At 41.9% G+C, this 288,358-nt stretch overlaps 2 protein-coding genes across 5 annotated transcripts; both read left to right on the top strand.

Annotated features, from left to right (window-relative positions):
* Nucleotides 1-13,561: 13,561 nt before the first annotated feature.
* LOC149975172 (general transcription factor II-I repeat domain-containing protein 2-like) lies at nt 13,562-77,101 on the top strand. Of its 4 annotated transcripts, none has more exons than XM_090210787.1 (4): nt 13,562-14,262; nt 14,631-14,692; nt 31,712-32,001; nt 36,134-45,209. In XM_090210787.1, exon 4 carries the CDS (start codon nt 40,223-40,225, stop codon nt 42,041-42,043), a length of 1,821 nt encoding a protein of 606 aa, XP_090066913.1. In that variant the 5' UTR covers nt 13,562-14,262; nt 14,631-14,692; nt 31,712-32,001; nt 36,134-40,222; the 3' UTR covers nt 42,044-45,209. The 4 variants fall into 4 exon arrangements, 2 of the variants coding, with proteins under 2 accessions (XP_090066913.1, XP_090066914.1); XR_016488889.1 differs by lacking the exon at nt 36,134-45,209 and adding an exon at nt 33,838-34,948 and having other exon boundaries at nt 13,829-14,262; XM_090210788.1 differs by lacking the exon at nt 31,712-32,001.
* Nucleotides 77,102-86,322: 9,221 nt separating this feature from the next.
* On the top strand, nt 86,323-256,622 carry LOC110498671 (BRISC and BRCA1-A complex member 2). The gene is made up of 9 exons (XM_090209695.1): nt 86,323-86,511; nt 86,695-86,750; nt 90,865-90,901; nt 91,124-91,211; nt 115,544-115,638; nt 159,001-159,195; nt 164,852-164,926; nt 250,746-250,855; nt 256,185-256,622. The coding sequence occupies exons 1-9, from the start codon at nt 86,323-86,325 to the stop codon at nt 256,216-256,218; spliced, it is 879 nt and encodes a 292-aa protein (XP_090065821.1). The 3' UTR covers nt 256,219-256,622.
* The last annotated feature ends 31,736 nt before the right edge of the window (nt 256,623-288,358 follow it).

Genomic DNA, 288,358 nt, shown 5'->3' with positions numbered 1-288,358 from the left:
AAAAGATGGTCCCACATTCAAGTTGCCAGAACAGTCGCAATAATTTTGTACATATAAACCAAACTCCTTTCAAATTGTGATTATCCCCCTCGTAAAGAGTGGAACTGGATAACAACTGAAGTCTTCTGATCCTCTCTGTTCACCATGCTCCAGTGCGACCAATACCGAGTCACTGTCCTCTCGTCTTGTGTTTAAACAATGCCTTGCTCCCTGAGACTGGCATGTGACAGCGTCGGATCCCCGCGTGACGCTCACTGTAGCTGACAACCACTGCTCCCCTCAGCCCCGCTGCATCTGCCCCCAACACACTTTGGTGAAGGTTAGATTGGGAAGCCTGTCAGTCAAACGACAGAAGCGGTAGCCGCGGATGAGTGCTGATGCTCTCCATGGTTAACTCCATCCGCTACGCCGCAACCTCTGCTGGTTCTCTGCTTTGTTAGAGACTGGAGTCATAGAGGTTTGTCATTAAGGTGGCAGCATGCGCAATCAATCTAACATCAGCATAACCAACTGTGGTCTACGAGTGTAAATGCATGTTGTGGCTGTACCTGGCCTTCCCTTTTTTCATTAATTTTTTTGTCTACTGAATCAAATCTCACTTTGAGATCAAAACAGGTCTGCAAATCCAAATTCCTTGTTGGCCAATTTCATCTGTCTTCTCTTCCTTTCAAAACTGACCCCTGCCCTAACCTTTATCTAATTAAGTGATACAAGGAACCTGACATTGTGCCTAGGAGTCTATTTTTGACGCTTGACACGTTAGAAACTAACTAGGTTTACCCTTTTATCTGTAGATGAATTGTCAGAGTAGAATACCTTGTGCATTTCAGGTAAAATAACAACACAATGTTTATATCCCAGGAAAGAATTTGCTAGCAACAAGAAGCTAGCTAGGGTAAATTTCCATGAATATTTAATGCGTTTTGACCCGTCCCCAAATTAATATAGTTGGTTCAGAGTTCGTTTTGATATTTCAACCAGTGTGTCCTGATCGCATCTGGTGTGGAAGGACAAAATCAACATGCGTGGGATGGCCCACTCAAGCGCGCATGCCCGGTCTAATCACCATGTCACAGCGCAAGTCTGTGAAAGATGGAAAGCCTGCACTCAATTTAAGACCGAAGGAAAACTTCAGGGAAAGAGGAAAAGGGGCCTTAAATGTTGAGTGGATTTAACTTTGTTACCAGTCCAGCTTTGCTGCTGACCCTGACTCAGATTCTAATGTTGTTTTGCCATGTAAAATGTATTGCTCATGGAAGAGCAGGGGGGGAGGGTGTTGTGAATCAGAGGATGATGGGGTAGCAACAGTGAGAAGCTTGAGTGTTATGCTGCTTTGAACTTAGCACTGACTGGAAAGGAGACTGGCACTATAATAATACAATATAAATGTGTATTTTGGGGTAAAAACTTTTTTTTTTCTATTCTCCCATATTCAAACCTGATCATAAATCTTTAAGAAAGCCTGCTTTCTCTAATTTTCCAGAAGCTCTGTGACATGCTTCCAATGATATCACATGTGTTTGTGATCCCACTTTTGACACCAATATCAAAAGAGTAGCCTATTTTTGGAAATGTGAACACTCAAAGTCCCCCGATGTCACTACTAATAATATGATACAGCACGTCTACAATACTACTGTGTATTATAAGAGACATAGCAAAAAGTAGCTTGAAAAATTATTACGTCCAAGTGAATAGAGTGGGGTTTCCAAATGCGCAGAAGAGGAGGCTGGTGACGCTTGGTAACACACTGAAGTGAACCACTGAGAAACACCAAGTGACTAACTGTATTGATGCTGCAAGATCATGACTTCAGACCCAGCCTCCTTTTTCAGTTTGCCAACTCAGTATTACATCGACACTGCCAAATACACACAGAGCAAACTTGCTAATGGTGAAAACAATGACAATTACAGCACTACTACCGTGTTCATCTCAGCGAAAGAAATTCCAATGAACAAAACCAAATGAATGTTTTGAAGAGGCAATCACCTGACAGGCCTAACAATGCATGGATAAAAAGAAAAAATAAATAAAAGGCTGTTTAGCCATTTGGACAACAATCCGTTTTTTTCCTCTTTGCCAGTAAAAAAAAACTGGTTTACTGGAAGAGGGATTAGGGCATCCAAAAGAGTTAAACACTCCAGAATTTATGGGGCCATCAAAGTGTAGTGGGGGATAAGCACCACCCTGTGCTGTGTTGTGTTCTTGTGACTGGTGCAGGGCTGAGAGGTGAGTCACAGGGAGATAGGAGGGGGGTTTGGGTGAAGGACGCTAAAGCCAGGTTCCCCTCAGTGCTATGGTTAATTTCATTTGCACCGCCAGGGAATGGGGGAGTTGCTGTGTTTGCGTGTTGTGCTAGGGACAGTAAAAGTAAAGGATTATTTCCTTCTATACATATCGAGGCAGATTGCAGTATGAATAGCTTAACATTGATGGTACAGTAAAGGCTAACTTGTGGACTGCTGGGCACATGCAGTCGGGACACTCCAGCAAATGTATTATCTATGCATAGCCACTTTACCTACATGTACAGTACCAGTCAAAAGTTTGGACACGCCAACTCATTCAAGGGTTTTTCTTTATTTTTACTCTACATTGTAGATTAATAGTGAAAACAAACTATTAAATTACAAAAACCCCGAAAATTCAGTCATTACAACGCCAAACTTTTTTCCAAATTAACTCCATAATATCGGCAGAAACATGGCAAACGTTGTTTAGAATCAATCCTCAAGGTTTTTTTCACATATCTATTCGATGATAAGTCATTCCTGGCAGTTGGGTTTCTCCTCTGAAGAAAATGGAAAAATACACACAGGTGGAGATTACGCAATAATTGCAACGGAGGACACCAAGCGAGCACCTGGTAAATGTAGTCTCTTATGGTCAATCTTCCAATGATATGCCTACAAATACGTCACAATGCTGAAGACACCTTGGGGAAACGACAGAAAGTGTAAGCTCATTCCTTGTGCATTCACAGCCATATAAGGAGACATTGGAAAACAGCGCCTTCAAAATCAGGGGCATTTCCGGTTTGAAATTTCACCTTGGTTTCGCCTGTAGCATCAGTTCTGTGGCACTCACAGATAATATCTTTGCAGATTTGGAAACGTCAGAGTGTTTTCTTTCCAAAACTGTCAATTATATGCATAGTCGAGCATCTTTTCGTGACAAAATATCGCGCTTAAAACGGGAACGTTTTTTATCCAAAAATTAAAAGAGCGCCCCCTATATCAAAGAAGTTAAGCACATTGGACTGCTGACTTAAGAGGCCCTTCGGACATATTTCTTCGGCCACTATACATACAGTGCCTTGCGAAAGTATTCGGCCCCCTTGAACTTTGCGACCTTTTGCCACATTTCAGGCTTCAAACATAAAGATATAAAACTGTATTTTTTTGTGAATAATCAACAACAAGTGGGACACAATCATGAAGTGGAACGACATTTATTGGATATTTCAAACTTTTTTAACAAATCAAAAACTGAAAAATTGGGCGTGCAAAATGATTCAGCCCCCTTAAGTTAATACTTTGTAGCGCCACCTTTTGCTGCGATTACAGCTGTAAGTCACCTGGGGTATGTCTCTATCAGTTTTGCACATCGAGAGACTGAAATTTTTTCCCATTCCTCCTTGCAAAACAGCTCGAGCTCAGTGAGGTTGGATGGAGAGCATTTGTGAACAGCAGTTTTCAGTTCTTTCCACAGATTCTCGATTGGATTCAGGTCTGGACGTTGACTTGGCCATTCTAACACCTGGATATGTTTATTTTTGAACCATTCCATTGTAGATTTTGCTTCATGTTTTGGATCATTGTCTTGTTGGAAGACAAATCTCCGTCCCAGTCACAGGTCTTTTGCAGACTCCATCAGGTTTTCTTCCAGAATGGTCCTGTATTTGGCTCCATCCATCTTTCCATCAATTTTAACCATCTTCCCTGTCCCTGCTGAAGAAAAGCAGGCCCAAACCATGATGCTGCCACCACCATGTTTGACAGTGGGGATGGTATGTTCAGCTGTGTTGCTTTTACGCCAAACATAACATTTTGCATTGTTGCCAAAAAGTTCAATTTTGGTTTCATCTGACCAGAGCACCTTCTTCCACATGTTTGGTGTGTCTCCCAGGTGGCTTGTGGCAAACTTTAAACGACACTTTTTATGGATATCTTTAAGAAATGGCTTTCTTCTTGCCACTCTTCCATAAAGGCCAGATTTGTGCAATATACGACTGATTGTTGTCCTATGGACAGAGTCTCCCACCTCAGCTGTAGATCTCTGCAGTTCATCCAGAGTGATCATGGGCCTCTTGGCTGCATCTCTGATCAGTCTTCTCCTTGTATGAGCTGAAAGTTTAGAGGGACGGCCAGGTCTTGGTAGATTTGCAGTGGTCTGATACTCCTTTCATTTCAATATTATCGCTTGCACAGTGCCTCTTGGGATGTTTAAAGCTTGGGAAATCTTTTTGTATCCAAATCCGGCTTTAAACTTCTTCACAACAGTATCTCAGACCTGCCTGGTGTGTTCCTTGTTCTTCATGATGCTCTCTGCACTTTTAACGGACCTCTGAGACTATCACAGTGCAGGTGCATTTATACGGAGACTTGATTACACACAGGTGGATTGTATTTATCATCATTAGTCATTTAGGTCAACATTGGATCATTCAGAGATCCTCACTGAACTTCTGGAGTGAGTTTGCTGCACTGAAAGTAAAGGGGCTGAATAATTTTGCACGCCCAATTTTTCAGTTTTGATTTGTTAAAAAAGTTTGAAATATCCAATAAATGTTGTTCCACTTCATGATTGTGTCCCACTTGTTGTTGATTCTTCACAAAAAATACAGTTTTATATCTTTATGTTTGAAGCCTGAAATGTGGCAAAAGGTCGCAAAGTTCAAGGGGGCCGAATACTTTCGCAAGGCACTGTACTTTGTCAATTGGCCTGGTTTACCAAACGGAGCCCTGCTGATCCGTCCGCTGATGTAACTGCACGAGGGGGGCACAACAGACTTCCCTCCGTCGCGTCATCCCTCTAAGGCCTTTCTGTTAGCCTGCTAGCCGTGTTAGTCGTTCCGCTAGCTGCTTGAAGCCACGCACTGGACTTGTATGATCACCCAGCTACGCATGCCTTTCCCTAACGTCATCATGCCGTGTCGATTGCTGTTCTGGTTTGTAACTATTGTTTTATTTCACTTTAGAGCCTCTAGCACTGCTCAACACGCCTCGGCTAACAATTTAGTTCCACCTCCCACACACACAGTGACATCACCTGGTTTAAATGCTATTTCTAGAGACAATATCTTTCATTATCACTATATGCACATGTTTACCCCCACTGTATTCACATCCTAATATACCTTTGTCTGTACATTATGCCTTGAATATATTCTACTGTGCCCAGAAATCTGCTCCTTTTACTCTCTGTTCTGAACGTACTAGGCATCCAGTTCTGTTAGCCTTTAGCAGTACCCTTATCCTACTCCTCCTCTGTTCCTCCGGTGATGTAGAGGTTAATCCAGGCCCTGCAGTGTCTACCTCCACTCCCATCCCCAGGCTCTCTCATTTGTTGACTACTGGAACCGTAAAAGCCTTGGTTTCATGCATGTTAACAATAGAATCCTCCTCCCTAAGTTTGTTTTATTCACTGCCCTAGCACACTCCACCAATCTGGATGTCCTAGCTGTGTCTGAATCCTGGCTTAGGAAGACCACCCAAAAACCTTGACATTTCCATTCCTAACTGTAAAATTTTCCTACAAGATAGAACTGCCAAAGGGGGCGGTGTTGCAATTTACTGCAAAGATAACCTGCAGAGTTATGTCTTTACTGTCCAGGTCTGTACCCAAACAATTTGAGCTTCTACTTCTAAAAATGAACCTTTCCAGAAACAAGTCTCTCACAGTTGCCGTTTGCTATAGACCACCCTCTGCCCCCAGCTGTGCCCTCGACACCATATGTGATTTGATTGCCCCCCATCTATCTTCTGAGCTCGTGCTGTTAGGAGATCTAAACTGGGACATGTTTATCACCGCTGCCATCGTACAGTCTTAGCTTGATGCCCTCAATCTCACACAAATTATCAATGATATACCAGATATAACCCCAAATCCGTAAACACGGGCACCCTCATAGATATCATCCTAACTAACTCACCCTCCAAATACACCTCTGCTGTTTTCAACCAAGATCTCAGCGATCACTGCCTCATTGCCTGCATCTGTAATGGATCTGCGAGCAAACGACCACCCCTCATCACTGTCAAACCCTCCCTAAAACACTTCTGCGAGCAGGCCTTTCTAATCGACCTGGCAGGGGTATCTTGGAACGACATTGACCTCATCCCGACAGTACAGGATGCCTAGTTATTCTTTAAACGTGCCTTCCTCACCATCTTAAATAGGCATGCCCCATTCAAAAAATGTAGAACCAGGAATAGATATAGCCCTTGGTTCACTCCAGACCTGTCTGCCCTTGACCAGCACACAAACATCCTGTGGCGTTCTGCATTAGCATGGAATAACCCCCGTGATATGCAATTTTTCAGGGAAGTTAGAAACCAATATACACAGGCAGTTAGGAAAGCTAAGGCTAGCTTTTTTAAACAGAAATTTGCATCCTGCATTACAAACTCAAAAAAGTTCTGGGACACTGTAAAGTCCATGGAGAATAAGAGCACCTCATCCCAGCTACCCACTGCTCTGAGGCTAGGAAACACTGTTACAATAAGCATTTCTCTACGGCTGGCCATGCTTTCCACCTGGCTACCCCTACCCCGGTCAACTGCCCGGCACCCTCCTCAGCAACCCGCCCAAGTCCCCACCATTTCTCCTTACCCATATCCAGATAGCTGATGTTCTGAAATAGCTGCAAAATCTGGAGCCCTAAAAATCAGCCAGGCTAGACAATCTGGACCCTCTCTTTCTTAAATGATCTGCCTAAATTGTTGCAACCCCTATTACTAGCCTGTTCAACCTCTCTTTTGTATTGTCTGAGATCCCCAAAGATTGGAAAGCTGCCGCTGTCATCCCCCTCTTCAAAGGGGGAGGCACTCTAGACCCAAACTGCTGCAGACCTATATCTATCCTACCCTGCATCTCTAAGGTCTTCGAAAGCCAAGTTAACAAACAGATTACTGACCATTTTGAATCACATCGTACCTTCTCAGCTATGCAATCTGGTTTCCGAGCTGGTCATGGGTGCACCTCAGCCACGCTCAAGGTCCTAAACGATATCATAACCGCCATCGATAAGAGACATTACTGTGCAGCTTTATTCATCTACCTGGCCAAGGCTTTCGACTCTGTCAATCACAACATTCTTATTGGCAAACTCAACAGCCTTGTTTTCTCAAATGATTGCCTCGCCTGGTTCACCAACTACTTCTCTGATAGAGCTCAGTGTGTCAAATCGGAGGGCCTGTTGTCCGGACCTCTGGCAGTCTATGGGGGTGCCACAGGGTTCAATTCTCGGGCAGACTCTCTTCTCTGTATACATCAATGATGTCGCTCTTGCTGCTGGTGATTCTCTAATCCACCTCTATGCAGACGACACCATTCTGTATACTTCTGGCCCTTCTTTGGACACTGTGTTAACTAACCTCCAGATGAGCATCAATGCCATACAACTGTCCTTCCGTGGCCTCCAACTGCTCCTAAACGCAAATAAAACTAAATGCATGCTTTTCAACCGATCATTGCCCGCACATGCCCGCCCATCCAGCATCACTACTCTGGACGGCTCTGACTTAGAATACGTGGATAACTACAAATACCTAGGTGTCTGGCTAGACTGTAAACTCTCCTTCCAGACTCACATTAAACATATCCAATCAAAAATTAAATCTAGAATCTACCATTCCAGTGTTTAATTGCCATATTGTAATTACTTCGCCACCATGGCCTATTTATTGTCTTAACTCCCTTATTTGACCTTATTTGCACTCACTGTATATAGACTTTGTTTTCTTTTTTTCTACTGTATTATTGACTGTATGTTTTGTTCATTCCACGTGTAACTCTGTGTTGTTGTATGTGTCGAACTGCGGTCTCAGTTGCAAATGAGAACTTGTTCTCAACTAGCCTACCTGGTCAAATAAAGGTGAAATAAAAAATAAAATAAAAAAACGAACGTCAACACTTTGAGGGATGCGAACCCAACCCTGAGGGCCCTGGACATCACGGTACAGATATAAGAAATAGACAGTCTTGAGAGTGTCTGATGGCAGTTGCAGGAGGAGGGACAGAATGGCGCTGTCGGACGCAGATCTGAAGGCATTCACCAAGGAAGACGTTTGAGAGTTATGTGCCACATCACAATGATTTTGCACTAGGTAATGAACATATTGACTTTGATGTAGCCCACTTTATTTAGTTTTATAATTAGATCAGTTTGTCGACAGATGGTATACATGTTATCCGCTTTAAAATCAACGTTTTAGACTTGCTAAGTTCATTGGGTCAGGTGAGGGGTGGGCGTCAAATTTTTTTTTGTTGTGCTTTTGTATACTCAACCAGGTTTGGACAGCAACGTCCAAAGATGAGGATTTGGATCGTTGCATCAACACTGAGTGTGTTTACCCCAGAGAGACTGAGAAGTCACAGCTCTCTGTCCATATGTCAATAGGGGTTGGTTTATTTTAGATAATCAACATAACTGGTCATCTCAAATAAAATTATTATTTGGGGGAGACGACACTGATTTAGTTTGTTTGATAATGTTCTGTGTTTTCATGTTCCTTTATCCTTGACGATCATTTTGAGCCTAGGAGTGAGTTTCTCCACTTCACAAACATCCAACATAATCATCATAATTCTATGATGAGAGGGAGGAGTTATGTATCAACGCAAAACAACAGATTAAACATGACTCGTTTGAATTGTATTAGTTATAATATAAGTGGTATAAACCATCCTATAAAGAGGAAAAAATTGCTTAACCCACTTTAAGAAAATGCATTGTTCAGTAGCACTGATCCAAGAGACACATTTGGCAGAGAATGAACATAAAATGTTAAAAAAAGAATGGGTAGATTAGCTTAATAATTAAACTTTTCAAGGTGGGAAAAAGAGGTTGCAGTCTTCTTTAATGGATTGGTGTGCTTTGCCAAGGATAAAGTGTTGCGGGATGGTCAGGGTAGATATGTGATGGTAGTGGGGTCAATAGGGGGTACAGCAATTACTATTCTGAATCTGTATGTACCAAATGATGACAACCCAGTTATTTAAAAGATATCGCAATCATAATCGCAGACAATGCTAAAGGGATGGTTATTGTTGGCGTGGACTTTAATTGCATACAGACTTATAAGCTTGACCAACTTCCTGCTGTGCAAGTTTAGTTTTTATCAAAGGGTCATGGCATCTACTTCAGAATAGACGTTTTTTGTATCTCTAAGCAGTATTTACATAAAGTAGTGGAATGCATGCTATATATACAAAAGTATGTGGACATCCCTTCAAATGAGTGGATTAGGCTCTTTCAGCCACATCCGTTGCTGACAGGTGTATAAAATTGAGCACACAGCCATGCAATCTCCATAGACAAACATTGGTAGTGGAATGGCTTTACTGAAGCGGTCAGTGACTTTCAACGTGGCACCGTCATAGGATGCCTCTTTTCCAACAGGTCAGTTCGTAAAATGTCTGCACTGCTAGAGCTGCCCCGGTCAACTGTAAGTGCTGTTATTAGGAAGTGGAAACGTCTAGGGGCAACAACGGCTCAGCCACGAAGTGGTAGGCCACACAAGCTCACAGAACGGGACCATCGAGTGCTGAAGCGAGTAGCACATGAAAAGCGTCTGTTCTTGGTTGCAACACTCACTACCGAGTTCCAAACTGCCTCTGGAAGCAACGTCAAGACATTAACACAACTCTACCTGCTACAATGCATAGTGCCAACTGTAAAGTTTGGTGGAGGAGTGATAATGGTCTGGGGCTGTTTTTCATGGTTAGGGCTAGGCCCCTTAGTTCCAGTGAAGGGAAATCTTACCGCTACAGCAGACAATGACATTCCAGAAAATTCTTTGCTTACAACTTTGTGGTAACAGTTTGGGGAAGGCCCTTTCCTGTTGCCGCATGACAATGCCCCTGTGCACAAAGCGAGATCCATACAGTAATGGTTTGTCGAGATCGGTGTGGAAGAACTTGACTGGCCTGCACAGAGCCCTGACTGCGAGCCAGGCCTAATCGCCGAACATCAGTGCCCAACCTCATTAATGCTTTTGTGGCTGAATGGAAGCAATGTTCCAACACCTAGTGGAATGCCTTCCCATAAGAGTGGAGGCTTTTAGAGCAGCAAAGGGGGGACCAACTCTATATTAATACCATGATTTTAGAATGAGATGTTTGACTAGCAGGTGTCCACATACTTTTGGTCATGTAGGGTATATCAGACCACAGTCCAATATGTCTCAAGATAAATCTAGGAATGGAGAAGCACTTTAAATATTGGAGGCTTAATGTCTCTATATTGACAGACCTTACTGTAAAGCAATAGTTACAATTGAATGATGACCACTACAAATGATAATGATGATGTATCTATTTTTTTGGGAAGGAGCAAAGACAGCATTAAGAGGGAAGCAGCGTATTGAAAAACAGCAGGGTTAGGAGGATTCATCAGAATAAAAAATATAACCCCTTTGTCTAACTTGAATCTCACTAAATGATCAGAGGAAGAGGGGGCCGAAATGACGCGGCGAGTTACAGAGAACGAGATTGAGGAAGCCATTAATGGATTGAAAAATAATAAATCACCAGGGACAGATGGGTACCCATAAGACCTTCATTGAGGATATTACCCCAGTTCTGTGCAGAGTATATAACTATGCATTATCAAAGGGAGACCCACCCAAAACGTGGTCGGAGGCAATCATAGCAGTAATCTATAAGAAAGGTAAAGATCCTTCCCAGTGTAGGTCATTTGGGCTTTTTCTTCTCCTCCTCACAGACCTGAAATTGTTTGGCATGATAATTCAGAAACATATAGGGAAACTGATTCACCCAGATCAGACAGGTTTTATACCTGGCAGACAAATTACTAAGAATATTAGGAGAATTATATAAAGGTTATAGATGACCACATCTGAAAACACTTGGGATGTTCAAGGAAAATTAATGAACTAAAAATGAAAGTGGTGGTGGAAGAGGAATCACAGGAAAGAGTTTGTGAAAGTAGTCACAGATGCACTAGTAGCCAGTGTGGATTGTGTTTGACTGGAAAGTGAAGATGAGATACTTTAGAACACCTTTCTTGATATTGAAATGTTTTTTTAAAAGCTTCAGCACTATGTTGGAGGGGCTGTGGACAAAAATGAGACCACACATCTTCTCGGACTGTCCAAAGTTACAAGGGTACTGGAAGAACATTCAAAAATAAGTGTAGACAATTCTAGACATTTGAGTTACCACTGGAACCAATGTTCATTTTATTGGGGTTAATACATTGGAACCTGGAAGAAAATAACCAACGCTGCATTTGAATACCCATAATAACATACTGTACACTACATACTTAATGAGTATATACTACATACTACTAGTACATTTTTGTGTACAGTAGACTTAACTTGGCTGGGGGCAGTATTGAGTAGCTTGGATGAATAAGGTGCCCAGAGTAAACTGCCTGCTACTCAGGCCCAGTTGCTAATATATGCATATTATTAGTATATTTGGATAGAAAACACTCTGAAGTTTCTAAAACTGTTTGAATGATGTCTGTGAGTATAACAGAACTCATATGGCAGGCAAAAACCTGAGAAAAAAATCCAACCAGGATGTGGGAAATCTAAGGTTTGTAGTTTTTCAACTCATTCCCTATTGAATACACAGTGTCTATGGGGTCAAATTGCACTTCCTAAGGCTTCCACTAGATGTCAACGGTCTTTAGAACCTTGTTTGATGCTTCTACTGTGAAGTGGGGGCGAATGAGAGGGGAATGAGTCAGAGGTCTGCCAGAGAGGCATGAGCTGACCACGCGTGTTCACGTGAGACTTAGCTTGAGTTCCATTGCAATTCTACAGACAAAGGAATTCTCCGGTTGGAACATTACTGAAGAGTTATGTTAAAAACATCCTAAAGATTGATTCTATACATCGTTTGACATGTTTCTATGGACTGTAACGGAACCTTTTGACTTTTCGTCTGGACCTAGTGACCTTGTCCATCATTTATGTCCAAATACTTCTTTTTTGTTTGCGCGTTTAGCCCAGTAATCCAAATTCATGAGGCGCGAGCCATAAATGATGGACAACATGGCGGATATCTGTTTGGGTTGTTTCGGTCTCTAAGTGCTGTACTCAGATTATTGCATGGTGTGCTTTTTCGGTAAAGCTTTTTTGAAATATGACACAGCGGTTGCATTAAGGAGAAGTGTATCTATAATTCCATGCATAATAGTTTTTATCTTTTATCAATGTTTATTATGAATATTTCTGTAAATTGATGTGGCTCTCTGCAAAATCACCGGATGTTTTGGAACTACTGAACATAACACGCCAATGTATACTGAGATTTTTTTATATAAATATGAACTTTATCGAACAAAACATACATGTATTATGTAACATGAAGTCTTATAAGTGTCATCTGATGAAGATTAGTGATTAGTGATTCATTTATCTCTATTTCTTCTTTTTGTGACTCCTCTCTTTGGCTGGAAAAAGGGCTGTGTTTTTCTGTCACTAGGCACTCACCTAACATAATCGTTTGGGTTGCTTTCGTCGTAAAGCCTTTTTGAAATTGGACACTGTGGTGGGATTAACAAGGAGTGTATCTTTAAAATGGTTCAAAATACTTGTATGTTTGAGGAATTTTAATGATGGGATTTCTGTTTTGAATTTGGCACTTTCACTGGCTGTTGTCATATCAGCCCAAAGAGGTTTTTAACGGTATCCTTTCAGTTGAGCGTACTAGCGCTTCGCCTGTTTACCGGAAGTTGATGCTGTTGCTATACAACCTCTTGCTAGCTTGTTAGCATAGCAAATTACCAGCTAGAAGTGTTATGGCCTGGGATGTGTTTGTAAATTAAATCTGGAGTGCCAGAGTGCGCTCTGGGCGTAAATTCGGAGCGTTTGTTCAAGGCACACACTGGACGCTTTGGCTGAGGAGTAGGGTTGATCCGAGTGTTGGTAACTGTGCTGCTGGCAACAATGTAATTATGCTATTTTACCAAAGTTTTCTGACACCAGCCATATTCAATGGGCGTTGAGCATTGGTAAATTCATCAGTTATTCTGTGCTCTGAGAGTGCTCTCAAATCGGAGTAGATAAGCTAAAAATGATGTGAATAATCAAGTCAATAAACGTTGGGTAGCATATACTAAATATACTGGCAAGTTCGATGTATTAGTAGCCATTTTATGTTAGGTAGCTAGCTATCATACCCGGTACATACTGCTGTAATGATGCTATGCGGTTCGTAAAGATAGCGGAGCTAACATAACGTGTAACGTAATTTATTTGAAAAATCAGTACTTTATTACCTTGCTCAACATTTTCTTAACCTTTATCCTAATTAGTTAACCTCTTAGAGCTCTAGGGGCGCTATTTCATTTTTGGATAAAAAACGTTCCCGTTTTAAGCGCGATATTTTGTCACGAAAAGATGCTCGACTATGCATATTCTTGACAGTTTTGGAAAGAAAACACTCTGAAGTTTCAGAATCTGCAAAGATTTTGTCTGTAAGTGCCCCAGAACTCATTCTACAGGCGAAACCAAGATGATGCATCACCCAGGAATTAGCAGAATTTCTGAAGCTCTGTTTTCCATTCTCTCCTTATATGGCTGTGATTGCGCAACGAATGAGCCTACACTTTCTGTCGTTCGCCCAAGGTCTTAGCAGCATTGTGACGTATTTGTAGGCATATCATTGGAAGATTGGCCATAAGAGACTACATTTTCCAGAGGTCCGCCCGGTGTCCTTTGTCTAAATTTGTGCGTAATCTTCAGGTGCGGTCATTTTCTCCTGGGATTCAGGAGAGAAAGCATGTTTCCAAGAACGATGTATCAATGAAGAGATATGTGAAAAACACCTTGAGGCTTGATTCTAAAAAACGTTTGCCATGTTTTCAGTCGATATTATGGAGTTAATTTGGAAAAAAGTTTGCGTTTTGAGGACTGAATATATGGATTTTTTTTGGTAGCCAAATGTGATGTATAAAACGGAGCTATTTCTAATACACAAGGAATCTTTTTGGAAAAACTGAGCATCTGCTATCTAACTGAGAGTATCCTCATTGAAAACATCAGAAGTTCTTCAAAGGTAAATGATTTTATTTGAAGGCTTTTATGTTTTTGTTAATGTTGCGTGCTGGATGCTAACGCTAATGCTAACGCTAAATGCTAACGCGAAATGCTAACTCTAGCTAGCTACTTTTACACAAATGATTGTTTTCCTATGGTTGAGAAGCATATTTTGAAAATCTGAGATGACAGTGTTGTTTACAAAAGGCTAAGCTTGAGAGATGGCATATTTATTTCATTTCATTTGCGATTTTCATAAATAGTTAACGTTGTGTTATGCTAATGAGCTTGCTGATAGATTTACACAATCCTGGATACAGGGGTTTTTTCATAGCTAAACGTGACGCAGAAAACGGAGCGATTTGTCCTAAACAAATAATCTTTCAGGAAAAACTGAACATTTGCTATCTGAGAGTCTCCTCATTGAAAACATCTGAAGTTCTTCAAAGGTAAATGATTTTTTTGAATGCTTTTCTGTTTTTTTGTGTAAATGTTGCCAGCTGAATGCTAATGCTAAATGCTACGTTAGCCATCAATACTGTTACACAAATGCTTGTTTTGCAATGGTTGAGAAGCATATTTTGAAAATCTGAGATGACAGTGTTGTTAACAAAAGGCTAAGCTTGAGAGATGGCATATTTATTTCATTTCATTTGCGATTTTCATGAATAGTTAACGTTGCGTTATGGTAATGAGCTTGAGTCTGTATTCACGAACCCGGATCCGGGATGGGGAGATCAGAAAGGTTAAAGCAACACATTTGTATCCTTTCTCGTCGGACTTCGGCTGCATATTTTCTGCCATTTTCTTCAAATCTGAAAACGTGAAGCCACGCCTATTTTCTTAGTAACTGCATTATGGGCCATAAAAGCACAGAGATAGTGTCCACTGCTTGTATACTTCGTATTTTGGCGAATGTAGTACGACATCTGGAAACTTTTGGCATGCTAACTATCATCCATTCTATGACTAATAAGCATCCTTAAGGACAACAAAGTCAAGGTATTGGAGTGGCCATCACAACGCCCTGACCTCAATCATATAGAACTGGTAGAACTGAAAAAGTGTGTCAAGCAAGGAGGCCTACAAACCTAACTCAGTTGCACCAGCTCAGGAGGAATGGGCCAAAATTCACCTAAATTATTGTGGGAAGCTTGTGGAAGGCTACCCGAAACGTTTGGCCAAGTTAAACAATTTAAAGGCAATGCCACCAAATACTAATTGAGTGCATGTAAACTTCTGACCCGCTGGGAATGTGATGAAAGAAAAAAAGCTGAAATAAATAATTTTCTCTACCATTATTCTGACATTTCACATTCCACATTCTTAAAATCAAGTGGTGATCCTAACTGACCTTAGACAGGGATTTTTACTAGGATTAAATGCCATGAATTGTGAAAAACTGAGTTTAAATGTATTTGGCTAAGCTGTATGTAAACTTCTGACTTAAACTGTTGTTTAAGTTGTTTAAAAAAAAAAAATCCAAGGTTGTCTTACGTGAAGAACTTTGATAGTCTGCGTTCTCACCTAAGACTTTTGCTCTACTTCACTGTTGGGGGTTACTTGTAGCTGGTGACTGAGGAGCTCGAACATCTTCGTCCACAGGTAAGTCCATTGTCTGTTCCACTTCGTTCTGAGTCTCTTCTGGCAGAGGCATTTGGTTGTCAACACGTGTGTCCTGTTTTGGGTCAACTGCGTGTTCTGCAGGTTCTACATCAGTACTTTCACTTCTTTCTGAGTACGCCCAAGACGGTATTTCATATCTGTAGTATTTATCATCGTCGTCGTCATTGTTCTGTTTGACTTCTTCCATTTGTCCGTTACTTTGGTTTGTTCCTTTTTTCTTTGGCTTGGAGTTTTGCTGTGTTTGAACTTCAAGGGGCAAGTGGTCACGGTAAGAGTAGGTTGCGATGCAAGACTCTGGACCATAATTTTCTTTGTTCAGGTATCAGTTCATAGATCGGAATGACTTCTTCCACCTGGCGTACAACTGTGTGAATGTTGCCTTCCCATTGATTTTGAAGTTTGCCGGGACCGCCACGTGCTGTCATGTTTCTGATGAGGACATGATTGCCTGGTTGCAACACTGAGGTTCTGACTTTGCTGTCGTAGTTTCCGATGGCCTATTTTATCATGTAGTACAAGACTGTAGGCTTCTCTGGCAACACCAGTTGCGTTCTGAATACCGTCTTGCGAAGGAGGATTCCATCCTCATCCAAATCGAGCTTGTCCCACTCTCGAAGAAGACTGTGAATGTTTTCAATTCTTTCCCTGTTGGTTTTGAACTTGAAAGTTTGTGTTCCATCACTGGGCGGATGCTCTTTTCTTCTCTTTGTGCCTGTCGTATCTCTGCATTTGAGAAAGGCATGATGGATCTGGTTTCTGTTGCTGCATACATAGGAGACTGCCATTGACGAGGATATGTTTGAGTCTTGTTGTGTGTCGATGGCCAGTGCAGTTGCTCCAAATGAGTACGATGTCAACTCCTCTGAGGATTTTCTTATCAGTGTTTCCATGTCTATCGGCATTCTGGATAAACTGTCAGCGTCAATGTTCTCTTTGCCTGGACGATATCTGATAGTGAAATGGAAATTGGGGAGTCGTGCAAACCCATCTGCACTCTGTCGCATTCAGCTTGGCAGTCGACAAGATGTAGGTAAGGGGATTGTTGTCACTATACACTTTGAAGGTTCGTGCTTAGTATAAGTAGTCACGGAACTTTACTGTAATTGTTCAGTACAGGGCTAGAAAAAAACATTATTGAGTGGAGATGGTAGTTTTTCTCAGGTGCCGTCAAGGTCCGAGACGCATAGACTATCACACACAGTTTTCCATCTTGTTTCAAATATAACACAGCTCCTAAACCTTTGTTTGATGCATCTGTGTGAAGGATAAACGGCTCTGAAAAGTCTGGGAAACCGAGTACAGGAGGCTGTACTAAACAGTCTATCAGCCGCTCCATTATCTGTTGATGCGCATCAGTCCACATGATTGATTTGTAAGAGGGAAGTCCTCTTGTTTTGCTCTTTGTCTGCCATTGTTTTGCTTTGTTGTGTGTACCTGTAACTTCTTCAGGAAACCCTGTGAGCAGGTTGTTGAGCGGGCTAGCAATGTGTGAGAAGTCTTTTGTGTGTGTTTGGGGGGGTGATATTTAACCATTTTAGAGTGATTCGTTTTTTTTTATATGATTTGTCAGTAATATCTGTTATAAAAGACATTTAACAATTTAAAAAATGCTATTAAAGTATTGCACATGAATGTAACAAAGTAAATTGACAAAATGATATAATCTATTAGGTATTGACAATTATTTAAAGACAAAACATTGTCTCTTAAGAATAAAATTATTATTTTATTGTTCGGCTAATGTCAAAGACCAAAGTTCATATCAGTGGATATGAATAGTGGGTAACGTGAGCATATCTTGTGGGTTACAGTAATACGCTAGTTATTGAAGAGAGATGGCCGTCATGATTAGAACCTGGGTTACTACCTGTAGAAGACAGTCAGAATGTGACCCTTCTTTCCTCGTCTGCATCCAGAACCCTCAGAAATGATTAAAACAGAGGGAGAGGGTGAAAGAGAGGGCCATGATTCCTCTGAGCTTTCCTACTCTACTTGGTATTTTGTCCTTCAAAGCTCTGACTAATGCAGTATCAGCTGGGTTGATTTTGCTTCCCTCAGTAGACACTATTTTCCCTAAATAGCGAACCTCCGCATTGAATATCTCACACTTGCTGAGCTTCAGCTTTATCCCATATTCTCTTAGTCTCTGTAGTACTTTTCTAAAATAGTTGACATGGTTCTCAAAGGTCCTGCTGAAGACGAGGGTGTCGTCCAGATATGGGACTCAGATCTCATCTCTCAAGACATCCAAACATTCCTCCATACAGTGCTGGAAGGCTGCTGGTGCATTTATGAGTCCAAACGGAATCTGAACCCACTCATACAGGCCCCAGAGGTGACCCTTGGTGATATGATTTTCCCTGGTCCAAGAGTGAAAACCAGGGATTTCCTCCAAGGCTGTCTATATCCTGTACTCTGGCTGGCGGTCAGGATGAGTCTTCCTGTTCAGCCCCCTGTAGTCTATGCACAGTCGTAAGCCGTCCTTTTTCCTTACACATACGATAGGGGAAGAGTAAGGAGAGTTGGACTTCTTCACCCAGCCCTGGGTTATCAGGTCATGCAAATAATTTTTCATCTCTTTGTATAACTGTCTTTTAATGAAATGCTCAGATTCAGATCCTCAATGCAGCCAATGTCATCACTGTCTGATTTGGAAAACGAGCATGATTCCTCTCTCAGCACTTGGTAAATGATTTGTTGCTGCTGTGTGTTGAGGTGACTCAGATCAAAAGGAGGATCCCATAAATTTTAAGTATTTTGATGACAGTTCTCCAGCATGGTGGCAGGATAGACTGACTTTTTTCCTGAACAGTGCCAATTACAGTTCGCCCTGTTAACATGATGTCGTGGTCTGTGACATTCTGAACATCAATGATGACATGTGGAGAGGCATCTTTTCTCAGCTTTACAAAAGTCTCACAGAACTTAAGTCCTTCTGCCCACTGAGGGTTTACATAAGATATGTGTGGTGTCCTCTAATGAGCTTTGTCTGCACTCGACATTGAACCTGAACAGAGGTGTGTTTTGGTATGTTGATCTTCTCTTTTGTAGTTTTCACCAAGTACTTGAAAGTACTACTTAAGTAGTTTTTTTGGGCATCTTTACTATTTATATTTTTGACAACTTTTACTTCACTACATGCCTTAAGAAAATAATGTACTTATTCTCCATGTACTCATTACTTATTACTCCATACTCCATACATTTTCCCTGACACCCTGACACCCTGAATTAGACCCTTTCCCTGTCCTGATAAGCATTCAAAATGTAACGTATCAAGAGAACATCCCTGGTCATCCCTACTGCCTCTGATCTGGCGGACACACTAAACACATGCTTTGTTCGCAAATTATGTCTGAATGTTGGAGCGTGCACCTGGCTATCTGGTGTGATAAGTGACTTTCACTTTTACATGAGTCATTTTCTATTAGTTAATCTTCACTTAGTAATGGGAATTTTAATGTTTGTGCTTTTCTTATAACTAATTTATGTGTTCTATTCATGTGCTGTTATAATAACCAATTTCTGTGTTCATGCATGTGGTTGACTGTTCAAATCCTCACTATCAGTAGCTGCAATTTGGCAGTACGCCCGGACCTTGTCTTGAGTATGAACGAAGGATAACTCTGTTTCAAGGTCTCAGTTTAGAGAGAAGTCTCGTGAGATATTGGTCTGTCACATGTTATGAACCAGTATTGGTCTGTCACATGAATGAAACAAAACGGTAATGATTAATTAATTATGCTAAATCATGCAAATATAACTTGTCTGTGTATAGCCATATATAAGACAACTGCTGGGTCTGCAGAGCTCCTGATTGACTTAAACTATGGTGCATTGAGTTGGTTGGAACCTCTCCAGCGAACTGACAATAAACAATGATTAATTTTAAGATTGCCTTTGAGTGTCCCTGTGTAAGAATTTCCACGACAACTTTTACTCAAGTATTACTGTTCAGCACTCACTAGCTCTATGAAAGCCTGGACATTGGCCTTTCCTATAGCCTAAAGAAAAATATTCTCATTGTCTCATTAAGTGCTCTGTGCATGTTTATTTATTTATTTTTATTTCACCTTTATTTAACCAGGTAGGCTAGTTGAGAACAAGTTCTCATTTGCAACTGCGACCTGGCCAAGATAAAGCGTAGCAATTCGACAAATACAACAACACAGAGTTGCACATGGAAAAAACAAAACATACAGTCAATAATACAGTAGAACAAAAGAAAACAAAAAGTCTATATACAGTGAGTGCAAATGAGGTAAGTTAAGGAAATAAATAGGCCATGGTGGCGAAGTAATTACAATATAGCAATTAAACACTGGAATGGTAGATCGGCAGAAGATGAATGTGCAGGTAGAGGTACTGGGGTGCAAAGGAGCAAAATAAATAAATAAATACCAGTATGGGGATAAGGTAGGTAGATAGATGGGCTGTTTACAGATAGGTTAAGTACAGGTGCAGTGATCTGTAAAATGCTCTGACAGCTGGTGCTTAAAGCTAGTGAGGGAGATGCGAGTCTCCAGCTTCAGAGATTTTTGCAATTCGTTCCAGTCATGGGCAGCAGAGAACTGGAAGGAAAGATGACCAAATGAGGAATTGGCTTTGGGGGTGACCAGTGAGATATACCTGCTAGAGCGCGTGCTACAAGTGGGTGCTGCTATGGTGACCAGTGAGCTGAGATAAGGCGGGGCTTTACCTAGCAGAGACTTGTAGATAACCTGTAGCCAGTGGTTTTGGCAACGAGTATGAAGCGAGGGCCAACCAACGAGAGCGTACAGGTCGCAATTGTGGTGTAGTGTATAGGGCTTTGGTGACAAAACGGATGGCACTGTGATAGACTGCATCCAGTTTGTTGAGTAGAGTGTTGGAGGCTATTTCATAGATGACATCACCGAAGTCGAGGATCGGTAGGATGGTCAGTTTTACGAGGGTATGTTTGGCAGCATGAGTGAAGGAAGCTTTGTTGAGATATAGGAAGCCGATTCTAGATTTAATTTTGGATTGGAGATGCTTAATGTGAGTCTGGAAGGAGAGTTTACAGTCTAACCAGACACCCAGGTACTTGTAGTTGTCCACGTATTCTAAGTCAGATCCGTCCAGAGTAGTGATGCTGGACGGGCGAGCAGGTGCGGGCAGTGATCGATTGAAAAGCATGCATTTAGTTTTACTTGCGTTTAAGAGCAGTTGGAGGCCATGGAAGGAGAGTTGTATGGCATTGATGCTCGTCTGGAGGTTAGTTAACACAGTGTCCACGGAGGGACCAGAAGTATACAGAATGGTGTCATCTGCGTAGAGGTGGATCAGAGAATCACCAGCAGCAAGAGCAACATCATTGATGTATACAGAAAAGAGAGTCGGCCCGAGAATTGAACCCTGTGGCTCACCCATAGAGACTGTCAGAGGTCCAGACAACAGGTCCTCCGATTTGAAACACTGAACTCTATCAGAGACGTAGTTGGTAAACCAGGCGAGGCAATCATTTGAGAAACCAAGGCTGTTGAGTCTGCCAATAAGAATGTAAGAATTGACAGAGTCGAAAGCCTTGGCCAGATCGATGAATACGGCTGCACAGTAATGTCTCTTATCGATGCCGGTTATGATGTCGTTTAGAACCTTGAGCGTGGCTGAGGTGCACCCATGACCAGCTCTGAAACCAGATTGCATAGCGGAGAAGGTATGGTGGGATTCGAAAAGGTCAGTAATCTTTTTGTTAACTAGGCTTTTGAAGACCTTAGAAAGACAGGGTAGGATAGATATAGGTCTGTAGCAGTTTGTGTCTAGAGTGTCACCCCCTTTGAAGAGGGGGATGACCGCGGCAGCTTTCCAATCTTTGGGAATCTCAGATGATACGAAAGAGAGGTTGAACAGGCTGGTAATAGGGGTTGCAACAATTTCGGCAGATCATTTTAGAAAGAGAGGGTCCAGATTGTCTAGCCCGGCTGATTTGTAGGGGTCCAGATTTTGCAGCTCTTTCAGAACATTGGCTATCTGGATTTGGGAAAAGGAGAAACGGTGGGGGCTTTGGCGGGTTGTTGTGGAGGGTGCCGGGCAGTTGACCGGGGTAGGGGTAGCCATGTGGAAAGCATGGCCAGCCGTAGAGAAATGCTTATTGAAATTCTCAATTATAGCGGATTTATCGGTGGTGACAATGTTTCCTAACCTCAGAGCAGTGGGCAGCTGGGAGGACGTGCTCTTATTCTCCATGGACTTTACAGTTTCCCAGAACTTTTTTGAGTTAGTACTACAGGATGCACATTTCTGTTTGAAAAAGCTTGCCTTAGCTTTTCTAACTGCCTGTGTATATTTGTTCCTAACTTCCCTGAAAAGTTGCATATCACGGGGGCTTTTCGATGCTAATGCAGAACGCCACAGGATGTTTTTGTGCTGGTCAAGGGCAGACAGGTCTGGCGTGAACCAAGGACTATATCTATTCCTAGTTCAACATTTTTTGAGAAGGTCATGCTTATTTCAGATGGTGAGGAAGGCACTTTTAAAGAATATACAGAAATCATATATTGACGGGATGAGGTCAATGTCATTCCAGGATACTCTGGCCAGGTCGATTAGAAAGGTCTGCACGCAGAAGTGTTTCAGGGAGCGTTTGACAGTGATGAGGGGTGGTCGTTTGGTCGCAGACCCATTACGGATGCAGGCAATGAGGCAGTGATCGCTGAGATCTTGATTGAAAACAGCAGAGGTGTATTTGGAGGGCGAATTAGTTAGGATGACATCTATGAGGGTGCCTGTGTTTACTGATTTGGGGTTGTACCTGGTAGGTTCATTGATAATTTGTGTGAGATTGAGGGCATCAAGCTTAGTTTGTAGGATGGCCGGGGTGTTAAGCATGTCCCAGTTTAGGTCACCTAGTAGCACGAGCTCAGAAGACAGATGGGGGAAATCAATTCACATATAGTATCAAGGGCACAGCTGGGGGCAGAGGGTGGTCTATAGCAAGCGGCAACAGTGAGAGACTTGTTTCTGGAAAGGTTCATTTTTAGAAGTAGAAGCTCAAATTGTTTGGGTACAGACTTAGAAAGTAATACAGTACTCTGCAGGCTATCTTTGCAGTAGATTGCAACACCACCCCCTTTGGCAGCTCTATCTTGGCGGAAAACGTTTTAGTTAGCAATGGAGATTTCAGGGTTTTTGGTGGTTTTCCTAAGCCAGGATTCAGACACGGCTAAGACATCTGGGTTGGCAGAGTGTGCTAAAGCAGTGAGTTGCTACTCCCCAAACTTGGGGAGTAGGCTTCTAATGTTAACATGCATGAAACCAGTTGGAAAATGGCAGTGTGGAGTACAATAGAGATTGCATCATCTGTGGATCTGTTAGGGCTGTATGCAAATTGGAGTAGGGTTTTTGGGATAATGGTGTTGATGTGAGCCATGACCAGCCATGACAAGGACTTCATGGCTACAGACATTGAGTGCTACAGGTCGGTTGTCATTTAGGCAGGTTACCTCAGTGTTCTTGGGCACAGGGACTATGGTGGTTTGCTTTAAACATGTTCCACACTGTTGCTCTCAGCAGCCTCTTCAGAGTCTTCCGGAATGCTTGCTACTCTCCTCCAGGAAATTCAAGATGGTAACAAAGGTCTTTCACTGAAAATGTACAAGTAATTGGCTGAACTCCATTCTTCCATTGACAACCTGAAATCCTCCCTGAATTATCTCCTTTTGAGAACGACTGAGGCTGAGTTACGCATTAGCACAATTGAAGATACCATCACTCGACATGACCAGGTTATGAAACAGGTGCAGAAGGACAAAGTTGATCTCAAAAACAATGTGGATCAGATGGAGAACTAGAGCAGATGCAGCAATTGAAGGAGGACAGTGAAGGCTGTGACCCCGTCCGTTTCTTCACTCAATGGATCTCTGATGTCTTTGGCATAACCAATTTCACCAAGCCGCTGTAAATCGAACACGCCCACAGAACCTTAACACGAAAAACCCCACGAGCCGTCCTGATCTGGTTCCTCCACATCCATGACAGGGAGAAGATACTGCGACTTGCAAGAGCCAAAGGGGACATTAACATCAATTGCAAAAGGGTCATAGCTTTCCCGGACATGAGCACGGATCTCGCCAGACGTTGCAAGCAGTTCAAAGCAGTCGCCAAAGCCCTGAAGGAGAAGAACATTACCAGCTACCTCATTCACCCTGCGCGGATGAAAGTTCAGCACAATGGCCGAAGCCATCTCTTCGACACACCGGGAGAGGTGTTTACTTTTCTCAAAGAACTGAACTGCGTTTGATTCACAAAGGTCTATCCTTGGAATTTGATGCAGTTTATAGTTTTTTTTCTTGTTTGCGCTGTCCTGGGACTGAATGTCTATGTGGAATGTGAATCTGTTTACCCCGCGATTCGGTCGCTACTGTTGATTAGTACATTTTCAACTAACAGTTATTTTTCCTGTGGTGAGTTGTATTACATTTACAGGAGAGTATATTTTATTTTGACAATATCCACTGGACTAAGCAAATTAGTAGGCTTAGGCCCATTTTCCCCCCATTTATGTTTCTCCTCTTCTCCTGAAAAGAGACTCAATTGTTTCTCTTATTGTTGACAGTAAAACATTCAGCAATAAATGTCTAATCACAATGTTTGATTTCAATATAGAGAGCTCGTAGGTTTTAGGTTGTAACTTTTAGCCAAAGTTTAGCTAGTAAAAGCAAGATGGAAAGTGAGCAACAAGTGTTTTCGTGTTTGATGGTTGGGATTGATTTTAGTCCAACAATCAGGGTGGATGGGGTTTATGTAAAAAAAAATATTATATGTTTAACGTTGTTTCCTTCCTAAATTGACACACAGGTCACTGAAACATTACCTGACTATTTACATATGAGTGATTACAGATCACTGCACCTGTACGTAGCCCATCTGTAAATAGCCCATCCAACTACCTCATCCCCATACTGTATTTGTTTATTTATCTTGCTCCTTTGGACCCCAGTATCTCTACTCGCACATTCATCTTCTGAACATCTACCATTCCAGTGTTTAATTGCTATATTGTAATTACTTTGCCACGATGGCCTATTTATTGCCTTATCCTTATCCTACCTGATTTGCACATACTGTATGTAGACTTTTTCTACTGTATTATTGACTGTATGTTAGTTTATTCCATGTGTAACTCTGTGTTGTTGTATGTGTCGAACTGCTTTGCTTTATCTTGACCAGGTCGCAGTTGCAAATGAGAACTTGTTCTCAACTATACCCTACCTCGTTAAATAAAGGTGACATTTTTTTATTTATTTTTATTTGAAACTCAACCCATGCTTAATCCACTAAAATATGTCACATTCAATGTAAAAGGTCTTAATTTACAGCCCGGTTAAGAGGAAAATATTCTATACCTTAATAAATTAAAGACTGGCATTGTGTTCTTACAAGAAACATATCTTACAGCCAGTGAACAGAAGAAATTAAAGAGGGAATGGGTAGGACAAGTTTTTGCATCAACTCTATAGCACGAGGAACTGCAATTTTGATAAGTAGACACATCCCCTTCTGTGTCAGCAACAACATGTCTGATCCCTCAGGCAGGTTTGTTTTGGTGCAGGGGCAAATATATTTGGGGTTTTGGACCTATTGAATATTTATGCTCCTAACTTCGATGACCATATGTTTATTCAGAATGTCTTCCCTCAGGTTGGTCAAGCCCCACCAGGATGGCTACTGGCTGGAGGAGATTTTTGTTTCGATAAAGTTCTTGATAGGTCCTCTGATAAACCCTCCCCTCTTACTAAAGCCACCAAGCTCACCATGTCATTTCAAATCAAATCAAATCAAATTTTAAATTTATGAAGGATCTCAATTTACTAGACATTTGGAGACTGATGCACCCACAGGATAGGGCCTACTCTTTTTTTTCACACCCACACAACACACACACGCATAGATAACTTTTTGCTATCAACCCAACTGTTTCATTGAGTGTTAGATACCGATTATCTCCCCAGATTACTCCTCTGGTATTATCAATCTCCATTCCTACCAAGGAAAATGTAGCACATAGATGTAGACTACATTCTACACTCCTGAAGCAACCTGTATTTTGTGCATTCATCAAAGATTAGATCAATATTTTTACTTTGACAAACAAACCCTCTGCTACTGACAGTTTCATTCTTTGGGATGCATTGAAAGCCCACCTGAGGGAACTGATCATTGCCTATACTAAAGGGTTGAAGAGAAAACACAGTGCCGAACTGAATGTCCTTGAATCTGATATTTTTGAGCTAGAGAAAACCTACCAAAGAGGCCCGACTAAAGACCTATACAGTCTTATGGTAAATAAAAAACTGAAATATAATACTCTGAACACATATCAAGCTGAGAGGGCATCAAAATCAAAACAGCATTACTGCGAACTTGGAGAGAAAGCACACAAAGTATTGGCATGACAACTGAAAGCAGAGGAAATTAAGAGGACAATTAATGCTATAGACACTCTTACTAATGAGATATTTTTCGACCCTACTGAAATTAATGATACTTTTAAGAAATATTATGAGGACCTCTATACTTCCCAATCAAGTGATCATCTATCAGAGATTGACTATTTTCTCTCCTCTCTCAACCTCCCATGCCTGTCAGAGGAAGACAGAGAGCGCCTGAGTGAACAGTTCTCAATCCCTGGAGGCAATTAAATCTTAATTTCTAATAAATCTCCTGGGAAGGATGGCTTCCCTCCAGGAGTTCTGTAAAGAATTTAAGAAGCTGTTGGTACCCTACCTTATGGAGGTACTTAAAAAACCTGGGGAGGACAACTACTTTCCAGAGACTTTCATTCAAGCTGTGATTACAGTAATTCACAAGAAAGGGAAAAACCTGCTAAAGTGAGCCTTATATAGACCGATCTCACTCCTTGATACATATTGTAAACTGGTCACCACAATGCTATCTAAGAGACTCCCCCTGTTGGTTAACCCAGATCAGACTGGATTCATAATTAACAGATTATCCTCCAATAATCTCAGAAGGTTCTTTGATAGAATTCACCTTGCTAACAAAAACAAAATACCCAATGTCACAGCCAAAAAGGCCTTTGATAAGGTCGAATCGCCATATCTTTTTCACGTTTTGGAAAAGTTTGGTTTAGGCACAGTGTTTGTAAACTTGATAAAATCACTCTACAAATCTTCTACGGCTAGGATTAGCTAGGATTACTTCTTCCTCTTTCCCGCTCTATAGGGGAACAGATGGGCTGCCCTATTAGCCCTCACCTCTTCGCCCTTACCATCAAACCATTGGCTGAGGCCATTAGAACGTGCCCTGACATACATGGCTTTGAGGTGGGCCCACAGACCCATAAATTATTACTTTTTGTGGACGACCTTATCTTATTTCTAACGAATCCAGAACATTCCCTCTCAAACTTAGAGAACCTATTACAGTATTATATTTATTTCTCTGGATATAAGGTACATTTTGATAAAAGCACAATCTTACCGTTGTCTGTCTTTGACTATCATACCATCAAGGATAAGTTTCCTTTTAGATGGTTGCTTATGGGCTTCACATATTTGGGCATAATGGTGGATGGTCACCTGAACAACCTCTATAAACTCAATCTGGCCTACTTGTTGCAAAAGGTGGAGGGTGACCTGTGTAAATGGATGGAATGGACTTGTCTCTCACTCTACTGGGTAGAATTGAATGTCCTGCCCAGATTTCTATATTTGTTTCAATCTCTCCACATCCCTGTACCCGCATTCTTTTCCTCTCTTGACAAACTGACCAGATGGTTTATCTGGCACAGTAACACCCCTAGGGTTAGCCTGGACAAACTGACCCTTGATTACGGTCAAGGTGGCTTAAACCTCCCCATTTTCAGAATGTATTACTGGGCTGCGCAGTCTAGATTTTGGGCAGAATTGTTTTACAAATGGGACATGAAATCTATAAAAATTATCACAGACAACCCTTTTTTATGCATTCTGTCCTGGCATAGTGCAAACTGCCTGAGCTGTTCAGACGAGAAGGATTTCTTTCCCCTAAAACCCCTCTATGGAACAATAGATTTATTCCTATGTTTTTCCAGAATAGTAACTTTAGACCATGGTCTGACAAGGGTATCACTCTTCTTGAACATTGTTATGAGGAGGGGATTCTTATGTCCTTTGAACAGCTGAAACAGAAATATCACTTGTCTAACAAAGATTTATTTAGTTACCTACAACTACAACATTTTATTAGTGTGAATCTCAAGGGCCAATGGAACTTACCTAAGATGTCCCCTATTGAACAACTCTGACATGCAGACCAACCACTGTTCAATACCATTTCCCATGTTTATGATATGCTCTTTTGTCAGGACTACCACTGCCTGAGCTACATAAACCATGACTTAGATGGGAAAAATATCTGGGTATTAATCTTGATGAGGGACTATGAGGTGACCTATGTATGGTGTTACATCCACATTGAACTTCAGATACAGACTGATCCAGTTTAATTTCCTCCATCAGCTCTATATCACCCCATCTAGATTGCACAAGTTCAACCCTGATATCTCCTCCCTATGTTTTAGATGTGGCTCAGATGAAGGAACATTCCTCTATTCCACTTGGCAGTGTTCAAAAACTACACCGTTTCTAGCAAGGGGTATGAAATACCATATCCTGAATTCATGGGGTTGCATTCCCTTTAGACCCAAAGGTCTGTCTACTGGGTAACTTTACTAATTCCAGTCTTAGGCAAAGCCATACAATAAAGCTAACAGAAATATTGCTAGCAATTGTCAAGAAATGTATTGCCTTGAAATGGAAATCAGATTGCAACTGTCAGGGGGGTATCAGAAGTTAATAGTTGTATCCCACTGGAGAAAATTACTTACTGCTTTGGTCACAAACACAAATTACACTCACCTGAGACTAATGCAGATGCACTAAAGTTAACATTAGCTATCTAACTGCACTTGATGTAAACAAAATCAAACACACCCAGTTTGGCACCCACCCCCTAGGTACACACTGCTACCATTATTATCTTTGCTGCTACTGCTAGCTGCTAGTCCACCACAAACTATAGTCGATGCGCACCCTGCTCAGCAGCCTCCTACCCCGCCTACCGTGACATCGCTTGTTTTCCGATATCCAAGGTGAAAATGGAGAACGAATATCGCCGATATCTGTTCATTTCTCCAAACTCAAATAAACAGAAAACGGATAAACAAGCAGTGGTATAGTTATCCGTCTTCTTGTTTCATGTAGGATATCGGATGGCCACAATATACACAGAACTCAAAGGCAGGTTGCTTATCTTTTCTTTTTTCTTATCTTGAGGATTCAGTTCTTAAATCATGGAAAATAACATGCATGTAAATGGTTGATAATATTTTTACATTTAAAGAATGCACAAATAAATATTTTCTTGTTTCTGGGCAAGGCACATGCCAAATATTTTGAAAATGTGCCTCAGCCCTAAGGCACATGCCAAATATGTCAAAAATAAACAACAAAAAAACAAATGATATACAACGCTTCAAACACAGGCTTCAAACAGATTTTACCTGATGTGTTTTTAAATGGATCTTATCACATATCGGATTTTCCATTACATATTTGCCATATACACTGATTATTAGGAACACCTCCCTAACATTTTGCCCTCAGAACAGCCTCAATTCGTCAGGGCATGGACTCTACAAGTTGCCGAAAGTTCTTAAATCATAGAAATCATTCTTTATTTCTATATTTCCAGTGTAGCTGGGCTGTCTATAATATATCTGTAGGCGCACAGGATGTTTTCCATGACGACTGCACAGGTGAATACATGATAACAGCCATCTGTCTTCTATGGCTGTGTTTAACTTTAGAAACTCAGACAGTTTCCCTCCTTCCCACTTCGGCCAAAATGAGATTGAATGTCAAACCACACTTTATTCACCAAACCCTCAGTTGTTTCGGTGTCCAGAGCCTTGGATTGTTTGATGAGCGGCATGCTGTTTTCAGTTACAGCTGCGTGATGGGCAGCTATGTCGCACCCTTCTTTCCTCAACTTTTTAATTACGGCGACAATTACATTGTTGCTCGATGTGAGTTCTGTGTTCCTCTATATATTCCATGCTAAACTGAGAGGGAGGTTATTGATATGTTGGTTCAATCCAGCTCTGAATTCAGTGTAGCTGCTAATCCCATATTATTGGTTGCCATTCATGTTTCTCACTGTACCATAAAAATCCCATAGGATGTTTTTCAGCTCTGTTTTTGTTGTATTTTCTAACTCGCAATGTATCCCTTTTTCTACACACCAGTCAGTGAAGCAGGTTTGTTTGTCAGTGAAGCCCACTTTGTTTCACTGTGTTCTTTTAGTTTTGGTTTCTCTCAAGTTCATCTATATTCTTATTTTCTACATGGGCATGTCGAGCTGTTGTTGACATAGCCATTTTAGCATGGGAAAAAGCCTAAACTTCATAGTCATGGTGTTACATCTGCTCCGGCCACGCCCTCTTCTGCTCATCCTGTGTCTCCTTGACCTGCCACCGCTCCCTCTCCCACTCCCCCTTTCTGTGTGTGTTTGATTGTGTGGGCGAAGACAGGTGTGCTGGAGTCAGAGCAAATCCCCACCACCTGCAACCTGTTCCATAATCAAGACCTCTACAAATACTCAGTCCTGCCACTTCCACACTGCCAGATCGTAATCTCTGCTCAGTCAGTCTACGTTTCTAGCCGTTTGTTACTATTTAGATCCTGTTATCCTGTGTCTGACATGGTTTTCCTCTCTGCTACAGCTCTGCCAGCTCTGACTGGTCCCTGTCTCCAGTCCCACATCTCCTCATCCTGCTACTCTGCCCTGGATTCCCCACTCTACTGCTCCCTTGGATTCCCCTCCAGACCTGTTTACCCCTCTTGCTCCAGCCTCAGCTTCCACACTTTTTTTCCTGCAACCCGTCTAAGCTTCCCCTGGCCTGCAGTTCATCTTTCCCCTTTGTTTCAATAAATACCTTGGTTACTTCATCCCATTCTCCTTGTCTGAGTCTGCTCTTGGGTTTCCCTGTTCCACTCCAAGTAACACATGGTATACGGTCTCACATACACATGGCTGAATTCTGTTTTAGCCAATCAATATCCAAATGACCCGGTTTATAAATACTGTAATGTTTACTGTAGTGTTTACAGTTAAAACTAGTATAAATACTGTAGTAAAATAACTGTAGTATATACTGTAGCCTTTACTGAAGTGTTTTTTCAGACTGTACATTTTATTTGATTTGTTTTCAGACTTTAATGTAGTATTTACTATAGTGTTTTTGATTTATTATCTTTGACATAGAACTGGATGTATTCTCCTTGAGGAAACCTACTAGAGAAGCACTAAAATAGCAAATTTCCCATAACCTGTAGGTAGTAGGACTTGGGGGTCTGAACGGATAGTTCAGAGCCTCTGCTAATTTCTATAACCTGTATGAAACACAATATGGTCTGTACTTGGCATGTAGGTTTCTCACTAATGGGTGCCATACATTGGGATATGTGGGAGGGGAATGGTCAGGGTATATGCAAATTAAATACTGTAGTATTTACTATAGTTGAAAAATTGTAGTGTTTTTGCAGACATTACTATAGTATTTACTATAGTATTCTACAGTCTACTACAACATTCTATAGTACGTACAACACATGATCAAGGGGCACTACAATGTGTAGTATAGTATTCTACAGTTTACAACAGAATTCTACAGTAATAACTGTACTATTTTTTTCATGTTTGTGGTAAATGGTTGATATTTGACAGTATGCCAATGTCTATTACTGGGGCGAACATATCCACAGTCACACAATTAGTGCTGGGCAAGAGCAAAAATCTGCACCCCCGTGTTTCCCTAGGAACAGGAAACTGTGATACCTTAAGGATATTTTTACCGTGACATCCACCATTGTCACCGGCTTAGTGGAGACGCGGATCGACAGAGACGAGGGCTCTTGTGCCGACAGCACCACACAGCCCCGGAAGCACAGGCTCCTGTCCAGCCTAACCGACATCCACTACACTCGCCACGTCCGTCCCTGTCAGCAGCTCTGCCTGTGGAGACCACCATGGAAATGATGTGTGACCTAGGATTTGAAGCAGCAACCTTCTGGCTTCTGACCCGCCTCTAAGTGATAATTGATGTATGGTGAGTATTAGGGCGTGCTTCGCCCAGGTGGGTGCAACACAATGGTGATGGATGAGATTAGTTATCCCTACAATGTACAGTGCCTTGCGAAAGTATTCGGCCCCTTTGAACTTTGCGACCTTTTGCAACATTTCAGGCTTCAAACATAAAGATATAAAACTGTATTTTTTTGTGAAGAATCAACAACAAGTGGGACACAATCATTAAGTGGAACGACATTTATTGGATATTTCAAACTTTTTTAACAAATCAAAAACTGAAAAATTGGGCGTGCAAAATTATTCAGCCCCCTTAAGTTAATACTTTGTAGCGCCACCTTTTGCTGCGATTACAGCTGTAAGTCACTTGGGGTATGTCTATCAGTTTTGCACATCGAGAGACTGACATTTTTTTCCATTCCTCCTTGCAAAACAGCTCAAGCTCAGTGAGGTTGGATGGAGAGCATTTGTGAACAGCAGTTTTCAGTTCTTTCCACAGATTCTCGATTGGATTCAGGTCTGGACTTTGACTTGGCCATTCTAACACCTGGATATGTTTATTTTTGAACCATTCCATTGTAGATTTTGCTTTATGCTTTGGATCATTGTCTTGTTGGAAGACAAATCTCCGTCCCAGTCTCAGGTCTTTTGCAGACTCCATCAGGTTTTCTTCCAGAATGGTCCTGTATTTGGCTCCATCCATCTTCCCATCAATTTTAACCATCTTCCCTGTCCCTGCTGAAGAAAAGCAGGCCCAAACCATGATGCTGCCACCACCATGTTTGACAGTGGGGATGGTGTGTTCAGCTGTGTTGCTTTTACGCCAAACATAACGTTTTGCATTGTTAACAAAAAGTTCAATTTTGGTTTCATCTGACCTGAGCACCTTCTTCCACATGTTTGGTGTGTCTCCCAGGTGGCTTGTGGCAAACTTTAAATTACACTTTTTATGGATATCTTTAAGAAATGGCTTTCTTCTTGCCACTCTTCCATAAAGGCCAGATTTGTGCAATATACGACTGATTGTTGTCCTATGGACAGAGTCTCCCACCTCAGCTATAGATCTGTGCAGTTCATCCAGATCGATCATGGGCCTCTTGGCTGCATCTCTGATCAGTCTTCTCCTTGTATGAGCTGAAAGTTTAGAGGGACGGCCAGGTCTTGGTAGATTTGCAGTGGTCTGATACTCCTTCCATTTCAATATTATCGCTTGCACAGTGCTCCTTGGGATGTTTAAAGCTTGGGAAATATTTTTGTATCCAAATCCGGCTTTAAACTTCTTCACAACAGTATCTCGGACCTGCCTGGTGTGTTCCTTGTTCTTCATGATGCTCTCTGCGCTTTTAACGGACCTCTGAGACTATCACAGTGCAGGTGCATTTATACGGAGACTTGATTACACACAGGTGGATTGTATTTATCATCATTAGTCATTTAGGTCAACATTGGATCCTTCAGAGATCCTCACTGAACTTCTGGAGAGAGTTTGCTGCACTGAAAGTAAAGGGGCTGAATAATTTTGCACGCCCAATTTTTCAGTTTTTGATTTGTTAAAAAAGTTTGAAATATCCAATAAATGTCGTTCCACTTCATGATTGTGTCCCACTTGTTGTTGATTCTTCACAAAAAAATACAGTTTTATATCTTTATGTTTGAAGCCTGAAATGTGGCAAAAGGTCGCAAAGTTCAAGGGGGCCGAATACTTTCGCAAGGCACTGTAAGCCTAAAGCACTTTGACCACTTGCAAAAACACTTTATATATCCCTATTAGTTCAGTTTTATATTGTTCTCACTGATCTGTAGATGTGGGCAACTTCAAAGAATGTTTGCACTTTGTCATCCTTCAACCCTCTTCCAGATTCAGTATGGCACTGGGAGACCACACACACAAGCAAGATAGGGGTTTAAGAAAAGGAGTGGACGTCCATCTTATCTGTCAACCCTCCACACCTGCCCAGACAGTGAGCTCAGCTAGCTCACCTCTCTGTGGGGGTCAGGGCTCCACTACCACAAACACTAAGCATAAATGGAGGCTTTCACTTCATCATCGAGGAGGCTTCAAAGCCAACAATTGATAGTTGAAAAATAAACTACACAGAGTATATTATCAGTGCTCATAGTCTCTGGTGCCACCCAGTTCTGGTCGGCTGCCAAATAAGAAGAAGAGCTATCTGTCTTCTCCTTACTCATCGGAGGAGCCCAGAGGATCAGTGTGTTTGTGTGTGTGTGTGTGTGTGCTCTTGGCAGGTGAATCATTTCACTGCCTTGACTGAAAGATGAGTAGCGGTGAGAGGATGAAAGCAAGGAGTGTGTGCGTGTCTTACACTCAAACTTACAAAAGAAAAAGACAGACAGTCGACTCCATCTTCAACGCACTCTTTTAAGACCCCACCTGCAAAGCCCCCCCCACCCGACCACATCAAAGTCCCTCTAAGAGACGTTTCTGGGCAAACTCATCTCTGTGTTACCCGACGGGTGAATCTGACTCACTCTCAACACATCTGCCCTGTTTTCCATCATTCCCAACCCCTATCTGTCATCTCTGACAGTGGAGGTGTGAGGCTAAGGTGGCTCCATAACACCCTTTACTGTAAATGGAGGGAGGGGAGAAATGGTTGCAGGTAGGGAAATCTTTTCCATTCAAGCCAAAAGGGGTTACTTACCTGTGAGGCAGCTGCTATGCTATTGATGTGCAGGGCCGTGACCCTGAAGATACAATAGAATGGTTGTGAAGGAGGTGAGGAAGGGGGGCTGGGTTTGTTTTTTAACTGCAGGCTTCAGCGCTCGCCACAGCGCCTCAGGCAAATAGGTGCTGAAATGTATTTGTTGTGTTACTATTTTTAAAATTATTATTCTATTTATTTTTGGTATTCTGCATTGTTGGGAAGGGCCCATAAGGAATAATTTCACTGTTAGTCTACACCTGTTGTTTACGAAGCATGTAAGAATTATAATTTGATTTGAATTGACATTGTATGGAAGGAAGTGAGCTATTTTACATATTTGGTGTGTGTGTGTGTGTGTGTGTGTGTGTGTGTGTGTGTGTGTGTGTGTGGGTGTGTGTGTGTGTGTGTGTGTGTGTGTGTGTGTGTGTGTGTTGCTTCACATTGTCTATCTATCTCACCTCTGATTCGTTACAGCAGAACACATCAGAGACTGTAGAAATCGGAATGCAAGTCTGGAATGGCCGGCACTGGGTTGAAAATGGTCTTCACTGTAAGATATAAGAAACAGTATCTATATATACAGTGACTTGGGAAAGTATTCAGACCCCTTTTTTCCACAGTTTGTTAGGTTACAGCCTTATTCTAAAACTGATTACATTTTTCTCTCGTCAATCTACACACAATAAACCATAATGACAAAGCAAAAACAGGTTTTTTGAAAGTTTTGCAAATTTATATAAAAAAAGAAATATCACATTTACATAAGTATTCAGACCCTTTACTCAGGACTTTGTTGAAGCACCTTTAGCGGCGATTACAGACTCATGTCTTCTTGGGTATGACGCTACAAGCTTGGCACAATTGTATTTGGGGAGTTTCTCCATTCTTCTCATGACCACTGGGTTGACCCCAATGACCCCAATCGCCTAGTTTGGCCGAGCAGCCAGCTCTAGGAAGAGTCTTGGTGGTTCCAAACTTCTTCCTTTTAAGAATGATGGAAGCCATTGTGTTCTTGGGGAACTTCAATGGCTGCAGAAATGTTTTGGTACCCTTCCCCAAATCCGTGCCTCGACACAATCCTGTCTCCTAGCTTTACGGACAATTTCATCGACCTCATTACTTGGTTTTTGCTCTGACATGCACTGTCAACTCAGAGACCTTTTATAGACAGGTGTGTGCCTTTCAAAATCATGTCCAATCAATTGAATTTACATCAGGTGGACTCCAATCAAGTTGTAGAAACATCTCAAGGATGATCAATGGAAACAGGATGCACCTTCCTGTTTGGCCCTGTCCGGGGGTGTTCTCGGATAGGGCCACAGTGTCTCCTGACCCCTCCTGTCTCAGCCTCCAGTATTTATGCTGCAGTAGTTTGTGTCGGGGGGCTAGGGTCAGTTTGTTATATCTGGAGTACTTCTTCTGTCCTATTCGGTGTCTTGTGTGAATTTAAGTGTGCTCTCTCTAATTCTCTCTTTCTCTCTCTCGGAGGACCTGAGCCCTAGGACCATGCCTCAGGACTACCTGACATGATGACTCCTTGCTGTCCCCAGTGCACCTGGCCGTGCTGCTGCTCCAGTTTCAACTGTTCTGCCTTATTATTATTACTGGACCATGCTGGTCATTTATGAACATTTGAACATCTTGGCCATGTTCTGTTATAATCTCCACCCGGCACAGCCAGAAGAGGACTGGCCACCCCACATAGCCTGGTTCCTCTCTAGGTTTCTTCCTAGGTTTTGGTCTTTCTAGGGAGTTTTTCCTAGCCACCGTGCTTCTACACCTGCATTGCTTGCTGTTTGGGGTTTTAGGCTGGGTTTCTGTACATCACTTTGAGATATCAGCTGATGTACGAAGGGCTATATAAATACATTTGATTTGATTTGATTTTGACCTGAGCTCAATTTCGAGTCTCATAGCAAAGCGTCTGAATACTTATGTAAATAAGGTATTTGTTTTTTATATTTAATGCTAAAATAAAATAAACTGGTTTTGCTTTTTCATTATGGGGTATTGTTTTAACAAATCCATTTTAGAATAAGGCGTAACGTAACAAAATGTGAATATTTTCCGAAGGGACTTTATCCTACTCAAACGGTACATATCAGGTAAATGCTACCACAGAACAATCCATTCCACTCCATTCCACTCCACTGAGGACCAAGGTGCAGCGTTGTAAGTGTTCATGTCTTTTTAATAAACAAACTGAACACTGGAACAAAACAATAAACGATGTGAACAAAATGAAACAGTACCGTGTGGCCCAAACACTCACACGGAAACAAACACCCACAAACCAAAAGTGAAACCCAGGCTACCTAAGTATGATTCTCAATCATACAACAATTGACAGCTGCCTCTGATTGAGAACCATACTAGGCCAAACTCAAAACCCAACATAGAAAAACAAACAGACTGCCCACCCCAACTCACGCCTTGATCATACTAAAACACAGACAAAAACAAAGGAACTAAGGTCAGAACGTGACACCAACCCAGTTGACAAAATCCGAATGACGTAATTTATATGTTGTAAACTGGTTTCCTGGTTGTACAAGATTACAACCCGGTCTTTTATTATGATGACATTTGAGACATACATATTTTGACTGTTATCCAGTCAGAGAACCAGTTAGTATTTTTTCTGGTTGCTAAAAAGACATCTAGAAAACTCCTTTTTACAATCAGTATACAAACTACGCATTTCGTGCTGGAAAAATCCCTCCTATGGGACAATTCGACTTAAACATAGGTTTAAAAGGGACTATTTACTATGTTTTATATTCAGATATATATCAAAACTAATATCTGGATTCATAAAAATAAATCACATACTTCACATCCATCAGCTATAAATGGCAAAAATTACATTAGCCATTGTAAACCTGCTACCCTAATTTCCACAACGTCTGACGACACAGACTTTCCCTTTACAACTATATGCCAATCAGAAACTCGTTGAGTTCTCTTTCAGTGGGTACAATGGCTTCCATGGGGTTCACTCTGCAGGCAAAACTCAAGTTGATGAATGCTATAAAAAGCAGCCCTTTTAAAGATCAAATTAGAATTTCCTGGACAAGAAAAAACTGCAGAGTGCCCAGAGACAGAGAGGTGGCCTAACACATGCTCTGTTCTTCAACTCAGGTTTCTCAATGTGTTTGTGTTTGTATTCCTCTATGTATGAGGTGTACCCTATGCATGCGTCATGCTTATGTGTTTGGGAAGAGCATCAGCATGTGGGTGAGCTCTAACCCTGTGTGTGTGTGCGTGCTTGCGTATATCCCTCTATGTACAAGGTGTAAACCTATGCGTGCATGTGTGTTTGGGAAATGCATCAGTGGAAGGGTGAGCTATACAGTGTTGCAAAAAGGTATTTAGTCAGCCACCAATTGTGCAAGTTCTCCCACTTAAAAAGATGAGAGGCCTGTAATTTTCATCATAGGTACACTTCAACTATGACAGACAAAATGAGAAAAAAAATCCAGAAAATCACATTGTAGGATTTTTAATGAATTTATTTGCAAATTATGGTGGAAAATAAGTATTTGGTCAATAACAAAAGTTTATCTCAATACTTTGTTATATACCCTTTGTTGGCAATGACAGAGGTCAAACGTTTTCTGTAAGTCTTCACAAGGTTTTCATACACTGTTGCTGGTATTTTGGCCCATTCCTCCATTCAGATCTCCTCTAGAGCAGTGATGTTTTGGGGCTGTTGCTGGGCAAACACGGATTTTCAACTCCCTCCAAAGATTTTCTATGGGGTTGAGATCTGCAGACTGGCTAGGCCACTCCAGGACCTTGAAATGCTTCTTTACGAAGCCACTCCTTCGTTGCACGGGCGGTGTGTTTGGGATCATTGTCATGCTGAAAGACCCAGCTCAGAACGCACCCTTGTGGGGCCCCAGTGTTGAGGATCAGCGGGGTGGAGATGTTGTTACCTACCCTCACCACCTGGGGGTGGCACGTCAGGAAGTCCAATACCCAGTTGCATAGGGCGAGGTCGAGACCCAGCGCCTTGAGCTTGATGATGAGTTTGGAGGGTACTATGGTGTTAAATGCTGAGCTGTAGTCGATGAACAGTATTCCTCTTGTCCAGATGGGTTAGGGCAGTGTGGTTGCGATTGCGTCGTCTGTGGACCTATTTAGGCGGTAAGCAAATTGTAGTGGGTCTAGGGTGTCAGGTAGGGTGCAGGTGATATGGTCCTTGACTAGTCTCTCAAAGCACTTCATGATGACGGAAGTGAGTAGTCGTTTAGCTCCGTTACCTTAGCTTTCTTGGGAACAGGGACAATTGTGGCCCTCTTGAAGCATGTGGGAACAGCAGACTGGGATAAGGATGGATTGAATATGTCCGTAAACACACCAGCCATCTGGTCTGCGCATGCTCTGAGAACGCGGCTGAGGATACCGTCTGGTCCTGCAGCCTTGCGAGGGTTAACACGTTTAAATGTTTTACTCACATTGGCTGCAGTGAAGGAGAGTCCGCAGGTTTTGGTTGCGGGCCGTGTCAGTGGCACTCCTCAAAGCGGGCAAAAAAGTTATTTAGTCTGTCTGGGAGCAAGACATCCTGGTCCGTGACGGGGCTGGTTTTCTTTTTGTGATCCGTGATTGACTGTAGACCCTACCACATACTGTACCTCATGTCTGAGCCGTTGAATTGCGACTCTACTTTGACTCTATACTGGCGCTTAGCTTGCGGAGGGAATAGCTACACTGTCTGTATTCGGTCATGTTTCCGGTCACCTTGCCCTGGTTAAAAGCGCTTTCAGTTTCACGCGAATGCTGCCATCAATCCACGGTTTCTGGTTTGGGAATGTTTTAATTGTTGCTATGGGTACGACATCGTCAATGCACTTTCTAATGAACTCGCTCACCGAATCAGCGTATTCGTCAATGTTGTTGTTGGACGCAATACGGAACATATCCCAATCCACGTGATCGAAGCAGTCTTGAAGCGTGGAATCAGATTGATCGGACCAGCGTTGAACAGACCTGAGCGCAGGAGCTTCTTGTTTTAGTTTCTGTCTGTAGGCAGGGAGCAACAAAAAGTCGTGGTCAGCTATTCCGAAAAGAGGGCGGGGGGGCCTTATATGCGTCACGGAAGTTAGAATGACAATGATCCAGGGTTTTACCAGCCCTGGTCTTGTTTTCAGATTAGCCTTGTTTTAAATCCCCAGCTACAATGAATGAATGCAGCCTCAGGATATGTGATTTCCAGTTTGCATAGAGTCAAATAAAGTTTGTTCAGGGCCATCGATGTGTCTGCTTGGGGGGGAATATATACGGCTGTGATTATAATCAAAGAGAATTCCCTTAGATCACATATGTCAGAGTCAAGGCCCGCGGGCCACATCCGGCCCGCAAGAAGGTTTTTTACGGCCCCTGGGATGATCTTGATTTATTATTAGAACCGGCCCGCAGCAAGCCGGCAGCCCGCAGATCTTTTACACGCACCAATACTACATTTCCCACAATGCAAAGGTGACGCACCGAGCAGTAGGCTGCTTCATTTCAATATTTATTGGCACAGCAGTCGTCAGCATCACAGTAAAATTAACTTTCAGATACCCATCAAAAATGGCAAAACGGAAGGTGGATACTGAGAACCGGGGGTTTCAAACAAGGTGGGAGTCGGAGTATATGTTCACGAAGGTAGCTGGAAAACCTGTGTGTCTTCTGTGTGGAGAAAGTGTGGCGGTACTGAAAGAGTATAATCTGAGACGACATTATGAAACGAAACACGCGGACAAAAACAAGAATATGGACATGGAACAAAGGCTACAAAAGGCAGAGGAATTAAAACGAGGCCTCAAATCTCGACAGGCTCTGTTCAAAAAAGCCAAATCACAAGGCCAGGCTGCTGTCAAGGCCAGTTTTATTTTGGCAGAAGAGATCGCTAAATCAGCCCGGCCATTTACGGAGGGGGATTTCATCAAAAACTGCATGATTAAAGTTTGTGACGAAGTTTGCCCAGAAAAAAGGCAACTCTTTTTAAATGTGAGTCTGAGCAGAAACACCATTGCCGAGAGAGTAGACCAGTTGTCCATCAATCTAAAAGAGCAGCTTGTGAAAAAGGGAAAAGATTTTATTGCATATTCCTTGGCTGTGGATGAGAGCACCGACATTTCTGACATTGCCCAGTTGTCAATTTTCATCCGCGGAGTGGACTCCAACCTAAGCGTGACAGAGGAGTTTTTGGCTTTACGTCCTATGCATGGCACAACTACGGGGCATGATTTGTATGAAGAGGTGTCAAGATGTGTAAATGAGATGGAGCTGCCTTGGGAAAAACTCGTGGGTTTGACAACCGACGGAGCACCTGCGATGTGTGGACACAGGAGCGGACTGGTGGCGAAGATACGGGAAAAGATGCAAGAGGAAAACGCGACAGGTGAGCTGACAGCTTATCATTGTATCATACACCAGGAAGCGTTGTGCGGTAAAGCCTTGAAAATGGAGCATGTAATGAGCATCATCACGCGCACAGTTAACTTTATCAGAGCCAAAGGTTTGAATCACCGCCAGTTCAAGGCATTTCTGACGGAGTTAGAAACGGAGCATGGTGATTTGCCTTATCACACAGAGGTGCGATGGCTAAGCCAGGGAAAGGTGCTTCAAAGATGTTTCGAGCTTCGTGAGGAGATTTGTCTGTTCTTGGACAGCAAAGGGAAAGACACAACACAACTCCGAGACGAAATGTTTCTGTGTGAAATGGCTTTTCTGTGTGACATTACGAGTCATCTGAATGCAATAAACTTGCAGCTGCAGGGTCGGGATCGTGTCATCTCTGATATGTACAGTACAGTGAAGGCATTTAAAACCAAACTGACTCTGTGGGAGACGCAGATGCGGAAAGAAAATTTGAGCCACTTTCCCAGCTGCCAGACCATGAAAGAGAAGCTCTCTACCAGTGCGTTCCCGAGCACACAGTTGGCTGATAAAATAGGTATGCTTGCCGCTGACTTTCGACGCCGATTTGCTGACTTTGAAGCACAAAAAAGCAGGTTGGAACTGCTCGGTAACCCATTTGCTGTTGACGTGGAAAGCTCACCACCAAACCTCCAAATGGAGTTGATTGACCTCCAATGCAATGATGCACTGAGGGCAAAATATGCGGCAGTGGGTGCTGCGGAGTTCGCCCGTTTCCTCCCCGGCACAATGCCCCAGCTGCGCATCCAGGCTGCTCAAACGTTGTCTATGTTTGGCAGCACATACCTGTGTGAACAACTGTTTTCTTTGATGAACCTGAACAAAACATCACACAGAAGTCGACTTACTGCTGAACACCTCCACTCAATTCTGAGGATTTCTTCAGCTCAGAGCCTTACCCCGAACATTGATGAACTTGTGGAAAAGATGGGACACCACCAAGTATCACCCTCAACCTCAAACAAGTGAACATTACTGTGCAATCACATATTTAGAGTTTTTACTCAGTTCAAGTTTAAAAGTTAAAATTTAATATTTGTTTTCACTGCATGTTACTTCTCCTTAAACAAAGTGTTGTTTTTGATTAATAGATTTTTGCACTTTATTTTTTTGTATTTCAATCCAATTATATTTTAAAAATATTTCAGTTGAGTGGATGATAGAAAATTGCTATTATTGTTTTTTCTTTGAAGTAAATTTAGCCCACTTTTGCTAAAATAGAAAATATAGTCTACTGATGGTGCCTTGAATACCGGTTTCTTTCATTTAATGTTCATGTTATGGGGATATTTATATAAAGGAAATTTGTCTTTTGTGTCTGTTGAAAATTAAAGATTACTGACAGAGCCATAAGAAAATATTGCTTTATTTATCTGATCATATTGTAATATATTTGTTAGGTTTTCAGTAGGTTCAATTAGGTTCACTAGACTATATGCGTCATTTAAAAATTTTTCAATGAACATTCGAACAGTCCGGCCCTCGTCTTGTAGCTGATTTTTTTATTTGGCCCTCCGTCCATTTGACTTTGACACCCCTGCCTTAGATAATAGATAATAGATAATGCGATCGACATTTGATAGTGAGGAATTCTAAGTCAGGTTAACAGAAGGACTTGAGTTCCTGTATGTTGTTATGATCACACCACGTCTCGTTAATCATAAGGCATAATAGGCATAATAGGCATAAGGCATAAGGCGCCCCTCTTCTTACCAGAAAGATGCTTGTTTCTATCGACGCGATGCGTGAAGAAACCAGCTGGCTGCACCGACTCCGTTAGCATCTCTCGAGTGAGCCATGTTTCCGTGAAGCAAAGAACGTTACAGTCTCTGATGACTCTCTGGAATGCTACCCGTGCACGGATTTTAGGGAGTCCACAGTCCAGAGCAATGTGTCACAAGCATTGCTCTGGACTGTGATTGAACCATCCTCCTCTGGTGATGTGGTCGATGTGAACAGATGGCAGATGGTTCTCAAGATATTGGTGAGGAACAGGGTGATAGCGTTGGCCGTACACCTGAACTGGCGGTGCCTCTTTAGTTTATACTGTTTTTGATACACAAGCATAGATGAGAGAGACAGATGAGAGTGGGAGGAATTAGGGAAAGAGGGACCAGAGTATTTGATTATTTGAGACAGTGCACAAAATTGCACAAACAATAACATGTGTGCCCAATACACTTGACATTACAACAGGGTTGGGGTCAACTCTATTCTAATTCACTCAAATCAAGGTCACTACAGTAACGGTAATAGTAGTAATGGTACTACTGGACCTAGGCAAATCAAATCAGGAAGTAAATTATAACTGTAATAATCTGTCTGTTTACAATTGTTGGAAAAATTACTTGTGTCATGCACAAAGTAGATGTCCTGACCGACTTGCTAAAACTATAGTTTGTTAACAAGAAATGTGTGGAGTGGTTGAAAAACTAGTTTTAATGACTCCAACCTAAGTGAATGTAAGGGAATACCCCCCTGAAATGGACAAAAATGAATGGCAAAACATTAGCATTGGACAAACCATATACACAATGTCCAATACCACCCAATGTGGCGTTGATTCGTGTAAAGTTGATTGCAAATGCCATATGGCAAGTGCCAGTTGTAACACTTCAAAAATCCAACAGGTGGCGAGTGCGCTCCACCGGGGTTTTTCATATTGGAAATGCAACCCAAGTCAACATCCAAAAGCAAAATTTGGAAAATATGATTTTTTTGTCAAAAACGTATCACCCCTTAAAAAAGTGCTTTCTGGACCGTTTTTCGAAATTCTTTCGATTTTTTTTTTGTCAATTACACATGTGTAAGAACTGTATGAATATACTTTTGTCCAATTTTATTATCATAATTTTTTTATATATTATTACTTGCGGATAAGGCAAATGTTTTGTCCATTTGCAATATGATTTCATAGGAAGTCAAAAATGTCAAAATTTTGTCAAAATCTTCACACACCCTTAAAAAAGTGCTTGCTGGACCGTTTTTCAAAATTCTTTCGAATTTTGTGTCAATTACACACGTATAAGAACTGTATCAACATACTTTAGTCGTATTTTATTATCATAATTTTTTATTTATTTTTTACTTGTGCATAAGGCATATGTTTTGTCCATTTGCAATATGATTTAATATGAAGTCAAAAGTCGAAAATGTGAACTTTTTAAAAAAAACGTATCACCCTCGTAAAAAAGTGCTTTCTGGACCGTTTTTCAAAATTGTTTCGATTTTAAGTCAGTAAGAACTGTATGAATATACTTTTGTAAAATGTTATTATCATAATTATTTTTTTTTTTACTTGTGCATAAGGAACATGATTTGTCCATTTGCAATATGATTTCATAGGAAGTCAAAAGTCAAAAGTCACTTTTTTTGGGGCCAAAATTGACTGAACTGCTGAACTCGGGATGGCCGGGCAGTGATAGTTCTTCATTTCCATCACTCGTTGTGTTGATTTCATCATGTCCATTTGGTGATGTTTTTTCACTATTGAATCATATTGCAAATGCACGTGCATTTGCAATATGTTTCAATGGGAATTTACCATCACGAATTTGTTATGCTCAAAAGTCAAACTATACTTTGCTCAAACTATACTTTTGTCAACTTTCATTGTCATATTTTTTTTTTTAACTTGTGCATAAGGCATATGTTTTGTCCATTTGCAATATGATTTCATAGGAAGTCAAAAGTCACTTTTTCTTTGGCCAAATGCCAAAAGAAATTTGACATGCTCAAAAATACTGCAAAATTGCAAAATTGACTGACCTGATGAACACAGGATGGCCGGGCAGTGATAGTTGTTCCTTTCCATCACTCGTTGTGTTGATTTCATCATGTCCATTTGGTGATGTTTTTTCACTACAGAATCATATTGCAAATGCACGTGCATTGTTGTGCAACTGGTAACCCAAAAATAAAAATATGGTTGTAAATGCATTTAACGGGACTCCTATTGTCCATGCCCGCTATGGGAGTACCCTACTACGGCCCTCTATCCATGGGGGCCGTCCTGAGTGCTTTATGGACAGTTTAAAATATGACGATGGATGCAGATTGTGATTTTCCTCCGTGCAACTGGTGATTTGAAATGTGCATCTGGTAACCCAAAAATTAAAATACTGTTTTAAATACATTTACCGGTACTCCTGTCATCCATGCCCGCTATGGGAGTACCCTACTACGGCCCTCTATCAGTGGGGGCCGTCCTGAGTGCTTTATGGACTGTTTAAAATATTCTGATGGATACGCATTGTTTTCATGATTTCATTATGTCCATTTGTTTATGTTTTCTCACTTTTGCAAAGTCACTGTGCATTTGCAATATGGTTCAATGGGCAGGTACCATCACGAATTTGTCATGCTATAAAAATCCTGCAGGAATGTGAAATTGACTGGCCCGATGAACTCGGGATGACTGGGCAGTGATTCTGGTTCATCTCAATCACTCGTTAAGGTTGATTTCAGAATGTCACTTTGGTGATGGCACCTCAATGTTTAAACATATTGCAAATGGACAAGAGTCAAGTGGACAAGAGTCCATCAGTCAATTAGATATCATTCTGACACCAAACTGATACAAACTGACACCAAACCCACTTTTTCCAACTCGTTTAGAAGCCAACTGTTACATACATCAGAGCTGGCCCAAAATTCACAACGCCTTCGGTTCAAACCATAAAAAAAACATAAAACACGTAGTTACGTTCTAGCTGCGGGTCCATTTCTTATGTTATGTGTAGGCCTAGCTGAGGCGACCCCGAATCCCAAGTTTCGGCTCGATAGGTCATTTGGTGTCCGAGCAAAACCCTAATTGGTGCTGAAAATCCATGACTTGCTACGGGGTCCTTGAATGAGCTATCGGACAGAAACGTTGGGGTCTGTCTATATGGGCCGAGACAGTCGCAATGCACCTAGTCTTGCGACTCTGGGACATTTCTAAATGTCGTCATTTTCGTGATGCAAAAATGAATTGAAGTCATTGCAAATGTACAAGGCTGTTTCTCGGTTTGAGAACCTTCTAGAGCAACCTAACTCACCACGCACTATCGACCGGAGGTCTAGAACAGGTTTCTAAAGTTTCGGAACTCTAGATCTGCCGGTTCTTTTTTAGCTCGAACAAAGCTAACTATTACAGCCACTGTCTGTCTCTACGCACTCCAATAAGTCCCTCCTTCCAAGTTGTGTGTGTGTGTGATTTAGTTTTCCTTTGAAATTTTATGGGAAAAATGACTGATTTACAGTTCATGGGGGTTGCCTAATCACACATTACGTTTTGGACAGATCTGACTTTTTTAACCCTTCGAAACAGCCCCTGAGACACCAATTATGGCACTTCCGGTTGGCACAGGAAGCTATAAGTCAACACATATCCTCATTGGTGTATGCTTTTACAGAATCCTGAGTTTTAAGTCTTTACATTAAGAACTGACTGATTTACACAGGGTTGAATGCACTATGTCTATCAAACTGCAGGCAGGGCATGGATATACACTTTTAGGGTGATTTTAACAACTTCCGGTTGGTCCAGGAAAACTTAGAATTAACACAGGTAGACCTCATAGTGGCCTGATGGACTGTCACCGAAGACAGGTTCATACGGCATTCATAACCCACATAGGCTTCAGTTTGAATTTAGGGGTGCAGGCAATGTATTCCTATGGGGAGAGATGTCAATGCAAACTGTTTGATGTAAACACCTTCTTTTAACTGTTAAGGGTTAAGGCCACACGGTCAAGGTTAGGCTTGCACGGATCGGAAGGACCTTAGGAACGTACCTGAGGTCGAATTGTGCTTCTCACCCTAACGGTTCTCTCACTGTCACCCAAAAGCAAATGACATTGTGGGGCAGGCTTCATTTTGGGCCTACTTTTCTAATGGTTGCTGCGCCTAGACCGAGCGAGCTACGGTCAAGCGGGATATCTCGTTGAACTCGGCACGGCCTAGGGATTATGGTAATGCCATTGCCTGCTCTCTGTGTCTTTAAGCACCGCACTTTGTCACTCCATCCTTGCTGTTTGTGTGTGTGAGAACTTTTCTTTGACATCTGTTGGGAGAAATGACTGACTTACAGTTTATGGGGGTTGCCTAATCACACATATGAAGTTTTGAAAATATCTGACCTTTTTAACCCTTGGGAACTGCCACTATGACACCATTTAAGGCACTTCCGGTTGGCACAGGAAGCTATAAATAAACTCATATCCTGATTGGGGTATGCCTTTACAGAATCCTGAGTTCTAAGTCTTTACGTTAAGAACTGAGTTATTTACGGAGGGTTTAGTGAGTGTTTGTTATTTCAGAGAATCATAGAAAACCACAGAAATCTCGCAGAGCTCCGCAGCACACTTTAAAAAGATTCGTATGAACACCCTGCAACTGGATCTGTAACTGTTGAAAAAAAAACGGCTATTTGTGAACATCACCAATTTGTCATTGTACGATTTCTCTTAAATGACGATAGATAAATGGCTGGTTCTTTTTTTATTGACACCGGAGGCTCCTTGACTTTGACGTGAAGTGGAAAAATAATTTCTCTATTTTCATTTTGGACCTTTAATCCCAGAGAAATGGCCATAACTCAAAAACCGTTGAGGCCTAGACGCCATCTTGTTCGGGGCCAACTGCCCATTATGCCAAACCTACGCTCACCAAGTTTCGGCTTCGAGATAAGGCCCCGTCGTGATTCGTGATGTTTTGTACAATTGCAATATGATTCCTTATGCCCTCTTGAGGGAATTTCCGGGACAGCGGAAAAATGACCAAAATTTGATTATTTTATAAAACGGAAACCGAATGTCCGACAAAGTTAATTCGATGACTTCCCGGTAGGTCCGGCCCTACACGAAATGTCAAAATGTTCCCTTAAGGTATGTAAACTTCCGACTTTGGGCCTAGTCATTGTCTCTTTATGGTTATGACTGACTGAGACATTAGGGACTTGTTGTTTATTATGGGACTGCTCTGCAGGGTTGGGGTCCTTCATTACCATGTAGTCAATTCTCAGGAAGTATAGTGAAATTACAATGCAAATTTTCCTCATAGCCTTTTAAAGTGCAAAATTAAATTTTTTGTTTACTTCCTGATTCCAAAGAGGCACTGAGCTTGAAGGTAGGCCTTGAAATACATATACAGGTACACCTCCAATTGACTCAAATGATGTCAATTAGCCTATCAGAAGCTTCTAAAGCCATGACATAATTTTCTGGAATTTTCTAAGCTGTTTAAAGGCACAGTGAAATTTGTCTGGGAGTGCATTCCAAATGGCACCCTAATTCCCTATGCACTGTAAGAAGTGGGAAGGCGCAGTTGTTCATGTTATGTGTTTTTACTGATTGGAATGATGGAAAATTACGCTTTGGTTCATTCAACCTATTCTATTCTATTTGTCCGATTGTTATTTATCATGCCCATGAGCATTGAGTAGCAGTGGAGGCATTGTAGTAGGCGTCAACCTATCTGAAGAGTGGCTTATTGGGGGCGTGGATTTCAGTTAGTTCTTTTTGCACACTTGTGAGAGTGACATTCCAATTAATGTGGCCTACTGTATTTGTTATTCAAGCTGGAACTTGTACACTGTCAGTATCTGTAATGATACAGTACTTGTATAATTGCATGTGATCCTAAAGAGCCTGATAAGGTTTCTAAGTTAAGTTAGCCATAGCTTGGTTATGATATTGCAGTTACTAAATGTGAAGGTCTTCTGTAAAAAATATGTTGAAGTATTTTTGGGGGGTTGATCCAAAAAGTAATTTTTAACAGTGTGAGCCGTGGTCAAAAGTAGTGCACTATATTGAGAATAGGATCCCATTTGCAACACAACCTGGGTCTTTTGGTCTGTTAGGTTGGCTAAGCTGCGTGTATTTGTGATTGCTATCCTCCAATGTATTTGCATATGCACACACACACACCACACACACAGAGAGCAGTGTTTGAAAACTGTAATGATGAGAGACAGAAATGTAGGGATGGATAAAGTGATAGAGAAAGAAAGAGAAGGCAGGTGTTTCAAAGAGGCAGAAGAGGAGAATGAGAGAAGTAGAGAAAAAGGAGGGATCGGGCCTGAAAGAGAGAAATACTGTAAGCACAATCTGTCGTGAACACAATGGGAGACAAAGAGCTGGTTTCAAGTGTAGGTGTTTATTGGTAAAGGGCAGGTAGCTGGGTCCAGGGACAGGCAGAAGGTCATACACAGGAGGTCCAAAAAGGCAACAGTACAGGCAGGGAAAAGGCTAGTAATGTCATCCGGGAGATCAGGCAGTAAGTTGATAACAGGAAATGCAAAAGGCATCGTTAATGAGTCAGGCCAAAACTATCATACACAGGAGGATTAAATTACGGGGAAAAAAACAGCTCTCCAAATAGAAGTGTCACAAAACAAACAACACCTCTCAATGATGGGGTGCAAAGAACTGAACTAAATAGCGTGTGATAGTGACATACAGGTGTGTGAACAAGTGATCAGAATTCCGGTGATTGGGATCTTGAGAGTGAGCTGCTTTCAGGGGATCTATGTGTTTAAGAGTGTGATCTGGAAAGTGGGCTGGACAGTGAGCAGCGTTCAGGGGTTTGAGAGTGTGAGTTGGAAGCAGACGTTACACAGTGTCTAACACACACACACACACACACAGGTCACTAGGGGCGTTTGGAGAGGGTTTAATAATGGGCTCTAATTGCGTCTGGTAAGAAAATAGCAAAGTTGCCTCTTGAACAGATAGCAGAAAAGAAAGAGAGATAGAAGCAGAGGGAAAGAAAGAGCGAAATACGGAGAGAGAGAGAGAAAGTAAGAGTGAGAAAAAAAAGAAAAAAAGGGAGAGAGATAGTAAGAGAAAGAGCTTTGGCTAGATGCATTACCCCTTACAGGTTCATCTAATTACCCCCCACCTTTCTAATGAGGTAGAGTGAAAGGATATAGAGACAGAGATGGAGAATAAACAACATATTAATTTGTTGGTGGAAGAGGACACACAGGCAAAAAAAGAAATACATATTCAGTGTATGACATTTTTTATTAAAACAGTGCGTCACAATGAAACCAATCCCATTGGGCTGTATAGTACATACTGTACACAGTAAATGAATACATAAATATCTTTAAAAATGATTAAATCTTTGAAGAATTCCTCCAGTGATTCTATGTGAAGCAACACCAAGTGTAGATAGTGAAAAAGCAAGAAGCAAGACCACAACTATGGAAAGTTATTTCTACATATCTGTTTATTTCTTCATCCTTGTGGAAATCTCCCGAGGTGTCATATGCGTAAACCCGGCAGCAGCGAGCCCACCAGGTGGAGGGGGGGGGGGGGGGATTCACGTAATCCAGAGCACTGCAATCATCACTATCACTTCACAGTGGCTCCTTTCACTTCATGCAGTAATGCCTATTAATGCCTTGGCAGAGGGAGTTTATTGGCTGATTGGCATAATCCATGCAGAGGTGTATGATATCAGGGGTGGCATGTCTGAGATGGCTTGCGGTGCCATATGGGTTGCCCAGATTGCCCATCTGTGATTGAGTGCCCGTTACAGTGTGCTGGTGATGGTTACTAATAATGGGCCTCTGACACCAGGGCCAGATGTCCCAACTCCACAGATGTCTGTGTGACCCTGACGCAGTCCAAGAATAGATTGGGGTGCTAATGATGATAGAGCGCAGTGACCTACATCCAGATGTACTGTTGTTTTCCAAGACAGACAGACAGACTTAGACAGTACGAAGACAGATGTCCAGACTGACCGTTGTTCTCCTGGGCCAGGAGCAGGGCCTGCAGGGAGGTGTGCGGGCTGACTTCCAGCTGGCACACCAGCACCTTGGCATGCATCCGGGCTGACAGGGCCCGCCACAGATCGGTGCCGGCCACGATCACGATGGCGATCTCCCCTGCGGACGTGACACAACTGGAAGTGGCCCAATAGAAAGATGATGACAGGACAGAAAGTTCACTTGGCCTTGCATACGAAAACATATGTGTGTTTCTGTGTTTGTGTCTTCTCTGCGTATATTGTAAAATTAGCCAGGACTCCCTTCATATCTGCATCTGTGTCTGCAAGTAGAACCAGGTGATATAATGCACCAGCTGATATGTGGGTGGACACACCACTTGAGTCTGTCTGTGTTACAGTAAGGCTTGCTACTTTCCTGTCGATCTTACATGAGTTTCTGCCACATTGTTGGACTGGGCCTTGGACATGCTCCAATCTCCTCTGACTTTTCTTTTAGTACTCCTACACTATGCACCTTAAATTAATTAGCTGGGAGTGTTTTCTCTTGGGTATTTTTGAATACTCGTCTAGGTTGTCGAACCGACCTGCTGTTCATTTGTTAGCTGAAGCGTGTGGGGCCTGAGATCCTTGAACCACTTTTGCTCAGTGGATTCAGGAAAGGAATTGCAATTAAACTATTTACATATATATCCTCTCACGTCGTCTTTTGAAAATGTATCCACAAAATAAATATATTTCCTGGATTCAGTTCGAACGGAAATGACCATAGACCATTGTTTTCAACCTCGGTCAAATGTTTACTTACAAGCAAGCCCTTAACCAACAGTGCAGTTCAAGAAGTGTTAAGAAAATATTTACCAAGTAGACTAAAATAAAAAGTAATAATAAAAAAGTAACATAATAAGAATAACAATAAGGAGGTTATATAGAGGGGGCATCGGTACCGAGTCTGTGTGCGGGGGTACAGGTTAGTTGAGGTATTTTCTACATGTAGGTGGTGGTGAAGTGACTATTCATAGATAATAACAGCGAGTAGCAGCAGTGTACAAAAGGGAGGGGGGGGGGGTCAATGTAAATTATCTGGTGGGGATTTTATTAATTGTTCAGCAGTCTTATGGGTTGGAGGTAGAAGCAGTTGAGGAGCCTGTTGGTCCTAGACGTGGCGCTCCGGTACTACTTGCCGTGCAGTAGCAGAGAAAACAGTCTATAACTTGGGTGACTGGAGTCTCTGACAATTTTATGGGCTTTCCTCTGACACGCCTAATTATATAGGTCCTGGATGGCAGGAACCTTGGTCCCAGTGATGTACTGGGCCTTGCATGGCCAATAGCCAGGGAAAATGAAGAGCACCAAGTGCAAATACATTTCTATAAAAATCAAACTTTCATTAAATTACACATGCAAGATAACAAATTAAATCTTGTTGTGAATCCAGCCAACATGTCAGATTTCAAAAAGGCTTTTCGGTGAAAGCATAAGATGCTATTATCTGATGATAGCACAACAGTAAACAATGAGAGAGTAGCATATTTCAACTCTGCAGGCGCGACACAAAACGCAGAAATAAAATATAAATCATGCCTTACCTTTGACGAGTTTCTTTTGTTGGCACTCCTATATGTCCCATAAACATCACAAATGGTCCTTTTGTTCGATTAATTCCGTCGATATATATCCAAAATGTCCATTTATTTGGCGCATTTGATCCAGAAAAACACCACTTCCAACTTACTCAACGTCGCTACAAAACATCTCAAAAGTTACCTGTAAACTTTGCCAAAACATTTCAAACTACTTTTGTAATACAACTTTTGGTATTTCTAAATGTATATAATCGATCAAATTGAAGACGGGATGATCTGTGTTCAATTAAGGAGCAAAACAATCTGAAGCTACTTTTCTGGTTTACGTGCCTCTATCAAAAGGTACACATGAAGTGACATTCGTTCTGAGCTATGGTACTTCTTCATTACACAAAGGAAAAACCTCAACCAATTTCTACAAACTGGTGACATCCAGTGGAAGCAGTAGGAACTGTAGGAAAGTCGATTAGATTTCTGAATTCCCCATGAAAACATTATTATTATTTTTTATTTTATTTTACACTGTGGTAAGTAGGGTTTATATGGAAGTAGTAGAGTGGTACTTGCTAATCATTTCCCCAATCAGATGCACTTACTGTGTGTGTGTGTGTGTCTGTTTGTATGTTAGCACACATCCAACGAATCATGCTCCTCATTAAAGCATATGTACAGTATGTGTGTGTCTGATTGAGTAACGTGCACATTCGATGAGTGAGTGATCGTGTGTATGTTCTTTTGTTGGGGGGGGGGGTTAACATTCCAACAGGGCCTAGTGCCCTTGTTTACTTGCATCACTGACAATGATAGAGGCAGAAACAGTGGCAGCAGTGGCAGCATAGAGAGGGAGAAAAAAAAAAGAAATTTTAAGCATTTCAATACATATAATGTAACCATTAATTTTTAATTGTTTGACACTTTTGGGACTATTTCATTGGTTCAATTATGCTGCGTAACCTTAATTTTAAACCAAGCATAGTTTTAAACCAAGCATACTATTTCGATCAAGTTCTGGGATGATGCATGCCATGAAATCACGTCTATCTGTTCAGTTTTAAGCTAGTTTTGAAATAAGTTTTGGTGTTCCAACCTGTGAATACATCATTGTCCTTCAAATTCATAATTTAGTTTTCTCCAAAGTCTTTGCCAACCTGGAAGAAAAATGTCATGATGAAACTTTGAAAACACTGATCTAAGCCATACATGAGATATCAACAGAATTGGTTGTATTTTCTTGTACCCCGCTGGCATACTGGCAAAGTGCCGTCACTCAACACAAACACATGTACACACACACATATACACACACACATATCGACATACACAAACACACACACACACACACATGGCCATCGCGCCAAGCCTTCAAGATATGACGATCCCACCCGTCCGACGCCTCCTCATGTCCACCTCTCCTCCCTCATCCTCCCCACTTCACTCCATCCGCTCTGGGATGTCCACATCATAAACTCACTCGGGGGGCGTCAACGGGGTCCCCACCTCGCCCTCAGGCTCTCCACTTTTATCCTACGCTTTCAAACAATAAGCCAAAGAGGCATCTGTGCCCTAACTGCCTATGATGTGTAGTATGCAGCGGTAGTAGCAATACAGTGGCAGCCTTGGCCCCCTTTTTGTTTGAAGTGCGGCCTTCCTCCTTCGATGTTTCTTAAAAGCCTAGGCATCTATTTTTGGGCTGTGCCCATGCCTGGAGAGCCGCTCTTGCGTTGTACTTGCATATCGATCTGGCCCTTTGTTCTTGACAGAGGTGGGGCTTCAGCTACTTTGGTGAAAGTTTTTCATGCTGTGCTGTGCCTCGCTGATTAGAGACCTTGGGTTGGATGTATGGGAATGATGTGTGTTTGAAGGAGAATGGTGTTTGGGTTTGTGTTATCCGTGTGTAATGGTAAAGATCAAGAGAGAATGCGGGCCAGGGCGTTGACAGGTGGGGTGAGAGGAGGCCGGTATGACTAAGGTAAAATAGTAATTGACTGGTTGGTAGGTAGGTAAGTAAATACATATCAAATTGTATTTGTCACATGCGCCGAATACAACAGGTACCGCAAAATGCCTATATGGATAGAAAGAGAGAGAGAGTGTATGTAGACAGAGAGAGAGAAGTGTGTGTGTGTGTGTGCTTTCCATATACTATCACTGTGTCATACCTTGCAGACCATGGCAGTTTTGGCTTCTATTCTAGCTGCCAGTATACACTGGTTTGCCCCTATGCCTCTGAAACCGATGAAGAACTTGTGACCATGGATGGTCTCTCCCGCCATGGGGAACCTTGGTGCCTGGCTGAAGGAGAAATAGCACAGGTGAAAATATCCCTCACAGACTCATAATACAACCCTCTGGTAAAAAGTATAAAAGTAACTTACAAATGCTATGACACGGGTTCAAGAATTGTTCTCTGGTGATATGATCTCTGCCAAGACCCAAACCACAACTGCTTTGACTTAACTATGTCAGTGCCAATGCCAGTCAGGGCTGACTCACTACAGGGTTGGGCCATGCTTTCCACCGCCCTCTCTTCACTGATGTCAGGATTTGATCTAGTTTTTTTCAGAGATCCCAGTTGTCTCTTGAACACACCATGTGTGTGCATGTGCCTATCCAAATGAAAAAATACTACAGTTTACTATAGAATACTACAGTACTTAATTTAGTAAACTGTAGTATACTGTAGAATGCTATACTACACACTGTAGTATACCTCAATCATGTGTAGTACTTACTATAGAATTATGTAGTATACTGTAGAACAATATTGTATATACTACAGACTTCCAAAACTCTACAGTAAATTCTACAGAAATGTCCATATAAGGTCCCACAGTTGACAGTGCATGTCAGAGCAAAAACCAAGCCATGAGGTTGAAGGAATTGTCCGTAGATCTCCGAGACAGGATTGTGTCGAGGCACAGATCTGGGGAAGGGTACCAAAACATTTCTGCGGCATTGAAGGTCCCCAAGAACACAGTGGCCTCTGTCATTGGAAGAAGTTTGGAACCACCAAGACTCTTCCTAGAGCTGGCTACCCGGCCAAACTGAGCAATCGGGGGAGAAGGGCCTTGGTCAGGGAGGTGACCAAGAACCCGATGGTCACTCTGACAGAGCTCCAGAAGAGATATCGTACATTGTAAACAAGTCTGTTAGGTCGTTAACTTATGTTTTGTTTTTTGTCAGCACAACCTGTTATTTGACTGGTTCATGGAATGAGTTTGGCTGTGGATGTGTTCCGTGTGATGCTTTGATGATGAAGTTTGCATTTATCGTGTAGTTTCTTTTTCTTTTTATTCAAATTAGTCACATGATGTCTCAATTTGCAGTACGTTTGCCAATCGGTTGTGCAGTCAGACTTATTTGCCGTTCCTTTTGCCTCATCCCACTCAACCATAAAATGTTTCAGGAATTTAACAGTTTTTACAGTCATTTTCTTAATGGGTGCATGCTTATTAGTAACTGGAATAGTAACTCCTCATTACACACCACAGACCAACAAGTATTCTTTATATCAACAATATAGGAATTAACCATAGTATTTAACCATATTATACCATAGTATTTTTTCATGTTGGTGTGTGTGTGTGTATACAGTATGTGTGGGTGTGTGGGTGTGGATGTGTGTATTACAGTAAGTTTACATTAAAAAATAGGTATTTGTTGTTTTTCCCACCCTCAGAATTTCCAGTATTGATGATGCAGGAGATTTGAGGTTGTTTTGATCAAAACCAAAATAGTGGGGAACATATGGGTGTCCATATGTTCACTGGTTTTGATTAATCATGTTCTATGTCTTATGTCCTCTTTTTTTAAGTACTGTGATATATGAATCATTTGTTGAAACACATTTGTGCAGAGGTGGGCCCGAGTCACAACCAAGTCTCAAGTTCCAAGTCTAAAGTCGAGTAACAAGAAGAACGGGTCGAGACTCGAATCAAGTCTAAGTCCTGCATACCATACACGGAACAATAATTGCATCGTATTCTATGTTCTGACTCCAAAGCAGGCCAGGTGGCCTATTTCTATGCACACTGAGGTGTCCGTGCTCCTATTACGCACAACAAAAATGACATAGACATAGAAACCGGACACACAGAACTGAAACATAACTCGGGAAATATGAACAAAGGAAACTATACATTGAAAAAACAGAACTTCTACCTCATTAGTCTTCATGTGCACAATAAACATTGCTCCCACACAGATCAGAGTAAGAAATGGTTGGCTAAATGACAATGTGTCATAGGTCTATTAAACATGAAACAGATAAAAATATTTGTCTATGTGTAGCATTAAACGGTACGGAGATGGAATGATAAAACGCTAGCAATTATTGTAGTATTACATGGAATATAGATTTACCACATATGCATTAAACGTGTGAAAGCAACAGCAAATATTTCAACAAGAGAAAAAAGCACTCTCCACTGGAGGGAGTTTGGAGAGCGCAAGTGGAAAGCAGTGCCTCTTCGCCACAGTTGCCTAAAAATGTATTTTAACAACAAATTCCAAATGCAAGCTTCATAAGTAAATTATACATTTCAATATATTTTTACATACCAAAAGACCAGTAGGCCTATGCTAGTAATTGTTGACCCATTGCTGGTGAGCTTGCAAAGTAAACAGTTAATATTCTTGATCACCAGACAATTTTTGGAGCTTCATATTTATTTACTATGGCAATCCTCTCTCCCTACACTGCACCCAATCCTATAGCTGTACTGCAAATCAGAAATATGTTCGGTAGCTCACCCGACCAGTGTTGATTGACAGTTTGCTGGTCCAATCAGAGGGCCGGGTGTGCGTTTCACTAGCCAATCTGTTTTTTTGCAAGTGCCTTGCTGCAGCTATTGTCTCTGGCTGAGTGTAGAGTAATCCACATGGACTCTGTGCCACAAAATGAGTAACAAATGACTACAAAACCTCACCCGATAACTTCAAGTCATCTCTCTCAAGTCAAAGTTGAGTCCCGAGTCATGAGGCTCCAAGTCTCCCAAGTGGGCTCCCGAGTGGTGCAGCGGTCTAAGGCACTGCATCTGTGCTAGCGGCATCACTACAGACCCTGTTTCAATTCCAGGCTGTATCACAATCGGCCGTGATTGGGAGGCCCAAAGGGCGGTGCATTATTGGACCAGTGTCGTCTGGGGTAGGCCGTCATTGTAAATAAGAATTTGTTCTTAACTGACTTGCCTAGTTAAATAAATAAAAGTCCAAGTCATTTTATTTTCTAGCAAATCGAGTCTCAAGTCATCACATTTGTGACTCGAGTCAGACTCGAATCCAAGTCATTTGACTCGAGTTCACAACTCTGCATTTGTGTACTAATCTATTTTAGCCTATATAATGTAGCCTTGTGTACTATGCTTCGTATTGCTCTCCTATATGTCATCAGCCACACATTAAAGTAAACTATGAAGTCTCACTTTTTTTATTACAGTATGTTTAATTAGCTTATACAATGTATCTACAGTTGATCCCATAGGTTGTTTGTTTTGTTGCAATATGAAGGAAACATTTATGGTTAAACTCAGAAAATGTTCTTCTGTATGTTGGATGACTGGAAAAGCAGCCTTTTGTCAAAGGATTTCACTTTCTATTCAAGAGCTCGCTCTTGCTCTCTGTCTCTCTGTCTCTCTGTCTTTCTCGTTCTCTCTCTCCTAACGCACACATGTGTACACACACATGATTTGGGTGGTGATTTGGGTGGTGATTTGTTTCTGATAAGCAGAGTGATACACTACTATGCCAACTTGAGAGGAAGTAGGGGAGGGTGTGAGAGTGTGTGGGCCAAGCATAGTAATTGCACTCTGCACACGCACACACACACACACACACACACACACACACACACACACACACACACACACACACACACACACACACACACACACACATTCACACACACACACACCCACACACACACACACACACACACACACACACAACAACATATACACGCACACATTCACACACACACACAGCTTCTGGTCCAGCCTTTATTGGCAACTGACTACAACTATTGGTTTGCTTGGCTGCCTAGCATCTCAACACCTGTGATTGACAGGTATGGTAAATCTCTGCTCCTCCCTCACCAGACACTCGCCCATTGTGTGTTTGAGTGTTTGAGAGCACGCCAACCAAATGGCTGGTTATGTGCTTAAGCTCAACTCCAACCTCAGTCTGTTTTCTCCCACGCCACCAAAAGGCCACCACAGGTATTCGATGATGTCAGCTGTTTGTTTTTCAGCTTGTTTTGTCTCTCTTGTTTTTCTAGGAAAATAACTTGGTATATTCTGTCATAATGAGCAATAACTAGAAAGGCTAATATGGCTAAGGAGGCCAGTGGGTGCAGCACAGACAAAAACATTTGCTTTCCAATTAAAAGTAGCCTGACAGCTATTAACTAGGCAAGTCAGTTAAGAACAAATTCTTATTTACAATGACAGCCTACCGGGGAACAGTGGGTTAACTGCCTTGTTCAGGGGCAGAACAACAGACAAGATTCACCTTGTCAGCTCAGGGATTCAATCCAGCAAGCTTTCGGTTACTGGCCCAACGCTCTAACCACTAGGCTACCTGCCGCCCCAATATTACCACATCGGTATCACTATTGGAAGTAGGTCTAAGAGGGACTGAGGATTGTGCAAACATTGCTAACTTTGGACCATTTCCTTATTTCCTTATGCAGCAGTCACGTAGGTTGACATAACCTAGTAGTGTTTTCAGATAGAATAGATTATCAGAAAGGTAATGGCTTCACAAAATAGTTTCTTCAAAGACAGGAAGGCCTTATACGGTCATGCTGTGTTGACTCATCAACTAGCTGTGTAAGTTAAGAGACCTTTTCACTTCTAGTCAGAGAGAGGTCACGTGAGAGAGGGAAAAGGAAAGACTGAAAAATACTTTCCTTATTAACCACTTAGGTCAGGGACGGCAACTTTGATGGGGGTGGAGGCCACAAAAAAATCTGAACTCGTCATGAGGGGCCGCAGTGGCTCGTGGGTCTGCTAACCCCACATCCATAAATGCAGTCAGAGCCAGCCCTAATCCTTTAGGGGGCCTAAAGTGATATTTTGTTGGGGGGCCCACCTTCAAGCAAAACATTGTAGCTGCCCTCCTCTTGACAGCGAAGACAATAAAAAGTTTTGGAGTTAATTTCCTACCATTCTACACATTTTGTCATGGAGCATAGAGAAAATGTTGCCGTTTTAAATCTATTTTTTTGCAATTCTACAAATTTTTCCATGGGATGGAGAGAAGACTTTGCAATTTTATAACTAATCTGATGCAATTCTACTCTGGGACAAAAAAATCTACATTTTACAGCTAATTTCCTGCAATTGTAGAAATCTTGCCATATGGTGGAGACAAATGTTAGCCGTTTTTAATATGATATCTGATGATATCGCGGCAGGTAGCCTAGTGGTTAGAGCGTTGGGCCAGTAACTGAAAGGTTTCTGGATTGAATCGCCGAGCTGACAAGGTAAAAATGTGTCATTCTGGCATAGGTTGTCTCGCTTATGTCTGTCCAAACACTCTTCAATTGTACTTGAGATGATGAGTAATGATGCAATATGTGTGGGAAGGACATTTTTGCTGCACTATTCACACCCTTTACTGAGATGATGAAACAGCAACAGTTGGGTAAACATTAATTACATGGGATCATGGTGTCATGGTGTCTAAGTTGAATCTTTTCTGTCTCAATGGTCATATCCACATCATCAGTCAATGGGCAGATCAATGGATCAGTGTCTGGCTTTCATAGGCAAGATTAGAAGTTAAATGGAATTTGTGGTGTGGGTGATATTGGAAGCCAAGTATTTGTGGTATGAGTGAGACGGTGTTGCCAACTGTGGAAAAAGCCAATGAACAAAAATATAAATGCAACATGCAACAATTTCAAAGATTTTACTGAGTTACAGTTCATACTGTGTAAGGAAATCAGTCAATTGAAATAAATTCATTAGGCCCAAATCTATGAATATCACGACTGGCAATACACATATGCAGTCGTTGGTCACAGCTACCTTACAAAAAGGTACCATAACCCCACTGCCACCATGGGGCTCTCTATTCACAACGTTGACATCAACAAACCGCTCACCCACACGATGTCATCTGCCATTTGCCTGGTACAGTTGAAACCGGGATTAATCCGTGAAGAGCACACTTCTCCAGTGTGCCAGTGGCCATCATAGGTGAGCATTTTCCTACCAAAGTCGGTTACACCGAACTGCAGTCAAGTCCAGACCCTGGTGAGGATGAAGAGCATGCAGATTCTTCTGTTGTGGAAACCCACAGTTTCATCAACTGTCCGGGTGGCTGGTCTCAGATGATCCCGCAGGGGAAGAAGCTGGATGTGGAGGTCCTGGTGAGGCCGGTTTGACGTACTGCCAAATTCTCTAAAACGATGTTGACGGTAGAGAAATGCACATTAAATTCTCCGGTAACAGCTCTGGTGGACATTCCTGCAGTCAGCCTGCAAATTGTACACTCCCTCAAAACTTCAGACATCTGTGGCATTGTGTTGTGTGTCAAATTTTTCAGTGGCTTTTTACTGTCCCCAGCACAAGCAGCACCTGTGCAATGATCATGCTGTTTAATCAGCTTTTTGTAATGCGACACCTGTCAAGTGGATGGATTATCTTGGCAAAGGAGAAACGCTCACTAACAGGGATCACATTTGTGTGTGTGGAACATTTCGAGGATCTTTTATTTCAGCTTTGAAACATGGGATCAACACTTTATATGTTGCGTTTATATATATATATATATATATATATAAGTAGTGATGCTAAGACAGTTATTATTAACAATTTCCACAATTTTTGGTCTGTTGACATTTTCAAGACGTGAGACAATAAAAACAAAACCAATTCAAAAACACTTTTTCTATTAATTCTAACCTATAAAAATAACAATAACAATACCTTGTCATCCTTGCATTTCTGATGTGGCCCTTGGGGACCTTTACCCCTCTGGCTGAAGTTACGCCTCCATCCCCCTCATGTCCATATCACGTGACATATAGCATAAGGTGGTGACTGGGTCTGGGGGCAGCGGACAGTATTTATCATAGAAATACTATTACTAGGCTATTAATAATCCAGGCGGGGGTGGAGGAACAAAGCAGTTCCCTTATCTGTGTCTGTATATAGGTCATTTAAGGCTGCTACACACTTTACACAATACGCAGCAACCAAGCTTCGTTTTCTGCTTTGTTCGGCACAAATTGTGGAACAGACCATAAAAGATGCTCCGTCGTTCTGTTTGGGTAAAGTGTGTAGAGCGCTTTAGAGCAACAGTCTCATCCATTTCGAGCCATGAACCCTGAAACACCCTTTATCCCAAATTCCAATATTTCCCCTTGGCTTTTGTATAAAAACTGCCATGACAACTGATGTTAAATATAGGCTAACGTGATGTACAGAGCATGATTTCCATCGGCTCTGAAAATAGGCCTTTCCATGTCTCCATCACAATGTGATGTGTATAAATCAGAACAACCAGTAAAGGTTTTTCTAGTACAACGAAGATGTGTCGGTTTCAGCTGCAGAAGACAATACAGTGCCTTCGGAAAGTATTTAGACCGCTTGACTGTTTCCACATTTTTTTACGTTACAGCCTTATTCTAAAATTTATAAAATTGTTTTTTTTTGTGAATCACCACTAAATACCCCATAATGAAAAAGCAAACTTGACTTGACTTTGTTGAAGCACCTTAGACAGCGATTACAGCATCGAGTCTTCTTGGGTATGACGCTACAAGCTTGGCACACCTGTATTTTTCGGGAGTTTCTTTCATTCTTCTCTGCAGATTCTCTGTCAGGTTGGATGGGGAGCGTTGCTGCACAGCTATTTTCAGGTCTCTCCACTATGTTGTCATTGTCCTGTTGGAAGGTGAACCTTTGCCCCAGTGTGAGGTCCTGAGCGCTCTGTAGCAGGTTTTCATCAAGGATATCTCTGTACTTTGCTCCGTTCATGTTTCCCTCAATACTGACTAGTATCCCAGTCCCTGCCTCTGAAAAACATGCCCACAGCATGATGCTGGGGATGGTGCCAGGTTTCCTCCAGACGTGACGCTTGGCATTCAGTCCAATGAGTTCAATCTTGGCTGTCATGTGCCTTTTACTGAGGAGTGGCTTCCGTCTGGCAACTTTACCATAAAGGCTTGATTGGTGAAGTGTTGCAGAGATGGTTGTCCTTCTGGAAGGTTCTCCCATCTCCACAGATGAACTCTACAGCTCTGTCAGAGTGACCATCAGGTTCTTGGTCACTTCCCTGACCAAAGCACTTCTCCCCCAATTGCCTAGTTTGGCCGGGCAGCCAGCTCTAGGAAGAATCTTGGTGGTTCCAAACATCTTCTGTTTAAGAATGATGGAGGCCACTGTGTACTTTGGGACCTTCAATGCTGCAGAAAGGTTTTGGTCCCCTTCCCCAGATCTGTGCCTCGACACAATCCTGTCTCATAACTTTACGGACAATTCCTTCGACCTCATGGCTTAGTTTTTGCTCTGACCTCATATAGACAGATGTGAGAGCTTATATAGACAGATGTGTGCCTTTACAATCATGTCCAATCAATATAATTTACCACAGGTGGACTCTTATAAAGTTGTTGAAGCATCTTAAGGATGATCAATGGAAACAGGATGCACCTGAGCTCAATTTCGAGTCTCATAGCAAAGGGGCTGAATACTTATGTAAATAAGGAGTTTCTGGGTTTTTTTGCAAAAAATTATAATAATCTTTTTTCACTTTGTGATTATGGGGTATTGTGTGTAGATTGCTGAGATTTTTAAAAATGTAATCCATTTTAGGATAAGGCTGTAACGTAACAAAATTTGGAAAAAGTCAAGGGGTCTGAATACTTTCCGAAGGCACTGTATATAAAGCGATTTGTGCATTTGAGCAACAGTATAAATACACATATTTTACTTTTGCCTGACAAAAACTGAATGACCACTGCTGCACAATCTGCCACTGTCTTGAACAGATTTGATTATACTATTTAGAACGAGCAGCCAGCTCATGAACATATGAGTGCACCAGGATAGCTAGCTAACATAATGTCACAAAGCATGATGCTCTAGTTAACCTGTCTACGATACTGGTTCCCAATTGGGAATCAACCCTCCCACGTTCAGCTGAAACGGTGGCGCATGGAACGCAAAAATATTCTTAAAAATATTTAACCTCCACACATTAACAAGTCCAATAGCTCAAATGAAAGATAAACACCTTGTTCATCTAGCCAGCAAGTCAGATTTCTAAAATGTTTTACGGCGAAAACATAGCACATATATATGCAAAACCACCACCAGACACAGCTCATTTGAATAGCCAAAACATGCAATCAACAAACGCAGGATTAAAAAATAAATCGCTCACTAACCTTTTGAAAATCTTCATCAGATGACAGTAATATGACATGTTACACAGTACATATTTTTTTTTTCAATAATATGCCATTTATATCCATAAATGTCCATTTACAGTGAGTTCACGTTCAGAAATTACTCAAAAATGCCCGCAGGAAATCTATGTAGCGCGGCAAGATAACGTAAATAGACATCATAAACTTTGACTAAATATACATGTTCTACATATAGTTAGAAAGATACACTGCTTCTTTATGCAACCGCTGTGTTAGATTTATTTTTAACGTTACAGAAATCGCACACTATTCCATATGCTGAGACAGCGCTCAGTTCCAAGCTACATTTCTACGTAATGTTGGAGTCAACAGAAACACAGATTTAAGCATAAATATTCCCTTACCTTCGATGGTCTTCGTTCAGAATGTTCTGGAAGGCTTCATACTTACCCAATACATCGTTTGGTTTCAAGTCTTGCGTCTTTGTATTAGCTACTGCTAATAACATCAGCTGAAATGCACCCAAAACGTCCTCTGGTCCGGAAAAGTTGCGCATCAAAACTTCAAAATTACATATTATATGTCGACTAAACAGGTCAAACTAAGTGCAGAAGCAAGCTTTATGATGTTTTAGACACGCAAAACAAACTTCAATTCAATCGGCCATCGTCTGCCCTTCTCTTGAGTGCTGGAACAAAGGAATGGCTGGGACCAATTCGCGCCCATACGCACAGCCTATTCTCTCGTGGCACGCACTAATTTCACTCCCATAGGGTCAATTCTCGCGGGATTTGAACGATTCAAAGCTCTACTGAAAGAGGACATCTAGCGGAAGAGATAGAAAGTGCCAGAATCATAACTGGTTGGGAAGGGTGGGGGCCATGACGTCAAAGTTGCTCCAACTTTCATGGCCACAAAAACTAGTTTGGAAGAATGCCTGCCCTGTGAGTTCTGCTATACTTACAGACATAATTCCAACGGTTTTCGAATCTTTAGAGTGTTTTCTATCCAATAATAATTTTTATTTGCATATATTAGCAATTTTTGACAGATTTTTTTTCCAGTTTACTAGGGGTACCCAATCTCTCCAATGTCACTTTCATTCTGAAATTACCTCATATTTCCAAGTTAGTCAGATATTACTTTAAGACTTGAAATTGGCACGGGAGATAGATAAGCACATAGCTAGCTACCTAAGGTAGATCGCTAACTGGTTAATTTGACAAAAAAATTCATCAATGTTTCTGTAGCTGGCTAATTCATTTGATCGTGCTGTGGGATACACCAGGTTTTATGCTGTTTTAGTCCACACAACATGTCGCTCTGTCCCTACAGTAGAACTTCTTAAACAGTGGTGTAAAGTACTTAAGTAAAAATACTTTCAAGTACTACTTAATAAGTTTTTTGAAAATGTGTACTTTTACTCCACTACATTCCTAAAGAAAACAATGTACTTTTTAATCCATAGATTTTCCCTGACACCCAAAGTACTCGTTACATTTTGAATGCTTAGCAGGACAGGAAAATTGTCAAATTCACACACTTATCAAGAAAACATCCCTGGTCATCCCTAATGCCTCTGATCTGGCAGACTCACCAACATGTTCCTTCTGGTTTGCTTAATTATTTATACTTTTACTTTTGATACTTAAGTATATTTTATCAATTACATTTACTTTGTATACTTACGTTTATTTAAAACCAAGTAGTATTTTACTGCGTGACTCACTTTTACTTGAGTCATTTTCTATCAAGGTATCTTTTACTCAAGTATGACAATTGTGTACTTTTTCCACCACTGCTTATAAATAACATCAGGGGGAAACAATAAAATTGGCCATGCTTTTTGTCCTACCAAATCCTGATGAGAAGGTTCTTGCTAGTGTATCCCTCTGTCCTTCGACTCTTTTTGGATGTAGTTGTCCAGTTTTCAGGTCCCAGGCTCCCATGACTGTATTTACAAGATACTTACAATTTGCTTTAGCACCATTTGTACCTGATAGAGCAGATCTAGTCTCACGTGCGGAAGTAAGCCATCTGGTGCGAGAGGATATATTGGGAGGAGACTATAGCAGACCCAGAAGTTCTGACTGAACGGATGCACATTTGTGCGCCCCAGGACGGTCCATTTACTTTGTGCTGTTATAATTTATGCTATGAAATCCTGAGATTTATTTAAAAGAAGTCCTGAGGTTTCATTGGGACAGTTCCCCCTCATAGCAAATAACTGGCAAAACAGTCAAAGCAGTGAGGGGTTTGATTTGTTTAAGATATTCTTTAAAGAGGTAGGGTTTCAGACATTTTGGAAGATGGGCAGGGACTCCGCTGTCTTGATGTTAGGGGGAAGATTGTTCCACCATTGAGGTGCCAGGACAGAGAAGAACTTTGACTGAGCTGAGCGGAAGATGCCCACCCATAGGGGTGGGAGGGCCAAGAGAACAAAGGTGGCAGAACAGAGTGCCTGTGTTTAATTTTTTTATTTTTTCATTTCACCTTTATTTAACCAGGTAGGCTAGTTGAGAACAAGTTTTCATTTACAACTGCGACCTGGCCAAGATAAAGCATAGCAGTGTGAACAGACAACAACAAAGTTACACATGGAGTAAACAATAAACAAGTCAATAACACAAGCTGGGATATCTGATAGGCGCGCAGAGATGAGTGTCTCCACTTGAGTGTCAGAAGGGGGGGAAGGAGAAAAGTAGTTGAGTGTCACACATAGCAATGATAGAAGAGACCATGTGAGGATATGACGGAGACGAGTGACTTGGTGTAAAGAGAAAAGAGGAGAGGGCCTAGAACTGAGCCCTAGGGTACACTAGTAGTGAGAGCACATGGTGCAGACACATATCCTCTGTTCTAGGATTGCAATCCATTGCTGTGCAGAGCCTGAGACGCCCAGCCCTGAATGGGTGAAGAGGAGGATGTGATGGTTCACGGTGTCGAAAGCAAGGGTTAGATCTAGGAAGATGAGAACAGAGGAGAGAGTGTCAGCTTTGGCAGAGGGGAGAGCCTCTGTGACACAGAGGAGAGCGATCTCAGTTGAGGGGGACATCTGACTGGTTAGGGTCAAGAAGATCTTTCTGAGAGAGATAACAAGAAAGATGGTAATAGACAGCAGGCTCAAGTGTTTGGAAAGAGAAGATGTCAGAGGGGTCGAGTGTTCGTTTCTTGAGGAGGGGAGTGACTCTGGCCATCTTCCAGTATACTGTACTAATTGGAGCTAACATGAGGAGTACAGGAACAATTATTTCACAATATGAATTGTAATGCGATTTAGGGGTAAAAAAAATTGGGACAGAATTTGCTTGTTAGTAATTTTTTTTGGAACTAGGCCTAATTCTAGCCTTTACTCTTTGCTAGGGGCATTTCAGGCAACAACAGCATACCATACTTAAACTGCACAAAAAAAACTCAAAGTCTTTGCCACATTACCATGTACTGAATGGAAGAAAAAAATAGAGCATTCACAGCTCTCTCAGAGTTGGACAGGTGCCATGTTAAAAGGGGCGATTATTTCAATGCTGCACCACGTGACTGAACACAGCCCAGAAAAATCTTTAATTAATTACCTGAGCGTGTATCGGATTAATGCTTGTGTCTTAATCTCTTAAAATCTCCTCCTAGGCAGTAGAAGGCTCAGAAAGCCTGGCCACTGGCTCTAGGATAACTACTTCTCATTCAGAGGGGATCAATTCAATGATGGCAATTCATGATTAATGCCACACTGACACAGTTCGAGCCAATGTGAATGTAGGCTGTATCGTTTGATTCCTTACATTGTCTGTCCTCATAAAAATGCATCCCAGAATGCGAGGGAATGGAGTAAGTATGGAATAAAAAAACATTGAGTCTTCAAACCTTCCACACACTTTGTTAAGGTATGTTGGTACTGGTAATTCATCTCACCACCTTCAAGGTATGCAAATATATGCTTAACTTTAATTTTGAGGTGAACTATCCCTTTAAATCAATGTTTCTCATTCCATTCATATTTTAGGTAGACACAGCACTGAGTAGCAAAACAGTGGCCTGGTGTTCCAGTCCGTTGATAGTTGTATCTATATCCCCTTTTCTTGTGCTCGTGTCTTTGTTTTGGTGTCAAACCCTGATCTGCTTCACCTGTCTTTGTGCTTGTCTCCACCCCCCTCCAGGTGTCACTCATGTTCCCCGTTATCCCCAGTGTATTTATACCTGTGTTCTCTGTTTGTCTGTTGCCAGTTCATCTTGTTTTGTCTTACCATCTCCCTGCTTTCTCAAGTTCTGTTTCCCCGGTTCTGACCATTCTGCTTGCCCTGACCCTGAGCATACCTGCCATTCTATACCTGCCTGACTCTGACCTGTTGACGAACCTCTGCCTGTCCTGACCCCGAGCCTGCCTGCTGTTCTGTACCTTATTGACTCTGCCCTGGATTACGGACCTCTGCCTGCCTTTGACCTGTCTTTTGCCTGCCCCCTGTTTGGGTCAATAAACATCTGTGACTCTAGTTGTCTGTATCTGTGTCTTAACCTGAGTTCTGATATTGGTTCATTTTCAGGCATGCAAACAGACAAACTGGCTAGCTAAATCAGCACATTGGCCTACAGAGGCTATCTAATCAAAAGTTTGATATAAATGTTTATTTTCACACATTGTATAGCCCGTACCTACTGGAGATTTACCTTCGGTTACTGGCAAAGTTTTTCGGAAAAAGGTCAACCAGAGGGCTGGTAAATGTTGTTGTGGATTAGCTGGTCTTGTCCTCACATTGAAGCCTCTTCAGTCTTCAGATAACTGTTGGCCAACAGTTAGCTGAACTAAGCTACTGTAGCTAGGTATTCTCTTGTAGATACAGACCTTATGTGTGGATGGTGTAGGAAGAAGGTCCACGACAATCTTCTCTCTTGGTTTCAGATGTTTATTCCAGACAATTATAATACTTTAGTTACTGTTTATCTCCAGTACAGATCACACACAGGTGTCCATACAGGGGCCATACAACAGAACTGACGTACCAACTGAAAAACACTGAACACAAACTTACGACGTCATGACAATTGGAACATACGGCTGTCAATCATCTAGGGGTAAAAGTAGGAGGGATTGCTACTTCTGTGGCACAACACTACCCCCTCCAGCAGTGCCGAGTCCCTTTAGCACCTATAACAAATAAAACAGGTGACATTTATTAAATAACACATGTAAAAATGTATCTGAACACCAATAACATTCAATTGTGAAAAACCTCAAGGTAAGTAAGTATTTTATGTTCTTCTCCAAAACAGGTAAGTAAATAAAGGTGATTGTCCTTTTTGCAACACTTCACTTTTAGGGTAACCTAACATTTCTCTCAACGGGCAAAGGTAAGTAGCTAGTAGAGTCCAATTTTTAACACTTAAACGTTCCAGTAACATGGGAACATTGGAACAGTCCTCAACGTTGTTGTTTTTCTCTTTCTGCAGGCCCTGTTGTTGATAGAGGGAACCCTGCTCACCCAATTTTAGTCTCTCTGTCTTCGTCCTCAGCCTTGTTTGGTTGAGTGTGGACCCAGAGAACCCAGAGGAGGAGTGTGGAACAGGCTGGCGTGTAGGTCTCCCCACATTGGTAACAGGTGGCTTTGTTAGGGCTTGGGGACCTGAATGTCACTTTGCCCTGGCTGGATCTCCTCCTTTCCCTCTCAAAAGCTTTTGGAGCTGGGTAGATGTTGGAACTGGAAATGGCTGACTTGTAACCTCAATTTGCCGGGCCATGGACTCTACAAGGTGTCGCAAGGTGTCGCAAGTGTTTCACAGGGATGCTGGTCCATGTTGACTCCAATGGTTCCCACAGTTGTGTCAAGTTGGCTGGATGTCCTTTGGGTTTTGGACCATTCTTGATAACACACGGGAAACTGTTGAGTGTCATTAACAGAGCAGCATTGCAGTTCTTGACACAAACCGATGCGCCTAGCACCTACTACCATAAACCGTTCAAAGGCATTTCAATATTTTGTCTTGCTCATTCACCCTCTAAAGGGCACACATACACAATCCATGTTTTAATTGTCTCAACGCTTAAAACTCCTTCTTTAACCTGTCTCCTCCCCTTCATCTACACGGATTTAAGTAGATTTAACAAGTGACATCAATAAGGGATCATAGCTTACACATGAATTCACCTGCTCAGTATATCTCATGGAAAGAGCAGTTCTTAATGTTTTGTACACTCAATGTACGAGGGCCCTTGAACTCTGTCATTGGTGGCTGAATCCGACCATGATGATATGCGTCAAGCCCTATGTTTTGAGTCAGTGTCACTTTTTGATTTGTCAGTCCTTTAAGGAAAGTATTGGTGGCAAGCTGATCCAGAAGTACTAAGCTCACCCCAAGATGAGCAAGAACTACAAGGCGACTGACCTCCTCAGAAACCTCAGAGGACGTTTCCATTAGGGTGAGAAATTAACACCAGCCACAAACCAAATACTGGTGGATTTATTACCTGCCACATTGGCGGGTGGTCACACAGAGTATTTGGGTTATTTATTTTTTATCAATCCAATGACCAAATGTTAAAAATATATACACTGAAATATTAATGCAACTTGCAACAAATTCAAAGATTTTACTAAGTTACAGTTCATATAAGGAAATTTGGCCCAATCTGTGGATTTCACATGACTGGGAAGAAAGATATGCATCTGTTGGTCACAGATACCTTAAAAATAAGTAGAGGAGGGGATCAGAGGTACCATTTGCCTCATGCAGCGCGACACATGACATTTGCATAAAGTTGATCAGGGTGTTGATTATGGACTGTGGAATGTTGTTCCACTCCTCTTCAATGCCTGTGAGAAGTTCTGGATATTAGCGGTAACTGGAACACGCTGTGGTACACATCGATCCAGAGAATCACTGAAACTATCCTTGCAACATGGGGTTGTGCATTATCATGCTGAAACATGAGGTGATGGCGGCAGATGAATGGTATGACAATGGGCCTCAGGGTCTCGTCACGGTATCTCTGTGCATTCAAACTGCTATCGATAAAATGGAATTGAGTTTGTTGTCCGTAGCCTATGCCTGCCCATACCATAACCCCATCGCCTCTATGGGGCACTCTGTCCACAATGTTGATATCAGCAAGCTGCTCGTGCACACGACTCCAAACACGCTGTCTGCCATCTGCCCGGTACAGTTGAAACCGGGATTAATTCGTGAAGAGCACACTTCTCCAGCTTGCCAGTGGTCGTCGAAGGTTAACATTTCCCCACTAAAGTTGGTAACGATGCCAAACTGCAGTCAGGTCAAGACCCTGGTGAGGACGACGAGCACGCAGATGAGCTTCCCTGAGACTGTTTCTGACAGTTTGCGCAGACATTTTTTGGTTGTGCAAATCTAGTTTTATCAGTTGTCCAGGTGGCTGGTCTCAGACGATCCTGCAGGTGAAGAAGCCTTATGTGGAGGTCTTGGGCTGGCGTGATTACATGTGGTCTGCGTTTGTGAAGCTGATTGGAGGTACTGCCAAATTCTCTAAAATGACATTATGGTACAGAAATTAACATACATTTATCTTTCAGCAGCTCTGGTGGACATTCCTGCAGTCAGCATGCCAATTGCTCGCACCCTCAAAACTTGAGACCTCTGTGGCATTGTGTTGTATGACAAAACTGCACATTGTACAGTGGCTTGTTATTGTCCCCAGAACAAGGTGCACCTGTGTAATGATCATGCTGTTTAATCAGCTTCTTGATATGCCACATTTGTTAGGTGGATGGACTGTCTTGGCAAAGGAGAAATGCTCACTAACAAGGATGTGAACAAATATGTGCACAAAAGTTGACAGAAATAAGCATGGAAAAGTTCTGGGATCTTTTATTTCAGCTCATGAAACATGGGACCAACAATTTACATGTTGCGTTTATATTTTTTTCAGTGTAGAATCTTTGAGTTACTCAACTGTCCAACAGGCACAGGGTGTATTGGGATTACCTTGTCCTCTTGTGGAAGACTATAGTCAATGGTGACAGTAGTGGCCACAGGCAGAAGATCACTACCGGTGTCCACCGACTTCTCCACCCAATCTTAGCAGGTGAAGTATGGTTTCAACATGTTGACATGACACAGCCAGGTTTTTTCCTGCGCTCCGGTGTAACGATGACCTAATCCTGATAACATTTTTTTTCACTATGAGGTAAGGGCCTGAAAAGCAATGAGCACCAGGACCAGGACATCAAAAGTGTTGCTTCAGGCCTTTCGACCGTACCAACATTTAATATTCGTTTGCGCCTTCCCCAGATTCTCACTGGCAACTCAAAGGTGCGGGTGCATCTGTTTTGAAAAACAATAACGTGCGCCAACAGATTTGTTTTTGTGTTTAATTAAGATGTTGTCCTGCAGCAACCTCTCTCTCAGCAAGCTCAAATGACCTCTTATTTGGACTAAAATCAAGAGATTCCTGAACAACCTTCCGCACTGCAAACAACACAAGAGGGACCCATTTTTCCCAGTCTTTCTGAAACTCATAGCAGTATGCTCTCAACATAGACTTCAATGTCTGATGAAGTCTCTCAAGAGCATTTTGAGACTGGGTGGTAGGCACTAGAGGGGCAATGGGTAACACCCAACTGCTGTAGCACTTGCTGGAAAAACTTTGACAAGAAATTCAAAATTCGCCTTAACAATACTTGTAGCCATGATTTTCCTCAGAGGAATGGCATCCGGGAAACGAGTGGCAGTGCACATGATGATCAAGAGAAACTGGTTACCCCTCTTTGCTTTGGAAAAAGGACCAACACAGTCCACCAGAACCCTGCCGAAAGGTTTGTCATATGTTTTGTTGATCCCAAGATGGCATGCCATACTACCATCGTGAGCCAACCTCATTATCTCTTGTCAAAGTGTACTGGAATGACAATTTCTGACACACTGGGCCTATAGTCTTGCCTGGAAGTGGTGTGGAAACACGATTTCCTCATCAGAACACCATTTGTGTCAAATTAACCCACACAAACTTCATCAAACTCCGCCTTTGGACATATCTCAGCAAAAAGAGGGAAATGAAAACATCTTTACTCTGTTCAGCAATCAGCTGCCTCCTTATACAAAGGACTTCCATACACCCTATCTCCACGCCTTGTAATAATTGTGGCAGACGATGGGGTTGGGTCAAAAACGTTTACACAGATCAGACACGGACAGAGTAGGATAAGCTCAGTTTCAAAGGTGTTTATTAAAATAATTGTTCAAAAGAAAATAATAGGTCTCCCCCATGAGACCCTCTCCGGGATACCGTCTTCTGGGCTCCGGGTCTTGCTGTATCCTGTGGGGATCAAAAACTGAACTCCCTCCTGTTACGTCTCGAACTGTCCCCAACTATAGTCCTTTCTTCCCCCAGTCTCTTCCCTGTGTGCTGCCTTTCTGGCAGCTTTATGGGACTCGTACAGCTGGTGAGCAATCAGCCCTCACCAACCCCAATCAGCCCCAATTAGTCCTGGTCGGAAAGTCCGTCGAAACCTGGCATGTCCAGCAGCATGGTCCATGACCAGGGTGAAGTGGGTACCTAACAGCGCCCACTAGACAATCTTTCTCAACAATAGACTACTTTTTCTCTCTGGGTATCAGCTTTCGGCTGATGTACATGATGGAGTGCTCCTCCCCATCGTGTATCTGGGACAGAATGGCCCTTTGTCCCGTGTCACATGCTTCTGTCTGGACCAACATCGGCACCTGGAAATTGGGCGCTACGAGAATTGAATGGGAGCATAGCGCTTCCTTCAGGCGCCTGAATGCCGCTTCTGTCTCGTCTGTCCATTTCACTGTTTTCGGGAGGCGGGCCCTGGTTAGATCGGTGAGGGGGGAAGCTATAGCCACAAAGTTAGGGATAAACCGGCTATAGTATCCTGCCAGTCCCAGGAAGGACTTGACCTGTGTCTTGGTGCGTGGGACGGGCCAGTCACGTACCGCGTGAACCTTCCTCTCCTGGGGCTTGACGTTCCCCCGTCCAATCAAATACCCCAGGAACTCCACCTCCTCGAACCCTAGTTTGCATTCCTTGGGGTTCGCTGTCAACCCGGCTTGTCTGAGCGCGTCCAGCACCGCCTGGAGGCGCATCAGGTGCTCTTCCCAACCTTGGCTGTGGATGATGATGTCATCCAAATAGGCTGCTGCATACTGCTGGTGGGTTCGAAGTACTTTGTTCATCAGTCGCTGAAATGTGGGCGGGGGGCCGTCGTTCACACCCTGGAAATCATTACAGAAGCGTAGGCTACTGTGGCAAAGAAGGGGTTGTCCCGGTCGGTAGGACCACTGGTGGAAGCGGTGTGCCCTCACGGTATCGGTCACTCCCAGTCTAGTCAAGATCTCTCCCTTTAGTTTATCGTAATCCTGTGCATCTTTCAACTCCAGGTCGAAATATGCTTTTTGAGCATCCCCTGCCAGGTATGGTGCCAGAAGCCCTGCCCATTCTTCTTTCGGCCACTTTTCCCTCTCTGCGAAGGTGGTAAGATATGCTTCCACATCATCCTGTGCTGTCATTTTTTGAAGAAAATGGGTATTTGCAGCTGGTAATTGAGTCCCAATTTGGTCCGCTAGCCCCTTTAGGCCTTCTCTTAACTCCCGGGTGTTTCTCTCTTGCTCTTCTCTGAGCAGCTGGTTGGTGCAGTGCTGGACCTGTAACGTGTCCTGATACATTCGCATTGCATCCTGATGAGCTATTTGTTGAGCTCTAGTTGCCTCTTGTTGGGCGGCCACCGCTTGTAACAGGGCCTGTATGGCTCCCTCCATACTCATTTTCCTGAGAAACTGTCCTAACCAAACAAAGCCACAAAAAAAAACCTGACTCCCCTTTGGAGTGCTAACTGAACACTTTTTAAAAATTTTCTTCTACCTAACCAGTGGTATGGTTAGTCCATGCCCACATTCTCCACCACGTGTGGCAAACCTCTTCAAGGTTAGGAGCGTTTGTCACAAATTAAGTGGTAAACTCTCACCAAATCACCCAAGGATGAGAGTTCTTTCGAACAGGACAGTACCTGTGTGTTTGTTTCTCCGTCCTGGTCCACCCAGGCCGTAGGCGAGGTCAAGGATAGCAGGGTTCGGTACACGAATCGGGTTCTCGGTAGGTCCAGGTCCAAACGCCAACAGGTAAGTCCAAAACAATCCAGCTCATACACGGTAAATCCAGCCAATCTCTATTGTCTCTTTCTCTATTGTTCATAGATCCTTCCAGCACTCTCTCTCTCTCTTCCTGGTTTTTCTTGACCCTTTATCTGTATGTCGGCTCCACCTTCTGAGGGTTCCCCTTGCTTCTGGGACTTGTAGTTTTGGGGGTCGGACATTTTGTGATCTGTAGTTCTCACAGGGGTGGCCATTTTAGTGATCGGGCAGAGCCCGTTTATTAGTTCTGCTCTCACATATCTGCCATTTATCACTCGACCCCCTTCTTTGCCACAGCTACCTTCTGGTTTGGGCACCAACACGATGGGACGGCACCACGCACTGTGGGACTCTTCAACAACCCCCATCCTCAGCATAGCCTCCACTTCCTGTTTCACGGCCTTCCTTTGGGCCTCCGGAATCCAATATGGCCTCTTTCCTACCGTTTCCCTGGGCCGGGTACGGATGTGGTGCTCAATGAGGGTCGTGCGGTCGGCTTCTCGGAGAACACTGCCATGTTCCGATCAACGACCTCCCTGAGCTCTTGCTTCTGGGCCGGGTCGAGGTCCTCTTTGCTCGGGACCACCACTGGTACCGTTGGCGTCCTGGGTCCCGACAATAACACTGCCAAGGCTGTCCTCTCGTGTGCCACTTCTTCAACAGGTTCACGTGGTAAATCTGTTGGGGTTTCCATCTCCCCTGTTGCCGTACGCGGTAATTGACAGGTCCCAGCTTCTCGATCACCTCGTATGGCCCGTGCCATGTTGCCAGGAACTTACTTTCGGCCATGGGGATTAAGACCAACACCCTGTCTCCCACCTTCTCGAGGCTGAGCTTCCTGATTGTAGACCTGGGCTTGGGCGCGTTGGGCCTTCTCCATATGTTCCCTCACGACTGACCATATGGCTGTCATCCACTCCCTCATCGTCTCCACGTGCTCTACCACACTGTGTAAGGGGGTCGGTTACTTCCGGTTACTTCCGGCGCCGACAGAGATGGCCGCCTCGCTTCGTGTTCCTAGGAAACTATGCAGTTTTTTGTTTTTTTACGTGTTATTTCTTAAATTAGTACCCCAGGTCATCTTAGGTTTCATTACATACAGTCAAGAAGAACTACTGAATATAAGATCAGCGTCAACTCACCATCAGTACGACCAAGAATATGTTTTTCGCAACGCGGATCCTGTGTTCTGCCTTACAAACAGGACAACGGAGTGGATCCCATGCAGCGACCCAAAAAAAACGACTCCGAAAAAGAGGGAAACGAGGCGGTCTTCTGGTCAGACTCCGGAGACGGGCACACCGTGCACCATTCCCTAGCATTCTTCTTGCCAATGTCCAGTCTCTTGACAACAAGGTTGATGAAATCCGAGCAAGGGTAGCATTCCAGAGGGACATCAGAGACTGTAACGTTCTTTGCTTCACGGAAACGTGGCTTACTGGAGAGACGCTATCCGAGGCGGTGCAGCCAACAGGTTTCTCCACGCATCGCGCAGACAGAAACAAACATCTTTCTGGTAAGAAGAGGGGCGGAGGCGTATGCCTTATGACTAACGTGACATGGTGTGATGAAAGAAACATACAGGAACTCAAATCCTTCTGTTCACCTGATTTAGAATTCCTCACAATCAAATGTAGACCGCATTATCTACCAAGAGAATTCTCTTCGATTATAATCACAGCCGTATATATCCCCCCCCAAGCAGACACATCGTTGGCTCTGAATGAACTTTATTTGACTCTTTGCAAACTGGAAACCATTTATCCGGAGGCTGCATTCATTGTAGCTGGGGATTTTAACAAGGCTAATCTGAAAACAAGACTCCCTAAATTTTATCAGCATATCGATTGCGCAACCAGGGGTGGAAAGACCTTGGATCATTGTTACTCTAACTTCCGCGACACATATAAGGCCCTGCCCCGCCCCCCTTTCGGAAAAGCTGACCACGACTCCATTTTGTTGATCCCTGCCTACAGACAGAAACTAAAACAAGAGGCTCCCACACTGAGGTCTGTCCAACGCTGGTCCGACCAAGCTGACCTCACACTCCAAGACTGCTTCCATCACTGGACATGCAGTGGACTGGGACATGTTTCGTATTGCGTCAGACAACAACATTGACGAATACGCTGATTCGGTGTGCGAGTTCATCAGAACGTGCGTTGAAGATGTCGTTCCCATAGCAACGATTAAAACATTCCCTAACCAGAAACCGTGGATTGATGGCAGCATTCGCGTGAAACTGAAAGCGCGAACCACTGCTTTTAATCAGGGCAAGGTGTCTGGTAACATGACCGAATACAAACAGTGCTGCTATTCCCTCCGCAAGGCTATCAAACAAGCTAAGCGTCAGTACAGAGACAAAGTAGAATCTCAATTCAACGGCTCAGACACAAGAGGCATGTGGCAGGGTCTACAGTCAATCACGGACTACAGGAAGAAATCCAGCCCAGTCACGGACCAGGATGCTCTGCTCCCAGGCAGACTAAATAACTTTTTTGCCCGCTTTGAGGACAATACAGTGCCACTGACACGGCCTGCAACGAAAACTTGCGGTCTCTCCTTCACTGCAGCCGAGGTGAGTAAGACATTTAAACGTGTTAACCCTCGCAAGGCTGCAGGCCCAGACGGCATCCCCAGCCGCGCCCTCAGAGCATGCGCAGACCAGCTGGCCGGTGTGTTTACGGACATATTCAATCAATCCCTATACCAGTCTGCTGTTCCCACATGCTTCAAGAGGGCCACCATTGTTCCTGTTCCCAAGAAAGCTAAGGTAACTGAGCTAAACGACTACCGCCCCGTAGCACTCACTTCCGTCATCATGAAGTGCTTTGAGAGACTAGTCAAGGACCATATCACCTCCACCCTACCTGACACCCTAGACCCACTCCAATTTGCTTACCGCCCAAATAGGTCCACAGACGATGCAATCTCAACCACACTGCACACTGCCCTAACCCATCTGGACAAGAGGAATACCTATGTGAGAATGCTGTTCATTGACTACAGCTCGGCATTCAACACCATGGTACCCTCCAAGCTCGTCATCAAGCTCGAGACCCTGGGTCTCGACCCCGCCCTGTGCAACTGGGTACTGGACTTCCTGACGGGCCGCCCCCAGGTGGTGAGGGTAGGCAACAACATCTCCTCCCCGCTGATCCTCAACACTGGGGCCCCACAAGGGTGCGTTCTGAGCCCTCTCCTGTACTCCCTGTTCACCCACGACTGCGTGGCCACGCACGCCTCCAACTCAATCATCAAGTTTGCGGACGACACGACAGTGGTAGGCTTGATTACCAACAACGACGAGACGACCTACAGGGAGGAGGTGAGGGCCCTCGGAGTGTGGTGTCAGGAAAATAACCTCACACTCAACGTCAACAAAACTAAGGAGATGATTGTGGACTTCAGGAAACAGCAGAGGGAACACCCCCCTATCCACATCGATGGAACAGTAGTGGAGAGGGTAGCAAGTTTTAAGTTCCTCGGCATACACATCACAGACAAACTGAATTGGTCCACACACACAGACAGCATTGTGAAGAAGGCGCAGCAGCGCCTCTTCAACCTCAGGAGGCTGAAGAAATTCGGCTTGTCACCAAAAGCACTCACAAACTTCTACAGATGCACAATCGAGAGCATCCTGGCGGGCTGTATCACCGCCTGGTACGGCAACTGCTCCGCCCTCAACCGTAAGGCTCTCCAGAGGGTGGTGAGGTCTGCACAACGCATCACCGGGGGCAAACTACCTGCCCTCCAGGACACCTACACCACCCGATGTCACAGGAAGGCCATAAAGATCATCAAGGACATCAACCACCCGAGCCACTGCCTGTTCACCCCGCTATCATCCAGAAGGCGAGGTCAGTACAGGTGCATCAAAGCTGGGACCGAGAGACTGAAAAACAGCTTCTATCTCAAGGCCATCAGACTGTTAAACAGCCACCACTAACATTGAGTGGCTGCTGCCAACACACTGACACTGACTCAACTCCAGCCACTTTAATAATTGGAAATGATGTAAATATATCACTAGCCACTTTAAACAATGCTACCTTATATAATGTTACTTACCCTACATTATTCATCTCATATGCATACGTATATACTGTACTCTATATCATCGACTGTATCCTTATGTAATACATGTATCACTAGCCACTTTAACTATGCCACTTTGTTTACATACTCATCTCATATGTATATACTGTTCTCGATACCATCTACTGTATCTTGCCTATGCTGCTCTGTACCATCACTCATTCATATATCCTTATGTACATATTCTTTATCCCCTCACACTGTTTACAAGACAGTAGTTTTGGAATTGTTAGTTAGATTACTTGTTGGTTATTACTGCATTGTCGGAACTAGAAGCACAAGCATTTCGCTACACTCGCATTAACATCTGCTAACCATGTGTATGTGACAAATAAAATTTGATTTGATTTGATTTGTTGGCTTGACACAGGACTGATGGTAGAACTCACCTTGTATTCTCCTGACAAGCTTTTGTCCGGATGCCCCAAACAATCGGAAAGGGGATTCATCAGAGAAAATTACTTTACCCCAATCCTCAGCAGTCCAATCCCCAAACCTTTTGCAGAATATCAGTCTGTCCCTGATGTTTTTCCTGGAGAGAAGTGGCTTCTTTACTGCCCTTCTTGACACCAGGCCATCCCCCAAAAGTCTTCGCCTCACTGTGCATGCAGATGCACTCACACCTGCCTGCTGCCATTCCTGGGCAAGCTCTGACCTGGTGGTGCCCCTATCCTGCAGCTGAATCAACTTTAGGAGATGGTCCTGGCGCTTGCTGGACTTTCTTGGGCGCCCTGAAGCCTTCTTCACAACAATTGAACCGCTCTCCTTGAAGTTCTTGATGATCCGATAAATGGTTGATTTAGGTGCAATCTAAATGTGAAGTCCTTTTTGTGCAAGCAATGATGACGGCACGTGTTTCCTTGCAGGTAACCATGGTTGATAGAGGAAGAACAATGATTCCAAGCACCACCCTCCTTTTTTTTTTTTACCCCTTTTTTCTCCCCAATTTCATGGTATCCAATTGTTGTAGTAGCTACTATCTTGTCTCATTGCTACAACTCCCGTACGGGCTCGGGAGAGACAAAGGCTGAATGTCATGCGTCCTCCGATACACAACCCAACCAGCCGTACTGCTTCTTAACACAGCGCGCATCCAACCCGGAAGCCAGCCGCACCAATGTGTCGGAGGCTACACCGTGCGCCTGGCAACCTTGGCAAGCGCGCACTGCACCCGGCCCGCCACAGGAGTCGCTGGTGCGCGATGAGACAAGGAGATCCCTACCGACCAATCTCTCCCTAACCCGGACGACGATAGGCCAATTGTGCGTTGCCCCACGGACCTCCCGGTCGCGGCCGGTTACGACAGAGCCTGGGCGCGAACCCAGGGACTCTGATGGCACAGCTGGCGCTGCAGTACAGCGCCCTTAACCACCCGGAAGGTGGCGCAGCTTCTAGTCTGTTATTCAAACTCAATCAGCATGACAGAATGATCTCCAGCCTTGTCCTCGTCAACACTCACACCTGTGTTAACGAGAGAATCACTGACATGATGTCAGCTGGTCCTTTTATGGCAGGGCTGAAATGCAGTGGGAATGTTTTTGGGGGATTCAGTTCATTTGCATAGCAAAGAGGGACTTTGCAATTAATTGCAATTCATCTGATCACTCTTCATTACATTCTGGAGTATATGCAAATTGCCATCATATAAACTGAGGCAGCAGACTGTGAAAATGTATTTTTGTGTTATTCTCAAAACTTTTGGCCACGACTGTACTCTCTCTCACTCTTGGGGTAAGACATCAATTAAACATCACAGATATAAATACCCACTGTGTCCATTATAAAATGCAATGTGAATTGTGTTGTACTACTGAATGAAACTGAGGAGATGCAATCAGACCAACCTTTGTGATTACACTTACATTAACCACATTACTTTAGTTGGCTGCTTTGCGCAAAACTTGGATGTAATATAACCTATTCTGGGAGCCTAGTGTGTGTGCATGAACTTTGTGGAATATTTTTTGACCATTGGCTTCCCTGAAAAGAGGTACTGACAGGAGGAATAATATGAGTCTGCCAGAGATTGTCACGCTGGATGGGGATGGTGATTGAGGCTTTGTTGGTTCACAAACCAAAGACGCAGGTGTCCCTTCCAGTGATGTGGCGCTGACCTTGGACTTGATACCAGTAAGGATGTTCTTCCAGGAGGCTGTGAGTCCCTTCCTCATTGATATAGACATCCTTAGACTTCACTGCCTCTTCAATAGAGGCATCTGACGATGCACCAGGAACCCGTGACCCAGAGACCTGACTCCTGCACATCCATCCCTGTAGCCATTTGAATGCCTTGATGCCCTCCTCTTCATTATCTGTGCCCCACTTTATAGACAACACCCTTTCCAACGACTGTATTCTCAGGACCCTTTTTAGCAGCTGTCGGTCAACCTCCCTTTCCTCATGGTGTGCCAGTTGGGTTTGGTGCACTGTCCAACTGTTGCCTGCCGTATAGCCTTCTGCTGCTCCACCGACAGCGCCATGCCAGCATGCCCGAGATGCCCTTGTTTTTTAACATTGTCCGGTGCAGACAGGGAGGGTAGCAATTGTTCTGGCTCAGGTTCAAGGAGAAAAGCCATTCCACTGAACATGCCCCAGAGACAGTTACTTAGCCACTGAAGATCCTCTTCTGTCGGCTCTCGGGACAGAGGGTTGTAGTCTTCAGCAGGGTACAGGTCCTCCACTGACTGCACCTGGTTTGGCAAGGCTGGCTTTCTCCACTCGCATTCCACATCCGTACTGCTGATATTGTGAACAGCCAAAATAGGCTGCATAGCTACACTTATGAGCTCCACGGAGGCATTCGTATGTGGTAGACAGAATCTCCTGGTCACCTACAGAGACTTGCCAAATGGAGTCATGACCTGATTTGCTGAAGGGAGGGCGGGGGAAGGCCTTGTAGGCATCCGGGAAGGGGTGTAGCAGTTCTGGGCTAATAACTTAAGAAATGGCACGCAAAAAAAACGAAATACTGAAAAGTTGCTTATGAGCTAGAAACAGAGCTGCCATGTCTCCCGGCGCCATCTTTGTCATCTCTTTTTCTTCTTTGAGGTTTATTGCCTACACCTTAAAATACTCCAAACAAAAAAGTGTACTCTTTCAATCTGATTTAAACACCTATTCAGATCCCTCCCAGGCTCAGGAACCTGGGAGGGGGGAACCTCTTCATTCAGTAGTCCCTGTAACATTTTGGCTGTAAAGTCCTGGAGATCCAGAAATCTATTTGCCGGTTTCACAATGTCTAGCTTCTTTGATTTTGTATTAGTTTGACTAGTGCAATTTATAAACACAACCAAGTCCACCTTCTTCACTATTAGTGAGTCGTGATCTTTCTCCTGCATTGCATTCACTGCACAATGTGGGACATCCACTACCACTACCACTACCATCTCCTCTCTACTCATTACTTCAGCTATTTTCACTACCTCCACATAGGAGACCTGCTGGATGGCCCTGATCCTAGCTACTGCAATCTCCTTCATTCTTACAGGAACTCGGGAACATGATTCCCATCACAATTACAAAAGCATGTTTCATCTGACTTTAAGTACTACATATTTATTCCTTCGACAAACACTTGCCACATGACCAAACTTTTTACAATTGTAACACTACAGCGGCTCCGGTCTCGTTGGTATCTCACATATCCAAGTTTTACACAAGTTGAGAGAACCACCTCATCAAACAACAGCAAAACCGATAGACAGAAAGACAGAGCAAAGCCTATCATTCAATCCAAGCAACGTGCATCCACCACTCCTGTAATGTTATCCCTAAACCACACAGACTCTATGTCCAACAAGGCACCAGAGATGACACATTTAACCGGTGCCCTACTCTGAAAATCATAGCTTTCCACATCATACATCAACATCTTTTTAGAAGCACAGAGCTTTCTCCTTTTGTGCTTTTGACACACTCAAAATTAACACCATACCACTCCTGGTCACTCTGACCGATTCCACTTTACCCAATTCATCCTTCATCATCTTTGAGGCCGCAGACGTGTCACCCAAAAAAGCCGCCCTGCTCGTAAATCACATTCCAACCATAAACTGCTATTCCTTTCCAACTTTAACCCTTTTTACTCCACTCTACTTCACCATCATCCACTCATTCTCACCATCTGTATTCGCGCAAAGAGACTCACAGAATACATTCGCAACAGTGCACGGTTTGTCATCTCATTAGTCAGAAGGTGTACTGGCACAGGTGATATTTAACAGTGGCTGGCCCAGTACTCCAGTTAGCTTGAGAGATGTGGTGGGTTAAAACCTCTTGAAACTAGGGGGCACTATTTTCATTTTTGGATAAATAACGTTCCCAAAGTAAACTGGCTATTATTCAGGACCAGATAATATAATATGCATATAATTGACAGCTTAGGATAGAAAACACTCTAAAGTTTCCAAAACTGTAAAAATATTGTCTGTGAGTATAACAGAACTGATATTGCAGGCGAAAGCCTGAGAAAAATCAAATCAGGAAGTGACTCTTATTTAGAATCCTCTGCGTTCCTATGCGTCCCTAATGAGCAGTGAAAGGGATATCAACCAGATTCCTTTTTCTATGGCTTCCCTAATGTGTCTAGTGTCACAAGACATAGTTTCAGGCTTTTATTTAGAAAAATGAGCGTGAGCGACAACATGGCGTAAGTGGTCAGCTGGTGGCTCTCAGAGTGATTTGTGCGTAATAGACAAATGCGGCCATTGTTTCTCTCGCTCCTACTAAGAAGCCAAATGACCTGGTTGATATATTATCAAATAGATATTTGAAAAACACCTTGAGGATTGATTATAAAAAACATTTGCCATGTTTCTGTCGATATTATGAATCTAATTTGGAATATTTTATATTTAGTATAATATTTATTTTTCGCCGTTGTCGTGACCGCATTTTCCGGTCGATTTCTCAGCCAAACGTGAAGAACAAACGGAGCTATTTCGGCTACAAAAATCATCTTTATGGGAAAAAGGAACATTTGCTATCTCAAATCAAATCAAATCAAATTTTATTTATATAGCCCTTCGTACATCAGCTGATATCTCAAAGTGCTGCACAGAAACCCAGCCTAAAACCCCAAACAGCAAGCAATGCAGGTGTAGAAGCTATCTAACTGGGAGTCTCGTGGGTGAAAACATCCGAAGCTCATCAAAGGTAAACGATTTAATTTGATTGCTTTTCTGATTTTTGTGACCAAGCTGCCTGCTGCTAGCTAGGCATAATGCTATGCTAGGCTATCGATAAACTTACACAAATGCTTGTCTTGCTTTGGTTGTAAAGCATAATTTCAAAATCTGAGATGACAGGGTGATTAACAAAAGGCTAAGCTGTGTTTCAATATATTTCACTTGTGGTTTCATGAATATGAATATTTTCGAGTAATATTTTTTGTCCATTGCGTGGATCCGGGAGGGGTAGTTCCGAGAGGTTAACACCTTTATTGGCTCTCTCTATTTTATTTCAAAAAAATATATCCTTTATCTGATCATTCTTGTTTTAATTTTGCTCCACCTTTTGGTTTATTTGCTTCTGGTCTGGTCTGGTTTAGTGTGCGTTGTAATTTTGTTTTCCTCTTTAGTGGGTGTCATTTAGGTGCAAGTTGCTGTTGCTAGTCAACTTTCAGTGGACACCCCCAGGAGTGTCTCTCAGATCCCTCATAGGACCCCACCTCTTTTGCTTTGGGTCACAAAGCCAAGATCCCCCTCCCATGTTGAATTCGCAAGAGAACAAGCTCTTGGTGTGGTTCTCAAGAGGTCAATGACCTTGAGGATTTAAAGACACTCATACTTCTCGAACGGTTCAAGAATTGCCTTCAAGAAAGGGTTGCTATCTACATTTTTGAGCGCAAGCGGTGAGGTTTCAGTCTTTTTCTACAGTGCCCAAAGATAAGGATCGGCATAAAACAGATTTTTCGTATTCCACCAGTTTGTCATTACTGTCGTAAGAAAGGACACATTGTTTCTCAGTGCCCTAAGTTAAAACAGAAAAATTAGGGAACGAAAAATAAGTTTCTTGTTTTGGGAGCACTCCAACCCACAAAGACTCTGGTTGGGACTGGTTTGTCTCCTAAACAAGATTTTGGATCAAATGTGTATGAACACTTTTTTCAGACAGGTTTGTGTCTGCAGAGTGGCGATTCTGTTAACTTCATGGTGACTGGGGGGCAGTATTGAGTAGCTTGGATGAATAAGGTGCCCAGAGTAAACTGCCTGCTACTCAGCCATAAAAGCTAGAATATGCATATAATTACTATATTTGTATAGAAAACACTCTGAAGTTCCTAAAACTGTTTGAATGATGTCTGTGAGTATAACAGAACTCATATGGCAAAAACCTGAGAAAAATCCAACCAGGAAGTGGGAAATATGAGGTTTCTAGGTTTTCAACTCATAGCCTATCAAAGATACAGTGGGATATTGGTCATATTGCACTTCACAAAACTTACACTAGATGTCAACAGTCTTTAGAACTTTGTTTGATGCTCCTACTGTGAAGGGGGGCCGAATGAGAGGCGGATTGAGCCAGGTGTTTGGCAGATTGCCACGAGCTCATGACGCGCGGTCATGTGAAAGTTAGCTTGCGTTCCATTGCTTTTCTACAGACAAAGGAATTCTCCAGTTGGAACATTACTGGCGATTTATGATAAAAGCATCCTAAAGATTGATTCTATACTTCGTTTGACATGTTTCTACGACCTGTAATATAACTTTTGGACTTTTCGTCCGACCTTTCGGATGGACTTTTGAATTTGTTTACCAAACGCCCTAACAAAAGGAGGTATTTGGACATAAATGAGGAACTTTATCGAACAAATCAAACATTTATTGTGGAACTGGGATTCCTGGGAGTGAATTCTGATGAAGACCATCAAAGGTAAGTGAATATTTATAATGCTATTTCTGACTAATGTTGACTCCTCAACATGGCGGATATCTCTTTGGCTGTTTTGGTCTCTGAGCGCCGTACTCAGATTATTGCATGGTATGCTTTTTCCGTAAAATTTTTTTGAAATCTAACACAGCGGTTGCATTAAGGAGAAGTTTATCTCAAGATCCATGTATGATTGTTGTATCTTTTATCAATGTTTATTATGAGTATTTCTGTAAATTGATGTGGCTCTCTGCAAAATCACTATATGTTTAGGAACTACTGAACATAACACGTCAATGTAAAATGAGATTTTTGGATATAAATATGCACTTTATCGAATAAAACAAATCAAGAATAACCTTTTGTATCAGGTGTCGCTCCAACAGGGGGAACTTCGAGAGGTATTGTTGCTGCCTCGACAGTACGTGGGAACCGTTCTTCAGCTGGCCCACACCCACCTGTTGGGGGCGCAACTGGGAATGGAGAAGACCCGGGAACAGATCGCCGCCTGGTTCCACTGGCCCGGGATGAGGAGGACCGTGGAAGACTACTGTCGCAGCTGCTCGGAGTGTCAAATGACTGCCCCAAAGGCCCACTTCCGAAACCCACTGGTTCCCCTACCGATCATGCACTTTCAACGCATTGCCATGGACATAGTGGAACCCCTGGTAAAAACAAAATGAGGACACCGGTACATCCTGGTAATAGTAGACTATGCCATCCGGTATCCCGAGGCCATTCCCCTAAGGGCGGCGGTATCCAAGGGAATCATCCGGGAGCTGTTCCACCTCTTTAGCCGGGTGGGCATCCCAAACGAGATCCTGATAAAATATTTGTGTGTTCTCCTGCAGATTAAGCAGATCCGGACCTCTGTCTTTCACCCGCAGACGGATGGGCTCGTTGAGAGGTTCAATAAAATGCTCAAACAAATGCTGCGGAGGGTCATTGAGCAGGACAGAAAGAACTGAGACAAGCTACTACCCCACCTAATGTTCTAAATCCGAGAAGTACCCCAGTCCTCCACTGGGTTTCCTCCTTTTGAACTCCACTACGGGAGGAGGCCACGTGGCCTACTGGACCTTGCCAAGGAGGTGTGGGAAGCTCAACCCCAAATCAAATCAAATCAAATCAAATTTTATTTGTCACATACACATGGTTAGCAGATGTTAATGCGAGTGTAGCGAAATGCTTGTGCTTCTAGTTCCGACAATGCAGTAATAACCAACAAGTAATCTAACTAACAATTCCAAAACTACTGTCTTGTAAACAGTGTGAGGGGATAAAGAATATGTACATAAGGATATATGAATGAGTGATGGTACAGAGCAGCATAGGCAAGATACAGTAGATGGTATCGAGAACAGTATATACATATGAGATGAGTATGTAAACAAAGTGGCATAGTTAAAGTGGCTAGTGATACATGTATTACATAAGGATACAGTCGATGATATAGAGTACAGTATATACGTATGCATATGAGATGAATAATGTAGGGTAAGTAACATTATATAAGGTAGCATTGTTTAAAGTGGCTAGTGATATATTTACATCATTTCCAATTATTAAAGTGGCTGGAGTTGAGTCAGTGTCAGTGTGTTGGCAGCAGCCACTCAATGTTAGTGGTGGCTGTTTAACAGTCTGATGGCCTTGAGATAGAAGCTGTTTTTCAGTCTCTCGGTCCCAGCTTTGATGCACCTGTACTGACCTCGCCTTCTGGATGATAGCGGGGTGAACAGGCAGTGGCTCGGGTGGTTGATGTCCTTGATGATCTTTATGGCCTTCCTGTGACATCGGGTGGTGTAGGTGTCCTGGAGGGCAGGTAGTTTGCCCCCGGTGATGCGTTGTGCAGACCTCACCACCCTCTGGAGAGCCTTACGGTTGAGGGCGGAGCAGTTGCCGTACCAGGCGGTGATACAGCCCGCCAGGATGCTCTCGATTGTGCATCTGTAGAAGTTTGTGAGTGCTTTTGGTGACAAGCCGAATTTCTTCAGCCTCCTGAGGTTGAAGAGGCGCTGCTGCGCCTTCTTCACAATGCTGTCTGTGTGTGTGGACCAATTCAGTTTGTCTGTGTCTGTATGCCGAGGAACTTAAAACTTGCTACCCTCTCCACTACTGTTCCATCGATGTGGATAGGGGGGTGTTCCCTCTGCTGTTTCCTGAAGTCCACAATCATCTCCTTAGTTTTGTTGACGTTGAGTGTGAGGTTATTTTCCTGACACCACACTCCGAGGGCCCTCACCTCCTCCCTGTAGGCCGTCTCGTCGTTGTTGGTAATCAAGCCTACCACTGTCGTGTCGTCCGCAAACTTGATGATTGAGTTGGAGGCGTGCGTGGCCACGCAGTCGTGGGTGAACAGGGAGTACAGGAGAGGGCTCAGAACGCACCCTTGTGGGGCCCCAGTGTTGAGGATCAGCGGGGAGGAGATGTTGTTGCCTACCCTCACCACCTGGGGGCGGCCCGTCAGGAAGTCCAGTACCCAGTTGCACAGGGCGGGGTCGAGACCCAGGGTCTCGAGCTTGATGACGAGCTTGGAGGGTACCATGGTGTTGAATGCCGAGCTGTAGTCAATGAACAGCATTCTCACATAGGTATTCCTCTTGTCCAGATGGGTTAGGGCGGTGTGCAGTGTGGTTGAGATTGCATCGTCTGTGGACCTATTTGGGCGGTAAGCAAATTGGAGTGGGTCTAGGGTGTCAGGTAGGGTGGAGGTGATATGGTCCTTGACTAGTCTCTCAAAGCACTTCATGATGACGGAAGTGAGTGCTACGGGGCGGTAGTCGTTTAGCTCAGTTACCTTAGCTTTCTTGGGAACAGGAACAATGGTGGCCCTCTTGAAGCATGTGGGAACAGCAGACTGGTATAGGGATTGATTGAATATGTCCGTAAACACACCGGCCAGCTGGTCTGCGCATGCTCTGAGGGCACGGCTGGGGATGCCGTCTGGGCCTGCAGCCTTGCGAGGGTTAACACGTTTAAATGTCTTACTCACCTCGGCTGCAGTGAAGGAGAGACCGCATGTTTTCGTTGCAGGCCGTGTCAGTGGCACTGTATTGTCCTCAAAGCGGGCAAAAAAGTTATTTAGTCTGCCTGGGAGCAGGACATCCTGGTCCGTGACTGGGCTGGATTTCTTCCTGTAGTCCGTGATTGACTGTAGACCCTGCCACTTGTGTCTGAGCCGTTGAATTGAGATTCTACTTTGTCTCTGTACTGACGCTTAGCTTGTTTGATAGCCTTGCGGAGGGAATAGCTGCACTGTTTGTATTCGGTCATGTTACCAGACACCTTGCCCTGATTAAAAGCAGTGGTTCGCGCTTTCAGTTTCACGCGAATGCTGCCATCAATCCACGGTTTCTGGTTAGGGAATGTTTTAATCGTTGCTATGGGAACGACATCTTCAATGCACGTTCTAATGAACTCACACACCGAATCAGCGTATTCGTCAATGTTGTTGTCTGACGCAATACGAAACATGTCCCAGTCCGTGGTGGAAGCAGTCTTGGAGTGTGGAGTCAGCTTGGTCGGACCAGCGTTGGACAGACCTTAGCGTGGGAGCCTCTTGTTTTAGTTTCTGTCTGTAGGCAGGGATCAACAAAATGGAGTCGTGGTCAGCTTTTCCAAAAGGGGGGCGGGGCAGGGCCTTATATGCGTCGCGGAAGTTAGAGTAACAATGATCCAAGGTCTTTCCACCCCTGGTTGCGCAATCGATATGCTGATAAAATTTAGGGAGTCTTGTTTTCAGATTAGCCTTGTTAAAATCCCCAGCTACAATGAATGCAGCCTCCGGATGAATGGTTTCCAGTTTGCAAAGAGTTCGTTCAGAGCCATCGATGTGTCTGCTTGGGGGGGGATATATACGGCTGTGATTATAATCGAAGAGAATTCTCTTGGTAGATAATGCGGTCTACATTTGATTGTGAGGAATTCTAAATCAGGTGAACAGAAGGATTTGAGTTCCTGTATGTTTCTTTCATCACACCATGTCGCGTTAGTCATAAGGCATACGCCCCCGCCCCTCTTCTTACCAGAAAGATGTTTGTTTCTTCACGCGATGCGTGGAGAAACCCGTTGGCTGCACCGCTTCGGATAGAGTCTCTCCAGTGAGCCACGTTTCCGTGAAGCAAAGAACGTTACAGTCTCTGATGTCCCAGTAAAGTATCCTGAGACCATTCATGTGTGGGTTTGCTTCTCAGCCAAGGGAGTGGGCTCACTCACAATTTTTCCTAAGAACACAGCCATGAATAAAGAATGGTACAAACACATCCTGTCACAGTTTGGTGACGAACAACGCCTTTTCCAGTATGATGGAACACCTTGCCATAAGGAAAAAGTGATAACTAAGTGGCTCGAGGAACAAAACATAGATATTTTGGGTCCATGGCCAGGAAACTCCCCAGACCTTAATCCCATTGAGAACTTGTGGTCAAGCCTCAAGAGGCGGGTCGACAAACAGAAACCCACAAATTCTGACAAACTCCAAGCATTGATTATGCAAGAATGGGCTGCCATCAGTGGCACAGAAGTTAATTGACAGATTGCCAGGGCGGATTGCAGAGGTATTGAAAAAGAGGTGTCAACACTGCAAATATTGACTCTTTGCATCAACTTCATGTAATTGTCAATAAAAGCCTTTGACACTTATGAAATGCTTGTAATTATAGTAACATTATAGTAACATCTGACAAAATATCTAAAGACACTGAAGCAGCAAACTTTGTGGAAATTAATATTGTGTCATTCTCAAAACTTTTGGCTGATAGTGGCGTTGATAATGCGCTGCTCCTCATGGGGGGAGCCTGACCCGCATCTCACACCTCATGTCTAAAAGATGTGGAAAAGGGGACATAAAACTCACAATTTCAATGCATCTACAAATTCAATGTTTTACCCAATATTGTATCATATTTGATGAGTTACTGACCTGTCCATCCACAGGCTCAATGTGCTGTAGTCTCCACAACTGGATGCTCCTGCTCAAGATCACACTGGCACCGGATGTCCATGCATCAGATGGTCTGAAGGATCCATTCCTGTTGGACTGGAAAACAGAGACATTTGGTAAGTGGTAGGTATTTTTCAATGCTGTATCACCATCTTTATTTGGACAGAAAATGCATTGTTTATTATAACACAAACACACCTTGGATAATGTGATAAGTGGTCCCTCAACACCCAATCTTAAGTCATGAGAACCATACACAAACATGACAAACATACAGATATATCTACAAATCCATTATTGTATAAAGTTTTATGAGTTTACATACCTGTCATCCACAGGCTCGATCTGCTGTAGTCTGTACAACTGGACGTTTGCATTCACTGGATGACCTGAGGGATGCACTCCTGTTGGACTGGAAAACAAAGGGTCAGTGGTGGGTCTTTTTCAATGCCATATCAACATCTTTATCTTCACAGAAAATGCAAGATAAGAACAAACCCACCTTGGACAATTTGACAAGTGGTCCTTCAATCCTCATGCCTCATTGTTTGTTCTTGTTTTCCAATCAACAGTCTGGATCTTCCTCTTTTGCCATCGTGGATGAGCTACCTCTCTGGTAAATACAGGGCCATTTCTCTTTCCCACCGGAAAAGGTCAGCTACAGACCTGAGTGTTGTCTCTCGGTTTCTGGTCCGCCCATCTGAAAGTTAAAAAAAAGTTGATTACAAAAATGGGAACATATATTTTAAAATACCGTAACCCACAGACTTGACCACAGTAATGGTAAAATAGATTGGGCTTTGGTCTATCAGCACATTTAAAATCCTGCTATGTTGATGGAACATTTCTGCTGGGATGGAGGAATTACCTGGAATGCTTAACCAGATGATCAGGACAGTCTATGGTACTATTTGCCTGACGAGGTGAAGAATTGCGATGATAAATACTACTGTACTTCCGATTTTAATTCTCAAGAGGAAACCCTCAGCTGTGAGGTCACTGAGGAGGACCAACAGTGATAGAGAGATCGTCTGAAAGTGACTGACATGTAGGGATGGAACATAAGGATTTTGGGTGCTGGCCAACAGAACACGATTTCTACATTCCGGTCCTAAATCTGTGGCATGAGATATTTGTAAAGGCAAACATTTCACAGCTGTGTCAGGCTAGTTTGGCACATAGCCTACTAGCCCATTCTGAAAAATACTAGCCTCAGGCAAGCTTAATTTCCATCCCTGCTGACATTTCTTATTGACAGCACAAGTAATTTGATTACAGATTCACTCGTGGAACAAAACCATTTCTTTGTTTTGTATGAGGAAAACATGTATGTAACTAGCCAACCAAGGTTGCTATAGCCCACCAGGCAATATTTAGCTAGCTAGTTAACATTAGCTCACCATTCGGCTAGCTCCCTAAAGACTTGTCAATAAAAAGCTCAGAACAGTCGTTATGCTAGCCTATGCTGGTTTTCTTTTTACTTGTAAGGAAGGTAACGTGAGTTGTACATGTCTACTGTCGGTGGTTATCTAGCTAATTTTAATAAGCACCTAGCTAACCCCAGATCTTTGACCAAACAGCTACAAAATAGGGCTTACCTTATCACACGGCTCCAGCGAAGCCTCTCGATTACAAAGTTCGGAAAACAATCAAATGCATGTGTGCATATCGGAGTGATGGTTACATATCCGGTACATAGCACAGAACCATCCTTGTTTCTAATCGACGGGGAGAAACAATTATAGTAATAAAGAAATGCTAAGGTACTGTAGCTAGCTACAGCTGAAGTCAGAAGTTTACATACACCATAGCCAAGTTTCTCATAATTCCTGACATTTAATCTCAGTAAAAATTCGCTGTTTTAGGTCAGTTGGGATCATCACTTTATTTTAAGTATGTGAAATGTCAGAATAATAGTAGAGAGAATGATTTATTTCAGCTTTGATTTCTTTGATCACATTCCCAGTGCGTCAGAAGATTACAGATACTCAATTAGTATTTGGTAGCATTTTAAACGTCTTGGAATGGCCTAGTCAAAGCCCAGATCTCAATCCAACTGAGAATCTGTGGTATGACTTAAAGACACCTGTACACCAGCGGAACCCATCCGACTTATAGGAGCTGGAGCAGTTTTACCTTGAAGAATGGGCAAAAAACCCAGTGGCTAGATGTGCCAAGCTTATAGAGACATACCCCAAGAGACATGCAGCTGTAATTGCTGAAAAAGGTGGTTGCACAAAGCATTGACTTTGGGGGGATGAATAGTAATGCACGCTAAAGTAAAGTTTTTTTGTCTTATTTCTTGTTTGTTTCACAATAAAAAATATTTTTTATCTTGAAAGTGGTAGGTATGTTGTGTAAATCAAATGATACAACCCCCCCCCCCCCCCCCCCAAAAAAAAAAATGTATTTTAATTCCAGGTTGAAGGAAACAAAATAGGAAAAATGCCAAGTGGGGTGAATACTTTCACTAGGCACTGTACGTACCTATGTAAACTCAGCAAAAAAAGAAACATGCAATTTTCAGGTCCCTGTCTTTAAAAGATAATTTGTAAAAATTCAAATAACTTCATAGATCTTCATTGTAAACTGTTTCCCATGCTTGTTCAATGAACCATAAACAATTAATAAACTTTAAAAATTAATGCACCTGTGGAACGGTCGTTAGGACACTAAGAGCTAACAGATGGTAGGCAATTAAGGTCACAGTTTTGAAAACGTAGGACACTAAAGAGCCCTTTCTACTGACTCTGAAAAACACCAAAATAAAGATGCACAGGGTCCCTGAGTGAATGTCCCTTAAGCATGCTGCAGGGAGGCATGAGGACTGCAGATGTGGCCAGGGCAATAAATTGCAATGTCCGTACCGTGTGACCCCTAAGACAGTGCTACAGGGAGACAGGACGGACAGCTGATCGTCCTCACAGTGGCAGACCACGTGTAACAACACCTGCACAGGATTGGTACATCCGGACATCACACCTGCGGGACAGGTACAGGAAGGCAACAACAACTGCCCGAGTTACACCAGGAATGCACAATCCCTCCATAAGTGCTCAGACTGTCCGCAATAGGCTGAGAGAGGCTGGACTGAGGGCTGGTAGGCCTGTTGTAAGGCAGGTCCTCAGCAGACATCACTGGCAACAACGTCGCCTATGGGCACAAACCCACTGTCACTGGACCAGACAGGACTGGCAAAAAGTGCTCTTCACTGACGAGTCGCGGTTTTGTCTCACCAGGAGTGATGGTCAGATTCACGTTTATCGTAGAAGGAAAGAGCGTTACACCGAGGGCTGTACTCTGGAGCGGGATCGATTTGGAGGTGGAGGGTCCGTCATGGTCTGGGGCGTTGTGTCACAGCATCATTGGACTGAGCTTGTTGTCATTGCAGGCAATCTTAACGCTGTGCATTTAAAGGGAAGACATCCTCCTCCCTCATGTGGTACCCTTCCTGCAGGCTCATCATGACATGACCCTCCAGCATGACAATGCCACCAGCCATACTGCTCTTTCTGTGCATGATTTCCTGCCATACAGGAATGTCAGTGTTCTGCCATGGCCAGCGAAGTGCCCAGATCTCAATCCCATTGAGCACGTCGGGGACCTGTTGGATCGGAGGGTGAGGGCTAGGGCCATTCCCCACAGAAATGCCTGGGACCTCGCAGGTGCCTTGGTGGAAGAGTGGGGTAACATCTCACAGCAGAACCTGACAAATCTGGTGCAGTCCATGAGGAGGAGATGCACTGCAGTACTTAATTCAGCTGGTGGCCACACCAGATACTGACTGTTACTTTTGATTTTGACCCCCCCTCTGTTCAGGGACACATTATTTCATTTCTGTTAGTCACATCTGTGGAATTGTTCAGCTTATATCTCAGTTGTTGAATCTTATGTTCAAATTCAATAATTTACACATTAAGTTTGATGAAAATAAACGCAGTTGACAGTGAGAAGATGTTTCTTTTTTGCAGAGAATATGTATGTATGTATGTATGGATGTATGTATGTACAGTGCCTTGCGAAAGTATTCGGCCCCCTTGAACTTTGCGACCTATTGCCACATTTCAGGCTTCAAACATAAAGATATAAAACTGTATTTTTTTGTGAAGAATCAACAACAAGTGGGACACAATCATGAAGTGGAACGACATTTATTGGATATTTCAAACTTTTTTAACAAATCAAAAACTGAAAAATTGGGCGTGCAAAATTATTCAGCCCCTTTACTTTCAGTGCAGCAAACTCTTTCCAGAAGTTCAGTGAGGATCTCTGAATGATCCAATGTTGACCTAAATGACTAATGATGATAAATACAATCCACCTGTGTGTAATCAAGTCTCCGTATAAATGCACCTGCACTGTGATAGTCTCAGAGGTCCGTTAAAAGCGCAGAGAGCATCATGAAGAACAAGGAACACACCAGGCAGGTCCGAGATACTGGTGTGAAGAAGTTTAAAGCCGGATTTGGATACAAAAAGATTTCCCAAGCTTTAAACATCCCAAGGAGCACTGTGCAAGCGATAATATTGAAATGGAAGGAGTATCAGACCACTGCAAATCTACCAAGACCTGGCCGTCCCTTTCAGCTCATACAAGGAGAAGACTGATCAGAGATGCAGCCAAGAGGCCCATGATCACTCTGGATGAACTGCAGAGATCTACAGCTGAGGTGGGAGACTCTGTCCATAGGACAACAATCAGTCGTATATTGCACAAATCTGGCCTTTATTGAAGAGTGGCAAGAAGAAAGCCATCCATAAAAAGTGTCGGTTAAAGTTTGCCACAAGCCACCTGGGAGACACACCAAACATGTGGAAGAAGGTGCTCTGGTCAGATGAAACCAAAATTGAACTTTTTGGCAACAATGCAAAACGTTATGTTTGGCGTAAAAGCAACACAGCTGAACACACCATCCCCACTGTCAAACATGGTGGTGGCAGCATCATGGTTTGGGCCAGCTTTTCTTCAGCAGGGACAGGGAAGATGGTTAAAATTGATGGGAAGATGGATGAAGCCAAATACAGGACCATTCTGGAAAACCTGATGGAGTCTGCAAAAGACCTGAGACTGGGACGGAGATTTGTCTTCCAACAGGGGGCTGAATAATTTTGCACGCCCAATTTTTCAGTTTTTGATTTGTTAAAAAAGTTTGCAATATCCAATAAATGTCGTTCCACTTCATGATTGTGTCCCACTTGTTGTTGATTCTTCACAAAAAAATACAGTTTTATATCTTTATGTTTGAAGCCTGAAATGTGGCAAAAGGTCGCAAAGTTCAAGGGGGCCGAATACTTTCGCAAGGCACTGTATGTATGTATGTACGTACAGTTGAAGTCAGAAGATTACGTACACTTTAGCCAAATACAATTAAACTCAGTTTTTCACAATTCCTGACATTTAATCCTAGTAAAAATCCCCTGTCTGATTTTAAGAACGTGAAATGTCAAAATAATAGTAGAGAGAATGATTTATTTCAGCTTTTATTTCTTTCATCACTTTCCCAGTAGGTCAGAAGTTTACATACACTCAATTGGTATTTGATAGCATTGCCTTTAAATTGTTTAACTTGGGTCAAACGTTTTGGGTAGCCTTCCACAAGCTTCCCACAAAAAGTTGGGTGAATTTTGGCCAATTCCTCCTGACAGAGCTGGTGTAACTGAGTCAGGTTTGTAGGCCTCCTTGCTCGCACACCCTTTTTCAGTTCTACCCACAAATGTTCTGCAGGTTTGAGGTCAGGGCTTTGTGATGGCAACTCCAATACCTTGACTTTGTTGTCGTTAAGCCATTGTCCATTTGGAAGACTCATTTGCGACCAAGCTTTAACTGCCTGACTGATGTCTTGAGATGTTGCTCTAATATATCCACATAATTTTACCACCTCATGATGCCATCTATTTTGTGAAGTGCACCAGTCCCTCCTGCAGCAAAGCACCCCCACAACACGATGCTGCCACCCCTGTGCATCACGGTTGGGATGGTGTTCTTTGGCTTGCAAGCCTCCCCCTTTTCCTCCAAACATAACAATGGTCATTATGGCCAAACAGTTCTATTTTTGTTTCATCAGACCAGAGGACATTTCTCCAAAAAGTACAATCTTTGTCCCCATGTGCACTTGCAAACTGTAGTCTGTCTTTTTTATGGCGGTTTTGCCGTGGCTTCTTACTTGCTGAGCGGCCTTTCAGATTATGTCTATATAGGAGTCATTTTACTGTTGATATAGATACTTTTGTACCGGTTTCCTCCAGCATTTCCTCAAGGTCCTTTGATGTTGTGCAGGGATTGATTTGCACTTTTTGCACCAAAGTATGTTCATCTCTAAGAGACAGAACGTGTATTTTTCCTGAGCGGTATGATGGCTGCGTGGTCCCATGGTGTTTATACTTGCGTACTATTGTTTGAACATATGAACGTGGTACATTCAGACATTTGGAAATTGCTCCCAAGGATGAACCAGACTTGTGGAGGTCTAAAAAATTAAATTCTGAGGTCTTGGCTGATTTCTTTTGATTTTCCCATGATGTCAAGCAAAGAGGCACTGAGTTTGAAGGTAGGCCTTGAAATACATCCACAGGTACACCTCCAATTGACTCAAATTATGTCAAATCAGCCTATCAGACGCTTCTAAAGCCATGAGATAATTTTCTGGAATTTTCCAAGCTCTTTAAATGCACAGTAAACTTAGTGTATGTAAAATTCTGACCCAATGGAATTGTGATACAGTGAATTATAAGTGAAATAATCTGTCTGTCAACAATTGTTGGAAACGGAACCGTTCCGTATTTCACTGAAAGAATAAACGTCTTGTTTTCGGGATGAAAGTTTCCGGATTCGACCATATTAATGACCTAAGGCTCACATTTCTGTGTGTTATTATGTTATAATTAAGTCTATGATTTGATAGAGCAGTCTGACTGAGCGATGGTAGGCACCGGCAGGCTCATAAGCATTCATTCAAACAGCACTTTCGTGCATTTTGCCAGCAGCTCTGCTGTTTATGACTTCAAGTCTATCAACTCCCGAGATTAGGCTGGTGTAACAATGTGATGTGAAATGGCTAGCGAGTTAGCGGGGTGAGCGCTAATAGCGTTTCAAACGTCACTCTCTCTGAGACTTGGAATAGTTGTTCCCCTTGCTCTGCATGGGTAACACTGCTTCGAGGGTGGCTGTTGTCGTTGTGTTCCTGGTTCGAGCCCAGGTGGGAGCGAGGAGAGGGATGGAAGTTATACTGTTACACTGGCAATACTAAAGTGCCTATAAGAACATCCAATAGTCAAAGGTATATGAAATACAAATGGTATAAAGAGAAATAGTCCTGTAATTCCTATAATAACTACAACCTTTAACTTCTTAACTGGAAATATTGAAGACTCATGTTAATCTTGATACTAACCATCCCGGATCCGGGAGCGTAATCATAGCCTCAAACTAATTAATATAACGCAGCGGACATAAATATCCCTAGAAAATATTCCTATTCATGAAAATCACAAATGAAATATATTGAGACACAGCTTAGCCTTTTGTTAATCACACTGTGATCTCAGATTTTCAAAATATACTTTACAGCCAACGCTAGACAAGCATTTGTGTAAGTTTATCATAGCCTAGCATAGCATTATGCCATGCTAGCAGCAGGCAACATTTTCACGAAAATAAGAAAAGCAACCAAATTATCATCCTCATTTACCTTTGAAGAACTTCGGATGTTTTCACTTACGAGACACCCAGTTAGATAGCAAATGTTACTTTCTTCCAAAAATATTATTTTTGTAGGCGAAATAGCTCCGTTTGTTCTTCACGTTTGGCTGAGAAATCGACCGGAAAATGCGGTCACTACAACACCAAACTTTTTGCAAAATTAGCTCCATAATATCGACAAAACATGGCAAACGTTGTTTAGAATCAATCCTCAAGGTGTTTTTCACATATCTATTCGATTTTCACGCCCTGGTCTTAGTATTCTGTGTTTTCTTTATTATTTTGGTTAGGCCAGGGTGTGACATGGGTTTATTATGTGGTGTGTTTTGTCTTGGGGTTTTTCGTAGGTTTTGGAATTGTGGCTTAGTGGGGTTTTCTAGCATAGTCTATGGCTGTCTGGAGTGGTTCTCAATCAGAGGCAGGTGTTTATCGTTGTCTCTGATTGGGAACCATATTTAGGCAGCCATATTCTTTGAGTGTTTCGTGGGTGATTGTTCCTGTCTCTGTGTTTGTTTTGCACCAGTATAGGCTGTTAGGTTTTCGTGTTACGTTTATTGTTTTGTATTTGTTCATGTTTATGAAAAAAAATGAAATACCGCCCCCAGAGTTTCAAGAGGTTAAAAGGAACCACCAGCTTTTATATGTTCTCATGTTCTGAGCAAGGAACTTTAACGTTAGCTTTCTTACATGGCACATATTGCACTTTTACTTACTTCTTCAACACTTTGTTTTTGCATTATTTAAACCAAATTGAACGTTTCATTATTTATTTGAGACAAAATTTTATTGATGTACTACATTAAGTTAAAATAAGTGTTCATTCAGTATTGTTGTAATTGTCATTATTACAAATACATTTTAAAAAATCAGCCGATTTAATCGGTATCAGCTTTTTTTTTGTCCTCCAATAATCGATATAGGAGTTGAAAAATCATAATCGGTCGAACTCTAGTACAGACGTTGCAATTTATTGCCCTGACCACATCTGCAGTCCTCATGCCTCCTGGGCATCTTTCTTTTGGTGATTTCCAGAGTCAGTAGAAAGGCCTCTTTAGTGTCCTAAGTTTTCATAACTGTGTCTTAACTTCTTGGTGACAGGGGGGCAGTATTGAGTAGCTTGGATGAATAAGGTACCCAGAGTAAACTACCTGCTACTCTGTCCCAGATGCTAATATATGCATATTATTAGTAATTGTATTATGCAATATTAGTATTGGATAGAAAACACTGATGTCTGTGAGTATAACAGAACTCATATGGCAGGTGAAAACCTGAGACAAATCCAACCAGGAAGTGGGAAATCTGAGGTTTGTAGTTTCATTTAAGTGATTGCCTATCCAATATGCTGTGTCTGAGGCCAGATTGCACTTCCCAAGGCATCCAGCAGATGTCAACAGTCTTTAGAAAATTGTTTGAGGCTTCTATTGTGGAAGAGTGTCGAATAAGAGCTGTTTCAACAAGTGGACTAGGCTGAGGCCAATCAGTTGTTTACTGCACCTTCACGTGGGCGCGCCGTTCCTTCTTTATCCTCTGTAATGAATACGCTATTGTCCAGTTGGAATATTATTGAAGATTTATTATAAAAAGACCCTAAGTATTAATTGTAAACATCGTTTGACATGTTTCTACAAACTGTAATGGAACTCTTGACTTTTCGTCTTGTGCCTTTGGAATAGTGAACTAAACGCGCAAACATTACGGGGGTATTTGTACATAAATAAGGACGTAAACGAACAAAACAAACATTTCTTGTGGAAGTGGGAGTCCTGGGAGTGCATTCCGACGAAGATCCGCAAAGGTAAGTGAAGATTTATAATGCTATTTATGACTTTTGTTGACTCCACAATTTGGCGGGTAACTGTATGGCTTGCTAATGTGGCTGAATGCTGTTCTCAGATTATTGAATATTGTGCTTTTGCAGTAAAGCTTTTTTGAAATCTGACATAGTGGTTGCATTAAGAACAAGGTTATCTTTAATTCTATGTAAAACATGTATTTTTCATTAAAGTTTATGATGAGTATTTCTGTTATTTGATGTGGCTCTGCAATTTCTCCGGATGTTTTGGAGGCATTTCTGAACATGGCGCCAATGTACATTGAGATTTTTGGATATAAATATGAACTTGATCGAACAAAATATACATGTATTGTGTAATATTCAGTCCTGGGAGTGTCATCTGATGAAGATCGTCAAAGGTTAGCGATTCATTTTATCTATATTTCTGCTTTTTGTGACAACTCTCTTTGGTTAGAAAATGGCTGAATGCTTTCTGTGACTAGTTGCTGACCTAACGTAATGATATGTTCTGCTTTCGCCGAAAGGCCTTTTTTGAAATCGGACACTGTGGTTGGATTAACGAGAAGTGTATCTTTAAAATGGTGTAAAATACTATGGTTGAGGAATTTTAATTATGAGATTTCTGTTATTTTGAATTTGGCGTCCTGTAATTTCACTGGCTGTTGGCGAGGTGGGACGCTAGCGTCCTGAACGATCCCAGAGAGGTTAACAACCGTTCCACTGGTGCATGTTCATGAATTGTTTATGGTTTAAACACTGGAAACAGTGTTTAAACCCTTTACATTGAAGATCTGTGAAGTTATTTGGATTTTTACTAATTATCTTTGAAAGACAGGGTCCTGTAAAAGGGACGTTTCTTTTTTTGTTGAGTTTACATAGACTTGAAATCACTGGCCACTTTAATAAATGGAACACTAGTCACATCTCATTTGTATATACAGTATTCTATTGTATCTTAGTCTAGACCGCTCTGACATTGCTTGTCCATGTATTTATATATTCTTAATTCAATTCCTTTACTTAGATTTATGTTTAGATTTATGTGTATTGTTGAGAAATGTATAGACTGCACTGTTTGAGCTAGAAACACAAGCATTTCACTACACCCGCAATAACATCTGCTAAACACGTGTGTGACCAACAGAATTTGATTTGATCTGATGTGTGCCTCAATAGTGGTACCCTTTGATCTTATCCTCCTCTTAATCTATACTGACAAAACTGGACAGGTGAAAGCTAACACATATCCACCATATTTCTTTCACCTATCATATTCTTTCAAATCAGTGTAGATGAAATGGAGGATATAACTGAGAAGCCACTTCAAACTGAAATGTACCCAATAGTTTCATATCGAAGTATCACAGACATTGAGCAGAGGAACTCACCCAGTCTTGAGGTCCATGATGCGAAGGCAGTTCGTGGAATCAAGGCCCACTCGACCATTCCGCACCACACTGCACAGCATTGGGTGCAGCACAGGGGAGATGCTGTTCAGTGCAGGCTCAGGGGGCATGTTGTTCATCTTTCACACCCAAGTTCTCTGGAAACAGCCAAAGAAAGACAGAAAAAGGGCATGACATCACTAAAGCAGTGACGTTAGACCGACTATTCTATTCACAATGCATTGATAGCTACAAGACGGATATTACTGAGAGAATGCTCTTGACTTAACAGTCAAGAGTGTAACAGTTTGACATTTCGCTAGCTAGCCTATTATTTCTGCAAGTTATATATTGATTCATGAGTTAACATTACTGAGTTTTTGACAGACACATTTCCAACACTAGCAATATGAGAAACATAGCTAGCAACTAGAATAGCTACACTTGTCTTACTGTCTTGGAAATCCGAAAATGTTCACAGCTAATTTTTCATGTTTTGGGGGTCCTTTTCGGACCTCAAAGTGCATAGCTAGTCTTGCTTTTTCCGATCTACAAAAGGTTTACTTTCATCGTGCAAATATTCTCCTTGTTGTGTTATAATTTTAGAGAATAGAGATGCTTTTGAGTTGTTTGTATTCAAAACAAATATACCATTGTGCTGCCATCCTGTTAGAAGGTAACAGATTATTTTATTACAATGGTTAAATTGGATTTTCATTGTGTTCAATGGTGTTATTTGCCCCCTAGTGGAGCTTTCTGGTACTTAGAAAGACTACGCAAACAGGAAGTAGAGAATTTGTTCTGCACGCATAGAATCAGCTACAAACAACGCTACGGTGCAGGTCTTTCAATGTAGTTGTTTCTTGTCAAGCTTCAACCTTGGAAAATATTTGTTTGAATGTTCGATTCAAGCATTTAGCTAATGATGATAATCTTGTTATTGATAGAGTTGCTTACATATCAATGTTGGTTGGTTGCATTTACTCACACAAATTGCAATGCCTTTCATGTATGTCGTTAGCTGTATTACTTTGCTCGTGCGTCATGCAAACGAATTGTAAAATATACAATACTAGTTTTGTTACTGTTTCTATTGTAATATGCTTTGTTATTCTACATAGATGGTTGTACATTATTAGAGTAATGAAAGGAGTTAGCCAATTACCATATGAGTAACAATTAGCTATATGGTTTGGCATCATTGCCAGATGCATGGTACCTTAGCACGTGTTTTGTATTTATGCAACTTCAAATGTATAATGTACAGCTACAGTATGTCGGTGTGAATTGAATACTAAAGTATATTCATTTCTGTATTTTGCAGTTTCACAACATAAACGTTTTCAATATATTCATTCAAGAAAAGTCACGCCTTGGGAGTTTTATTGAAGACTTAGTTGTTAGCTATCTGTCTAGTTTTGCATGGGAACGCAATTCAAGGGCAGAATAGCCATTATACTTAATTTTTTTAAATATGTAGCCAGGCAGTTAGCTTAAGGTGACCAGATTTCTGAAATTAAAACCGGGGACATTTCCAGTTCGGCGGGCAATATATAATTAAAATAGCCAATGCTATTAAAATAAAATAGGGGGACAATTACAGTTTCATGTATTTAGTCTAACAGGCACACTGTGATAGACAGAGAAAACAACTATATTACAGAAACACTACAGACAAGACAGAACTGTCAGATCTGAACAGCCATTCAGTGGTCCTGCTAGTCTGGATAGAATAAGAGCAGAAGAGAACATGAGCAAAATTGAAAAAACAGACAACAATCTATGTGAAATACTTAACAACATAGTAAAAAAATAAGACGATGATGAGATTATATTATGTAGTTAGCACTTATACCAACCTAATCTGTTTATTTCTCAGAAGAATGCATCTTATTCCAGATTACTCTGTCTTTGGCCAGCTTCTCCATGAACTCCTGGCAGGGGAGGTTGAAGTTTGTCTTCACAATAAGCATGGCCTTGATGGTAGGAACAGTGAACTTATTTCTTGCTGCTGTCCATATATCATTCATTTGGGAGAACACTCTCTCGACTGGTGCATTACTTCCAGGTAAGCACATGACAACGGATGCTAATCTAGCCAGGTTAGTGTGTGGGATGTCATTCTCTTTGAAGTGGGTAACCACCGTGCTCCATCTCTGACTAAGAGGTGTCTCCGATGTGGATCTCTTCACACTGAGGTTGCTTTTTAAAAGGAGACAATGTAAATATTTTATCTGTGTGCTTTCCCCAATGCCTGCAAGTAGTTCACAGCCGTAGTGAAGAATGATTGGGATGTTTTGAGAAAGCTCTCTTTAGACATTGCACCATTTCCCTCTAGCTCTCTCAGAAGTACTCTGACCAAAACTGGAGTGAAGTTGTCATCACGTCTTGCAGTCAATTTTGCCTCAATGTTTCTCAGAATTGTAGCTGACTCCACAGCACAGCAGTCCTGGCCTTCAAGCATCTTGATCGTGTCACTGAATACGGTCATGTTTCCATGGACAAAGACCAGCCAAAGTTCAGTCAGTGGATCTTCAAACATTGTTCGCAGGACAACAGGGCATTTGTCTTCAGAAAGAAAAAAGGATTTCAATGGCACATACCTTTCCAGCACTCTTTCTAGAGCAGAGAGCATGGACAGTCAGCGAACATTTGCTGTGTCCTAAAATGTTATGGTACTCCTGGCCAACAAACTCACAAAAGCTCTTCAATCTTTCTACTCTGACGGTGAAAATATGAAAATATCTTTGTGAGGAGGTACTCAACATCAAGGTAAATCATATCCAAAGCTGTTCTGGCTGCTGTGGGCAGGACAACCTAAGCCAATCAACTCGTGCTGCAGAGCATTTTTTACTTTGGTATGGACATTGACCCTCCCCAGCCTATTCAGTCCTCCAAAGTTGGTATTTGTGTTGTCGGCAGAGAATGCTACGACTTTGTTTTCTAGGTTATATTTTTGGATGACCACCAGGACCTCAGCTGCAATCTCCTCTGCTGTTTCTCCTTTCAATTCAACAAAATCAAGCAGTTTTGTTTCCACAGATGTGTTGCCACCATATATCTGACAATATCTGACTACTATTGGCAGCAGCTTTACATGTCCATGATTGGACGCATCAATGGCAAGGAACACAAATTCAACCTGGTCTAGGTCCTGTGTTACCAAAGTAGTTGCCCATGGTGCTAACACGTTACTCACTGTGGCATCACATTTTGTCCTAGCACATGTAAACTTCGGCTCATAAAGCTTTCGAGTCAGTTGTGCCGAGGGCATAGCAACACGTGCAATCAGAGAGGCTTTATGCTTTTTTGTCTGCTGATGTTCTACCACTGCCGTTCTTCCCCTGCTGCCAATTGAAAAAGAGGAATTACAAAGGGTGCAGTTAACCATTCTATCGTCTTGACCTGAGCGCATAAATGGAAAAACATATCTAAACATATATCTTTATCTTTCCTCCTCTATCTCTTTCACTTTTCTTCCTATCCAGTCTTCCTCCTCTCCACTCTCTAACAGAAAACATTATGCTAATGTTTTCCATGTAAATTTCTAAATATATTTTCACACTACTTACAATGCCAAACCATTAAAATTGTAATCTACAAATATAATCACATAATTGTGCATTAATTTAATATATCATATTTTCAAAATAGCCCGTCCACTGCATGTTTACATATTAACGTTTTTTAACCTAGCTACCATGACAGTAGCTAGCTAACCTAGCTAGATAATGTAGTCGACATAGCTAATGTTAGCTAGCATAACCTATTTAAAACCTTATAAAGGTTTCTCAAACGAGTGTAACTTACCTGGCTTGAAAAGACGTTTGTGGCGATGTTGTGGCTTAACTTGACACTTGACAGCTTCTGGCCAAGTTTTCCAAAGCAGTTTTCTCTAAAACTATCGCGAGCAAGTAATTAGTAGAAGAAGAAGAGTGAATGAAGCTGCTATAGTGAGCAGCCCCCTCTGCTGGCCTAAACAAGCACAATGCGATTGAGACGTCAACAGGTAGACTCTGCTGCCAGGTCTTTCTTGCCACGTAAAATATTATTTCACTTTGCAGTCTGTCAACAAATAAATAAAAAAATTAAAGAGGAATAGTCACATGAAAACATATAAACTATTTACATTGCCAGGAATCCTAAACAAACAAATCATATTCATTAATAATACAAGTTTTAATTGCCTTTCTGTTTTTCATTTTAGTTAGTGGTGCCATATTTTTTAAATTCATTTATAAAGTGAAATAAGTTAGGTTTTGAATTAGACCATTTGCATTTGTGAATATGAAATGTACCTAATATTATTAGCAGTTGAATTAAATATATAACACCCATACCACTGCTGGCTTGCTTCTGAAGCTAAGCAGGGTTGGTCCTGGTCAGTCCTTGGATAGGAGACCAGATGCTGCTGTAAGTGGTGTTGGAGGGCCAGTAGGAGGCACTCTTTCCTCTGGTCTAAAAAAAAATAGCCCAATACTCCGGAGCACAGACAGAACAATGAGACCGGGGTATCGACAAGTGCATGTGTATGAAAATGCGAGTCAGCTTATTGGGCAGATCTGTTGCCATTCAAGACAGTTTTGTTGATTGGGCTGCACGACTTGACGATTAGCAGTGCACCGGTGTTGTATTGACATGCCTGCTGACCAGAGACCTGACCGTCATACCCAGTAGGTAGCTTCCTACGGCTAATATTGAAAACCATCTAAATGTCACCTTGATACATGTACATACAGTCTACTCAATGGGGAGGGCATACATGGCAACACTGGGACACAGTGCCCTTTGCTCCCAGCAAAGGCTTGGGAGGTTGACTGTACAATACATTACCAAAAGTATGTGGACACCTGCAACTCCAAAATCATAGGCATTAAAATGGAGTTGGACCCTCTTTAGCTTCTATAACACCCTCCACTCTTCTGGGAAGGCTTTCCACTAGATGTAGGAACATTGCTGCCATTCAGCCAAAACAGCATTAGTGAGGTCGGGGACTGATGGGCTCTGTGCAGGCCAGTCAAGTTCTTCCACACCTATCTCGACAAAACGTTTCTGTATGGACCTCGCTTTGTGCACAGGGGCATTGTCCTGCTGAAAAGGAAAGGGCCATCCCCAAACTGTTGTCACAAAGTTGGAAGCACATATTCATCTAGAATGTCATTGTATGCTGTAGTGTTAAGATGTCCCTTTATTGGAACTAAAGGGCCTAGCCCGACCCATGAAAAATAGCCCCAGACCATTATTGCTTTACAGTTGGCACTATGCAGTCAGGCAGGTAGCGTTCTCCTGGCATCCACCAAACCTATCTTTGTCCTTTAGACTGCCAGATGGTGAAGCATGATTCATCACTCCAGAGAACGTGTTTCCACTGATCCAGAGTCCAATGGCGGCGAGCTTTACACCATTCCAGTTGATGCTTGGCATTGCGCATGGTGATCTTAGGCTTGTGAGCGGCTGCTCGGCCATGGAAACCCAGTTTGGAACTCGGTAGTGAGTGTTGCAACTGAGGATAAACGATTTTCACACACTACGTGCTTCAGCACTTGCTGGTCCTGTTCTGTAAGCTTGTGTAGCCTACCACTTTGCGGCTGAGCCATTGTTGTTCCTAGAAGTTTCCACTTCATAATAACAGCACTTACAGTTGACGGGTTAGCATCATCATCATCATCATTTGATGAACTGACCTGCTGGAAAAGAGGCGTCCTATGATGGTGCCACATTGAAAGTCACGGAGCTCTGCAATAAGGTCATTCTACTGCCAATGTTTGTGGAGATTGCATAGCTGACATAGCAGAATCCACACATTTGAAGGGGTGTCCTAACAATATTAGTGTATTAGGGTGATAGTCACAGTAGGCACACACATGCAACTCATGAAGCAACAGTACACCCATCATCAGTACCTATAATCCAAAAACTAATGGTCAGTTTTATAACTGAAAATGTACAATAATTTGTGAAAACTAGTGATATATATGACTCAGAGTCATCTTCTGGCTTCAAAGTCAAAACCCTTGCGGTTTGGTAGCTTTATGTAATATAGTTGTGTGGTAAAGCTTCAGGTGCACCAGATGCATCAAACTATTTTGTTCATGCTGCACTTAAACCTCGATCACACCAACATTGTCATTGCATATTGGTACACCAGAAGTACATACATTTCCAATGGAATGCTGCGTTTGCGTTGCAGACAGTGCATTCTGTGTGGTACATACATTGGATTTAGTTGGATTTATCGAACTGTATGCATCAAACGGTATGCGCAAACGGCTTGACAAAAATGGTAGCAGAAGGTGAATGTTGAACTTTTGTTGCATACATATCCAGATGATGCTGCTTACCATTTAGTGCATTAACGCTGTCAGTGTGATCTAGGTTTGTGATCTAGGCATAGGCTACAGTGCGTTCTGTGTACCATATGCTTTACCTTGCAGAGTCCAAACTGATAATAACTATTGTGCAAATGTGTCTTCAATGGCACTGGGAAAAATCATCATTACTACACAGAACTGTTCTGTAAGTAATTTAGCATGCCATCATGCAGGGCAAGCTAGTGATTTGAAATGGGAACAACCAGTTCAATGTATTGATGGTGGACATATGGTGTTAGAAAAAAAACAGCTGAATAAAATCCGTCTAATCTATAGCAGAGTGCTAGGGGTGTGCTGACATTGCCATAATCATATTCATAATCGTATCTGTAAATTGAAAGTCAGATCTGGTGATACTCATGTTCGGGGAAAAAAAACTAAAGTGTTTTATTATGCCTAAATACATGTTGGCAAAATGTCTAGTCTGAATGCATTTTACCACTTAACCTTTTTTTCCCTCTACCCTTGCCCTACTTTTTAGATATTATGCACATTGATATATTGATAGCAAAGGTCCTTGCCATGTGATTTATCATAGTAGCAGGCAGCAGTAATCTAAATGATCAGACCGAAAACATGCAAGGAAAAGTGATCAGGTGAAATTATGAAGCAAGTGGATGGAGTGGACAGCTTCACTCTATCCAATCAGAGCAGCAGGATCAATGTGCAGCCAGCCCTTCTTTTAATATAGACAGGCAAGCTAGCAAGTTGAGTTATTTAGACCACGCACATGACTGACTCAGACATTACCTTATGGTTTAGAAACTCAGTGACTGACACAAGAAACATGCTTGCTGGCACCTAAAAAAAAGCTTTATTTCCGATCATGGATAATTACAAAAAAATACTCAGATCATAATAGTATTCAGAAAATTGCCCATATCTGTTACGATACTCGTTTTGTCCGACAACTCAGCACACCCCACACCCTCTTTCCACACACCACTACTTTTCTTTCCACACTCCAGTCGCCATTTTGAGCTGCAGCTTCCCCCTCTCATATCACAAGCCCAATAACAAGACAGTGGGCCTCAAGGGACCAAGGTTCCAGTTGGGAAGCACGTCTTTCCATGTACCCAGAGGAAACAGGTGGTACTACAGTTTAAATGACAATGAGCAAATAATTAATATCATGTATTTCTCGTATATTCTTGTTTATCATTTTTCGAATTACCTAAAGTTGAAGTATACATACACTTAGGTTAGAGTCATTAAAACTCGTTTTTCAACCACACCACACATTTCTTGTTTTGGAAAGTCGGTTAGGACATCTACTTTGTGCATGACATAAGTAATTTTTCCAACAATTGTTTACAGACAGATTATTTCACTGTATCTAAATTCCAGTGGGTCAGAAGTTTACATACACTAAGTTGACTGTGCCTTTAAGCAGCTTGGAAAATTCCAGAAAATGTCAGCTCAGGGATTTGCTCTTGCAACTTTTACAGTTACTAGTCCAACATTCTAACCACTAGGCTACCTGCCGCCCCACATTATTTGAGTCAATTGGAGGTGTACCCGTGGATGTGTTTCAAGGCCTAACTTCAAACTCATTGCCTCTTTGCTTGACATCATGGGAAAATCTAAGGAAATAGGCCAAGACCTCCCCCAAAAAATTGTAGACCTCCACAAGTCTGGTTCATCCTTGGGAGCAATTTCCAAATGCCTGAAGGTACCACGTTCATCTGTACAAACAATAATACGCAAGTATTAACACCATGGGACCACACAGCCATCATACGGCAGGTAGCCTAGTGGTTAGAGTGTTGGAAAAGTAAATGTTGCAAGATCAAATCCCTGAGCTGACAAGATAAAAGTATGTCGTTATGCCCCTGAACAAGGCAGTTAACTCACTGTTCTTAGGCTGTCATTGAAAATAAGAATTTGTTCTTAACTGACCTGCCTAGTTAAATAAAGGTAAAATAAAATACCACTGTCATGATGTTGGCCTGGGGGTAGGTTTATGACAGTCATAAATACTTCTTTCCCCCTTTTTCTTCTCACTACCCTACTGATGCTACATTTGCAAAACCCTTGGTTAACATAGATTCTGGGAACATCAGAAGGTGGTGGGAAATGAACTATATTCTGGTAATCCGACCAATGCGGTGGTACTTAATGAATATGATGTCAGTTCGGTTGTCATCTGAGACATTCTCACCAATGATAAGATGACATAAACTCTAAAAATTATTTCTAAGGCCCTCTGAGCAGATATTATTTTGGCCATGCTGATTGATTGTGTTAAGGAGACCCACATGCAAAGCTATTTATTTGTTGTGTCCCTCCCCCAATTTGCACCTGGCTAGGGTAGAGTGTGGGGAAAATGCATTGTAAAAAATCTGCATCAAAATAATGTATTGTAATAGCATTGTGCAAGTTCCCGCAAGACATTGTGTAGTTTCACACACTACAAAGGGTAAAGAGTGTGAGAAAAGCGAGAGACAGGCAGACAGGCAGGGAGACAGACAGGTTATTGGTGCTATGTTGAAACAGCAGGCCTAGGGAGGAGGCACACAGCAAACATTTTTGTTAAATTTTTGGGGGTTTTCACCTACACACACACACTTTTCCACACTTTTCCACACTTTTATTACCCTCAGGTCCAGTGGACACGAACACCACATGTAGTATAAATGTGTAGGGGTGTACAGTGTGAAAGGTGAAAATGTGTTATTTTACATGTTTTTCACAGAAAATGAGTAAAGGCCAATGAGTCTCAGGTTGAAAAGTTATCGATTGTATCATTTTTTTTTGTTGTAAACATTGAAAATTGGTCCCACAGACCTGAGCACCACACATGGGTTAAAACTCAAAAGGTCAAATAGGGGGTGCTTATATTTGTCCTGTTTCACAAGTGTGTAGCCCGTACAAGTGTGTGTGACGAAATGGAAATTAGTTTTTTGCATATCTCACTCCCCCTGAGACACCCTAGTACAATGGGGTCACGTCATGGGATCAGCCATTATTTGAGCAATTAGGGTTAAGTGTCTCGCTCATTGCCAGATCAACATTTTTTTTTTGTACCTAGTCACCTTGTGGTTACTGGCCCAATGCTCTAACCACTAGGTTATCTAATAGTGGCTACCGGCCACCTTTTTTCTCAGTGCTTATGAAAGTATGGAACATTTGAACACTTGCAGCCATTATTTTGCTGATAACCCCAATAAACATAGTGTTTATCTTACTGGAATTGCAAGAAACAAACCTCTCATTTGAGAGAAGTCCCACAATTGAGTCTTTCCTTATGAGCTTGGCTTGCACCACAAGATGTTTTTAAATGATTATATCTCATGCGGGAATTATCTTAATTTGGTGTTCCTGGAATGGCTGTGAGTCTCTCTCACACACGCAAACACACACACATACACACAGTAAAAGGTTCAATTATATTTTAATAAGAATAGTTTTTAAAACCAGCACTGAAGTTTTTGTGTTTGGCATGTGTGAATGAGAAGGTTATAAGCTTAAAACGCAAATAGCCACAACAGGTAGAACCTATTGCTCAAGTCAAACAAATACTGTAGAGAAGTATAGACTATTATTTACCACCTTGCTGCAGGTCAATGGGTGCAAAAACAGAGTTATTGAGGCAAATTGTTTCCTGGTTTTGATTTCACAACTCCCTCAGCTGCATCTGCCTCCCACTTAATCACTCACATCAAAAATAGCAGGAGATTAGGAGCGAGCCAGCTATGTGAGTTGGTTTGGCATTTCTCGTCTTGTGGCGGATGATGACTTACTGACAAGTCATTCGAACAGACGCTTAACCATTTCATTGAGACTTTGGCAAGAGATTTAAGATCATGACTTAGTAAAATGCCACTGAAAGTGTCACTGAAAGTGATTCCATCTGGCTGATATAGGTTATTCTGTGCCCTGTATCATACTATAGCATAGTGTAATTTGGGGATTTAATTGATAGTGTAGTTTTTGTATTCAATTCACTAAAACTGGATATGGGTACTACCCTTGCCCCAATATCCAGACTTTTTTTTACAGTATGTCTGGATCATCAGTGTTTTTCCTTCTCATAAAACACTGAAATAAAATGAGTGTACTGTTGGATAAATACAAAAGTGTTTGAAAATATCCAGTAAATGTTAAGCAATATTGTTTTCCAATTAAGTTTTTTACTAGGCCTGCTTCTCATTATGAGCCTTTTCATATGTGTATCCTTTTTCATTGTTTCAATATTTTTGTCTGAAGATCAAGTTTATTTTTGTGCAAATAAATATGGTAATAAATAGATTGAATGTACCTGGCATAATTTCCAAAAGTTCCTCTAATCAAATAAAATAGACAGAAACAGTACTGACCTAGTTACTGGCAGTCTGGCAGCGCCTGAAACTTCAGTACTTGTTGTGGTGCAGCGGTCTAAGGCACTGCATCTCAGTGCTAGAGGCGTCACTACAGATGCCCTTGTTCAAATCCAGGCTGTATCATAACCGGCCGTGATTTGGAGTCCCATAGGGCAGTGCTCAATTGGCCCAGCATTGTCTGGGATTGGACGGTGTAGGCCATCATTGTAAATAGGGGTTTGTTCTTAACTGACTTGCCTATTTAAATACAAATATTGCTCAGTGTTTCCTGTTCTTTTGTCTGAGGAAGACTGTTTGTTTCGTCAAGGATGCAAGGCCTCGGGTCCTTGCCAGTGTTTTGACCTGCCTGCTGATAGTGTGCAAGAGCGTGGTGGCACCGCACACAACGAAAGTCACAAACTGTGCCCGTTAGAGCAAGCTCTCTCCAGAGCCTCACCAACATAGCTGTTAGAATGTGTGATGTGGAGGTTAGGATTTTTGACCACCATAACGTTTGTCTACTTAGTCATTAACGCCTGGGTGGGAGGTTACCCTGGCAGGCATGCACGCACACACACACACACACTATGGAATGTTGTTCTCCATATATAGTCCTACTTGTACAGGTGGTCCAGTGCAAAATGGTAACCCCCCCCCTACTCCAGTCCCTCTACAGCTCCCTCCGGTCAGGGTGTGTGCCGGTATATTGGTCCAACAAGTATTTTGACTGCCTTCCTGACATTTTGACAGATTTATGGCAAATCCCCTCCTACCTTTTTGATACTTCTCTCCTGTCTGGAAAAATACTGCCATATGGATGTTTAACTCTTCATCCCTCTCTGCCAAAACACTGCTCTGACGGAAATAGAATTGTGTAACATCTGAACATTCTGAACTACAGTGAGCTCAAAAGTATTTGGACAGTGAGTGGTGAGAGTTTCTGGGTAAGTCTCTAAGATCTTTTCACACCTGGATTGTGCAACATTTGTCCATTTATTATTTACAAAATTCTTCAAGCTCTGTCAAATTGGTTGTTGATCATTGCTAGTCAACCAGTAAATTTAAGTCAAAACTGTAACTCGGCCACTCAGGAACATTACTGTCTTCTTGGTAAGCAGCTCCAATGTGTTTTAGGTTATTGTCCTGCTGAAAGGTGAATTAATCTTCCAGTGTCTGATGGAAAGCAGATTGAGGATTTTTCCTGTGCTTTGCTCCATTCGGTGTATCTCTTTTATCTGGAAAAACTCCCCAGTCCTTAATGATTACTAGCATACCCATAACACGATGCAGCCACCACTATGCTTAAAATTATGAAGAGTGGTACTCAGTAATGTGTTGTATTGGATTTGCCCCAAACACACTACTTTGTATTCCGGAGAAAAAAAAAAGAATTCCTATGACACATTTTTTGCAGTATCCTTGCTTAGGATGCAGGTTTTGGAATGTTTGTATTCTGTACAAGCTTCCTTCTTCTTTTCACGTTGTCAATTAGTTACTACAATGCTGTTGATCTATCCTCAGTTTTCTCCTATCACAGCCATTAAACTCTTTAACTGTTTTAAACTCCCCATTGGCCTCATGGTGAACTCTCTGAGCAGTTTCCTTCCTCTCCGGCAACTGAATTAGGAAGGATGCCTGTATCTTTATAGTGACTGGGTGTATTGATACACCATCCAAAGTGTAATTAATAACTTCACCATGCTCAAAGGGATATTCAAATCTACCAATAGGTGCCCCTCTGCGAACATTGGAAAATCTCCCTAGTCTTTGTGGGGTAAAGAGATGAGGTAGTCATTCAAAAATCATGTTAAACACTATTATTGCACATAGTGAGTCCATGCAACTTATTATGTGACTTCTTAAGAAAATGTGTACACCTGAATTTATTTAGGCTTGCCATGACAAAGGGCATTATTATTGACAAGACATTTCAGCTTTTCATTTTTAATACATTTGTAAAAATATTTTTAAAAACATACTTTGACATTTGTGTGTGTGTGTGTGTGTAGGCCAGTGACATACATTCGGGCTGTAACACAACAACATGTGGACATAATCAAGGGATGTGAATACTTTCTGAAGGCACTGTATGTGTATTAAAGCAATAAAACGTTTTTGGTCCCATATTCATAGCACACCATGACTAGATCAAGCTTGTGTGACTACAAATTTGTTGGATGCATTTACTGTTTGTTTTGGTTGTGTTTCAGATTATTTTGCCCAATAGAAATAGCAAATAATTTTGCAGTCACTTTTATTGTAAATAAAACATATAATATATTTCTAAACACTTCTACATTAATGTGGATGCTACCATGATTATGGATTGCCCTGAATGAATCGTGAATAATGATGAGTCATGGTAGCAAATACTAAGCTTTTTACTACTTTAATACCAAGTGAATTTGTTCCAATACTTTTTGTAAAATGGGGGGGGGAAACGGTTCACCCGATATGGATGAAAATACCCTCAAATTAAAGCTGACAGTCTTTAACCTCATAGTCATTGTAATATTTAAAATCCAAAGTGCTGGAATGCAGAGCCAAAACAACAACAAATTTGTCACTGTCCCAACACTTTTGGAGCTGGATATTGACCCAGTTCTAGCCTATTCAATCCCACTACTCTGTTCAATTCTGTATAGCAATATTGACTATTTTGTGCCAATACTGACTATGGCAAATTTAGCATTTTAAATGTTTAAGTCTTACTGTAAATGGGCAGTTTGATTGTTAGTGGAATGTGTGTTGTTCCTTGTGCACCATGTTGATGTTTCTGAACAAGTGTGCACCTGTAGTCACATGTTCTCATTCTTTCATAACAGTACATACCATGTTCATAAAAAGTCAATTTCATCGCAGTTAATACAGAGTGTTAAATAGCAGAGTGATTGGACTAATAGCCAGGAGAGCATGAATGTTGATGCATGTAGTCATCAATGGTACCTTATCGCATCAGCTAGAATCAAAGTAGGACTGATTGTGATGACAAATTTAAGGTTTTAATTCAGTTGTACCTGCATTGTGTTATACACATTTTCCCCATCTTCTGTAGAATCAACTTCTTATTTATTTTTTATAAGAAGTGTTTGTGTGTGCTCGCTGCTCGAGTAGTAAACATTGCTATGGTGGGCTGAATTGAATTCCTTAACTTGTTGTGTGAAAGCTGTGACAAAGCTGACGTGATAATTCTGTTCTTTCTCAGGGGACATCATATTCAATGCACAGGATCCAGAACTACCTCCATACTTCATATTTGGGGAGGACACAGAATTCCTGCCAGAACCCTCGGAACTCCTGGTGAGTACAATTCCCCAACTCACTCATTTGCCACACCGCACTCATTTCCCACAATTCCCCACAACTCTATTTCCTCACCCTGGTCTAGTGTGAACGACTCACTCAAGTTACTGCTCAGACAGATTCACTGTGGTGAGCAATAGAAGGCAGAAGGCTCTGGTTTGCTGTCCAAATCCTTGGGCCATTCTATTGTTCTGACGCCCTTTTATCTAGAAATCAAGGCCTGGTATTGATATGTGAGGATGAGTCAACAGCCATATTGATCCCATGACATCCAGTGTTCTGTTGAAAAGGCGTTGGTGCATTGCGTAATCGCTTCTTCTGTATGTGCTGGCCTGCATATGCCCCTTCTGCGGAAAAATGTTGATTGCACCAGGCTAATTTGCAATTGGCAATGAGTCAGTAACTAATCCGATTAGATTGCTTAGAAATGGTTTCCTTATACATTGAGTAAAAAATATTCTAAGATTGTTGCATGATGAGCTTAGATTGCTCAGATGCTAAGCCACTCAGATGTTTAGACACACAAGCACATACAGCAATCCCTGGAACTTTCTATTGCAGATTGCTAATAGGGATGGGCATGGATATTCAAATATCTGAACAGACGTTAGTATTTGATTACCTGGGACATACATTTTTCATTTTTTTTTAAATTAGCCTATTTTAACAATGACAAGGCTTTGTCTAAAATGAAATACAAAAATCTATGTGACATTGCTAAATAGCCTACAACGATAGACCATTACATGTTTTATGACAAGACACACTTGTTAAATGAAATGCATTCAAGGTGACTACCTCATGAAGCTGGTTGAGACAATGCCAAGAGTGTGCAAAGCTGTCATCAAGCCGAAGGGTGGCTACTTTGAAGAATTTAGATTTGTTGTCTCAACTGACTTGCTAAAACTATAGTTTGTTAACAAGACATTTTTGGAGTGGTTGAAAAACAACCGCCAATCTAAGTGTATGTAAACTTCTGACTTCAACTGTACTTGAAATTATAGATTGTCAACTTTATACACAGACATTGAATACAATATCTTCCATATTGAAACTGAATATATAAATATTGAATTTGAATATTCAGTTATATTCATTCAATTCAGTTTCAAATCATGAAATCCAAGATGAATTTATTAACTAAATTATTGAATTTGTGCATTACAAATAAAAAACATTTATTCAATTCAAATTCAATATCCTTATACAAATTCAAAATTTAGAGGCTTAGCAGTCATCTGTGAGTTAAATTCTGGGTAATTGGAAGACAGAGCATTTTACATGGGCATCAATACACCAACACAATCTAGGAACAAACATATCACAATCATTGGTTTTCCTGAGAAATTCACCAGCACACACACACTTGATGATATGGTACAGTAATAAGAATACAGTAAAGGCAAGAGTTGAATGGCAACCAGGAATTGGACATAGGGTTGTGCGCTAACTTGTTAATATTGCTTTGTCCCTGTGGAAAACTCACTGACATTTTTTAAAGACGACGGATAGCAGACGAGATGCTAAGAGGCTTGGCAAGAGGCTTTTGTTACTGTTGCTTTTACTACAGGGTCTTAAAGTTTTCCACATGGCTATTTCTAGGGCCACCTAAGAGGGAGAAGTTAAATTCCCCAGCCTGTGTCAGAGTCTGGGAGACAAGTGGGGAGGTATTGCTTACTGTCTCATAAACCAGCTGCGCACATAAGGGGAAGCACATCATCGCGCCATTGCTTGGCAGCCCCACTTTGTTTACTCTAGCTGTCTTTCTGGCCATGTTTTCATAATCCCAACTTTTTCTCTCCCCGGGATGTTTTTTCCTTTCTCCTTCTCTCTCTCCTCTTCTCTCTCCATCTTTAGGTCTCGCCCTCCCGCTCTCTAATTCCATAAAAACCAGTTTTCCAAACGTTTCGGTCCATTTGCCATTTCCCACCATTGACTCGTAAGCAGACCTCCCCTTCGCCAGTAATCGTTATGAATCAGTCATACGAACTGGAAACTGCAAGGTAGGACTTTGGGAGGAGCTAAAAGTGAACAACTGAACAAGGTGACAGAGCAACTTATTTCCTCATTGGAAGAACTTGCAGCAGCTGCATAAACCACATTTTGACTTACATTCAAATCAAATAAAATTTTATTTGTCACATACACATGGTTAGCAGATGTTAATGCGAGTGTAGCGAAATACTTGTGCTTCTAGTTCCGACAATGCAGAAATAACCAACGAGTAATCTAACCTAACAATTTCACAACAACTACCTTATACACACAAGTGTAATGGGATGAAGAATATGTACATAAAAATATATGAATGAGTGATGGTACAGAACGGCATAGGTAAGATGCAGTAGATGGTATCGAGTACAGTATATACAGTGCCTTGCGAAAGTATTCGGCCCCCTTGAACTTTGCAACCTTTTGCCACATTTCAGGCTTCAAACATAAAGATATAAAACTGTATTTTTTTGTGAAGAATCAACAACAAGTTGGACACAATCATGAAGTGGAACGACATTTATTGGATATTTCAAACTTTTTTAACAAATCAAAAACTGAAAAATTGGGCGTGCAAAATTATTCAGCCCCCTTAAGTTAATACTTTGTAGCGCCACCTTTTGCTGCGATTACAGCTGTAAGTCGCTTGGGGTATGTCTCTATCAGTTTTGCACATCGAGAGACTGACATTTTTTCCCATTCCTCCTTGCAAAACAGCTCGAGCTCAGTGAGGTTGGATGGAGAGCATTTGTGAACAGCAGTTTTCAGTTCTTTCCACAGATTCTCGATTGGATTCAGGTCTGGACTTTGACTTGGCCATTCTAACACCTGGATATGTTTATTTTTGAACCATTCCATTGTAGATTTTGCTTTATGTTTTGGATCATTGTCTTGTTGGAAGACAAATCTCCGTCCCAGTCTCAGGTCTTTTGCAGACTCCATCAGGTTTTCTTCCAGAATGGTCCTGTATTTGGCTCCATCCATCTTCCCATCAATTTTAACCATCTTCCCTGTCCCTGCTGAAGAAAAGCAGGCCCAAACCATGATGCTGCCACCACCATGTTTGACAGTGGGGATGGTGTGTTCAGCTGTGTTGCTTTTACGCCAAACATAACGTTTTGCATTGTTGCCAAAAAGTTCAATTTTGGTTTCATCTGACCAGAGCACCTTCTTCCACATGTTTGGTGTGTCTCCCAGGTGGCTTGTGGCAAACAACACTTTTTATGGATATCTTTAAGAAATGGCTTTCTTCTTGCCACTCTTCCATAAAGGCCAGATTTGTGCAATATACGACTGATTGTTGTCCTATGGACAGAGTCTCCCACCTCAGCTGTAGATCTCTGCAGTTCATCCAGAGTGATCATGGGCCTCTTGGCTGCATCTCTGATCAGTCTTCTCCTTGTATGAGCTGAAAGTTTAGAGGGACGGCCAGGTCTTGGTAGATCTGCAGTGGTCTGATACTCCTTCCATTTCAATATTATCGCTTGCACAGTGCTCCTTGGGATGTTTAAAGCTTGGGAAATCTTTTTGTATCCAAATCCGGCTTTAAACGTCTTCACAACAGTATCTCGGACCTGCCTGGTGTGTTCCTTGTTCTTCATGATGCTCTCTGCGCTTTTAACGGACCTCTGAGACTATCACAGTGCAGGTGCATTTATACGGAGACTTGATTACACACAGGTGGATTGTATTTATCATCATTAGTCATTTAGGTCAACATTGGATCATTCAGAGATCCTCACTGAACTTCTGGAAAGAGTTTGCTGCACTGAAAGTAAAGGGGCTGAATAATTTTGCACGCCCAATTTTTCAGTGTTTGATTTGTTAAAAAAGTTTGAAATATCCAATAAATGTCGTTCCACTTCATGATTGTGTCCCACTTGTTGTTGATTCTTCACAAAAAAATACAGTTTTATATCTTTATGTTTGAAGCCTGAAATGTGGCAAAAGGTCGCAAAGTTCAAGGGGGCCGAATACTTTTGCAAGGCACTGTACATATAAGATGAGTGATGTAGGGTATGTAAACATATAAAAGTGGCATTGTTTAAAGTGGCTAGGGATACATTTTTTACATCAATTTTTCCATTATTAAAGTGGCTGGAGTTGAGTCAGTATGTTTGGCAGCAGCCACTCAATGTTAGTGGTGGCTGTTTAACAGTCTGATGGCCTTGAGATAGAAGCTGTTATTCAGTCTCTCGGTCCCTGCTTTGATGCACCTGTACTGACCTCGCCTTCTGGATGATAAGCGGGGTGAACAAGCAGTGGCTCGGGTGGTTGTTGTTCTTGATGATCTTTATGGCCTTCCTGTGACATCGGGTGGTGTAGGTGTCCTGGAGGGCAGGTAGTTTGCCCCCGGTGATGCGTTGTGCAGACCTCAATACCCTCTGGAGAGCCTTACGGTTGTGGGCGGAGCAGTTGCTGTACCAGGCGTTGATACAGCCCGACAGGATGCTCTCGACTGTGCATCTGTAAAAGTTTGTGAGTGCTTTTGGTGACAAGACACATTTTTTCAGCCTCCTGAGGTTGAAGAGGCGCTGCTGCGCCTTCTTCACGACGCTGTCTGTGTGGGTGGACCAATTCAGTTTGTCCGTGATGTGTACGCCGAGGAACTTAAAACTTACTACCCTCTCCACTACTGTCCCGTCGATGTGGATAGAGGGGTACTCCCTCTGCTGTTTCCTGAAGTCCATCTCCTTTGTTTTGTTGACATTGAGTGTGAGGTTATTTTCCTGACACCACACTCCGAGGTCCCTCACCTCCTCCCTGTAGGCCGTCTTGTCGTTGTTGGTAATCAAGCCTAACACTGTAGTGTCGTCTGCAAACTTGATGATTGAGTTGGAGGCGTGCATGGCCACGCAGTCGTGGGTGAACAGGGAGTACAGGAGAGGGCTCAATGTACCCTTGTGTGACCCCAGTGTTGAGAATCAGCGAGGTGGAGATGTTGTTACCTACCCTCACCACCTTTTGGCGGCCCGTCAGGAAGTCCAGTACACAGTTGCACAGGGCGGGGTCGAGACCTCGGGTCTTGAGCTTAATGATGAGTTTGGAGGGTACTATGGTGTTAAATGCTGAGCTGTAGTCGATGAAAAGCATTGTCACATAGGTATTCCTCTTGTCCAGATGGGTTAGGCCAGTCTGCAGTGTGGTTGCGATTGCATCGCCAGTGGACCTATTGGGGTGGTAAGCAAATTGGAGTGGGTCTAGGGTGTCAGGTAGGGTGGAGGTGATATGGTCCTTGACTAGTCTCTCAAAGCACTTCATGATGACGGAAGTGAGTGCTAGGAGGGGTAGTCGTTTAGCTCAGTTACCTTAGCTTTCTTGCGAACAGGAACAATGGTGGCCCTCTTGAAGCATGTGGGAACAGCAGACTGGGATAAGGATTGATTGAATATGTCCGTAAACACACCAGCCAGCTGGTCTGCACATGCTCTGAGGACGCGGCTGGGGATGCCATCTGGGCCTGCAGCCTTGCGAGGGTTAACACATTTAAATGTTTTACTCACGTCGGCTGCGGTGAAGGAGAGTCTGCAGGTTTTGATAGCGGGCCGTGTCAGTGGCACTGTATTGTCCTCAATGCGAGCAAAGAAGTTGTTTAGTCTGTCTGGGAGCAAGACATCCTGGTCCGCGACGGGGTTGGTTTTCTTTTTGTAATCCGTGATTGACTGTAGACCCTGCCACATACCTCTTGTGGCTGAGCCGTTGAATTGCGACTCTACTTTGTCTCTATACTGACGTTTAGCTTGTTTGATTGCTTTGCGGAGGGAATAGCTACACTGTTTGTATTCGGTCATGTTTTCGGTCACCTTGCCCTGGTTAAAAGCAGTGGTTTGCGCTTTCGGTTTCGCGCAAATGCTACCATCAATCCACGGTTTCTGGTTTGGGAATGTTTTAATAGTTGCTGTGGGTACGACATCGCCGATGCACTAGCTAATAAATTCGCTCACTGAATCAGCGTATTCGTCAATGTTGTTGTTTGACGCAATGCGGAACATATCCCAATCCACATGATCGAAGCAATCTTGGAGCTTGGAATCAGATTGTTCGAACCAGTGTTGAACAGACCTGAGCGCGGGAGCTTCCTGTTTTAGTCTCTGTCTATTGGCAGGGAGCAACAAAATGGAGTTGTGGTCAGCTTTTCTGAAAGTAGGGTGGGGGAGCGCCTTATATGCGTCGCTGAATTTAGAAAAACAATGATCCAGGGTTTTACCAGCTCTGGTAGCAGGAGGATATAGTGTTAAGTTTTCCCGTCACAGGAACTAAGGGGCCTATCCCAAACCATGAAACGCAGCCCCAGACCATTATTCCTCATCCACCAAACTTTACAGTGGGCACTATGCATTTGGGCAGGTTGCGCTCTCTAGACATCCGCCAAACCGAGATGTGTCTGTCGGATTGCCAGATGGTGAAGCGTGATACATCACTCCAGAGAACACGTCTCTCCTGCTCAAGTGTCCAATGAGAGCTTTACACCACTCCGGCAGACACTTGGCATTGCGCATGGTGATCTTAGGCTTGTGTGCTTGTGTGCGGCTGCTCGGCCATGAAAACCCATTTTAAACATATGAAATCCCCTGAACAGTTATTGTGCTGACGCTGCTTCCAGAGGCAGTTTTGAACTTGGTTGTGAGTGTTGCAACCGAGCATTGATGATTTTAAGTGCTACGTGATTCAGCACTTGGTGGTCCCATTCTGTGAGCATGTAGCCTACCACTTCGCAGTTGAGCTGTTGCTCCTAGACATTTCCACTTCACAATAACAGCACTTACAGTTGACCGGGGCAGCTTTAGAAGGGCAGAAATTTGACAAACTGACTTGTTGGAAAGGTGTTATCCTATGACGTTGCCACGTTGAAAGTCACTAAGCTCTTCAGAAAGGCCATTTTAGAAATGTTTTACATTTTTATTTATTTAACTAGGCAAGTCAGTTAAGAACAAATTCTTATTTACAATAATGGCCTACCCTGGCCAAACCTGGACGACGCTGGACCAATTGTGCGCCGCCCTATGGGACTCCCAATCACGGCCAGATATGATGCAGCCTGGATTTGAACAAGGGACTGCAGTGATGCGTCTTGCACTGAGATGCAGTGCCTTAGACTGCTGCGCAACTCGGGAGCCCCATTCTACATCTGTCAATGTTTGTCTATGGAGATTGCATGGCTGTGTGCTCGATTTTATACAACTGTCAGCAACGGGTGTGGCTGAAATAGCCAAATACACAAATTTGAATGGGTTTCCACATCGTTTTGTGTATATATAGTGTAGCATTACAGTGGGGTTTATACACACACATACAGTATATGTAGTTTTGCTCACTGTCCAATTGTTGCATTCATCTTTAGATTTCAGATAGAGATTTGGGCCAAACAGATTTGCTTGGGGCATGCACTCAGGACAGGAAGTCAAAACCCTCACAAGTGTGCAGCAAGTGTAGGCTACACAAATCATGTACGTACACACACTTCAATACTGAAATGGATGTGGGTCTTGCCAAAGCCCACCACTCAAACACGTGCTAATGAACTCAACTAATCACATCGCACATTCTTGACCAAACAACACCCTATTTAGGTTACAAACATGTCAACAATGAGGCGCTGAGATATTCCATTTAATCAAAATGTCCCAACATGTACCTTTTTTTGCCCATACACAAGCAAGTCAATATAAACATGAACTTAAAGTGCTTTGAGTGAATTGCTACTGTCATTGGAACTGCCATGTTTTTTTTACACTCAAGGGGGGTAAACATTTATTTTCTCAGTGTCTTGCAGTATTCCTGACTTCTCAGCTAAATGTTTGTCTTGTTTATAGTGTTAGTAGCCTCCTCCAGTGTGTTTTTTGCCCTCCTTGTAAAGTCTGTCACTTTCACTATGGAAGCTGTGTAACATTATAACCTATCTGTGTAATTTTAATGAAGGGCAATGTTGAAACTACAATCGGAAGTTCAAAAATGAATTGATAACCAAAAGTTGGCTTAATGATTTTAAGAGACACACTGTATAGTAGAGAATTTTACATGGAGATGATCACAAGCAGATACTTGACAAAGCTTGTTTTGTGAGGCCATTTGGTTCACTCGTTTAGTTGACCTTTAAAACATATTTTGATAACTTTTTGATGAGATAAAATGCAAATCAATACTAACAATGTTGGCCTCATCAGCTCAGGGGACATCTTAACCTTGACGCCTAGTATCACTAAGTTCACAGGGCAAAGCTGAGATGAAGCCTACGCTTGGCTAATTGACAGTCTCTTAAATGTAATGGCAAAATGTAGATTTCTGCCTAAATAGACATACCCAAAAGTAACGGCTATTCATGTGTAGTTACATGAATCTGACATGCAACAACTTGGTATATTTGGAAAGAAGACATCTGGAAAATTATGAGGAAATGATCAGAAGATAGGAGTTACATAATTCAGAATACACAAGATCAAGCACACACAATAAGTTTTAGTTTTTTTATTTTAAAAGTAATCTTTCATTGGCAAGCTAATAGTGAATTATTGATGACTCGAGCTGAAAACACAGTAGATGGCTTCTACAACATGTGAACAATATCAGGAGAAAGAAAACAACTAGAAATGGGCAGATGTTTTAGTAAGTTGTGTCAGGTCAGGTCAAAGGTCAGGTCAAAGATTTATCTTTATCTTAGGAGCAAATCTAGCCATTTGACTTAATGGCAACATCAAATGTCCACCAAGTGACTTTAGTCACTCGGTGGACATTTGATGTTGCCATTAAGTCAAATGGCTAGATTTGCTCCTAGAGACTTAAGGATTGATTTGATATGTAGCCATAGCTCAAACACAGACCAAATCAAAGCTTACCTTTTTGTAAGATTTTTGCTGTTTGGTGAAAACGTTGTGTAAAATAAAAATTTTGACTCTCGGGGCTGGTGATCAATAACGTTAGGTCACAGGCAGACACATAAGATATCCTCATGATCTGTGGAGTTCCGGCTTTTGGTGTGTTTCAACGTATTCCGTGTTTATTTTGTTTATGCTTCACAACGCTAACCGGAATGTAGGTAGCAGCCATCTTGAAATTAGGTCATTGGCTCGGCCTGCCCTAATATATTTGTATGCCCATATATGGTATTAAGTCACACCAAAGATTTGAAGGCACCGATCAATAGTCAAGATACTCAACTTACCGCAGATATCCTGCTTTTGCAGATAGGGGCTACCATTCTCATACCAGACTGAATTAAATCAAATAAAAACAAATAGGGTCCTCAAATATGGGGACTTTACATTTAAGAGGCTAGACAGGTAGGCCTATGTTTTAAGGTGCCATGCAACACACAGTATAGCCCCACTATAGTGCAGGGCTGTCTGGGAATATCTTTTCAGGCTTATCCCGAAGCCAATTATCATCAGCATGACCACAAAGTTCATTAGGTCAGATGTTTTTGATACTTCTCAAGAACACCACAATTTGAGAAACACTCAAACCGCTTTCCCAAAGAAGCCCTTTTAGTACATAAACCACCACCCAGAATGATGAAAGAGACTCTATAGGCATAAATGGAAGGCACATTAAAAGCCACATGTGGTCACTAGACAGAGCCACAGCAACACATCATCACCTGTTTTTGACAGATGATTTCATACATACTTCTTCAGAACCACAAAATGAGGGGAGGCCATTTTGAGCAGACAATACACTACTTATTATGTCCATTTTGATTAAAGGTCTATAGGTCTAAGAAACTAGCTTCTAAGTTATGAAGATGGAAGATTATGACTGGAATACATGTTATGCCGATTGTGGTTTGGTACCGACAAAAGTTGTGTTTGTGTTTGCTTGTTGGCAGTGTTCTGACATTACCCATCAAGGCCACTGCCTTACAGTTCATATCCTCAGATTCATGACACACTTTTAATTGGTTCTAATCGCTTCAACCCTGGCAGCCGGCTCCATAAGTCTATATAAGAAATACTGTATACCACTGGATTTATAAGGAAAGAGTCACTGGCTCATTTGACCTGGAAATGAAACCAATGGGACTTACTGTACGATTGCCCTGTTTACTGTAATCATCCCTTTACCAGGCTGACACCACATAATAATGGCCGGAGCGAATGGAATGGTTTCCATGTGTTTGATGTATTTGATACCATTACACTTATTCTGCTCCAGCCATTACCACAAGCCCGTCCTCCCCAATTAATGTGCCACTAACCTCCTATGGCTGACACATTTTGTAGCGCCATAACCTAACGACTCAATGTTTGTGTTTTTAATTGGTGGCTATGTGCCTCCTGAACAAAGAGCGGTTGGTTATAGGCTGTAATATGTGATGCAATTACAGCCATGGGAAACACTTAGCGAAAGATGAAGCACATTCTAAATGAGACAAATGGGGAAATAAGTAGGCCCTAAATGGAGCTGTGCTGGTCTAAATTCGAGACTAGACTTACCAGTGGTTTGTTACTTTGTGGGCGGGGGTGGATTGAGACTGATCTTGCTGCATTTATTTCATTAATCAGGTAGGCTTGATCAGAAAGTCATGCCTGAATTATTTTTTTTTATAGAGGACCCGGCAAGCCAGCCTATTCCCAATAATGTAAACTCCAACAGAAATAACTTAAAATGTATAGCTTTTTAAGTTAAACCATATCTTTTTCAATTACATTTTCAGCCATCTTACAAGCAATTTTGTTTTACAAATCAGTAAGAAATGTTTATTTATTTTTTACAAATCAGCTTGCAATGTTGCTAGCCAACTAGCTTGCTCACGTTAGCCCTACTGGCCTGCTAACGTTAGCCCTACTGGCCTGCAAATGTTATGGTAACACTGCATGAGTCAGCCAGCTGCAGTCAATACCTAGCTTACAGCTACATTAAAGTAAAGTAAACCAAAGTTTTGGAAATACGTAACACCATCTAACCTGTTATCAAATAATGTTACTTCTATATTCAGTTATTTTAGACAGGAAGCTAGCCAACTAAATTTTGTTATTTTAGCCTGCTAGCTAGCCTAGCCAGCTAACTAGCCCAGCTAGCCAACCACCACGGTCGACATAGCTAAGTAGTAAGTTAGAGAACAACACCAACTAGTCTACCACAGGCAGTAACCCACAGAACACAACAACAACAAAACAGCAGACATTTTTCATGCGGTTCTATCTACATGTGCACACTTAGTTTGCAAATTACTTTTAGAGGTGCTAAGTACTCTCGGCCAGCAAACGCTATTGGTGTGTCTGAGCTCTTACAGATTGATGACTGAGTTAGTTAATAAAGAAAAGCCAAGGAAAGAGGCACTTCAAGAGGAAGAGGCCTTTTTGCTAGCCGAGGGAGAGTCAGCTAATCTAATAGTGAGGTGAATCCACGTTGAACTTACCCAGTATTTCTCCATCACTGCTGACACTTGCAATGTACTGGTATGTCAGTAGGAAATAGAGGTTGCAGACTTCATATTCATGCTTGGGACGGCACCTAGTTTCAGTTGGCGTCTCAATCCGAATCCTGCCTTCCACTGGTTATAGCCATCCAAGTCCTGAAATGAGTGACATGAGCACTGCACACAGTAGACGTGCCCGCGGTTCCCTTACTCAAATCTACTCACTTCAACCGGACAAACTCGTCCCACTTCAAAGCTAGCTTCTTGTTTTTGGGCCACAAATGAGTTGCAACCTTGTCCTTGTAAGTATTACAGCACACGCCTTGGCATATTTATCTTTTTAAAAATCTGTTGGGTCTAAAATGAAAAATAACATTAGCTACAGATGGCGGGAAACTACTACAACACTCGCTCGACTATCACTACCGAATGCACAGGAGAAGAGGAGATGCAGTTTTTTGTATATGTATTAGTTTTTTTCATCTGTAATGTACATAGTACCTTGTCAACACTTGGTCCTGAATGCAATTACATGCTAGCATGGCTAGTAGCTAACATTAGCCAGCTAGAGCTAGCTAGGTAGCACTGGTATATGCTGTTGAAAATAGTGCATAGTAGGTAGTTCATAAATATTTAAAAACACAACTATTTTTGGATTTATAGGTAACCACACCATGACTACAACTAAGTTACTAAATCTTTGACTGCACTACATTGTTACTTTGGTGATTAAAAACTCATGCTGCTTACCCTTTAACAGCATTTCTGTTCTAATGTGGTTTCTTTGCACTCTACATTGCATAATAGAGCTCTAAACAGCACAAAATGAATGCCTTGTGACTTGTCTTCCTATTTGAGGTTATACCTCGTTACTACCCTTTCAAATTACCATCAGTAGCCCCAATCCAAGTATATAAAGTTCCCTTGGCAGTCCCAAGTGGCGTGGCCGTATGGACACACCCAAGCCTGATGATAGGAATATGATGAAGAATGACCACTAGGGAGCTGCTGGGAAGACTGAGGAAGGCGAGGAAACTGACAGGAAGGGAGAAGAAGAAGATGACTAATTTAGTCGCGTGGCAGACTATGTAGTGGTGTACTAGACTGCATTCTGGTTCAAATTCAGAGGTCAAAACAGATTTTAATTTGAAATAGTAGCCTGTAAAGTTGTCTGTTCTCTAGTTTTTAACCCACATATAAACTTTACTGAATCAAAAATCAGAGGCCAATTTCAGGTTTAAATACCAGGGTTAGTACAGGTCCTGGTCAATCTTCAAAGTCATGGCGAAGCGTTGGTTTATACAGTTGAAGTTGGAAGTTTACATACACCTTAGCCAAATACATTTAAACTCGGTTTTTCACAATTCCTGACATTTAATCCTAGTAAAATCCCTGTCTTAGGTCAGTTAGGATCACCACTTTATTTTAAGAATGTGAAATGTCAGAATAATAGTAGAGATATTATTTATTTATTAATTAATTAATTAATTAATTAATGATTAATTATTTATTTCAGCTTTCATTTATTTCATCACATTCCCAGTGGGTCTGTCACGCCATGACTGTAGCGAGCCTTTTAATGTTTCTATTTGGTTTGGTCAGGGTGTGATTTGGGGTGGGCATTCCATGTTTCGTTTTCTATGATTTGGTGTATCTATGTTTTGGCCAGGTATGGTTCTCAATCAGGGACAGCAGTCTATCGTTGGGTAGCCCTTTCCCTCCTTTCTTTGGGGGAAGTTGACTTTGATTAGAGCACATGGCCTTTGAGCGGCACGGTTTGTTTTTGAAGTGTTTATTGTTTTGTTTGGTGTAATTTTGATTAATTAAAGAAAATGTACGCTCACCACGCTGCACCTTGGTCCTCTCCTTTCAACAGCCGTGACAGGGTTAGAATACACTCAATTAGTATTTGGTAGCATTGCCTTTAAATTGTTTAACTTGTTATGGCTGCAATCCCCCGATCGGGACAAGTGTCATCCACAACCGCTGAATAACATAGCGCTACATTCAATAAATATTACTACAAATATTTATATTCATGAAATCACAAGTGCAATATAGGAAAACACAGCTTAGCCTTTTGTTAATCCACCTGTCATGTCAGATTTTGAAATTATGCTTTACAGCGAAAAGCAATCCAAGCGTTTGTGTAAGTTTATCGATCGCACAACAAAACATTAAGTACACTTAGCATCAGGAAGCTTGGTCACGAAAATCAGAAAAGCAATCAAATTAATCTTTTACCTTTGGTGATCTTCGAATGTTTTCACTCACAAGACTCCCAGTTACACAACAAATGTTCCTTTTGTTCCATAAAGATTATTTTTATATCCATAATACCTCCGTTTGTTTGTCGCGTTATGTTTAGAAATTCACAGGAAAGAGCAGTCACGACAAAGCAGACAAAAATTCCAAATAGTTTCCATAATGTCCACAGAAACATGTCAAACGTTTTTTATGATTAATCCTCAGGTTGTTTTTAAAATATATAATCGATAATATATCAACCGCAAATGTCTTTCACAGTAGGAGAGGGAAAAGCAATACCTATCCAAACTCTGTTGCGCGGGCAAAATTCATGTGACCACTTGACGCGATGTTATCTTTCTGGCTCATTTTTCAAAATAAAAGCCTGGAACTGTCTGAAGACTGTTGACACCTTGAGGAAGTGATAGGAAAAGGAATCTGGTTCATATCCCTTTAAATCCAGCAAAGGGAGGCTATGGAACATGGAGTTTTCAAAATAGAAGCCACTTCCTGTTTTGATTTTCATCAATATTTGGGCAGTTTTGGAAACTTTAGAGTGTTTTCTATCCAATACTAATAATAATATGCATATATTAGCAACTGAGACTGAGGAGCTTTGTGATGGCCACTCCAATACCTTGACTTTTTGCCACAACTTTGGAAGTATGCTTGTACATTTGGAAGACCCATTTGCGACCAACTTCTTGACTGATGTCTTAATTTTGCTTCAATATATCCACAGAATTTTACCTCCTCATGATGCCATCTATTTTGTGAAGTGCACCAGTCCCCCCTGCAGCAAAGCACCCCAACAACATGATGCTGCCACCCCCGTGCTTCATGGTTGGGATGGTGTTCTTTGGCTTGCAAGCGTCTCCCTTTTTCCTCCAAACATAACGATGGTCATTATGGCCAAACAGTTCTATTTTTGTTTTATCAGACCAGAGGACATTTCTTCAAAAAGTACAATCTCGTTCCCCATGTGCAGTTGCAAACCGTAGTCTGGCTTTTTATGGCGGTTTTGGAGCACGAACGGAAAGGCTCTGGAGCATCGAACCGCCAACGAACCGCCCTTGCTGTCTCTGCCTGGCCGGTTCCCCTCTTTCCACTGGGATTATCTGCCTCTAACCCTATTACAAGGGCTGAGTCACTGGCTTACTGGGGCTCTCTCATACCGTCCCTGGGAGGGGTGCGTCACCTGAGTGGGTTGAGTCACTGATGGGTTGTGCCGTGGCGGTGATCTTTGTGGGCTATACTCAGCCTTGTCTCAGGATGGTAAGTTGGTGGTTGAAGATATCCCTCTAGTGGTGTGGGGGCTGTGCTTTGGCAAAGTGGGTGGGGTTATATCCTTCCTGTTTGGCCCTGTCCGGGGGTGTCCTCGTATGAGGCCACAGTGTCTCCTGACCCCTCCTGTCTCAGCCTCCAGTATTTATGCTGCAGTAGTTTATGTGTCGGGGGGCTAGGGTCAGTTTGTTATATCTGGAGTACTTCTCCTGTCCTATTCGGTGTCCTGTGTGAATTTAAGTGTGCTCTCTCTAATTCTCTCTTTCTCTCTTTTTTTCTCTCTCTCGGAGGACCTGAGCCCTAGGACCATGCCTCAGGACTACCTGACATGATGACTCCTTTGCTCTCCCCAGCCCACCTGGCCGTGCTGCTGCTCCAGTTTCAACTGTTCTGCCTTATTATTATTGGACCATGCTGGTCATTTATGAACATTTGAACATCTTGGCCATGTTCTGTTATAATCTCCACCCGGCACAGCCAGAAGAGGACTGGCCACCCCACATAGCCTGGTTCCTCTCTAGGTTTCTTCCTAGGTTTTGGCCTTTCTAGGGAGTTTTTCCTAGCCACCATGCTTCTACACCTGCATTGCTTGCTGTTTGGGGTTTTAGGCTGGGTTTCTGTACAGCACTTTAAGATATCTGCTGATGTACGAAGGGCTACATAAATAAATTTGATTTGATTTGATACTGAAACAGCCCATTGGCCTGGGAGTTTCCCTGGTGTTTTATGTCCCAACCAATGTCAATCAAGTTTCAATCAAATGTATTTCATGATGCCCTTTTTACATCTGCAGTTGTAACAAAGTGCTATACAGATACCCAGCCTAAAACCCCAAAGAACAAGCAATCCAGATGTAGAAGCATAGTGGCTAGGAAAAACTATCTAGAAAGGCAGGTTCCTAGGAAGAAACCTAGAGAGGAACCAGGCTCAGAGGGGTGGCCAGTCCTTTTCTGGCTGTGCCAGGTGGAGATTAAAAGCATACAAGGCCATGTAGGCCAGATCTGTTCTTCAAGGCGTTCAAACGTTCGTACATGACCAGCAGGCTCAAATAATATCCACAGTGGTTCTAGAGGGTGTAGCAGTTTGACACCTCAGGAGTCTCGACCACTGTGTTGAACACTGTCCTGACCACTGTGTGTGTGTGTGCACGTGTTTGTGACAGCGGTGAATGTGTGTGCAACTGTGCGTGTGTTTACCTGTGTCACCTCCATGTCCTCTTTCTCTTGCCATAGACCCCAGCTTGTTCCCACGTTTCCTTTCAGACAACGCAGCTTATTATCACAGAGACAGCAGGCTTCTCTGTCCAGCTCCAATCACAGGCCCCCAGCCCTAAAAAAAAAGACGGGATAAGTAATTTGAACCAGTCATGATATGAGAGTAGCTGAGAGCGGCGCTAGTGATAGCCCACTCACCCTGCATTGGGAATTACCGACATACAGGATGCACATTCCTAATAGCAAGTTGTATGTGGGACTTTTCATTTTGGTAAACCCCACATTTTTTATTTAGACAAATCCAGGGCTTTCCAGCGTCGTTAGAAACACAAAATCTGTCAGATGTACATGTAACATGACAAAAACCACTTTGAAGCTGAGTTTTCCTTCTTTAAGGCAAGTATAAACATTAGTTGTTGTTATGTCAGCTAAGGAAACATATTGGCTATCGTTGTCATCAACAACAACCGTCTGTTTTTCGTGAATGGGAGAGCTTGCTATCCTTGAGTGCTTGCTTGTTTGTGTTAAGGACTGAAAAAAAACAGTAATGGGATTTTGAATTACATGTTCTCTGCCTGTTGCTTGTAACCAAGACATTTTAATGACAGATCGAAACTTCAGCTTATGAGACCTTGCTATGTGTTTTGAAGGTTACCTACTGTATGCTGACTGAACAAGATTGAAAAGCAACTAGGAAACGAGGCCATTTGAGAAATTTACTGGACCCAAATGCATTGGGTGCATAACCCATAAGGGCGTCCACCCACGGTGCTCAAAATGACAGAAATCGCATTTCGATTATGGAAATGCATTTTAACAGAACATGCAACTCCTCTAACGAAGAGGCCGATAAAACATAATTTTCAACCATTTGCCAAAATGCAATTAGAGGAAAAACATCAATCCAAAACGCCCCCCCCCCCCCCCCCCCTGATGCAAGCCGTTCCATATGTGACAGAGATGAAAATCTCTGTTAAAAACATAGAAAGAGGGGGAATTTAAAGATGCAACAACTAGGATGGGTTGCTAATATGACTAGAATTGTGTCTTTGGCTTCAGGACAACAAAAGAAAGTTGATGTGAAAACCAATAGAACAAGAGAGAAAGGGCATATGAGTAAGTAAGTTTCCCTTATAGTAAATTTTACATATACATTTGCCGAAATTATATAATAAATAAAATAATTCTAAATACTTCACCAGAGAGCATGACGCAGAGGAATTGAGGATCATTTGATTCTTTAAAAAAAATTGCGGTGAATTGTTTCAAATCACAAGCTCGTAGGCCTACGATGCCTATTTGGGAGCCCGCAATTTGTGCAGCGTGCGTGGTAAAAGGCCTAGCTGATTAGCTGTCAGTGAAATTATCTAAAATATGTCTGAAGATAATGTGTCTTGAGTATAATTGAAAGTGTTGAGACAAGAAGAAGGGGAGGGGTGTGTGGCATATAGGCGTGTCTCTCTCCAGAATGCATGCTCAACAAAGTCTGTTTTTTTACATCCATTGCAAATTATAATAGGTCCTCACAGTATTTGAAAAGTCTTTCCAATAACCTCCCCCTCTAATCAACAAGCCAAGGTGTGAAATACCAAAATATAATGATCCCATATATCCAGTGGAAACATCATAAAATACCTGCACACTGTCTGTCCTGAGGCCCTGGATAAATTGTAAGCTTACCAAAATTGAAACTCACACACCACCTAATGGAGTAATAGCCTATTGGTTAATTTGCAGCAAGGTAAGACATCAAATCACATGCGCCAAATACAACAATACAGTGAAATGCTTACTGATGACCTCCTAACCAACAATGCAGTTTAAAAAAAATACAGATAAGAATGAGATAAAAGTAATTTTAAGTACAGCAGTAAAATAACAATAGCGAGACTATATACAGGGGGAGTCCGGACACCGGTTAGTTGAGGTAGTATGTACACGGAGGTAGAGTTATTAAAGTGACTGCATAGATGACAACAGAGAGTAGCAGTGGTGTAAAGAGGAGGTGAGGGGGGCACTGCAAATAGTCTGAGTAGCCATTTGACTAGATGTTCAGGAGTTTTAGAAGGGGTAGAAGCTGTTTAGAAGCCTCTTGGACCTAGACTTGGTGCTCCGGTACCGCTTGCTGTGCGGTAGCAAAGAGAGTCTATGACTAGGGTGTCTGGAGTCTTTGACAGTTTTTAGGGCCTTCCTCTGACACCACCTGGTATAGAGGTCCTGGATGGCAGGAAGCTTGGCCCCAGTGATGTACTGGGCTGTTTGCACTACCCTCTAGTGCCTTGCGGTCGGAGGCCGAGCAGTTGCCATACCAGCCAGTGATGCAATCAGTCAGGATGCTCTCGATGGTGCTGCTGTAGAAACTTTTGATGATCTGAGGAGCCATGCCAAATCTTTACAGTCTTTTCAGTCTCGGCCGCTCTTTCTCTGCCTCCTCTTCACGCAGATCACGGGGATTGGGGTCTGTTCCCGAGGAAGCGGTATATCCTTCGCGTCGTGCTCGTTAGAGTCATGAAAGGAATAAAAATTATTCTGCAAGTTCGTGATGAGTAATCGCAGTCCTAATGTCCAGAACATCTTTTCGGTCATAAGAGACGGTAGCGGCAACATTATGTACAAAATAAGTTAAGGTGCAAATTAACGAACAACAAACAGAATCGGCATGAGACATGCCTCATAATATGAAGTAAAACCATTCAGGTTTCAAACAATTAAGTAGGCCTATGTTTTGAAAATACATAGCTCACATTGTAAAGTGGTGGGTGACGCGTTGCCTGTATTTAAATGCTGAATGGGAGCCGCGCTTCAATTACCAAATAAAACGAGTAGCTCTTTTTAATCGTGGCCATCAACTTTTGTTAACACGTGTTTGCATTTAGATGTGTTGCGCAATGAATGGGCTTGATTTTATTTTATTTAGATTTATAAAAGGACATTTTACTCCAGTCGCAACCAGCTGAGGAGCTGCAGCCTATTTTTTGCGGGATTTCTGCTATGTATGCTATGCGGGTGTGAGTGTCATGTTTTTATGAATAAGATAGGCATACATGACGACTAACGGAGATAGTCAAGCCAATTTAAGTCCACTAAATTATGCAAATTAACCTGTAGATCAAAAAAACATGCTGGTCAAATGTTGTTTCCATCAATAAATAAAAAGCATTATTTTGCAATGGGATAGGTTTTTCTCCCAGTCAATTTGGCTGGCAACAATTTTATATATCGGCTTTTAATTTGCTCCGAACCGACAAGGTGAATAATCTGTCGTTGAGCAAGGCACTTCAATCAGTCAATCAAATGTATTTATTAAGCCCTTCATCAGCTGATGTCACAAAGTGCTGTACAGAGACACAGCCTAAAACCCCAAACAGCAAGCAATGCAGGTGTAGAAGCACGGTGGCTAGGAAAAACTCCCTAGAAAGGCCGGAACCTAGGAAGAAACCTAGAGGAACCAGGCTATGAGGGCTGGCCAGTCTTAACTCTAATTGCTCTTATAAATCTCTCTGGATTTAAGAACGTCTGCTACAGTTCCTTCAGAAAGTATTCATTTCCCCCAGGCTTATTCCACATTTTGATGTGTTACAAAACTCTAAATTGATTAAATGTTTTGTTTTTTCGCACCTATCTACACAGAATGCCTCATAATGATCAAGTGAAAACACGTTTTTGGAAATGTTTGAAAATGAAATACAGAAATGTTTACAGTACCAGTCAAAAGTTTGGACACACCTACTCTTTCAAGGGTTTTTCTTTATTTTTACTATTTTCTACACTGTAGAATAATAGTGAAGACATCAAAATCAAAACATATGGAATCATGTTGTAACCAAAACAGTTTTAAACAAATCAAAATATATTATTTGAGAATCTTCTAAGTAGCCACCCTTTGCCTTGACAGCTTTGCACACTCTTGACAGTCTTTCAACCAATTTCATGATGCAGTCACCTGGAATGCATTTAACAGGTGTGCCTTGTTAAAAGTTAAATGGTAGAATGTCTTTCCTCAATGCATTTGAGCCAATCAGTTGTGTTGTGACAAGGTAGGGTTGGTATACAGAAGATAGCCCAATTTGGTAAAAGACCAAGTCCATATTATGGTAAGAACAGCTCAAATAAGCAAAGAAAAACTACAGTCTATCATTACTTTAAGACATGAAGGTCAGTCAATGCAGAACATTTCAAGAACTTTGAAAGTTTCTTCAAGTGCAGTCGCAAAAACCATCAAGCGCTATGATGAAACTGTCTCTCATGAAAAAAGAAGAAAAGGAAAAGAAGACCCAGCGTTAACTTTGCTGCGGAGGATAAGTTCATTAGAGTTACCAGCCTTAGAAATTGCACGCCTAATAAATGCTTCACAGAGTTCAACTACCAGACACATCTCAACATCCACTGTTCAGAGGAGACTGTGTGAATCAGGCCTTTATGGTTGAATTGCTGCATAGAAACCAATACCAAAGGACACTAATAACAAGAAGAGACTTGCTTAAGCCAAGAAACACAAGCAATGAACATTAGATTGGTGGAAATCTGTCCTTTCCAAATGTGATATGTTTGGCTCCAACCAACTTGCCTTTGTGAGACGCAGAGTAGCATGTGGTACCCACCGTGAAGCATGGAGGAGATGGTGTGGGGGTGCTTTGCTGGTGACATTGTCTGTGATTTATTTAGAATTCAAGTCACACTTGACCAGCATCCCATCTGGTTTGGGCTTAGTGAGACTATCATTTGTTTTTCAACAGAACAATGACCCAACACACCTCCGGGCTGTGTAAGGGTTATTTGACCACAATCACCCGACCTCAACCCATTTGAGATGGTTTGGGATGAGTTGGACCGCAGAGTGAAGGAAAAGCAGCCAAACAGTGCTCAGCATATGTGGGAACTCCTTCAAGACTGTTGGAAAAGCATTCCAGGTGAAGCTGGTTGAGAGAATGCCAAGAGTGTGCAAATCTGTCATCAAAGCATTTGTTTAACACTTTTTTGGTTACCACATGATTCCATGTGTTATTTCATAGTTTTGATATCTTCACTATTTTTCTATAATGTAGAAAACAGTAAAAATAAAGAAAAACCCTTGAAAGAGTAGGTGTGCCCAAACTTTTGACTGGTACTGTAAGTATTCACACCCCTGAGTCAATACATGTTAGATTTTCCTTTGGCAACGATTACAGATTTGAGTCTTTCTGGGTAAGTCTCTAAGGGTTTTGTACACCTGCATTGTACACCTGCATTGTACACTATTTGCCCATTTATTCTTTAGAAAATTATTCAAGCTCTGTCAAATTGGTTGTTTATCATTGCTAGACAACCATTTTCAAGTCTTGCCATAGATTTCAAGCAGATTTAAGTCAAAACTGTAACTCGGCCACTCAGGAACATTCACTGTCGTCTTGTTATGCAACTCCTGTGTGATTTTGGCCTTGTTTTAGGTTATTGTCCTGCTGAAATGTGAATTAATCTCCCAGTGTTTGGTGGAATGCAGACTGAACCAGGATTTGCTCTAGGATTTTGCCCGTGCTTAGCTCTGTTGTTTAATTTCTTATCCTGAAAAAGTTACAACCATACCCATAACCCACAATTACAACTATACCCATTATACGATGCAGCCAGTACTATGTTTGAAAATATTGAGAGTGGTATTCAGTCATTTGTCCCATACATAACACATTGTATTTAGGAACAAACGTTTGTTTTGACACACTTTTTTTTCAGTATTACTGTAATCCCTTGTTGCAAACAGGATGCATGATTTTGAATATTTTTTATTCTGTACTGGCTTCTTTTTTTCACTCTGTCAATTAGGTTAGTATTGTGGAGTACCTACGATGATGATGATCCATCCTCAGTTTTCTCCTATCACAGCCATTCAACTCTGTAAGGGTGTGTTTTAACTCTTAAACTGGTGTCATGACGTGCCCTGGGGGATGGATCACAGACCCTCCCCCCCACCCTCTCTCTCTCTCTCTCCCCAGAGTTTTATAACTTAACGACAAGTCATAAATTCCCCTTTTGGACATGCAGCATTGAGGGTGCGAGAACAAAGAGACTTGGCCAAACTCCTAATCCCCAAAATGTGAGAATTAAACAACATTTCTAGTTTTGAGAATGTGGGAATGGTCCGTGGACACTTAACCTGTCTAGGACAACCCCGTTCCGCTAGCGGAACCCCTCGCCAACAGCCAATGAAATTGCAGGGCGCCAAATATAACTCAACAAAAATCTCATAAATCAAATTTCTCAAATATACAAGTATTAGAGACCATTTTAAAGATACAATTCTCGTTAATCCAGCCACAGTGCATATAAAAAATGCTTTACAGCGAAAGCTCCACAAACGATTATGTTAGGTCACCACCAAGTCACAGAAAAAATCCAGCCATTTTTCCAGCCAAAGAGAGGAGTCACAAAAAGCACAAATAGAGATAAAATTAATCACTAACCTTTGATGATCTTCATCAGATGACACTCATAGGACTTCATGTTACACAATACATGTATGTTTTGTTCGATAAAGTGCATATATATATCCAAAAATCTAATTTTACATTGGTGTGTTATTTTCAGTAGTTCAAAAACATGCATCAAATTTTGCAGAGAGCCACGTCAATTCACATAAATACTCATTATAAATGTTGATGAAAATTCAAGTGTTATTCATGGAACTTTAGATACACTTCTCCTTAATGCAACCGCTATGTCAGATTTCAAAAAAACTTTACGGAAAAAGCATACCATGCAATAATCTGAGTACGGAGCTCAGAGCCCAAACCAGCCAAAGAAATATCCGCCATGTTGCACAGTCAACATTAGTCAGAAATAAGATTATAAATATTCACTTACCTTTGATGATCTTCATCAGAATGCACTTCCAGGAATCCCAGTTCCACAATAAATGTTTGATTTGTTTGATAAAGTTCATAATTTATGTCCAAATAGCTTCTTTTGTTAGGGCGTTTGGTAAACAAATCCAAACAAGCTTTCAGGTCCAGCCGAACGTCGGACGAAAAGTTCAAAAAGTTATATTACAGGTCGTGGAAACTTGTCAAACTAAGTATAAAATCAATCTTTAGGATGTTTTTATCATAAATGTTCAATAATGTTCCAACTGGAGAATTCCATTGTCTGTAGAAAAGCAATGGAACGAGAGCTACCTCTCATGTGAATGCGCATGACTGAGATCGAGGCTGCTGCCAGACCTCTGACAATCCCCTTTCATTCAGACCCCCTTCACAGTAGAAGCCTGAAGCACCGTTCTAAAAACGTTTGACATCTAGTGGAAGTCTTAGGAAGTGCAAAATGACCCATATCCCACTGTGTATTCGATAGGGGCAAAAATTACAAACCTCAGATTTCCCACTTCCTGTTTGGATTTTTTCTCAGGTTTTTGCCTGCCATTTGAGTTCTGTTATACTCACAGACATCATTCAAACAGTTTTAGAAACTTCCAAGGGTTTTCTATCCAATACTAATAATAATATGCATATATTACCATCTGGGACTGAGTAGGAGGCAGTTTACTCTGGGAACGCTTTTCATCCAAAAGTGAAAATTCTGCCCCCTATCCCAAAGAATTTAAGGGACAGTTATGACGAGTGTGTTTCATATGGTGATCTCATGAAGGACAGGAAACATGCATAACTGTATAACTGCATAACTCTCTTAAAATGTACATTTCCCAGCTGTCAAGTTTATATCAAAATATTGTGAAATGTATGTGATTATACATGAAACTATTTGTGAAAAGATGTAATGTGATATTAACTTTGTAAATGACAGTATGGATTTTCATATAAAGATGAACTAGTCAGTGGTCCCAGACATCACAGTAGGTGTCATAGAACCGCCCCTTCTTCCCCAGAGTATAAAACACCATCCTACAAAATATACATTAAGTCAGAGAACGCCTGACCAGAGTCCCCATGTTGGATTGGCTGTAATTCTAAAGGCCAGGGAGAGACCATAAAGCTGTAGTTTTGGCTACATGGCTGGATATGGTTAAACTCTGAGACTATCGATCACTACAGAAAAATAAAATTCTAGACGACACAAATTACTAGTCTGCTGCTAGAAATTATGTACAGTGCCTTGCAAAAGTATTCACCCCTTTTGGCATTTTTCCTATTTTGTTGCATTACAACCTCTAATTTAAATTGATTTTGATTTTGATTTCATGTAATGGACATACACAAAATAGTCCAAATTGGTGAACTGAAAAATATATATATATATATTACAAAAAACATTTTATGGAAAAGTGATGCGTGCATATGTATTCACCCCCTTTGCTATGAAGCCCCTAAATAAGATCTGGTGCAACCAATTACCTTCAGAAGTCACATAATTATTTAAATGAAGTTCACCTGTGTGCTATCTAAGTGTCACATGATCTCAGTATATATACACCTGTTCTGAAAGGCCCCAGAGTCTGCAACACCACTAAGCAAGGGGCACCACCAAGCAAGCGGCATCATGAAGACAAAGAGCTCTCCAGACAGGTCAGGGACAAAGTTGAGGACTAGTACAGATCAGGGTAGGATTATAAAAAAATATCTAAAACTTTGAACATCCTACGGAGCAGCATTAAATCCATTATAAGAAAATGGAAAGAATATGGCACCACAACAAACCTGCCAAAAGAGGGCCGCCCACAAAAACTCACGGAGCAGGCAAGGAGAGCATTAATCAGAGAGGCAACAAAGAGACCAAAGATAACCCTGAAGGAGCTGCAAGCTCCACAGCGGAGATTGGAGTATCTGTCCATTGGACCACTTTAAGCCGTACACTCCACAGAGCTGGGCTTTACGGAAGTGTGGCCAGAAAAAAGCCATTCCTTAAAGAAAAAAATAAGCAAACAGGTTTGGTGAGACCCAAAATTGAGCTTTTTGACCATCAAGGAAAACACTATGTTTGGTGCAAACTCAACACCTCTCCCCGAGAGCACCATCCATTGCATTGTGTAAATCAAATTATACAACCCCACCCCCCTAAATCAATTTGAATTCCAAGTTGTGAGGCAACAAAATAGGAAAAATGCCAATAGGGTGAATACTTTGCAAGCCACTGTAATCCTGGTACGAGAATACAGACAACCTCCGAAGGATCTAATCTATGACAACATTTCCGAATGGTACTCTGAAGTTTTCTTTCTAACCACTTACAACCACGAAAGACACTGTGACTTCTGAGAAAGTTAACCAGAGACTCTGATGAACGGATGATTGAGTGTTTTCAATGGAGAGACAACAACGGCAAACAGGCGTATTATGTACATTGCAATTTCTTTCAGAATGAGCGGCCGTTCATGTGCAAACTATTAGCATGTCCATGAGTACAATTATCCTGTGTGTATTGAATCCATTTTGTCTTTCCCAGTTTCTCAATCCCCACCCCTTTCCTTTGTCTCCCAAGCCATCATATCGGCTTAGCCCACTAGGGACTATTCTATCATTGTTAGTAACCAATATCTACTGTTTGTTTGTTATGTCATTCTGTGTGATTAGTTAGTTAGTTAGTAAATAAATAATTAAGGCAATTTGTAAATCGCTGATTCATGATTTTGTCTAGGGTTCATGCAGATATCCAAGTGTTTGCGACGTTCATTAATTAGAACTGTTGAGGTAATACTAATACATTACTAATACATTATTGAGCATGACTAATCGATCAGATATTAAAATATCTGAAGAGTTATATTCTGAAAATTATAACTCTGTAAAGTTCAATATTTTCTGTGGTTCCCCGGCTTCCTAGTTAATTAATGTTTACATGATTTGTTTAATCACGTAATAGTTACATTTAGAGAATTTGATAGAAATAAGTCTTCACATTTAATGATAGTCCAGACACGTCACTGGGTTAAGTCAAGGTTTATCTATTATTCTTGTTGCACGAATTTTTAAACCTAGTTTTAAATTAATCCTAGTTAAATTAAATCCTTCCTCTAATCTAAGTTTAGTTTTCACTTTAAACCTAGATTAATTTTAAGCCGGTTGCTCAATGAATTCAAACAAATATATACAGTGCCTTGCGAAAGTATTCGGCCCCCTTGAACTTTGCGACCTTTTGCCACATTTCAGGCTTCAAACATAAAGATATAAAACTGTATTTTTTTTGTGAAGAATCAACAACAAGTGGGACACAATCATGAAGTGGAACGACATTTATTGGATATTTCAAACTTTTTTTTAACAAATCAAAAACTGAAAAATTGGGCGTGCAAAATGATTCAGCCCCCTTAAGTTAATACTTTGTAGCGCCACCTTTTGCTGCGATTACAGCTGTAAGTCGCTTGGGGTATGTCTCTATCAGTTTTGCACATCGAGAGACTGAACATTTTTCCCATTCCTCCTTGCAAAACAGCTCGAGCTCAGTGAGGTTGGATGGAGAGCATTTGTGAATAGCAGTTTTCAGTTCTTTCCACAGATTCTCGATTGGATTCAGGTCTGGACTTTGACTTGGCCATTCTAACACCTGGATATGTTTATTTTTGAACCATTCCATTGTAGATTTTGCTTTATGTTTTGGATCATTGTCTTGTTGGAAGACAAATCTCCGTCCCAGTCTCAGGTCTTTTGCAGACTCCATCAGGTTTTCTTCCAGAATGGTCCTGTATTTGGCTCCATCCATCTTCCCATCAATTTTAACCATCTTCCCTGTCCCTGCTGAAGAAAAGCTGGCCCAAACCATGATGCTGCCACCACCATGTTTGACAGTGGGGATGGTGTGTTCAGCTGTGTTGCTTTTACGCCAAACATAACGTTTTGCATTGTTGCCAAAAAGTTCAATTTTAGTTTCATCTGACCAGAGCACCTTCTTCCACATGTTTGGTGTGTCTCCCAGGTGGCTTGTGGCAAACTTTAAACAACACTTTTTATGGATATCTTTAAGAAATGGCTTTCTTGCCACTCTTCCATAAAGGCCAGATTTGTGCAATATACGACTGATTGTTGTCCTATGGACAGAGTCTCCCACCTCAGCTGTAGATCTCTGCAGTTCATCCAGAGTTATCATGGGCCTCTTGGCTGCATCTCTGATCAGTCTTCTCCTTGTATGAGCTGAAAGTTTAGAGGGACGGCCAGGTCTTGGTAGATTTGCAGTGGTCTGATACTCCTTCCATTTCAATATTATCGCTTGCACAGTGCTCCTTGGGATGTTTCAAGCTTGGGAAATCTTTTTGTATCCAAATCTGGCTTTAAACTTCTTCACAACAGTATCTCGGACCTGCCTGATGTGTTCCTTGTTCTTCATGATGCTCTCTGCGCTTTTGACGGACCTCTGAGACTATCACAGTGCAGGTGCATTTATACGGAGACTTGATTACACACAGGTGGATTGTATTTATCATCATTAGTCATTTAGGTCAACATTGGATCATTCAGAGATCCTCACTGAACTTCTGGAGAGAGTTTGCTGCACTGAAAGTAAAGGAGCTGAATAATTTTGCACGCCCAATTTTTCAGTTTTTGATTTGTTAAATTTTTTTGAAATATCCAATAAATGTCGCTCCACTTCATGATTGTGTCCCACTTGTTGTTGATTCTTCACAAAAAAATACAGTTTTATATCTTTATGTTTGAAGCCTGAAATGTGGCAAAAGGTCGCAAAGTTCAAGGGGGCCGAATACTTTCGCAAGGCACTGTACTTAGATTGGAGATTCATTCTAAACTGCCACTGTTTTAACTGATAAAAGGGCAGCATATCTACTGTGGAGAGACCAAAATGTGCCCAGTTTGTACAACAATTGAATTTGGGCGTATGATATGCCCAGCCTTGGTACGAATGTTGATGTTATGCAACATGCTGTAACGAGCCTGATAACGGTAACATTGTAGCATTAATGTTGGTTTTAATGTGCATTATAAGCGTTGATATTCACCAGTTATTTATGCTTACTAAATATTGGTGTGTCAAGTTGTCCGTCGTCTTCATAGGGGTTATGGAGAGGGGCACACTGCTGGGGAATCATCTCGCATATCTTCTGGGTGATAGGATCAATTCCCTTGGATGGAGGCCCCCCTCCGGCTCTGGTCTGAAATAGCCCCCGCCTCTCCTCTGCCGCATCCTTTTTGACTTTCGTTTTTTTTTTATGCTCTCATCCTATTTGGGTCCCTCTTCTCTTTAATCTGTTCACTGTTCCTAGGCCGTCATTGAAAATAAGAATTTGTTCTTAAACTGACTTGCCTAGTTAAATAAAGGTAAAATAAAATCGGTGTCGATCCATTACGATTGTTGCAAAAAATGGCCCAGGTGTCTTCCTTCTTTTTGACAGATGTCTGTCTTTTTATCTTCCAGTACTTTACTAAATTCCTCCATAAGCTCTGAAAATATATATTTTTTGTGGAGAAATTTGAACAACGTGCCATGATCAGGTGGCTTGCGGACAAGTAATAAATGACTAAATAACGTTAAGTAATGACAATAAATAATATTGTATGTGAGCTACCTTGGTTTATAAACTAGCTAGCTACAGTTATAAACTAGCTTGCTACAGTAGCTAACAAATTAGTTTTCTGTCGAGTACTGGCAAATAATGGATTTTATTTCCAATCAGCCAACCCATGAGAACTTTTCACGATGGAGTTGCAGTAGTTCTAACGTTACCTTGTTATTATTTTATCAAGGAACAGCAACTTGTGGCCTCATTTGACAAGTAGGCTAGCTACTTCGTTTCAACTCATGAAACACCTTATATATTGGTGTAACATGTCACTAATCATAGTTTAAACCCGTTAATGATATATTTACTAATCCAGATTTAAAATTAAGTGGTGCAACACATCTCAGAATAATTATATACCTAGATTTACAAAACCTACATTAGCTCTAATCCTAGATTATTTTATACCATGTTGGTGCAACCCACCCTGACTGTTTTGCACTCATGGGGAAATCCCTGAGCGGTTTCCTCCCTCTCCGGCAACTGAATTATGAAGGACGCTTTGTAGTGACTGGGTGCATTGATACAGTATCCAAAGTGTAATTAATAACTTCACCATGTTGAAAGGGATATTCGATGTCTGTTTGTTTTTTTTTTGTAAAAATTGTGAAAACATATTTCCACTTTGATGGTAGGGGATATTGTGTGTAGGCCAATGATATTTTTTGGTGCAATTTTAATCAATTTTAAATTCAAGCTGTTACACAACAAAATGTGGATGAGTCAAGGGGTGTAAAATACTTTCTGAAGTCACTTTAAATTACAAAAATTATTCCTTTCTAATTGTATGTTAGAATGATTCATAAATCTCAGCTCTTAACTGCCTTATTTCGTAGTCAAGCCAAGGTCATGAGTTCTCATAGCTGTTAAGGAAGACCATTGACATTACTAAATGTTTTGGTTCACCCTTTTAGAATCAAGACTCCTTTGAGATGTTCGGTCTTGTACAATAAGTAATTTTTCTTAATTTGGATGAATCCCACTGAGAAAATGCAAGGTAGAACAAATCCAAACATTCTACATGTTGTGAATGTGCCTCTAACTTCCAACAGATGTAGGGGTGATCTTCCCTCAATAGGCTAGCTTATCCCCTTGGTAGCAATGGACCTCAGAGGCCCATAAAGAGTCACGGCGACCTGGGAATGTACCAATAAGCAATATAACAGAATAACAAGTCCCTGGCATTTATTGTCAAGTTTATTGTTGGCAGAGCTCCCTGACAGATCTGGGAAAAGTTTACAGGAATGGTTTTATTAGACCTGCTATTGTTGCGAGCAGGGACAGTTGATGGGAAGAAGTTTTGGCTATTGTTAAACACCCGCTGATGGATGAGAAGAAGCTGGAGTTCAAAGCATGAAGAGACACGTATTGGTCCAGGGCCAGTATTTAACCTATAAAGTGTCTCAGAGTTGGAGTGCTGATGATCTAGGATCAGTTGTGCCTTTTTAGATCATAATTAATCAGATTATTATAGACAAGGGACGACCTGATCCTAGATCAGCACTCCTACTCTGAGAAGCTTGATAAATACAGGCTCAGGTCTTAACAATGCCATGGGTTTGGGCCAACACAGCCGGGACTGCCACTGACCCACATCTGAAGTAGTCGTTGTTGTCCCCCAGACCACCCAAAAATTGTGTTTCCCCTCAATATTTTGTGCCATGTTGTGCCACATGGTTGTGTCGCTCAGGAACACCACAGGTCAGAGGATGCTCGCCAAATGTCTTAAACACATGACAAGAGCAATTTAGTGTGATCTTAGACTTGGCACTCTCCCTGGTGAAACAGGGTGTGAGTCCACACACTTGAAGTCTAGCTGCAGATTAATTTAATACTTGGTTTTTAATACTTGATACATACCAAGTCAGCATGCAATTTATTGAATCAGGTTGCCAGCACATATAAAAATCACATTTAACGCACCAACAAATATTTGCATTGGCCTACATAATTATCTTGAAATTTCAGATGACAGCCCCATCTCAGTGCTTGCGCTCAGTTAAATATTGGATCCAAGTTGTAAATAAATGGCTCGACATAGTCGTGATGGCGAAGGAAGACATCATTCTGTCAGCTTGGGTTGCTTCAATGAGAGGTGGTCTTAAGGCCTACAGGTTGTTCTTGAATGTTCTGTAACACATTGTACCCTGTTTTTCCTGACCTTGTTTATTAGCTCCCTATTGTTTGGGCATCTAAAATTATGCCCAATATGCTGAAAGTTCTTGTAATTTTCCTAAGACTCCATCAAATTAAATGTATTGTCTTCTCAAATGCAATTGCATTAAAAAGTCCTGTGGATGTTTATTATACCTTGTCAGGGTTGTAGCTAGATTACTTTTGTCAGTGGCCTCTGATATACAGTGCCTTCAGAAAGTATTCACACTCCTTGACTTTTTCCACATTGTTGTGTTACAGCCCTGCTTTTAAAATGGACCTGATCTCTGTACCCCACACGTACAGTTGTCTGTAAGGTCCCTTAGTTGAGCAATGAATTTCAGATTCAACCTCAAAGACCAGGGATGTCTTCCAATGCCTCGCAAAGAAGGGCAACTATTGGTAGATACTTTTTAAAAAAGAAGATAACAAACATTCCTTTGAGCATGGTGAAGTTATTATGTCTAGCAATGATCAACAACCAATTTGACAGAGCTTGAATATTTTTTTATGGGCAGATGTTGCACAATTCATCTGTGGAAAGCTCTTAGAGACTTACCCAGAAAGACTCACAGCTGTAATCGCTGCCAAAGGAGCTTCCACAAAGTATTGACTCGGGCTATTTCTTTATTTAATTTTCAATATGTTTTCAAAATGTATAAATCATGTTTTCACTTTGTCATTATGCGGTATTGTATGTAGATGGGTGAGAGAAAATAATCTATTTAATCAATTTTGAATTCAGGCTGTAACACAACAAAATGTGGAATAAGTCAAGGGGCATAAATACTTTCTGAAGGCACAGTTCAATTGAATTTAGCTTTTTTCTGTGAACTTAATGCCCACATCGCACAGTTTCTCTTGAGATAAATCAGATCAAGCCCAAACTGTGTGATGTAGTAGGGAGTTGTAGTTTCCAACAGGCCAAAATATTCTACATTGAAAACATGGTAATTAACTACAATAACTACAATAACCATAATCCATTGCACTCCTACTTGTCCGGTCTGTTTTGTTTACGCAATCGAGAGTTGCTTTGCGAGGTATCTCTACCTGAAAATATATGATCTAAGTGATTGATAGTTGGTATTCAAGCAGTCATAAAATTAAGCCTTATTTACTTTTACTAAAATTGTGATTTTGTCAGACAGCATAGACAGCAGCTCTATAGAGATGAGATGATTTGGAATTAAATAATAAAGTAATCAAATAAAACATGTAATATGCACAACAACTGAAACATTTTATTAAAGTCAAGTAATGTGAATAAATGATGGTTAAGTGATAAGCAGTAAAGGGCAGTCACTACCATCATGGCACTTTTTTATTAATTGTTTTATTCTGTGCATAGTGCATTTTAATGTAAAAAATAATAATAAATTAAACAAATCTAAAAAACGTGATTCTAAAAAAATTATCAAACCAAAACCCAACTGACCTCAAAAAGCCCTAATTGCTCAGCATAATTTTATCAATATCATGGAAGTCATTATAGTAGGTGAAATTGCAACTCAAAACATAATTCCCTGGGGACTTCTTGGCGAGACGTATGTTGCTCAGTGCAGTCAAGCAACAACAGCGAAGATACACAATTTTAGAATGTAACCGGCTGTTACTACAATTTCAGGTAAAAACAAAAAAATATGGAAAATATCTGCTATTATTTTTTTTGTTGGCTCAACGAGACAATTGTGTTTACATTGCCCTGCTTAGAGGGGGGCAAGTGTCGTGCGATACGTCTTGAGGTAGCGGTCGACGTGACAAGTTCGCAAGTTTACATTGCAGTAATTATGTTTAGGTATATTTGCAAAAATTCTACTAAGTGTGAAGGCCCTCTAATTTACCCGTCCCTCAGCTCTTTTCTCTCTCTTCCTCCTCTTGCTCTATTTCTCCCTCTCTCTTTCCCTCTTCTACTCCCTTCTTCCCTCTCTCTTCTTCCTCAGTGAAGTTTCAGTGATATGTCATGTCATAATCCTGACACAGCACTTCCTCTCAGTCCCTCCTCAGTTTCAGCTCATTCCTGCCCCTGAGCCATCACGATGTCTCTTTGGACAATGCCCATCCTTGTTTGCATCGCCCCCTCATTTCGGGAATCCTGGCATAACTGCACAGGATGATGATGTCATTGGTACTGAATGGCCTGTCCTTACCCTTTATTTCCCTGTCTGAAGGCCATGACTCCACCTCCAAATCGTTCCCGCTCCAGAGTACAGGCCTCGATGTAACGCTCATTCCATCTACGATAAACGCGAATCCAACCATCACCCCTGGTGAGACAAAACCGGGACTCGTCAGTGAAGAGCACTTTTTGCCAGTCCTGTCTGGTCCAGCGACGGGTGGGTTTGCGCCCATAGGCGACGTTGTTGCCGGTGATGTCTTGTGAGGACCTGCCTTACAACAGGCCTACAAGCCGTCAGTCCAGCCTCTCTCAGCCTATTGCGGACAGTCTGCGCACTGATGGAGGGATTGTGCATTCCTGGTGTAACTCGGGCAGTTGTTGTTGCCATCCTGTACCTGTCCCGCAGGTGTGATGTCCGGATGTACCGATCCTGTGTTGTTACACGTGGTCTGCCACTGCGAGGACGATCAGCTGTCCGTCCTGTCTCCCTGAAGAGCTGTCTTAGGCGTCTCACAGTACGGACATTGCAATTTATTGCCCTGGCCACATCTGCAGTCCTCATGCCTCTTGCAGCATGCCTAAGGCATGTTCATGCAGATGAGCAGGGACCCTGGGCATCTTTCTTTTGGTGTTTGTCAGAGTCAGTAGAAAGGCCTCTTTAGTGTCCTACGTTTTCATAACTGTAACCTTAATTGCCTACCGTCTGTAAGCTGTTAGTGTCTTAACGACCGTTTCACAGGTGCATGTTCATTCATGTTTATGGTTCATTGAATAAGCAAGGGAAACAGTGTTTAAACCATTTACAATGAAGATCTGTGAAAGATATTTACTAATTATCTTTGAAAGACATGGTCCTGAAAATGGATGTTTCTTGTTTTGCTGAGTTTATATACACTACAACTCAAAAGTTTGAACACAGCTACTCATTTCAAGATTTTTCTCAATTTTTTTTACTATTTTCTACATTGTAGGATAGTAGTGAAGACATACACTGAAATAACACAGAGGGAATGAAGTAACCCAAAAAGTGATCAAATGAAAATACATTTGATATTTGAGTTTCTTCAGTCATTCAATCAATCAAATTCCTTTATAAAGGCCTTTTTACATCAGCAGATGTCACAAAGTGCTATACAGAAACACAGCCTAAAACCCCAAATAGCAATTAATACAGATTTAGAAACATGGTGTCTAGGAAAAATTCCATAGAAAGAAACCTAGAGAGAAACCAGGCTCTGAGGGGTGGCCAGTCCTCTTTTAGCTGTACTGGGTGGAGATAAGAGCACATGGCCATTTAAGGCCAGATTGTTCATCAAGCTGTTCAAACGTTCACAGATGACCAGCAGGGTCAAATAATAATCTCATTGGTTTTGAGGGTGCAGCAGCTCAGTACCTCCTGATGCTCAGAGAGAGCGAGAGAGAGAGAGAGAGACTTAAATTCACACAGGACACCGAATAAGAACGAAGAATTACACCAGATATAACAGACTGAACTGAGCCTCCCGGCACATAAACTATTTCAGCATTGAGACAGGGGTGGGTCTGGGGACACTGGCCCTGTCTGACGATACCCCCAGACAGGGCCAACCAGGCAGGATATAACCCCACCCACTTTGCCAAAGCACAGCCCCCACACCACTAGAGGGATATCAAATGAACCACCAACTTACTACCCTGAGACAAGGCTGAGTACAGCCCACAAAGATATCCTCCACGCACTTTTCCTAGGGGGTGCAAAACTGGACAGGAAGATCACGTCTGTGACTCAACTCACTCAAGTGATGCACCCTTCCTGGGGACGGCATGGAAGAGCACTAGTAAGCCAGTGACTCATCCCCCATAATAAGGTCAGAGACCGAGAATCTCAGAATCTCTGCCGGCCAGGCAGAGACAGCAAGGGCAGTTCGTCGCTCCAGTGCTTTGCCGTTCACCTTCACACACCTGGGCCAGACTACACTCAATCATAGGACCTACTGAGGAGATGAGTCTTCAATAAAGACTTAAAGGTTCAGACAGAGTCTGCGTCTCTCATATGGATAGGCATATATCCATAAAAGTGGAGCTCTATAGGCGAAATGCCTGCCTCCAGCTGTTTGCTTAGAAATTGTAGGAACAATAATGAGGCCTGCGTCTAGGTACGTCTAGGTATGTACAGCAGGACCAAATCGGAGAGGTTGGTAGGAGCAAGCCTATGTAATGTTTTGTAGGTTAGCAATAAAACCTTGAAATCAGCCATTGCCTTAACAGAGTAAAGAGGCTAGCACTGGAGTAATATGATCAAATTGTTTGGTTATAGTAAAGATTCTTGCAACCATGTTCAGAACTAACTGAAGTTTATTTAGTGCTTTATCCCAGTAGGAGGAGAGTAGAGCATCTAATCTAGAACTGACATAAGCATGGACTAGCTTTTTTGCATAATTTTTGGACAGAAAGTTTCAGATTTTTGCAATGTTACAGAGATGCAAAAAAGCTGTCCTTGAAATATTCTTAATATGTTTGTCTAAAGAGAGATCAGGGTCCAGAGTAACACTGAGGTCCTTCAGTTTTATTTTAGATGGCTGTACAACCATCACGATTAATTGTCAGATTCAACAGAAGATCTTTTGTTTCTTGGGATCTAGCACTAGCATCTCTGATTTGTTTAAAAGTTTAAAATTAAAAAACATGCTTCCATCCACTTCCTTATGTCTGAAACACAGGCTTCCAGGGTAGGCAATTTTTGGGCTTCACCGTGTTTCATCGAAATGTACAGCTGTGTGTCATTCGCATAGCAGTGAAAGTTAACATTATGTTTCCGAATGACATCACCAAGAGGTAAAAATATATTGTGAAAACAATAGTCGTCTTAAAACGGAACCTTGAGCAACGCCAAAACTTACAATTGATTTGTCAGAAGACAAACCATCCACAGAGACAAACTGATATCTTTCTGACAGATAAGATCTAAACCAGGCAAGAACTTGTCCGTGTAGACCAAATAAGGTTTCTAATCTCTCCAAAAGAATGTGGTGATTGATGGTGTTAAAACCTGTTAAGGATATGGCAGACATATGCCCCCTTTGGAGAGATTGGGTACCCCTAGTAAACTGAAAAAAAAATCTGTCAAAAATTGCTAATATATGCAAAATATATGCAAAATATATGCATATATGCAAAATATATGCAAAATTATTATTGGATAGAAAACACTCTAAAGATTCTAAAACCGTTGGAATTATGTCTGTAAGTATAGCAGAACTCACAGGGCAGGCATTCTTCCAAACTAGTTTTTGTGGCCATGAAAGTTGGAGCAACTTTGACGTCATGGCCCCCACCCTTCCCAACCAGTTATGATTCTGGGGAGACTTTATATCTCTTCCGCTAGATGTCCTCTTTCAGTAGAGCTTTGAATCGTTCAAATCCCGCGAGAATTGCCCCTATGGGAGTGAAATTAGTGCGTGCCACGAGAAAATAGGCTGTGCGTAGGGGCGCGAATTGGTCCCAGCCATTCCTTTGTTCCAGCACTCAAGAGAAGGGCAGACGATGGCCGATTGAATTGAAGTTTGTTTTGCGTGTCTAAAACATCATAAAGCTTGCTTCTGCACTTAGTTTGACCTGTTTAGTCGACATATAATATGTAATTTTGAAGTTTTGATGCGCAACTTTTCCGGACCAGAGGACGTTTTGGGTGCATTTCAGCTGATGTTATTAGCAGTAGCTAATACAAAGACGCAAGACTTGAAACCAAACGATGTATTGGGTAAGTATGAAGCCTTCCAGAACATTCTGAACGAAGACCATCGAAGGTAAGGGAATATTTATGCTTAAATCTGTGTTTTTGTTGACTCCAACATTACGTAGAAATGTAGCTTGGAACTGAGCGCCGTCTCAGCATATTGAATAGTGTGCGATTTCTGTAACGTTAAAAATAAATCTAACAAAGCGGTTGCATAAAGAAGCAGTGTATCTTTCTAACTATATGTAGAACATGTATATTTAGTCAAAGTTTATGATGTCTATTTACGTTATCTTGCCGCGCTACCTAGATTTCCTGCGGGCATTTTTGAGTAATTTCTGAACGTGAACTCACTGTAAATGGACATTTATGGATATAAATGGCATATTATTGAAAAAAAAAATATGTACTGTGTAACATGTCATATTACTGTCATCTGATGAAGATTTTCAAAAGGTTAGTGAGCGATTTATTTTTTAATCCTGCGTTTGTTGATTGCATGTTTTGGCTATTCAAATGAGCTGTGTCTGGTGGTGGTTTTACATATATATGTGCTGTGTTTTCGCCGTAAAACATTTTAGAAATCTGACTTGCTGGCTAGATGAACAAGGTGTTTATCTTTCATTTGAGCTATTGGACTTGTTAATGTGTGGAGGTTAAATATTTTTAAGAATATTTTTGCGTTCCATGCGCCGCCGTTTCAGCTGAACGTGGGAGGGTTGATTCCCAATTGGGAACCAATATCGTAGACAGGTTAAAAGCAGCACTAAGATCTAGGAGCACGAGGACAGATGCAGAGCCTTGGTCTGATGCCATTAAAAGGTAATTTACCACCTTTACGAGTGCAGTCTCAATGCTATGATGGGGTCTCAAACCAGACTGAAGCATTTCGTATACATTATTTGTCTTAAGAATGGCACTGAGTTGCTGCGCAACAGCTTTTTCAAAATTGTTTGAGAGGAATGGGAGATTTGATATACACTACAGTTCAAAAGTTTTAGAATACCTACTCATTCAAGTTTTTATTTTATTTTTGCTATTTTCTGCATTGTCGAATAATAGTGAAGAAATCAAAACTATGAAATAACACACATGGAATCATGTAGTAACCAGATTCTTCAAAGTAGCCACCCTTTCCTTGATGACAGCTTTGCACACTCTTGGCATTCTCTCAACCAGCTTCACCTGGAATTATTTTCCAACAGTCTTGAAGGAGTTCCCACATTTGCTGAGCACTTGTTGGCTGCTTCCCTTCACTCTGCGGTCCGACTCATCCCAAACCATCTCAATTGGGTTGAGGTCGGGGGATTGTGGAAGCCAGGTTATCTGATGCAGCACTTCATCACTCTCCTTCTTGGTAAAATAGCCCTTACACAGCCTGGAGTTGTGTTGGGTCATTGTCCTGTTGATAAACAAATGATAGTCCCACTAAGGGCAAACCAGATGGGATGGCGTATCTCTGCAGAATGCTGTGGTAGCCATGCTGGTTAAGTGTAAGTGCTGTCTAAATAAATCACAGACAGTGTCACCAGCAAAGCACCCCCACAACATAACACCTCCTCCTACCTGCTTTACGGTGGGAAATACACATGTTGAGATCATCTGTTCACCCACACTGTGTCTAACAAAGAGACACGGTTCCACGGCGGCTGGAACCAAAAATCTCCAATTTGCACTCCAGACCAAAGGACACATTTCCACCAGTCTAATGTCCATTCCTTGTTTTTCTTGGCCCAAGCAAGTCTTCTTCTTGTTGGTGTCCTTTAGTAGTGGTTTCTTTGCAGCAATCTGAGGTGCAGTTAACTCTAATGAACTTATCATCTGCAGCAGAGGTAACTCTTGGTCTTCCTTTCCTGTGGCGGTCCTCATGAGAGCCAGTTTATTCATAGCGCTTGATGGTTTTTGCGACTGCACTTGAAGAAACTTTCAAAGCTCTTAAAATGTTTTGCATTGACTGACCTTCATGTCTTAAAGAAGTGATGGACTGTCATTTATCTTTGCTTCTTTGAGCTGTTCTTTCCATATTATGGACTTGGTCTTTTACCCAATAGGGTTATTCAACAAAAATCCAGAAAATCACATTGTATGATTTTTAAGTAATTAATTTGCATTTCATTGCATGACATAAGTATTTGATCACCTACCAACCAGTAAGAATTCCGGCTCTCACAGACTTGTTAGTTTTTCTTTAAGAAGCCCTCCTGTTCTCCACTCATTACCTGTATTAACTGCACCTGTTTGAACTCGTTACCTGTATAAAAGACACCTGTCCACACACTCAATCAAAAAGACTCCAACCTCTCCACAATGGCCAAGACCAGAGAGGGTGTAAGGACCTCAGGGGTAAAATTGTAGACCTGCACAAGGCTGGGCTACAGGACAGTATACCCCCCCCCCCCCCCCCCCCCACCTTGTCACAACATAACTGATTGGCACAAACACATTAAAGAAGGAAATACATTCCACAAATTAACTTTTAACAAGGCTTACCTGTTATTTGAAATGCATTCCAGGTGACTATCTCATGAAGCTGGTTAAGAGAATACCAAGAGTGTGCAAATCTGTCATCAAGGCAAAGGGTGTCTACTTTGAAGAATCTCAAATATAAAATATACTTTGAATTGTTTAACACTTTTTTTTTGGATACTGGTTACTACATGTGTTCTTTCATAGTTTTGCTGTCTTCACTTATTATGCAATGTAGAAAAGAGTAGAATCAAATAATAACTGTGGAATGAGTAGCTGGTATTGTATGTATGTATGTATGTAGTCATCCTGTCCCCTTTGCAGAAAAGCATCTCCAAAGAATGATGTTTCCACCTCCATGCTTCACGGTTGGGATGGTGTTGTTGGCTCACGGTTGTACTCATCCTTCTTCTTCCTCCAAACACGGCGAGTGGAGTTTAGACCAAAAAGCTCTATTTTTGTCTCATCAGACCACATGACCTTCTCCCATTCCTCCTCTGGATCATCCAGATGGCCATTGGCAAACTTCAGACGGGCCTGGACATGCACTGGCTTGAGCAGGGGGACCTTGCATGCGCTGCAGGATTTTAATCCATGAAGGCGTAGTGTGTTACTAATGGTTTTCTTTGAGACTGTGGTCACAGCTCTCTTCAGGTCATTGACCAGGTCCTGCCGTGTAGCTCTGGGCTGATCCCTCACCTTCCTCATGATCATTGATGCCCCACGAGGTGAGATCTTGCATGGAGCCCCAGACCGAGGGTGATTGACCGTCATCTTGAACTTCTTCCATTTTCTAATAATTGCGCCAACAGTTGTTGCCTTCTCACCAAGCTGCTTGCCTATTGTCCTGCTTGCCTATTGTCCTGTAGCCCAGCCTTGTGCAGGTCTACAATTTTAACCCTGAGGTCCTTAGACCCTCTCTGGTCTTGGCCATTGTGGAGAGGTTGGAGTCTTTTTGATTGAGTGTGTGGACAGGTGTCTTTTATACAGGTAACGAGTTCAAACAGGTGCAGTTAATACAGGTAATGAGTGGAGAACAGGAGGGCTTCTTAAAGAAAAACTAACTAGTCTGTGAGAGCCGGAATTCTTACTGGTTGGTAGGTAATCAAATACTTATGTCATGCAATGAAATGCAAATTAATTACTTAAAAATCATACAATGTGATTTTCTGGATTTTTGTTGAATTTTGGCCCATTCCTCCTGACAGCGCTGGTGTAACTGAGTCAGGTTTGTAGGCCTCCTTGCTCCAACACGCTTTTTCAGTTCAACCCACAAATTTTCTATGGGATTGAGGTCAGTGCTGTGTGATGGCTACTCCAATACCTTGACTTTGTTGTCGTTAAGCCATTTTGCCACAACTTTGGAAATATGCCCATTTTCCATTTTCCAAATATGCCCATGTCATTGTCCATTTGAAAGACCCATTTACGACCAAGCTTTAACTGATGTCTTGATGTTGCTTCAATATATCCACATAATTTTACCCCCTAATGATGCTATCCATTTTGTGAAGTGCACCAGTCCCTCCTGCAGCAAAGCACCCCCACAACATGATGCTGCCACCCCTGTGCTTCACGGTTGGGATGGTGTTCTTCAGCTTGCAAGCCTCCCCCTTTTTCCTCCTAACATAACGATGTTCATTATGGCCAAACAGTTCTATTTTTGTTTCATCAGACCTACAAACTATAGTTTGTTAACAGGAAATTTGTGGAGTGGTTGAAAAATTAGTTTTAATGACTCCAACCTAAGTGTATCTGAACTTCCGACTTCAACTGTAAATAAGCTATTTCTGTTTTTTAAATGTAATACATTTGCAAAACATCCTACATACCTGTTTTCCTTTTGTCATTATGGGGTATTGTGTGTAGATTTTGTGTTAGAATAAGGCTGTAACTTAACAAAATGTGGAAAAAGTTAAGGGATCTGAATACTTTCCGAATGCACTGTGTAATGGATCTTCCAATGGAATTATCCCTTCATTTAGGCTAGGGCCAGGCGATCCATTTTATATTTTTGTGTGATTTTTATTTTATTTTTTAAATGCCCGCATCACAAGAATGTGAGCGTTTAAATCCGCTTGATCTCATGTGGTATTTTTCGTTTCGTCTCTTTTGCTCCTTGTGTGCTGTGTGCAACTTTCCATTTACACCAGAGATCTGTATATAATGAGGAGATAGTCAGGTCATGTCTCCGCCCTAACAATGGGAGTCGATGTCCCAAAGGCAGGCTTAGGTCCCAAATTAGCCAATAGAAACGCATCAGGCTTATTTTGGACAGATTTAGGCGAGAGTGAAACATCTTGCTTCTGTATCTTTTTCTCTCTTTACACACTTCAAGCACCTACCCCTTCCACTCACGCCAACAAAGATGAGAGATCACTTCTTCCTCTCTGACAAGAACTTTTAACTCAATATTTGCATTTAAGGTTTGGTCCAACAGAATCGGTCATATAGACACCCAAACAAATTGAGACATTATTTTACTGTAATATAGGAGAAGTTAACCTTTCAAATGATACCCTTTTTATGACTTACCTCCTCAAGTTGCGCACAGAGCACACACTAGTAATTACAGGAGTATCAATGAACATTTATTCTAGAGAATGTATGCTCAGTTTGTTGCGCGCTGCATTGCGGTGCCATGTACCACTAGCAGCATTTTACCCAGAGGTTGTTATACCAGCTGTCTGGTTTGTGTTTTATAAATGTGCAATAAGCATAAAACTTAATTATTTAGGGAATTATTATAAGTAACTCGTTTTATTCATGAGAAATAAGGTAGGCCTCTTAATTTCAAAATCGGAACAAATTGGACAGTCAAACATTCTCTTCCAACAGTTTGAGATGGACCTGTTTAGCTAGCAAATAGATCTAAATTGGCTAAACTTTAAATATGAAGATTAGCTGGCTACTCACTAGGAAGTGGGCTTGTGCTTGAGAGGTTATGGTACCGGTGTTCATTTTCTATAATGCCTGCTACAAGAAGTTAGTCATTATTGGCGAACGTGCATTCTGCATGGTTCTGGATAACAAAAAGAGCATTTTCATAAACAGACTTGAAAGACAGATATCAGTGATTATTTTTATAAAATAATTACATTATTAGTGGGTGTTATGGTTGGAAGGTTTATATTTTGCCTAGTTATGCCCTGAATTCATTATATTAATGCTGACTGTTTGAAATGCTGTGTATTTTAACTTTAACCCTTTGACACGTACGAACACACAGCTGTTATCATTGTCATTAGAACGTCTAGTTACGATTGATGCTACAGTCAGCGTTTGAGTGGGCCACTGTTTTTTTCGCAGAAACATTTTGCACAAACACTCTTCACAATGTTATGTCGTCAATGTGAGCAGTTTATTTTTGGATGCAACATACACAGAAGTAGCAACAGCATAACACAATTCTCATCCACATCTGAAAATGTGTTTCACCAAGTCCAGTCTTTGATGCCTAACCAAACCATTGTGTACCAAAACAGTTGGACAGAGAAAAAAATGTTATTGGCCAAGTCCCTGGTATCTTTATCCGCTTCCTTGAAACAATGCTCCTTCCCATCGCTAACTTTTCTTTTTGTGATTTTTCTTTCCTTTACTCTTTCCTCCTCCTCTTTCAACCATTTTGGTGAATGAGGTCAGATAAATGGCATTGGGGCTGGGAATAATGAAAGCATTCCCTGCTAACCGATGTAACGCTGTGTCGCTTCAGGAAGTCCTGTGCTGCTGCCATGTTCCTGTAATACAGGAGGAAGAGAGGGGGTGATTGGGATAACAGTTTGGGATTATTCCAGTAATGGCTGTCTATGGGGCCCGGGTGAACCTTATCTTTGCCAGCCATTGTGTTTTTAATTGCTTTCATCGTGTCAGTTGATTTCTCTCCTCTGACATGGCTAAATGGCCACTATTGTACACAACGTCAAGTCAGTGCCTCGAGTAGGGTTGCAAATCAGGAGGGAATAAGCAGGAATTGCAAAATCCTCCAACCAGGATTTCTGGAAAACCAGGATATTTATTGAAGTTGCTGGAATTTTTCTCTGCAGTTAGTTACCGGAATAGATAGCCACTGTTCATGAATTATGTTATGTCGACCTGAAATGAACATGCTCTTAGTCGTGTAGGCTTTCAGCTATTTTGTTCAAGCTATTTTGTTCACTTTGCACGCAGGCAGAACGAAAAATTATAGATTACAATCTCGCAGCCGGCCATATTAAAGTTAAGAAAGTGGTTTAGTGGTCTTCCCTTTAAACTATCTACATTTGAATGGACTGTCTCTTCAACCCCATCTACATTTGAGTGGACTGTCCCTTTAACTCTATCTAAATTTAAGTGGACTGTCTCTGTAAACCCATCTAATAACCTCTCACTCTCTCTCTCCAGCACCTGGTCCAGTGGGATGCGGGAGACGCGGAGTGCCTGCTGCAGCTGGTGAAGGAGCTGATCCAGCAATACCACCAGTACCAGTGCCAGCGTCTACGCGAGAGCTCCCGGCTGGTCTTCGAGTACGATAGCCTGCTCAAGGACCTCAACTATTGCAGGAGCATGGAGATCTACACCGGGCACAAGAACAGCTGGGTATGCTACATGATACAGCCACATCAAAGGACGTGGTTACAACCACTCAGAGTTGTGCACATTATGTGGCTCAGCATTCATCTTCACTTTGTTTTAAATGTTTGTATACACACACACACAAACATTATTTTTTAGAAGCTTTATATTGGTTTCATCTTATGGACAGACTGATATGAGGCTATAGTTTCTCTGATTCTCTCAAACATTTGACCTCCACATCTAAACTGCATCCTTCCGAGTGGCGCAGCGGTCTAAGGCACTGCATCTCAGTGCTAGACGGGTCACTACAGACCCTGGTTCGATTCGAGGCTGTATCACAACCGGACGTGATCGGGAGTCCCATAGGGCGCAATTGGCCTCCCGGCACACAATTGGCCCAGGGTTTAGGGTTTGGCTGGGGTAGGCTGTTATTGTAAATAAAAATTTGTTCTTAACTGACTTGCCTAGTTAAAATAAAAAATCCTATCTAAACCCATAGAAACTGCAGCACCTAGACAGAATGCAGACATACTCCCCCAGTTCAGATAGCTCCAGGGTTAGCAAATGAACAGCAGTGAGGTGAATGTCACTGACATGCCATGTGAAAAGGTGGATTATGCTAGGTGAGGATGCAACGCCCCAAGTGTTTTCCAGAGCAAGGACATGCCATACAGTAGCTAGGTTATTTATCATCAATATGATTACTTAATAGCTGTCTTGGCTGCATCAAGCCAGGATAAGCTAGTTAAGCTAGCTAGCTAGGCTAATTGAGGCTGCATGCGCTTTCTCGTCCTACACAGTTACAAACAACATCAAATCCATTCAGAATATTAAGTGGCAACCTACCTGTTGGCTCTTGGTTGTTGTTGACTATCTTTCTACTTTAACTTTAAATTCCATAATTTTAGTTCCATCTTCCATTGATTATATCTCTTAACTTTTGTCACCACACACACAGAGGCTCTATGACTGTAGCCTATTGTCGCTTTGATGACTTATGATTGGCCAACAACAAGCTACATACTCCTCCCGTGAAAAGCAAGAGCAGCAGCAGAAATGATACAATTTCTCTCTCTCTCTCTCTCTCTCTAGCAGTCGTGTTCAGATCTGTACAGGTCCTTCCAGACAAATCAAATAAAATTACACATACCCGAAACCTGTGACAATCATATCAGATCCAACCCGTGACATTATTTAGAATTCTGGATCCATTCGGGTACAGGTGAATCCGTGGAGACAGCTGATCGTGGACTACAGGAGACAAGAGGGATCATGCCCCCATCCACAACGACAGGGCTGCGGTGGAGAGGGTCAAAAGCTCCTTTCCGTGTACTACACTGAGGACCTGAAATAGTCCCACTACACTGACTCAGTGTCAAACTACACTCAGTGTCAAAGGAAGGCCAAGAAGATAATCAAGGAGCTCAGCCACCCAACCCACAGTCTGTTGACTCTGCTACCTTATAGCAGACAGAGACGGTACAGGTGCGTCAAAGCTGTGACAGGGAGACTGAAAAAAGCCTCATCTGTATCTCCAGGCAATCAGACTGCCTTGCACCTTCAGTCTCATGCCCCATGCATACAGTCATTGAATGCTGGTCACCTCATATTCCGTTCATATACTGTTGTTTACTCACTATGCCTTTAAAAAATATTCACACCCCTTGACTTTTTCCACACTTTGTTGTGTTACAGCCTGAATTTAAAATTCAGATTTTGTGTCACAGATCTACACTGTAATGTCAAAGTGGAATTATATATTTTTTTTATATTTACAAATTGATAAAAAATGAAAAGCTGAAATGTCTTGAGTCATTTTTTTTTATTTAACATTTATTTAACTAGGCAAGTCAGTTAAGAACAAATTCTTATTTATATTGACTGCCTACACCGGCCAAACCCGGACAACGCTGGGCCAATTGTGCGCTGCCCTATGGGACTCCCAATTACGGCCGGTTGTGATACAGCCTGGATTTGAACCAGGGTGTCTGTAGTGACGCCTCGAGATGCAGTATCTTAGGCCGCTGCACCACTCGGGTGCCCCAAGTAGTCAATAAGTATTAAACTTATTTTTTTATGGCAAGCCTAAATAAGTTCAGGAGTAAAAATATGCTTAACAAGTCACATAATAAGTTGCATTTGAACAATAGCGTTAAACATGATATTTAAATGACTACCCTATCTCTGTACCCCACATATACAATTATCTGGTCCCTCAGTCCAGCAGTGAATTTGAAGCACAGATTCAATCACAAAGACCAGGGAGGTTTTCCAATGGTTCGCAACAAACGGCACCTATTGGTAGATTTAAAAAATAAAAACAGACATTAAATATTCCTTTGAGCATGGTGCAGTCATTAATTACACTTTGGATGGTATATTAATATACTCAGTCACTACAAAGATCCATGATCCATTCCTAACTCAGTTGCCAGAGAGGAAGGAAAACGCTCAGCGATTTCACCATGAGGCCAATGGTGATTTTAAAACAGTTACACAGTTTAATGGCTGTGGTAGGAGATAACTGAGGATGGATCAGCAACGTTGAAGTTACTCCACGATACTAACATAAATGAAAGAGTGAAAAGAAGGAAGCCTGTACAGAAAACAATATTCCAAAACATGCATCCTGTTTGCAATAAGGCAAAGTAACACTGCAAAAAAATGTGCAAAGAAATGAACTTTTTATCTTAATTACAAAGTGTTTTGTTTGCGGCAAATCCAACACATTACTGAGTACCACAAGCATGGTGATGACTGCATCATGTTATGGGTATATTTGTCATTGGCAAGGACTAGGGACAGAACAGAGCTAAGCACAGGCAAAAATGTTGAGGAAAAACTAGATCAGTCTGCTTTTCAACAAACATTGGTAGACCGTCACCTTTCAGCAGGACAATTACATAAAACACAAGGCCAAATATACACTGGAGTTGCTTACCAAGACGACATTGAATGTTCCTGACCTAGTTAGTGGCCTAGTTACCGTTTTAACTCACAGCTGTAATCGCTACCAAAGGTGATTCTAACATGTTGAGTACTTCGCTAATGAAGATTTTATGATTTATTTTCCATTAATAAAAAATAAAGTTTGAATTGTTCTTCCACTTTGATAAAGTATTTTGTTTCGATTGTTGACAAAAAAATGACAATTCAATCCATTTAAATCTCACTTTGTAATCTCACATAATAAAATGTGGAAAAAGGGGTGTGAATACTTTATTCTCAACATAACCCTTCCTAATATACCTACTACTACTACTGTACATAGCATTTTCTTTCCAAGTTATATACGGTCTATGCACACCATGTCTTTATATTCTGGATTTTGACAGATGCCCACTTTAATATACATGTACCATTGAAGTCGGAAGTTTACATACACCTTAGCCAAATACATTTAAACTTAGTTTTTCACAATTCCTTACATTTAATCCTAGTGAATTTTTTCAGCTTTTATTTCTTTCATCACATTCCCAGCGGGTCAGATTTTTACATACACTCAATTAGTATTTGGTAGCATCGCCCTTTAATTAGTTTAACTTGGGTCAAATGTTTCGGGTAGCCTTCCACAAGCTTCCCACAATAAGTTGGGTGAATTTTGGCCCATTCCTCCTGACAGCTGGAGGTCTGCCCACAAATCTTCTATGGGATTGAGTTCAGGGCTTTGTGATGGCCACTCCAATACCTTGACTTTGTTGTCCTAAAGCCATTTTGCACCACAACTTTGGACATATGCTTGGGGTCATTGTCCATTTGGAAGACCCATTTGCGACCAAGCTTTAACTTCCTGACTGATGTCTTGAGATGTTGCTTCAATATATCCACCTAAATTTACCTCCTCATGATGCCATCTATTTTATGAAGTGCACCAGTCCCTCCTGCAGCAAAGCACCCCAACATGATGCTGCCACCCCTGTGCTTCACGGTTGGGATGGTGTTCTTCGGCTTGCAAGCATCCCTCTTTTTCCTCCTAACATAACAATCGTCAAACAGTTCTATTTTTGTTTCATCAGACCAGAGGACATTTCTCCAAAAAGTACGATCTTTGTCCCCATGTGCAGTTGCAAACCATAGGCTGGCATTTTTTATGCCGGTTTTGGAGCAGTGGCTTCTTCCTTGCTGAACGGTCTTTCAGGTTATGTCAATATAGGACTCTTTTTACTGTGGATATAGATACTTTTGTACATGTTTCCTCCAGCATCTTCACAAGGTCCTTTGCTGTTGTTCTGGGATTGATTGCACTTTTCACACCAAAGTACGTTCATCTCTAGGAGACAGAACGTGTCTGCTTCCTGAGCGGTATGGCGGCTGTGTGGTACAATGGTGTTTATACTTGCGTGCTATTGTTTGTACAGATGAATACCTTCAGGCATTTGGAAATTGCTCCCAAGGATGAACCAGACTACAAAAAAGAAAATCTGATGTCTTGGCTGATTTATTTTGATTTTCCCATGATGTCAAGCAAAGAGGCACTGAGTTTCAAGGTAGGCCTTGAAATCCATCCACAGGTACAACTCCAATTGATGTCAATTAGCCCATCATAAGCTTCTAAAGACATGACATCATTTTCTGGAATTTTCCAAGCTGTTTAAATGCACAGTCAACTTCTGACCCACTGGAATTGTGATATAGTGAATTATAAGTGAAATAATCTGTCTGTAAACAATTGTTAGAAAAATTATGTCCTAACCGACTTGCCAAAACTATAGTTTGTTAACAAGAAATTTGTGGAGTTGTTGAAAAACAAGTTTTAATGACTCCAACCTAAGTGTATGTAAACTTCCGACATCAACTGTATCTTAATTGGATTGTTAAATTGACCTGTTCTTTAATTTCTTGATTTCTTGTTTAGATTTTCTTTGTTGTTGTTACATTTACATTCTACTGCACTGTTGGAATAAGAATAAGAATAGAATTTAGCTGCACCTGCAATAAGACCTGCATTTCTGTTATGCAACCAATCAACTTTGATTTGACACTACCCACTCATATTGCACATCTAACTAACCTACTACTGTTATGGGACAGAATGTCTTATAGATATGCCTTGATGGAAAAAAATAACAAAAACAGTTGCACAACTAGGAGGATTGCAGATTAGGTTTGCCTCTGAAGGATGTGGTGAGGGTTGGTGTGAGCAACAGACAATGATTTTGTTTTAGTCTACATCTAGGCATTTTATTTTCTGCATTATAAATTTAAACATCCTTTGAATTGGAACAGTTGGTAATTGCATTGATCATTTCTCATGTTTTTTTTTGACTAGTAAATATTCAGAGGCTAAATTACTCAAAATCCAATGAACCTTTAGAGTTTTATAATCATAAAATGAACTGCATTGAATATCCAAAGAGCAAATAGATCCCTAAAATCAGGAAATACATCTCCATCATTTGCCATAAAATAGGCATATTAAGACAAATTAGATTGAAGCAGATTTTCAAATCTGATTTGCAATGCACTCATCTTTAGCCATCCCTAATCATTCCCATGTAGTGCTCCTTTGTTGTTTCAATATGACCTGTGTGTGTGTGTGTGTGTGTGTGTGTGTGTGTGTGTGTGTGTGTGTGTGTGTGTGTGTGTGTGTTACCCAGTGCGTGTGTATTACCCTGTGCGTGTGTATTCTCCATCTGTACACGGTGTGATGTTCTTTTTCCTGTCTCTCGTGTTCCAGGCAGTGGAGTTCTCCGCTCGCTTCCTGCTCAAGCTCCCTGTGGATTTCATCGACATCCCCATCTATCTCCTCAAGGTAACCAACCAACCAACATCCCCTCCTTCATACATGTATTTGCATACACAGAAAGGAATACGAGTTCGTGCGAAGGCAAATTTTCACTGTGTCCTTTATGCATGCAGCACAGCATATACAGTATACAGGGTGTGTTCTAGATACAGAATGTGAGTGTATTGGGGATGGGCATGAGTACTGTAAAACTAAACATGTTATATTGAGAGCGTGGTTAACTATCAGAAAAAATGTACGATTGAAAAATATAAATGCCAACATTTTTTGGCAAGCGCTTCTGATTGGCTGAGGTGGGGCTGTTTCAGGCACATAGCAGGAAGTGGGCACTATCAGCATGGCGGCCAAACACAGCGAAGTTTGGAAGTATTTTGATCCAACTGATGAAACTCATGTACAATGCAAACTATGCAATATCAAGCTGCCCTATCAAAGCACAACTAGCTCCATGAAAATCATATGCTTATCAAGTACAAATACATTATCAAAGGGGGACAAGCAGCAGCAATCTCACATCACATCTTTTGCTACTGCAAAGCGACGCTGTGACCCCGCCAGAGCAGACACGGATTCATGATTGATTCTCAAAAGGCACTTGTTTTTTATTGACTGAATATATACAGTATGGAGCAATTAGATTTGAGTTCATATTTAATTACCTAACCTACCTTTACATTGTCCTTTTGATTCCTAACATAAGGCTTCTAGAAAGTAGTGCCACTGCTGACGTTACAGCCTTTTTGAAGATTGTGTTCCATGATATAATATAATCAAATTTCAATCAAATGTATTTATATAGCCCTTCTTACATCAGCTGATGTCAAAAAGTGCTGTACAGAAACCCAGCCTAAAACCCCAAACAGCAAGCAATGCAGGTGTAGAGGCACGGGGGCTAGGAAAAGCTCCCTAGAAAGGCTGGAACCTAGGAAGAAATCTGGAGAGGAACCAGGCTATGAGGGGTGGCCAGACTTCTTCTGGCTGTGCAGGGTGGACTGGAGACAGCAAGGAGTCATGAGGCATGGTCCAAGGGCTCAGGTCCTCCGAGAGAGAGAAAGAGAATTAGAGAGAGCTGTAATATCTTAAATTCACACAGGACACGGGATAAGACAAGAGGAATAGTCCAGATATATATAGACTGAATCTTGCCCCCGGACACAAACTACTACAGCATAAATACTGGAGGCTGAGACACGATGGGTCAGGAGACACTGTGCCCTGTCTGACGATACCCCGGACAGGACCAAACAGGCAGGATAAACCCCACCCACTTTGCCAAAGCACAGCCCCCACACCACCATATCTTCAACCATCAACTTATTATCCTGAGACAAGGCCAAGTATAGCCCACAAAGATCTCCCCCACATCACAAACCCAAGGGAGGGCACCAATCCGGACAGGAAGATCACGTCAGTGACTCAACCCACTCAAGTGACACACCCCTCCTAGGGATGTCATGGAAGAGCACCAGTAAGCCAGTGACTCAGCCCCTGTAAAAGGGTTTGAGGCAGAGAATCCCAGTGGAGAGAGGAACTGGCCAGCAGAGACAGCAATGGCGGTTTGTTGCTCCAGTGCCTTTCCGTTCACCTTCACACTCCTGAGCCTGACTACACTCAATCATAGGTCCTACTGAAGAGATTAATCGTCATTAAAGACTTAAAGGTCGAGACCACTTCATAAAAATTGAGCTCTATAGGAGAATGTCCTGCCTCCAGCTGTTTGCTTTGAAATTCTAGGGACAGGAGGCCTGCGTCTTATGACCGTAGTGTTTGTGTAGCTATGTACGGCAGGACCATTTCGGAAAGATAGGTAGGAACAAGCCTATGAAATGCTTTGTAGGTTAGCAGTAAAACCTTGAAATCAGCCCTAGCCTTAACAGGAAGCCAGTGTAGAGAGGCTAGCACTGGAGTAATATGATCAAATTTTGGGGTTCTAGTCAAGATTCTAGCAGCCGTGTTTAGCACTAACTGAAGTTTATTTAGTGCTTTATCCGGGTAGCTGGAAAGTAGAGCAATGCAGTAGTCTAACCTAGAAGTGACAAAAGGATGAATTAATTTGTCTGCATCATTTTTGGACAGAAAGTTTCAGATTTTTGCAATGTTACGTAGATGGAAAAAAAGCTGTCCTTGAAACAGTCTTGATATGTTTGTCTAATGAGAGATCAGGGTCCAGAGTAACACCGAGGTCCTTCAGTTTTATCTGAGACGACTGTACAACCATCAAGATTAATTGTCAGATCTCTTTGTTTCCTGGGACCTAGAACTAGCATCTCTGTTTTGTCAGAGTTTAAAAGTAGAACATTTGCCGCTATCCACTTCCTAATGTCTGAAACACAGGCTTCCAGGGAGGGCAATTTTGGGGCTTCACCATGTTTCATCGAAATGTATGTCGTCCGCAAAGCAGTGAAAAGTTAACATTATGTTTCCGAATGACATTACCAAGAGTTAAAATATATAGTGGAAACAATAGCCTTGAGAAACACCGAAATTTACAAATTTACAATTTACAGAGAACAAACCATCTACAGAGACAAACTGATATCTTTCCGACACATAAGAGCTAAACCAGGCAAGAACTTGTCCGTGTAGTCCAATTAGGGTTTCCAATCTCTCCAAAAGAATGTGGTGATCTATAGTAAAAGCAGCACTAAGGTCTAGGAGCATGAGGACAGATGCAGAGCTTTGGTCTGACGCCATTAAAAGGTTACCACCTTCACAAGTGCAGTCTCAGTCCTATGATGGGGTCTAAAACCAGACTGAAGCATTTCTCATATACATTGTTTGTCTTCAGGAAGGCAGCGCAACAGCTTTTTCTACAATTTTTGAGAGGAATGGGAGATTCAATATAGGCCAATTCATTTTTTATATTTTCTGGGTCAAGGTTTGGCTTTTTCAAGAGATGCTTTATTTTTGCCACTTTTAGTGAGTTTGGTACACATCTGGTCGATAGAGAACCGTTTATTATGTTCAACATAAGAGGGCAAAGCACAGGAAGCATCTCTTTCAGTAGTTTAGTTGGAATGGGGTCCACTATGCAGCTTGAAGGTTTAGAGGCCATAATTATTTTCATCAATGTGTCAAGAGATAAAGTATTAAAAAGTCTCCCTTGATCCGCGGTCCTGGCAGAGTTGTGCAGACTCAGGACAACTGAGCTTTCGAGGAATACGCAGATTTAAAGAAGAGTCCGTAATTTGCAATTTGCTTGATAATGATCATGATCTTTTCGTCAAAGAAGTTTAGGAATTTATCACTGCTGAAGCGAAAGCTATCCTCTCTTGGGGAAATGCTGTTTTTTAGTTAGCTTTGCAACAGTATAAAAAATATATTTTGGATTGTTCTTATTTTCCTCAATTAAGTTGGAAAAATCAGATAATCGAGCAGCAATGAGGGCTCTTCGATATTGCACGGTACTGTCTTTCCAAGCTAGTCGGAAGACTTCCAGTTTGGTGTTGAGCTATTTCCGTTCCAATTTTCTGGAAGCTTGCTTCAGAGCTCAGGTATTTTCTGTATAGCAGTGAGCTAGTTTCTTATGACAAATGGTTTTTAGGGGTGTGACTGCATCTCTAGGGTATTACGCAAGGTTAAATTGAGTTCCTCAGTTCGGTGGTTAGCTGATTTTTGTACTCTGACGTCCTTGTTGGACAAAACCCGATGTCGATGATGGATCCGAAAGCCTTTTGGAGTGGGTCTGTGGACTTTTTCATGTGAATATTAAAGTCACCTAAATGTTGAACATTATCTGCCATGACTACAAGGTCCGATAGGAATTCAGGGAACTCAATGACGAATATGTATATGGCCCAGGAGGCCTGTAAACAGTAGTTATAAAAAGTGATTGTGTAGACTGCATAGATTTCATGACTAGAAGCTCAAAAGACGAAAACGCAGTCTTTTTTTTTGTAAATTGAAATGTTCTATTGTAAATGTTAGCGACACCTCCGCCTTTGCGGGATGCGCGGGGGATATGGTCACTATTGTAGCCAGGAGGCGAGGCCTCATTTAACACAGTAGATTCATCATGCTTAAGCAATGTTTCAGCCGGGCCAATCACATCAAGATTATGATCAGTGATTAGTTCATTGACTGTAACTGCCTTGGAAGTGAGGGATCTAACATTAAGTAGCCCAAATTTGAGATGGGAGATATCACAATCTCAATAATGACAGGAATGGAGGAGGTCTTTATTCCAGTGAGATTGCTAAGGCGAATACCTAGATCGAGGCACAGACATGGTATCAATGGGGATAGCTGAGCTGACTACACTGACTGTGCTAGTGGCAGACTCCACTAAGCCTGGCCTGCACCCTATCTCATTGTGGAGCTAGGGGAGGTAGAACCCTGTCTATGTTCGTAGATAAGATGAGAGTACCCTTCCAGAAAGGATGGAGTCTGTCACTCCTCAACAGGCCAGGCTTGGTCCTGTTTGTAGGTGAGTCCCAGAAAGAGAGCCAATTATCTACAAATTGTATCTTTTGTCCTCTGACTGTTTCATCCTAACATCGTTGGTGCCGACGTGGATAACAATATCCCTATACTCTCTTCGCAACACCATCTTCAGATTAGCCTTAACGTAGGTAGCCCTGCCCCCTGGTTAACATTGTATGATCGCTGGATGATTCTTTTAAAGTCTAGTACTGCGGGTATTGTGGTCGCCAATGACTAGGGTTTTCAATTTGTCAGAGCTAATGGTGGGAGGCTTCGGCGTCTCTGACCCTGTAACGGGAGGAGGAGAAGATCAGAGAAGGCTCGGCCTCTGACTCCGACCTGCTACTTAATTAATTAATGGGGAGGACTGTTTGAAAGTTTGTCGGCTGAATTAAAAAAATATATATATATATATTTCACCTTTATTTAACCAGGTAGGCAAGTTGAGAACAAGTTCTCATTTACAATTGCGACCTGGCCAAGATAAAGCAAAGCAGTTCGACACATACAATGACACAGAGTTACACATGGAGTAAAACAAACATACAGTCAATAATACAGTATAAACAAGTTTATGGCAAAAAAAGGCCATGGTGGCAAAGTAAATACAATATAGCAAGTAAAACACTGGAATGGTAGATTTGCAGTGGAAGAATGTGCAAAGTAGAAATAAAAATAATGGAGTGCAAAGGAGCAAAATAAATAAATAAAAAACAGTAGGGAAAGAGGTAATTGTTTGGGCTAAATTATAGGTGGGCTATGTACAGGTGCAGTAATCTGTGAGCTGCTCTGACAGTTGGTGCTTAAAGCTAGTGAGGGAGATAAGTGTTTCCAGTTTCAGAGATTTTTGGAGTTCGTTCCAGTCATTGGCAGCAGAGAACTGGAAGGGGAGGCGGCCAAAGAAAGAACTGGTTTTGGGGGTGACTAGAGAGATATACCTGCTGGAGCGTGTGCTACAGGTGGGAGATGCTATGGTGACCAGCGAGCTGAGATAAGGGGGGACTTTACCTAGCAGGGTCTTGTAGATGACATGGAGCCAGTGGGTTTGGCGACAAGTATGAAGCGAGGGCCAGCCAATGAGAGCGTACAGGTCACAGTGGTGGGTAGTATATGGGGCTTTGGTGACAAAACGGATTGCACTGTGATAGACTGCATCCAATTTGTTGAGTAGGGTATTGGAGGCTATTTTGTAAATGACATCGCCGAAGTCGAGGATTGGTAGGATGGTCAGTTTTACAAGGGTATGTTTGGCAGCATGAGTGAAGGATGCTTTGCGAAATAGGAAGCCAAATCTAGATTTAACTTTGGATTGGAGATGTTTGACATGGGTCTGGAAGGAGAGTTTACAGTCTAACCAGACACCTAAGTATTTGTAGTTTTCCACGTATTCTAAGTCAGAGCCGTCCAGAGTAGTGATGTGTAGTGAGGTGCAGGTAGCGATCGGTTAAAGAGCATGCATTTAGTTTTACTTGTATATAAGAGCAATTGGAGGCCACGGAAGGAAAGTCGTATGGCATTGAAGCTTGCCTGGAGGGTTGTTAACACAGTGTCCAAAGAAGGGCCAGAAGTATACAGAATGGTGTCGTCTGCGTAGAGGTGGATCAGAGACTCACCAGCAGCAAGAGCGACCTCATTGATGTATACAGAGAAGAGAGTCGGTCCAAGAATTGAACCCTGTGGCACCCCCATAGAGACTGCCAGAGGTCCGGACAGCAGACTTGACACACTGAACTCTATCAGAGAAGTATTTGGTGAACCAGGCGAGGCAATCATTTGAGAAACCAATTTCGACAGATAATTTTAGAAAGAAAGGGTCCAGATTGTCTAGCCCGGCTGATTTGTAGGGGTCCAGATTTTGCAGCTCTTTCAGAACATCAGCTGAACGGATTTGGGAGATAGTGAAATGGGGAAGGCTTGGGCGAGTTGCTGTGGGGGATGCAGTGCTTTTGACCAGGGTAGGAGTAGCCAGGTGGAAAGCATGGCCAGCCGTAGAAAAATGCTTATTGAAATTCTCAATTATGGTGTATTTATCAGTGGTGACAGTGTTTCCTATCTTCAGTGCAGTGGGCAGCTGGGAGGAGGTGTTCTTATTCTCCATGGACTTTACAGTGTCCCAGAACTTTTTTGAGTTAGTGTTGCAGGAAGCAAATTTCTGCTTGAAAAAGCTAGCCTTGGCTTTTCTAACTGCCTGTGTATATTGGTTTCTAGCTTCCCTGAAAGGTTGCATATCACAGGGGCTGTTCGATGCTAATGCAGAACGCCATAGGATGTTTTTGTGTTGGTTAAGGGCAGTCAGGTCTGGAGAGAACCAAGGGCTATATCTGTTCCTGGTTCTAAATTTCTTGAATGGGGCATGCTTATTTAATATGGTGAGGAAGGCATTTAAAAAAATTACCAGGCATCCTCTACTGACGGGATGAGATCAATATCCTTCCAGGATACCCCGGCCAGGTCGATTAGAAAGGCCTGCTCGCTGAAGTGTTTCAGGGAGCGTTTGACAGTGATGAGTGGAGGTCGTTTGACAGCTGACCCATTACGGATGCAGGCAATGAGGCAGTGATCACTAGGATCTTGGTTGAAGACAGCAGAGGTGTATTTAGAGGGCAAGTTGGTTAGGATGATATCTATGAGGGTGCCCGTGTTTAAGGCTTTGGGGAGGTTCCTGGTAGGTTCATTGATAATTTGTGTGAGATTGAGGGCATCAAGCTTAGATTGTAGGATGGCTGGGTTGTTAAGCATATCACAGTTTAGGTCGCCTAGCAGCACGAGCTCTGTAGATAGATGGGGGGCAATCAGTTCACATATGGTGTCCAGAGCACAGCTGGGGGCAGAGGGTGGTCTATAGCAGGCGGCAACGGTGAGAGACTTGTTTTTAGAGAGGTGGATTTTTAAAAGTAGAAGTTCAAATTGTTTGGGTACAGACCTGGATAGTAGGACAGAACTCTGCAGGCTATCTTTGCAGTAGATTACAACACCGCCCCCTTTGACAGTTCTATCTTGTCTGAAAATGTTGTAGTTTGGGATTAAAATGTCAGAATTTTTGGTGGTCTTTCTAAGCCAGGATTCAGACACAGCTAGAACATCCGGGTTGGCAGAGTGTGCTAAAGCAGTGAATAGAACAAACTTAGGGAGGAGGCTTCTAATGTTAACATGCATGAAACCAAGGCTATTACGGTTACAGAAATCATCAAAAGAGAGCGCCTGGGGAATAGGAGTGGAGCTAGGTACTGCAGGGCCTGGATACACCTCTCCATCGCCAGAGGAACAGAGGAGGAGTAGGATAAGGGTACGGCTAAAAGCAATAAGAATAAGAATTGGTCGTCTAGAACGTCTGGAACAGAGAGTAAAAGGAGGTGATAAAATAGCTTCAAGGTATAATGTACAGACGAAGGTCTGGTAGGATGTGAATACAGTGGAGGTAAACCTAGGTATTGAGTGATGAAGAGAGAGATATTGTCTCTAGAAACATCATTGAAACCAGGATGTCATTGCATGTGTGGGTGGTGGAACTAATAGGTTGGATAAGGTATAGTGAGCAGGACTAGAGGCTCTACAGTGAAATAAGCCAATAAACACTGAGCGACACCGGTGGAACATTCCTACAGCATTTCCCTCCAGAAGCCATGAGAAAATTGTCCGGCTGCGGGGTTTGTGTGAGGGGATTTATACTACTATCTGTACTTATTGGTGGCACAGACGCTGTTTCATCCTTTCCTTCACTTAAATTACCCTTGCTTAACGATTGCGTCTGAAGCTGGGCTTGCAGCACAGCTATCCTCGCCATAAGGCGATCGTTCTCCTGTATATTATGAGTACAGCGTATTGAAGGCATATTGTGAATGTTAGTTCTTAGCTTCGGCTGGTGGAGGTCCTGACGAACCACGTTCAGAAAAAGCGTACGGGATGAAAAAAGTCGAGCGAGGGGGGGGGGGGGAAATACAAATATAAAACGGTAATTAAAAAGTACAAACCGTAACAACTTTACAGGTAGCAAAGTAAGGTGAGCAACAAAAGGCATAGCAGCATGTAAACAAGTTTACAAGTTGTGACCAGAAATTACGCAAAATTATATAAGCAGTTGATATTACGGCTTCAGTAAATTAATCTTAAATGGCACTTGTTTTTTTATTGACTTATATACAGTGGGGCAAAAAAAGTATTTAGTCAACCACCAATTGTGCAAGTTCTCCCACTTAAAAAGATGAGAGAGGCCTGTAGGCACACTGCAACTATGACAGACGAAATGAGAAAAAAATATCCAGAAAATCACATTGTAGGATTTTTTATTAATTAATTTGCAAATTATGGTGGAAAATAAGTATTTGGTCACCTACAAACAAGCAAGATTTCTGGCTCTCACAGACCTGTAACTTCTTCTTTAAGAGGCTCCTCTGTCCTCCACTCGTTACCTGTATTAATGGCACCTGTTTGAACTTGTTATCAGTATAAAAGACACCTGTCCACAACCTCAAACAGTCACACTCCAAACTCCACTATGGCCAAGACCAAAGAGCTGTCAAAGGACACCAGAAACAAAATTGTAGACCTGCACCAGGCTGGGAAGACTGAATCTGCAATAGGTAAGCAGCTTGGTTTGAAGAAATCAAAGAGTGGGAGCAATTATTAGGAAATGGAAGACATACAAGACCACTGATAATCTCCCTCGATCTGGGGCTCCACGCAAGATCTCACCCTATGGGGTCAAAATGATCACAAGAACGGTGAGCAAAAATCCCAGAACCACACCGAGGGACCTAGTGAATGACCTGCAGAGAGCTGGGACCAAAGTAACAAAGCCTACCCATCAGTAACACACTACGCCGCCAGGGACTCAAATCCTGCAGTGCCAGACGTGTCCCCTTGCTTAAGCCAGTACATGTCCAGGCCCGTCTGAAGTTTGCTAGAGAGCATTTGGATGTTCCAGAAGAAGATTGGGAGAATGTCATATGGTCAGATGAAACCAAAATATAATTTTTGGGTAAAAACTCAACTCGTCGTGTTTGGAGGACAAAGAATGCTGAGTTGCATCCAAAGAACACCATACCTACTGTGAAGCATGGGGGTGGAAACATCATGCTTTCGAGGCTGTTTTTCTGCAAAGGGACCAGGACGACTGATCCGTGTAAAGGAAAGAATAAATGGGGCCATGTATCGTGAGATTTTGAGTGAAAACCTCCATCCATCAGCAAGGGCATTGAAGATGAAACGTGGCTGGGTCTTTCAGCATGACAATGATCCCAAACACACCGCCCGGGCAACGAAGGAGTGGCTTCGTAAGAAGCATTTCAAGGTCCTGGAGTGGCCTAGCCAGTCTCTAGATCTCAACCCCATAGAAAATCTTTGGAGGGAGTTAAAAGTCCGTATTGCCCAGCAACAGCCACAAAACATCACTGCTCTAGAGGAGATCTGCATGGAGGAATGGGCCAAAATACCAGCAACAGTGTGTGAAAACCTTGTGAAGACTTACAGACAACGTTTGACCTCTGTCATTGCCAACAAAGGGTATATAACAAAGTATTGAGAACAACTTTTGTTATTGACCAAATATTTATTTTCCACCATAATTTGCACAAAAAAAATTTCTCTCATTTTGTCTGTCATAGTTGAAGTGTCATGTACTGTCATGTTGTCTTGTCTCTGTCCTTTCCCTTCACCCTGTCTCCCTCTGCTGGTCGTGTTAGGTTACCTTTTCTCCCCCGCTTTCCCCCAGCTGTCCCTTGTCTCCTCTAACTACCCATTCACCCCGTTCCCCACCTGTTCCCTTTTTTCCCTCTGATTAGGTCCCAATATCTCTCTCTGTTTCTGCTCCTGTCCTTGTCGGATTCTTGTTTGTTTGTGTCATTCATGCCTGAACCAGACTGTCGTCATGTTTGCTGTAACCTTGTCCTGTCCTGTCGGAATCTGCCGGTCCATCTGAGCCTACCTATGTTTGGTAATTAAAGAAGCTCTGTTTAAGTTGATTCGCTTTTGGGTCCTCATTCACGCACCGTAACAGAAGAATCCGACCAAGAATGGACCCAGCGACTTCGGATCCTCTCCACTCAGCCGTCGAGATCCAGGGAGCGATGCTAGGCAGACACAAGCAGGAATTGTCTGCTGCTCGACATGCCGTTGAGACCCTGGCCACCCAAGTCTCCAACCTCACAGAACAGGTTCACCATCTCCGCCTCGATCCACCGGCCACTTCCAGGGCTTTCGAATCTCCGGAGCCCAGAATCAATAACCCGCCGTGTTACTCTGGGGAGCCCACTGAATGCCGCTCGTTCCTCACCCAGTGTGATATTGTGTTTTCTCTCCAGCCCAACACTTACTCCAGGAGCACTGCTCGTGTCGCCTACGTCATATCTCTCCTTATTGGACGGGCTCGTGAGTGGGGCACGGCAATCTGGGAGGCAAGGGCTGAGTGTATTAACCAGTATCAAGACTTTAAGGAGGAGATGATACGGGTTTTTGATCGATCTGTTTTTGGGGAGGAGGCTTCCAGGGCCCTGTCTTCCCTATGTCAAGGCAATCGATCCATAACAGACTACTCTATTGAGTTTCGCACTCTTGCTGTCTCCAGTGGCTGGAACGAGCCGGCCTTGCTCGCTCGTCTTCTGGAGGGTTTCCGCGCAGAGGTAAAGGATGAGATTCTCTCCCGGGAGGTTCCTTCCAGCGTGGATTCCTTGATTGAACTCGCTATTCGCATTGAGCGACGGGTTGATCTTCGTCACCGAGCTCGTGGAAAGGAGCTCGCGCTCTCCGTCGCCTCCCTCTCCGCATCACTACCATCTTCCTCTGCCGGCTCGGGTGCTGAGCCCATGCAGCTGGGAGGTATCCGCATCTCGACTGAGGAGAGGGAACGGAGAATCACCAACCGCCTCTGTCTCTATTGCGGTTCCGCTGGTCATTTTGTCACTTCATGTCCAGTAAAAGGCCAGAGCTCGTCAGTAAGCGGAGGGCTACTGGTGAGCGCTACTACTCCTGTCTCTCCTTCAAGATCCTGCACTACCTTGTCGGTCCATCTACGCTGGACCGGTTCGTCAGCTTCCTGCAGTGCCTTAATAGACTCTGGGGCGGAGGGCTGTTTTATGGACGAGACCTGGGCTCGGGAACATGACATTCCTCTCAGACAGTTAAAGGAGCCCACGGCCTTGTTCGCCCTGGATGGTAGTCCTCTCCCCAGGATTCAGCGTGAGACGCTACCTTTAACCCTCACTGTTTCTGGTAATCATAGTGAAACCATTTCTTTTTTAATTTTTCGTTCACCTTTTACACCTGTTGTTTTGGGCCATCCCTGGCTAGTTTGTCATAATCCTTCCATTAATTGGTCTAGTAATTCTATCCTCTCCTGGAACGTCTCTTGTCATGTGAAATGTTTAATGTCTGCTATCCCTCCTGTTTCCTCTGTCTCTTCTTCACAGGAGGAGCCTGGTGATTTGACAGGGGTGCCGGAGGAATATCACGATCTGCGCACGGTGTTCAGTCGGTCCAGGGCCACCTCTCTTCCTCCACACCGGTCGTATGATTGTAGTATTGATCTCCTTCCGGGAACCACCCCCCCCCGGGGTAGACTATACTCTCTGTCGGCTCCCGAACGTAAGGCTCTCGAAGATTATTTGTCTGTAGCTCTTGACGCCGGTACCATAGTCCCCTCCTCCTCTCCCGCCGGAGCGGGGTTTTTTTTTGTCAAGAAGAAGGACGGGTCTCTGCGCCCCTGCATAGATTATCGAGGGCTGAATGACATAACAGTGAAGAATCGTTATCCGCTTCCTCTTATGTCTTCAGCCTTCGAGATCCTGCAGGGAGCCAGGTTTTTCACTAAGTTGGACCTTCGTAACGCTTACCATCTCGTGCGCATCAGGGAGGGGGACGAGTGGAAGACGGCGTTTAACACTCCGTTAGGGCACTTTGAATACCGGGTTCTTCCTTTCGGCCTCGCTAACGCTCCAGCTGTCTTTCAGGCATTAGTCAATGATGTCCTGAGAGACATGCTGAACATCTTTGTTTTCGTTTACCTTGACGATATCCTGATTTTTTCACCGTCACTCCAGATTCATGTTCAGCACGTTCGACGTGTCCTCCAGCGCCTTTTAGAGAATTGTCTTTTTGTGAAGGCTGAGAAGTGCACTTTTCATGCCTCCTCCGTCACATTTCTCGGTTCTGTTATTTCCGCTGAAGGCATTAAGATGGATCCCGCTAAGGTCCAAGCTGTCATTGATTGGCCCGTCCCTAAGTCACGCGTCGAGCTGCAGCGCTTTCTCGGCTTCGCGAACTTCTATCGTCGTTTCATCCGTAATTTCGGTCAGGTGGCAGCTCCTCTCACAGCCCTTACTTCTGTCAAGACGTGCTTTAAGTGGTCCGTTTCCGCCCAGGGAGCTTTTGATCTCCTCAAGAATCGTTTTACATCCGCTCCTATCCTTGTTACACCTGACGTCTCTAGACAGTTCGTTGTCGAGGTTGACGCGTCAGAGGTGGGAGTGGGAGCCATCCTTTCTCAGCGCTCCCTCTCTGACGACAAGGTCCACCCATGCGCGTATTTTTCTCATCGCCTGTCGCCGTCGGAACGTAACTATGATGTGGGTAACCGCGAACTGCTCGCCATCCGGTTAGCCCTAGGCGAATGGCGACAGTGGTTGGAGGGGGCGACCGTTCCTTTTGTCGTTTGGACTGACCATAGGAACCTTGAGTACATCCGTTCTGCCAAACGACTTAATGCGCGTCAGGCGCGTTGGGCGCTGTTTTTCGCTCGTTTCGAGTTCGTGATTTCTTATCGTCCGGGCTCTAAGAACACCAAGCCTGATGCTTTGTCTCGTCTCTTCAGTTCTTCAGTAGCCTCCACTGACCCCGAGGGGATTCTCCCTGAGGGGCGTGTTGTCGGGTTGACTGTCTGGGGAATTGAGAGGCAGGTAAAGCAAGCACTCACTCAAACTCCGTCGCCGCGCGCTTGTCCTAGGAACCTTCTTTTCGTTCCCGTTCCTACTCGTCTGGCCGTTCTTCAGTGGGCTCACTCTGCCAAGTTAGCCGGCCACCCTGGCGTTCGGGGTACGCTTGCTTCCATTCGCCAGCGTTTCTGGTGGCCCACCCGGGAGCATGACACGCGTCGTTTCGTGGCTGCTTGTTCGGTCTGCGCGCAGACTAAGTCCGGTAACTCTCCTCCTGCCGGCCGTCTCAGGCCGCTTCCTATTCCCTCTCGACCGTGGTCTCACATCGCCTTAGATTTTGTCACCGGACTGCCTTCGTCAGCGGGGAAGACTGTTATTCTTACGGTTGTCGATAGGTTCTCTAAGGCGGCTCATTTCATTCCCCTTGCTAAGCTTCCTTCTGCTAAAGAGACGGCACAAATCATCATCGAGAATGTTTTCAGAATTCATGGCCTTCCGTCAGACGTCGTTTCGGACAGAGGTCCGCAATTCACGTCTCAATTTTGGAGGGAGTTTTGCCGTTTGATTGGGGCTTCCGTCAGTCTCTCTTCCGGCTTTCACCCCCAGTCTAACGGTCAAGCAGAACGGGCCAATCAGACTATTGGTCGCATCTTACGCAGTCTTTCTTTTCGCAACCCTGCGTCTTGGTCAGAACAGCTCCCCTGGGCAGAATACGCCCACAACTCGCTTCCTTCGTCTGCGACCGGGCTATCTCCTTTTCAGAGTAGCCTCGGGTACCAGCCTCCGTTGTTCTCATCTCAGTTCGCCGAGTCCAGCGTCCCCTCCGCTCAGGCTTTTGTCCAACGTTGCGAGCGCACCTGGAAGAGGGTCAGGTCTGCACTTTGCCGTTATAGGGCGCAGACTGTGAGAGCTGCTAATAAGCGTAGAACTAAGAGCCCTAGATATTGTCGCGGTCAGAGAGTTTGGCTCTCCACTCAGAACCTTCCCCTTAAGACGGCTTCTCGCAAGTTGACCCCGCGGTTCATTGGTCCATTCCGTATCTCTCAGGTCATTAATCCTGTCGCAGTGCGACTTCTTCTTCCGCGATATCTTCGTCGCGTCCACCCGGTCTTCCATGTCTCCTGTGTTAAGCCCGTTCTTCGCGCCCCCGCTCGTCTTCCCCCCCCCCCCCCCATCCTTGTCGAGGGCGCACCTATCTACAGGGTCCGTAAAATCTTGGACATGCGTCCTCGGGGCCGTGGTCATCAGTACCTAGTTGACTGGGAGGGGTACGGTCCTGAGGAGAGGAGTTGGGTTCCCTCTCGGGACGTGCTGGACCGTGCGCTGATTGATGATTTCCTCCGTTGCCGCCAGGTTTCCTCCTCGAGTGCGCCAGGAGGCGCTCGGTGAGTGGGGGGGTACTGTCATGTACTGTCATGTTGTCTTGTCTCTGTCCTTTCCCTTCACCCTGTCTCCCTCTGCTGGTCGTGTTAGGTTACCTTTTCTCCCCCGCTTTCCCCCAGCTGTCCCTTGTCTCCTCTAACTACCCATTCACCCCGTTCCCCACCTGTTCCCTTTTTTCCCTCTGATTAGGTCCCAATATCTCTCTCTGTTTCTGCTCCTGTCCTTGTCGGATTCTTGTTTGTTTGTGTCATTCATGCCTGAACCAGACTGTCGTCATGTTTGCTGTAACCTTGTCCTGTCCTGTCGGAATCTGGTAATTAAAGAAGCTCTGTTTAAGTTGATTCGCTTTTGGGTCCTCATTCACGCACCGTAACATGAAGTGTACCTATGATGAAAATTACAGGCCTCTCTCGTCTTTTTAAGTGGGAGAACTTGCAAAATTGGTATCTGACTAAATACTTTTTTGCCCCACTGTATATATTCATACAGTTGAGGTCGGAAGTTTACATACAGCTTAGCCAAATATATTTAAAATCAGTTTTTCACAATTCCTGACATTTAATCATAGTAAAAAATGCCCTGTCTTAGGTCAGTTAGGATCACCACTTTATTTTAAGAATGTGAAATGTCAGAATAATGATTTATTTCAGATTTTCTATCATCACATTTCCAGTGGATCAGAAGTTTACATACACTCAATTAGTATTTGGCAGCATTACCTATAAATTGTTTAACTTGGGTCAAACATCTCGGGTAGCCTTCCATAAGCTTCCCACAATAAGTTGGGTGAATTTTGGCCCATTCCTCCTGACAGCTGGTGTAACCGAGTCAGGTTTGCAGGCCTCCTTGCTCGCATACGGTTTTTCAGTTCTGCCCACAAAATGTCTTTACCATTTGCAAGACCCAGACTCAACAGCCTTGGTTTCTCGAATGACTGCCTCGGCTGGTTCACCAACTACTTCTCTAGAGTTCAGTGTGCCAAATCGGAGGGCCTGTTGTTTGGACCTCTGGCAGTCTCTATGGGGATGCCACAGGGTTCAATTCTCGGGCCGGATCTTCTCTATATACATCATTGATGTCGCTCTTGCTGCTGGTGATTCTCTCATCCACCTCTACGCAGACAACGCCATTCTGTGTACTTCTGGCCCTTCTTTGGACACTGTGTTAACTAACCTCCAGACAAGGTTCAATGCCATACAACTATTCTTCTGTGGCCTCCAACTGCTCTGAAATGCAAGTAAAACTAAATGCATGCTCTTCAACCGATCGCTGCCTGCACCTGCCCGCCCTTCCAGCATCGCTACTCTGGACGGTTCTGACATAGAATATGTGGACAACTACAAATACCTAGGTGTCTGGCTAGACTGTAAACTCTCCTTCCAGACTCACATTAAGCGTCTCCAATCCAAAATTCAATCTAGAATCGGCTTCCTATTTCGCAACAAAGCATCCTTCACTCAAGCTGCCAAACATACCCTCGTAAAACTGACCATCCTACCGATCCTCGACTTCGGCAACGTCATTTACAAAATAGCCTCCAACACTCTACTCAACAAATTGGATGCAGTCTATCACAGTGGCATCCGTTTTGTCACCAAAGCCCCATATACTACCCACCACTGCGACCTGTACGCTCTCGTTGGCTGGCCCTTGCTTCATACTCGTCGCCAAACCCACTGGCTCCATACTCTTTGCCAAACCCACTGGCTCCAGGTCATCTACAAGACTTTGCTAGGTAAAGTCCCCCTTATCTCAGCTCACTGGTCACCATAGCAGCACCCACCTGTAGCACACTCTCCAGCAGGTATATCTCACTGGTCACCCCCAAAGCCGGCCTCTCTTGGCCGGCATTCCTTCCAGTTCTCTGCTGCCAATGACTGAAACGAACTGCAAAAATCACTGAAGCTGGAGACTCATATCTCCCTCACTAACTTTAAACAAATTGTATTGCTTCTAAAAACAACAGTTTTTAGCTGTGCTAACATAATTGCAAAATGTTTTTCTAATGATCAATATTTATTTTTAAATGATAAACTTGAATTAGCTAACACAATGTTCCATTGGAACACAGAATTGATGGTTGCTGATAATGGGGCTCTGTACTCCTATGTAGATATTCCATTAAAATCTGTCAGTTTCCAGCTACAATAGTCATTTACAATGTTAACAATGTCTACACTGTGTTTCTGATCAATTTGATGTTATTTTAATGGACAAAAAATTTGCTTTTTTGTGACCCCAAACTTTTGAACATGTGTGTGTGTGTGTGTGTGTGTCAAATCAAATGTTATTTGTCACATACACATGGTTAGCAGATGTTAATGCGAGTGTAGCGAAATGCTTGTTGTTGTGTGTGTGTGTGTGTGTGTGCGCGCAGCCTCGTACACATACAGCCACTGGTCACCGGGGCTGTGAGTTGACTAATCAACAGCCCGTCACTTCCTATCAGCTTTAATCTGTGTGATATCTGCAGGCTGCGCAGACCAAGCTCTCGCTCCCTCCCTCTCTCGCTCCCTCCCTCGCTAGCTTGCTTACTCTCTCGCTCAGTCTCTCGCTCGCTCGCTGCATGTGGTTGTGCTGCTAGGCTTTGGGAGGCCTGGCCTTTTCCAGCCTGCGCTGTGTTTGTGAAGGGAAATGATGGTAAACATAAGGAAAACAGCAGCAGTCATTGGCATCACAGGCCCTTTCGTCCCTCATGTCTCTCATCCCTCATGCCTCTCAGCACTGAAACACACCATTCTCTCTGTAAGAGTTAGTAGACTCTTTTAGTGGACTGTCTGTCTACAGATGCATTATTTGGGTATGGCCAGCGTGGCTAAGTTGGTTGTGCACCGTATTTGCACGTCAGGATTGTTGGTTTGATTCCCGCTGGGGCCACCCATGGTCTGCGGTACATTTCCGCTCCAAGCCTCCTCTGTGCTCGTGTGGCAAAAATCACGAAGCGCCATTCCTTTGGGATGCGTGGGCGGACGAGGTGTAGTACATGCACTACTCTAAGTCCCTTTGGTAAAACTGTCTGCTAAATGGCACATATTATTAAGTTAAGTGTGGGAGAACATTGTTGGGTCATTGATGTCAGACCTTTAGGGTCATGCCTAGTTTTTAAAAGCCATTGTCTGTGTCCCAAGGTGGATGCGGAAAATTGAATTTTTATGTTAGCTGTCACTTGACTGTCTAGATTTCCCCCTGGAGATGTCCACAAGCCAGGTAGGCACGTCAACACATTGTGAGCCCTGTGGGAAGGAGTTTTGTAGGCACTAACATAGCATTATCAAAATAGTTTTTTTTAATCAACGAAGCTGTTGATAAGAAAATAGGTTCTGCATTGAGTCAGGTCCCTGTCTCCACAATCATACCATGTTTATAGTCACTCACACTTATAAACACACAAAGACAAGCACACACACTCACATATCGCTGTTACATCAGTTCGCCCATTCAGACCTTGCCATGTTCAAGTAGGATATGTAGAGTTATTAAGGGACCACTGGAAAAATCAGGAAGAGCATCCACATAGATGGGAAGTGTTGAAAAGACACCTCGTCCGCCCACGCATCCCAAAGGAATGGCGCTTCGTGATTTTTGCCACACGAGCACAGAGGAGGCTTGGAGCGGAAATGTACCGCAGACCAACAACCTAATTTCTCAGATGCATTGCAATTGTTTTAATTGTGGTTTTCTTCCTCTCTATAAAGAACTATTATTTTCCCAAGCAAGCCACTGCAGCTTTGTACAGTGTAACAATTGGACAACTGAATTTACCTCCATATATTTATTAGGAACTCACTTGTAGACTGCACAATGTTACATTTGTGGAATAGTGAATGTTACAATGCACACTCAGAAGAGTATACAGTATACACAGTCGTGGCTAAAAGTTTTGAGAATGAGACAAATTAATTTCCGCAAAGTTTGCTGCTTCAGTGTCTAGATATTTTCGTCAGATGTTACTATGGAATACTGAATTATAATTACAAGCATTTCATAAGTGTCAAAGGCTTTTATTGACAATTACATGAAGTTGATGCAAAGAGTCAATATTTGCAGTGTTGACCGTTCTTTTTCAAGACCTCTGCAATCCGCCCTGGCATGCTGTCAATTCACTTCTGGGCTACATCCTGACTGATGGCAGCCCATTCTTGCATAATCAATGCTTGGAGTTTATCAGAATTTGTGGGGTTTTGTTTGTCCTCCCGCCACTTGAGGATTGACCACAAGTTCTCAATGGGATTAAGGTCTGGGGAGTTTCCTGGTGGCCATGGACCCAAAATATCGATGTTGTGTTCCCCGAGCCACTTAGTTATCAGTTTTGCCTAATGGCAAGGTGCTCCATCATGCTGGAAAAGGCATGGGATGGTTGGGAGAAGTTGCTCTCGGAGGATGTGTTGGTACTATTCTTTATTCATGGCTGTATTCTTAGGAAAAATTGTGAGTGAGCCCACTCCCTTAGCTGAGAAGCAACCCCACACATGAATGGTCTCAGGATGCTTTACTGTTGGCATGACACAGGACTGATGGTAGCGTTCACCTTTTCTTCTCCGGACAAGCTTTTTTCCGGATGCCCCAGAACTGTTTCGCTTATCTGGCAGCGAAACAGTTCATTCAGAACTGTTTCGCTGCCAGATAAGGCTCTACTGATAGCCAGGTGTAGCAGTGGTAACCATTCACTCCATGGTGCTGAAAAGAAAGCTCTTTATGTAGGCCCTAACTGCTTGTGGGCACATTTTGTCACCGTTATAGTGCAATTAATGGATTGTTTAATGTTGTGTAGTGGCTTTGCTGGCATGCATAAGACAATATAATTTTATGTTTATTTGCCCCACCAAGATCTACACAACGCCACTGATGGAAACACTAGGCTTTAGAACACCATCTAACTATAACTGTAAGTCACTATATTGGCATTGAGTTCAATACCTATGCATCATAACCTATGAGCATAATTTCCTGGTATCAAACCGTAAATGAAAACATTATACATGTTTATCATTTTGTTGTGTTACGAAGTGGGATTAAAATTGATTTAATTGTTATTTTTGTCAACTATCTACACAAAATACTCTATCAAAGTGGATGAAAAATTGACTCAATACATGTTAAAATCACCTTTTGCAACGATTACAGAGCTCTGCACGCCGAGATTGTACAATATTTACACATTATTCTTTTAAATTCTTCTACCTCTGTCAAGTTGGTTGTTGATCATTGCTAAACAGCCATTTTCAAGTCTTTCCATAGATTCTCAAGCCCATTTTATTCAAAACTGTATCTAGGCCACTCAGGAATATTCAATGTCGTCTTCTTAAGCAATGTCGTCTTCTTATATTTTGCCTTGTTTTAGGTTATTGTCTTGCTGAAAGATGAATTTGTCTCCCAGTGTCTGTTGTATAGTAGACTGAAACAGCTTTTCCTCTAGGATTTTGCAAATGTTCTGCAAATTTATAAAAACATTTAAAACATAAATATCTTATTTACATAAGTATTCAGACCCTTTGCTATGAGACTCGAAATTGAGCTCAGGTGCATCCTGTTTCTATTGATCATCCTTGAGATGTTTCTACAACTTGATTGGAGTCCACCTGTGGTAAATTCAATTGATTGGGCATGATTTGTAAAAGCACACCTGTCTATATAAGGTCGCATAGTTCATGTCAGAGCAAAACACCAAGCCGTGAGGTAGGAGGAATTGTCCGGACAGCACCAAGACAGGATTGTGTCGAGGCACAGATCCGGGGAAGGGTGCCAAAAAATGTCTGCAGCATTGAAGGTCCCCAAGAACACAGTGGCCTCCATCATTCTTAAATGGAAGAAGTTTGGAACCACAAACACTCTTCCTAGAGCTGGCCGCCCGGGCCAAACTGAGCAATCGGGGGAGAAGGGCCTTGGTCAGGGAGGTAGGTGACCAATAACCCGGTCACTCTGACAGAGCTCCTGAGTTCCTCTGTGGAGATGGGAGTAACCTGCTCCAGACAGCTCAGGACTTCAGACTGGGGCGAAAGTTCACCTTCCAACAGGACAACAACCCTAAGCACACCACGCAGGAGTGGCTTAGGGACAAGTATCTGAATGCTCTTGAGTGGCCCAGCAAGAGCCCGGATTTGAACCCGATTGAACATCTCTAAAGAGACCTGAAAATAGCTGTGCAGCGACCATCCCCATCCAACCTGACAGAGCTTGAGGGGATCTGCAGAGAAGAATGGGGAAAATACAGGTGTGCCAAGCTTGTGGTGTCATACCCAAGAAGACTCAAGGCTGTAATTGCTTCCGAAGGTGCTTCAAAAAAGTACTGACTAAAGGGTCTGAATACTTATGTAAATGTTATATTTAATTATTTTAAATACATTTGTGAACGTTTTTTAAAACCTGTTTTTGCTTTGTCATTATGGGTATTGTGTGTAGATTGAAGAATAGTAACTATTTAATCAATTTTAGTATGAGGCTGTAACGTAACAAAATGTGGAAAAAGTCAAGGGGTCTGAATACTTTCTGAAGTGACTGTATACCCTTTGATACATACTGTAAGTGCACCTACATAAACTATGAAATGCTTAACAAAATGCATGTACATGTAAAGCATTTACCCAAGTGCACACATTTCTTTGCGTTTGACTGCTGCTCTGAGAACCCATAGTCTTCAAGATGCAGTAGGGAAAACAGTGCTTTATTAACTGTAGTTTTAATTGTTTATATTTTTCTTATCAGAATAATTAATCAAATTTGCATTAACTTATTATATTTTGCAAGTACTCAACAGATTTGATATAAAACAGATGCCTGAGAGCCATAGCTTTAAAAAGAAAATTGATACTTAATCTATCCATCTGTGTATTTACTGTACATAGTTATTGCTCAATGGCATATAGCAACACAGTGCAGTAAATGTAATTTGTAAATTCACCCTTTTGTCAAATGTTATTACCTTTTAAAAGCACCCTTACACTTTTCAAAATGTATTTGTGATTTCTCAGTACCGCCTTTGAAGCACTGTTTTGCTAACCTTGCACCCATGGAAGATTCTTCAATCAATTGAGCTAACACAAGTTATGGTTAGGGCAAGATGCAAGCATCGGTCACAGCAAGAGGTTGTTTTTCGATTAAAGCGCGCAGCATTTATGGGCGTTCTTCACCAAAATTGTTTGATATTATCAACCTATGTATAACCTCCTCTCAATCTCCTACTTTTTGTTGTGATCCAGTCTGAATTTAAAATGTATTACATGTAGGTTTTGTGTCACTGGCCTACACACAATACCCCATAATGTCAAAGGGTGGCAGGGTAGCCTAGTGGTTAGAGCGTTGGACTAGCAGCTGAAAGATTGCATGTTCAAATCCCCCGAGCTGACATGGTACAAATCTGTCATTCTACCCCTGAACAAGACAGTTAACCCACTAGGCCATCATTGAAAATAAGAATTTGTTCTTAACTGACTTGCCTAGTTAAATAAAGAAAAATGGAATTCAATTCTTTTTAATTAATTACAAATGAAAAGCTGCAATGTCTTGAGTCAATAACTAATCCACCCGTTTGTTATGGCAAGCGTAAGTTCAGGAATACAAATTGGTTTAACAAGTCACAAGTTGCATGGACTCAGTTTGCAATAATAGTGTTTAACATGTTTTTTGAATGACTACATCATCGCTGTACCCCACACACACAATTATTGGTGCCTCTGTCGAGCAGTGAATTTCAAACACAGATTCAAACAAAATACCAGGGAGGTTTTCCAATGCCTCACAAAGAAGGGCACCTATAGGTAGATGGGTAAAAATAAATAAAAAGCAGACATTGATTATCAATTTGCATGGTAAAGTTATTAATTACACTCTGGATGGTGTATCAATACACCCAGTCACTACAAAGATACAGGCGTCCTAACTCAGTTGCCGGAGAGGAAGGAAACCGCTCAGGGATTTCACCCGTGAGGCCAATGTTGACTTTAAAACAGTTGCAGAGTTTAATGGATGTGACAGGAGAAAACTGAGGAAGGATCAACAACATTGTAGTTACTCCACAATACTAACATAATTGACAGAGTAAAAAGAAGGAAACCTGTACAGAATAAAAATATTTCAAAACATGCATATTGCTTGCAATAAGGCACTAAAGTAAAACCGTAAACAATTTGTCAAAGAAATTTACTTCATGTCCTGTATACAAAGTGTTATGTTTAGGGAAAATCCAACACATCACTGAGCACCACTCTTCATTTTTTCAAGCATGGTGGTGGCTGCATCATGTTACGGTATGCTTGTTGTCGGCAAGAACTAAGTGAGTTTTTTATGATGGAAGAAATGGAGTAGAGCTAAGTACAGGCAAAATCCAAGAGGAAAACCTGGTTCAGTCTGCTTTCCAACAGACACTGGGAGACAAATTCACCTTTCAGCAGGACAATAACCTTAAAGAGAAGTCCCAAATACACACTGGAGTTTCTTAGCAAGACGGCATTGAATGTTCCTGAGTCGTCTAGTTACAGTTTGACTTAAATCGTCTTGAAAATCTATGGCAAGACTTTCAAATGGCTGTCGAGCAATTATCAACAATCAACTTGACAGAGCTTGAATAATTTTTTAAATAATAATGTGTGAATATAGTGTACAATCCAGGTGTGCAAAGCTCTTAGAGACACACCGAGAAAGAGCTGTAATCATTGCCAAAGGTTATTCTAACAAGGGGGTTGAAATACTTATGTGATCAAGATGGGGTTTTTTCTTCATAAATGTTTTACAAATGTAAGAAAATAAATATATCCACTTTTACATTACAGAGTATTAAGTGTTGATCGTTGGAAAAAAATGACAATTTTATAAATGTTAATCCCACCTTGTAACACAACAAAATGTGGGAAAAGTAAAGTGGTGTGAATACTTTCTGAAGGCACTATGTGTTTCAAAAATAGACACACCTAATCATTTAAGGGTTTTTCTTTATTTTATTATTTTCTACATTGTGGAATAATAGTGGAGACATCAAAACTATGAAATAACACATATGGAATCATGCATCACTTTCCTTTTTTGTCAAATAGCCCTAACACAGCCTGGAAGTGTTGGGTCATGCCTTGAATTCTTAATAAATCACTGACATTGTCACCAGAAAAGCATCATCACACCACCTCCTCCATGCTTCACGGTGGGAACCACACATGCAGAGATCATCTTTTCACCTACACTGCATCACACAAAGACATGGCAGTTGGAACCAAAAATCTCACATTTGGACTCATCAGACCAAATGACAGATTTCCACTGGTCTAATGTCCATTACTCATGTTTCTTGGCACAAGCAAGTCTATTCTTCTTATTGGTGTCCTTTTCGTAGTGGTTTCTTTACAGCAATTCGAGCAGGAAGGCCTGATTATCACAGTCTCCTCTGAACAGTTGATGTTGAGTGTATGTTACTTGAACTCTTTGAAGCATTCATTTGTGCTGCAATCTGAGGTGAGGTTAACTCTAATGAACGTATCCTCTGCAACGAGGTAACTCTGGGTCTTCCTTTCCTGTGGCATCCCTCATGAGAGCCAGTTTCACCATAGCACTTGTTCTGCATTGACTGACCTTCATGTCTTAAAGTAATGATAGACTATTGTTACTCTTTGCTTTTTTTGAGCTGTTCTCACCATAATATGGACTTGGTCTATTACCAAGTAGGGCTATCTTCTGTATACCACCCCTAGCTTGTCACAACACAACTGATTGGCACAAATGCATTAAGGTGGAAAGACATTCCACAAATTAACTTTTAACAAGCACACTTGTTAATTGAAATGCATTCCAGGTGACTACCTCATGAAGCTGGTTGAGATAATGCCAAGAGCTGTCATCAAGGCAAAGGGTGGCTACTTTCAAGAATTTCAAATGTAAACTATGTTTTGATTAACAGTTTTTTTTTTTTTACCTTTATTTAACTCGGCAAGTCAGTTAAGAACAAATTCTTATTTTCAATGATGGCCTAGGAAGGGTAGGTTAACTGCCGTTTAGGGGCAGAAAGACAGATTTGTACCTTCTCAGCTCGGGATTTGAACTTGCAACCTTCCGGTCCAACGCTCTAACCACTAGGCTACCCTGCCGCCCCAGGCGGTTACTACATATGTGTTATTTCATAGTTTTGATGTCTTCACTATTATTCTACAATGTTGAAAATAGTAAATAAAGAAAAACCCTTGAATGGGTAGATGTGTCCAAACATTTTACGGACACTGTATTTAAAAACATAACCAGGTTATTATCTAGTAAATTCTTGTTTAGGAGTTGAAATGCCTGATAATTTCCTCTGCTTTGCAGAGTTACACATTAAGACAAGGTCTACTAATGCATCAGTATTTATTTGTATTATTTGCTTTAGTTATATTGAACGGAGATACTGTAGCATATCATACTATAACATTCTTTCCATATCAATGTCCAGCAGATTTTCCATTGCAATGCTTTCCTCTTAATTTACTCTCACCCTTCTCTCTCTGCCCTGAATGTTTTTGTTGCTCATTTGGAATTCACATTTGTTATTAAGACCAGGTCTGCCTGAAGTCCATAGTTTAGCATTGAATCTGTTTGAGCCCATGGTCTGGTATTTGTAATACCTAAACATAATTTATTTTTGAATATAGGAAGTTTACTGAGGACAACTGTACAGTATGTTCTAAGCCATTAGTTTTGTGGGAAGGGGGATGGGGAAGAGACATGAAAGCGTCCAAAACCTGGATTCAAAGCTAAGTCTCTAAATACCCCTTCCTCTTACTGCACACTAAGCCACAGGACAAATCAAATCATACATCAGTGTGTGCTTGTTTACTGCCTCAATTGAGTCTTATCAATCTCTTCACCTGTCGACTCCCCTGAAAAAACCCTCCTCCTCGACACCTCTTTTGCACAAAGCCCAGATTAAAGGAGAGGGAGAGTTACACAAAGCCATTTACATGGTGGCCTACACTGATTAGTCATCCTCTGGATACAGCAGTGTGGGGACACAGACTAATGTTGAGATGTATTTTCCTGTATGTCCACGTTCGTACTGTCTGGTGTTCTGTTGGGAAAACGGTTTCTTTGTGGTTAGAATTTCAGGTGGTCAATGAGACGGATGGTTCTCTGTCTGTACTGGCCTTCACCACTGTTACCTAGTTTTTATCCTGTTGCCACATCGATATGTTGCCCCATCCTCGTCCTCCATGGCCATTCCTTTGTTGCTACGGTTTGCGGCCTTGACGTTCCTCTTGCTGCAGCAGTTTGGATTTTAGAGAAGTTGTGGGCTCAAGATAGCCCACTGAGTCACATGACTGTGTGTATGGAGCAATCCTTGGTCCTCCTCCTCAAAACAACCATGATTCCTCACTCTCAATTGCACACACAAACACAAACAAATGGACAACTGGATCTGACAAGAGTTTAGAAGGAGATTGTGGCCGTGACATCATCCAATGTGACTTTAACACCCTTCATTAGGGCTCCAATAAAGCTACACTGCGTAACTGTGTGTACATGTGTTTTGGAGACCCTTCTGGCAAGAATTTGAAAATGCGATAAACAGCTGCGGACAAAATTGAAAAGAACATAAATAAATTCCATTTTACAATGTCTTCAGAACAGGTAAAAACATTATACGCTGGGGGCTCTTTTAATTAACAAACTAACGCAATGGTAAATCAATGGTAGCACTGGCGGAAGCGTTATAGGTTACAGGGTGTATCAGAAATATTTTAGCTATTTTCACAAACAAAATTATGGGTGCAGTAGCTGTCAGTGGCGCGAAAGGCCTGTGTTTTGATGTATAAACAAGTTGTGGGTGTGTCGAGGCTTGGCCCCTCACTGGCCAATCTGAACATACTTCATGGCTAAATATGTGGTTGCTTCAAGTTGTGTATTTAGAGTCTTTTATCCTATTGCGTTTCAACTCAAATGTTAGTCTGTTATAGCCTAGTTCAGTAAATAGCCTGCCCCATATTTGCTAAATATTTTGAACATGTTTGCAGTCCATATCCTTCTAACTACATTGCCTTAACATTTAAATACATTGTTAAACATAGGCTATAGCATTCACACTGATATAAGCGCTAGGCCTACTGTAAATTGCAGTCTAGACATGTCAAACGTAGTCAATAAGCAAGATTAAATTCAATAGGCTATTGACAAGGCCTGAAAAGACTGTATAATTGTGATCAAATTATTATAAAAAGAAACAACTTGTTTTAAATAGGCAATTTATAAATGCAGTTACTGTCATGTACTGTCATGTTGTGTCTTGTTTCTGTCCTTTCCCTTCACCCTGTCTCCCTCTGCTGGTCGTTGTTAGGTTACCTTTTCTCCCCCTCTTTCCCCCAGCTGTGCCTTGTCTCCTCCTAACTACCTCGTCACCCCTTTTCCCACCTGTTCCCTTTTTCCCTCTGATTAGTCCTCTATATCTCTCTCTGTTTCTGCTCCTGTCTTTGTCGGATTCTTGTTTGTGTTGTTCATGCCTGAACCAGACTATCGTCATGTTTGCTGCAACCTTGTCCTGTCCTGTCGGAACCTGCCGGTCCATCTGAGCCTACGTTTTGTTTTGTTATTAAAGAAGCTCTGTTTACGTTAATTCGCTTTTGGGTCCTCATTCACGCACCGTAACAGTTACGTGCACCTTAATTGGCTCCCGAGTGGCACAGTGGTCTAAGGCACTGCATCTCAGTGCTAGAGGCGTCACTACAGACCCTGGTTCAATTCCACGCTGTATCACAACCGGCCGTGATTTGGAGTCCCATAGGGTGGCGCACAATTGGCCCAGCGTCGTCCGGGTTATGGTTTTGCCGGGGTGGAACGTAATTGTCTAGTTAAATAAAGGTTAAATAAATTAAATTAAAATTACTCCCCGTGGGTGTATAATAGGCATTCAGATCCAATATAAAGAGAAAGGGGGAATAGACACTCACTGTTATATTGCTCGCAAATGTAATGTAGTGTAATGACCATATTTTTACGAAATTGCATTGAATTCTCACCATAAACCCATGGACGGTGAATCTTTATATTAAGTTTGGTTTTTAATCAAATTAAACAAAAAACAATATTTTTCAAAACCAACAAGAGTATTTCTAAATAGGATCGGGTCAGAAGCATTATAATCATACATTGCATGTCAAGGTGTGTCTAAAGGCGAAGTCAGGTGCAGGAGAGCAGAGTATGATAAATAAAGCGCACTTTATTAAAGTTCCAAACCGGGAACACAACAATACAAACTCGCTCAAAAGCACGGAACAATAAAGTAAAGCGCTAAAGAACATCGTATGACATGAAAACAATTACACACAAAACATGATGGGAAACAGAGGGTTAAATACAATTAGATTGATTGGGGAAATGAAAACCAGGTGTGTATGAAAACCAAACAAGACAAATGGATATATGAAAAATGGAGCGGCGATGGCTAGAAAGCCGGTGACGTCGATCGCCGAACGCCACCCGAACAAGGAGAGGAGCCGACTTCGGTGGAAGTCGTGCCATCGCATCTCTCGATTCATGAGTATGAGGCAATGTGTGCACACGTAGGCCTAAGGGCTCTTCAGCAGGAGGCATGGATGTGTGTCCTATCCATTGATATAGTTTATTAAATACTACACTAGCCCTAGTTATAACAAATGTTTAGCATTCTAGTTTTTTTGTTATTGGCTTCAACATGGAAATATTTGTCTACCCACATTGCATTCACTTTTCCTAAAAGCACAGCATGTTCGAGACATGGACAATTGGACATTGCCCAAACGGTATAATAAGATTAGCCTGTCAACACCTAATATTGCCTTTTCATTTGTTTACCTTTCACCTGGCAAAGTCACTAACTAGTGACTTTGCCAGGTGAAAGGTAAACAAATGAAAAGGCAAATAGCCTAGGATACAAGCTGATTTAGCACCAAGGGCAGCAATCAGAATTCCCAACAGATGAAAGTGGAAGATGCCAGAACGAGCAGTATGGCTGGTGGCATTATTATGCTGGAGGGTCATGTCAGGATGAGCCTGCAGGAAGGTTACCACATGAGGGAGGAGGATGTCTTCCCTGTAACGCACAGCGTTGAGATTGCCTGCAATGACAACAAGCTCGGTCCGATTATGCTGTAACAGACCGCCCCAGACCATGACGGACCCTCCACCTCCAAATCAATCCCGCTCCAGAGTACAGGCCTCGGTGTAACGCTCCTTCCTTCAACTATAAACGCAAATCCGAGAGGGATTGAGACAAAACCGCGACTCGGCAGTGAAGAGCACTTTATGCCAGTCCTGTCTGGTCCAGTGATGGTGAGTTTGTGCCTATAGGCAACAATGTTGCCAGTGACGTCTGGTGAGGACTTGCCTTTACAACAGGCTACAAGCCCTCAGTCCAGCATCTCTCAGCCTATTGCGGACAGTCTGAGCACTGATGAAGGGATTGTGCGTTCCTGGTGTAACTCGGGCAGTTATTGTTGCCATCCTGTACCTGTCCCGCAGGTGTGATGTTCGGATTTTCCGATCCTGTGCAGGTGTTGTTACACGTGGTGTGCGAGGACGATCAGCTGTCCATCTTGTCTCCCTGTAGCGATGTCTTAGGCGTCTCATGGTACGGACATTGCAATTTATTGCCCTAGCACATCTGCAGTCCTCATGCCTCCTTGCAGCATGCCTAAGGCACATTCACGCAGATGAGCAGGGACCCTGGGCATCTTTCTTTTGGTGTTTTTCAGAGTCAGTAGAAAGGCCTGTTTTAGTGTCCTAAGTTTTCATAGCTGTGACCTTAATTGCCTACCGTCTGTAAGCTGTTAGTGTCTTAACGACCGTTCCACAGTTGTATGTTCATTAATTGTTTATGGTTCATTAAACAAGCATCGGAAACAGTGTTTAAACCCTTTACAATGAAGATCTGTGAAGTTATTTGGATTTTTACGAATTATCTTTGAAAGACAGGGTCCTGAAAAAGTGGGGTTTTAAACAGAGTTTATGTGCAGTCTATTGTAATAACTTGATGTTCCTAAACAGACTTCCTACACTCACTGGCACCTTACATTCGATGGGCATCGCACAGGCCTAATGAGTCCAAGCTTTTTTCGGAAGTTGCATCGACAAACATTTACAATATAAAGGAATGTCTGACTGTTTTGCTGCTCGTAATATTTTAATAAAACCTTAATTATAGTCTACTTATTAAACTACTGTGTGCCTCCATTGACAACATCAATGCCATAAACCAATTGCATTACCGCAAAGACCAGAGTCTTAAATGTCACCAGTAGCGCTGCTTGAAATTTGCACATTGGTGGATGTTTTTAAGGACACAACTCAAATATTTCCACCCCTCCCACCTCAGCGCAAGCATACTTCTATAAGACGGGTAAATTACAAATAGCAGAGTGCTGGCATTTACAAGTCGAAATTTCCAGAGAGCGTACGTTTGACACGTTTGGCCTTAACACCAACCGAAAATAGAGCCCTGGGTATAATTATTTGTATTTATATTGTAATAAAAAGTATTCATGTTGTTTGCCAGAAAGGTACTGTAGCAATGTTAGGGACATTGTAATAACCTTATTGCTTCTGTGAATTTCTCTGCCTGGTAACGTAAACTCGTACATCGCCTTGGTCCGTACAATTGCCCTTATTTTAGCGCCCCAAAAACGTAATACTTCCAGATCAACTGTAATGTCAATACCATATTGAAGCACAATTTCTCCCCTTTCCAACAAAATCAATTACATGACCTAAACGCTGCCTGTTTTTGCATAATTCAAGCAGGCAATGAGCCCCGTCGGTTCTTTTTAAAAACGGCGGGTGGGGAAGAGAAACTAATGCGTGATAGTGTGAAGGAGAGATGTTGTGTGGTAAAAGTGCTTTTTTCACTCGATCTGTCCAACTTATCACCTTATCGCCTCTAAATTGTAAATAAAACACAATTAAGAGTTTTTATAATGTGTCATTAAAAACCTATTTGAAGGTTTGTGTCGAATTTAAATCGGGATTTTAGGGCGGTGCTAAAGTGATCTTAGAAGTAAACAGCGGCTTTGAGAATGATGATCGCATGCAATGATGATGAAAAAATTATTAGGTATCCCCCCTTACCCCCGTCACTGTCCATTTCTTGTTTTTAAAGGATGATAGAAGTGCTACACCTGGTGGAGAGAGATTGTAAGACAGAAAGTTGCTTTATGCGTGCTGAATGTTACGACATGACACGTCAAGATGTAACGGAGGGTCAGTTTTTTCAACTTTTCTCCAATACTATAGAGCCATTACCATGTCGATCAACACTTGAATAGAAACCTAGTTCACACCCCCGATTTTGACGTCAACACAGTCGCTACAATCCCATTAGTTTTCTTTGTAGCCTCGTTTGAATGTTGCAGTTGCGCACATTTGTACGGAATGGGGTGAGTTTACGTTAAAAGATTAGCTAGATACTGTAGCTATCGAAATTGGTACATTAGCTAGCTATCGCACTTGTGGAAAAAAGCAGTTTAATACAATTAATTTTGACTGTCATAGCTCTGCATTCACAGAACATTACTTTGGTTTTGGCATGCATTGGTAGTCCTTTGCCCTTATGACCATACTATTGGTTATGGCCCTTTGGATTCACAAGAACTATGGTAGTCCTTAGGTAGCAATCTAGATACCTAGTTAGACTAGCTAGCAAGCTAATTAGCTAGGCATTGTTTTCAAACAGACCTTTGTGTAATAGACAAGCGGTGATAATGTCACATTTTGTTCTTCAATGTCAAACAAATTGGTATGCATATGATGTAGCCCTAATCATAGATGACACATTACATTTTATTTTATATAATCAACAAAAACTAGCTCATGCATTTTATTTGGTATCTACAGGTGGTTATTTCATTAGCTACGTTGGTTATTTAGATGCTGTGTTGATTGTCGAAGTGTACTACTCAACCCTTCTGCAATACATTCCTAACGGTGTTGTTTACATGTTTTTTCTGTAGTATTTCAGTTTTGAAGAACCTCAGTCCTCATTTGGGGGAAGCTATCCCATGGATCTCCAGACATCCCAGACTGAGGACAGCCCCACTGGTGCACCTACCTGATTTTCTGTGAGATGGCCACTGACCTTGAAAGGGAGTGCTGCGGTCAGGGCATGGACATGTTGGAGCAAGATGGCACACATTGACCTTTTTTGAATGGAGGAGGGGATTTTGCGGCTTGTCCGGTTTACCAGAAATGACATTTTGGCATTGGCCGATCTGCAAGATCCAGGCACCGATCACATGCAGCATTAAAACAACATGTTGTTTGGCAGTATTGATCCCTGGGACAAGAACAGAGTGGTGATCTCTTGGTTGTAGAGCTCTGCGGCCTCATTAATAACTGTACTTATGTACAAAATATACCCCAAAATGTGCGTGCGCCGGTTTTCTCGCAAAAGATGGCATTACATTTTTTAAATTTGACATAAGAATGTCCTGTCCTCTACGCAAAATTTAGATCATGCGTCCGCACTTATTCTAGTGGTTGAAGTATTGTATTACAAGCAAACACGTACGCCTAAGTATTTTGTGCAAATGGGGAATATGATGACACGCTTATTCATAAAAACATAATAACAAGATGCAGCCATTTGCCATAATGAGAAGAGTGAAAATCAAGTGGGTTTTATTTTTGGAATCTATAGTAATTTGACATAGGAAATTATTTATTATTTATTTTCATAACCATTGCAGAATAAATTCCTCACCTTTTTTGCTGTGATGGGTTCATATTCCTGAAGTAGCCATACACCAAATTACCACGAGCATGTCTAATTTAAATGGGCATTTGTAAATAGATAGGCTCTGTATTTAAATTTTTACTATAGGCACCACGGTTTGTAGCCTACAGATACATTTAACAGGTGAATATCAAGGCAGTTTAAATTTTACTCTAAAGTATACAGTGGGGAGAACAAGTATTTGATACATTGCATCGATTTTGCAGGTTTTCCTACTTACAAAGCATGTAGAGATCTGTAATTTGTATCATAGGTACACTTCAACTGTGAGAGATGGAATCTAAAACAAAAATTCAGAAAATCACATTGTATGATTTTTAAGTAATTAATTTGCATGTTATTGCATGACATAAGTATTTGATACATCAGAAAAGCAGAACTTAATATTTGGTACAGAAACCTTTGTTTGCAATTACAGAGATCATACGTTTCCTGTAGTTCTTGACCAGGTTTGCACACACTGCAGCAGGGATTTTGGCCCTCTCCCCCATACAGACCTTCTCCAGATCTTTCAAGTTTCGGGGCTGCCGCTGGGCAATACGGACTTTCAGCTCCCTCCAAAGATTTTCTATTGGGTTCAGGTCTGGAGACTGGCTAGGCCACTCCAGGATCTTGAGATGCTTCTTACGGAGCCACTCCTTAGTTGCCCTGGCTGTGTGTTTCAGGTCGTTGTCATGCTGGAAGACCCAACCACGACCCATCTTCAATGCTCTTACTGAGGGAAAGAGGTTGTTGGCCAAGATCTCGCAATACATGGCCCCATCCATCTTCCCCTCAATACGATGTAGTCGTCCTTTCCCCTTTGCAGAAAAGCATCCCCAAAGAATGATGTTTCCATCTCCGTGCTTCACGGTTGGGATGGTGTTCTTGGGATTGTACTCATCCTTCTTCTTCCTCCAAACACGGCGAGTGGAGTTTAGACCAAAAAGCTCTATTGTTGTCTCATCAGACCACATGACCTTCTCCCATTCCTCCTCTGGATCATCGAGATGGTCATTGGCAAACTTCAGACGGGCCTGGACATGCGCTGGCTTGAGCAGGGGGACCTTGCGTGCGCTGCAGGATTTTAATCCATGACGGCGTAGTGTGTTACTAATGGTTTTCTTTGAGACTGTGGTCCCAGCTCTCTTCAGGTCATTGACCAGGTCCTGCCGTGTAGTTCTGTGCTGATCCCTCACCTTCCTCATGATCATTGATGCCCCACGAGGTGAGATCTTGCATGGAGCCCCAGACCGAGGGTAATTGACCATCTTCTTGAACTTCTTCCATTTTCTAATAATTGCGCCAACAGTTGTTGCCTTCTCACCAAGCTGCTTGCCTATTGTCCTGTAGCCCATCCCAGCCTTGTGCAGGTCTACAATTTTATCCCTGATGTCCTTACACAGCTCTCTGGTCTTGGCCATTGTGGAGAGGTTGGAGTCTGTTTGATTGAGTGTGTGGACAGGTGTCTTTTATACAGGTAACGAGTTCAAACAGGTGCAGTTAATACAGGTAATGAGTGGAGAACAGGAGGGCTTCCTAAAGAAAAACTAACAGGTCTGTGAGAGCCGGAATTCTTACTGGTTGGTAGGTGATCAAATACTTATGTCATGCAATAAAATGCAAATGAATTACTTAAAAATCATAAAATGTGATTTTCAGGATTTTTGTTTTAGATTCTGTCGCTCACAGTTGAAGTGTACCTATGATAAAAATTACAGACCTCTACATGCTTTGTAAGTAGGAAATGAAGTTCTAAGGAGGACATAGAACATTTACTTACGGACATTTTACCAATGATAAGTAAACCAGAGTAAATGTATAGAAATATTACCCCAGGTGAATTGGGGGCCATCAATAATCTATACTGAACAAAAAAATAAACGCAACACGTAAAGTGTTGGTCCCATGTTTCATGAGCTGAAATCAAATCCCAGAAATGTAACATAGGCACAAAAGGCTTATTTCTCTCAAATGTTGTGCACAAATATGGTTACATCCCTGTAAGTGAGCATTTCTCTTTTTACAAGATAATCCGTCCACCTGACAGGTGTGGCATGTCAAGAAGCTGATTAAACAGCATAATCATTACACAGGTGGACCTTGTGCTGGGGACACTAAATGGCCCCTCTAAAATGTGCTGTTTTGTCATACAACACAATGCCACAGATATCTCAAGTTTTGAGAAAGTGTGCAACTGGCATGCTGACTGCAAGAATGTCCACAAGAATGTCCACACAGCTGTTGCCAGAGAAGTGAATGTTCATTTCTCTACCATAAGCTGCCTCCAACATCGTTTTATAGAATTAGACAATCCCACAGACCACGTGTAACCATGCCAGCCCAAGACCTCCACATCCGTCTTCTTCCCCTGTGGGATTGTCTGATACCAGCTTGACTTGACTGCAGTTCGGCGTCGTAACCGACTTCAGTGGGAAATGCTCACCTTCAATTGCCACTGGCATGCTGGAGATGAATCCCAGTATTCAGACCCCTTCACTTGCTACATTTTGTTACATTACAGCCTTATTCTAAAATTGATTAAAGTAAGTGTTTTCCTCATCAATCTGCACACAATACCCCATAATGACATAGTGAAAATAGGTTTTTAAAATGTTTAGCAATTGTAAAAACAGAAATAGCTTATTTACCTAAGTATTCAGACCCTTTGTAATGAGACTCGATATTGAGCTCAGATGCATCCTGTTTCCATTGATCATCCTTGAGATGTTTCTACAACTTGATTGGAGTCCAGCTGTGGTAAATTCAATTGATTGGACATGATTTGGAAAGGCACACACCTGTCTATATAAGGTCCCAGAGTTGACAGTACATGTCAGAGCAAAAACCAAGCCATGATGTCAAAGGAATTGTCCGTAGAGCTCTCAGACAGGATTGTGTCGAGGCACAAATCTAGGGATGGGTACCAAAATTGTTCTGCGGCATTGAAGGTCCTCAAGAACACAGTGGCCTCCATCATTCTTATATGGAAGAACTTTGGAACCACCAAGACTCTTCCTACAGCTGGCCGCCTGGCCAAACTGAGCAATTGTGTGAGAAAAGCCTTGATCAATGAGGTGACCAAGAACCTCTGTGGAAATGGGAGAACCATCCAGAAGAACAACCATCTCTTGAGCACTCCACAAATCCGGCCTTTATGGTAGAGTGGCAAGACAGAAGCCTTTCCTCAGTAAGAGGTACATGACAGCCCGCTTGAAGTTTGCCAAAAGGCACCTAAAGGACTCTTAGACCATAATAAACAATATTCTCTGGTGGTGGCAGCATCATGCTGAGAGGATGTTTTTCAGCGGCATGGACTGGGAGACTAGTCAGGATCGGGGGAAAGATAAACGGCGCAATGAACAGCGAGATCATTGATGAAAACCTGCTCCAGAGCGCTCAGGACCTCAGAATGGGGCGAAGGTTCACCTTCCAGCACAACAACAACCCTAAGCACACAGCCAAGACAACGCAGGAGTGGCTTCGGGACAAGCCTCTGAATGTCTTTGAGTGGCCCAGCCAGAGCCCGGACATGAACCTGATCGAAGATCTCTGGAGAGACCTGAAAATAGCTTTGCAGCGACACTCTCCATCTGACCTGACAGAGCTTCAAAGGATCTGCAGAGAAGAATTGGAGAAACTCACCCAATACAGGTGTGCCAAGCTTGTAGCATTATTACCCAAGAAGACTCAAGGCTGTAATCACTGCCAAAGGTGATTCAACAAAGTACTGAGTAAAGGGTCTGAATACTTATGTAAATGTGTGTTTTTTTTTTTTAAATATACATTTGCAAATATGTCTAAAAACCTGTTTTTGCTTTGTCATGGGGTATTGTATGTAGATTGATGAGGGAAAAACAACTAATTAATCCATTTTAGTACAAGACTGTAACGTAACAAAATGTGAAAAAAGTCAAGGTCTGAATACTTTACGAATGCACTGTATGTTCTTATTTCAACGAGAGTTCGTATTTTGCAGTTTAGTATCTCTAATATATACAATGGGACAATGATCACTGAGATCATATGCAAATACACCACTAGACAAATATTTATGGGGGTTATTAGTTAGAATTAAGTCAATCAATGAGGAGTTAACAGGGTTCTGTGTAGTTCAGTTAAGTCAGATTAAAATCAGTGCATATTAAATTGATCTATTGACAAACTGGGTAAATCAAGATGTAGCCTGGTCCTATTCACAATACAAGTGAATGAATACATATTCAAAGGAGTGTGTTAATGCATTGAGTTATTGAGCTTGTTTTGGATGATTTCATGGGGCTAAATGAAAAGCAACCTGTTTCCCTTCCATTTGGGACTTAATTATACTGATCAACAACATTTGCATAGAAGAAGCAATCTCTTCTTGTATAAATGTGTGTGATGTCTCTATGACCCATGACGTCATTCAGACACACAGTTAGTACTTGACTGGGATTGGGAGCAGTGGTGTAAAGTACTTAAGTAGAAATACTTTAAAGTACTACTTAAGGAGTTTTGGGGGATAATTGTACTTTACTGTTTATACTGAACAAAAAATGTAAACACAGCATGCAACAATTTCAATGATTTTACTGAGTTACAGTTCATATAAGGAAATTTGAATTAAATTCATTAGGCCCTAATCTATGGATTTCATATGACTGGGCAGGGTCGCAGCCAATGGTCGGCCTGGGAGGGTATGGGCCCAGACTAAATTTGAGAGAAATAAGCTTTTTGTGCATATGGAGCATTTTTGGGATATTTTATTCCAGCTCATGAAACATGGAAGCATATCGAGACATTGGCTGCGCTGACAGACCGACTTGATCCTCTCTCAACCGGTAGATGACATGAGATACATTTGACAGAAGTTCTGAAGTAACAAAAATTGTAGTACCAAACCTTTTTTCATGTTCGAGTATTGAAAAAGATTAGACGTTTCTGTATACTGTGCAAAACTAGACTGACACCAGGCCACATTCTTTGACTTTAGTTGTTGAAGGACAGTGTCAAGTCTACTGTAGAAGCTAAAGAGCTGGTACAGTGCTTGAAATTGTACAGTGAAGATACTTTGATAAAACCCTACAGCTGTGTGCGTGTGCGTACAGGAACCGAGGGGTACTAGTTGCACCTGAATGAGAAGGCACTGGAGTAGTGGGACTGGTTGTATTCCCCCACTTTTATTCGCCCTGGTGCTGTACCCTTTCATAGATTAAGCTCAAATCTGTGCGTGACTGCCAAGCATTTGATGCCAGAGCGAATGGTTCTAATTTGTGGCCTCACCGTGCCCTTTGACGGTAAACACTGGCTAAGAGCTCAGGAATCTTAAGAGCTATAAAATATTTGCAGGTTACTCCTGTAATGCTCAGTATGTTTGTCTCTCTCTCTCTCTCTCTCTATGATCCTCTAACTAAAAGCAGGTACAAGTGCCAAACAATGGCCTGAACTGTCCATCAAAATTGGTTTTAAGTTTTGGTTAAGTTTCTGGATCTTTTTTTTTCATGTCACATTTACTTTTTCAGTCATATCAATCGTTGTTGAAGGGTAAATCATTGTAAGGCATGGCACATTTGGCTCTGTGCTCATGGTAGTAGCAGTCACAGCAAGCCGGCCGCAAGCGCCTGATCCCGCGGTGCCATTTTGCTAGCTTGTCCCCAGGTACTTCAACGGCAGCTGTTTGTTTAGTGTTTCTGTATCAATATGTACCTTTTAAAAATTCAAGTCCTTTGGGGTCCTTTTGACCCCAGCTTAAAAACACCTAATTCCGTCTTAGTAAATGATAGATAGAACCTTTTTGAATCTAGTTTTCTCAGGAGACAAAATAATAAGTTATCCATACCACCAGGATGATGGGTGGAGAGGACTTGTATCAGAGGACCTGTATCTGCAGAGATAAAGCTTGCCATATACTTAACTAAGAGTGTGCTTTTCTATACCACATCGTATGACTCAGTGCAAAACCAAAATTACCTTATTTTTGTGCATATAAAAATCTGCCAATGGTATACAAAGTCTGCCAATGGAATAAATACTTCATACAACTACAATACAGAATTGGTGTGTATTCTCCTAAAAGGTATTTATTCTAGGGCAAATCTAAAAAAGTATTTATTTTAATTCAGATTTCTCTGGTGATATAATATTAAGTTAAACTTATCATCAGAGGGTGGAGGGGTTTTGACCAGCAGAGCTGGAGCACCTTATGTACTCAACTTATGGTTATAACTGGTTGTAACTATGTATGACCATGTACAAAATTCAAATTATCTTACATATATGCTTAGCTGCAATCAAAACAGCTCATAAAGGTCTGTCATTGGTATGAATAATTGGTAGAACTGTAATATAGAAACTAGCTACCCTCTGAATGTACACATAGTTCTGTATTGGAATGTCTTCCCTGAATAAAATATATTCTATGGGAAATAGAATATAAATATCCGAATTCCTTTAATGTCCTCCAATATTCTATGTGTTCAACTTGTTATGGTATTTTGGTTGCTATAACATTTGGTTTGAAGGGGCTTTTTGAAGATTGAGCATTTTCTTTGAAGCGTCCTGCCATAGTCCTTGACACTTTCATTGTTACACTAGCAGTGATGCTAATGCTGGCTGTGTAAGTAAATAAAGAAAACTAAGCCATATTTTTGGTAATTGTCTGTCAGGGTCAATCGATGAATCACCTTTTGTCAATAAAAGTAAGTAACATTTTGGTGTACCGCCCCTTTAAATGGCAGTAATTTTTAAAATATGAACAAAATTGTGTTTACTTAAAGATGCACTAAACAGAAATTGTTCTGGCATTTCCTGGTTGCTAAAATTCTAATTGTTTGCATAATTTCAGTTTGTGATAAAAACAAACACATTGGAAAAAATATGCATTTATTTATGAGAAACATTTCTATTTTCGTTTGAAACAATATGCAAATTACCTGTAATTTTGCTAAAATAACAGTATATTTTCATAGAACATTTTCAGATAACATTATTTACATGTCTAATGATGTTTTGATAAGAATTAAGTAGATTTTTTTTGCCATGATTGTTGCTTTTTCCAATAGTTTTATTATTGGTTAAAAAATATATATTTTGTATTATTAATTGATAATCGATGTATGGACCTTCAGAAAGTATCCATAATCCTTGACTTTTTCCACGTTTTGTTGGGTTACAGCCTGAATTCAAAATTGATTGATTTTCACCCATCTACACAAAATACCCCATAATGACAAAGTGAACTAAATGTTTTAGAAATCTTTGCGAATGTATTGAAAATTAAATACAATAAATATATAATTTACATAAGTATTCACACCTCTGAGTCAATACCTTATAGAAACACCTTTAGCAGAGATTACAGCTGTGAGTCTTTCTGTGCCTGGAATGTACAGCATTTGCCCATTATCAAAGTTCTTCAAGCTCTATCAAATTGGTTGTTGATCATTGCTAGACAACCATGTTCAAGTCATGGCATGGATTTTCAAGCAGATTTAAGTCAAAACTGTAACTCAACTACTCAGGAACATTTACTGTCTTCTTGGTAAGCAACTCCAGTTTAGATTTGGCCTGGTTTTAGGTTATTGTCCTGTTGAAAGGTGAATTCCTCTCCCAGTGTTTGGTGGAAAGCAGACTGATCTAGGTCTAGGATTTTGCCATTGCTTAGCTCCACTCCGTTTCTATCCCGAAAAACTCCCCAGTCGCTAACTTTTACAAGTAAACACATAACATGATGCAGCAACCACTATGTTTGAAAATATGGAGAGTGGTAATCATTAATGTGTTGTATTGGATTTGCCCCCAAAATAACACTTTCAGGACCAAAAGGGAATTGCTTTGCCACAATTTTTGCAGTATTACTTTTGTGCCTGGTTGTCAATTAGATTAGTATTGTGGAGTAACTACAATGTTGTTGATCCATCCTCAGTTTTATCGTATCACAGCCATCACGACCTCATGGTGAAATCCCTGAGCCGCTTCCTTCCTTTCTGGAAACTGAGTTAGGAAGGATGCCTGTATCTTTGTAGTGACTGGGTGTATTGATACACCATCCAAAGTGTAATTAATAACTTCACCATGTTCAAAGGGGTATTCAAAAAATAATCTTATTTTATTTTTACCCATCTACCAATAGGTACCTTTCTTTGTGAAGCATTGGAAATCCTCCCTGGTCTTTGTGGTTGAATCTGTGTTTGAAATTCACTGGTCGACTCGACTGTACAGATAATTGTATGTGTGGGTTACAGAGCTGAGGTAGTCATTCAAAAATCATGTTAATAAACACTATTATTGCATACAGAGTGGGTCCATGCAACTTATTACAGTATGTAACTTGTTAAGTAAATTTGGATTCCTGTACTTATTATTTAGGCTTGCCATGACAAAGGGGTTGAATAATTGACTCACTACGTTTCAGCTTTTCATTTTTTATTAATTTGTTAAAATAATTTGAAAAACATAATTCCACTTTGACATTATGGAGTATTGTGTGTAGGCCATTGATTAAAAACAATCTCAATTAAATTAATTTTAAATTCAGTCTGTAGCACCACAAAATGTGGAAAAAGTCAAGGGTGTGAATACTTTCTGATATCACTGTAAAATATGTTGGTAGTACAGGGGCGGAGATTTGGGTTGAAGTGTCGGTCATGTGGGGGCGGTGTGGGTGATTGAGTACATCGTGAATCATTTGAAACTAGTTTGAATACAGATTTACCAAAGTGTCATGGAAAGGCCCACATCTTTCCATTGCAACATCTCATCAAGGACCCGTAACATTTTCTGTGTCAAATTACCTATTTTTAACACTAACAAGCTATTCCTAATAGCAAGACAATGGAAAATAAACATTGAACTAAGTGATCACACGTCAGAAATGCAAGAATTCAGTGAATTTTTTTCTCAAACCTTGTAGTCACCTCTGAATTAAAGCGTAGAGTATGTGTACTTGTCTTTGACTTTTACATATTACTCATATTCAGAGGGATTGTCCAATAATAATATAAATATATGGGTGACATTTGTTGTCTGGGATTGATTTGACACAGATTACTATGAGAATGCACATGGAAGACAGGAAACATGTTGGGGCCCCTTTGCTGACACAGCCATCTGAAGGTCCTGTCTTTGACTGTCGCAAAACAGTAGATACAGTTGCAAAACTATATAAGATGCAGTGTGTGGTTGTTCTGTGACATCTTGCCAAAACTACCTTACATCAGTGTTCCAATGTAGTTGTCCAATCATCCAGTTTATTAGAGGTCCTGGCAGCGCAGCTATCAGTCAATCTACAAAGTGTCAGACAATTCAATATCTCAGTATTGGTCTATCGAAAGAATATCTACACTGTATAAACCATAAAACCAAGTTGTGGTAATTTACTGGCAGCTACATGTAAGTTACTGTAAAAAGAAGTTACCGAATGTTACCGTAAATTCTGAAGAAACGTTGGTTTAAAAGTACATTACTGTAAAGTTTATTTGGAATTTACGGTAACATACTGTAACTTTTTTGTGTTACTACACACAGTCAATTCAACACAATCACAGACTATTATACAGATGCCGTATCTTAATTTGATCACATTGTTGTTGGACAGCAGAAAATGCAAACGTGAAGTGTATTAGAGGTTTAAGAAAGCTAAAGTTTGTAATCTTAAAATGACTTCATTAACCCTAACAAAAAATGTATCAACCCCTACAAAAATGTCCATTAATTAAAATCCACAATTTTGTTGCTGCAGGGTTATTTTTCTGCTGTAGCAAACAGGCTCAAATTAAGATCCTACATCTGTAGCTGAAGATAGCAGAAGCTCTATAAGACTTCAGACTGGGGTCCGTATAGTTTGTGTCTTATCCTTCACAGGCTATTCCAAGTTGGTGGTCTGGTGTTGGGTCTCATAATCCCTACACCAGTGGAGGCTGCTGAGGGGAGGACGGCTCATAATAATAGTTGGAACGGAGTGAATGGAATTGCATCAAACACATCGAAACCGTATGTTTGATGTATTTGATACTATTCCACTGATTACGCTCCAGCCATTACCATGAGCCCGTCCTCCCCAATTAAGGTGCCACCAACCTCCTGTGCCCCACACATATAAGAGTAGTATAATTATGTTTTCCAGGTGGTTAAACATTTTTGAGAGTGCTACAGGTGTTTGAATCTGCTGAGAGAAAGATGGAGGGAATGAAGGAGGGGAGAATCTGCAACACAGCAAAAAGCTGCACCTGTTCTGTAACCTGTTCAGGGCTGGCCTCATTGTGGTGTGTGTTTACTCATACACTCACAGATTCATTTTCTTAAGAACAGAACACACATCAAGGTGGCAACAGGAGCCTTGGAGTCTCAGTAGGAATGTAGACCCTAGCGTGTAAACGCACCATAATCATGGGTAATGGCTGCATCTGTCAAATTGTTGGTGCATGCCACTGCCAACTCAGGTGCTTTTGTCTTGCTTGCCCAGTGTTTCAAAGCACCTGTTCAACCAAGGCACTTGCTTTTATGTCTGTGTGGGCTGCTTGCATGTTTTTAGCGTAGCACTCCGGATGCCCAAAATCCCCTCTCGTTTTTACTCCGGAAAAATGCAGTGTGCCTAAGGATGTTTTACATGTTGAGCCAAGGTGTCTATGCTAAACAGGGACGTGATGGGCCACCACTTCTATTAAATCTGCTGCTTCATACATTACCCAAAAGTTGCTCCGGCCCCACTTCACTTGAACTTCAATGCCTCTCCCAAAAGTGATCCCCTGTCTTAACTGACATTCATGATGTAGTAGAGGGATGCATGACCTTCAAAAACTAGCTCTCCCCCCAGCCTGCCTCACCTCCTTATCTTCGCAAAATGCTCAGCGGTTTGAGCAGCGAAATGTTCTTGTGTGCAAGCTATCATTCAGGTTTCATTTGAGCAATGTTTTAATTAATTAGATAGATTAATCAAGGTTAATTAATCTTGGGGAAGCATACGTCTTAGTGCAAAAGAGAAATAACTGAGAGTGGACACTTGATTGACGCATGCACATGCACACACTCAAGGGAACGTAAACAATGGTTAGTGCGCAGTTTGAGCAACTGTTTAGGCTAATTAAACTAAGGGAGAGGGTGAGACAGAGGGATTTAGTGTTTAGCGATGTAGCTTTCAACATTGTGTGCACTTGCTTTCTTAAGGGTAAGTAAAGCATTTCACGGTTGTATTCGGCGCATGTGACAAATAAGATTTGATTTGCTGCACTTACTATCCCATTCGTTCCATATGAAGTGTGACTGGCTGAGTTAGCAAGCTAACGTTACCTAGCTAGCAATTTTTTTGCACATTTCAAACTTCAGAAATAATGCACTACACTCCTTAGCTAGATGTAAACGATGTAACTAAGACTTTCTCTAGAAAAAAATATTTAATATGCAGATGTATTGTTTTCTGTCACATTCTGACCTCAGTTCCTTTGTTTTGTCTTTGTATGGTCAGGTTTTGAGTTGGGGTGGGCAGACTATGTTTGTTTTTCTATGTTGGTTTCTGTGTTCGGCCTAGTATGGTTCTCAATCAGAGGCAGGTGTCGTTAGTTGTCTCTGATTGAGAATCATACTTTTTCCACCTGTGTTTCGTGGGTGTTTATTTTCTGTCTTCCGTGTCAGTGTTTGTTAGCACACGGGACTGTTTAGTTTATTCACGTTTATTGTTTTGTTCCAGTGTTCTGTTGTGTTTGATTAAACATTATGGAGACTTACCACGCTGCGCATTGGTCCTCCGATCCTTCTCGCTACTCCTCCTCAGAAGAGGAGGACGAGATCCGTTACATTTTCGTTAAGATCAATTCTATTTTGAAAATGAAAGGGGTGTATGTTACTGGGAAATGTACCCTCTTTTCTCCTTGTTGATGCTCATTTCATGCTTTCTGGTTGGCTCAAAGTCGACGGCCACGCTGATTCTACGTGTTGAGAAACTGCGGTCCTCTTGGCATACTGCAGGTCTTGTTCTAGCAAGCGAAGGAATGGCCCCCTACTGTGCAGGTCGGCAATCTTGGAGGTGTGTCCCTGTCAAACGTTTGAGGAAGAGAAGGGGCATGAGGTTGCAAGAATTTAAGGTGAAGAGAGGGGGGATGTCTCCACAAACAGCATATAAAACTTGAATGATTCTGTCCACATCATTAAGTCAACTTGTCCTCCGCCCTTCATCCATAAGGTTGGTAAAACCATCTGACATAAAGAAGTATTGTATAATGTATTGAGCATGCTAAGTACTATGCTAGTATGGACATGGGAACATAGCCAAAGAGTAACAATGCAAAGAGTGACTACTGTGAGTGTAGACTCTCCCATTTGATAGCCCTTGACATAATGTGTATGGAATTCAATGTAGTAACAGCTAGACGTTGATAAGCGGTTGGACTTTGCCCAAAGGGTGCTACTTGGATAATAAAAACATTTGTCTTCCAGCCAGACCATCTAAATGCAGTCTGGTCTAAACTACAAGAGGGAGGCACCTTGAGCAAATAAGCCTATGTTACTTTCTCAGTCACCAACTGCACCACCTTCCGAGTTGCATAGAAAATATCTTAGTTGATAACAGCTATTGTGAGAAAACAAAGTCGAAATTCTAGAGAACACTATAAAACAACTGCATTTGTAATGATATGTAGGGAAGCAAGGATTGCTGTGTCATGCTTCCGCATTACATCCATAATCCACATGATCATATCCTATAAATCAAGTTTAAACGACTTGAGAAGCGAATATGGAAACAGATGTTAGAGTGAGCTGATTGAGGTCACAAGAGGTTCTTGAGGGTTTTAAGTTCATGTACAGACTTGGACAATGAGATCTAGACAGGTCCAAAGAAACCACTACGATCCATTAAAGTACCCAGACCAGGACATGTTGAGACATGTCTGTCTAGAGGTGGCTAATCGTGTAGCTCTGTCCTAGCACCAAATATAGACTACCGAAGCAGTTTTAAACTGACCTGCCTGAAACCCCATAAATTATGTTATGTAAATATACATTTGTGGCACATTATTTTGTAACTGCGGACTGTCCACACCCTTCAGTTGGCGAGCAAGCATGGGCAAGCAAACATTGAGCCTAGAAGGTACTTTTAATGCCTGGAACTCAAGAGAAGCTTTGGGACATGACAATGCCCTCATTGTTTTGCCATGGTACGGCTGGCATGCAAAGGGCATAGGTGTGAGAGAATCACATGAGAGGAGGTCCTTTTGGTTGTGTTTACTCTAATTATTCGTATTTCTTTATTCTAACCTGTTTTCCTGCCTTCTAATTATTCGTATTTCTTTATTCTAACCTGTTTTCCTGCCTTCCTCAGTATCCTCAGTATCTTCAACTGACTTTTACAGTACATTCATAAAGTATTCAGACCCCTTGACTTTTTCCACACTTTGTTATGTTACATCCTTTTTCTAAAATGTATTAAATCATTTTAATCTACACACAATACCCCACGATAACAAAGCAAAGACAGGTTTTTAGACATTTACATAAGTATTCAGACCCTTTACTCCATACTTTGTTGAAGCACCTTTGGCAGTGATTTCAGCATTGAGTCTTCTTGGGTATGACGCTACAAGCTTGGCACACCTGTATTTGGGGAGTTTCTCCCATTCTTCTCTTCAGATCCTCTCAAGCTCTGTCAGGTTGGATGGGGCGTTTCGCTGCTCAGCTATTTTCAGGTCTCTCCAGAGAAGTTTGATCAGGTTCAAGTCAAGCTCTGGCTGGGCCACTCAACGCATTCAGAGACTTGTCCCGATGCCACTCCTGCATTGTCTTGGATGTATTCTTAGGATCGTTGTCCTGTTTGAAGGTGCCCCAGTCTGAGGTCCTGAACGCTCTGGAGCAGGTTTTCATCAAGGATCTCTTCGTTCATCTTTCCCTCGATCCTGATTAGTTTCCAAGTCCCTGCTGCTGAAAAACATTTCCACAGCATGATGCTACCACCCACATGCTTCACCGTAGGGATGGTGCCAGGTTTCCTCCAGGAGTGATGCTTGGCATTCAGGCCACAAAGTTAAGTCTTGGTTTCATCAGACCAGAGAATCTTGTTTCTCATGGTCTAAGAGTCCTTTAGGTGCCTTTTGGCAAACTCTTGTGCCTTTTACTGAGGAGCGGCTTCTGTCTGTCCCCTACCATAAAGGCTTGATTGGTGGAGTGCTGCAGAGATGGTAGTCCTTCTGGAAGGTTCTCCCATCTCCACACAATTTCTCGCATGGAATTGCCTTCATTTCTCAGAACAAGAATAGACTGACGAGTTTCAGAAGAAAGGTCTTTGTTTCTGGCCATTTTGAGCTTGTAATCGAAGCCACAAATGCTGATGCTCCAGATACTCAACTAGTCTAAAGAAGGCCAGTTTTATTGCTTATTTAATCGGAACAACCGTTTTCAGCTGTTCTAACATAACTGCAAAAGGGTTTTCTAATGATTAATTAGCCTTTTAAAATTAATAAACTTGGATTAGCTAACACAACGTGCCATTAGAACACAGGAGTGATTGTTGCTATTGTAGCTGGAAATCTGCCGTTTCATTAACAATGTCGACACTGTATTTCCAATCAATTTAATGGACAAAAAAATTGCTTTTCTTTCAAAAACAAGGACATTTCTAAGTGACCCCAAACTTTTGATCTGTAGTGTATATTTGCAAACAAATTCGAAAAACCTGTTCTCGCTTTGTCATGTGGGTATTGTGTGTAGACTGATGACACATTGTTTTTGTTTAATACATTTTAGAAAAAGGCTGTAACGTAACAAAATGTGGAAAAGGGGAAGGGGTCTGAATAACTTCCAAATGCACAGTACCTCTGGCCCAGAATCTTCTTTCAAATGGTCTTAGTGGACCTGTCCGTGTAACAAGGTCTCTCTGGACCATATAGATGAGATGAGACAGTTGTCAAACCCTTGTGAAGCAAATGGCTTCACCTCCACCGTGAGACAACGGCATTTCCACTCTCTAACCTGACATTTTAGGAACTACAACCCCATTGCGATAGAGATGTACGGGTTGTCAGAAATGTCGCGCCTTGGAGAAGTGTAGCGGGGTGCCCTCCTATCCCCTCCTTGTTGTGACACATGACTAGTGGCACCAGTGCACGCCATTGTTATGTGCTGGTTACCGACAAGGTGGCAACACCACTGAGAGGCCTGACCTTTGTCTTCTCTCTCGCTTCCCCCTCTATCTCTCTTTCTTCTTCCCTCCTTTTCACTTGTGACATGCTCTCACTTTCTCTATCTGTTTTCTCGTGGTATGCTCCCCCTCTCAATCTCTCTCTTTTTTTGTGGCTTGCTCTCTCATGCACTACTCTCCTCCATATGATTTCTAATACTCTTTCACTCTTCTCTCGCTCCATCTCTCTCATACTCGCAATAGCCATGTTGTTTCATCTTAGGCTCTATGGAAATGTGGTACCGAGTACTATTATTCCAGGCATATCTACTGCAATCAGCATCATTACAGTGCCTGCACAAACAATGGCCACTAGAAATGGTTGAAAGTCTCCTTATTATATGGAGGAATGTAGTTAATACGTATACAAAAGTGCATATTTATCGTAAAGATGTATACGATTGTATGTGTTCTTTAGTAAATTTTTGGACAATGTGTATCTACTCAGATTGTTTAGGAGCTTTGCGTCATTGGGACATGAGCGCTGTGATGTCTCCCCATCGGTGATGCACATTCTTCTATTTAGTCTCGGCTAATCATGTCACCGAAATAGGTGTTGGCCATGTGTTATGACTAATATCACTGCTGCCTTTGACGCTAATGAACTGGCACTGAATTTGTTTGCACATTATTAGCAATCTGCTTCAGCCAGTGTCTTGTCTTGTCATACGCAGCTATTTGCATTTGACAGACTGGTAGCCATGTTCATATAGTCTTTTGAGCTTTCCAAACCATTAGGTGCATACCACTCTTTCCCCAGACACTTGCTCTCTTTCTCTCCCTCAGTGAAAGGAAGCAAATGATAGAAGCTTTCTTCCTTTGCTTTAGTGAAGGGCAGAAGTTCAGGTTCTCTCTGCGGTTAAAGCAAGAGATGGATAGAAGAGTTATTCCTTTACTTCAGTGAAGTGCAGAAGCTTGTTGATAGGAACAGAAGGGAAAAAATAGCACCCACTGCCTAAGGAGGGTGGAGGTGGATGGTGCCAGTCACAAAAGCAGCCACTCTTGATCCACTGACCCCATATGACCTCCTTTCCTAAAGGTTACAGCCACCCCCTACCTCCCTCAGAGAAACCAATCGTCGCCTACCACTGTGATTGCTAGCGCTCACCCCTCACATTGTGCACCCTGGCACCCGACCACACACACAGACACACTCCAAATCTTGGCTTCCACCCACCCACCCACCTGCCTCCCCAAACCCCCAGCCAAATAGCAGGGGTTTCCATAATCAGAATCTAAGGAGAGATCCCTCAGGGGACCCCCTCCACTCCCAACCACTGCCAGTACACGCTTCCACGGAATTAGTTCCATCTGGCCTAGTTTATGCCCCAGCACCTGATAAACTAGATGCGATCTATATGTTCGGCTTGCAAAAATCTTTCTTGGCTGCCTTCTCTCTCTCTTTCGCTCGCTTTCTCTCTGTCTCTCCTTTTCCCGTTCCTCTCTTTTCTGTGTTTGTCTGTCTATATCTTGCTTTCATTTTCTCTGTGCTTCTCCATGTCAGAGCTGACAAGCTCACATTCTTAATCCTTTGGTGACTCTGTGGTGTTTTTTTAACCCCAGTGACTCCGGTGTCCATATTCGTTCAGATATCTCCGGCATTGCTTATCTTTTTAAACCCTTTGCGATGTAAAGAATCTGGCTATCTCGGTCTGCTCATTGTCTCACCACAGCAAATGTACAGAGCCGCAAATCAGTTCAATGAGGCTATCAACTCATAGCAGCAGCCTCCTGGCAGGCTCCCAAAGCTAGCTAAGTCGACCAGGCATGTTGTTTATGCTCAAACAGATAGGCCTGGAAGAGTAAGAGAGCAAAGCATTGAAGGGGTTGGCTTTTGTTGTGATTTAAATTGCTAATTGTCATAAATTAACTCTGAGATAATCTATAGATAATCCGAGTTAAAAATATATTTATGTTAACTATCGTTGCAATTGTTTATTGGTAATTAAGTTAATGGGTGACGTGTCTCAGTGTATACATTTTTCTGTATTCGTGTGTAGGATCAGAAAAAAAACATATTACTGTCAGGGGTCACACAAGTTGTCTTCGCGCATAGTTTGCAATTCAACAAGTGATGATTTCATGGTCATTTGGAACATACCAATGCTCCCGGGCCACAGACAGAAGACCATGATGATGGCTCCATTTACAGTGCAGTCGAACGGAAGAAGTCCCTCAACCCAATATCCGTCCCAGTAACCCCCTCACTCAAGCAATAGTAACGCAATGATAATCAAACGAGACAGCAACGTCCGTTTAATCAAACCAGTGTGTACAATTAAGCCCTCTTCTCGGAGGCTAGCCTCTTGAGCTAGCAGCTTCTGGTGAGCCAGTGCTAATGTCTGCTATTTAGACTTGATATTTCATATCTACATAACATATATGACCGAATTCAGGTCTGTGGTAGCCTAGGTCAATGTCAGTGTGGACATTGGTTGGGCCATGGGAATGGAGTCTCCTGGTATATGAGATGTAGTGCCAATAATTCTCAAAACCAATGGGATGTTCTGTCAAAATTATTCTGATAAAGTACTTTTTTTCTTTCAAGACAGTGTGATATTTTAGTTCTGACAATGCACTTTCTGTAACATGCAAGCTATTTGATCTTATTCTCTAAATGTCATACATTTGGTTGAGTTTTATGTGCAGAGTTGTCATTACGTGAAGATTGCAATTGAGAGAGTGTTTTGGGATTTATTTCAGTGTGATGATGCAGTTATTGTGGACTCCACACACACACACAGTTTCAGACACGTAAAAATTATATCAATCTCTATCGTGGCAGCGTACATTGATTCATCATGATGTGGTTAATGCCTCATCACTCACTGGTGATTCATACAGTACCAACCAAGGCCAGGTCATGGCAGTGACATGCTATCAATGACACTATCATTGATAGCATTTATTGGTCACATACACATACATTTAGCAGATGTTATTGCAGGTTGGTAATCAAGCCTACTACTGTTCTGTCATCTGCAAACTTGATAATTGAGTCGGAGGCGTGCTTGGCCACGCAGTCATGGGTGAACAGGGAGTACAGGAGAGGGCTGAGCACACACCCTTGTGGGGCCCCAGTGTTGAGTATCAGTGAAGAGTAGGTGTTGTTTCCTACCTTCACCACCTGGGGGCGACCCGTCAGGAAGTCCAGGACCCAGTTGCCCAAGGCGGGGTTCAGACCCAGGGCCTCGAGCTTGATGATGACATTGGAGGGTACTATGGTGTTGAATGCTGAGCTATAGTTAATTAACATTATTCTTACATGCCTCTTGTCCAGATTTTTTATTCTCATTTACAACTGCGACCTGGCCAAGATAAAGCAAAGCAGTGTGGCACAAACAACACAGAGTTACACATTGGATAAACAAACATACAGTCAATAACACAATAAAAAAAAATCTATATACAATGTGTGCAAATGTAGTAAGATTTGGGAGGTAAGGCAATAAATAGGCCATAATGGCAAAATAATTAAACTGTTGCATTATCACTGGAGTGATAGATGTGCAAGTAGAGATACTGGGGTGCAAAAGAGCAAAAATATAAATAACAATATGCGGATGAGGTAGTTGGGGAGGCTATTTAAAGATGGGCTGTGTACAGGTGCAATAATCGGTAAGCTGCTCTGACAGCTGATGCTTCAAGTTAATGAGGGAGATATAAGTCTCCAGCTTCAGTGATTTTTGCAATTCGTTCCAGTCATTGGCAGTAGAGAACTAGAAGGAAAGGCGGCCAAAGGAGGAGTTGGCTTTGGGGATGACCGTTGAAATATACTTGCTGGAGCACGTGCTACGGGTGGGTAATTGCTATGGTGACCAGTGAGCTGAGATAAGGCGGGACTTTACCAAGCAAAGATTTATAGAAGACCTGGAGCCAGTGGGTTTGGCGATAAATATGAAGCGAGGGCCAGCCAACGAGCGCATACAGGTCGCAGTAGTGGGTAATATATGGGGCTTTGGTGACAAAATGGACGGCACTGTGATAGACTACATCCAACTTGCTGAGTAGAGTGTTGGAGGCTATTTTGTAAATGACATCGCCGAAGTCAAGGATCGGTAGGATTGTCAGTTTTACGAGGGTGTGTTTAGCAGCATGAGTGAAGGAGGCTTTTTTTGTGAAATAGGAAGCCAATTCTAGATTAAATTTTGGATTGGAGATGCTTAATGTGAGTCTGAAAGGCGAGTTTACAGTCTAACAAGATGGGATGGTTAGACAGATGGGACAGGGCAGTGTGCAGTGTGGTGCCGATTTCGTCGTCTGTGGATCTATTGGGGCGGTAAGCAAATTAAAGTGGATATAGGGTGGCAGGGAAGGTGGAGGGGATATGATCCTTGACTAGTCTCTCAAAGCACTTCATGATGACAGAGGTGAGTGCTACGGGGCGATAGTCATTTAGTTCAATTACCTTTGCTTTCTTAAGTACTTGAACAATGGTGGCCGAAGCATGTGGGGACAACAGACTGGGATAGGGAGAGATTGAATATATCTGTAAACACACTAGCCAGCTGGTCTGTGCATGCTATGAGGACGCGGTTAGGGGTACCATCTGGGCCGGCAGCCTTGCGAGGGTTAACACGCTTAAAGGTCTCACTCACGTCGACCACGGAGAAGGAGAGTCCACAGTCCTTGATAGCGAAGATGGTGTTCAGCTTGTCCGGAAGCGAGACGTCGGTGTCCATGACGTGGCTGGTTTTCCTTTTATAATCCGTGATTGTCTGCCACATACGTCTCGTGTCTGAGCCCTTGAACTGAGACTCAACTTTGTCCCTATACCGACGTTTAGCCTGCTTGATTGCTTTGCGGAAGGAATAGCTACACTGTTTGTATTCTTCCATATTCTCAGTCCTCTTGCCCTGGTTAAATACGGTGGTTCGCGCTTTCATTTTTGAGCAAATGTTCCCATCTATCCACAGTTTCTGGTTGGGGTAGGTTTTAATAGTCACAGTGGGTACAACATATCCTATGCACTTCCTGATAAACTAATTCACCATATCGGTAAATGTGTCGATATTATTTTCTGAAGCTACTCTGAACATATCCCAGCCCGCGTGATGAAAACAATCTCGAAGCGTCGATTCCGAATGATCAGACCAGCGATGAATAGCCCTTACCACGGGTGCTTCCTGTTTAACTTTCTGGCTATAGGAGGGGAGGAGATTGAATTGTGGTCCGATTTGCAGAATGGAGGGCAGGGGAGGGCCTTAAATGCATTCTGGAAGGTTGTATAACAATGGTTATACATCGCAAGTACAACAATCAACATGGTGACAGAATTTCAGGAGCCTTTTCATAAAATGTTCTTTGTTAAAATACCCAGCTACAATAAATGCAGCCTCTCCATATGTGGTTTCCAGTTTGCATAAATTCCAGTGAAGTTCTTTGAGGGCCATCGTGGTATCGGCTTGAGGAAGAATATAGACCACTGTGGCTATTATTGACGAAAATTATATTGTGAGATTGTGAGATATTCTAGGTCGGGTGAACAGAAGGATTTGAGTTTCTGTATGTTATCACAGTTACACCATCCTTATTCGTCCTTAATCGTAAAACATATACCTCCAACGTTCTGCTTCCCGGAGAGATGTTTGTTCCTGTCGGCGCAATGTACTGAGAACCCAACTGGCTTTACAGAGTCTGACAGTATATCTCGAGAGAGCCATGGTTCCATGACTGGTGTGACTGGGGTGACATTATGTATCCCCCAGCTTCAGTGTCTCAATGATAGGGATTGGTCACCTGACAGAAGAATTGGAGAAGAAAAATTGAGAAAGAGTAAAATATGAAGGAAAGAGAGAAGCAGGGGGTGAGAGAAACAAAGTGAGTGGAAGAATAGAAAAGGAAAAGGGGAGCTGGCTTTGCTAATATTTTAGAAATTGAAAGTGAAATGTAAACAGCACTGAGTCCTAACATTGAACAAATTATTAATAAGCTGTCTACTCATCTGTATCTACAAAATTTCTGTCATCTCCACCTTTTTTAAACTCTCGCCCATTGTTTACATTTTCTTATCGTTGAAATGCGTCCCTTGAGTTCATATGTTAGTGTGTTCTCTAAAAACTTCCCTGTGCAGAATTCGACATTGGCAAGATTCCAAATCTGATATATCTTTACCTTCCCTCTGCCCTCATTCAATCAAACATGGTGTACTAGTCTGCCCTTGGCTTAAACCACCCACTTAGCTTGCCCATCCACGTAAACTTGCAGTGTCCTCAAACTCTCCATAGTTTCTCCCCCTCACTGAACATGGGAACATAGTCTTCCCCACCTGAAGGTATAGATGTCCATTTGCGTTGACTCCTGTTTTTGGTAATGACTCGTGCTGACTATCGTGTACCCAGCTATTTGTTGTGCTGGGATAATTTAACCTGTGGTTGTGACTCACCAACAGGTGCTTCATTCCATTCTCATTTCCAGGCAATGAATAGTGTGGTTGGGGTGGGGAAACAATGTCTGTGTTGTGTTTTGAACTGCTCCAGCACAGGGAAAGATTAAAATCTTCAAATTGGACTAAAGATAGATGTCGACCGAGAGTTGTCTGTTCTTTCGAACAATCGATTGGTCTAAATTTGAAAACATGTATTTTACCATATATAGACACGCCGATGTGTTTTAATAAAATCAATTATATGCACTGAGCTTGTCTGATGCTTTAAGCACACTGTTTGATTAAATAATTAAGACACACAAATGACTCAAGAGGGAGCCAGAGACCAAAATACCCATAAGAAGGAAAGCTGTTCCCGACCCTCCTCTTACCGCTGCTGCTGGCCTGCGCAGATTCTGCCGTTACGCTCCTGAAGTTGTTGGTAATAGGCTACACAATAGGCCTTGTTGTAACTATATTTGAGAAGGCCAGGTATAAAGAATTATGTTGTTTAATTAACTTGCAAACCAGCAGTGCGCCAATTCAGCGGCGCACTGAAGATTATGTTTCACCTTGGTGAGCACCACTGCAGTGGCCGCTGTCAAGCATATAAAACCTATCAATGTTTTAGCATGCAACTAGAAAAACAAAGTAGGCTAATTTACTGTTTTCAAGTGGTATGTCATATTTGTTTTCAAACTATGGTAAGCAAACCACTGTTTGCAGAGTTTCTATTCTAATTTTTTTTGGCATCATCCTTTACTACACTGAACAAAAATCTAAACGCAACATGTAAATTGTTGTTACCATGTGTCCCTGTTCGTGAGCATTTCTCTTTTGCCAAGATAAACCATCCACCTGACAGGTGTGGCATATCAAGAAGCTGATTAAAAAGCATGATCATTACACAGGTTCACCTTGTACTGGGGACAATAAAAGGCCACTCTAAAATGTGCAGTTTTTGCACACAACACAATGCTACAGATGTCTCAAGTTTTAATGGAGCATACAATTGGCATGCTGACTGGAGGAATGTTCACCAGAGCTGTTGCCAGATAATTTAATGTTAATTTCTCCACCATAAACCACCTCCAACGTCATTTTAGAGAATTTGGCAGTACGTCCTGGCCTCACAACCACAAACTGGCCTCACAACCACAGACCACATGTAACCACGTGGCCACTGGCACGCTGGAGAAGTGTGCTCTTTACGGATGAATCCCTGTTTCAACTGTACCGAGCGGATGGCATGACGTATTGTGAGCGAAAGGTGTTTTGATGTTAACGTTGTAAACAGAGGGACCCATGGCAATTTGAATGCACAGAGACACTGTGACGAGATCCTGAGGCCAATTGCCGTGCCGTTAATCCGCCGCCATCACCTCTTGTTTCAGCATGATAATGCACGGCCCAATGTCACAAGGATCTGTACACAAGTCCTGGAAGCTGAAATTGTCCAGATTATTTCAAGGCCTGCATACCCACCAGACGTCACCCATTGAGAATGTTTGGAATGCTCTGTATCGACGTGTACGACAGCGTGTTCCAGTTCCCGCCAATATCCACCAACTTTGCACAGCCATTGAAGACGAGTGGGACAACATTCCACAGGCCACAATCAACACCCTGATCAACTCTATGTGAAGGAGATGTGTTGTGCTGCATGAGGCAAATGGTGGTCACACAAGATACAGACTTTTTTTTTAATCCACACCCCTACTTTTTTTTAAGGTATCTGTGACCAACAGATGCATATCCATATTCTCAGTCATGTGAAATCCATAGATTAGGGCTTAATGCATGTATTTAAATAGACTGATCTCCTTATATTGAACTGTAATTCAATAAAATCTTTAAAATTGTTGCATCTTGAGTTTATATTTTTGTTCAGTGTACAATGAAATGCTGCATTTTGTATTAAATAGGCCTAATAACAGTATCAAGTAGCTACCATATGTACCGGTAGACAAGTCTTAACCTACAATTAGACTCATTTGCGTGTGCCACCTGCATGAAAAAGTCATTTGGACTGCTCATGAATAATAAATCAAAATATTACTCTGCCATTTTTATAGTCATGCCCCCCCTCCATTTGTGATTTTTCCTAAGTCTATATAACACACTGTCATTGTTAGAATCTTAATATCGCAAACAGAACTGGGGTTGTAACCAGTTTTAGGAGGGCATGTCATCTTTTGATGGGGGAAAGGGAACAAGGGGTGAGTTGATGAGCCAGGGGTGGCGAACGATGCATAATTATGTAATTGCCAATTATGAATGAAGAACAGGGTGGGCCATTCTATTGTATTGATCTATTCTAACTATAATCGGAAAATGGTATGTACCCTATATCAGTCCAATCAGATTTATCTGTCTACTCTGGCATACTTGGAGTGCACAGTGAGCGCATGAGTAATTTACAATGGCAAGAAGACCAAGACGAATCGATGCACATGCTGCGTTAGCATTGCTATAAAATCAGGATGAAAACGTCTGATCTTGGGGATGAAATGAATCATGACATCGGATTCTAAGCCTCCGCAGAAAAGCCATAACGGTGCTCACTGAGCAGTTGTCTGTGCCACCACCAAATGAAACAGTGAAACAGCAGAGAGTATGGGACAGCTCCGTTTCAATAGAACAAGCCAGTGACAGTGCTACGGATCGATTATCAGTACAAAATGTCATCACTGAGAGAGCAGGCCCATCTCAAGCAAAAAACAATATCACCAATGCATTCACCAGATTTCATTGTTAGCACGAGCAAACAATAATTGAGTATCGACACTTGCCATCGACACATGCCATTATTGCTTTTGTGTTGATTTTCACTTATTCTAACATTAATTTAAATAGTTGTTTCCCTCATCAATCTACACACAATACCCATAATGACAAAGCAAAACAATTATTTATGTGACATTTTTGCTAATTTATAAAAGATAAAAAATATATATATAGATATCACATTTACATAAGATATCACATTTACATAAGAATTCAGACCCTTTACTCAGTACTTTGTTGAAGCACCTTTGGCAGCAATTACAGCCTTGAGTCTTCTTGGATATGACGCTACAAGCTTGGCACACCTGTATTTGGGCAGCTTCTCCCATTCTTCACAATCCTGTCTCGGAGCTCTATCGGAGCTCTAATTCCTGGCTTGGTTTTTGGCTGACATACATTTTCAACCTTATATAGACAGGTGTGTGCCTTTCCAAATCATGCCCAATCAATTGAATTCACCACAGGTGGACTCCAGTCAAGTTGTAGAAACATCTCAAAGATGATAAATGGAATCAGGATGCACCTGAGCTCAATTTCGAGTCTCATAGCAAAGGTTTTGAATACTTATGTTGTTTTTTTTAATACATTTGCAAAAATTTACAAAAACCTGTTTTTGCTTTGTCATTATGGGGTATTGTGTTTTGATTGATAAGATACATTTATGTATATATTTTTTTTAATACATTTTAGAGTAAGACTGTAACAACAAAATGTAAAAAAAGGGAAGTTGACTGAGAACACATTCTCATTTACAGCAACGACCTGGGGAAAGGAGGAATGAGCTAATTGGAAGTTGGGGATGATTACGTGGCCATGATGGTATGAGGGCTAGATTAGGAATTTAGACAGGACAACAGGACAACAGGGTTAACACTCCTGACCCCTCCTGTCTCAGCCTCCAGTATTTATGCTGCAGTAGTTTATGTGTCGGGAGGCTAGGGTCAGTTTGTTATATCTGGAGTACTTCTCCTGTCCTATTCGGTGTCCTGTGTGAATTTAAGTGTGCTCTCTCTAATTCTCTCTTTCTCTCTTTCTTTCTCTCTCTCGGAAGACCTGAGCCCTAGGACCATGCCTCAGGACTACCTGACACGATGACTCCTTGCTGTCCCCAGTCCACCTGGCCGTGCTGCTGCTCCAGTTTCAACTGTTATGCCTTATTATTATTGGACCATGCTGGTCATTTATGAACATTTGAACATCTTGGCCATGTTCTGTTATAATCTCCACCCGGCACAGCCAGAAGAGGACTGGCCACCCCCCATAGCCTGGTTCCTCTCTAGGTTTCTTCCTAGGTTTTGGCCTTTCTAGGGAGTTTTTCCTAGCCACCGTGCTTCTACACCTGCATTGCTTGCTGTTTGGGGTTTTAGGCTGGGTTTCTGTACAGCACTTTGAGATATCAGCTGATGTACGAAGGGCTATATAAATACATTTGATTTGATTTTGATTTGATACTCTTACGATAAGTGCCATGGGATCTTTAGACCATAGAGATTCAGGACTTCCATTCCACATCCCATCCGAAAGACAACACCCTACACAGCGCAATGTCCCCAATCATAAGGAGCTCTGAGGCATTATGCTCTGGGGCATCGGGATATTATTTTTTAGACAGGAAGAAAGAGTGCCTTACTGGTCCTCCAACACCACTTCCAGCAGCATCTGGTCTCCCATCCAGGAACCAACCAGGACCAACCCTGCTTAGCTTCAGAGGCAAGCCAGCGGTGTGATGCAGGATGGTATGCTTCTGGTTTTGTCATTGTAGATGATGTAACCATGACTTTATGTTCGTCATGAACTTCGGAACTGCCTGGCATGTAACTAACACAGCGTGGGTTCCCTTTTGCTGCCACTCCCAGCTATTCCTTTTGACACATTTAGGATCTCTCTCTCTCTCTCTCTCTCTCTCTCTCTCTCTCTCTCTCTCTCTCTCTCTCTCTCACACACTCTCTCTCTCAGAACACACACACGTGTCCATGGCAACGGGCTTTAGGTATGTTTGGTTTGTGGTGTCCCTGGCATACTCTTGACACAGGGGTGGATCCATGTGTGTGTATGCTCTGTAATCAGCCCCCTATTGTCTACATGAAGCCCATACACACAGCACGCAATGTGACGGCATAGAGCCGGTTAGTTAATGATTGACTGATCCCGTTTTTATGCATTTTAGCATGGTCCACTGCCTGGGACAGAGGAATTGTGTGTGTTCACATGCGATTTGTGCCTCTAGTGTCCTCTGCCCGATTTGTGTATATGTATGCAGGTTTGTGAAGGCTTGGGGACTGCGACAGGGCACATCTTACCACAGCGCATACTGCACTGTCCTCACACGTCCCCCTTCTACACAGTAGGACTTAATTAGGAACAATGTCATGTCCTCAACTCCCCTCCTAACTCTGTGAGAACAGAACATTTCATGCGATGAGACATGCGTTGGTAACAGCCACCTTGACCCTATGATATACGCTTTTCTGCCTCAGGGCGTTGTGGCACAAAGCTTCCTTCAAGCCTATGAACCTCTGACACAAAACATGTCGCTCTGTATCTCCGATCTGCGTTATTTGTTTGGACATCTTTTCAATCAGTTGAAAGCTGGGTCTCTTGAATATGCATGGCATTATAGCTTTACCTTTCCTATGAATAAAATGGTAAAGAAGACTATTTAAAGACTTATGTTTTGTGCTATAATATTCACGGTGAAACTATAGTAATAACCTTGTATCTTCCATCTTATTCACTCATTCTTGGAAAAACTCATTGAAACGCAGGCAGAAATTAAAAGCGAACTATCTTGTTATGGCAATGATCTTCCAATATCCCCTCCCGTGTGCTTCCTCTTAATGAGAAAATGTCATTTCAACATCAAAGCTATGGAAGACAGTGGAATGAAAATTGACCTACGAGACACTGCTTTCTAATAGCACACTACAGTTATGAGCAATGTTCCCTCTATTTTTTTCCAGAACTGAGCTAATTTCAGGTCTGCTGAGTGCAAACTTAAAAGTTGTGAAATTTCTTTGCAACTTCCAGTGTGCGTTTACATTAAGCTGTTATATCATTCAGCTTACAGTAGCAGCCAATGTGTGGTGTTCAATGTAAATCAAATCAAATCTAATCTAATTTTATTTGTCACATACACATGGTTAGCAGATGTTAATGCGAGTGTAGCGAAATGCTTGTGCTTCTAGTTCCGACAATGCAGTACTAACCAACAAGTAATCTAACTAACAATTCCAAAACTACTGTCTTATACACAGTGTAAGGGGATAAATAATATGTACATAAGGATATATGAATGAGTGATGGTACAGAGCAGCATAGGCAGGATACAGTAGATAGATGGTATCGAGTACAGTATATACATGAGGTGAGTATGTAAACAAAGTGGCATAGTTAAAGTGGCTAGTGATACATGTATTACATAAGGATGCAGTCGATGATATAGAGTACAGTATATATGTATGCATATGAGATGAATAATGTAGGGTAAGTAACATTATATAAGGTAGCATTGTTTAAAGTGGCTAGTGATATATTTACATAATTTCCCATCAATTCCCATTATTAAAGTGGCTGGAGTTGAGTCAGTGTCAGTGTCAGTGTGTTGGCAGCAGCCACTCAATGTTAGTGGTGGCTGTTTAACAGTCTGATGGCCTTGAGATAGAAGCTGTTTTTCAGTCTCTCGGTCCCAGCTTTGATGCAAGCCTACATTCCATGAGACTTTTGAAAAAAAAAACATTCAGGGCTTGACAACCTGCTTATCCACTTGTCCTTCAAGACAAGGTGACTGAAAATGTTGTTTAATGCAAGAAATCACTTTACAAAATAAAGTGCATTATTATTCCCATACAATTATTACAAAGAATCAGACAAATTATACCCTCTGCCTATTGGCTACTTAGCTTATTCAAGCCCATCTCAAAATCCAAACTGCCTCTTTAAGACAAAAAAAAAGATATTTGGCTGGCTTTTCAGAGATGTCTAGAAATGTTCACGTTTTGTGCTCTTGTAGGAAGCAATCACCCCACTATTGCTGACTAGAAATTATCTATAACTGGGCTAATAACTCACTTTTTTTTCTTTTTTTTTACCTAGGCATAAGAATGTCACGCCGAACACCACCCGAACAAGGAGAAGGGCCGACTTCGGCGGAAGTCGTCATTCTTATGCCTTGGTTAAATAAATAAAAAATAAAAAGTGAGTGGTTGACGTCACCGGCTTTCTAGTCACTACCGATCCATTTTTCTGTTTCGTTTTGTCTGATTACATGTTTTACATTCCCTCATTACATTCTCTATTTAACCATCTGACATACATTTCTGTTCTGTCCGTGATTGTTTATGTCGTTAGTGGTTGTGTTTGTGTTAGAGTTTTGTTGTATGTTCCATTTTGGAATTTTGCTTTATTCTTTGAGTAAACTCAGTTGGATTACTCCATACCTGTGTCCTGCACCTGACTCCGCTTTCACTCTGCACCCAATCGCTGACAAAGAATTTACTCTTAACTGACTTGCCTAGTTAAGTAAAGGTTAGATTAAAAAAAACTAAATTGCATTGAAAGTGGCTAATATCAAATTGTATTTGTCACATGCGCCGAATACAACAGTGAAATGCTTACTTACAAGTCCTAACCAACGATGTAGTTTTAAGAAAATACCCCCCCCCCAAAAAAAAAGTAAGACATAAGAATAACAAATAATTAAAGAGCAGCAGTAAATAACAACAGCGGGGCTATATACAGGGGGTACCGGTACAGAGTCAATGTACGGCGCACCGGTGTCAAGGTTAATTGAGGTAATATAATATCAAATAAAATCAAATCAAATGTATTTATATAGCCCTTCGTACATCAGCTGATATCTCAAAGTGCTGTACAGAAACCCAGCCTAAAACCCCAAACAGCAAGCAATGCAGGTGATTCAATGTTGATAGTGTTAACAGGGAAAACTCTAGAAAGTTGAGTGATGTTCAATCTCGCACCATTCTTCTGCGCTCTGTGTGGCAGTCTCGGGGCTTAGAGAGAACATTGGTTATGAGTTCTCAGCTAATGGACAAGGTCATCGGCAGTAGGTAATTTATGAAGTAGACGCAGAACTGTCATAAGGGTGCAACATCATAATTTTGAATAATTTGTTATCAAATTGTTTGTAGTTTCAATGGAGGAAAATGTAAGACAATTTTGATTCCCCACTTAATAAATCCAAAATCCAGTTGACAAATTCAGAAATGTTTCCTTGGTTTAGTGTCCCTCGTGCAAAGGATCCATTTAGCTCCAAGCACCAACTGAAATGTCAGAGCTCCTTAAAATCTCCCAGACTCCCACCTACATATTTTGAGAAAAAAGATCAGCTCATTACCATCTCATTGTAGACCTCAAGATTTGTACTTTCCTCCTAGAATGTTGACTGGCAGGTTGAGTGGTGGGGGTCCAACATACAGACAGACGGACAGAGAATCTCAAAGCAAGCCCAGGAGCTGCCTTCGTCCTTACGCAATAACCCCTTTGTCACTCAAGCTGCCCCATCAAGTTGCCCGTGACATTTGAAGATGGGCAAGTAAGACGAACAAGAGCCCTTTACCTCCATACTGCCCCTTTTGAGAGCCTTGTCTGTTTAGTGTGTGTGTGTTTGTGTTGTGACTTTGGCCGGACATGGTCTGGCATAAGGACAGCTGTCACATCTCCAACCTGTCACATGTCACAGAGAAGAGATGCCACAGGCTGAGCATCAACGGCCGGAGGAAAGGAACGAGAAGAAGGAAAGAGAGGGAGAGCGAGAAAGGCGGATGAGAGGAGCGAGCAAGGCTAGCAGTGGAGTGGAGCAGCCTGTACTCCCCACTCATATACACACAGTTATTGGGGCTGACTCACATACTGCCAGGGTGTGTAGTAAGTAACTGCCCCCATCCACCCACTCCCCTAAGGAGTCCCCCCTGATGCGCATTTCTCCAACTGGGGTCTTTTTAGCAACTCATTACTCTCCATGGAGAGGTTAGGCTCTTCATCAAGGCCCTGCTATGGCCTGTGGAGAGAATGTTTTTTTTAATGATCTTAGCTTTTCCGCTCTTTACTTAAGCAGACAGTGCTTGGCCACAAGTGTATTGCTGTTAAAAGCATATATTCTGTGTATAAACAAACGCATAGAGGCATTCTTTGCTCTTAAATTTGGAGCGCTTTGAGCCTCTTGTTTTCATTTCAGCAGTTTGCAGTTGGCGTTAAAAGCTCACACTTTAAAATATATTTTCTTATTTAAATGCATTTGTTTGTACAATAAATATATTGCTTACTTTCCTGCAATAATAATACAGCTTAAAATGAGTAGGTATGTTTAGTTCACCCTCATGAAAAAGTACTACTGAATTATTGCTCATTAATACTACACAAGATCTACATAAAACTGACTGGTTTTACTACTTGATTGCTATTGACATGTGTAGTAAACCAGTATTGATGTATGTAGTACTTTAAGTAATAATGAGTGATATATTGGCACATTCTTTCTGGATCTTAAAGGCCTTTGATACTGTGAATCATGAGGTCCTCCTATCCACACTATCCTCCTTTAATGTTTCACCTGAAGCCATTAGTTGGGTGTATTTCTATTTGAAAAATAGAAGCCAACGGGTTTGTCTGGGGGACACTCAGTCAGACTCTCTCTACTATAACATTGGGGTCCCACGAGGGTCAATTAGGCCCCCTACTGTTTACCATCTACTGCGCCTCCAGAAAGTATTCACACCCCTTTACTTTTTTCACATTTTGTTGTGTTGCAAACTGAATTTCAATGGATTAAATTGCGATTTTTTTAACTGGCCTACACACAATACCCCATGATGTCAAAATGGAATTCTGTTTTACAAATTAATAAAAAATTAAAAGCTGACTGTCTTTAGTCAAAAAGTATTCAAACAAGCCTAAATAAGTTCAGGAGTACACATTTGCTTAAAACCTTTTGCAGCTCCCCCCTACTTTGTGCAATTTCCGCCTGAAGACATACCCATATCTAACAGCCTGTAGCTCAGGCACAGAACCAAGGATATGCATATTCTTGGTACCATTTGAAAGAAAACACTCTGAAGTTTGTGTAAATGTGAATTGAATGTAGGAGAATAACATACAATAGATCTGGTTTAGATAAAACAATGAAAAAAAACATGTTTTTTATTTTAAAAACAAACATTCAGATAGGATGATGGGGACAATTTCAGTGAAAAATATAAGAGGGCAACAGTACTTGTGCAAAGTTTCAGAATGATAACTTCCAAAATGAGTGTGCTTACATGACATTTATCATGAAGTCACCCAGGTGTCCCACACAAGTAGCCCAAATGTACCCAAGTGGCCAAATTGGTGAAGGTATACATTTTGAAACAAATAACTATATACAAAATACCAAAATGGTATTCTAACACACACCCCCCCCAAAAAAAATAGAGAAAAAAAATGAAGAAAAAAAATGAAATAAATAAATAATTATTGATTAAAAAAGATATGAAAATAAATATATTTATACATTTACAAAATAACATGGGTAACTATTTACACACTTCCAATATTTGGAAGACCCTCAGTCCTCTATCAAATCAAATCTATTTATATAGCCCCAGCCTAAAACTCCAAACTGCAAGCAATGGAGTGGTAGAAGCACGGTGGCTAGGAAAAACTCCCTAGAAAGGCAAAAACCTAGGAAGAAACCTAGAGAGGAACCAGGCTATGGGGGGGTGGCCAGTCCTCTTCTGGCTGTGCCGGGTGGATATCACAGTGGTTGTAGAGGGTGCAACAGGACAGCACCTCAAGAGTAAAAATGAACAGTTTAGGGTTCAATAGCCGAAGGCAGAACAGTTGAAACTGGAACAGCGGCAAGGACAGGTGGACTGGGGACAGCAAGGAGTCATCATGCAAGGTAGTCCTGATGCATGGTCCTAGGGCTCAGGTCCAAGAGAGAGAAAGAGAGAATTAGAGAGAGCATACTTAAATTCACACAGGACACCGGATAACACTCCCATTCGGAGTCAGTGTCACTGTGAAAGAAAATGTTCAGTTAGAATAGTTTCACATATGAGCCCTGTATCAACAGGTATAATGAACAGATATATATAGAGAATGTTGAAGGTTGAATATATTAGGTTGAATATATTATTATTACCTGCTAGATCTACTGTCTCTTTTATATTATGACATTTCAGCTAGATCTACTGTCTCTATTATATTATGACAGACCAGCTACAAAAGACCAGCTGTATCTACTAGATCTACCATTTCACTTTGGCCATTGATGTGGTCCTGCCCTCTCCTCAACAGCCTCAAATAGGATATTTCATGTGGGTTGGGGTGGGGCGGCAGACACACGCATCTCACATTTCATGACATTACATGTTTATATATTGCTTCTAAATAAATAAAAAAAAACACAAATAATGTTTTATATTATTAATTTCAAACAAGGGCATTAGCATGATAAGAACTTACCAGTCCAAAACGATGTCCTCTCCCGTTCAAAAAATATTCCTCCACAATCGCTAAATGAAGCGTCCTACAACAATCTCTGTCTCACCTTCCCAATCAATGTATTCTAAAATTGTGTGTACATCTCTATATCTAGACTTAGATTTAGCTTTCACTGACTTAGTCGTCATAATGATTGATATATAAACAGCTGAATCTGCACATTCACCAAACACTGCAGTGCGTAATATGCGTAGCTTCTTTCGGTATGAAACTTCAATAGCGAATGACTCACTTTACGCTGAAGCTTACTACATGGGTTGGTCTTGCAACACATAAACATGGCATATTGCCGTTTAGCTCAGCTCATTGGCTATCTACCCAGCTAGATTTCAAGACGATCAGTGGTCATTGGGTTAAAAGACAGCCAATCAACGAAACAGCGGACAAATCATTGGTGCACAATGATGTCATGACTTGTTGTCTTCAAATCGGTTTCTTTCAGTCAATATGTCCCGCGAAATGGCCCATCACGTTTGATTGTGTTACAAACAAACCTGTTGATTGCAGTGAAACCAAACATGACTGGAAAAGTCACGTTTAGTGTGGGTTATTTACCTGGAATGTGTCGTCGAAAATGAAATGAGACGGAATTCACGACACAAGCGGTTCACAAAATGTTTCCTGTTAGGCTATAAAAACGGATTTTATCAAACAAAAGATCATTCATTGTGTAACAATGAGCATTGGAATTGCAAACAGGCGAAGATCGTCAAAGGTAAACAATTTATTTTAATGGAGTTTGTGATTATGATAAGCCTGTGCTGGTTAAACATTTTTTTTATGGGGCTCTATGCTCAGATAATCGCATCGTATTCTTTCGCAGTAAATCCTTTTAAAAATCTGACAACGCAATTGGATTAGCAAGATTCTAGGCTTTCGATACATGTGAGACACTTGTATTTTGATGAATGTTTAATATGATTATTTATGTAGCGATCACCGTATGTTGTGGAATTTCAGCCCGCTAGCGGGCTCCGTGCGCAGAGGTTAGACAGTTCAGCAAAAAATGTACTTACAAAGTGCATCAAACATGATTTAGACCTTGTTTATGGAAAAGTGTTTATTTCTGTATTTCAATTTTGCATCTTGCTGAAAATTGTCCACAGTGTTCCTATCGTCTAGTTTAACAAGTTACATATTAAGTTGCATGGACTCACAAGATTTTTGTACCCCACACATACAATTATCTATAAGGTCCCTCTGTCGAGAAGTAAATTTCAAATGCAGATTCAACCACAAAGACCAAGGAGGTTTTCCAATGCCTCGCAAAGAGGGCCCATATAGTACTAAATTAATGTGGCAAAACAAGTACCTTTTGTGTGTTATGTTTGGGGCAAATCCAGTACAACACATTACTGAGTACCACTATCCATATTTTCAAGCATAGTGGTTGCTGCATCATGTTATGGGAATACTTGTAATTGTTAAGGCCTGGGGAGTTTTTCAGGATAATTTTTTTTAATTGTATTTATTTATTTCACCTTTATTTAACCAGGTAGGCAAGTTGAGAACAAGTTCTCATTTACATTTGCGACCGGGCCAAGATAAATCAAAGCAGTTCGACACATACAACGACACAGAGTTACACATTGAGTAAAACAAACACACAGCCAATAATACAGTATAAACAAGTTATATAAGATGTGAGCAAATGAGGTGAGATAAGGGAGGTAAAGGGGAAAAAAAGGCCATGGTGGCAAAGTAAATACAATATAGCAAGTAAAACACTGGAATGGTACATTTGCAGTGGAAGAATGTGCAAAGTAGAAATAAAAATAATGGGGTGCAAAGAAGCAAAACAAATAAATAAATAAAATAAATACAGTAGGGAAAGAGGTAGTTGTTTGGGCTAAATTATAGGTGGGCTATGTACAGGTGCAGTAATCTGTGAGCTGCTCTGACAGTTGGTGCTTGAAGCTAGTGAGGGAGATAAGTGTTTCCAGTTTCAGAGATTTTTGGAGTTCGTTCCAGTCATTGGCAGCAGAGAACTGGAAGGAGAGGCGGCCAAAGAAAGAATTGGTATTGGGGGTGACCAGAGAGATATACCTGCTGGAGCGCGTGCTACAGGTGGGTGATGCTATGGTGACCAGCGAGCTGAGATAAGGGGGGACTTTACCTAGCAGGGTCTTGTAGATGACATGGAGCCAGTGGGTTTGGCGATGAGTATGAAGCAAGGGCCAGCCAACGAGAGCGTACAGGTCGCAATGGTGGGTAGTATATGGGGCTTTGGTGACAAAACGGATTGCACTGTGATAGACTGCATCCAATTTGTTGAGTAGGGTAATGGAGGCTATTTTGTAAATGACATCGCCGAAGTCGAGGATTGGTAGGATGGTCAGTTTCACAAGGGTATGTTTGGCAGCATGAGTGAAGGATGCTTTGTTGCGAAATAGAAAGCCAATTTTAGATTTAACTTTGGATTGGAGATGTTTGATGTGGGTCTGGAAGGAGAGTTTACAGTCTAACCAGACACCTAGGTATTTGTAGTTGTCCACGTATTCTAAGTCAGAGCCGTCCAGAGTAGTGATGTTGGACAGGCGGGCAGGTGCTGGCAGCGATCGGTTGAAGAGCATGCATTTAGTTTTACTTGTATTTAAGAGCAATTGGAGGCCACGGAATGGGGAGTTGTATGGCATTGAAGCTTGCCTGGAGGGTTGTTAACACAGTGTCCAAAGAAGGGCCAGAAGTATACAGAATGGTGTCGTCTGCGTAGAGGTGGATCAGAGACTCACCAGCAGCAAGAGCGACATCATTGATGTATACAGAGAAGAGAGTCGGTCCAAGAATTGAACCCTGTAGAGACTGCCAGAGGTCCGGACAGCAGACCCTCCGATTTGACACACTGAACCCTATCAGAGAAGTAGTTGGTGAACCAGGCGAGGCAATAATTTGAGAAACCAAGGCTGTCGAGTCTGCCGATGAGGATGTGGTGATTGACAGAGTCAAAAGCCTTGGCCAGGTCAATGAATACGGCTGCACAGTAATGTTTCTTATCGATGGCGGTTAAGATATCGTTTAGGACCTTGAGCGTGGCTGAGGTGCACCCATGACCAGCTCTGAAACCAGATTGCATAGTAGAGAAGGTATGGTGAGATTCGAAATGGTCGGTAATCTGTTTGTTGACTTGGCTTTCAAATACCTTAGAAAGGCAAGGTAGGATAGATATAGGTCTGTAGCAGTTTGGGTCAAGAGTGTCCCCCCTTTGAAGAGGGGGATGACCGCAGCTGCTTTCCAATCTTTGGGAATCTCAGACGACCCGAAAGAGAGGTTGAACAGGCTAGTAATAGGGGTGGCAACAATTTCGGCAGATAATTTTAGAAAGAAAGGGTCCAGATTGTCTAGCCCGGCTGATTTGTAAGGGTCCAGATTTTGCAGCTCTTTCAGAACATCAGCTGACTGGATTTGGGAGAAGGAGAAATGGGGAAGGCTTGGGCGAGTTGCTATGGGGGGTGCAGTGCTTTTGACCGGGGTAGGAGTAGCCAGGTGGAAAGCATGGCCAGCCGTAGAAAAATGCTTATTGAAATTCTCAATTATGGTGGATTTATCAGTGGTGACAGTGTTTCCTATCTTCAGTGCAGTGGGCAGCTGGGAGGAAGTATTCTTATTCTCCATGGACTTTACACTGTCCCAGAACTTTTTTGAGTTAGTGTTGCAGGATGCAAATTTCTGCTTGAAAAAGCTAGCCTTGGCTTTTCTAACTGCCTGTGTATAATGGGTTCTAGCTTCCCTGAACAGCTGCATATCACGGGGGCTGCTCGATGCTAATGCAGAACGCTATAGGATGTTTTTGTGTTGGTTAAGGGCAGTCAGGTCTGGGGAGAACCAAGGGCTATATCTGTTCCTGGTTCTAAATTTCTTTAATGGGGCATGCTTATTTAAGATGGTTAGGAAGGAATTTAAAAAAAATACCCAGGCATCCTCGACTGACGGGATGAGATCAATATCCTTCCAGGATACCCCGGCCAGGTCGATTAGAAAGGCCTGCTTGCTGAAGTGTTTCAGGGAGTGTTTGACAGTGAATGAGTGGAGGTCGTTTGACCGCTGACCCATTACGGATGCAGGTAATGAGGCAGTGATCGTTGAGATCTTGGTTGAAGACAGCAGAGGTGTTGTCACGCCCTGGTCTTAGTATTTTGTGTTTTCTTTATTATTTTGGTCAGGCCAGGGTGTGACATGGGTTAATTATGTGGTGTGTTTTGTCTTGTTTTTTTTGTATAGTATTGGGATTGTGGTATAGTGGGGTTATCTAGGAAAGTCTATGGTTGCCTGAAGTGGTTCTCAATCAGAGGCAGGTGTTTATCGTTGTCTCTGATTGGGAACCATATTTAGGCAGCCATATTCTTTGAGTGTTTCGTGGGTGATTTTTCCTGTCTCTGTGTTTGTTTGCACCAGATAGGCTGTTTAGGTTTTCATGTTACGTTTCTTATATGGTATTGTTCGTGTTTATTTTGTTTATTAAACATGTATCAAAATTACCACGCTGCATTTTGGTCCGATCCTTGCTACATCTCCTCTTCAGAGTAGGAGATAGAAGAAAACCCTAACAGGTGTATTTAGAGGGCAAGTTGGTTAGGATGACATCTATGAGGGTGCCCGTGTTTAAGGCTTTGGGGAGGTACCTGGTAGGTTACTAATTTGTGTGAGATTGAGGGCATCAAGCTTAGATTGTAGGATGGCTGTGGTGTTAAGCATGTTCCAGTTTAGGTCGCCTAGCAGCACGAGCTCTGAAGATAGATGGGGGGGAATCAGTTATGGTGGTCTATAGCAGGCGGCAACGGTGAGACTTGTTTTTAGAGAGGTGGATTTTTAAAGGTAGAAGTTCAAATTGTTTGGGTACAGACCTGGATAGTAGGACAGAACTCTGCAGGCTATCTTTGCAGTAGATTGCAACACCGCCCCCTTTGGCAGTTCTATCTTGTCTGAAAATGTTGTATAAACGTAATGGAGCTAAGCACAGGCAAAGTCCTAGAGGAAAACCCTGTTCAGTCTGCTTTTCACCAGACACATAGATGAATTCACCTTTCAGCAGGACAATAACCTAAAGCACAAAGGCAAATCTACACTGGAGTTGCGTACCAAGGAGACCGTGAATGTTCCTGAGTGGCCGAGTTACAGTTTTGACTTAAATCTGCTTGAAAATCTATGGAAAGACTTTAAAAAAATAAACAACCAATTTAAAAGGGCTTAAAGAATTTTGAAGGGAATAATGGGCAAATATTGTACAATCCAGGTGTGCAAAGCTCTTAAAAACTTACCCAGAAAGACACATCTGTAATCGCTGCCTAAGGTGATTTTAACATGTAATGACTAAGGGGTGTGAATATGTAAATGACATACTGTATTTCTGTGTTTCATTTACAATACTAGGGTATTGTGTGTAGATTGGTGAGAAAATATCAGGCTGTAACACAAAATGTGGAACAAGTCAAAGGATACTTTCTGAAGGCACTTTATATGATTCCCTGTAGTGATTCCTATGTTGTTGATGTAAAGAATATTTGTTGGTCCGTGGTGTGTATTGAGGAGCAAACAAATGTTGCAGTTGATTCATTTATGAAATTACTTATCCCAAGTACCAATAAGTATGCCCCCATTAAAAAAATGACTGTAAAAATGGTTAAATTCTCATGGATTGATGAGAAATGTGAAAATGTTATGGTTGACAGGGATAAGACAAAAGGAATGGCAAATAAGTCTGGCTGTACAAACGATTGGCAAACATACTGCAAATTGAAAAATCATGTGACTAAACTGAATAAAAAGAAGAAACCACACTATGAAACGAAGAAAAACGACATACAGATGATAGTAAAAAGCTTTCAAGCACCTTCAATAAAGTATTGAGAAAAAAGGCAAACTCAGCTCCATCATTCATTGAATCAGATGGCTCATTCGTCACAATATTGATATTGCCTGCTATTGCCAACTACTTAAAAAAAAAAATTCATTGGTAAGATTAACCAATTTAGGCATGACATTCCAGCAACAAACACACTGACCAAATTATGAAAGACAAAAATTGTAATTTTGAATTCCATAAAGTGAGTGTGGAAGAGGTGAAAAAAATATTGTTGTCTATCAATGACAACTTGGTCTGACAACTTGGGGTCTGGCAACTTGGATGGAAAATTACTGAGGATAGTAGCAGATGATATTGCCACTCCTATTTGCCATGTCTTCAATTTAATATTTTGTGACTAGGGGGCAGTATTTATTTTTGAAAAAATAACGTTCCCGTAGTAAACGGGATATTTTGTCAGGACAAGATGTTAGAATATGCATATAATTGACAGCTTAGGATAGAAAACACTCTGAAGTTTCCAAAACTGTAAAAATATTGTCTGTGAGTATAACAAAACTGATATTGCAGGCGAAAGCCTGAGAAAAATCCAAAAAGCGCTGCGTTCCAATGCGTCCCTATTGAGCAGTGAATGGGCTATCAACCAGATTACTTTTTCTCCGTATTCCCCAAGGTGTCTACAGCATTGTGACGTAATTTTACGCATTTATGTTGAAGAATACCCGTAAGCGGCTACATTGCGCAACTGGTCACCTGATGGCTCCAAGAGGGTTCTCGAGGAAAATACAGAGGTAGCCATTATTCCAATCTGTCCTACTGAAAAACCAATTGTCCCGGTGGATATATTATCAAATAGATATTTGAAAAACACCTTGAGGATTGATTATAAACAACGTTTGCCATGTTTCTGTCGATATTATGGAGCTCTGAGTTTTCGCGACTGCAATTTCCAGGCGATTTCTCAGCTAAACGTGAAGAACAAACGGAGCTATTTCGCCTACAAAAATAATATTTTGGGAAAAAAGGAACATTGGCTATCTAACTGGGAGTCTTGTGAGTGAAAACATCTGAAGCTCATCAAAGGTAAACGATTTAATTTGATTGCTTTTCTGATTTCCGTGACCAAGTTACCTGCTGCTAGCTGGACAAAATGCTATGCTAGGCTATTGATAAACTTACACAAATGCTTGTCTAGCTTTGGCTGTAAAGCATATTTTGAAAATCTGAGATAACAGGGTGATTAACAAAAGGCTAAGCTGTGTCTCAATATATTTCACTTGTGATTTTCATGAATAGGAACATAATCTAGGAATATTTATGTCCGTTGCGTTATGCTAATTAGTGTCAGTCGATGATTACGCTCCCTCATGCGGGATGGGGAGTCACTAGAGGTTTTAAGCCTACTAGAAAGTGTGTTCCCTCAGGCCTGGAGGGAAGTAAAAGTAATTCCACTTCCTAAGAATAGTAAAGCCACATTTACTGGCTCAAACAGCTAACCCATCAGCTTGTAACCAACCCTTAGTAAAGTTTTGGAAAAATTGTTGTCTTGCTGTGTGCTTAGGGTCGTTGTCCTGTTGGAAGGTGAACCTTTATCCCAATCCGTGGTCCTGAGCACTCTGGAGCAGGTTTTCATCAAGGACCTCTCTTTACTTTACACACTGATCACTTGGCTACATAGCTGATGCATGCTGGACTGTCCATTAATCACGGTAATCCATTCTGCTTGTTTATGTTTTATCTGTCGGCCCCAGCCGCACTTAGGCTCTATGTGTAGTTAATCCGATCCTCTCTGCCTAATCAATCGCCATTCTACCTGCTGTTGTTGTGCTAGCTGATTAGCTGTTGTTGTCTCACCTACTGTTTTAGCTAGCTCTCCCAATTCAACACCTGTGATTACTGTATGCCTCGCTGTATGTCTCTCTCAAATGTCAATATGCCTTGTATACTGTTGTGCAGGTTAGTTATCATTGTTTTAGTTTACAATGGAGCCCCTAGTTCCACTCTTTATACCCCTGATACCTCCTTTGTCCCACCCCCCACACATGCGGTGACCTCACCCATTACAACCAGCATGTCCAGAGATACAACCTCTCTCATCATCACCCAGTGCCTGGGCTTACCTCCGCTGTACCCGCACCCCACCATACCCCTGTTTGCGCATTATGCCCTGAATATATTCTACCATGCCCAGAAACCTGCTCCTCTTATTCTCTGTCCCCAACGCCCTAGGCGACCAGTTTTGATAGCCTTCAGCCGCACCCTCATCCTACTCCTTCTCTGTTCCGCGGGTGATGTGGAGGTAAACCCAGGCCCTGCATGTCCCCAGGCACCCTCATTTGTTGACTTCTGTGATCGAAAAAGCCTTGGTTTCATGCATGTCAACATCAGAAGCCTCCTCCCTAAGTGTGTCTTACTCACTGCTCTAGCACACTCTGCTAACCCTGATGTCCTTGCCGTGTCTGAATCCTGGCTCAGGAAGGCCACCAAAAATTCTGAGATTTCCATACCCAACTATAACATCTTCCGTCAAGATAGAACTGCCAAAGGGGGAGGAGTTGCAGTCTACTGCAGAGATAGCCTGCAAAGTAATGTCATACTTTCCAGGTCCATACCCAAACAGTTCGAACTACTAATTTTGAAAATTACTCTCTCCAGAAATAAGTCTCTCACTGTTGCCGCCTGCTACCGACCCCCCTCAGCTCCCAGCTGTGCCCTGGACACCATTTGTGAATTGATCGCCCCCCATCTAGCTTCAGAGTTTGTTCTGTTAGGTGACCTAAACTGGGATATGCTTAACACCCCGGCAGTCCTACAATCTAAGCTAGATGCCCTCAATCTCACTCAAATCATCAAGGAACCCACCAGGTACAACCCTAACTCTGTAAACAAGGGCACCCTCATTGACGTCATCCTGACCAACTGGCCCTCCAAATACACTTCCGCTGTCTACAACCAGGATCTCAGCGATCACTGCCTCATTGCCTGTATCCGCTACGGAGCCGCAGTCAAACGACCACCCCTCATCACTGTCAAACGCTCCCTAAAACACTTCTGTGAGCAGGCCTTTCTAATCGACCTGGCCCGGGTATCCTGGAAGGACATTGACCTCATCCCGTCAGTTGAGGATGCCTGGTCTTTCTTTAAAAGTAACTTCCTCACCATTTTAGATAAGCATGCTCCGTTCAAAAAATGCAGAACTAAGAACAGATATAGCCCCTGGTTCACTCCAGACCTGACTGCCCTCGACCAGCACAAAAACATCCTGTGGCGGACTGCACTAACATCGAATAGTCCCCGCGATATGCAACTGTTCAGGGAAGTCAGGAACCAATACACACAGTCAGTCAGGAAAGCTAAAGCCAACTTCTTCAGGCAGAAGTTTGCATCCTGTAGCTCCAACTCCAAAAAGTTCTGGGACACTGTGAAGTCCATGGAGAACAAGAGCACCTCCTCCCAGCTGCCCACTGCACTGAGGCTAGGTAACACGGTCACCACCGATAAATCCATGATTATCGAAAACTTCAACAAGCATTTCTCAACGGCTGGCCATGCCTTCCGCCTGGCTACTCCAACCTCGGCCAACAGCTCCCCCCCCCTCCCGCAGCTACTCGCCCAAGCCTCTCCAGGTTCTCCTTTACCCAAATCCAGATAGCAGATGTTCTGAAAGAGCTGCAAATCCTGGACCCGTACAAATCAGCTGGGCTTGACAATCTGGACCCTCTATTCCTGAAACTATCCGCCGCCATTGTCGCAACCCCTATTACCAGCCTGTTCAACCTCTCTTTCATATCGTCTGAGATCCCCAAGGATTGGAAAGCTGCCGCAGTCATCCCCCTCTTCAAAGGGGGCGACACCCTGGACCCAAACTGTTACAGACCTATATCCATCCTGCCCTGCCTATCTAAGGTCTTCGAAAGCCAAGTCAACAAACAGGTCACTGACCATCTTGAATCGCACCGTACCTTCTCCGCTGTGCAATCTGGTTTCCGAGCCGGTCACGGGTGTACCTCAGCCACGCTCAAGGTACTAAACGATATCATAACCGCCATCGATAAAAGACAGTACTGTGCAGCCGTCTTCATAGACCTTGCCAAGGCTTTCGACTCTGTCAATCACCGTATTCTTATCGGCAGACTCTGTAGCTTCGGTTTTTCGGATGACTGCCTTGCCTGGTTCACCAATTACTTTGCAGACAGAGTTCAGTGTGTCAAATCGGAGGGCATGCTGTCCGGTCCTCTGGCAGTCTCTATGGGGGTGCCACAGGGTTCAATTCTCAGGCCGACTCTTTTCTCTGTATATATCAATGATGTTTCTCATGCTGCGGGCGATTCCCTGATCCACCTCTACGCAGACGACACCATTCTATATACTTCCGGCCCGTCCTTGGACACTGTGCTATCTAACCTCCAAACGAGCTTCAATGCCATACAGCACTCCTTCCGTGGCCTCCAACTGCTCTTAAACGCTAGTAAAACCAAATGCATGCTTTTCAACCGTTCGCTGCCTGCACCCGCACGCCTGACCAGCATCGCCACCCTGGATGGTTCCGACCTTGAATATGTGGACATCTATAAGTACCTAGGTGTCTGGCTAGACTCTAAACTCTCCTTCCAGACCCATATCAAACATCTCCAATCGAAAATCAAATCAAGAGTCGGCTTTCTATTCCGCAACAAAGCCTCCTTCACTCACGCCGCCAAACTTACCCTAGTAAAACTGACTATCCTACCGATCCTCGACTTCGGCGATGTCATCTACAAAATTGCTTCCAACACTCTACTCAGCAAACTGGATGCAGTTTATCACAGTGCCATCCGTTTTGTCACTAAAGCACCTTATACCACCCACCACTGCGACTTGTATGCTCTAGTCGGCTGGCCCTCGCTACATATTCGTCGCCAGACCCACTGGCTCCAGGTCATCTACAAGTCCATGCTAGGTAAAGCTCCGCCTTATCTCAGTTCACTGGTTACGATGGCAACACCCATCCGTAGCACGCGCTCCAGCAGGTGTATCTCACTGATCATCCCTAAAGCCAACACCTCATTTGGCCGCCTTTCGTTCCAGTTCTCTGCTGCCTGTGACTGGAACGAATTGCAAAAATCGCTGAAGTTGGAGACTTTTATCTCCCTCACCAACTTCAAACATCTGCTATCTGAGCAGCTAACCGATCGCTGCAGCTGTACATAGTCTATTGGTAAATAGCCCACCCATTTTCACCTACCTCATCCCCATACTGTTTTTATTTATTTATTTTTCTGCTCTTTTGCACACCAATATCTCTACCTGTACATAACCATCTGATCATTTATCACTCCAGTGTTAATCTGCATAATTGTAATTATTTGCCTACCTTCTCATGCCTTTTGCACACAATGTATATATAGACTCCCCTTTTTTCTACTGTGTTATTGACTTGTTAATTGTTTACTCCATGTGTAACTCTGTGTTGTCTGTTCACACTGCTATGCCTTATCTTGGCCAGGTCGCAGTTGCAAATGAGAACTTGTTCTCAACTAGCCTACCTGGTTAAATAAAGGTGAAATAAAAAAATACAATAAAAAACTTTGCTCCGTTCATCTTTCCCTCGATTCTGACTAGTCTCCCAGTCCCTGCTGCTGAAAAACATCCCCACAGCATGATGCTGCCACCACCATGCTTCTCTGTAGGTATAGTGCCAGGTTTCCTCCAGACGTGACGCTTGGCATTCAGGCCAAAGAATTCAATCTTGGTTTCAACAGACCAGAGAATCTTGTTTCCCATGGTCTGTGAGTCCTTTAAGTGCCCTTTGGCAAACTCCAAGCAAGCTGTCATGTGCCTTTTACTGAGAAGTGGTTTCTGTCTGGCCACTGTACCATAAAGACCTTTGGTGAAGTGCTGCAGAGATGGTTGTCCTCCTGGAAGGTTCTCCCATCTCCGCAGAGGAACTCGGAAGCTCTGTCAGAGTAACCATCAGGTTCTTGGTCACCTCCTTGACCAAGTCCCTTCTTCCCCGATTGCTCAGTTTGACCGGGCGGCCAGCTCTGGGAAGAATCTTGGGGGTTCCAAACTTCTTCCATTTAAGAATGGTGGAGGCCACTGTGTTCTTGAGGACCTTCAATGCTGCAGAAATGTTTTGGTACACTTCCACAGATCTGTGCCTCGACACAATCCTGTCTCGGAGCTCTATGGACAATTCCTTCGACCTCATGGCTTGGTTTTTGCTGTGGGACCTTACATAGACAGGTGTTTGTCTTTCCAAATCATGTTCAAACAATTGAATTTACCACAGGTGGACTCCAATCAAGTTGAAGAAACGTCTTAAGGATGATCAATGGAGACAGGATGCACCTGAGCTCAATTTCCATTCTCATAGCAAAGGGTCTAAATACTTATGTAAATAAGGTATCCCTGTTTTTTTTAATAAATGTGTAATAATTTCTAAAAACCTGTTTTCAAGTTGCCATTATGGGGTATTGCGTGTAGATTGATATTGTAATCCATTTTAGAATAACAAAATGTGGAAAAAGTCAAGGGTTCTGAATAGTTTCCAAAATGCACTCTATATATCAATAACAGGCCCTAGTAATATCCGTATCACCCGTAGGCTACACCACTTCTGTTGTCCTTACCTCCAAGCGTATATTAAAGTTGGTCGTATAATCTTTGATACTGATAGTGTTACGCCCCTGAAAACAGGGGAGAAATAATCACGAGAGTGATACGGTGTTGTTTTCTCAATTCAACTTTTAGTTCAATAATTTTACAAAAGTAACACATTACAAAACAACAGAAAAACCATTCTACAAATAACACAGCAAACTATCTTATTAACAACGCACATGTTCATTCACAATCGACATAAAATGGCAGCTACTCTCAGTATGATGCTATTCTTCGCTACAACCGAGCAGGGCTCATATTACTCTCTGCAAACTTAACTCTAACTTCCTCAAGATGTTACTAAGACACACCTTAAACACTCTTGACATGTTAGCGAGTTATAACATTTAAATTGTTATTTTTTATCATCAATAAAGTACCTGAAAACAGGGGAGAAATAATCACGAGAGTGATACGGTGTTATTTTCTCAATTCAACTTTTAGTTCAATGAGAAAAGACTGTGATTTCCCCAGGAATATGGGTGGAGACCAGAGCAATCGATCTCCGGCTCATAGATTAAGAGCATTTCGTAGATCACAGATTAACACTTTTAGGCACCACAAAATAAAGTAATCAATATAACGTTTACACATTACTCTCACAATTCTTACCCTTTGTACGCTTGACGGATTTTAACTTTAACACAATTATATGAATGTTATCAATCTCTATCAACTAATACTGAATGCATGATCTTTTTAACCTTAGATGTTTTATCCTCACTAATACTTTTTAATATATAACAGGCTATGAATATTTCCTTTAACCTGTCACAATAGCAGTCACAACATTGGAAGGCAGCTTGCCCTCTTGCCTAGAAAAACCTATTCAGATTTGTTTCGCAAAATTCCTTTATGAATTTAAAAGTAATCCTTAGTAAGTAATCATATAGTTTTTCAAGAGTATCTGTAATCTGATTACGATATTTTTGCTGGTAACGTAAGATATTACAGTTAATTTTTTTGTAATCAGTTACATGTAACCTGTTACTCCCCAACACTGGCTGTAGTGTTTTGACTACTTGTTTACTACCACAATCAATAGTAAATGCAGTCTATCACAGTGCCATCCGTTTTGTCATCAAAGCCCCATATATTACCCACCACTGCGACCTGTATGCTCTCGTTGGCTGGTCCTTCCTACATATTCGTCGCCAAACCCACTGGCTCCAGGTCATCTATAAGACTTTGCTAGGTAAAGCCCTGCCTTTTCTCAGCTCACTGGTCACCATAGCAACACCCACCCGTAGCACACGCTCCAGCAGGTAAATTTCACTGGTCATCATCTGCTTTGGCCGCCTTTCCTTCCAGTTCTCTGCTGCCAATGACTGGAACGAATTGCAAAAATCACTGAAGTTGGAGACTTATATCTCCCTCACTAACTTTAAGCGTCAGAGCAGCTTACCGATCATTGCAGCTGGACACAACCCATCTGTAAATAGCCCATCGAACCAACTACCTACCTCATCCCCATATTTGTTTTTGTTTTTCTGCTCTTTTGCACACCTGTATTTCTACTTGCACATCCTCATCTGCACATATATCACTCCAGTGTAAATTGATAAATTGTAAATACCACTATTGGCCTATTTATTGCCGTACCTGCTTACTTCATTTGCACACACTGTATACAGATTTTTCTATTGTGTTATTGACAGTACGTTTGTTTATCCCATGTGTAACTCTGTGTTGTTTTTGTCGCACTGCTTTGCTTTATCTTGGCCAGGTCTTAGTTGTAAATGAGTACTGGTCAGGCTCCGGAGACGGGCACATCGCTTATTGCTTATTATTAAATTAAGATGAACACTAACCACGCTGCGATTTGGTCCTCTCTGTCTCCAGACGACAACCGTTACAGGCGAGACGTGGTGTGATCATAACAACATACAGGAACTCAAGTCCTTCTGTTCACCTGACTTAGAATTCCTCACAATCAAATGTCGACCGCATTACCTACCAAGAGAATTCTCTTCGATTATAATCACAGCCGCATATATTCCCCCCCAAGCAGACACATCGATGGCCCTGAACTAACTGTATTTGACTCTATGTAAACCACATATCCTGAGGCTGCATTCATTGTAGCTGTGGATTTTAACAAGGCTAATCTGAAAACAAGACTCCCTAAATTCTATCAGCACATCGATTGTGCTACCAGGGCTGGTAAAACCCTGGATCATTGTTATTCTAACTTCCGCGACGCATATAATGCCCTCCCCCGCCCTCCTTTCGGAAAAGCTGACCACGACTCCATTTTGTTGTTCCCTGCCCACGTATAGACAGAGACTAAAACAGGAAGCTCCCGCACTCAGATCTGTTCAACGCTGGTCTGACCAATCTGATTCCAAGCTTAAAGATTGCTTCGATCACGTGGATTGGGAAATGTTCCGCATTGCTTCAAACAACAACATTGACGAATTCGCTGATTCGGTGAGCGAGGTTATTGGCAAGTGCATCGGTGATGTCGTACCCACAGCAACTGTTAAAACATTCCCAAACCAGAAACCGTGGATTGAAGGCAGGATTCGAGCGAAACTGAAAGCGCTGAATTGCTTTTAACCAGGGCAAGGTGACCGGAAACATGACCGAATACAAACAGTGTAGCTATTCCCTCCGCAAGGCAATCAAACAAGCGAAGCAGTCGCAATTCAGCGGCTCAGACACAAGAGGTATGTGGCAGGGTCTACAGTCAATCACGGATTACAAAAAGAAAACCAACCCCGTCGCGGACCAGGATGTCTTGTTCCCAGACAGACTAAACAACGTCTTTGCTCGTTTTGAGGACAATACAGTGCAACTGACAAGGCCCGCTACCAAAACCTGCGCACTCTCCTTCACTGCAGCCGACGTGAGTAAAACATTTAAACGTGTTGACTCTCGCAAGGCTGCAGGCCCAGACGGCATCCCCAGCCACGTCCTCAGAGCATGCGCAGACCAGCTGGTTAGTGTGTTTACGGACATATTCAATCAATCCTTATCCCAGTCTGCTGTTCCCACATGCTTCAAGAGGGCCACCATTGTTCCTGTTCCCAAGAAAGCTAAGGTAACTGAGCTAAACGACTACTACTGTAGCACTCACTTCCGTCATCATGAAGTGCTTTGAGAGACTAGTCAAGGACCATATCACCTCCACCCTACCTGACCCTAGACACAATCCAATTTGCTTACCACCCCAATAGGTCCACAGATGACGCAATCACAACCACACTGCACACTGCCCTAACCCATCTGGACAAGAGGAATACCTATGTGAGAATGCTGTTCATCGACTACAGCTCAGCATTTAACACCATAGTACCCTCCAAACTCGTCATCAACCCTGGGTCTCGACCCCATCCTGTGCAACTGGGTACTGGACTTCCTGTCGGGCCGCCCCAAGGTGGTGAGGGTAGGTAACAACATCTCCACCCCGCTGATCCTCAACACTGGGGCCAAATAAGGGTGCGTTCTGAGCCCTCTTCTGTGCTCCCTGTTCACCCACGACTGCTTGGCCATATGCACGCCTCCAACTCAATCATCAAGTTTGCAGACGACATTACAGTGAAATTTTGCTTGAAAAAAAGCTTGATTACCAACAACGACGAGACGGCCTACTGGGAGGAGGTGAGGGCCTTGGAGTGTAGTGTCAGGAAAATAACCTCACACTCAACGTCAACAAAACAAAGGAGATGATCGTGGACTTCAGGAAACAGCAGAGGGAGCACCCCTCTATCCACATCGACAGGACAGTAGTGCAGAGGGTAGTAAGTTTTAAGTTCCTCGGCGTACACATCACGGACAAACTGAATAGGTCCACCCACACAGACAGCGTCGTGAAGAAGGTGCAGCAGCGCCTCTTCAACCTCAGGAGGCTGAAGAAATTCGGCTTGTCACCAAAAGCACTCACAAACTTCTACAGATGCACAATCGAGAGTATCCTGTCGAGCTGTATCACCGCCTGGTACAGCAACTGCTCTGCCCACAACCGTAAGGCTCTCCAGAGGGTAGTACGGTCTGCACAACGCATCACCGGGGGAAAACTACCTGCCCTCCAGGACACCTACACCACCCGATGTCACAGGAAGGCCATAAAGATCATTAAGGACAACAACCACCCGAGCCACTGCCTGTTCACCCCACTATCATCCAGAAGGCGAGGTCAGTACATGTGCATCAAAGCAGGGACCGAGAGACTGAAAAACAGCTTCTATCTCAAGGCCATCAGACTGTTAAACAGCCATCACTAACATTGAGTGGCTGCTGCCAACATACTGACTCAACTCCAGCCACTTTAATATTGGAAAAATGGATGTAAAAAATGTATCACTAGCCACTTTAAACAATGCCACTTAATATAATGTTTACATACCCTACATGACTCATCTCATGTACTCGATACCATACTGTACCCGATACCATCTACTGCATCTTGCCTATGCCGTTCTATATCATCACTCATTCATATATCTTCATGTACATACAGTGCCTTGCGAAAGTATTCGCCCCCCTTGAACTTTGTGACCTTTTGCCACATTTCAGGCTTCAAACATAAAGATATAAAACTGTATTTTTTTGTGAAGAATCAACAACAAGTGGGACACAATCATGAAGTGGAACGACATTTATTGGATATTTCAAACTTTTTTAACAAATCAAAAACTGAAAAACTGGGCGTGCAAAATTATTCAGCCCCTTTACTTTCAGTGCAGCAAACTCTCTCCAGAAGTTCAGTGAGGATCTCTGAATGATCCAATGTTGACCTAAATGACTAATGATGATAAATACAATCCACCTGTGTGTAATCAAGTCTCCGTATAAATGCACCTGCACTGTGAAAGTCTCAGAGGTCCGTTAAAAGCGCAGAGAGCATCATGAAGAACAAGGAACACACCAGGCAGGTCCGAGATACTCTTGTGAAGAAGGTTAAAGCCGGATTTGGATACAAAAAGATTTCCCAAGCTTTAAACATCCCAAGGAGCACTGTGCAAGCGATGATATTGAAATGGAAGGAGTATCAGACCACTGCAAATCTACCAAGACCTGGCCGTCCCTCTAAACTTTCAGCTCATACAAGGAGAAGACTGATCAGAGATGCAGCCAAGAGGCCCATGATCACTCTGGATGAACTGCAGAGATCTACAGCTGAGGTGGGAGACTCTGTCCATAGGAAAACAATCAGTCGTATATTGCACAAATCTGGCCTTTATTGAAGAGTGGCAAGAAGAAAGCCATTTCTTAAAGATATCCATAAAAAGTGTCGGTTAAAGTTTGCCACAAGCCACCTGGGAGACACACCAAACATGTGGAAGAAGGTGCTCTGGTCAGATGAAACCAAAATTGAACTTTTTGGCAACAATGCAAAACATTATGTTTGGCGTAAAAGCAACACAGCTGAACACACCATCCCCACTGTCAAACATGGTGGTGGCAGCATCATGGTTTGGGCCTGCTTTTCTTCAGCAGGGACAGGGAAAATGGTTAAAATTGATGGGAAGATGGATGGAGCCAAATACAGGACCATTCTGGAAGAGAACCTGATGGAGTCTGCAAAAGACCTGAGACTGGGACGGAGATTTGTCTTCCAACAAGACAATGATCCAAAACATAAAGCAAAATCTACAATGGAATGGTTCAAAAATAAACATATCCAGGTGTTAGAATGGCCAAGTCAAAGTCCAGACCTGAATCCAATCGAGAATCTGTGGAAAGAACTGAAAACTGCTGTTCACAAATGCTCTCCATCCAACCTCACTGAGCTCGAGCTGTTTTGCAAGGAGGAATGGGAAAAAATGTCAGTCTCTCGATGTGCAAAACTGATAGAGACATACCCCAAGCGACTTACAGCTGTAATCGCAGCAAAAGGTGGCGCTACAAAGTATTAACTTAAGGGGGCTGAATAATTTTGCACGCCCAATTTTTCAGTTTTTGATTTGTTAAAAAAGTTTGAAATATCCAATAAATGTCGTTCCACTTCATGATTGTGTCCCACTTGTTGTTGATTCTTCACAAAAAAAATACAGTTTTATATCTTTATGTTTGAAGCCTGAAATGTGGCAAAAGGTCGCAAAGTTCAAGGGGGCGAATAGTTTCGCAAGGCACTGTATTCTTCATCCCTTTACACTTACTTGTGTGTATAAGGTAGTTGTTGTGAAATTGTTAGATTAGATTACTCATTGGTTATTACTGCATTGTCTGAACTAGAAGCACAAGCATTTCACTACACTCACATTAACATCTGCTAACCATGTGTATGTGACAAATACAATTTGATTTGATTTGAACTTGTTCTTAACTTGTCTACCTGGTTAAATTAATTAATTTCTTTCTTTAAACAGGACAGATCAGGGGCCTCCCTCGTCTGTTGTTTCTGTTTCCGTGATGCCTTGTGACTTTTGTCAGGTCCTTTGGGACAAAAGGAACTCTGTGTCTAAAACAAACCCTCGCGAGGACCACGACACAGTGCCACCCATGAAGAGGAACCCAATGTTATTTCCCACCCCAACTCTCACCTTCAGCAGATTCCTTCTCTCTCCGCAAGTGTTGCTCTAAAATAAATATCCATTAGATCACCTTGCCAGTGACTGACGGAACTTGACAGTGACAAACTGGGGGAAACAACTGTGCCTTATCTCCCTCTCGTCTCATTCCTCCACCTCCCCCACCTTTCCATGTATTCCAGTCCATTCCAAATAGTAAATTGCGGCAGCCCAGAAGCGCAACTCGGGGAGGGAGTGTGGTTGCTTATTGATGCAGACGTTCACTATGTTGATGCGAGCTGATTCAATCAAGCAACACCTTTGGATGCCAGACAGACACCCTATTCTCTTTTACCCCACATCCCCCTTTCTTTCCCCCTCTATGCTATTTTCTTTGATGAGTGACAGGATTCGACATGAGGTTGCCATCTTCATTGTTGTGGCTGTTGTTACACAGGCATACATACATACATACATACATACATACATACATACATACACCAAGATGATTTGGGAAGAAGTGTGGCTTCGTTTTGTGTGTTGTGCGTCACTCTTTTCTGCTCGGGCTAGATGGAAGGGAACATTTCCCCTGCCTGCAGAGGACCCTGACAAATTCACATTGTTTCTGAAATACAAAAACTGAGCCACCAACACTAATTCAGATGGTTAATTTTGACCCCCGACCTCTTGAAACAGTGGTATGGAAATCCCAACGTACGTGGGCAGTGTGGTGGCCATCTTTATTCAGCGCCAGAGAGGGAGTCCTTGATGTGAAAGAGTCATGTATCCAACTCCCTCAAGCCTCATTTAAAACACTTTAAATTAAAAACCCAACCACAATAGCATTTAGGTTACACAAAACACAATTAACACATTTTAACTCAGAAACTGCTCAATGAGGGAGTGCACACAGTCAACCGTTTCGGGCCTATCAAAGAAAAGGCAGTTTCATCTCCTCTTCACAGAACTCATTGTGCCTGCTTTTGTTACGGAGTTGGCCGTGTTGAGTCGCCTGGCTAATGAACTGGTAGCGCTGACCCTTAACCGATACCGTATGGTGGTGAGGGAGATTCCCTTTTGCCACAAAGGGCAGTGATTAGCCCAAATGGATGAGTTCAAACCAACTGTAAGACATTTGTTTAACGCCCCGGCCCTCTTTTGGTTAGCCCGAGCCGTGCTTAATGTCAGATCGTGCTAATGACAATTCGTCACAGGGTGGGCCTAGCTCTAGGAAAAAAGACCAATAGATACAGAGAGAATGGGGGGAAAAAATCAAAACCTTGAAGAGATGGATTGGCATCATCGGATCATCTAGAGCGGCTTCGAGTGGCTTCTCTCTTTTCACACATGGTTAGTGATCCCAGTCATCAGCGACGCTAATCGGCTGCAGCTGTTGAAGTTAACGCGGCGTGAAACAAATCTGGTCTCTTATCTTTATTTTTTCTTCTCTTTCTCCCTCTTTCTCGCTCTTGCCCTCTCTCTTTGTGTGCCTGTTTAAAACACACTCAGATTTACTTAAATCAGTCTTAGACTGGGAATTCGGCCTTACTGTAGCTGAGCTAGGCTAAACTGGACTTGGTTGGGTTGGGCTTGACTTATTACTGAAGTGCAGCTCACTTCAGCTGTAGTCCAAATGTCCTACATTATGGGGGGAGCTTTTAATTAACTTCATTCACATTGATTTGTTGAATTCATATCAGTCATGCAGAAGTGAAATGAGACTTCTTTGTGAGTACTAACTCCCCCTCCCCCTCCTCCCCCCCTTCCCCCAGGATACATTGTTGGACCCTGGGGAAGACATGGCCCTTCTCTCCGTAAGCTTCAAAGACGCAGAGGCAACCCAGGTGTTCTTTAAACTCCAATTGTCCCCCAGCTTTGAACAGTAAGTGTTTTTTGCTTCAGTGTTTTCTTTAGCTCTAATAATATGGGCTGTAGACAACTTCATATACACTCACCAGCCAGTTTATTAGGTATTTATTAGGTACCGCATTCACGGAAGTAGATTACTATTACAGACAGTCACATGTCCGTGGGCTTGCTATATAAAGCAGGAAGACAGGCATCAAAGCATTCAGTTACTATTCTATTGAGATCCAGTATCTCAGAAACGGCCGCCTTCCTGAGCTTTTCACGCACAACAGTGTCTAGGGTTTACCGAGAATGGTGCGACAAACAAAAAAGATCCCGTCAGCGGCAGTCCTGTTGGTGAAAACAGTTCTTTGATGAGAGAGGTCGAAAGAGAATGCCAAGAATCGTGCAAGCTAACAGGCGGGTCACAAACAGACAAATAATTGTGCAGAACAACAGTGGTGTGCAGAACGGCATCTTGGAACACATTTCGTCGATCCTTGTCATGGATGGGCTAATGCAGCAGACGGGGTTCCACTCCTATCGGCTAAAAACAACGAATTCCAGTTCCTGTTGCGTCATGCTGATGGCCGAGTCAGGATTTAGCGTAAGCAGCATGAGTCCATGAACCCATCCTGCCTGGTATATTTGTATTTACTGCCAAAGCAGCAGCTACTCTTCCTGGGGTCCAGCAAAATTAAGGCAGTTTACACAATTTTAAAACATAACATTACATTCACAGAATTCACAACAAACTCAGTGCCCTCAGGCATCTACTCCACCGGTACCACATATATACATGTCTAAATCCATGTTTATGTATAGTGCGTATGTTATCGTGTGTGTGCGTGTGTATGCATGTGTCTGTGCCAATGTTTGTGTTGCGTCACAGTCCCCGCTGAGGTGTGTGTTATCTATTTTTTTAATCTAATTCTATGGGGATGCCACAGGGTTCAATTCTCGGTCCGACTCTTTTCTCTGTATATATCAATGATGTTGCTCTTGCTGCGGGCGATTCCCTGATCCACCTCTACGCAGACGACACCATTCTGTATACTTCAGGCCCTTCCTTGGACACGGTGCTATCTAACCTCCAAACAAGCTTCAATGCCATACAACACTCCTTCCGTGGCCTCCAACTGCTCTTAAACGCTAGTAAAACCAAATGCATGCTTTTCAACCGTTTGCTGCCTGCACCAGCACGCCCAACTAGCATCACCACCCTGGATGGTTCCGACATAGAATATGTGGACATCTATAAGTACCTAGGTGTCTGGCTAGACTGTAAACTCTCCTTCCAGACTCATATCAAACATCTTCAATCCAAAATCAAATCTAGAATCGGCTTTCTATTTCGCAACAAAGCCTCCTTCACTCACGCCGCCAAACTTACCCTAGTAAAACTGACAATCCTACCGATCCTCGACTTTGGCAATGTCATCTACAAAATAGCTTCCAATACTCTACTCAGAAAACTGGGTGCAGTTTATCACAGTGCCATCCGCTTTGTTACTAAAGCACCTTATACCACCCACCACTGCGACCTGTATGCTCTAGTCGGCTGGCCCTCGCTACATATTCGTCGCCAGACCCACTGGCTCCACTCCAGGTCATCTACAAGTCCATGCTAGGTAAAGCTCCCCCTTATCTCAGTTCACTGGTCACGATGGCAACACCCACCCGTAGCACGTGCTCCAGCAGGTGTATCTCACTGATCATCCCTAAAGCCAACACCTCATTTGGCCGCCTTTCCTTCCAGTTCTCTGCTGCCTGTGACTGGAACTAATTGCAAAAATTGTTGAAGTTGGAGACTTTTATCTCCCTCACCAACTTTAAACATCTGCTATCTGAGCAGCTAACCGATCGCTGCAGCTGTACATAGTCCATCGGTAAATAGCCCACCCAATTTTACCTACCTCATCCCCATACTGTTTTTATTTATTTACTTTTCTGCTCTTTTGCACACCAGTATCTCTACCTGCAGATGACCATCTGATCATTTATCACTCCAGTGTTAATCTGCTAAACTGTGTTGTCTGTTCACACTGCTATGTTTTATCTTGGCCAGGTCGCAGTTGTAAATGAGAACTTGTTCTCAACTAGCCTACCTGGTTAAATAAAGGTGAAATATATATATATTTTTTAAATGTAATGAAATAAATAAAAGCTGAAATAAATCATTCTCTCTACTATTATTCTGACATTTCACATTCTTAAAATCAAGTGGTGATCCTAACTGACCTAAGACAGGGAATATTTAGTAGGATTAAATGTCAGGAATTGTGCAAAACTGCGTTTAAATGTATTTGGCTAACGTTTATATTATGTTAACTTCCTACTTCAACTGTACATGCACGATGCAAACGGAGGCATAAGAAAATTATAAGCAAGAATGTGTTGTGAAAACTGCAGCGCATGATGCCATCATGTTTAATTCGACATGCCAGTGTCTCAACTCGTGTTCCTGAAATACAAAAAAAAAGAAGAAGAACATAAAGAGATATATGATACATAGCCAGTGTCTGGGGCTGAGAGTGTGTGTGTGTGCTTGCGTGCGTGCGTGCGTGCATACCCAGGTTTCCGTTAGGAAAATGTGGTGCGGGACATTTGGCTGGCAGCATTTTAATTTACCAAACATTTAAGTAATTTACCAGACCCATATGCATTGGGTGCGTAAACTGATTAGGGCTTCACCCACAGTGCTCAGAATGACAGAAATGACATTTTAATTATGGTAATTCACCTTAACAGAACATGGAACTCCAGGATGCAATGGCTTGCATCCTTCCTGTCGAATTCTGATGAGCAAATTGAAGATGTTAGAATAACTGTCCACATTTACTTTTCCTCAGCCAACAAGAGAGTAATCACTAGCCTACAGGGCCTTGAAAAAGTATTTGCCTCTTTTCTGATATTCTATATTTTTGATGCTGAATGTTATCAAATCTCCAACCGAAACCAAATATTAGATCAAGGGAACCTGAATTTACAAATAACTAAAAATATAGATACTTATTTAATTTAATTAATTTAACAAAGATATGCAACACCCAATTTCCTTGTGTTAATTGTTGTGACTAGCAAACCCGTATCCGGGAGCGTAATCATAGCCTCAAATATATTAGCATAACGCAACGTTTCCTATTCATGAAAATCGCAAATTAAATGAAATAAATATATTCAAACACAAGCTTAGCCTTTTGTTAACAACACTGTCATCTCAGATTTTCAAAATATGCATTACAGCCAACGCTAGACAAGCATTTGTGTAAGTTTATCATGGCATAATGCTATGCTCTGCTGGCAGCAGGCAACATTTTCACGAAAATAAGAAAAGCAAACAAATTAAATAATTTACCTTTGAAGAACTTCAGATGCTTTCACTCAGGAGACTCCCAGTTAGATAGCAAATGTTCTTTTTTTCCCAAAATAATATTTTTGTAGGCGAAAAAGCTTCCATTTGTTTATCATGCTTGGCTGAGAAATCGACCGAAAAATACTTAAACTATAACGCTAAACTTTTATCAAAATTTGCTCCATAATATCGACAGAAACACGGCAAACGTTGTTTAGGAACCTCAAGGTGTTTTTAACATATGTATTCGATAATATATCCGTCGAGGCAATTGGTTTCTCATAAGAAGCGATTGGAAAAATGGCTACCTCAGTATTTTACGCAAGATTTTCTGCGGGAGACACCATGTGACCACTCGCTATATATGGTCCCTTACAGACATTCTCCAATGAAAATGCCTAAAAAGACGTCACAATGCTGTAGACACCTTGGGGAATGCGTGGAAAACGTAAGCTCATTCGTAGCTCATTCACAGCCATATAAGAGTCATTGGCATGAGGCGGTTTCAAATCTGGGTTTCGCCTGTAACATCAGTTCTGTGGCACTCACAGACAATATCTTTGCAGTTTTGGAAACGTCAGAGTGTTTTCTTTCCAACGCTGTCAATTATATGCATAGTCGAGCATCTTTTCGTGACAAAATATCTTGTTTAAAACGGGAACGTTTTTCATCCAAAAATGAAATACTGCCCCCAGAGTTTCAAGAGGTTAAAATGTAATTGCCCCATTATACTCAATAACTGGTTGTGCCACCTTTAGTTGCAATGACTGCAACTAAATGCTTCTTTTAGTTGTTGATTAGTCTCTCATGTCCCTGTGGAGGAATTTTGGCCCACTCTTGCATGCAGAACTATTTTAACTCAGCAACATTTGTGGATTTCCAAGCATGAACTACTTGTTTCAAGTCCTGCCACACCATCTCAATTGGGATTAGGTCTGGACTAGGCCAAATTCCTTCAACTAGGCTACATCCCCCAACATTTTAAAAGCAATGAGGCTCATGCAACAAATCAGAACAATAAGCTTAAAATGTTGATAAACTATTATTTATTCACATTATAAGCGTACGAATGCACACAAGACAGTAGGCTACGTTCCATAATGCAATTAGCTGAAAACACTGTTGTCAAAAGCGCACTGCACATGTGTTCGGTTTCATGAGACAAAGATGAAAATATCCATTAGAAATTTAGAAAGAGGGGCTATAAAGATGCAACAACACTAGCATGCGTTGTTAATATGACTAGGATAGTTCCTTTGGCTACTGGACAATGAAATACATTTGAAAACGAATAGAACATAAGAAAAATAGGCTACTGGTTTCAATGACATATGGAAGTCTTTATAAAATAATTGCCTGCATGTTTGGTTAGATTTTTGGCTAGGCTACTTTGAAGCAAGGTAAGACATGCCTCATAATATGTAGCAAAACATTCAGGTTTCAAACAATTAAGTATATGTTTTCAATATGCATACTGCCTCCAGCTCATTACAATGTGGTGTGTGACGCGGTGAAGCCTGCTAGTAGTTACCTATGCACTTGAATCGGAAGTGCACTTCAATTACCAGTTGAAAATAAATCATGGCCATCTAAACTGTTTTAAACACACGATTGTGTGTTTAAAATAAAGAGAAAATGTACGCTCACCAATCTGCACCTTGGTCCTCTTCTTTTAATGGCTGTGACATTATTTCATTTTTAATGCATTTGAGCCCATCAGTTGTGTTGTGACAAGGTAGGGGTGGTAAACAGAAGATAGCCCTATTTGGTAAAATACCAAATTCCATATTATGGCAAGAACAGCTCAAATGAGCAACAAAACGATAGTCCATCATTACTTTAAGACATGATGGTCAGTCAATCAGGAAAATGTTAGAACTTTCAAAGTTTCTTCAAGTGCAAAAACCATAGAATTCAAGGCACACTTAACCAGCATGGCTACCACAGCATTCTATATGCCATCCGATCTGGTTTCTTCTTAGTGAAACTACCATTTGTTTTTCAACAGGACAATGACCCAACACACCTCCAGGCTGTGTTAGGGCTATTTGACCAAGAAGGAGAGTGATGAAGTGCTGCATCAGATGACCTGGCCTCCACAATCACCTGATCTCAACCCAATTGAGATGGTTTGGGATGAGTTGGACCATAGAGTGAAGGAAAAGCAGCCAACAAGTGCTCAGCATATGTGTGAACTCCTTAAAGACTGTTAGAAAAGCATTCCAGGTGAAGCTGGTTCAGAGAATGCCAAGAGTGTGCAAAGCTGTCATCAAGGCAAAGGGTGCTTACTTTGACGAATCTCAAGTATAAAATATTTATTGATTTGTTTAACACTTTTTTGGTTACTACATGATTCCATATGTGTTCTTTCATAGTTTTAATGTCTTCACTATTACTCTACAATGTAGAAAATACTACAAATAAAGAAAAACCATTGAAATGAGAAGTTGTGTCCAAACTTTTGACTGGTACTGTATGTACAGTGCCTTGCGAAAGTATTCGGCCCGCTTGAACTTTGCGACCTTTTGCCACATTTCAGGCTTCAAACATAAAGATATAAAACTGTATTTTTTTGTGAAGAATCAACAACAAGTGGGACACAATCATGAAGTGGAACGACATTTATTGGATATTTCAAACTGTTTTAACAAATCAAAAACTGAAAAATTGGGCGTGCAAAATTATTCAGCCCCTTTACTTTCAGTGCAGCAAACTCTCTCCAGAAGTTCAGTGAGGATCTCTGAATGATCCAATGTTGACCTAAATGACTAATGATGATAAATACAATCCACCTGTGTGTAATCAAGTCTCCGTATAAATGCACCTGCGCTGTGATAGTCTCAGAGGTCCGTTAAAAGCGCAGAGAGCATCATGAAGAACAAGGAACACACCAGGCAGGTCCGAGATACTGTTGTGAAGAAGTTTAAAGCCGGATTTGGATATAAAAAGATTTCCCAAGCTTTAAACATCCCAAGGAGCACTGTGCAATCGATAATATTGAAATGGAAGGAGTATCAGACCACTGCAAATCTACCAAGACCTGGCCGTCCTTCTAAACTTTCAGCTCATACAAGGAGAAGACTGATCAGAGATGCAGCCAAGAGGCCCATGATCACTCTGGATGAACTGCAGAGATCTACAGCTGAGGTGGGAGACTCTGTCCATAGGACAACAATCAGTCGTATATTGCACAAATCTGGCCTTTATGGAAGAGTGGCAAGAAGAAAGCCATTTCTTAAAGATATCCATAAAAAGTGTTGTTTAAAGTTTGCCACAAGCCACCTGGGAGACACACCAAACATGTGGAAGAAGGTGCTCTGGTCAGATGAAACCAAAATTGAACTTTTTGGCAACAATGCAAAACATTATGTTTGGCGTAAAAGCAACACAGCTGAACCCACCATCCTCACTGTCAAACATGGTGGTGGCAGCATCATGGTTTGGGCCTGCTTTTCTTCAGCAGGGACAGGGAAGATGGTTAAAATTGATGGGAAGATGGATGGAGCCAAATACAGGACCATTCTGGAAGAGAACCTGATGGAGTCTGCAAAAGACCTGAGACTGGGACGGAGATTTGTCTTCCAACAAGACAATGATCCAAAACATAAAGCAAAATCTACAATGGAATGGTTCAAAAATAAACATATCCAGGTGTTAGAATGGCCAAGTCAAAGTCCAGACCTGAATCCAATCGAGAATCTGTGGAAAGAACTGAAAACTGCTGTTCACAAATGCTCTCCATCCAACCTCACTGAGCTCGAGCTGTTTTGCAAGGAGGAATGGGAAAAAATGTCAGTCTCTCGATGTGCAAAACTGATAGAGACATACCCCAAGCGACTTACAGCTGTAATCGCAGCAAAAGGTGGCGCTACAAAGTATTAACTTAAGGGGGCTGAATAATTTTGCACGCCCAATTTTTCAGTTTTTGATTTGTTAAAACAGTTTGAAATATCCAATAAATGTCGTTCCACTTCATGATTGTGTCCCACTTGTTGTTGATTCTTCACAAAAAAATACAGTTTTATATCTTTATGTTTGAAGCCTGAAATGTGGCAAAAGGTCGCAAAGTTCAAGGGGGGCGAATAGTTTCGCAAGGCACTGTATGTACGTGTGCGCGCATATATAAGTATGATAATTGTATTTGGATACAGCGAATACAGGGTTTTATAAGCCCATGTGGGCTGGGCATTATGAAGAGGCATGACAAAATAAATCACATCAAAATATACATGAGTTTGTGTGTGCGTATGCTCGTGTGTGTCGGGCAAAGTGTTAGGTATGTACATCCCCTCTCCTGACCCCAGGCCTCCCTCCAGCCTGCCTGGTCTGGATGTTTGTGCTCGGATGAATCTCTGGAGATGTTTTTTTACGAGTGCACGCCCCGTCACACCAGGTTAAGGCGCCTCTTCCCCCTCTATCTCTCTCTCTTCATCCCTCCTCTCCCTCAAATATCCTCACTCTCTCTGTCTCCCCCCTGTCCTTGTCTCCCTTTTTTTTCCTATTATTATTATTATTATTTTTTTACTTCTTCCCGGTTTCTTCTGTCCTCCATTTTTCTCTCTCTCTCCCTTTTACCTTCTCATTATCTCTCGCTGTCTCTCTCTCTAGCTGTCTCCCTGTGTCTCTCTCTCCATGTATTCCTGTCTCCCTTTTTGTCCTCTTTGATCTCTAGCTCTCTTTCTCCTTTCCTCCATCTTTCTCTCCCCTCATTTCTCTCTCTCCCGTCCCTCTCTTCCTCTACAGATGTGTTCAGATGTGCTGTGACAGGCTACCCTATCCACCTTCCCTACAGGGCCAACCTCTCCCCCGCATGGCATAGTAATACATAGAAATCAGCCCATAATCACACACTTTAACCAGGGCCCACTTTAGCCAAGTCTAGGACGAAAAGACTTCTCAACAGTTTTTACCCCCAAGCCATAAGACTCCTGAACCGATGATCAAATGGCTACTTGCATTGTGTGCCCCCCCTCCCCCCACCAACCCCTCTTTTACCCTGCTGCTACTCTCTGTTTATCATATACACACACTTTAACTATACATTCATGTACATACTACCTCTATTGGCCCGACCAACCAGTGCCCCCGCACATTGGCTAACCGGGCTATCTGCATTGTGTCCCGCCACTCATCACCTGCCAACCCCTCTTTTACGCTACTGCTACTCTCTGTTCACCATATATGCATGGTCACTTTAACCACATCTACATGTACATACTACCTAAATCAGCCCGACTAACCGGTGTCTGTATGCTACTGTTATAGCCTCGCAACTGTATATAACCTCGCTACTGTTATTTTTCACTCTTTTTCACTGTTGTTTTTATTTCTTTACTTACCTATTGCTCACCTAATACCTTTTATGCGCTGTTGGTTAGAGCCTGTAAGTAAGCATTTCACTGTAAGGTCTACCTACACCTGTTGTATTCGGCGCACATTACAAATAAACTTTGATTTGATTTGATCTAGTTAGTCCCCTGCACTCTCCACACTCTACGTTGAAGTACCCTCTGATCGTGCAAAATAGCACCAGAGTCTATATCATTGGTCAGTTGATTCAGGAAATTGATTCAGGAAGTGATTCCAACTGCAATTACAGAATTGTGCCATATTTTTTTCCAATGAGGATGAGAATACCAACAATCAAGAGGAGAAGCATGCCCACTCAGCTGTGTGTGTGTGTGTGTGTGTGTGTGTGTGTGTGTGTGTGTGTGTGTGTGTGTGTGTGTGTGTGTGTGTGTGTGTGTGTGTGTGTGTGTGTGTGGGTCTAGCACGTGACCTGGTCTGGCACATGACCTTGCCCATGTGCTGGACCAGGCTGCATTGGCATTCAGGGTCCTCTTTCGCCAGTTGAGTGAGGAGGGTGGACAGAAGGAGGCTAAAGGCATGAAAGAAGAGAGTGGAAAGGGGGGCCGTGTGGTGCTGGGGGGAGGAGAGATGGAGCAGAGAGGGCTGCACAGCAGACCTTACTATAATATTAACAGTGCGTTCAGAAAGTATTCAGAGGCCTTGGCTTTTTCCACATTTTGTAACGTTACAGCCTTATTCTAAAATGGATTAAATACAAAAATGTCCTCATCAATCAACATCCTGATCAATCTACACACAATTACCCCTTAATGACAATACAAAAACAGTTTTGTAAATGTATTAAAAATAATATACAGAAATACCTTATTTACTAAGTTTGCTATGAGACTCGAAATTGAGCTCAGGCGCATTCTTTTTCCATTGATCATCCTTGAGATGTTTCTACAAATTGATTGGAGTCCACCTGTGGTAAATTCAATTGATTGGACATGATTTGGAAAGGCACACACCTGTCTATATAAGGTCCCACAGTTGACAGTGCAAAAACCAAGCTATGAGGTCGAAGGAATTGTCAGGATTGAGTAATCGGGGAAGAAGGGCCTTGGACAGGGAGGTGACAAAGAACCCGATGGTCACTCTGACATAGCTCTAGAGTTCCTCTGTGGAGATGGGAGAACCTTCCAGATGGACAACCATCTCTGCACCACTCCACCAATCAGGCCTTTATGGTAGAGTGGCCAGACTGAAGCATGGTGGTGGCAGCATCATGCTGTCAAACCAAATCAAATGTTATTGGTCACATACACGTGTTTAGCAGATGTTATTGTGGGTGTAGTGTTTTTTGCTCCAACTTTGGCCTTCCTGTTGCACCTTCTTCACCACACTGTCTGTGTGGGTGTACCATTTCAGTTTATAAGTGATGTGTGCGCCAAGGAACTAGAAGTTTTACACCTTCTCCACTGTGGTCTTGTTGATTTGGATAGGGGGGTGCTCCCTCTGGTGTTTCCTGAAGTCCACGATCAGCTCCTTTGTTTTGTTGACATTGAGTGAGAGGTTATTTTCTTGGGGATGTTTTTCAGCGGCAGGGACTGGGAGACTAGTCAGGATCACCGGAAAGATGAACGGAGCAAAGTACAGAGAAATCCTTGATGGAAACCTGCTCCAGAGTGCTCAGGACCTAAGACTGGGGCAACGGTTCACCTTTCAACAGGACAACGACCCTAAGCAAACAGCCATGACAATGCAGGAGTGGCTTCAGGACAAGTCTCTGAATGTTCTTGAGTGGGCCAGCCAGAGCTCGAACCCGATCGAACATCTCTGGAGAGACCTATTTATTTCACCTTTATTTAACCAGGTAGGCAAGTTGAGAACAAGTTCAAGATAAAGCAGTTCGACAGGTACAACAACACAGAGTTACACATGGAGTAAAACAAACATACAGTCAATAATACAGTAGAAAAATAACGGAGGAGCCAGTTGGATAACTCCCTCGTGCAGATAACGTCGGTAGTACAGTCGTGAAGGCCCGGTGGGGCTCCGCATCGGCAGTAAAACGGGTCCGGATAGGTGATTGTAGCCCAGGAGTGGTTGATGGAACTCTTCAGATGGCTAGCTCCGGAATAATTGAAGTTTGCTCCGTACCGACGTAAGCCAATAGTCACAAGGATAGCAACTAGCTAACTGCGAGATCCAAGGTGTAAATGTTCAGAGCTTTCGGTTGAAATCCTGGGATATGGAGAGAAAAATAGGTACGGTATATTGCATTGTACAAAACTATCGGGTTGTCCAAAACTGCTTTTCGAGCTAAAGGATAGCTGATGATCATCAACCGTGGTTAGCTGAACACTAACGTTAGCCAGTAAACTGGCTAGCTTCTGGATAGCTTCTGGCTAGCTTCTGGTTAGCTCCTGGTTAGCTTCTGGTTAGCTCCTGGCTAGCTTCTATTGTGGATTTCAGATTTGAGGTAAATAATAATTTTTTATTTTTTATGGGTGAGGCGGGTTGAAGGAGAATGTTTTGAAGTTGAGTTTTTGGAAAATAAAAGATATGCGAAGAAATATGTAAATATATATATACACGACAAGATGAGGACAAAGGATGTCTGACTGTTATGCCATCTTGGACATGAATGTGCAGCGACGCTCCACATCTAACCTGACAGAGCTTGAGTGGATCTGCAGAGAAGAATGTGAGAAACTCCTCAAATACAGGTGTGCCAAGTTTGTAGCGTCATAACCAAGAAGACCTGAGGCTGTAATCACTGCCAAAAGTGCTTCAACAAAGTACTGAGTAGTGTCTGAATACTTTGTGATATTTCAGTTGTTGTTTTTTATACATTTGCAAAACTTTCTAAAAACCTGTTGTTGCTTTGTCATTATGGGGTATTGTGGTGTAGATTGATGAGAAAAAAACAACAATTTAATCCATCAGGGAATATCATTCCGCCGGAGGAGATGGCTGCCGTTTTACGGGCTCCTAACCAATTGTGCTATTGTGTTTTTCGCTTTATTTGATAAAAAAAATACACAATGTTTCTGCCACCATCTCTTATGACCGAAAAAGATATCAGGATAACAGAACAGCGATTACTCACCTCGTGCTGGACAAATATATTTTTCTTTAATGAGTCGAAAGCGAAGGATTTACTTCAGACACCGGTCAAGGCCCACATCCCCGTCATTCGCATGAAGAAGAGATGGCAATATATGGGTCATAGGTCGTGGTGCCTTGTAAGAATCCGACGGCGAGTGGGTAACCCGCCTCTACCATCAGTCCTATTAGCCATCTTGCAATCATTGGATAATAAACTGGATAAGCTCTGATCAAGACTATCCTACCAACAGGACATTAAAAACGGTAATATCTTATGTTTCACCGAGTCATGGCTGAATGATGGCATGGATAACATACAGCTGGCTGAGTTTTCCGTACATCGGCAAGATAGAACAGCTGCCTCCGGTAAGATAAGGGGTAGCAGTCTGTGTCTATTTGTCAATAACAGCTGGTGCAAAAAATCAAATATTAATGTAGTCTCTAGGTTTTGCTCGTCTGAGGTACAGTATCTCATGATAAGCTGTAGACCACACTATTTACCAAAAGAGTTTTCATCTATATTTTTTGTAGCTGTCTATTTACCACCACAAACCGATGCTGCAACTAAGACTGCTATCAATGAGCTGTATAAGGCCATAAGTAAACAAGAAAATGCTCATCCAGAGGTGGCGCTCCTAGTGGCCGGGGACTTTAATGCAGGTCAACTTAAATCAGTTTTACCTAGTTTCTACCAGCATGTTACATGTGCAACCAGAGGGAAAAATAACTGCAGACCACCTTTACTCCACACACAGAGACGCGTACAAAGCTCGCCCTTCATTTGGCAGATCTGACCATAACTCTATCCTCCTGATTCCTGCTTACAAGCAAAAACTAAAGCAGGAAGTACCAGTGACTTGCTCAATACCGAAGTGGTTAGATGACACAGATGCTAAGCTACACGACTGTTTTGCTAGCACAGACTGGAATATGTTCCGGGATTCTTCCGATGGCATTGAGGAGTACACCACATCAGTCGCTGGATTACAGGCAACATCCGGACTGAGCTAAAAGGTAGAGTCGCCGCTTTCAAGGAGTGGGACTCTAACCCGAACGCTTATAAGAAATCCCGCTATGCCCTCCGACGAACCATCCAAGCGTTAATATAGGACTGAGATTGAATCCTACAACATAGGCTCTGACGCTTGTCGGATGTGGCAGGGTTTGCAAACTATTACGGACTTCAAAAGGGAAGCACAGCCGAGAGCTGCCCAGTGACACGAGCCTACCAGCTAAATTATTTATATGTGCGATTCGAGGCAATCAACACTGAAGCATGCATGAGAGCACCAGCTGTTACGACGACTGTGTGATCACGCTCTCCGTAGCCGATGTAAGACCTTTAAGCAGGTCAACATTCACAAGGCCGCAGGGCCAAACGGATTACCAGGACGAGTACTCCGAGCATGCGCTGCCCAACTGGCAAGTATCTTCACTGACATTTAACCTGTTCCTGACTGAGTCTGTAATACCAACATGTTTCAAGTAGACCACCATTTTCTAGTGGGTGGAATATTAGGACAATTAGAGGTTTACAAAGTTACAGCTACAGAATGCTTAACAGTACAAATTATTATGGCACAGCTTATTTGGACACTTAGTCATCATGGTGCTTTTAAGTTTACCAACATTGGTTGTGGTAAGTATAATTGAAACTTGGGTATCATTATGTTAAGTGCGGATATAGGTATAGCAAGTTATAATTGTAATGGCTTAGCAGATCAGAAAAAAAGATGATTTTTTTTACATGGCTAAACGAGAAAGAACATAATATCTATTGTTTACAGGAAGCTCATTCTACAAATATAGATGAGGTTGGGTGGAAAAAGTACTGGGCGTGAGAAATATATTTTTGTCATGGGCAAAAGAAACTCAAAAGAGGTGATTTTACTAATTAATACAAATGTTGATCTGATTGTGCAAACAGATCCACAAGGAAGATGGATTCTTTTAAATATGCTATTGAACCAAAAAGATCTGGCTAATTAATCTGTATGGGCCAAATAATGATGATCCACACTTTTTCGAAAATATATATAATAATCTATTAAACTCACTCACAAGCAACAAAATCATCTATTTTTATGGTGGGAGATTATAATATGGTTTTAAGTACCTCAATGAATCTTTAAGGAAATCATTCTACAAACTATCACCCTCAAGCACTTAAGGAGATCACAAAGATCATGGATACATTAGAACTAGTGGATATATGGAGGTTGAAAAACCCTGACCTAGTGAGATATACAGTGGGGCAAAAAAGTATTTAGTCAGCCACCAATTGTGCAAGTTCTCCCACTTAAAAATGAGAGAGGCCTGTAATTTATCATAGGTACACTTCAACTATGACAGACAAAATGAGAAGAAAAAAATCCTGAAAATCACATTGTAGGATTTTTTATGAATTTATTTGCAAATTATGGTGGAAAATAAGAAAATAAAAATACATTTTAAAAGTATTTATAGAAGACCGAATGCGATCGGACCATCATCTAATTGACCTCCATTTAACTCTTACAGAATCTCCACGTGGACTGAGATATTGGAAATTTTATCAAAGCCAATTGGAAGCCAATTTGCTCTTAACTAAGACAAAATAATTCATAATTATTGACATTTTGTCCATTTTAAAATGACATCAAATTGTTCAGAAATACAGTGTAGACATTGTTAAGGACTATTGTAGCTGGAAATGGCAGGTGTTTTATGGAATATCTACATAGGCGTACAGAGGCCCATTATCAGCAACCATCACTCCTGTGTTCCAATGGCATGTTGTGTTAGCTAATCAAAGTTTATCATTTTAAAAGGCTAATTGATCATTTTGCAATTGTTAGCACAGCTAAAACTGTTGTTCTGATTAAAGAAGCAATAAAACTGGCCTTCTTTAGACTAGTTGAGTATCTGGAGCATCAGCATTTGTGGGTTCGATTACAGGCTCAAAATGGAGAGAAACAAAGCCCTTTCTTCTTAGACTCATCAGTCTATTCTTGTTCTGATAAATGATGGAAGGCTATTCCATGCGAGAAATGACCAAGAAACTGTAGATCTCGTACAATGGTGTGTACTACTCCCTTCACAGATAGCGCAAACTGGCTCTAGCCTGAATAGAAAGAGGAGTGGGAGGCCCCGGTGCACAACTGAGCAAGAGGACAATACATTAGTGTCAAGTTTGAGAAACAGACAGAAGTCCTCAACTGGCATCTTCATTAAATAGTACCCGCAAAACAACCGTCTCAACGTCAACAGTGAAGAGGCGACTCCGGGATGCTGGCCTTCTAGGCAGAGTTGCAAAGAAAAAGCCATATCTCAGACTGGCCAATAAAAAGAAAAGATTAAGATGGGCAAAAGAACACAGACACTGGACATAGGAAGATTGGAAAAAAGTGTTATGGACCTAAGTTTGAGGTGTTCGGATCACAAAGAAGAACATTCGTAAGACACAGAACAAATTTAAAGATGCTGGAGGAGTGCTTGACGCCATCTGTCAAGCATGGTGGTGGCAATGTGATGGTCTGGGAGTGCTTTGGTGGTGGTAAAGTGGGAGATTTGTAGAGGGTAAAAGGGATCTTGAAGAAGGAAGGCTATCACGCAATTTTGCAACGCCATGCCATACCCTGTGGACGGCGCTTAATTGGAGCCAATTTCCTCCGACAACAGGACAATGACCCAAAGCACAGCTCCAAACTATGCAAGAACTATTTAGGGAAGAAGCAGTCAGCTGGTATTCTGTCTATAATGGAGTGACCAGCACGGTCACCAGATCTCAATCCTATTGAGCTGTTGTGGGAGCAGCTTGACCGTTTGGTACGTAAGACGTGCCCATCAAGCCAATACAACTTGTGGGAGGTGCTTCAGGAAGCATGGGATGAAGTCGTTTCAGAATATCTCAACAAAGTGTGTGTGTGTGTGTGTGTGTGTGTGTGTGTGTGTGTGTGTGTGTGTGTGTGTGTGTGTGTGTGTGTGTGTGTGTGTGTGTGTCTGCCCTTGCTTGTGTACTCATTCCACTTTGGCCCCGGCTTGATGTCCCCCTTCCCTTGAAGCTGACAAAGAAAAATAAAATAAATCTGAAAAATTTGACAGCTTGTGTTCTCTCTTTCCTTTCTTCTCTCTCTTTCAGTTTTCATGTTTCATCATTCTCTCCCTTTATTTCTTGTTCCCGTCATCCCTCTCTCTCCTCTTAATTTCTCCCTCTGTCCTCTCCCTACTCCTCTCCCTCTCCCTCCCTCCTTCTTCGCTCCCCTGCTTCTCCCCTCTGCTTATGATCTCTCTCTCTCGCCTCCCAGTCAGTCTTGCTGGCGTAGCCTCAAAGGGAGCCGGAGAGAGTGGGACTTAAAAGAGGAGCCAAGAGCCGCTACTATACACAGTGAGGTCGCTCCCTCTCGATTGAAGTGAGTGTGAGAGAGAAAAAACCACACATAGGGCTGTTCTCTCCTCTCTTCTGCTCTCTCTTCTCTTCCCTCACTCCTGAAGCCGTTTGATATCTCACTTCCTTCTTGCTTCCCTTTCTTTCCTCAGAGAGACACGGTAGCTCCGGGATATGAGATTCCCCCCCAAAGCTATGATGTTATACCTTTCTATCACTCACTCACTCACTCTCACTCTTAATGTTATACCTCGATCTCTTTCTTGTTTTACCTCTCTCCTGTCTCTCTTTTCAAACAGACCAGCAGTTCCAGTGAGAGAAACTTTATAGCTACTCCACTGACACCCACATATTTGCCCATACATAGGGCTGTAGCTATTGTATGTTAGATTGTACGTTAGTTTGCTCAGACGTAAATACTTTCACCCCTCTTCCTCGCATTGATTTGGAAATATGTTAAGAGTTTCTTCTCCTACACATTTGTGTTTATTCACTTCACATCGATACTTGTATTGACATGCTGTGGATGAGGTTTTGATTCCAAGATAGCAGTGTTTTCTGAATCCATGTAGGCCTACTTCTGTATCTTCAAAAGGACTGTTCCTCTTTGATTGACTGTGAAGTGAAGTCCTTGGGATATTGAAATGTGCCATACAAAAATATGAACATTTATTGTCGTTATTCAAAAGTACATTCAGTAGCCACTTGAATAAGGAAAGGCTGTACTGTAGTGCTGATCTCTTTAAAATATGCACTCTCAGAATGTGTGTAGTTTTTAAAGTGTTGCTTATGAGCCAAAAGTGGTCCCCGTTTTTTGTGTACTACGTCATCCATTTTGTGTGATATGTTACGAATCCAATTAATTCAATATGTTACAAATGTGTTGTAATTAAGATTACAGACTGCATGTTTAAAGGGACTTTAGCCTCTAATTAAATGTCATTACTCAAATCATTACATTATTTAAAGTTAAATGGACATGGTTATGCCAGCCATCTACAAGTCATCTACAAGTTTTAACCATCTAAAAGGTTTGGATTGACGGACCATGTCTCTTCTGTCCTTCTCCTTCCCCATTTCCCTGCCTCACTGTTATATCTCTTTTTTTCTTCTTTCTCTCTCTTTTCATCTCCACTTTTGGCTGGTCTGAACCTGAGTCGTTCTATGAGATGAGTCGTTTGCCTCTCGATTTAACCAGAAAGCCTGCAGCATTACATAAAATAATTGAGTGGGCACCGTCTCTGCCCCCAAACCAAAGCCGATTTGGTAGCCCCCAAAAAATAAACGGAGAGAGACAGTTTTAGGCTGCGGAAGCGCAATGTTTGGGTCTCTCTGCGTGTGTGTGTGTGCATGCGTGCCCCTTGTGAATGCAAGTGCCTTTGTCTTTATGTATGTGCTTCTATGATCTATGTGTGCCTCCACAAATGTATTTCTTAGTGTGCTTTTGTGTTTGTGTGCTTTAAGCTCCCAAATTCTTTGCAATTTTTCTCTATAGTCTTTGTACTGTAGCCATAGCTATAATGCCCTCCCTCTGAATGGACTCATATCCAGAGGGAGCTGCATACTTAAAATAGCCGCGGGCACCCACCAGAACACTCCACATGCACACACACATACGCGCACGCACACACACATCAAAATAATTGTGAGTGTTCCGCAATGCACCTCATGTATATCAAAAGCACCCAAAGAGCTCCAGGTTGCACACTGTGTGGAGGAGATCCTTTGTTCTACAGAACATCATGCTGCCTGACTTCACCCTCACCCCTGTCATGCTTTTTGTGTCCCTGGTGGATCCAGCATAATCTCTCCCAGTGTAACCTGATTTGGGTTCTGACTATGACAGAGGAAGTTTCATGAGACTACGTCACCCACAATTCCTAGAACAATATTTTGAAGGGAATTATTGTTTACTTGGGCACCATTTTACCTTATGCTATTGAGGTTCTTTGGATTGTGGAACCTGTCTTTGTCACAATTAAAGTTTCTCTAGAAAATATTCTGTCGTGACTAAAGTTTCTTTGGAAACTCTTTTTGGCATGTCAGGACAGTAACTAGAACAGTAGGGTTGCATGGACATATTGCCATGGACCAAAGTCTTCTCATGAAATTCTGAGTAGGGCGAGTGTCATTAATTAGCCCAAAACACTCAAAACATACTGTACACACGGATTTAGGTCTATGGGAACTTTGGGAACCCTTTGGGCCAAATAATTGATGGGGAGTGTCACGCCCTGACCGTAGAGAGCCTTTTAATGTCTCTATTTGGTTTGGTCGGGGTGTGATTTGGGGTGGGCATTCTAGGTTTCGTTTTCTATGATTTTGTGTTTCTATGTTTTGGCCGGGTATGGTTCTCAATCAGGGACTATCGTTGTCTCTGATTGGGAATCATACTTAGGTAGCCCTTTTCCCTCCTTTCTGTGTGGGAAGTAGTCTTTGTTTGTTGGCACTCTTGCATCACGGTTGGTTTTTGGATTGTTTATTGTTTTTGTCGGCATCATCCTAAATAAAAAGGGAACATGTACGCTCACCACCTTGCACCTTGGTCCAGTTCTTTCAACAGCTGTGACAGGGAGTGATCAGAACGTTGTATTTAACAAAATATTCCAAATTCCTTTTTGACCTTTTCATTCAGCTTTTGATGAGACACTTTCCTTGCCCCGTTAGCACTAATTTTAATGCTGAAGTCCTTTACACCAGGGGCACCCATACAAAGAAAATAAAAATACATTCAGAGATAGACCAAGCCCCGCTCAGGTAAGACCGCCAATCCTTTCAAAGTGTTATTGTACTACCAGGGGTGTTGTCAGTTGTGATCTTGTACCTATTCATTTGAACTCCACTTGTTGGCTCAAAAGAGAAGCCCACTGTGGTCTGCTCACCCAGTGCTTTTAGTTCAAATATGAATTTCATAAACTTCAATATCCAATCGGTTTTCAAATCATAGAGGGCCTGGTCTGTTTCACGATAGCAACCAAAGCCCATGTAAGTCAGTTTATGACATTACATCATTGGTTACTCAGAGTTCCCCATATTGACATTGGCTTCGGCCTCAGGCCCTATTGTGCTAACCTTGGAAAAGTAATTCCAATTTCTACTCCTTCCTCTATTACCAATAGAGATAGACCTGCACCATTTGCTCTATATCATCTGATAGCCATACTAACTATATCAATATCCACCCTCAGACAGGGCCTGCAACCGCCTATTGAACGTAGCTTGTTTGAGTTGGAGACTCCCTGTGACTTTACACATTGTAAAGGCCCTGGGTTCATGCATCTGAACATTAGGAGCTTACTTCCTAAACTGGATTACATCAACATCTGAGCTATGCAGATGAATCCAGACATTCTTGTATTGACTGAAACTTGGATCTCTGGAGACTTTCTGGACTCTGCTATTAATATTGAGGGTTATAATGTGTTTAGAGTTGACAGACAGGATAACCTGGCCCGGGTATCCTGGAAGGATATTGACCTCATTCCGACAGTAGAGGATGCCTGGTTATTCTTTAAAAGTGCTTTCCTCACCATCTTAAATAAGCATGCCTCATTAAAAAAATTGGAACCAGGAACAGATATAGCCCTTGGTTCACTCCAGACCTGACTGCCCTTGACCAGCACAAAAACATCCTGTGGCATACTGCATTAGCATTGGACAGCCCCCCGCGATATGCAACTTTTCAGAGAAGTTAGGAACCAATATACACAGGCAGTTAGGAAAGCAAAGGCTAGCTTTTTCTAACAGAAATGTGCATCCTGTAGCACAAGCTCCAAACAGTTCTGGGACACTGTAAAGTCCATGGAGAATAAGAGCACCTCCTCCCAGCTGCCCACTGTACTGAGGCTAGGAAACACTGTCACCACCGATAAATCCATGATAATTGAGAATTTCAATAAGCATTTATCGACGGCTGGCCATGCTTTCCACCTGGCTACCCCTACACCGGTCAACAGCCCTGCACCCCCCACAGCAACTCACTCAAGCCTCCCCCATTTCTCTTTCACCCAAATCCAGATAGCCGATGTTCTGAAAGAGCTGCAAAATCTAGACCCCTAGAAATCAGCCGGGCTAGACAATCTGGACCCTCTTTCTAAAATTATCCGCCAAAATTGTTGCAACCCCTATTACTAGCCTGTTCAACCGATCTTTCATATTATCTGAGATCCCCAAAGATTGGAAAGCAGCGCTGTTATCCCCCTCTTCAAAGGGGGAGACACTCTAGACCCAAACTGTTAGACATATATCTATCCTACCCTGCCTTTCTAAGGTCTTCGAACGCCAAGTTAACAGATCACCGACCATTTTGAATCCCTACCGTACCTTCTCCGCTATGCAATCTGGTTTCCGAGCTGGTCATGGGTGCATGGGTGCCAACACTAGTTAGATGAGAGAGGACATGTGACTCCTATAACAGTTATGGATATTTATATATTACATTTTTCAGTAAAGATAAATTATTTTTAATAAGAATGGCCACTCCACCACCTCGTGTATAAAAAAAAATGTATTTCACCTTTATTTAACCAGGTACTAGCTAGTTGAGAACCAGGTACCAGCTAGTTGAGAAAAATTTTCAGACATCATTCATAAAAGAGATGAAGCCTAGGTCAAGGCCAGGAACACAAGCTTAGTCCAAGAATGGCTAGCTTTAAAAGCAACTTAGGAATTATTATGTAAGACAAATCAGAAAGGCTAAATTTGATTATTATGTTACCGCCCTTTCGGATTGTAACGGGAACCCGGCTAAATTCTGGAAAACTTTCAAATCCCTGAAGGGTTCTACTTCCTCCTCTCTGCCACAACAAATTCATTCAGACACTGGTCTCATTAAGGAAAAATACGCCATCACTGATGCATTTAATCACCATTATTTCTCTTTGAAATAACTTCTAAGCCTATTCACAATAATATTGGGCAGGATGCTGATAGGGGAAACTTGCTGAATGATCAGAGAAATTATAGTAAAAGCTTTTATTTTAGGCTATTTACTGGATGCTTTTCTAGCAATAGACAACAATAAATCCACAGAGGCCGACCAATTGGATCCCCGTATGCTTAAAGTGTGCTGCGCACATTATTGTTGGCTCTATAACCCACATTATTTATTTAACATTGATATCAGGATATATTCCAAAAGTATGGAAATCAGCTCTTGTGCTGCCATTCCATAAGGGGGGATAGTAGTAATCTTAATAATTATCACCCCATTTCAAGGCTTCCTTGTCAAGCTAAGATTCTTGAATCCTTGGTAAATGTACAACTTTGCTCTTTTTTGTCTGATTAATGTATTTTGAATGTAAACCAATCAGGATTTAGGCCTGGGCATACAGCAACCACTTTAGTTTTCAATGATCTATTCAATGCTTTAATCACTAAAATTGAATGTGCTGCTTTGTTTGTGGACCTGTCAAAAGCTTTTGATACTGTTAATCATGCTATTTTATTGAATAAGTTGTCCTCAATACGCTCAATACTGAGTTCAGACAGAACTCAGGTCATCGTGATTGATGGGGTTAAGTCTGACTTTCATGATGTAAATAATGGTGCACCACAAGGGTTGATTTTGGGACCTCTTCACTATTTATATAAGCACCATTGGCCAATCTGTTAAAAATTGTAAACTTAATCTAAATACGGATGATATTTTTATGAATGCTATTGCCCCGACTGATCTGGCCACAGTCAGAATGCAGGAATGTTTCAGATTAACTAAACGTTCACTCATTAGATGGTTGGTTTTTATGAAGTTTGTTAACTTAAAATTAGGTGAAATCAAGTAATTTTTTATTCAACAAAGTTTTGGCTTGGTGGCCCCAAAAATGATTTCCATTTATCAATATGTAGAGTAATTTAAGAAGCAGAATTAGGAATCACCCCTTTTTACCCTCAGAACACCCTCAATACATCAGGGCATGGACTCTACAAGGGTTCAAAAGCATTCCACAGGGATGCTGGCCCATGTTGACTCCAATGCTTCCCACAGCTGTGTTAAATTGGCTTGATTTATTTTTGATACCCACAGGAAACTGTTGAGCGTGAAAAATTCAGCAGTGTTGCAGTTCTTGACACTCAAACCGGTGTGCCTGGCACCTACTACCATACCCCTTTCAAAGGCACTTAAATATTTTGTCTTGCCCGTTCACCTCTCTGAATTGAACACATAAACAATCCATGTTTCATCTACACTGATTGAAGTGTATTTAATAAGTGACATCCATAAAGGATCATACCTGGATGTACCTGGTCAGTTTATGTCATGGAAAGAGCAGGTGTTGCTAATGTTTTGTATACTCAGTGAATATTGTAGCAGTGGCAGCCTATTAGAAGACTTGGAAGCATGGTTTGTTGGGGGTGTGGCTTTTCATTATGCTTTTTGGCCTCCCATGAAATGGATTGTCACACCAGTTAATGTGTTATGGTGTGTTTAATTTAAATTGTAATTAGGTTTAATTGTTGAGACAAGAACCTTTTCATGACAATATGATTTTGTCTACTTTTTTATTTGCCTTGCATTTTAATTAAAATATTTCTGACAGAAAGATACATTTAAGTGCACGTTGGAATACATGTTATTAAACATTTCCAAATACAATTTTAAATATATAGATAAATACATGTGGAAATATATTCTAAAATGTTTTTCAGAATGTTTTTCAAATACATGAATGACATTTTCAAATGCATTACATACACTATATATATACAGTACCAGTCAAAAGTTTGGACAACTACTCATTCCACGTTTTTTATTTTGACTATTTTCTACATTGTAGAATAATAGTGAAGACATCAAAACTATAAAATAACACATATAGAATCACGTAGTAACCAAAAAAGTATTAAACAAATCAAAATAAATGTTATATTTGAGATTCTTCAAAGTAGCCACCCTTTGCCTTGATGATAGCTTTGCACACGCTTGACATTCTCTCAACCAGCTTCACCTGGAATGCTTTTCCAACAGTCTGAAGTTCCCACATGCTGAGCACTTGTTGGCTGCTTTTTCTTCCCTCTGTGGTCCAACCATCTCAATTGGTTTGAGGTTGGGTGATAGTGGAGGCCAGGTCATCTGATGCAGCACTCATCACTCTCCTTGGTCAAATAGCCCCTAACACAGCCTGGAGGTGTGTTTTGGTTCATTTTTCTGTTGAAAAACAAATGATAGTCCCACTAAGAGCAAACCAGATGGGATGGCATATCGCTACAGAATGCTGTGGTAGTCCAGGAAAGAAATTCCACATTAACTTTTAACAAGGCACACTTTTTTTTATTTTTTAAATGCATTCCAGGTGACTGACTACCTTATGAAGCTACTTGAGAAAATGCCAAAAGTGTGCTGAGCCAAGGCAAAGGGTGGCTACTTTGAAGAATCTCAAATGTTTTTTGGTCACTACATGGTTCCATATGTGTTCCTTCATAGTTTTGATGTCTCCACTATTATTCTACAATGTAGAAAATAGTAAAAATAAAGAGAAATTAGGTGTGTCCAACTTTACTTTACTCATACTGTATCTAAATCATGAGCAACACTAGATAGTTGCTAAACCGCAATTGTTTGCTTTGCAAAACTGCATTAAAGGGAAGCGGTCACAGCCCACATTGTGTATATTCCGCCCAGTCGTCAGTTTATAAATGAGGCCTGCCAGTAAGAAGACTCCCAAATAATTTTAGACATGATGAATCTACTGATGAACATCCATGGATTACATTAACTGCCTCCCACAATGTGCTCAGGCAACTCCCCCTCATGCCTGGATATTGCAGTGTGACTTTTTCAAATGCTTTTTCCAGTTACAACCTCTGTCTGACCCATACGATATCATCATCCTTTCCCACCACACCTTGTGGTTTTGGGCCATCAGACTTGTGTTCAGTAAGGTGAAATGTTCAGAACGTTGCATATAAACTTGTAACTAAAGTTATGTAGAGACCTGAATAGGGGCCTGGGTTCAAATAGTGTTTGTTTTCATTCAGAAAAATATTTGGTTGCTCTTGATTGAGCTTGTTTGGAGCTATAGAAGCAGAATATCCCCAAAAGTGCAAACCCTGTCCATCTGGCACTCCATGCAAGCTCAATCAAATATTTGAAAGAAAATACTATGTGAACCCAGGACTATTAGTCATATTCTTGTTAAAAGGTGAAACACAACACCACTACTTTAGAACACCAAATACTGCCTTACATTCAATCTAATTCACACAATGAAAAAACATGGTTTATGATTTCTGTTTTTTTTGTCTTGTTTCACAATAAATATTTTGCATCTTCAAAGTGGTAGGCATGTTGTGTAAATCAAATACAAACCCCCCAAAAATCAATTTGAATTCCAGGCAGTAAGGCAACAAAATAGGAAATGCCAATGCGGGTGAATACTTTTGCAAGCAACTGTATAAAGCATCCAAAACAACTGGCAGGGAGTTTGACAGGAGAGAGAGCAAGTGCAATGATGTGATCAGATTGGATGGTGATGAAATTATCCTACATAGACTACAACACCAAAATTATTAACTGTATTATTATTATTACAATATTTTGCTGTAAACTTGAGTAAATTTCATTTTGAAGCTCATCAAAGCCCTGCGTTTTGAATGTTTTCATTCACGAAATAACTGCATCTGCCTAGGCAACCATTTGGATTAGTTGTGGGTCTACTCTCGACAAGTTCTAAAAAAAGGCACATTAGCAGGCCAGTCTGGATGTATTTTGACTTCTGATACTGAGATACCGGGTCTGTTGTTGTGGCTCATCATTCTCCCAAGTCGTTCCTATAATAATGTGGCCCCCAATAATATTATACTCCCAGCAGGCCCAATTATTCAAAGCTTTCCTCTCCCCTCAGTGCGGCTATTCCTCACGCACCTAGAACATAATGCTTTAATATAGCCTGAAGATTTGTTATTTCACTTTTAAAAAGTATTACCTTTAGCAACCTGTCTGCCTAGGGAGACGAGGCCATGCTACTCTTCAAAATTATGATCAAATGTTTGGGTATTACACTAGACCTATGACCTAGCCTACTACACTGAGTATGGAGGGGTGTATTTTCTGTTTCTTGAGCTTGACATTAGCCTAGTCTAATTGAATGTTGAAAACGCAAATCTTGATGTTGAAGCGCCCAATGTCGGTAATTAGAATGTTGGAAGTTATGCTTTGCTTATTGGTCATGTGGTGCATAGGCACAGAAACCTGTTGATAGAAGATTTGTTGCATATATTTTATGTAACTATAAATATGGCATCAAAAATGAGTGCCCCTCCTTTGAAACAAAATGCCCCCCAGCTGATCATTGTCTGGTGCCGGCTCTGGTATACTGGCCAACCTCCACAGTCTGTCTCTGCGCTCACTGGGGGTTGAGGGGGAGAGATGGAATGTTGACATACTGCTATGTCACTACCCCTAGGGTGGGTCCCGTTAACCCCATCTCTCCCCTCCCTCCCTCACCTGGACACTGGCCAGCATACTCAGGGAGACGCTACCGCTGTCCCCAGTCAACCCCCAGCCAGCCCCTGGTTGTCTGAGCCAAGACCCAGCTACAGTGGAGCGAGTTCCCCAGGGGTGCTTCACCTCATCTGAGGTCAATGAGGGCAGAGGTGTGTGTGTGTGTGTGGGGGGGGGGGTGATATGAAGGTGGATTAACACCGTGACCAAACTGTCCGTGTATCCACGCTGGCCATCATCTGCATGTTGATTTTGTCTATCCACACCAGACGTGATCATGACACACAGGTTAAAATAATAGAACCAACTATATTCATTTGGGGTAGCTTGCTGTTGCTGTAGTTTGTCCTGGAAGATAAACATTGGGTTGTCATTTTACCTTCAATGCATATGTTCCTTTCTTTAGCTGGATATTTGTAGAATTTGGACCCAGAGTCATACAAAATCATATGTTTCTCTTCTCCGATTAATCCACAGATAAAAGGGAACCTAGTTAGTTTTTAGTTTATCTTTGATTCTCCTTGTTCATCTTTCAAGCACCCACGTGGGTTTGTATACCCATGTGGGTAGATTGGAGACACGGGAATTGCAGTGCGTCAAACATATTAAATAAAACCTCATTCAAGGCTACCAATGTTCTATTTTAGTGTTTGGCAACACAAACGCTTGTTGACATGCGCAAGCAGTGTGGATAAAATAATTTACTAACATGCACGCGTTAATTTATTTTGCAACGCTCATGCATGCAATGTGGCCTGTTTGCTTTCCCTGTAAGCCAGGGGGAAGAAAAGAGCAGCACAACAGGGTGGAGAGAGAAGGGGATAGGTCGATGTTACTCCATCAAATAGGAGCAGAAGTTTGTGTGTAAGCATCCAACTGCTTTTCTCCACAAAACAGGACGTCAATTATTCATTGAGTGTTTTGATGAATAGAAAAAAATAACATCTGCATATCGATAGACTTGGAGCACATGCTTCACATCAAAAAAGTGTACTCTGTACACTGCATTATGCTCCCATGTGAATTGATTAGACAATGTTTAGACCACCAGGTCTTCATCAGGCTCCCATTGGACCGGATTTTGTTCAATTGTATTGTTAAAGAAGAAAGAACTGTCTTTTACCTGGCCAGACACAGACTAAATTGAACCAAAATCCAAACACATGAGAATTTGTTGGTTTAAATTATATTCAGGAACAAGCATTCACAATGAAGCACACTAAAGGTGGGCTGTACTACATGAATCAGTCAGACCTCAAAATGTAATAGCATGTTATTTTTGGTAATTTTAGTCACCTATTTTTCTGTTGAACTCAGTATTTAGAGCACAACTGACATCTGTGTCACCTTTGCTGATGCAATGCTGAATATGTCTGAGCCATTCTTTTGGTTTATGAAACACACTGTTTTTCAAAGACTCCAGTCATAGACTGTTCTCTCTGCTACGCACCACTAGCGGTCCCGGAGCGGAACCCGGTAGCGGATGAAATTTGACAACATACGGTGATCGCTACATAAATAGTCATATTAAACATTCATGAAAATACAAGTGTCTCACATTTTTTTAAGCCTAGAATCTTGCTAATCCAACTGCGTTGTCAGATTTTTAAAAGGATTTACTGCGAAAGAATACGATTAAATGAGGATAGAGCCCCATAAAAAACAACTATTTCTACCAGCACAGGCGTAACAAAATCACAAACTGCAATAAAATAAATTGTTTACCTTTTGACGATCTTCGCCTGTTTGCAATCCCAATGCTCATTGTTATACAATGAATGGTCTTTTGTTTGATAAAATCAATTTTTATAACCTAATACGAAACATTTTGTGAACCGCTTGTGTCGTGAATTCCGTCTCATTCCATTTTTGACGACACATTTGAGGTAAATACACACACAAAACGTGACTTTTCCAGTCATGTTTCGTTTCATTGCAATCAACTGGTTTGTTTGTAACACAATTAAACCTGATGGGCCATTTCGCGGGACGTATTGACTGAAAGAAACCGATTTGAAGACAACAAGTAATGACATCATTGTGCACCAATGATTTGTCCGCTGTTTCGTTGATTGACTGTATTTTAACCCAATGACCACTGATCGTCTTGAAATCTAGCTGGGAAGATAGCCAATGAGCTGAGGTAAACGGCAAAATGTAATGTTTATGTGTTGGAAGACCAACCCATGTAGTAAACGTCGGCGTAAAGAGGTTCATTCGCCATTGACGATTCATACCGGAAGGAGCTACGCATGTTGTGCAAAGCATTGTTTTGGTAAAGCGCATATTCAGCTGTTTATATATCAATCAGTATGGCGACTAAGTCAGGGAAAGCTAAATCTAAGTCTAGATATACAGATGTACACACAATTTTTGAAGAAATTGATTGAGGATGATTCATATAGCGATTCCCAAATGGAGGAATATTTTTTTGAACGGAGAGGACATCATTTTGGACTGGTAAGTTCTTCTCATGCTAATGCCGTTGTTTGAAATTAATAATATAAAATATTATTTGTGAAATGAAATAGCCTATTTGAGGCTGTTGAGTGGAGGGCAGGCCCACAACAATGGCCAAAGTATGATGGAGAAACTAGATACAGCTGGTCTGTTGTAATATAATAAAGACAGTAGATCTAGCTGGTCTGTCATAATATAATAGAGACAGTAGATCTAGCTGAAATGTCATAATATAAATGAGACAGTAGATCTAGCAGGTCTATAATAATATATTCAACCTTATGTTCCCTGTACTCTATATATATCTGTTTATTATACCTGTTGATACAGGGCTCATATGTAAAACTATTCTAACTGAACATTTTCTTTCACAGTGACACTGACTCCGAATGTGAGCCCCCAGTGCCAAGGTGTCCATCCCCCACTGAAGCTGGTTCATCCAGCTCCTGTCACAAGTGGTGTTCATCTGCCCAAATGTATTTTGGTATTTTGTATATAGTATATAGTTATTCCATTCAAAATGTATAACTTCACAAATTTGGCCACTTGGGTACATTTGAGCTACTTGTGTGGGACACCTGGGTGACTTCATGATAAATGTCATGTAGCACACTCATTTTGGAAGTTATCATTCTGAAACTTTGATGATGATGATACAACAATAAAAATAAAAAATGTATGTTTTTTTATTGTATTATCTAAACCAGATCTATTGTTATGTTCTCCTACATTCAATTCACATTTACACAAACTTCAGAGTGTTTTCTTTTCAAATGGTACCAAGAATATGCATATCCTTGGTTCTGTGCCTGAGCTACAGGCAGTTGGATTTGGGTATGTCTTCAGGCGGAAATTGAAAAAAGTAGGGGGGTAGCTCGAAGAGGTTTAACAGCTTCTGCCCCCAAGCCATAAGAGTGCTGAACAATTAATCAAATGGCCACCTGGACTACTTACGTTGAACCTCCCCCTTTGTTTTTACACTGCTGCTACTCTCTGTTTATTATTTATGCATAGTCACTTTACCCCTACCTAAATGTACAAATTACCTTGACTAACCTGCATATTGACTCGGTACCGGTACCCCCCTGTATATAGCTTTGTTATTGTTATGTAATTTTCTTGTTTCTTTTTTCACTTTAGTTTATTTAGTCATTCTTAACTTTATTTCTTGAACTGCATTGTTGGTTAAGGGCTTGTAGTAAAGCATTTCACGGTAAGGCGCATTTGACAAATACAATTTGATTTGAGATGTGTTGATGGAAGACCTGACACATTATGAAAAGCAAGACTTCAGTGTATGTGAGAGAGAAATGAGGTGAATGAGGATTGTTACACATTACTACAGGAAACACTTCCGGACACATTGCATAATACCCTCCAGGGGCATGTACACATGCCAGAAGCGGAGGCGGCACGTCCTGGGTGCGGGCACATTGAATACCTGCTGCATGATCTCACCTTTTTGTCATCGGTTAGACTACCACACAGCCAATAGGAATGCTTGATTCCCTGTTGTCATGCCAGGGAGGGCGGGTGTGTTTAAGTACAGTGATCCACAATTCCACACACACCCTGCTGTGACTAAATAAACACACTCTTTACAGACAGTGGCCTTGCTGCCTTTCAGAGAGCTGTGACTACCCCCCACTTGGTCCTACGTAAACAAAGATGAATAGACTTGAATAGGGGTTTCTGAGTCACTGTGTTGTGTGTTTCCCAGCAGGAGGTGTACGTGTGTGTGTGTGTGTGTGTGTGTGTGTGGCAGACTGAGAAAAATCCACTGAGAAAAGGCACCCAATGCATCGGGAAACACAGGCAGTTATTCATAACCTTTGTGAATGGATACTATGTTTGTATTTATAGATAACCACAACCATAGGTGATGTAATGAAATCACCAGCAACACAGACATATTGTAATGCATGGTTAAGATTGGAATTGGAGGGAAACAAGCTAATGCCTTGTCTATGGTACAGGGAAACTTCCCCTTCTGTGCATGCTTATATACTTTACTAATGACAACTGATTTTTGACACAGAATACCCATTGGTTGACTGGACTATGCTATTTTTGCGATTTAGAAATTAGGATTTCGGTCTGGGGCTGTAAGGTGGTCAGTGCAGTCACAGCAGTCTCGCTCACCTGTCCAGAACGTCAATAGTCAGAACGGTCAATAGTTGACCGAACCTGGAGCATCCCTGCTAGGCACACACACCAGCAACCGCAACTCAGAGCTATCAACACACTACAACAGTCTGGTTTGTGTGTGTGGGGTGGTGGGTGGATGCGTGCGCTTCGTGCTTATTAGCGTCATTAAGGGGTCGTCAGGTTGGTGTCTGACCCCAAGTGTACACACATTCTCTGATACGCTTTGAGTTTGACATCTCAGTGTTTCGATAAGTGCACTCATTAAAAACCCTGCCGTATTAAGTTGAAGAGTATCGATTGATGCTTTAATGATATGGTTTCTCGTCTTCTTGAGAGGCTGGATACGTATTTGATCAGTGTACATTTTTGCATCAAAGTAGCAAAACCCTGGTTGGTACACATGGATTTTAAACTGGGGCTAATTTGAACTCAAGTCACTCAATTGATTAAGTGATTTAAATAGCTTTTTATTTTCAGTTTATTTGGTTGGCTTTTCAGGATGCCAATCCAAAAAGTAACATTTTAATATTGTACAGTTCTGCTTCAGCTGGTATCTGAGAATAATGTAGGTGTTTCTCTCCCTCTCTTTCTCCCTCCCCTGTTCTCAGGTGCAGTATATCATTCAAGGCTACCACAAGAGGAGAGAGTACATTGCTGCCTTTCTCAGTCACTCTGGAATGTGAGTCTGGTGTGCTTGCGCATGTAAAGGGAGAAGGGCAAGGAAACGTTTTGTGGGAGCAAGCATATCTGTAACATTGTATTTGATTTTTATGGTGGGCACATTAGTGTCTTTATGCAGGGGGGGTGGTGGAGTACGATGCAGAGGGATTCACCAAGCTCACTCTTCTCCTCATGTAGAAAAACGTATGTTTCCTTGTCCATGGTGAGTAACACACACACCTTTCATTCTCACTATGTCTTCCTCCCCAAACTCTCTTTTTCTCCCTCTCTTTCACCTCTCCTCCTCCAGTGGACCTTCCTCTACTCCCCACAGGACCAGCCCACCCTGACATTCTAGTCTGTGTACCACTTCACCAACAGTGAGCAGCTCCACTGGCAGGTGCAGAAGTCCTATGTAACAGTTTTCTTCCTGGGAAGGAGAGGAGGACCAAAATGCAGCGTGGTTAAAGTCCATGGTTCTTTAATCAGAGAAACTAAACAGAATACAAAACAAGAAACGTGAAAACCCGAAAACAGTCCCGTGTGGCACAAACACTGACACAGGAGACAACCACCCACAAAATACCCAAAGAATATGGCTGCCTAAATATGGTTCCCAATCAGAGACAACGATAAACACCTGCCTCTGATTGAGAACCACTCTAGGCAACCATAGACTTGCCTAGACAACTACACTGAACACAACCCCATAAATCTAATAAACCCCTAGCCAAGACGAAACACAAATAAATCACCCATGTCACACCCTGGCCTAACCAAAATAATAAAGAAAACACAGATAACTAAGGCCAGGGCGTGACATCCTACCCTTACAGCCCGCGATGGGACGGCAACGAGATGGCCAAAAGAGCCAAGTAAGGCAAGACACTACTGGACAGATGTAAGGTGAAGTTGCCCCTAGATGCTGATGAATAAGTTTTGCCTTTTCCTCACTAATGGTTAGGATTGGGGAGGGGAAGCTGATCTTAGATCTGTACCTAGGGGAAACAATCACCTGTAGCATACTGGACAACATTGACTATTTGAGCTACCATACTGTACAGTAATTACCCATAATACATGATGATAATGATTCAAATCGAAGTTATTTGTTTAAGTCACGTAATCCAATCGACTAGCACAAAACTAGAACCTGCTGCCATCTTTGGACTAGGTCTCCTTCGCAAAATATATTTGATCTCAATTAAACTTATCTGGATTTATAATGGTAACATGAAAAGAAAAACAATCCTTGTCATACTAATAATCACTACCAGTATAGACATCAAATCACTTTAATTGAATCCACATATCACTACTCACACTGGTAAAGATTTATATGGCAATTTTTTTAAAATAAAATTATAGATGTATGGCTCTCCCAAATTGTATTTACTTGACCTTTTTTCTATTTAACAAGAACCCGTTGAACCTATTAGTGAATTAATGGCTTTATCTCCAGCATTATCGTGTTTATTTAGCACAGCAAAGGAGTGCTTAACTGTAACAGTTGAGTTTTTGTCCTAAAGTTGATAGTTACATGGAACAGATGAACTTTTCTTTGTTTACATCGCTAGTCTCCAAGGAAAGTCAGTATCTTATCTCTGTTTTGCTGACAAGTAGTTTTCAGTCTTAGTTTGGAACTGTGGAGGGCCCAAAATATGCAAACATTCCAAATGCCTGGGATTCCAACCTATCAGCTACTGGTTCATAACTGAGAAGAGTTTGTATTCTCGGCTTCCTGACCTGGAGTGAAACTCGCCCTTAAACACACACGCACACACTGTTTGGTTTTGACAGCTCTTAATTATTGTACATTGTCATTCCATTGCATTTTTTGTCTTGGTTTTTCTTTTAGTTTTACTTGCTTGCTCCTCACAATTTCTCATTTTCTATAAGGAAGATTGAACATTGAGATAATCAGGAGTAGTCATCGGTCTCTCTGTCTTGATTTCACAGTGGGAAATTGTTGAGATGTTTTGTGTTTAGATTATACTCTCAGCATGTCAGGAGAAAACTTTCTCCTGCTGATAGAACAAACTGGTGCTGTGCTTTTATGGTCAGATAAGAACTGTAGTACTCCCAGTAAATCTGTCTGTCTAAATTACTTTTAATTGGTATCTTTCTCTCTCACTCCACAGAGCATATTTCAAGAGCTTCATTCCTCAATTTCAGGAAGAGGACTTTGCCACTGAAACTCTAGGAGTGTAGTGTAGTGTGTGTCAACATGGACTCTCTAACTCCATGTTGAGCCATGTGTTTTATGCTTACCCTGAATTGTGTGCGTTTCCATTTTATTTAGTTTTTTTACCCTTCTTAAAAATTACAGAAAGAATATGCTGTTGCTAAAATGGTTAGGGTCAGTGGTTCAGAACCACTTAGTCTGTCAATAGACAGATGTTGGGCTTGCCCAGCCAAGGTGCTACAGCCTCAAACAAGACATCACTTCTGATCTTCTGATTGGTTGTGAGAACTGGAAAAGGGCCCTGAACTCTTTGGCTGGAGCTTGATGTGATACGGTCATCTTCTGGAAAAACCTTCAGTGGTTCATCTTGATTCATATAATACATTCTTACGAGTGGTACCATTACTTTATCATTCTACAGTTGTCTTAATCTTTGCCTTGAGAGGAGTATTCCTCAGTACTATGTACATTACATCCTTTCACCACCATCTCAATCACTCCTATTCCCAATAAAACCCTGAAATCCTCTACTGTCTGTAAATACATTCTTTATTGTTTCATTATTGCTTGTCACTAAGCCACTGATGCACTGTGATTAAATTATGGCCTGTGCTAAATGTAGCTGTGTTTGAAAGAAAGGGAGCGAGAAACAGGGAATGAGGGATGGATGGTGTGTGGGAGAGAGTGAGACTAACCGGGAGAGTAGGGAGGGAGGGATGGTCTGTGTAAGAGAGGAAGGGTGAAAGAGAGAGTGGGAGTGCGTGTGCATGTTTTCATCATTAAATCTTAAGGGGTCATTGTTAGGGGTCTTTCCTGGCCCGGGGGCCAGCCCTTTGCTATATTCATTGTTGGTAATGCAGCAACTGTCAAGTCTAATTGGGAACTATACAGTGAATGTATCTGAGGCATTTAATAGCATTAAGTCTATTAATACCAAAATATTAAAAGCAAGATTTGTTCTTTTTTTTTGCTGCGTTCCATGTTTCACGCGGTAACCTTTGCCGAACTGCTTTCAAATGGTCTCGCTCATCAGCCTGGGGATGAACTGCTATCTTTATTTTGAGGAGTGGAAGGAGGGTGTGCAGAGGAAGGACGGAAGGATATGGGGTAACAGCCTCTCTAACGAAGGCTTCTCGATTGCAGTCTTTATTTCAGTTTTTGTATTAATTTCACATTCAAAATTAATTTAGTTTTCCTTTAATTGATTTTGGCTTAGCAAATCCTCTTGATCCTAATTTTTTATCAGCTTTAAATATATTTCAAAATAAGGTATTTTTATTATTCAGTACATGAGTATAAATTGGAGTGAGCTGTGAGGAATCTACAGACGCTAACATTGTCAACGATTCACAGAAATTGGTTTTAAGTTCGAAGGTGAAACACTTTGAAGTAAACCTTATAAGATGCTCGTAAGCAACTCTTTCAATTTAAACTAAGGCACAGGTGTCATATCACGTAGTCCACATGGAACTCGCCTCTCTCACTCACTTTAAACCTCTCAATAGTGATACGGTCTTCGTAATGATCTTACCAAGGTTGCTGCTCAAGGTACCTTTTGAAGCTGTGTTTCTCACTTCCTGACTCAGAGGTCTCCTGCCTGCCAACTCTGCTAATACTCCAAATCCACTAATCCAGCCTTATTTAGGAGATTGCAATGGCAGTCGGCCGGAATCATTAAAGGTAGGAATAATTACCCGGGGATCTCTGGAGAGAGATGAATAAAATGACGCTCAGCATCTCTTTACCCCTGAAAACCAGTTTAACCTTTGCTGAACCGTGGAATGGTTTTGCTAATGATTGTCGGCCATTTTGGTTTTGGAGAAGCGGTTTGGTGCACAGTTAAACAAGCCACAACCTCTTTGCCTGATTGTAATAAATGTTTATGTTCTTTGATTACTTAATTATATATTGCAATAGGGCCCAGTTGGCCTTTGTGGCCCCTGCAGGTTAATGCTGAGGGCTCCCAACCAAAGCTGAAACCTCACCCACCTCACACTATTTCTCCTTCCTCGAGCTCCTGGCATGTTTTGCTCAGCAGGTGTTTCCAACTCAAGGGAGTTGGCTTGCTAGCAGTAGTGCGGTGCGTGGGTAAAATCACCGGGGAAGCCAGTCCAGAAATGAAAACAATATCACAACCTACTGTATATGTTGTGATAATTGCGTTGTTTGCTCTATAACCTGTTCGTTCATATGCCTTAACACCGTGATATATAGGCCTAAGGCCGAGACAATAAGAATAAATTCAACCACACATTTGTTTTATTAAAAACCGGAGGGCAACATCTGTGTGGTGAAGTCCACAAACATATTGCATGTAATAAACAGATACATGACCTACAGCATGGTCAAGCGAGGTAATGTTTCCGACATTTTCAGATCACTAAACAACTATTGATTTAGAAACAGAGTTACCTCAAGTTACAAAGAAAACAGGAGCTGCCTACACTATTCCAGCACCATTCCAACTTCAACATTTCAACATCATCTAATCACCTGTGCTTAATCTAATACAGTGACAACTACATGCACCAAAAACGATTTAGTCCAATCAACGTAAGCTAAATATTATGTGGGTGTCCATGGTACTGATTTCTGTGTATGCGTGCAAGTATAAGAAAACATGTTTACTCACCTAACACCTAAACGCCAATGCCATCCTCCTCTTTCATGTTGCCTAAACAGCAGTACACACGTTTAGTTTTTGTTGTACTAGGTTACATGGCTAAAATACTTGCTCGCTAGCCTAACTTCCTTTCATGGGCAACGATACGCCAGGCCAGCTAGTTAACATTAGCATACTACATCTAGCTACATGTTGAACTTCCATCCTCTCAGGCCAGGGGCACAATGCATGAATTTATGGTTGGATCAGAAATGCCTTGATGATGATAATTTGCCAGTACGGAGAATTAAGTAAAACCACAAGTCCGAATCCCTATCTCCACCCATGGCTAATTAAGGAAAGGGATGATTTTAGCTAGCTAGCCACTGGATGACAACAGCACAACAAGATGTAAAAAAGAAATGAAAAATGTGTGAATAATGACATTTGGCTTGTGATGGGATTGGACTGAAGCCAAATCCAAACTGGCTTCCCTTCAGACTTTTTTTTTTGTGTGCCAGGACCATTCACAGCTGAGCTCACTCAGTTAGGGTCAATGCTGATTGGCTATTATTTTTGTCATACTCTCGTCATACTCTTTCTGACCAGACAGCATCAGATAGATATACGCTACACATACTGAGACATATGGGTGCTGTTTTGTTCGCTTGGATGCTTTCTCTGGTGAGATACATTTCCTTCAATTTGCAAAAGGCTGAATGTATGAAACACAGAGAGACAAAAGATAAATATTTTTTCTTATTCTGGGGTTAATCTTTTGGGCAAGCCTGGATTCCCTTGGCATCCATGAATACATGCCACTGCTAGCTAGCTTTATCAACATTAGACTGATATCCTGTTTGCGGTTAGCTTCAAGGCAGCCATGGATCTGCCAGTCTCAGCTAATGACGGGTGTGTGAAACAGGATCACTTAAGCTCTGTAGCGCCTTCCCTAGATGATAACCCAGGGCTAGATTTTAGCATCACTCACACCGGTTCCACCTAAGAAGAAGTAACTCGAAGAACTAAAAAAAACTTTCAAAAGCAGAGACTGAGGCCAAGAAAGTCAAAGGCTCCCCACTTTTAACAAGCTGGAGAGCTAATATAGGGGCTTCAGCAGTAGACAATGTTTGGTATGCAGCGGGGTTGTTGATGCAAGCCATGTTTAAGATTTTGGAGCTGAGTGGCTTAGCTAATTTGGGAAGGAGTGGGGGGGATTTGCCTAAAATTAAAAAATAGCCCAGAGATGTCATGGATTTGAGAGAATTACTGGTTCGGGCCTCTTTTTTTTATCCCGAAGTCACAGGGATATTCTAATGCACTCACTGTCAAAGCAGCAGATTTTTCCCTCTCGTATAGATAAAAATGGGATCTCGTTAAAAGGTGATTGTTAATAGCTAATTACTCTCGTCCTAGCCGAAACATGAGGAGCCAGGAGAGCGTGGCTAAGCCGATCAAAGGACTCCTCGCTCCAGAGCTTGTAGGTTTTCCATTTTTGTCACGTTGTTTGGGCGTTTTGGATGGGTTGGATGGCTTTTGACGAGATGAGGGCAGATATTTTTTTTATACTCCATCTTCCTCTAGGGTACAATCACAAATATTTGATTTAAACATGTTGTGGATTTACCAAAGCACATCCTTCAGGTGGTTTGTCTCTGGAATGCAGCTTTTGGTTCTCTGATATTTAACCGGGAATTTGGCAAAGGCTTGACACGCTAAATCAGCATAAAAGCTTCATCTTGATCTGCCTAATAGGCCTAGTTGGCAATCGTAGACACTGTTTTTCTTGGCAGAGAGGTTCAACTGAAGATTTAGGTGGAGTTTAGAGGTAATGTAAATAAAAGTGACTTGAAGTTGACCTTCATGGGTTTCTCATGGGTTGACCTTTCTCTTCCCTTTTACAGTTTTGTGGCCCA

Source organism: Oncorhynchus mykiss, chromosome 19, assembly GCF_057628025.1.
Source record: "Oncorhynchus mykiss isolate SJ-2025 chromosome 19, ASM5762802v1, whole genome shotgun sequence".
Taxonomy (NCBI): domain Eukaryota; kingdom Metazoa; phylum Chordata; class Actinopteri; order Salmoniformes; family Salmonidae; genus Oncorhynchus; species Oncorhynchus mykiss.
Note: the sequence above shows the minus strand (reverse complement) of the source record. Positions and strands in the feature narration are given on the sequence as shown.

What these genes read in the sequence shown, in the direction of transcription:
- LOC149975172 (XM_090210788.1), top strand. Translation starts at nt 40,223, where the DNA reads ATGGCAAAACGGAAGGTGGATACTGAGAACCGGGGGTTTCAAACAAGG.
- LOC110498671 (XM_090209695.1), top strand. Translation starts at nt 86,323, where the DNA reads ATGGAGAAGACCCGGGAACAGATCGCCGCCTGGTTCCACTGGCCCGGG. An exon ending in TGGACATAGTGGAACCCCTG is followed by an intron (nt 86,512 to 86,694) that starts GTAAAAACAAAA and finishes GTTCTCCTGCAG; the next exon opens with ATTAAGCAGATCCGGACCTC. An exon ending in GTTGGACTGGAAAACAAAGG is followed by an intron (nt 91,212 to 115,543) that starts GTCAGTGGTGGG and finishes GTTCTTTCTCAG; the next exon opens with GGGACATCATATTCAATGCA.